We start from the raw sequence: 207521 nt of genomic DNA on the forward strand, positions 1-207521 counted from the left end.
GCCATATGAACACTCATCTACAAGCAAAGAAATGCAAAGCATTGCCAGCAGAAACCAGAAGCTAGGGAGTGAGGCCCACAGACAATCTGGAATATGTTAAAAAAAGAAAAAAGTATTAATTGAAATAATAGCTTTGACTATAATTGAAAACAGAATAAAGCAATAACTACTGAAAATGAAAAATATAATAACTAATTTAATACATAAAATCTGGGTTTAAAATTCCAGATGATACCAATAAGTAGGATAAACGTTATGTTAATCTCTTCAATTAATGAATGGGTGAAATCACTAAGTATTATTTTCATTAGTGTTGAAAATTAGTGGCTATAAAAACCCAGTGCCGCCGAGTCTGGTATTATCGAAACACTAGAGGAAAAACAGAAAATATAATGGACGCATCAAGAGGTATAAAACAAAAGAACATCAGAGATGCATGAAAAATAGCATAAAAATGGCTAATGTCACATATCTATACAGGTTGTGCACTCCTCTTTAAAAGGAAACAAAAAATGAGTAAAATCTAATTATTCATTGAGTAAGGGGTTGGTTGCTAAACAAAAGGTCTGCAGTTCGGATCCACCAGCCGCTCCTTGGAAACCCTATGGATCTGTTCTACTCTGTCCTATAGGGTTGCTATGAGTCAGAATCGACTGGAACTCAATGGGTTTGGTTTTTTGGCTTTTGGTTTTGTTCGAAATACATGTAAAACCAAATGGCACAGAAAAGTTAAAAGCAAAAGACTGGGCACAGATATGGGATGCAAATATAAACAGCAAGATGGGGTAACAATAATATTAGTTAAAGTGAATTCAAGAGAGGAAAAAACATTAAATGTGATATAGAGAATTTTATTTTGAAAAACAATATCATACTCTTAAAACTCCGTGTTCAATAATGTACTACTAAATATGTGAAGAAAAAGCTGCTAGAAATTCAAGGAGAAATTGACAGAAACTCACATCTAAGCCTGAAAAATCAAAACACAAAAGCATTACATAGACAGAATATTCGGAGGGTCTAACTAATATTAATAAGATAGACTATAACGTGTATATGCTAAACTTTACACACCACAGAAAGCAACTATGGGAACTTTATAAACACATTTTAGGCCACTTAAAAACCAAAAAAAACCCAAACCCGTCATGTGGATTCCAACTCACAGTGACCCTACAGGACAGTGTAGAACTGCCCCTTAGGGTTTCCAAGGAGAAGCTGGTGGATTCAAACCACTCACCTTTTGGTTAGCAGCCAAGCTCTTAAGCACTGCACCACCAAGGCTCCCTATATACAATCCCAATAAACTGTCATTATTAGCTGAGGCCATTGTTGTTCTTGTTAGGTGTCACAGAGTGGTGCTGACTCATAGTGACCCTATGTACAGCAGAGGAAACACTGCCTAGTCCTGCACCATCCCCACAATCGCTGAGGCCATTAGCTGAAGGAGATATAAAGTCGCTCCGTAATACTTTGAATTAAATTACAGAGTCATCACAAAATGCTTAAGAACCGCCCGTTGGAAAAACTGATGAAAGCCTGGAGGCCTATTCAGGCAAGATCCATCTTGTCCAGTTTAGCAAAGAGAGAACTCAGGGCATCCTCTAGGTTCAAAGGAGTCCAAAACGGTAAACCAAGCCCATTGCCATCAAGTTGATTCTGACTCATAGCCACCCTATACTCATTAGAGACCCTAGACTCATAGTGACCCTATAGGACAGAGTACAACTGCCCCATTGAGTTTCCAAAAAACGCCTGGTGGGTTCCAACTGCTGACTTTTTGGTTAGCAGCAGTAGCTCTTAACCACTGCGTCACCAGGGTTTCCGAAAGAAGTCCAATTGTAGGTATATTCCATTCCTTAAGTCATTCAACAAATGTTTCCTGAGGGCCTACTGTGTGCAAATGGAGTACTACACAGAACACACCACTTCACCTTGGAACATCAAAACAGCCTAAGAAGCCCATTCTTTCTCGAACACCCTACCGCCCCCCTCCCCCCTGTGGTTTCAGGCCTCCCGCACCAATCCCTCTTCCCCTCCCCCGACCCCCATCCCCCACGAGGGCCTCTAACTCCGCCCACAGCGCAGGCGCAGCCCGGCACCTCCTGGCACGGCTGGGACGCAGAGCTGCGGGGGGTGGCCTCTGTGCGCACTCAGTGGCAGAGCGTTGCTTTGTTCTCGAAGTTCTCTGGGAAGCGGGTCAGAGAAATTCTATCTTGCGGTGAAGATTTAGATTTTGAGGACCTAACTGGGCAAAGAAAACGGCTCAAGGTTTGTGGGGGAATTTAGCAGATGAAGCGAGGAGGTTTAGAAGGTAGATACCGAAAAGTAAACCCTTTGCCGTGGAGTCGATGCCGACGCACAGCGACCCTGTAGGATCAGAGTAGAGCTGCCCCATAGGGTTTCCAAGGAGTGCCTGGTGGACTCGAACTGCCGACCATTGGGTTAGCAGCCGTAGCTCTTAACCACTAAGACCCCATGGTATCCAGACGCTAGATTCCCAGTAAATTAGAATCTTAATTATGAAGTTCAAGGATTCTTACTCGGGCCTATGGGTGGGCCTCCCAGGCGTGGACTCCCCAACACTAAAAGTGAAATAGTAGCTTTAATCAAATAAGCGCGTTCCCACGCCCGTGGCCCCTGCATCCAAGTGTTAGGAGCCACCGAGGTAGTCCGACGCCTCCTCTAGCAGCGGGGACACTGAGGCACCCTAAGGGGAAAGGCCCACAGCTTGGACGTGGCCTCGACCCTGGCTCCCCTGATTGTCTGTTCTCTGTCTGAAGGGAACAGTCCGATTTAGGGAACAAAAACCAAACCCAGTGCCGTCCAGTCGATTCCGACTCATAGCGACCCTATAGGACAGAGTAGAACTGCCCCATAGAGTTTCCAAGGAGCGCCTGGCGGATTCGAACTGTTGACCCTTTGGTTAGCAGCCGCAGCACTTCACCGCTACGCCACCAGGGTTTCCATTTGGGGGTACAGGTTACCCAATAAGCAAGGTACGCACAGGCTTACTTGTGCTTACTTACTAACCTGTAGAGCAGTTTTATCTGTTTTTCACCACAAATCCATGGGAAATTGTACACATGGATTTGTGGTGAAAGGTGAAATGGTACACAGGGGTCTGTGGTGAAAAACAAGTGAAACTGTACACACGGGTTTGTGGTGAAAATCAGGTGAAACTGTACACATGGGTTTGTGGTGAAAGACAGGTGAAATGGTGCACTGCAGATCAGTAAATAAGCACATGTAAGCCCGCGCGTACCTCGCTGACTGGCTAATCCGCCCTGGAGACCGAATCCTCCGTGCGCTCTGCGCGGCGCCGCGTCCCTGGAACATTCCAGTAGCCTGCCTTCCTTCCGAACGTCAGACACGCGCGCCCGCGGTTTTCCCGGGGGCAGGGGCCGACCTGTCGGGGGCGGGGCTCCTCGGGGCTCCACCCACTCAGGACCGCGGCTTCGCACCCGGGACTCGCGCCTCCGCAGCGCAGAGGCGAGGAACGCCGCCAGGGTGACGTCTGTCCCCGCCGCGCCGCGGGGCTCCGAGCCGCCCGGGCCGCCCGCGCGCCGCGTCGCCGCCGAGCCGAGCCCGCGCTCGGACGATGCCCGTCAGCGCCGGCCGCCCGCTGTCTCGCTGCAGGAGCCGGTGGGCTTGGGGGCGCTCGGGAGGCGAGAGCGACTCGGGGGCGGGGAGGGCGCTCCGGCTGGGACGAAGCGTGCCCGCGGTGAGCATTCCCCACAGCCAGTCCGGCGGGCGGCCGACTACGCGCCCGGGGATGCGGCCGCCGCGTGTCCGCGGCGCTTTGGCCGTTGTAATGGCTGAGAGGAGGTTTTGCGAGCCTGCTTCTCCTCGGTAGCTCTCGACTTCTTGATTCGGCTCTTCGAAAATACTGGAATTTTTCGGGCCCGGGAGTGATGTGGGTGCAGAAAAAGTCCACTGGCCGTCAGGTAGCTTAATACGAGCCTCCTAAGCCCGTTCCACGCGCTCATCTTCCAGGAGGTGTCCGTCCTTTCCACGCTTGTGGTTGAATTACTCAGTTTATTTGGAACGCTCAGTTTGAGGTACACGTCCGGCGTGGTGGCTTTAAGGGGAAAACTGTTCAGTAACGATATTACCAAAAGTGGAACGATTGAGGGTTATTGGTAACGTCAAAGCTTTGAAAGATACCACGGTTCCCCTCAAGTTTTAAAAATTGTGGGCTCCCAAGTGCAACGTGAAGCACCCCAACACCGTAAGTGCATCATTTTTTGCTCTTTTGAGTGATAAGTAAATATGGGACTATTTCGAAGCATAAAGTAAAAGTGACCCCAAATTATAATTTGCTTATTTACATTTTTCGAATTTCCTTTTTGACAGCTGTGTTTGTGTAGAAGGAATACAAGTACAAACTTAAGGAGAAGTGTTATTGAATTTATATTTAGAAGGTAGTTAATTTTTTTTATTAGTCTCTTCTAAAAAGCCTTTAGGCTTCATTCAGAATACATCTTTGCTGCTTGGGAAGGAGAGTACATTTTAACGTTTGAGGTCAACAAGACTGGGGGAGTAAAATCAGTATTTAGAGAGCTTTTCAGTGCTGTGATATTACACTTTTTTAAAAGCCTGTAATTAAAAAAAAAATCCGTCTTTGCCTTCTTGCCCACAGAGGCTTAAAAAAAAAAATAATGTCAAAATTTGGGGGGCAGTGCCTCTAAAAGTCTTTAATATCCATGCACATTTTCTTTGAAAAAATTCATTAAAGAAAGAATTAACAGGAGTAGGGAAAATAAGGAATTTTCTGTAGAAGTCCGTTGTGGACTACAGAAAGAATAGCGTGAAAACTTTACATTGTTTGAAATTTTAACTCTAGCGGCCAGTGATAATTTCCATATTAGTATACATCTCAGGCATACTTTATTTTTATAGTTTAATACTGTATTTTGAAAATGTTTTCTACAACCAGTAAAATGTAATTACATAGCACTTTTCACTTTATTGAAAGAGAAGTGAGGATCACTTTTTCTCTCAGTCCCTCAAAGTCCCTGGGCACTTTTAGGTAGTTATGTTTTATTATACTGAAAGGATGACATATACCATACCAGGACTGCAAACATTTTACATTAATGAAAGCAATCACCATTTTCACAATACCTCAAGATTAATTTTAGAAATTGGCAATTATGCTTTTTGGCAAATGTACTACTTTGGTATGCTTTTACTGTGCTCCTCTTTCCTTTCTTATTTCAAAAATCTCTTTGCTGTGTTGAAGGCTGAGTTAGGGGATTTAAAGTCCCAGCACATTATCCTGTTAGATGTGATGGAATCTCATGAACTCTGCAGTTGGGATTAGTTTTCCTCTAAGCCCCCAAGATATTATAGAAATGTAAAAAATTACCTTTTTTGTATTTTGTTACTCATCTCTGTAAAAAAACAGCATTTTTCCCATTTCAATTCAACAAATACTTCTTAGAACAACAGTGTTTTATTCATTGATGTGCTTGTAAGTGATACTATGGGGTGATTTGTTTTTCCCCATATATACTTTAAGTTTTATAAAGTGAGACCACTAGTACTGTTAGATTGTCAGAAATTAACATTTTTAGAAATAGATCTATATTATAAGGTCAGGTAAAGTTGAGAAAAATTCAAACTCATATGCCTGTGTTTTTACGCAAATAACACACTTCGTATGTTTGTTTGCCAACTGCTCCCTCCTGCAGCAAGGTATTTTCCTAAGTGCCACTATGCCATTTTTTTTTTTTTTTTACTCTTTGGTTTTAGAAAAAAAAAAAGCATAGTGTGCTTATGAAAATACCTTGGAAGGGGGAAGGGCACAGTAGGCAAACAAACATAGAAAAAAAAAATTTTAAAGGCGTCCGTTATTTGCTTAAAAATATGGCATATAATGAATTTGATGATTGCTTTAGTGGGCAAGCTTTGCCTGTTAAGATAATCCCAGTAGTCTGGTACCAGAAACCAAACCCATTGCCACTGAGTCGATTCCAAGTCGTAGCAACCCTATCGGACCGAGTATAACTGCCCCGTAGGATTTCCAAGGCTGTGTATCTCTACCAAAGCAGACTGCCACGTCTTTCTCCGCAGAGCGTGTCTGGTGAGTTCGAACCACCAACATGTGTTAGTTAGCAGCCAAAGCGATTAACCACTGCACCACCAGGGCTCCTTGATAGTCTGGTAAAAAAAATATATCCCTGGAATGCATGATCTACATAACGCTAAGCCTTGGTAATTACTGCCCTTTGAAACTAATAGCTGTTCCTGAGGCGTCACCTTTAATTACAACAACTGAGACTTTGGCAAAGGTGCAGCTACTGCTTTCACCAGTGAGCGGCGGTGAATATATTGTGAACAATAAAATCTTTATCAGAAAGTAATTTTTGTTTGGGGTAGCTTCGTTAGTGCTTATTAGGCCCTAGATATGCAAAGTAATATTTTGATTTCTGGATTTCTCCGAGAAGTTCATGTACTGTACCTCAGCCTTTGAGGGTTTTGAGGCTAATGATCCAATAGAGAAATCACTGATTCAGGTATCTACCTGGTCAGGAAACAGATCTAAAATCACACTCACACCCCCCAGGGGGAAATAACTACTTTTACAAATTAAGATAAAACTTCATTTCTTTTTTTTTGTAAGTATAAGGTCGTTAGCACTGGTACATATACAGATTGAACAGCAGGACTGTAAAGTGTATGTGTTTGAGAGAGACAGAATGTGTGTGCATAAGTAGATGGCATTTTTGATGTTAGATGAGCAGGAACCATTGTAATCTTCTACTCTAAACCAGAAAAACAAACCAGAGTTGATTCTATAGGACAGAGGAGGAGGTTTCCAAGAAGCAGCTGGTGAATTTGAACTGCTGACCTTTTGGTTAGCAGCCAAGCTCTTAACCACTGTGCCACAAGGGCTCAGATCCTATAGTTCGAGGTTCTTAAAGGGTGCACAAAGGGTTAAGCGTTGACTACTATCTGAAAGGTTGGAGGTTCAAACCCACCCAGAGATGCCTCGGAAGATAGGCCTGGTGATCTGCTTCCAAAAGGTCACAGGCTTGAAAACCCTGTGGAGCAGTCCTACCTTGCACACATGGGGTGCCATAGTCAGAATGGACTCAACAGCAACTGTAGGGCAGCTCTACTCTGTCTTAATAGGGTTCCCATGAGTTGGAATCGATTCAACGGCAAGGGGTTTGGGGCTTTTTTTTTCTTTTTGGCTGTTTGGAATGATTTTCTTAAAGTTCACCTGTGCTCTGCCTCCTGTCTGATGTATTTTATACTCCCATCACATATGGTCAAGGAGTAGGAAGCAACTTCAGACAACAGCAAAATAAGTTTTACAGAAAAGTTCCACAGATCGTTCTTTCTAGAAAACTCACCCCCCCTTTGTTTAATTTTGCATGTGCCTTTTGAGCCCACTGCCATCAGTTTAACCAGTTTTAGTTATTTAACCCATATTTAACCCATACAAATCAAACCAAACCTGTTGCCATGAAGTCGATTTTGACTCACAGTGACCCTAAAGGACAGAGTAGAACTGCCCCATAGGGTTTCCAAGGAGTGGCTGGTGGATTCCAACTACAGACCTTTTGGTTAGCAGCCGAACTCTTAATCGCTTCACCACCACTGCTGCGTACAAATACAAGCACCTTATAAATACTTGTTCTTTTTTAAGGCTAAAACAAATAATAAGGCTTGACAGGATTTAAAAAAGTGTAACTTTTTATTTGGTGGTGGCAGTGGTTGTTTGATTCTTAGCAGCCAAGATCTAAGTCAGTCATTGTTCTTTGTGTTGGGTATATTAATTCAGTTGACTGACAAACAGAAGAGTGTCAGTTAACTGAATTAACCTACTAGGTTGTTAGCTGCTGAGAGTTGGCCCAGACTCATGGTGACCCCGTGCACAACAAAACAAAAGACTGCTAGGTCCTGAGCCGTTGCCGTGGTCAGTTGCAGATCAGACCTTTGTGACCCATAAGGTTTTCATTGGCTGATTTTTGGAAGTAGATTGCCAGACCTTCCTTACTAGTCCCTCTTAGTCTAGAAGTTCTGCTGAAACTCGCCCAGCATCATAGCAACACAGAAGCTTCAGCTCACAGGCGGGTGGTGGCTGTACACGAGGTGTTTTGGCAGGAACTCAAACCCAAGTCTCCTGCATGGAACATGAGAATTCTACCACTCAACCACAAATGCCTCACCTGCTAGGTAGATACCAGAAAAAACCCCGCTGCTGTTCAGTCAATTCCAACTCAGAGCGACCCTGTAGGACCAGAGTAGCAGTGCCCCATACAGTTTCCAAGGAGCGCCTGGTGGATTTGAACTGCCAGCCTTTTGGTTAGTAGCTGTAGCTCTTAACGGCCATGCCACCAGAGTTTCCAGATAGGGAGGGTGAATTTTCCCATTTTACATATGAGAAAACCGAGGCACCGCTTAGGTTTTGGAATGAGTTGACCTGGCTTTACCAGACTACCCCTAAAAATATTTCTTTCTTCTTTGTGGAATATTAAATCAAATAATTTTGTGTTATAAATTTATGTGAACTGCTTATGCTAAATTGCTTTAAAGGAAAATGATTTCCTACAGATTTGCCGAGTCTGAAGAAAAGCTAGTGGCAAATCTGTTTTGGTCACCATATATCTTAATGTGATTATCTAAAAGTAACGCTAAAATTTTTACCACAAACGTTAAAAAATGGTCCAGGCTCAGTTGTCTACCTAGGGTGTTATGACCAGTACTACTCCAGTTACTTTTTCTGGGAACTCAATTTTCAAGTTTTGCTTTTTGGTTTCTTTAAAGTCTTTTAAGTCCTCTTTTGATATTTTAAGGAGCCCTGGTGTTGCAGTGGTGAAAGTGCTCAGCTGCCAACCAAAAAGGTCGGCAATTCAAACCCACCAGCTGCTCCATGGGAGCAAGATGTGGCAGTCTGCTTCCGTAAAGATTTACAGCCTTGAAAACCCTATGGGGCAGTTCTGCTCTGTCATGTAGGGTCGCTATGAGTGGGAATCGACTCGACGGCATTGAATTTGGTATTTTATAATCCTGTCCAGATTTATTTCAGTACTGCATAATTAAACTGGGTCTGAAGGATTTTTGAGAGTTGTTTGTTATTAAAGTAAGCTAGAACCTTAAAATGAGTGGGATATTAGAAATAAGCAAATTTGTATTAAAATCGGTTCTTGAGAGGAGCATTAGTAAGAATGCATATAATTAGCTTGCTGCTGATAGGGAAGAAGACTGGAGAATAGCCAGTTGTTACCTTCTTAAATTTAAATTTAAATATAGGAGAATAGATTCATTTTTAAATGAACATTCTGCCTCTTTCCAAGGGTGTATAATCAGGTAAGTTTATTTAGGAATTAAAACTTTGTGTTAGTGTTTTCTGAGCATGACAGAATTATAAATATACATGATCCAATATTAAAAGTTATCTTTTTTTTTTAACCGTATCTTGCTGGCCTCAGCAATACATTTCTGACTCAGGGTACAGCAGAAGATAAAAGGGCAATAATGACCAGTGGCTGTATTTTCCATACCAAGGTGTGGAGAAAATGAAATGACCTTTGAATTCTTTGAACCAACATGGAAAGATGGCTTAGTATTTTAAAATGAGAGGAACATCTTGGGTGGCAAGAAAGATTCAGTGCACACGGTCATTACATCAAAGGGGAGTGAGGGGAATACTGCCGTGATTTCTAAGAGGAAAGCAACCCAGTGTGGCGGGACAAGTGAATTCGTGACCTCTGGTGGTGCCGTCCTAGTGAGAAGTGTACTAAGCAGTGCCTCGTGTATCACCTGTAGAGTTATGTTTCCTATTAATCAAAATGAATTACGTGGATTTTTAGATACAACCCATTTCAGAGATTATTATTGGGGAAGATCATGTTCTACAAGTCATTTTTTAAAGAGCGTGCTCTGATTGTTATTTCCCATCCCAGAGTTTTACATTATTCGTTCCCCTGAAAATTGTGTGTCATTATCTTTAATCATCTGATTATTCCTTTGGATTCCCCTAATGTCTTTTTACAAGTCTCAGAGCCATAATAGATTAGCTACTTATCTTATCCCCGTGCTTTCACAATTCCCCAAGTCCTTTTGCTTATAGTTTCCATCTGCTGAGTAGAGAATGCACTTGGTTTGGGGCTGTATTGATTGACTGATGTAGTCCTCATCTTTGACAGCCTGATAGCACAATTACCTTACACATTTTACACCCTTTTAGCAACATATCTAATTTACAGGACCTGGGCCAGGCAATTGTGTCTCTTCTTATATCTGCCTGGGGAGGACAAGTGGCTTTAAGCTGGCAAGGTGGTGATTTTTTTGCTGATCTTATTTGTTTTTCCAGTGTTCTTAAAAAAAAAAAAAAAATCCTTTGCCATCGAGTGGATTCCGACTCATAGCGACCCTACAGGCAGAGTAGAACTACCTCATAGAGCTTCCAGGGAGCGCCTGGTGGATTAGAACTGCCGACCTTTTGGTTAGCAGCTGTAGCTCTTAACCATTAAGCCGCCAGGGCTTCCTGTGTTATTAATACAGTGCAGAAATTCTCTATATTTAGTTCTTGGGCTCACTAGCAGTAACAGTTATTCTCTCATTGTGTTTGTTAACATTATAAGGAGCCCTGGTGGAGAAAATGATTAAGCATAGGCTGCTGGGTGCTAACTGAAAAGGTTGACTATTCAAACCCACCCAGTGGCACGGGGGGAGAAAGACCTGGCAGCCGGCTTCCTTAAAGATTACAGCCAAGAAAACCCTATGGGGCGGTGGTGCTCTGTCATGTGGGGTCGCTGTGAGTTGGAATCAATAATGGCAGCAATATCATTATAAACAAGGCTGATATGTAGGAGAATAGGTAATCAGGTTATCTTCCTTGTTGTGGGGTAGGTTGCAAGTCATCCCGTTTGTACACTGTGTGATAGAGTGGTTCTGATTTGTTAAGCAGGTCAATTTCTGCGTCTGAGAAGGCTGAAGGAAGGACTAGGAATGGAGGATTGAGTCACTGAAGAGTTGAGTTGTTTTCTCACCTTTCTCCATAGCTGGGATAACCTTGGCCTCTTTGTGGAACCTGATCTATTTTTACCACATCTCCTAGACTCCTAAGGGAGAGAAACCAGGGGACTCCTAGCCTTTGGGAGCTCCTTAACTTTAATTATCCCACTGATGAAAAGCAGCTGGACTGGAAGTACTCTTTCCCATAGCCTAAGCTCTGGGGATAGTCTTTTAAGCACATAAATTACTTTTAACTTTACTCTCATTGGACCATGCATATTACATAGATACAGGATCCTTCTTGGGCCTGGAGCAGACCCTGCTGCAAATTTTAGAGAAAGCCACCCATGCAGTACAGACGATTAAAACAAAATTAGGACCTTTGGGTTATGGCAGATCAAGGAAATGTTTGAGTAATAGTTTTTTTTTTGCTTGTAGTTTATGAAACACCTCATATTGGGGGTTGGCTGGTACAACATAGACAACTGAAAATGAGTTATTGTAATAAAGTAGCTAAACCTCATTGTGTGAAAACATCATCCCTTTCTTGCCCACTCTCTTTGCCCTGAGGGCAACAAATAAATAAATCTATGAAATAAATATAAATGAGTAAGCTTTGAGAAATGTACCGATAATCCTAGACCTTTTTTTCTGGGGTGCCCAGATTTTAGCATGCCTGATCACCTAGATTAGGGGTTCCCAAAATGTGGTCTCTGGATCATCAGCTGCCGGGGGCCAGCCTCAGCAAAGAACAGGGTCACCAGAGGAAGGGTAGAGTTTGGCGAAAAAAAATGAGACGTAGTGTGTCTTATATTTTCATTCTGCAGAAAAAAAAAAAAGCCTCTTCTTTATTTTTTACATGGTCTTTTATATCATAAGCATAACATAAGCATAACATCGCACGATCAACAAAGGGGCAGTACAAGATATAATCATCATAGATGACATCATTTTCCAGAGACATAATTTTCCAAGTGACACATAGTACAGTTCCGCATACGCACACAAATACAATGAGTTTTTGTTTAATTGAAGAGAACATTTTGTTGATTTATTTTTACACAAAGTAACAATTGACTTCATACTGCTTTACACTTATACTTAATCTTGCAATACCTTCCACAGTTTTTATAACAATTAATCTTTTTGCAAAACCGTTGCCACATAGGCTTTGTCCATCTTGTCCAGGGTGGCCAAGTTCTTGAAGTCCAGCCACTTTGGGTTACGTCATATTGTCCACGATTATGCCAAGGACAATTAGCCCAATCTCTACACCCCCAAGCCGGTTTTGGAGTAATAAAACTTCCTTCTACTCTATATGGTCTCCAATCAGCGTCATAATCCCAATTTCTTGCCAATAGAAATTCAAAATATTGTTTTTCCACTTTTATGGGATCATGTGTGGGTGGTGGTTTAATCACAAAAGGGCCTCGGTAAATACCAGGATTCCACCATCCTGTTTTTGTTTTCCATAGTTGAGCTATTCGTTTTCCCCCTAAGACAACTTCATGTTGATCCCCAGGTAATACACGGGCTGTCCCTACCCGGGATTTCACCAGGGGATTATGAGTAGGACGCCCCCCTCCAAAGGTCCCTAAATCTATAATGGAATTTTATGCTTATACATTCTGCTATACACAGGCTGAAAATGAAACAGAAACAGAACACAGATGACAGAGATATTCCTGACTTTTCAGGAATTCTTCGATGTTTATGCTGGAGGCAGTGGGTGCAGAGGGGCCGCCCTTGCAGCCTGGCTCCCAGCAATCAGCATTACCTGGGAATTTATTAAAAATAAAAATTCTCGGACCTGTAAAAAACAGTGTGGGGGCAGATTCTGACCTCCTCCAGCTTCAGAACAGGGAAGGAGAATCAAGATCAATAGCCCAAGGCTGGTTCGCCGGAGCCCAGAGTCAGACATGCCTCCTCTCTCCGTCATCTTTTCCAATTCTGACACCAACCATCCCTCCCATAGCACTCTCTTCTGGGTTCGATAATTCATTGCAGTGGCCACACAGAACTCACAGACCATACTCACATTATGGGGTTTACTAGGGAGGTAACAGTTAAAATTCAGGCTCAGAAACACTCAGGATAGAGCTCTTCCATCAGGACAGCCTTTTCCTACCCATGCTCGCAGGCACCCTCTCCCTGGCCCTCAGTCTCTGCCCAAAGGCATTCAGGTGTCTCTCTGTGGGCTGGGAAGCCCACCACCAAGCTCCTGCTGCCAGGTGTCTGCTGCTGAGTCTCTGCCTCCTTGGTGGTGGGCTCTTCCTGTCTGCTCTGGAATTGGATCTCTTTTCAGGCAAAAGTGACTAGTCACCTTGGTAGGCCACCATTACCCTATCACACAGTCAGCTGAGCGGAAGTCACAAGCCCGTGGCTAGAAAGGCCACACACAAAAGTAATTTATTGCATGGCAGACCTCACCCCAGTTTCTGAATCAGGAACTCTGGAGATGGACCTAGTAATTTGTGTTTTAATAAGCCTTCTAGGTGATTCTGATACGTGCTCAAGTTTGAGAACCACTGACTCTAGGCCCTCAGGGATAGGCCATGGTTTGTTTTGCTAGTCCATTGCTTCAGTACACTTTTTTTAACCCATGTGTATCAGTACATATATGTTCCCCAGGAAAGGGCAACTTCTGCTGTTAATACCATTTTGAATGGCACACAAGGTAAAATTGTTGGTTTTTTTTTTTTTTTTTCATAATTCCTTGTCTTTCCTTCTTGCCTAGTATCTGGTACAAGAAAGCTGCTCAATAAAAATTTGTTAACTGAATTGAATAACTATCTCCTTAACCCTCACCCTCAAAACAAAACCACATTTTTTTCGTTTTCTTTTGGCTTCTTCACCTGCAGGAGCACTAAGCCTAAAAGTGAGGTTCCCAGTTAAGAGCGTATTTTTCTTTTAATAGTAACACTCTGGTCAAAAGAGATGGTTGCTACTTAAGAAAGAAAGAAAAAGTGAAGAAAGGGGAAAAGAGGGAAAAAAGAAAAAAAACATTCCTATGTAGCTGATTTGCAGCCCTGGTGGTACAGTGGTTAAGAGATATAGCTACTAACCAAGAAGCTGGCAGTTCAAATCCCACAGCTAATCTTGGAAACCCTATGGGGCAGTTCTATTCATTTCTGTAGAGTCATTATAAGATGGAATCGACTTGACAGTAACGGGATTGTATGTAACTGATAGAATGCTTTACTCAGAATTACCTCATACCAGTGGCTCTCAAACTTTAGCTTACATCAGAATCACCTGGAGAATTTGCTGGACAAGAATTTGTTGGGCCATACCGCTAGAGTTGCTGATTCATCACGTCTAGGATGGGGCCAGGAGCTCGGGTGGTGCAGTGGTTAAGCACTTGGCTGCTAACCAAGAGGTCCGCGTTTTGAACCCACAAGCCCTTCCTTCGGAGAAAAGACTTGGCGATCTGTTCCATTAAAGATTACAGCCTTGGAAACCGTATGGGGCGGTTCTCCTCTGTCACATGGGGTCACTATGAGTTGGAATCAACTCGACGCATGCAGCAGTAACAGAATGGGGCTGGAGGATTTGTAGTGCCAGCAAGTTCCCAGGGGATGCTGATGGCCTGCAGGCAATTTGAGAACCACTGCCCTTAGTTCAGGAGCTCTGGTGGTGCAGTGGTTAAAGCACCTGACTGCTAACCAAAAGGTGGGTAATTCGAACCCACCAGCCACTCGGCAGGAGGAAGACGTGGCAGTCTGTTTCCACAAAGATTTATAGCCTTGGGAACCCTGTGGGGCAGTTCTACTAAATAGGTTCTGGTAGAGAAAAGTATTAAAGACAGTAGTTTTAGTTTTTCCTTAAATGAACTATCTGCCATGAATGTGTGCAAAGACTTACCAAATCAGTGTCATCTTTGTCAAAACCTGTGATTATCTTGCTCTGTAATTTCAGTGTCCCTCTAGCCAAAATGACTATTTTTCCTGTTCAGAGGTTTTGCTTGCCATTCTTCTGTCATTTCAGAAAGTTGGGGATAGTTGTATGCAAGTGTCTTTGTGTCGACATCTTTCTTTGAGCAACTTTCATGATCAGATTAAAAGACGGTATCTTTTATATTCTCATACATGTTTTATTATACATGCCAGTTATATGTTAATTTACAAGTTTGCTTTAGATTCTTAATATACTGGCTTTAAAATTATCCTCTAACTTACTATAATTACAGTAAACATGCAAGTGCCATTAAATACGAATTTCTAAGTGTACATATTACCCGTGTAATTAGTACTAAATATTTCATACCATAATTGTTCTTATGTGAATGCTAGCCTACATCATGGGAATTTCTGCAGAATGGGCCATCACTATCAAATGGCTCAGAATTTCTAGTTCTCTAACTTATTTGGCATTTCACTTGTGTGCCAGTCTCATCCTTATTACCCTGATACCACATGGCTGTATTTGGCCTGATTGTCTACTTTTATTTCCTTGAGTCTCTTGGGCAATGACACTGTATTAAAGCGCTTGAGTGAGACACAGCCAAAGTCATAAAGCAGCAGAGGATAAGATGTTTCTTTTGTTTATATGCTGAACTTTAAAATGTGTAGTAATGGTATATTTTCTTCCAAAAATGGCCCTACAGTGTCTCTTAAATGCCTTTTTTATTTTCTTGAATGCTTAACTTAGAGAAATGAACAGATCTGGAAATTGAGCAAAGTCCCAAATTATGCTGGATGATTCACTAATAAAAATACCTTTTCAGAAGAGTATGAGGTATTTTATATATATGATGAATTAGTATCATATAAACATTCTATGTAGTTAGTACTGTTACCCTGAAGTCAAGACATAAGTGAAAAATTGTCTAGCGTCAACAAAAGAGTAGCTAGTTATAACAAGTCATTGAGATTTGGACTAATTTTACTTCTTCATTGCTTCCAAGGTGTCCATAACCACAGTGGAGGTTTAAATGCTTCTAGAAAGAAACTTTTTTAAGAACTGGGTTGAGATAGTGGTTTAGGATCCACACTTTGGCATCAAGCTGGGACTTGAAAATTTACCAGTTGGGTGACTTCAGGCAGATTTCCCCAACTTTCTGATCTCTGTTTTCTTATCTGAAAAATGGGAACAGTACTACCAGTCTGTGAAAATCAAATAAGATACTGCCTATAAAGCACTTTGCAGAGTGCATAGCATGTGTTACTGTTTACTATAATTATTAATTAAAATGTTGACGTAAAAGTGGCAGTGTTTCTTAGCCTTCAGTGTTTTTTCTTATATGTGAAAACCCAAGGGCAAGCTCATTTGCTGTCTCACAGTGTCATTTTGCTACCAGTTGGCTGCATAACAGTGGTTAGCTGACAGTGGAACTCTGAATAGCAGATGACAATATACTGAATGCAGAGAAAGAGAAAGGCCTAATGAGAAAAGAGGAATGAGAGTGGAGAAATGAATGGAAGGGCATGAGAGAAAGATAAGGAAAACTGCCCCCGTCCCCTGCAGTGAAATGGGAGCAAAAGGGAGGCAGAAATTAGGAGGAGAAAAAAAAATGAATGGGTAGGACAATAAAGAGATAATTCTGGCAGGGAGCCTCTGACCATAATTCTCTACCTATTTCTGCCTTTTTCTTTTTTTGTAGATATTGCTTTATTATTTTTCACGTATGGACTGAATCCTGATCATAACTGTATGATGCTAGATTCCATCGAAGAGTGGTAAGTATTTCAAATAATGGCTTTGCTACTGCTATTAATAATATTATATTGATATTTTTTACCTATTTTGGGTAAACTTTTCTGCTTTATAATTGATGTATACATAATTTGTCAAATAAAGATACATGAGAAATGTGTGTGTTTTCTCACCATAAAGTAATTGAAATGCATTTCAAGTATGTAAATATTCATCCTTGACAGCAAATATTTATTGGGTACTTATTTTATAAGGAACTATGCTTGGTGCTGGAGATAACTGCGTAGATTATAGTCCCGTAGAAAAGATTGGCCCATACATAACTGACCTTAAGTTAGCCTAAGTATTGAACCTTTTTTTTTTTATTGAACCTTAGAGTAATTACTTTGGGACATCAGGCCAATTAATACACAAATATTTCTCAGAACATTCATGGTATTCTGAGTTTGGAATTGCCTTCTGAACTAGCACATAAGCAGGACTAGAAAATTATTTTGTAGCCAGATTTAAAAATTTTTATATTTTAATCAAAAGTAGTGTTGCCAGGTTTGGTCCTCCACATTTATTAATCAGATGGGTTTTAAATGATATTTGGTTGATTCTAAAAATGAAATGCACTCTCAGAGGATGGAAATTGGACCCACTGTGGACATTTAAAAAACAAAAGTGCCATAGTCATGGAGGGAATACTCTAGGCAGATAAACTTTCTCAGTAACTGGAAAGTTAGGGAGAAGGAGACTGGACTATTTAACTTAAAAAGAAGTTATAAAACTTCTAAAAGTTACAAAACTTTTAGGAGTGCAGTTTCTTGCATATGCCTGTTTGTGGACCCACAGAGAAAATGTGAATAAATAGAACCTGAAAGTGGCAGAGAGAGGGATAGGTACGTTGTTTAGTTGCTGGTGAATAAATTCCAATTCATGGCGACCCGTGGAACTACCCTGTAGGGTTTTCAAGGTTGTAACCTTTCAGAAGCAGCTCACCAGCCCTGTCTTCGAAGCGCCACTGGGTGTTTTAGAACTGCTACAAGTGCTTAACCGTTTGTGCCACACAGCTGCCTTAGGGATAGGTATAAGAGGAGGCAAAATAGTTGACAGTTTACACTACAACTTCAAATGTCATTGAAACACGGAGAGGAGAGGAGAGGAAAGCCCAGGAACAGACATCCAGTGAGTGAGAGAACCAGGACAATGTCTTGTATGCTAATGTCTTGTATAGTGCTCTTTCTACTATATCATAAATCCTTTCAAAAAATTTTTTTCTAGCCAATTTCATGAAGACGATTTGGAAGGAAAGTGAGGTGTCGGATTGCTAAATCATAGAACGGTGAGCTTTCCAGCCAAGTTAACTTCCAGTGCTTGTAACCAGGCCTGAGAACTTAGGTTATTGTTTTTTCCCATATTTTAACTGGTCACTATAACCTGATGTTTTTAAACTTCTTTTTTTGTGTGTGTGTGCAAAAAAAAATTACTTTCTCAATCTTGGTGGAGTCTTCAAAATAAATCTGGGAGAAGCTTTATTTGGTAGTACTCTATTTGTTATACTCACCAGGTTGTAACGTTTTATTCTCTCCAAATGGTATAGTTACACTATAAATTTCTGAGGCTTTAGAGAGTACATTCTAATGGATAAGGTTTTTTTGAATACCTCCGATCTTTCAGGGGAAGTGGCTGATATGAGCACTGACCTTAAGAAGCACGTGGGTTCTACATGTCTAAATCTTTTAAGCCTAAGTAAAACAAGTAGTAACAGAGTGAAGCTGTTATTTTGGGAGTTATGTTGATTTTTTAAAACTTTTTAACAAGCTTCTGAGACTATGTTGGCATCTCCAGTCGGGAGGGGAGATGAGAGGGCAGAGGGTGTCCAGAAGCTACCCAAATGTACACAAGAAGAGAGGGGGGAGGGAAGTACTGTGCTATCTCATCAGAGGGAGAGCAATTAGGAATGTATAGCAAAGTGTATGTAAATTTTTGTATGAGAAACTGACCTGATTTGTGAACTTTCACTTAAAGCACAATGAAAAATAAATGAAATAAAGAAAAAGGAAAAAAAAACTCTTCCTTACCGTTTTCTAATAGTAAGTCCAGGTAGCTACTGGAATCACTGTGTACTTGTTGGAAGCCTTTGTTTCTGGTTCACAATACTTCCCTCCAGGGAAGTAGGATTTGACAGATGGTTCACCTTCTCCAAAAGGATTTGGTAATCTCCAAAAGGTGCTCTTTCTACAAGCATCTTTGATTTGGCAGTGGCAAAGTTAAACAGGTGAACAGAAGAGAAACAGGATCTGGGAACATTCTTTATGTAATAACTCCTACCTTCTGTGGATAAGACTTAGAAGTAATTTTAAAAATCTTTCTCATCATCATTTTTCTGCGTTTAGGCATTCCATATGTTCCTCCCTTCTCCCTAATTTGTAATTACACATAGCCAAACCTCAAGCTAAAGAAGAATTTGAGAGATAATGAAGGATAGAACTTCCTATCACTACAAGGAAATTGAGTTTTCTCTAAATGTATGTGTTCGCAAAGTGTTGTTGACATGTAATCCCTTGATTAATCTATAAATTTATCCAATGGAGTTACCTGTCAAAAAATAATCACTTCACAGGTGTTGAATCTGAAACCAGTAAGAAAGGCAAAGAAAATCTGACGCTCAACCAGAAGCTCCTGCCTGAATTGATAGACTGATGGTCAACAACATTCTTTAAGTCACATAAGTGAATTTTTTAACAGGTGGATTTTATTGATAGCAGCTTAGGGGCAAGCTTCCAGTCCGTGAAAAATGCTGTATTATTTAATTCTACATCTTCAGTTCACCTACCCCCCAATTCAACGATATTTCTTAAGAATCTATTTGTGTGTAAAGTTCTGTGTTAACTTTTTAATCGTTATGCTATATATTGTTTTGGTATGGGTCTAGTTCCTTCTCCCATACAAACTATAATCTTTTTTATTCTGACCTTGCTTTGTAAAGGTAGTTCACCTGACCTATTGGAGATCTTCCAAAAACCCTCTAATATTCATATTTTCCCTCTTTATACTTCATTTTTTTATTGAGGGGTCAGAGAAGTTTCTCCTTGCATCTTTTCTGTAATCAGACCATTCCTTTCAGTGGGCCTGGATCACTGAACCGCTTCCTGATCTTGACTTCCTCATTCTTATTTATTTTTTTTAGATGAAGATTTACAGAACAAGCTAGCTTCTCGTTAAACAGTACGCATATTGTTTTGTGATACTGGTTACCAACCCCACGACGTGTCAACACTCTCCCGTTCTCGACGTTGGGTTCCCTATTACCAGCTTTCCTGATCCCTCCTGCCTTCTAGTCCTTGCCCCTGGGCTGGTACACCCCTTTAGTCTCGTTTTGTTTTATAGGCTTGTCTAATCTTTGGCTGAACGGTGGACCTCAGGAGTGACTTCATTACTGAGCTAAACGGGTGTCCTGGGACAATACTGTTGGGGTTTCTCTAGTCTTTGTCAGGCCAGTAAGCCTGGTCTTTTTTTTGTGTGAGTTAAACTTTTGTTCTACATTTTTCTCCAGCTCTTTCTGGGATCCTCTGTTGTGGTTGCTGTCAGAGCAGTCAGAGGTGGTAGCCAGGCACCATCTAGTTGTGCTGGACTCAGTCTGATAAAGGCTGTGGTAGTTGCAGTCAATTAGTCCTTTGGACTCATCTTTCTCTTGTTTCCTTGGTTGTCTTCATTCTCCCTCCTGCAGACAGGATGAGCTCAGTAGGGTATCTTAGATGTTGGTGTCCTCGTTTTAATATATCCTTTCTACTTTGAAACTGTTCATTACCAGGAACTGCAACCATGTTACTATTTCAGATTCTCTCATTTCCTCTTTGACTACAGTCTCTTTTCTTCCTTGTCTCACACTCCATTGCTTCTTTGGAACCAGTTTATCTTCGTTGTAATCTCTACCACTTTCACTGTTGTGTTCTTTATCATCTTTTTCAGGCATACTTTGTGTCTGGATTCTCCCATGGTCACTCATTTCATTAATAAGTCTCCTAATAGCCTAGATTCCTTTTCCTCTGAAATGCCTAGCATTCTAGAGAATATTGAGATTGACTCTACTGTACACTCATATCCAACTTTAATGATTTTTATACAGTGTTCTCAGTTAGGGATCTAGTCTTTTTTCTTTACAGATACATAGCTGCTTTATCAAAAAAAAGTAAACCATCATTTCCCTAACAGATTGAAAAGCCACCTTAGACAATAATGAATTTCAACCGAATTAAAGAGTTAAGGTGAAAGGCAAAACTATATGACATTTTGAAGAGAATATAGGGGATTATCTTTATGAGCTTGGGGGAGGGAAGTTTTTTAAGTTGATCAAAAGCATAAAACAAAGGAAAAATTCCTAATTTGGACTACATTAAAATTAAATATTTCTGTTCAAAAAAAGTAAAAAGACAAGTTAACAAAGTGGGAGAAACTACATGCAACAAATAAGGTTGGTGATGATGTAGTGTCTCATATAAAGATTTCTTAGAAATACATAAACTGATAAGAAAATGTGTAAAATCTTGAACAGGCATTTTACAGGTGTGAAATTACAAGTGGCCAGTAAACATACTCAGTACTTGATCAGTCTTGTCAATAACCAGGAAACTGCAGACAAAACGCAATAAGATGTTGTCTTAGTTACCTAGTGCTTCTGTAACAGATACCACAAGTCAATGGCTTTAACAAAGAGAAATTAATTTTCTCACAGTCTAGTAGGCTAGAAGTCCAAATTTAGGGTGTCAGTTCCAGGGGAAGGCTTTCTGTCTCTGTCGGCTCTGGAGGAAGGTCCTTCTCAACAATCTTCCCCTGGATCAGAAGCTTCTTTGCGCAGGAACTCCAGGTCCACAGGGCGCGCTCTGCTCCCAGCACTGCTTTCTTGGTGGTATGAGGTCCCCGAGTCTGCTTGCTTCCTTTTCCTTTTATCTCTTGTTAAAAAAAAAAAAAGATGCAGGCCACACCCCAGGGAAGCTCCCTTTACATTGGCCCAGGATGTGACCTGAGTAAGGGTGTTACATCCCACCCTAATCCTCTTTAACCACAGGCAGAGATCATGATTTATAATAAATCAGAAATCACAAAATGGAGGATAGCCACACAATACTGGGAATCATGGCCTAACCAAGTTGACACATATTTTTAGGGGACACAGTTCAATCCATGACAGATGTCATTCCACCTTTTAGGTTGGCGGAGGACCCCTGGTGGTGCAGTGGTTAAGAGCTCAGCTGGTAACCAAAAGGTTGGCATTCGAATCCACCAGCTGCTCCTTGGAAACCCTACAGGGCAGTTCAGCTCTGTCCTGTGGGAGGTTCACTGTGAGTTGGAATTGGCTCAACGGCAGCCAGTTTGTTTGTTTAGATTGGCAGAAATTTATAGTACCAATATCACCTGTTGGTGAAAAACCAGAACTCTTAGGCACTGCTGGTCATAGTTTAAAAATACAGTATAATAAAAGACTGAGAAACTGGAGTATACAAAAATTAAATTTTTGCTATGGGAGGAACATGCCAAAAACCAAATTAAAAGGCAGAAGTTTTCCAACACTTACGACGGACAAAAACTAGCTTCCTCTGCATAGAGTTCTTAAAACTCATTAACTAAAAGTCTGTCTTCCATGTAGGAAAAAAATGGAGAAAAACCTAGGAACAAGTGATTCAGGGGAAAAGGCTCAGCCTTACTAATAATGAAAGAAACGCAAATTAAAACCACGAGATTCTGTTTTTCACTTACCAGGTTTGCAAAGGTTAAGGAATTGAGTAAAATACTGTATCAGTACAGGCATGGATAAACAGCCACTCTCATTTTGGTTGAATACATTGAAGTTTCCTTCCAGGATAGCCAGGTGATACCAATAAAAAATTTAAATGCAAAAAAATTGGAATCAACCTAAATGTCCCTCAGTAGGAGAATGGCTAAATAAAATGTGATGAATCACTGTCAAACATAGAATGCTGTGGATTAGTATCGACATGAGAGATGTTAAAAATATAGTTGGGTGTAAAAAACAAGTTTCAAGTATTAGATACTGAATGATAGTATATATATAAAAAATAAATTATTTTAGGGTTTTATAAAAAAAATTTTTATATATATATGTTTGTGTATATATATCAATATATTTTATATACATCAAAAAATAATCTGGAAAAATTCATAAGACAGGTTAACCTTTGGAGCAGTGATACCCGGATTGATGTTGGTAGTGGTAGTGATGTTAGTCAAAATGAAGTTTAGCTTTCTTGTAATGTTTCCAAAAGAGAACACATCCTTTTTTAATATATGAGTAAAAATTAAAACAATATTAAAGTTCAGTTAGAAATGGTTGAGTTATTAAGAGACAAAGCACCATCAGAGAAATAGCTGCAAAATCCAGGTTATGAAGTCACAGAAGTCAAAGCAGGACTGTATTATTACAAAACCAGACAGGTCATGGACATCAAATGCGGAGGGCCAGGTGAGTTAGGAGCCAGAGACAGACTTGTGGTAACAAGAGACTGATGCGGAGCTCGACGGCGACTTTGATGACTGCTGTTTAGGTGGAGGGCGGAGATGGAAAACAGAGTAGATTGGGAAGGGAATAGATTGGAAGGTGAGCTACAAGGGTTTTGCTTTTGAAATGAGAAAGTTTCAACCTGTTTAGATGCTGTTGGGAAGGATACAGAGAAGGAAAGTGGGTTGGGATGAAATCCAGAATACAGTAGATGATAATGGAGAAGATGGGAGACCAGGAGAATCTTGGAATGGAAATCATCAGACCTCGTTTTGACTTAGTCCAAGCTCTTTGACATTTAACTTGCTTTGGATTGGCAAACTTTTTCTGTAAAGGACTGGATAGTAAATTACTTTAGGCTTTGTGGGCCACAGGATTTCTGTCACACCTAGTCACCTGTACTCTTGTAACAGGAAAGCAGGCACAGACAATAGGTACATGAATGGGCACAGCTGTATTCCTATAAAACTTACTGTAGACACTGCCATTTGAATTTCACAGAATTTTTGTGTGATAATATTACTCTTGATTTTTTTTCAGTCATTTAAAAATGTAAAAATTCTTGCTGGCTTGCAGGCCCTTCAGATAGACGGTTGGGTTTGGCCCATGGTCTGTAATAGTGTTCCAGCCCCTGATCTATAAAATGAGAAGTTGGACTAAAATTTATTTTAGCTTTACATTTATAGTTTTAACTGGGACATTCTTACTGACTTAATCTATTTAAATGTAAACATAATTTATCATGTATATCGTCTGATTTTACTATATCTTTATTAGAAGTAATTCTTTGTCTCATTTAAAATTCTGCAGAAGTCAGAATTTGTATTTGTGACTCCAGTTCCAAGAACATAATTTATTCAGATATCCTTGGGAACTGTTTCCTGGGTTTACCAGAAGAGGGATGATTTTTTTTCCCCTATGTGCACACCATAAATCCCATAATTTATTAAGTATTTTAAAATAGATTTATTTTACGGGAACTTCATATTATTGGGCACAAATAAAAAGTAAGTAAAAACAGAACATTGCTATCTGCCAGAACACCCTGAACCTGTGGCATTATTTCTTTTTGTTAAAAAGGGAGATTAACAAGGTCTTCATAGTGATGTAAAAGGTAAATTAACAACAAACTGATTAATGTTAATGTTTGAAAGAGAACTAAAAAAAAAATTGTCTCAGTAATGCTTTGTATGTCTAAAATTATCTTAAGCTGCCTCACATTGGGAAGCCTTTACATAACTGATACCAGTTGAGTCTTTGGACTAAGTTACTCGATTGAAACACAAAGTTCTGTTATTAATTAAAGTCTCTTTGATAGTAATCGGTTAGAAGATTTTGCAGATTTATTGAGTAACCTCTAAAACCAGTGCTCTCAATCATTCAGATACTTGATTTTTAGGAAACTCAGTCCAAGTGTTCTCTTTTAGATAGACCTTTAGAGGATGAGTGCTTAGACTGGGTATTTGACAGAGAGGGGCTTTGTTTGCCACTAACTTGTCTGAAAAAATGTACTACCGTTAATAACGCATGCAGAGTGATGTGCTGTAAAGGAAAGTTAATGACTTGCCCAAGGTTACATCATTGGTTAATGGCAGAGCTAGAATTACAGCCAACATTACCTGACTTCCAACCAAGTTGTCTTTACAATACTATGTTTCTTGACAAATTCCATAACTTGATTCCATTACTAGACTTCAGGATTACACTAACAGTTAAATATGTGTAGTTATTGTGTACTGGACTCTGCAAACATGGGAGATATACATTCTGTTATTGGCCCCAGAGAATATGTGCACTTTGCCTAATGTAACATTGTTAAGTAATGGCAGAACCCAAATTTGAACCATTATGATATTTTGCCTTTCTAAGTAACATTCATTCTTAAAATGTGTAGTATTTGGGCCTAAGCTTCCTCATCTTTCACTAAAGAAATTCCTAAGCCTATAAAATCTAGCTTTCCTTTTCGCCTTTTTTAGTTCCTTTTTACCTTTTTATTTCTTCTCTTGTTTTCCTCCCTTGCTGAGCACTTGTGGTGCTAAAAGGAAGTAGTAATAATTTATTCTTAATTTTAAAGAAAGTGTGCCTGGCATCACCATTTACCAGTTCGCTATAGATTTTTGGTAGATACCCTTCATCAATTTATGAATGTTTCCGTGTATTTCATTTGCTAAGATTTTGTTTTTTAATCATAAATGGGTTTTGAATTTGTTTATGTAAATGCCTTTTCTGTATCTGTTGAGATAATCATTTGATTTTTTTTTTTAATCAGTTTATGGGGGAAATGAAATGTTGCATATTTTCCATTGTTAAATCACCCTTGCATTTCTGGAATGAACTCAACTTGTTTTTATGATATATTAGTGTCCTCATCTTTATATACTTTTAGAATCAATTTATAACTATTGATTTAATGTCTCCTTAGTATTGATAGGATCATTCATTCTGTATTTCTTCTGAATCAGTTTCAGTAAGTTACATATTTTCCAGGAATTTACTGTTTAGTTAATCTTTTAAAGGTATTGGTTTAAAGTCATTTGTAATATGCATACTCTTAAGGCCTGTAGTCATAGATGTTTTAATTGCTGGAGAACTCTTCTTTGGTTCCTTCGTTTGCTTGTTAGTTTGTTTATTCATTTATTTATCTGAATATCCGTTAGGGACCTACCGTGTACATTGCCATGTGCATTAACTATCCTTGAGGTTTTTACAGTTTTTTCTCTGCTCTTCAGTGCTCACCCAGAACCCCAGAGGAGGGAGCCCCAGCATGAACCTTCAGGACTCACACTTTCTGATTTTATTATTACACACATAAAAATAATATGTATAAATATATATTTAAGGGTTATAGAACTATGATATATATGTTTTATATATGCATATAAAAATCATAAATATAATGATTTTAGGTCTGTGATAATGGATCATTAAAAAATGTGTGAATTTTTTATTTTGTGAGTGTGGCTGATTTGTTTGGACTGAAGTTAAAGGGTTGTTATTCCTTCTTTAAAGTTAATACTTGAAAAATTGCTGGAGGTGACACATTTGATGAAAGACACTGAATAACATTGACAATTTACCTTCCAGGTTTTATATGGCTTCTTTGTGGCTAAGTAGTTTTCTAAGCACTAAGGATTAAAATGTGATACTCAGTAGTCTTTATTAGTAAATTATACTAGAAAAGCATTTTGTAAGAAACCATACAGATGAAATATTATCCAGATTTCCTGAGTAACTAATTTATCTGTAGTTGTTTGTTTTGTAAAGGCAACATTGAGGATTATCTCAACACTTGTCAAGTACCTTATATTCAACTGATCATTATATATATAATAAAGATTTTTTTATTATATACCTTTGAGTACAGTTAATATAGATGGTGACTACTTGAAGAGATTTTTTTTGTGATCTAAGTCATTCTACATAAATTATTCTCCGTTCTTCCCCTTACTAAACTGCCAGGTGACATGGCAGTCCTGAGAATTATCTCAGGAGCTGGTGTATCTTAAGGGAACTCATAGCTACATTTTGACTGGATGAGAGAAAGGCGGATTTTGTTCTAGCGGTTTCAGTCCATTTTCTGTCCCTATTCTGATCCTTGTTTGATTGGGAGATTGCTAGCTCACCTTTCCTAAAGGGCAGAAGAGGGGCAGGGGTTGGGGCACTCCTTTGTGACCCACCTATAGAATCCTACCCTTTGTGAGCCTCTGTGGAATCTTGTTAACTCTTAATTTGGATTGTGAGCCATCATTTGAACTAAGCAGTGGGCAGATATCAGAAGGCCCGTGAACTTTATAAAATGGTATGAAAAATTCATGTTTGAATATATTTTTCTGTCTGGAGGGTCCATAGCTGACGTTTGTTACTCAGTTTGAGTTCTGCTTGAAAGGTTAAGAATCAGTACTTGTGTGTGACAGAGAAAGAGGGGCAGGAGAGAGGAAGACGGAGAAGGGAGGAGGAAGGAAAGGAAGGAAAAGACTATTCTGATCTTTTTTTTTTTTTTTTACTATGGTAAAGCATAAAACGTAAATCTTTCTTACTACTAGAATAACAATATGTGATGTTGTCTTGAACCATTTAAAGAGTAATACCATGGAACATGTTAACTGAATACAGTAGCCACTTGGTTGTGGGTCATCAACCGTAGGGATATCGATGAAATAGTTGGTTTATAACCGTCTGTGTAGGGTTTTCCAGAGAAGCAGAACCAGTGAGAAATGGGTGGATGGATAGATATTGATTGATTTACTTCAACGGATTGACTCACCTTCTCTTAGCCCAAGACAGGAACCATTCCCAAAGTCAACTCTTCAGACAGGGATTGGACTGGACCATGGGATAGAAAACGATACTGGCATAGAGTGAGCTTCTTGGATCAAGTAGACGCATGAGACTGTGTGGGCAGCTCCTGTCTGGAGAGGAGATGAGAGGGCAGAGGGGGTCAGAAGCTGTCTGAATAGATACAAAAATAGAGAGTGGACGATAGGAGTATGCTCTCATTAGAGGAAGAACAGCTAGGAGCATATAGCAAGGTGTATGTAAGTTTTTGTATGAGAGACTGACTTGGTTTGTAAACTTTCACTTAAAGCACAATAAAAATAAAAATAAAAAAAATAGAGAATTTACTCACCCAGTTATGGGGACGGGCAAGCCCAGCATCCATAGGTCAGGCAACAGGCTGGTTACTCCTCCCAGCTCATGGGACTGGGGGACACGGGGGCTGGCAAGTCCAAAATACACAGGTCAGGTGGTAGGCTGGAGACTTCTGCAGGCTTTTATCCCAAAGTCTATAGGTCAGGCAACAGGAACAGTACAGAGTCAGTGAGTGAGTTCTGCCAAAATACCTCTATATGGTCTTGAGGCAGACCATGCCCTAACAAAACTCCCCTTTTGACTGGTTGATTAGATGTCATTATGGAGGGTGTGATTATATTACATTAAATTACGTTATGGAACAGGAGCCAGCCTAATATTTGGCCAAACCAGTAGGAATCATACAACCTAGCCAAGTTGACAGATAAAATCAACACACACAGTAACTTCCTAAGTTTTCCAAAAGCCAGGGATTCTGATTTGAAGGTGACAGAAGTGTATAAGAAAAATACTTTAAAACATTAAAATATTTGGCAAGAACTTTACCAGATGTTATATAGAAATTGTTACGTTGAGAAGTTATTAAGCTTTTCAGGAGCACAGAGGCTTTTAGCTGCTCAATGACAATGACATGAATTACAGGAAAAGATCTATTAGAAACTACAGAATAAATATTTTTAATATTATATATATGTAAAAAAGGTTATTAATTCATTTTCTGTTTTGGGTAACCTGGCAGATTCATATTGAAATCTTTTGTCAGTGTGACCAAGAATATATTTTTATTAAATTCCATTTAAGAACTTTTAAATGATTTTACTGCCATTGCCACTTACGTATTTATTGACTTTTTACTTAATAACTTGGGATTTATTTTAGGCCAACAACAAAATGGAAGTGAAACAGATGGTTAAACACAAGACATTATGGAAAATGAGCTCAACCAGTGAGCCTTTATCAATTACTGGCATAGAAGCCAATCCTCTGAAGAAATTTACCATTCCAAAGATCAGAAGGACAGCTGGTAAAGGTAATATTTGTATGGAAGATGGGATTTTTAAAATATTTATTACTGTATTGCTCTGATTCTTAGTTCACATTTCTCTTCTGTTTTGGTTCTGTAAAATCAGCTTAAGTTAGCACTTTAATACCTCTAACACATGTACTTGCAGTGCTAGACAAGATGAAGTAAACATACACCGAAAAACTCTGAACGTGTATAAAACAGACTCTGAAAGGTAGAGAGACAACAGACCAGCTGTGGACCCTGGGACTTGAGGAACAACACAGTAGTAGTAAATTCTCTGGGTTTTCTTTATGTCTTCTAAATATCTCAGACTGGATTGGAGACGCCCATACCAACAGGCACAGACCAAAAAAAAAAAAAAAAAAAGCTCCAAGGAAAGCTTACTCTCTCTTGCAAAGTAGAAGGATCAGACTAGAAAGACAGAAACCTGTTTGACAATAAATTCTCTACTCCTGAAAATCACCCGGAAGTAAAGCCATGACCCCTGCGTTTTTACCAGCAAAGGCTAAGTGGAGGGCCTAGACCTATATCTGTACCACTCCTCCCTGCTGGAGTGGTATTACAAAAAAACCCAAACCCTTTGCAGTGAAGTCAATTCTAACTCATAGTGACCCTATTAAAAAAAAAAAAAGTTGCCATCGAATGGATTCTGACTCATAGGGACCCTATAGAGGAGGCCAAATAGGGAGCCTGGACTTCTACCACATAAATTCCACTTCTTCCTGCTCCCTGCCCTGTGGTGATGAATACTCCCTCACTGGGAGCAGCATCAGCATAGATCACCTGGGGAGCCTGGACTTCTACCATGCTCAGCAATAACAAGGCACCTGTCTCCCTTCCACAGTGTCAGTGGCAGCTGAGTGGGGAGTGTAGACTCCTGCCTCTGTCCAATGGTAAAAAGGCACCCCCCTCCGGGGCGTCACTGGGGACATGTGGAGAGCCAGGATTTCAACCCCACCCAGTGGTAAAGATTCAGATTCTCTTTCTCCTTGCTAGCATGGCTTGAGTAGAGCTACAACAGAGGATTTAATCATACTTAGATCCAAAGTCTCATAACATTATCCAAAGTAACTAAAATAAAAACTTACTTGTCTTACCAGCAACCAGGAAAATCTCAACTTGAATGAGAAAAGACAACAGATGCCAACACCCAGATGACACAGGTTTTAGGGTTATCTGACAAGAATTTTAAAGCAGCTATCATAAAGATGTTTCAACAAGCAATTGCAAATACTCTTGAAAGAAATAAAAAAAATATATTAAATCCCAGCAAAAGAAAAGGAAAATATAATAAAGAAGAAAATGGAAGTTTTGGAACCAAAAAATACAATAATTGAAATAAAACCTCACTAGATAGGCTCCTTAGAAGAATGGAGAAGACAGTGGCAAGAATGAGTGAACTTGAAGATAAAACTATCAATTTTCTGATTGTGATATAATTATGTAAGATGTTACCATTGGAGGAAACAGGGTCAAGAATGTATGTCTCTGTATCATGTCTTACAACTTCATGTGAATCTAATAATTATCTCAAAATTGAAGGTTTTAAAAAACACCTTTGTTAACTGCTGTCAAGTCAGTCCCCAATTCATGGTGACCCCTTGCGCAAGGGGATCAGACCATTGTGATTCATAGGATTTTCACTGACTGATTTTCAGAAGTAGATCTCAACGCCCTTTTTCCTAGTCCATCTTAGTCTGAAGTTCCACTGAAACCAGTTAGGTATTGTAACAATGCACAAGCCACCACTGACAAGTGGTGGCTGTGCTTTAGGAGCATTGGCCAGGAGGGGGTCAAACCTGGTTCTCTCATGTGAAGGTGAGAATTCTACCACTGAATCACCACTGCCCTCAAAAACACCATAGGTAACTGAAGAAGAAATTCTAAAACATTCAAGTAGGCAGGAAGATTGAAACAGGAATGAACTGAAACAGAAAAACAGAAAATAATTAAATGGCAGGCTTCAGCCCTAACATCATAATTATATTAAATGTGAATGATCTAAATACACCAATTAAACGACAGGTTGGCAGAATAAATAATAAAATATGGCTCAACTATATACGGTTGACAGAAAAGGAAATTCACTTGAAATATAATGATATAGGTTGATTGAAAGTAAACATATGGGAGAAGATAGGCCATGCAAACATTAACCAAAATAAAGCTTAAGTAGCTATGTTAATATCATATGAAGTGTAGGCCTCAGAGAAAAGAGAATTACCAGGGACATTACATAATAATAAAAGGATCAGTCCACCAAGAAGATAATAGCAATCCTAAACGTGCATGCATATGCACATACAGGTCATAACAAATATGGGTAACATTGTGAAGAATGGGAATTTCAGAACACTTAATTGTGCTCATGAGGAACCTGTACATAGATCAGGAGGCAGTTGTTCAGACTGAACAAGGGGATACTGTGTGGCTTAAAGTTGAGAAAGGTGTACGTCAGGGTTATATCCTTCACCAAGCGAATAATCCGAGAAGCTGGAATATATGAAGAAGAGCGGGACATCAGGATTGGAGGAAGACTCATTAACAACCTGCCACATGCAGATGACATGACCTTGCTTGCTGAAAATGAAGAGGACTTGAAGCACTTATTGATAAAGATCAAAGGCCACAGTCCAGTATGGATTACACTTCAATGTAAAGAAAACAAAAATCCTCACAACTGGACCAATGAACAACAACATGATAAATGGAGAAAAGATTGAAGTTGTCAAGGATTTCATTTTACTTGGATCCGCAATCAACACCCATAGAAGCAGCAGTCAAGAAATCAAAAGATGCATTGCATTTGGGCAAATCTGCTACAAATGACCTCTTTAAAGTGTTGAAAAGTAAAGATGTCACCTTAAAGACTAAGGTTTGCCTGACCCAAAATATGATATTTCATTTGCATCATTTGCATGTGAAAGCTGGCCGATAAATAAGGAAGACCAAAGAAGAATTGATGCCTTTGAATTGTGGTGTTGGTGGAGAATATTGACTATACCACGGACTGCCAAAAGAACGAACAAATCTGTTTTGGAAGAAGCACAACCAGAAAGCTCCTTAGAAGCAAGGATGGTGAGACTGCGTCTTACATACTTCGGATGTGTTGTCAGGAGAGATCAGTCCCTGGAGAAGGATATCATGCTTGGTAAAGTAAAGGGTCATCAGAAAAGAGGAAGACCTCAATGGGATGAATTGACAAAATGGCTGCAGCAGTGGGCCCAAGCGTAACAATGATCACGAGCATGGCGCAGGACTGGGCGGTGTTTTGTTCTGTGGTACATAGGGTCGCTATGAGTCAGAACCGGCTGAACGGCACCTAACAGCAACAGGACATGTGCATGCAACAGAACTTCAGAATATGCAAAGCAAAAAATGATAGAATTGAGAAAGAGTTGAATCCAGAATTATAGCTGGAGACTTAAGTGCACCTCTCAACATTTGACAGAGCTACTAGACAGAAAATCAACAGGAATACTAGAAGAAATTACTGTCAACCAACAGGATCTGATTGGTGTTCATAGATTACTCCACTCAACAGCAGCAGAATAGATGTTCCTTTTAGGCACCCATGGAGCAAGCACCAAGATAGACAGTATCCTGGCCAGGAGACAGATCTCAACATAGTTGAAAGAATTGAAATCATACAAAATGTGTTCTCTCTAACCACAGTGGACTCAAATTAGAAATTGATAATAGAAAGGTGATAGGTAACCTCCACTTGGAAAGTAAAGAATACATTTCTAAATAATTTATGGGACTTTGAGGGAAATATATTGAACTCAATGAAAATGAACATACCAAAATTTGGAAAGAGCTAAAGCATTGCAGACAAAGGACTTTATTGCACTAAATGGCTACATTAGAAAAAAAGTTTCAGTTGCATTAGAAAAAAAGGGTTTCAACTGAATAATAAAAACTGTCACCTTAAGAAACTAATAAAGAACAACAAAAGAAGCCCAAAACAAAGAGAAAAAAAAAATTTTTTTTAAGGAAGGAAATAATGATAAGAACAAAAATCAACGAAATAAGAAGTAGAAAAACAATGAGAAAATCAGTGAAACAAAATGCTGATTAAGAAGATCAGTAACCCTCTAGTAAGACTGACAAAGGAAAAAAAAAAAAACACATAAACCACAGATTACGACTATAAAGAATGAAAGAAGATATCACCACCGGCTTGCAAACAAGCCCATACACATAAACCTGACAATTTAGATGAAGTGGACCAATTTGTTAAAAAGTGCAAACTACCAAAACTTACATAATACTAAGGTGATAACTTTAATAGCCTTGTAATTATGAAATCCACTTCATAGTTGAAAACTGTTACAAAAGAAATCTCTAGGCCCAGATGGTTTCAATGGAGAATTCCACTAAACATTTTTTAAAAAGAATTGACGTAAATTCTAAATCTCTTCCAGAAAATAGAAAAGGGGAAAGCACTTCCCAGATAATTTTATGAGGACAATATTACCCGGGTATCAAAACCAGCCAGAGGTTAGAGGAGAACTTAGTTTGCTGTGTGAACTTTCACCAAAAATGCAATTAAAAAAAAAAGTATGAAAAAAGAAAGCTATAGATCAATATCCATCATGAACATAGATGCAAAAGTTCTAGTTACGAGCTAATGAAATCCAGCAGTATATAAAAGGAATTATACGGTATAGCTAGGTGGGTTTTATTCCATGGCATGGATGTACCATAATTTGTTCACTCGTGGAAATTTGAATGGTTTCCAATTTTTGACTGTTAACAAATGAAGCTGCTGTTAGATGGACAGTTGTCTGGTGACACAGTTCTAAACACAGATACCTACTCGTCCTTTTCTTTTTCTTGTCTTCAGTGTACTTGTCACCCTGTTGCACCAACACTAGGGAGTATAGTTTCATACACGATACGATTAACCAGAGCAGACTTGATGTAAACTGTGATCTACAGTCGTCATGGCAATTTGGGGATACAAAACTGCTTCACAATGACGATCTGGAAAAAAAATTTACGGCCAAGAGGTAAGCTACTGTGGCCTAAACAAGTTTGAGACTTTTTTTGTTTGTTTTTATGGTGTTTTATGCTGTTTTATTTTTTACCCTTTGAGATTTAATAAGTATTTCTAGAAAAATAAAGTACGGACAATTTTTATCCACTCTTTTGTTACCTCCTCATAAACCAAACCTACTACCGTCAAGTCGATTCTGACTCATAGTGACCCTCCTGTAATAGTGAAAAGCGAAGTGTGAGATTGGATTAGTATATTTTATGCATTAATGTAGTCAGATTTCAGACATACCCTTCTGATTTTTTAATTTTGAAAAAATTCTTCAAAAGCGTACACCACCAGAATGAGCTTCTTGGAACAAGTAGACACATGAGACTATGCTGACATCTCCTGTCTGAAGGGAAGGGTAGAGGAGGTCAGAATCTGGCCGAATGGACACGAGAAGAGAGAGTAGAGGGAAGGAGCATGCTGTCTCATAAGGGGGAGAGCAATTAGTACATAGCAAAGTGTTTATAAATTTTTGTATGAAAGTCTGACTTGATTTGTAAATTTTCACTTAAAGCACAACAAAAATTAAAAAAAAATAAAGCATACATCACCACATTTATTAAGGGCCATTTTGTAGATCCCTTGTACCTCCTGGATAATATAAAAGAAGTTAAAGTAATCAGGAAGTAACTTTTCTCTCTCGACCCAGCTCTTCAGAGACCGAGGTGATTTGAGAGGATTGTATCTGGCTGTTTCCGTCTGTTCTACTAGAGGCACTCTTTTCTGGTTGGTGCCACTGTTTCTGACACTTAAATTTTAAAAAGCGTTCCTTCTACTTTTTGGGAAGCCAGATTGTTATATTTTGTAGTAAGAAAAAGAACATATGCAAAGTTATCGTCGTAAAAATTTTGTAGTTATAGGTATAGATCTTGTGCAAACAGGCTTTAGTGTTTTTGTTTTCTGAACTTGCCCCCTTCAGCATTTTGCTTTTTTAACTTAAAACACTGATAGACCCACATTTAGAACTTGTTTTGAGACACTTTGGTTTCTTTTTAGTTTTATAGTCAATTCCTCTTGATTCAAACAGGCTGCCCACTTGGTGTCAGTTTGGAGATTTGGGATTGGAGTGAGGGGAATGACAGCATTAGCTTGGATTTTATGCTAATTCCTTTAAAAGCCACAGCTTTGAGCATAGGTGGAAAGGACTAGATATATTCTGCTACATCCGGATTGAAAGAACCATTTGATCAGAAGTGTATTGCTGGGGGGGAAAAAAATGGTATTGCTTGTGTTGTTCCTTAATTTTGGTTCTTTAGGCATTTTGAAATTTTGTCCTTTTCCAGAATGCTACCCTGCCCAACACTAAATCTTCAACTAGTTATCTCTTCTAGTTAGCGTTAGAGAAAAGTTAGAAGTATCCGATGATTGACATATTTGAACTACGGTGTTGGTGAAGAGTATTGAGTATACCCCGAGCTGCCAGAAGAATGAACAAATCTGTCTTAGAAGAAGTACAGCAAGAATGTTCCTTCGAAGCAAGGATGGCAAGACTTCATCTCACATATTTTGGGCACAATATCAGGGACCAGTCGCTGGAGAAGGTCATCATGCTTGGTAAAGTAGAGGGTCAGGGAAAAAGAGGAAGACCCTCAACTAGATGGAGTGACACGGTGGCTGCTACAACGAGCTCAACCATATCGTACCTACTACTGTGAGGATGGCACAGGACAGAGATGTGCTTCATTCCGTTATTTATAGGGTCACTGTGAGTCAGAACTGACTCATCACACCTAACAACAACAACCCAGCGACACTGGATATGTCCCCAGGACAGCTGTGGTTGAGTCAGTTCAGCTCATGGTGACTCTGTGTGTGTTGGAGTAGAATTGTGCTTCGTAGGGTTTTCAGTGGATGATTTTTCAGAAGTAAATCACAGACCTTTTTTCCAAGGTGTCTCTGGGTGACCCCTAACTTTTTATGGTTAGCAGCCAAGTGTGTTAACCATTTGCACCCCCCCAGGGACGACTTCTGGGTTTGTTAAGACCTCCTAAATGACCAACCAGTATCAGATTTATTGTTTTCTTAGGTATTTCCCAGTTAGAGAAACTCCTTTGTTATCCATAGTACTTTATACTTAAGGTTTTGTAGTACTTACCAGAACCTGTTGGTTTGTGTCTAGTTCCCCTACTACCTTTCAAATTTTATCTTGTTTTTGATACGCAGTCAAAGACTGGTACCTAAATGTAAAATTAAGTTAAATTTTTATCTCACTTTTTTAACCAGTGATACCAGGAAGTACCCTTGAATCTTTTTAGCCTTAAGGCACAAGTGGAAAATAAAAATAAGTAGAATGATTAGTAGAAGAAAATAGAATGGAGAGATGAAAAGAAAAAGTGGTAATAACATTGACTGCCTCTGCCTTTATGTAACTTAGAGAATGTAACAAGTTAAATAAATTTCAGGAAAAGCAAGAAGCTCCAAAAAGAACGATCTCCACTTGTTATGTACCACTTCCTAAGTATGGAATCTGCAAAACACCTTACTGATCTAAACATCCATATTCATTCATTCCTTCAACATCTCTTCACTGGGTCAGACATTTAGGTACCCTTGGAGAAAAGTGAATAAAGTTTGTTCCTCAGCCCTAAAGAATTTACATTCCAATGGAGAACGACATACAACTAAATATAAAACAGTATAATACCTAGGCACACAGGTGAGGGATTGGTTATTCTTCCTGAGAGTCTTAAGAGAGAGATTTTGAAGAGCTAAGAAACTTGAGCTGACTTCAGTGAGTAAGGGAGAAACTGAATTCAGTCCTCTTTTTTTTTTTTTTTTAAGAGTATTGCTCTGTTGGTATCTTGCCCTATTTGTATCAGTTTGGCCTTTTTTTTTTTTTTAAAGATAATTCTTAAACACATTTTGAATTTATTTGAAAGGATATCGTTTTAAAGATTGTCAGTACCCAGTTTGATATGATGTTGTGGTTGAATTTGTACTTAATGTATCAATTTACATCTCATCCCAGATGAATAGCCTGAGCATTCTGTGAAAAATGTTGTCCACGTTGTCAGTGACTGATTCCAAAGAAGGGCAGAACTAAGCCAGTTTGGGCCAGTGATACGGTGGAGAGAGGTTGGTTTGACGTCTCTGGGAGAGAGAAGCCAGTCTGACGTGAACAAGGAAGCATACTGCTCTAGCTAATAGTAGCACTCTTGGGGTAATGAGATTAGCATTAGCATGACTCAAAGCTAAGGATGAAGCCCTGATGGTACAGTGGGTAAGCCCTTGGCTGCTAACCAAAAGGTTGGCAGTTCGAATCCACCAGCCACTCCTTGGAAACTGAATGGGACAGTTCTACCCTGTCTTGTGGGAAAAGAGCCATAAGAACCCACACCGTTCTCGCATGGGAAGTTGTTGATACGGTTTCTCTTGTATCGTGGGGCACAGATCATGTACATCAGGAGGGAAATTGTACAAAAAACATTTGGAATGTTAAGAGTGCTATGGCCATTTCCAGTTTAGACCCAAGAAGGCTTTTTAAAATCAGAGAAAATTCAGATTCAGTAAGAAAGGTTCTTTCTGCTTGTGGGCTAGGTTCTCAGTCCAGCTTTGAGAGATTAATTTAGAGAATTCATTTTTTCCAAAGTTAGTGTGAATATGGGTTTAAAAAAGATTTAACAGGAGTTAACGTATACAGCAAAACATAAATCTGTTGCTTTAGACCTCTCCAAAATTTTAAGAATTTTCTGGCTGAGAAAGAGACTAGTCAGGTTTATACAGTAAAGATGTATCTTAGATTCAATCTGGGGGGAAGAAACAGTTTCCAATCGGAGTCCAATAGGTAAAAGCCATTCTAAATTCAAGGCATTAGGGGAGGTCAGGAGACCTCTGAAGACTTGTTGCCAGGAGACAGAAATTCTAAGACTCACCTCTTGTTTAAACAATAGCTCTTGCTATGGTTACTAGCCTTTGGAATTTTGAGGACAAGAAATCCTACCTATATTTTGAATAGAAGGATATGCTCTGAGCTAAGGGCTAGTTAGCATTGATCATTGTAGTGCCATTCTTTCTTCACGTTTCTGAATTTAATTCTAGTTAACCTACTTTTTCTTCACTAACGTTATTTAGGTGTTGCTAACTTAACCTTTTGGTGTGTACTGTGTGAGTACTGTCATTTTCTCACCTGGAAATGAAGTGTATCACTCACAGCATGAGTCTGGACTTCAGTGCAGTAACTGGATGAGACTTTGGGTTACCCCTTCTGGTGAGGTGGATTGAAAGTGCTTTGTGTGGGCAAGTGCAGTTTTGAAAGTGTATGTGTTGTAAGAGGGGTGTATATAAATATTGAGCCGAACAGGCAGAATGTGGTAGACTGTAGTCTTCCCACCAGTTCTAGACCATCTTAGATACTTAGTCTGAACCATTCTTTGTCCCATTCCCCTTGTCCTTTATTGGTTTACTGATGTGCAAGTCTAGCCAGTATGGGCCAGTAGAACACAGCCTGACAACTGCTTGGAGACCCTGAGAAGGCGAAGTTAGTATCTCTCCTGGTGGATGTGAGCAAGGAAGCCTGTAGACCTAGTGGCTGCTGGCAGCCTTGTTATGACCATGAGAGAAACCAGACATGGATAAACCTAAAACTGTGGAAAGCAGAGTGGAGAGTCAAGAAAAAAAATCCTCATTTCCTAGTATTGTTGAGGGACTGAGTAAATTCAGACTGCCTGTATTTGGCAGCATCACGTTCCCCCCGAAGATGCACGTTTTAATGCCTAGAATCTGTGACTGTGTTACCTTAGGTGGCAAAAAGGGACCTTCTAGATGTGATTGGGTTACAGACCTTGAGATGGGGAATTGTTCTAGATTATCTGGTGAGTCCATTTTAACTGCAGATGTGATTGAAATTAGAGACCTTGAGATCGGGAGTTATTCTAGATTATTCAAGTGAGCCCATTTTAATCACATAAGATGTTAAAAACCGAAAAAGGCAGAAGACTGCATCAGAGAGAGGAGATAGAAGAAAGAAGGGTGAGAGAGACTCAAGCTACCATTGCTGACTTTACTGATGGAGGAAGGGGCCCATGAGCCAAGGAACGTGGCCGACTTCTAGAAGCTGGGAATGGCTCTTGGGTGACAGCCCACAAGAAAACAGAGACCTTAATCCTACAATTGCAAGTCATTGCATTCTGTCAAGGAAAGGGATCCTCCCCTCGAACCTCAGAAGGAAACGCAGCCCTGCCCCCACCTTGATTTTAGCCTGATGAGACCGTGTCACATTTATGACCTGCATAACTGTAAAAGAATAAATTTGTGTTGTTCAAAGCAGCTAAGCTTGTGGTAATTGTTACAGAAGCAATAAAAAACTAATATACTACCCAGTCTCTGGACCTCTTGTAAGTTAGCCAGTTTCTTTCTTATTTAAACCTTGTTGAATCTCAATTTCTACTTGCGGTCTGTGCTTCACTTCATATATTACACTTTGAGCCAGTGGACAGTGATTGCTTATCTCCAGTAATCTGATGGGTTTGAAAACAAGTAAGTACCCTTTCGAGCTCTCCAAAGGAAATAACCTCGTTTCTTTAACTGTTTTCTAAAAAACATATTTACTTGAATAATTTTCTATCCTAGACAGCCCTAGTAGCTAAATACACTCATTTTCTTTGTTTTCCGGTTAAACATGGAAATAATGTTTCCCGGTGTTTCATTTACTTGTAATTATCTACAGTATTCAAGTTATCTTGGAATTTATTCTTTATGATGTAATTAATTATGACACGAGCATTATGTTTGAGGCACTTATACCCTGTGCTCTAATTCTGGTGTAATTTAAGTAGGAAGACAACATGGTAGCACAGAGTTAATTATAAAGTCAGTCTTCTGAAAGATACCCAAGATTACAGTCCTGTTTCTACCATTCACTAGTTGTGCTGTACTTACTTCTGTAACTTCTCTGTCAGTATCAGTTTTCTCTTCTAAATTTTTTACTCAAAGTTTAATAAAATGGTTGTTAAAAATAGTGACCAAAAATGAGAAGCCCATGAATGAGAGTACAGCTACACAGTTCAACACTTGAGTGCTGAGATGATTTGGGGATTTTTACTCTGGAGTTTAAAGTATATATAAAGTTCAGGGTCTGACAAATTTTGACATTTATTCCTTATTAGCATGCATAAAAACATGGGGAAATGTTTCTGAAAAAATTATTCCTAACTCTTGTGTGTTTATTTATATTTTGAAGATCTGTTATATATTTAAGATAAATTTACTGTTAGCACTGAATTTGATGCTTATTATCTGTTGGTAATAGGTCACTTTTTTTTTAATAATTTTTATTGTGCTTTAAGTGAAAGTTTACAAATCAAGTCAGTCTCTCACATGTAAACTTATATACACCTTACTACATACCTCCATTTACTCTCCCCCTAATGAGTCAGCCCACGCCCTCCTTCCGGTCTCTCCTTTCGTGACCATTTTGCCAGTTTTAATCCCCTCTACCCTCCCATCTCCCCTCCAGACAGGAGATGCCAACGTAGTCTCAAGTGTCCACGTGGTGCAGGTAGCTCACTCCTCACCAGCATCCCTCTCCAACCCATTGTCCGGTCCAATCCATGTCTGAAGAGTTGTCTTCGGGAATGGTTCCTGTCCTGGGCCAACAAGGTTTGGGGACCCTCACCGCTGGGGTCCTCCTAGTCTCAGTCAGACCTTTAAGTTTGGTCTTTTTATGAGAATTTGGGGTCTGCATCCCACTGTTCTCCTGCTCCCTCAGAGGTTCTCCGTTGTGTTCCCTGTCAGGGCAGTCATCAGTTGTGGCCAGGGACCATCTAGTTCTTCTGGTCTCAAAATGACGTTGTCTCTAGTTCATGTAGCCCTTTCTGTCTCTTGGCCTCATAAGGTAATAGGTCACTTTTATGTGCTAGTTCTTTATAGTCTTATGTGATTACATGTTACCGTACACACAAAAGACTGGTCAGATTCATGTTACCGTGTCTGAGATGGAAATCTTCAGACTCAGAGCTTCTGTCCTTTAATATGCTGACACAGATCCTAGTGTCTGAATAACTTTGAAAAACCAAATCTTTTACCAGAGTCTTTAGAGTCAGGTATAGTTTTAAAAGCCAAGTAGACATAACATCACACAATTGTACATGGAAAATATGTTGAAATGGCAAATGTTTTGTTGTATATAAACTTACCACCACCACTAAAAAAAAAGGCAATTAGGCCTAAATTTTTTTCAAATGTAATTTTGAAAACATTAATCGATAACTATGAAGTATTTATTAGTGTTACTACTAACACAGAATGCCAGGAAATGTTTTCTACTTTAATTTACCCTAGTTTTGTAGCCCTGGGTCAGGTCTGTATTGAGTCATATTATCCGATTCCATTGATTGCTTCGAAAGGATATAATTTCTAGCCAGCAAGCTGACTAGGGAAAAGGATACTTATTTTCTTTCACTGCAGAACAACACTGGCCCCAGTAGAAGAGCCTCCTCAGTTTGCTGATAAAGTGGTTAAATGCCACTCCAGGTCTTTAGTCGAAAAATCTTTTATAGCTTCTTAAGAAGAAATTAGTGGGCTCACGTGACACGTAAGAGGTTAATTATTTTCTATTTCTGTTTCTTCCTGTTGACACTAGAGTTTGCAGATCTTCAATCAAATCAAAAGTCATAATTTGACGTCATAAATGTTGTAATTTCTACTTAACCCTAACTTACATGGGTCTGGCTGTAATCGGCCTTTTTCCATGAAATCATACTTTCTGAGTTTATTGCGCAGGGAGATGTGTAGAAAGCAAAATGGGGGGAGAGTAGTAGCGTTACATCTCAGAGATGCGGTAATTGCCGTAGGGCATTACAAGCATCCACACCAAAGCTAACTTCATTACGTAAATGGAGACGAGAAACATAGCCTTATAGTGAGGTTTTTGAAACTGGAACTCTCAGCACTGCTTCTTACTGACTATAGGATATTTCTGCGTAAACTTACGGAAGTATCATACTTAGAAAAGTGCTTGGATGTTAAGTGTATAACTTTTTTTTAATACAGCCATGTAACCAGTGCCCAAATCAGGAAACAGAACATTTCTCAAGAAGTATCTCTAGTGCCCCTCCCAGTCACCATTCCTCTCAGCAGTGGTAACCACTATCCTGACTTATCTAACAACGTAAATTAGCTTTACCCGTCTTTGAACTTCGTATAAATGTAATCAGTACAGTATTCTATTCTGTGTCTTGTGTGTTTTCATTTAGTAGTATCTGTGAAAGTCATCCATATTGTTCCATGTGGCAGTAGTTCTCATTGCTGTATAAATTTTGATTCTGTGACTATAACACAGTTTGTCCATTCTGCTGTCGATGGGCCTTTGAATTGTTGTCATCTTTAACATTCTTGTAGGTACGTGCCTTTTGATGAACATACATACACATTTGTTTCTCTTGGCAATCTACCTAGGATGTACTTGCTAGGTGATAGGGTATGCATGTATTTCTCGTGAATAGAAACTACTAAACTGGTTGTCCAATGTGATGATACAAAGTTTTATTTCCAACATAAATTCTGTTTTTCCATATCATTACCACCACTTGGTATTATTCTTATCATTTAGCCATTCTTTTGTTGTGTAGTGTATCTTAGTGTGGTTTTAATTTGTATTTCCCTGATTGCTAATGAACTTGAGCATCTTTTTATATGTTTTTTGACTGGTTAGATACTCTCTTTTTATCAAGTCCTTTGCCCATTTTTCAATTGGTTTGTCCCCTTTTTTCATACTGGTTTATATAGAGTCCTTAATATATTCTGGTTACAACTTCCTTTGTCAGATATAAGCATTGCAAATATTACTGCCTTCTCCCACACAGTTGTTTGAGTTTTTATGGTCTTAATAGTGTTTATGATGAACACTAGTTCTTAATTTTGATGTTAAATATATCAGATTTTTCCTTTATGATTAGCCCCTTTTGTGTTCCGTCTAAGAGGTCATTGCCTTCCTGAAAAGCCGCAGAGATATTCTTCAGTTTCCTTCTGAAAGGTTTGTTGTTTTACATTTTAGGTTTAGTTTGCAGTTGCGTGATGTTAGGTAGGTTTCAAGGTCATCTTTTTCCTCATCTTGCTAAACAGTTGAACAAACTCCATTTATTGAAAGATTATCCCCACCCCTCACTGACTCGAGTGGTGTCACTGTCATAAGTCAGAGCACCATGTATGTGTATTTGTGTTTCTGGACTCTACTTTGTTCCTTAGTCTGCCTATTCACTGTACTGAAGCCACAGTGTTTTAATTATTGTGTCTTTATAAATCTTAAGTGATAGATAAGTCCTCTAGTTTTATTCTTCAAAATTACCTTGGCTATACTTGGCCCTTTAGATTTTGCCATCAATTTTAGAATCAGTTTGTCAGTTTCCACACGTGTGTGCGCGCACACACACACACACACACACATTTGCTGGAGTTTTTATTAGAATTGCATTGAATCCGTACATAAATTTGGAAAAAATAACTGTCTTACAATATTGAGTCTTTTGCTCCATAAACATGGTATACTTCTCAATTTTGTTAGGCCTTTTAAGTTTCTCTCAGTAACATCAATTTCAGTATTAAGTTCTTGATATACAACTGGGTAAGTGTTTATTAATTTTTTTAATGATGTTGTGAACCATATGCTCTTCGGGGGTTGATATATAGAGATAACGAATTTTTTGCGTGTTGATCCTGTATTCATTAGCCTTGTGATATTAATTGTAGTAGAATGTAGATTCACTTGTATTTTCTTTGTATACAACCATTTATCTCAATGACAGTTTTATTTCTTTTTGTCCAATTTTTATGCCTCTCATTTGTTTTTCTTACTTTATGGCAGTGACTAGTACATGCAGTACAGTACAGCATAGAAGTGATGGTAGTGGGCATCAGTGTCTCATTGCAAGTTTCAGAGAAGATTATCACTAATTCACCCTTAAGTGTGATCTTGTGTGTTGTGCTAATATAGATGTAAATTTTCTACATATATACCACTTCTCACTTACCGACATCTTAGGTTCCAAAGATCAGGTTGTTATGTGAAAATCAACATTATGCAAAAGTCAAGGCCTCGCCCCTGGTGCATCTCGGGATGTACATGGTGCAGCGGCCCTCTGTCCCCACTATGCCTTCTCTACCACCAAAGAGCCCATGGGTGTTGGGGGTGGGGGGGTGGTGATTGGGGGTTGCCTTCTGACTCTGGATCAGCAGGGGCTCATTATCACCTGGCCGCATTCCAGGCCTTCCCGTGGACTCCCATGCCTCATCTGTCTACCTTCCCACTCCATCAGCCCCAGAGATGGGCCTCGGTGGCAGGTGGCTTCTGGGCTTGCAGGCAGTTGGGGCCTGGCCACATAAGCCTGGTGGAGGCTGTAGAGGTGGCAGAGAGGCCTCTTTAGAAGAAGAGACTTCAAAGACCCCTGCCTGATTCTGGCCACCCTGGCTTCTGCTAGCATTTCTTTTAATATATGTCTGCTAACTATAAAATATTCTTGTTCATCTTAAAATACCTTATTTTAGTGTTTATGTTTAAGAAGTATTTTCACTAGAACAGAATTCCGAATTGGCAGAGTTTTTGCTGTTTAGCACTTCAAAGATTTCATTCTTTTTTTTTGTTTATTCCATATCCTTCATTTTTGTTGTTCAAACTGTTACTTCTTTTTTTAAGGTAATATACTTTCTTTTTTTCTGTAGCTGCTTTTAATAATATCTCTTCATATTTTTGCATTTTGGTTTGCTGGTTTTGCTTTGTTTTTATCATTTTACTTATGATGGACCTAAGTATGTTTATCTTTGTATTGATCCTGATTTGGGTTTGTAAAACTTAAATCTTTAAGCTGATGTCCTTTGGAAAATTTTCAACTCCATCACTTCACATATTGCTTCTCCATTCTCTGCCACTTTTCTGAGACATCAGTTAAACATATATTAGAATTTTTCATTGTTTCTCTAATGTTTCTTACTCTCTTCAACTTGGATACTTTCTGTTGACCTTTCATTTAGTTTATTAATCCTGGCTTTATGACTAATCTGTTAATACCATTTAGTGGGTTCTTAATTTTAATTAATGTGTTTATAATTCTGGAAACCGTGGTGGCGTAGTGGTTAAGTGCTACGGCTGCTAACCAAAGGGTCGGCAGTTCGAATCCACCAGGTACTCCTTGGAAACTCTATGGGGCGGTTCTACTCTGTCCTATAGGGTCGCTATGAGTCGGAATCGACTCGACGGTACTGGATTGGGTTTTTATTTATAATTCTAGAATTTTTTTATAGACTCCAATTTTCTGCTGCAATTTTTTTTTTTTTTTTGCCTTTTTATCATCAGTTTTCTTTCTTTTCTTTGTTGGACATATTAATTGCTTACTTTGAGGTGGTCCAGTGTCTAGATCACACCTGGTTCTATTTGTATCATCTGTTTTTCTCTTGGTCATCAGTCATATGATACTCTCCTATGGCGTGCCTAGTTATTTTTTATTGAGTGCAGTCATTGTCTGAAATACAGCAAAGGCTCCGTATTGTATCATATTTCTCTAGAGAAGGTTTCACTCTTACCCTGCTCCTACACAGATGGTCAAGTCTCATTCCTACATGCAAGGACTTAAATGAGTTGCAGCCAGATTGCAGTTTTGGTAAGACTCTGAATACATCTTTTTCATCCCTCTTCTGGGATGCAGCTCTCAAGGCCCAACTGAGATCCTGATGTGTTCACTGGGGGGTCCTTTGCCCTCTTGGGTCCTAAGCTATAATACTTCTCAACAAAGAAAGACTACTTTTCAGTTGCTTTTTGCTAAGGCTCTTAGTTTCCCAATCCAGGTAGCTTCAGAATCCGCAAATATTCTGAGAAAATAACTATGTCGTAAGCTCACTTCTCCACCTGCTCTCCCCAGGATCTTGTCCCCTCCAGTTCATTTTCTTTCACCACACTTCCCTCCAGGACCACCAGAAGCTCTACTCGTTCTTTGTACACAAGTAGCAGCCTTTAACACAAACAAAGCCTGTAGCCTCTGGCCCTGTGTGCGGAGTTGGAAAATGTTCTTAGAGAAAAATCTGTTGCAGACTTTCAGCTTATTTCTTTGAATTCATCTTGTTTGAGAATCCTGCCAACTGAGTTCGGTCTGCATGAGCAGCTGCCTGATAGTATTTAAGAATTCTCATAATTTCTTTGACCATACTTATTCAATTTGCATGCTGAGCATATAGTCCAAGAAGCTGGACTATACAAAGAATACGGCATCAGGATTGGAGGAACACTTATTAACAACATGTGATATGCAGATGACACAACTTTGGTTGCTGAAAATGAAGAGGACTTGAAGTGCTTACTGATGAAGGTCAAAGACCACAGCCTTGAGTGTGGATTGCACCTCAACATAAAGGAAACAAAAATCCTCACAACAGAAGCAATAAGCAATATCATGATAAATGGTGAAAAGATTGAAGTTTTCAAGGATTGCATTTCACTCGGATCCACAGTCAATGCCCATGGGAGCAGCAGTCAAGAAATCAACATATCGCATTATGCAAATCTGCAAGTACGCTGTGAAGTGTTGTCATGGATTGAATTATGTCCTCCAAAAAATACGTGTCAACTTGGTTAGGCCATGATTCCCAGTATTGTGTGGTTGTCCTCCATTTTGTGATTGTGATTTTATGTTGAGAGGGTTAGGGTGGGCTTGTAATACCACCCTTACTCAGGTTACTTCCCTGATCCAAGGTAAAGGGAGTTTCCCTGAAGTGTGTCCTGCACCACCTTTTATCTCTCAAGAGATAAAAGGAAAGGGAAACAAGCAGAGAGTTGGGGACCTCATACCACCAAGAAAGAAGCACCAGGAGCAGAGCGCACTTTTTGGTTCTGGGGTCCCTGCGCCTGAGAAGCTCCTCAACCATGGGAAGATTGAGGACAAGAACCTTCCTCCAGAGCTGACAGAGAAAGCCTTTCCCTGGAGCTGACACTCTGAATTTGGACTTGTAACTTATTAGACTGTGAGAAAATACATTTCTGTTTGTTAAAGCCATCCACTCTTGGTATCTCTGTTGTAGCAGTACTAGATGACTAAGAAAGGTGTTAAAAGGCAAAGATGTCCCTTTAAGGACTAAGGTGCACCTGCCCCAAGCCATGATGTGTTCAGTCACCTCATATGTGTGTGAAAGCTGGACAATGAATAAGAAAGACCTAAGAAGAATTGATGCCTTCGAGTTATGGTGTTGGCAGGGAATATTGAATATACCATGGACTGCCAGAAGAACAAACAGATCTGTCTTGGAAAAAGTACAGCCAGAATGCTCCTTAGAAGCAATGATGGTAAGACTTTGTCTCACATACTTGGACATGTTATCAGGAGGGATCAGTCTCTGGAAAAGGACATCATACTTGGTAAAATAGAGGGTCAGCAAAAAAGAGGAAGACTCTTAATGAGATGGACTGACACAGTGGCTTAAACATAGCAACGATTGTGAGGATGGTGCAGGACTTCGCAGTGTTTTTTGTTCTGTTGTACATGGGGTCACTGTGTCAAATCAACTCGATGCACCTAACAACATGTGGTTCAAAATTTAAAGCTAATAAAAACTCTCAAAAATTCTCCCATCTAGATGCTTTACCAAAATAGGCATATTTTGGTAATATGCCTACCTCAAGCCCTCCCAGATAACCACAATTTCATTCATTCTTAAATGCATATTATTCCACATTAACTCTGAAATCAGAATATATCCAGTGAATCAGTATTGTGTCATATCAATGCACTGACATTTTAGTTTGTCATAAAATAACGGTGCAGCTTATAATTGACGCACCTAAGATTCAATTAAATAGTGTTAATTGACTACACTTAAACTAACAAATGCAAATACATGTTTCTCCCCATCTTTTTCTTAGATAACAGTGGCTCACTCCTTTGTATCTTGCTTTTTTTACTTAAACTAGTGAGTTTTGTAGATATTTAAATCAGTACCTAGAGAGCGTCCTCATTTTAAAAAGTATGTTTTGTTACATGAACATACCACTGTGTTTTTATGCAAATAATACACGCATTATATATTTTTTGCCAACTACATAGCCCCTCCGTGTGTTATTTTTGTAAGTGCACAATGCCAATTTTTTTTTTTAACATGTTGGTGACTTCAATTTCTATTTCTGATGACATGGAAACTTCACTTAAGATAGGTGTTGGTCTTACATTACTTCAAATTAATTAATTAAAGAAACAAACTCATAGTTTTCATTGTTTATTTTCCGATTACTGGGGGATTACCAAACTCGATCCATGATTTCTTGAACATGGCTTATACCTTTCTTAAACAGTTACTATCAAAAGTAACATTTTCAGACTATTTTTATACATATAAACAGGAGATTAAAGAAAGCGAGTAGAAGGAAAATAATAGAATGATACGATTTACCTGTAATTTGGGAGGATGAGTGAACGAGTCCAAAATTCACTTCAGAAAATGTGATGAGACACTTGTGGTATATGCATGGGTGCTCTGTGCCAGAGTATTTTACTTAATTTCATCATTTCCACGTGTTATATGTGTGGGCATGTTATTTGCAAAAAAAAGAAAAAAATTTTTTACACAGTTTCATACTGAGATAAATTTAGATTGCTTTCAAGCTTTTGTTTCATTTATGATATGTTTTCTTGGCGAATTGACCCATTTATCATTATTTAATGTTCCTCTTTACCCTTGGTAAAATTTTTTTGTTCTGAAATTTGCTTTGTCTGATATTCATAAGACCATTTCCAGGTTTCTTTTGTGTTTTGTACCGCATATCTTCTTTCATTCTTTTACTTTTTAACATACGTCTTTATTTTTAAGGTTAGTTTCTTATAGACAGTCTAATAGTTGGGTGTTGCTTTTTATATCCAGTCTGAAAATCTCTGCCTTTCAATGGTAGTGTTTACATCAGTTACATTTAATGTAATTATTGATATGGTTGGATTTAAAATTTCAAGAGTATATGTACTTTAGATAATAACCTTTTCTGAAGAGGATTCATAGTTTTCTTACTAAAAAAAAAAAAAAAACCCTCACATCGACCCTATAGGACAGAGTAGAACTGGCTCATAGAGTTTCCAAGGAGCACCTGGTGGATTTGAACTGCTGACCTTTTGGTTAGCAGCCGTAGCATTTAACTACTATGCCACCAGGGTTTCCTTCTTACTAACCTGTTAGTTTTTTTTTTCTTACTAATAGGAGTTTGTAATAAAATCTTAACTTGTTTTTCCTAGCTGTTACCTGTATCTCTGAATAATGGAGAATGTCCCTAATAATTGAACTTATATATATATGTGTATATATATATAGTTTTATTGAGGAAATGCATATTTTTCTCTCCACAGCATAATCAGTAAGAGCTTAAGCTCTGGAACCTGGCCGTCAAGAGTTGGCATGTAAATTCCAACTTGACCACTCTGTTCCTTTGGCGAGTTTCAGCTTTCTGAACCTCGTTGTTCTCATTTCTGAAATGTGCTTAGCAATAGAAATGGTAAAAACACCACCTTCTTGAGTTAAGAACGGGAGGAAAAAATGCATGTAAAGCTTAAGATTTGACAGTACTGGGCACCTAAACAGCATTCAAGATTTGTTAATTTTTACCATTATTATCACTGGCTTAGAATGTGACCCATAAAATCTGGACAAGTAGTAATTTTTAGCCCCTTCTTGAATTTGTAGATGGCTTTCAATCTGACTTTTTTAGCGTAGGATAGTCACATCTCTGAATGTTTTCATTAATTTTATTGTTTTCTAACTGTAGTAAGCTGAAATATTTACCTTCTTGAAAATTCTGCTGATACACTCACTTAACTACGCATTATTCTGTTTTAGGTCAGAGATGCGTGAGAGTGGAAGACATGGGAGAGAGCTTGAAGAACATTTCTGCTTTTTAGCGCTTTCTCAGAGTGATGTGGCTGAGATACATCAGAATGGAATGAGTACCAAGTCATCTACATTAAAGATACTAGGAAATCCTCTTCTCGGAATTTATGTATTTCGGCACGTCGATGTTGCCTTGAATTATGCGCATAGTAGAAACAGTGCTGTAGAAAGTATTATAATTTTTAAGGTAGGTAGCATAAACCAAATATTAAATATCATAGTTTGCTCTAAGTTTATCTGAGTATGTTTTCTTTTCAATGTAAATTACTAGTGTTTTTAAATTATATAAAATAAAATATTGTTATCTTTATCATTGGAAATTTTCCTCTCTACCTTTTTTTTTTTTTCTTACCTGTACCTTTAGTTGGGTGTACAGCACAAAGCAAAATTCCGAGTAAAGAAAGACTGCTTTTGTCATCTTTGTCTTCCCAATGTCCATCTTCTTCTGTCCTGATTGACCCTTTTCTTTTTCCTTCTTTTGTCCAGACCATAATTCATAACATAGTGTTTTAAGTCTTTCTCTGAAACATTGTGTTTTAATAATTCTGGCTTAAACTAAATTACCAAACTTTGACAGTTTAATTAATGTTACTGCACCAATGTTAGTTGCCTAGTTTAGATAGTTGTTTCATGGTTATGTAAGTTAACATTAGGAAGAGCCGGAAACGGCATGTATGGAACTTCTGAACTAATTTCGCAACTTTTCTGAGAGTCTAAAATTAGTTCACAGCAGAAGCAGTGACTCTCACAGCGGAATCTCAACCATCAACAAATTGGTTAAGATTTACTCTTGGTTTAATTGCAGCTTTGCCAGGACTACTAAAATCACAGTGGGAGTCAGTATCCATGTTTGTGTAAGGACAACTTAGGATGTGTGTATATCCACATACGACCAACAGTTCGTTTGGTGTACTTCCTTATATTTTATACCTTAAATACATAAATATTTATTTTTATATTAAAAATTCATACATTCATTTTAGAAACTTTGGAACATACTAAAAAGCTCCAAAAGCCCATTAATAACCATAATTAATTTTTTTGTATGTTTTTATTTAGTTCTCTGTTTATATATGCAGATTAAAAAAAAACAAAAAAATATATACAGATAAAAATGTGTAATTGTGATTAAGATATGTTCTTACTTTACATAATATTTTATAACTTGCCTTTTTTTACTAATTATAAAATCAACTTTTCCAGGATAGTAAATATTCTCTCTAATACTATTTTTAATGGCTGCATAGTATTCCCTAGTAAACCTCTATCACAAATTTGCTTAAGAAATTTTCAAGTATTGGTATATAAGTTTTTCGGTTTTTGGTTTGTTTTTTGTTTACACTTCTAAATACTACTTGGATCATAATTGTAGGTATGTTCTTACACACATTTTTGATTATTTGCTAAGAATTAATTGGTTAATTCTTAGATATACTTTTACAGCTTTTGGTAGGTAATACCCAGTTGTCCTGCGATATTAGAACTACCCCATAGGGTTTCTAAGACTGTAATCTTTACAGAAGCAGAGTACCACATCTTTCTCCTATGGAGTGGCTGGTAAGTTCGAAGTACAACCTTTTGGTTAGCAGCTGAGTGCTTAACCACTGCACCACCAGGGCTCCTTGAGAAAGGTGGTGGTGGTTGTTAGGTGTGAACAAATCATTTCCAACTGGTAGCGACCCTGTGTACAACAGGACAAAACACTACCCAGTCCTGTGCCATTCTTAAAATCATTGCTATGCTTGAGCCCCATCATTGCAGCCACTGCATCAATCCATCTCATTGAGGGTCTTCCTCTTCTTCATAGACCCTCCACTTTGCCGTGCATTATGTCCTTCTCCAGGGACTGGTCCCTCCTGGTAATACGTCCAAAGCAAGTAAGATCATGTCCCACCATCCTTGCTTCCAAGGAGCATTCATTCTGGCTGTGCTTCTTCCAGGATAGATCTGTTTGTTCTTCTGGCAGTCCATGGTATATTCAGTATTCCTTGCCTGCACCATAATGCAAAGACATCAATTCTTAGGTCTTCCTTATTCATTGTCCAGCTTTCACATGCACATCAGACAATTAAAAATACCATGGCTTGGGTCAGATGCACCTTAGTCCTCAAAGTGACGTCTTTGCTTTTTAACACTTTAACGAGGGCTTTTACAGCACATTTGCCCAATGCAATATGTTGTTTGATTTCTTGACTGCTGCTTTCATGGGCGTTGACTATGGATCCAAGTAAAATGGAATCCCTGACAACTTCAGTCTTTTCTCCGTTTATCATGATGTTGCTTATTGGTGCAGTTGTGAGGATTTTTGTTTTCTGTATGTTGAGGTGTAATCCATACTGAAGGCTGTGCTTTTTGATCTTCATCAGTAAGTGCTTCAAGTCCTTTTTGCTTTCTGCAAGCAAGGTTATATCATCTGCATACCGCAGGTTGTCAGTGAGTCTTCCTCCAATCCTGGTACCGAGATCTTCTTCTAATAGTCCAACTTCTCTGCTGTAAAAAAAAAAACAAACCTGCTGTACTCGTTGACGTTTCCATCACAGTATGGGGGGAATGCTTGGGAATGCTTGTTACTGCAAACCATCACTAACTATAAATAATTCGGCTTTAAAAAATTTTTTTTGCCAGTCTGATCTGTGAGAGTTTATCATTGCTGGTTCAGTTTTTTTTCCTTTTTTGTGTGTGCTGAATTTAAATATGCTGTATGTATTCGTAGGCTGTATTTAGTGAATTGCTTATTAATCTTTTGCCAGTTTTCTTATTTTTCCTGTTTAATTTGTAAACATTCTCATTTCATTAAAGTGTATTTTGAGAGCTAGACTTTTCTCTGTATGTTACTGTTTTTAGGTGCTATCAAGTCAATTTTCGAGCGGTAGCAACCTCATGTGACAGAGGGGAACTAACCCATAGCGCTTTTTAGGCTGTATTCCTTGGAGCAGATAGCTAGGTCTTTCTCCTGTGAAGCCACTGGCTGGGTTTGAACAGTTGACCTTTCAGCAGCTGAGCGCTTAACCATTGTGCCACCAGGACTCCTTTTTGTCCATATAATGTTTTATTATTTAGGTTTTTTAATTTAAATAAAATTTTTATTTCTGAGTAATTTTTAGACTTTACAGAAAAGTTGCAAAGATCAGTTTCGTATGTAATTCACCCAACTTTGACACTCATTTAACGTTGGTTCATTACTGTTATCTAAACAGACTTTATTTGGCCGCTCCTCTCCACCAGTGTCTTTTCTGTTCCAGAATCTAATCCAGGATACCACGTTACATTTTTGAATGAATTATTGTTTTCTTATTTTGATTTTTGAATGAATTGTTTTTATTTTTAATTTCGAATGAACTATTAACCTATTAAATAATAGCAATAGAGTTGCTGAGTTTAAATAAAATGTGAAACTTTTGTCATATTCATTGCACTTTCTCCCAGCTTGTCTTTTGTCACTTAATTATGTTCATGACTTTTAAAAAAATTTATACTTATTTGTTTTGGATGTATAGAAGTTCTAGAATATTTTATAGTCTGAGTTTTGGTTCATAATTTCCTGCCATGAATGCTTAGAAAAGACTTCACTTGAAATTAGACAAATACCTGCCTGTATTTCTATAATATTTTCATTATTTTTTAATAAATATTTAACTTGATTGGTATTTATTTTGGATTATAGATTAAAAATTTAAATTTTCAGTTGTCTCACGCCATTTATTGAATATTCTTGCTTAATCTCCAGTGGTATCTTTTTTATTATACTACATTTTCGTGTGTGCTTGGATTTATTTCTGGACTTTTTATTTTGTTCTACTGGGTTTGTTTTTTTTTCCTTACAGTAGTACCAGCCTTTTAAAACATAATTTAAATATCTGGAAGTGCAGTCACCTACCCTGTTCTCTATCTCTGATCCAAAGATTTTTTTCAGAAATCTCTAAGCTATTCTTGTTTGTTTAGTCTTTCAGAATAGTTCTTAGACTAAAAGTCATTTCTAAAAATATGCTTTTGACTTTTTTTTGCAGTTACTCTAAATCTTAGAGTTTGATTTGGGAGAGAATTAGCATAATTTCAGCATTAAGTTACCCCATTCATCTGGGACGTGAGCTTTCTCTCCATTCATCTCTCTAAATTCCTTAAAAATAGTGTTAACCTTAATTTGTGATTCCAAATATGTAAGTGCTTTTTAAGTGTTTTGGTATATTCCTTTTTTTTTTTTTTGACTATTTGCTTTTAGGTTCTATTTGGAAAAGTGAAGAAAATTCAGCCTTCTGTGGATAAAAACAAAGTTGCTTTGGATCCGTCTCCTAATTTTGATTGCCACATGTCAAGAAATATACCTTCTCTGAAAGATACCATTGAACTCCAAGCCTACGGTTCAGCAGTATGTTAACTTTTCAGTTCGTGTGCCTGTTTGAAAGGCCCGTTCTTCTCAGTGTATGATAAAAGACTTAAAAGAACTTCCCAAAATATTAATAGAAAGTTTCTTGATTTATTCAATATAATATGAACTTAAATAAATAGTGAAAGCTGTTTCAGTATTTGTGACCTGGGAATGTTAAGAAAGAAGTTTCCAGATCTACATTTAACTTTGTTCAAAGTATAGTGGCTACTTTATTTAGATATTCCATAGATTAATTCCTAAGTGACAACATACCAACTTCACTTTTTTTAAAAATAATTTTTATTGAGCTTTAAGTGAACGTTTACAAATCAAGTCAGTCTGTCACATATAAGCTTATATACACCTTACTCCATACGCCCACTTACTCTCCCCCTAATGAGTCAGCCCTTCCAGTCTCTCCTTCGTGACAATTTTGCCAGTTTCTGACCCTCTCTACCCTCCTATCTCCTCTCCAGACGGGAGATGCCAACACAGTCTCAAGTGTCCACCTGGTACAAGTAGCTCACTCTTCATCATCATCTCTCTCCTCCCCATTGTCCAGTCCCTCCCATGTCTGATGAGTTGTCTTCGGGAATGGTTCCTGTCCTGGGCCAACAGAAGGTTTGGGGACCATGCCCGCCGGGGTTCCTCTAGTCTCAGTCAGACCATTAAGTCTGGTCTTTCTATGAGAATTTGCCAACTTCACTTTTGAAAAGGCTATTCCATAACAAGTTATTAATCCTTTGTACCTTCAAAAGGAGAAAAGGTTTATTGTATTAAGTCGTTTTTGTTGTTAGGTGCTGTACAGTTGATATTCTACTCACAGCAACCCCATGTCACAGAGTAGAACGGTCCCATAGGAGTATTTTAGCCTGTAACCTTCACAGGAGCAGATCACCAGGCCTTTCTCCCATGAGGCTGCTAAGTGGGTTTGAACTGCCAGTCTTTCAGTTAGCAGCTGAGTGCTTAACCTTTGCACCACCAGGTCTCCTTACTATTAAGTACTGGATGTCAGTCTTCTATCGTACATTGCTGCAACTCTTAGTGGACCTTTAATCGTCTGCATGCGCACGTCCATACAGAAGGTACCAAGCTATGGTTATTTTCATAACTGACTCGTATAGTATAGTGGCTCCAGACCATATGCAAAACATTGGCCTTTTAATGAGAAGATTTTTTATTTAAAAATAGATTGCATCTGCTTCTGCAGACATTAGTAGCCTATCAAAAAATATGTGGGAGAAAAGAAAAATTTTCACCTGAGGTGGTGAAGGAGAGAGAGTATTTACACATTGTGGGGTTGGCAGCCAATGTCACAAAACAATTTGTGTGTTAACTGTTCAATGAGAAACTGATTTGTTCTGTAAACTTTCACCTAAATCACAATAAAAATAAATAGAAAAAAATTCTTTTAGATACCTACCAAAAATCTGTTGTTAGGTACCGTCAGGTTGATTCTAACTCACAGCGGCTCTATGTAAAACAACAAAATACTGCCCGCTCCTGTGCCATCCTGAAAAATGTTGTTAATGCTTGAGCCCATTGTTGCAGCCACTATGTCAGTCCATCTTGTTGAGGGTCTTCCTCTTTTTCTCTGACCCTCTACTTTACCAGGCATGATGTTCTTTTCCGGGGGCGGGTTCCTCGTGATAACACATCCAGAGTATGTGAGACGTAGTCTCGCAATCCTTGCTTCTAAGGCGCATTCTGGTTGTACTTTTTCCAAGACAAACTAGAGTAGAAGAAAACAGGGAGAGGGAGTATACAGAAGCAGATGAGTAAATAACATCGTGCAGTTATGTAAATTTTTTTTTTTTTTTAAGAATAGGAACTTATTTAAGTCTGATTTTTAAAATAAATCCGCATAAAAATGTCATCCTTTTTTTCCTTCTTTATCTTTCAGGTGTACTTCTATGAATACAATGATCTTTTAAAGCCAGTAGATAAACCTAGACAGTGCCTTCCATATGCAGTAGTAACAGTAAAAGTTATTGGCCAAAGAATAGATAATGGATATCTTATGACATCTTTGAGATTCCTCTCAACAGGATTTCCTAAGAGGACTGGTAAGAGACATGCTATTTTATTTCATAGCATTTGCAGTGATCCTAAGTTTTCTGAATATTATTTTCTAATAGAGTATGACTCTCTAAACCAAATAGTTGTGTTTTTACCTTTTTTCCATTGTGTATATATTTATAGGATCACTTTGCGTGTACATTTGTGACTTCTTTTGCTCAGTTATATATACATAGTATTTCATTGTATGACTATACGCCACTCTACTAGGGATATTTGGGCAGTTTCCATATTCATATTCTAGAAATTCTATTTTAAATATTTATGTATGTGAATCTTGGCGCATATGTGCAAGAGATTTTCTATAGCATATGTACATCCGGAATGTGCAGGTTAAACGAAAGAGGACGTCAAATGGTTTTCCAAACTGGATGCATCAGCTTATGTATTTACCAGCAGTCTGTGGGCATTCCTCCTACTCAGCATCCTTCCCAATACATACTGTACTTAAAGCATTTGTTTTTTAGCCCCAGTCTAGTGAGTATGAGACGGTATCTCATTATGATTTGAATTTGCTTATTAATGGGCTTGAGGACCTGTCTGCATCCTTGCCAACACCTGATACCATCAAACTTTTTTCATGTTCTTACAACTCTGGTAGGTAAGAGGTAGTATCTTTAAGGTTTTATTTAGCTTCATGGTTCATAATATTCCTTTGTAATGCTCTTTATTTCTGTAAGGTCAGTAGTAATATCCTTGCTTCCTTTTCTGACTTAAGTAATTTTGTCTTCTATTTTTCTTGGTCAGCCTGAGTAAAGGTTAATTTTGTTGCATTTTTCAAAGAACCACTTTTTGGTTTCACTGATTTTTGCTATTTTTTGTTCTTTAATGTTTATTCTTTCCTTCTTATTGTTTGCTTTGGGGTTTAGTTTGCCCTTCTTTTTCCAGTGTCTTAATGTTAGGTTAGTTTTGAGACCTTTCTTCTTTGTGTTAACATTGCAGTTACAGCTATAAATTTTCCTCTAAACACTGCTGTAGTTCTTCTAAGTTTTGGTATATTGTGTCTGTATTTACAGTTATCTCAAAGTATTTTCTAATTTCCCTTTTGGTATCTTCTTTAACCCATTAGTTATTTAGGAATGTGTTGTTTAATTTCTTCAGAATTGTGAATTTCTCAAATTTCCTTCTGTTACTGATGTCTACTTTTATTCTACTGTGGTTGGAGAACATACTTTGTGTTATTCCTGTCCTTTTAAAAATAAACCTGTTGTTGTTAGGTGCTGTTGAGTTGATTCCAACTCATAGCAACCCCAGAGGACAGAGTTGAACTGCTCCATAGGGTTTCCAAGGAGTGGCTTAACCACTGTGCCACCAGGGCTCCAAAAATACACATGCTCCTCATTTATCGACTATCTCGTTATCCAACATTTCACATTTACAACAATAGTAAAAAAATCTACTATCTGACTATTTTGCGCGTTAATGAGGTGGCGGGTGTGGCAGCAACGACTGTGAAGTATAGTCCCTCAAGGAGGGTCTCCAGGTTGCCTCCGGGAAGCTGGGCCAGGCTACGCTCCATTCCCTTCTGAGGGCACCTGCCACCGCGTCCATCTGCCACACAGGGCTGGCCTTATCCGTGGCCTCGGCCTCCAGGCTCAGGCAGAGAGGCGGCACCGAGCCAGCAGGCGCCTGTTCTGGGTTCTCAGCTCCTATGCAGCTTGAGGCTCTGCAACTCAAAATTGATGTGGACTGGGAAGGGAGGAAAGGAGGAGTCATTGGAGAGGTTGTTGGGAAGAAATGCATGCGAGTTTAGTGATATCTCAAAGTGAGCTGAACTAAACCTGAAGCCACCTCCTTGATGAGGCCTGGTGAAAGGCCAGGCTCCATCACCCTCCCAGGAACTCTGGAGCCTTGTTGATTCTCCAGGCCTAGAGGGCAGAGCAGGCTCAGGGATCATGAATGCAGGGCTTGCAAGAGTGGAGCGAAGCCCAGGAGCTGGCTCTGTGAAGGAAGCTCTGAACCAGCACAGGAGGAAGGTGAAGTGGTTAAGCCATGGGCCCTCCAGTGACACAGCCCAGCTTTATCCAGCTTTGTCTCCTCCAAGCCTCTTCCTCAGCAGAGGAATAATCCATAACTGGACTTGTCACAGTGATGAGCACATCAGTACAACTTGAAGAAAAAAAAAAAAAAACCTGTTGCCGTGGAGTTGATTCCAACTCATAGCAATCCTATAGCACGGAATAGAACTGCCCCGTAGGATTTCCAAGGAGCAGCTGGTGGATTTGAACTGCCGACCTTTTGGTTAGCAGCCAGTCTCTTAACCACTGCACCAGGACTCAGTAAATCTTAGCAGTTATTATTTTTATGTTCGTGTTTTCTAAGTTAAAAAAAAAATTGGACAAATGTATGGTCTGAACACAAAAAAAAATCTTCCATTTTTGCGTAACGCTGATTTTTGTACCACCTGGTCTTTGGAATCTAACCAGGTTGATAAGTAAGGATTGGATGTATCAAGGTTTGTTTTATGGCCTAGCATGTGATCTCTCCTGTAGAAAGTTCCTTGTGCATTTGAGAAGAATATATATTCTTTTGTTGGGTGGAGTATTGTGTTAAGAATCTAGTTGTTCAGAACTTCTGTTTTCTTGATGATTTCCTGCTTGGCTGTTCTATCCATCATTGGAAGTGAGGTATTGAAGTCTCCAACCGTTATTGTTGAATCATCTTTATCTTTTCATTTCTGTCAGTTTTCCTTTCATGTACTGATTATGTGTACTTTGTCCTTTATCTTTTGTATCTTTGACCTCATTAATGATTCTTAAGTTATTATTGTGTTCCTATTCAGTGTTGTTTCCTCAAGTCTAACTTTTTTTTCTCAGTTACATTTCTTGGGTGTTTTGTTGTTCTAATGTGGCTTTTAAGGACTTTTATCTTTCTCTTTAATTTCTATTCTGAGTTCAGCAAAACTCTTTTTTTTGTGCTTTATTATCTTTTTCGAAACACAGAATCTCCTCTTTAAAGACAATATGCTATTTATAATTTCCTTGATATTTAAGTTTTCCTGTTTTGTTTTTTTTTTCCTGTTAGTACCTTTCTAGTTACTTATTTTGGGGTCTTGGTACCTGCTGTCCTAATTTCCTAAGACTGCCGTAACAATATACCACAAAGTGGTTATTTTGAACAGAAATTTCAAAGAACAGAAATTAATTTTGTCACAGCTCTGAAGGCTGAGGTCAAAATTAGGGTACTGGCCTCGTCGATTCCTCCTGAGGGATCTGAGAGAGGAGCTGTTCCCTGCCCTCTCCTAGCTTTTGGGTTTTCCCTGGCAATCCCTGGCATTCTTATGCTGCTTGTAGGTACTTCTGCGTCCGTCTTCACAGGATGTCTGTCTTCCTCCTGTCTGTGGCTCTATTTCTGTTTCTGTCTTCCTCTTTTATAAGACACCAGTCTCATAGGATTAGCACCCACCCTACCACTTGTGTGACGTAACTGGTAACATCTGCAAAGAGAAACCCTATTTCACCAAACAAGGTCACATTCACAAGTACAGGGATTAGGACCTCTTAACATACCTTTTTGGGAAACACAATTCAATTCATAGCAACTGCTTAATAATAGTAGGGTTAGGGACTTGGCTATTATACAGCCTTACTGAATGTTATTTATTTGGTGAGGCACATCCCCACTTAGTTTGGTGCATTCAAGAGGTTAACATAGCCCTCCAAGCTTCACAGGCCTCCTAGGCTCTAATACCCTCAGTCCTTCAGAACCACCTCATTCTACTTGCCATATCCTCACGCAGCTTGAAGGTTCACGTTGGAGAGAGTAGGTATAATCCTCTCCTCCACCCTGACTCTGGCCCGTTCCCAATCTTAACAGCTTATTACGTAAGTCAAAGGATGATGCCTTTCAGGATGATGAACTTTAGGGAATACCTGTGTTAGGCCCACAGTCAAGGTCACATGTGCTGCTTATCGGCATACTTACTCCCTCTAGAGTAGTCAAGACTTGTGCTAATCAATACAGTAATCACTAGGTAAATGTGACTGTTTAAATTTATTAAAATTAAAATTTAATTCCCAAGTCCCGCCAGGCACATTTCAAGCGCTCGCTAGCCATGTGTAGCTAGTGGCTATCATATTGAACAGCACAGATGCACAACATTTTCATCATCTCAGATTATGGTGCTAGTAACTATTTGGGAGTTTGCTTCATAGTTTGATTTTGTTACAGATTTCTTATTTTATTCAAAATGTTGCGTTTTTCTCTTATTTTTTATTTGTTACTTGGTGGGAATGCCAAAAATGGGAAGTGAAAATGCCTTTATTAAGCTTAAAGAAGCAGTATAGCATAGTGATTAAAGTTCTACTTATAAAATAGGTGATCCTGGGCAAATTACTCTTTCACTTCACTTCCTCACAAATAAAATGGGGATGTTGCAAAGATGAAACGAATCAAAGTATGTAAAGCGCTTTGAACAGTACCTGGCATTCACACTAAGCTCTCTGTAAAAGTAACCAGTTGCCATCTAGTTGATTCCAGCTCATGGCAAACCCATGTGTGTCAGTATAGAACTGTGCCCCATAAATGTAAGTTATCATTAAAATCTGTAAATTAATATTCGTTTACCATAGATTTGCAAAAGTGGGATCGTTATACAAACTTAATTAGGTTTATTTTCCTGTATTGGTACATATTCATAATTAATGTTTTTACTGGCTGTATAACATTGTTTTTACAGCATTTATTGTAGCATATGCATACAGTAATTTTATGATTTATAATTATCGATAGGCCATTATTTAATCAGTTGCATATTGAAGGATAATTAGGTTTCTAATTTTCCACTGCTATGAGTTATGGGTTTATGAGTTATTGTACTAAAAATCCTTGTACATATAACTTTCGGTATTTCTGCAAGTATATCAAAATGATAAATTTGTAAAAGTGATTGCCTGGTTATAGATGATTATACATTGTATTTTGATAAATACTGTTGAGTTGCTTTCTAGGAAATTTGTACTACTTTATACTCCCGTGAACAGTATAAAAGGGTGCTTTATATCCACAAGATATTAATCATCCTTTAAAATCTTTGCCAATATAAAATATTTTTAATGATATTTTATTATTTGTCTAGAGGTACTGAGCATGTTTTAATGTTTGTTGACAATTTTTAATCTGTGATTTGCTTTTTCATATACTTAGCCCATTCTATTGTGAACGTTCTATTAGTCTTTTGAAGATCTCTGCCTGTTTTTTACTTATTTTAATGTACATGTACTAACCTTTTATCATTCAGAATATGCTTTTTACCAGTTTATCCTTTTAGTTTTGTTTATTGTGTGTTTAGACTTATTAACTTATGTAATTGACATCATTTTTTCCTCTTGTATTTTCTGATTTTCAGTCTTGTTTAAAAAAGACTTCCCAGCCTCATGATTATAAAAACACCTGCTCATGTTTCCTTTTAATACTTTTATGGTTTTATTTTTTACAATGAGTATTTTCATATAAGGAGGTGTAGAGATCTACCTTTGCTTTTTCCCTCCACTGTAACTCCCATTCTTAAGCACTACATACCTTTATTTGTGATGACATTTCTCCTATAGCTTACTGTAATTAATAAGATATCATCACATATCTACCTTTTAATATATTGTGAAAATCTCACAGCACCTCCCAGTGATATGATTATAAAACTTCATGTATCTCATAAATCTCACAAGGAATTTATAATCATTAATTTCTATTTTAGTAAATGTATTTCTGTGATTACTCAGCTATGAATGGTTTGTGGCCATTTTATGAGAAATTACTATTTGCTAAATACGTATTAAGCTTTTTCTTTATTATGTGAGATCCTTTATGAAATTTTTAGAATACGTTTTTGTAAATTATGAAGAAAATTTTCCAGGGTTTTATTTACATATATTATTTGCATAAATACTTATTTTAAACCACAGCAAGTGGTTAAAAACAACAAAGCCATTTGCATTGGCTTCTGGGAAGGATTTTGTGGAACCGTTTTTCGGCTTTTTCCCCCCTTCTCTACTCCCTTCCCTTCGTTTTCTTTTTTTGTTCTCCCATGGTAGAGGAAAAGGCAGCAAGGTAACAATGCTGGGGAGCATGGTATGGGGAAAGAAACAAGGGAGGCAATTTTGCCTAATATGTAGGCAGTGTTACTAAATATCTGAATATAGGAATACCTCGTCTGTGAGCAACATGTCTTTATTCCTATTTTTTTATTTCCTTTTTTTAAACTATTTTTAGTCCTTGTTATTTATCAGAACTCAAATTCTTTAATGGCAGATACTTTCTGTAGTAAGGTCTCTAGTGTACAACAGAGCTTCGTGCTGTTTTATTTATACTCTATCGGTTTGTTACTCGTCCTCTTCTATTTTTCTGCTGAGAACACGTTTTAATCATGATTAGGTTACTTGATGAACTTCAAGTTAAAACCAGTCGTGACTGTACCAGTAGAGATTCTGTAGAAATCATTTTCTCTTCCTGCTTTCTTACTTTCTTCTTGCCTCCACAGAAAGAACATGTTCTCTAAATAACTGTACGGTGGCCAAAAGAATTGGAAAAGGAAAAGATGCCACTGTCATCTTTGAGCATTTCGGGAAACCTGTAGATCCATTTGTCCAGGAAAACTGTTTATGCAATGCACTGAATTCAGAGATAAACCCTTCTAACTCAGATAGTTCTAATCCCCATGGAAGTGTGCAAAATGGAAGCAACATTTCTATACTTGAAACAGACGCTGGACAGTCAGAGCACAATTTAGCAGAAAATAGTGATACTTCTCAAGCATACGCACATGATTCGGGTCTTCTATTTATGCCCAGTGATACCAGGGAAAGTGTAAAAGGTGATCTCTTGTTAAACTTGACGGATCTGAAAAATATTCTAAGTTTTTTTTCTACTCCTGTTTCCCTTCACAACAATACTGGTTCAAGCACAGTTATTACTTCAAAACTCATCAAAGACCCAAGACTAATGAGGAGAGAAGAAAGCATGGGAAAACAGAATAACGTAACGGGCTTGAAGGAGATTTCGGCATTTGAGAAGAGCTTAGATTCTTGTAACTCAGAAACGTACTTGTCATCTATGTCAGCTAATTCTGTCTCCTTACCTGAAGTCATCCCTGATGATCGTACTGTTCTTACTAACTGCTTGGATGCCCCTTGCTTCAAGTTTTCTTTTGATGATTCACAGTCTGAGGTTCATAACACATGCTCTAAGGACTATGATTATGCAACTCCCGACAAAATGACCATGGTAGGACAATATAAGGGCCAAGGCAATGTTCTTTTCCCAGTTCCTTTGTCAAATGTATTTTCAGAAGCTGAAAACCAAAGACACACTGAGGAAGAAGTCCAGAGATCCCAACAGAGAATCAGCACCCCACTTTTAATTAAACAAAATGGCGAGCCGTATAACTTTTATGAACCAGTGAATACTTGTACAAAAGACTACCATAGTTATATCTCTCAGGAATCACAGTCTTCCAGTTTAAAAACCATATATCAAACTGATCCCCAAATGTCTCCAGTTTCTTCATTCCAAAAGAAGGAAAGCATCGATACGTTCATTCAAAATATTGGAAATATGAGGAGCCTTAAAACTGATCCACAAGACAATTCCAAACGTGGAGAAAAGCAAAATTTGTGGAAAGAAATTGATTATTTTACCAATGAAACAAAAGCCAGCCAGATAGACAATTACATTTCATTAGAACAAGAACATGAAGAGGGTGAGAGTCTTGATTCTTCAGGAAAAAACTGTGATCAAATATTTACTCAAGAGTTAGAAATACCAATATCTTCCACGTGTACCACAAAGGATAAGTATGAGCTAGATGATCTAACCATGGAATTTACTCCAAGCATAAACAGCCTGTCACAAAATCATCCCCAGCACTTTTTGGAGTATGAAAATAATGACATTCTTAGAAGTTTTGTCATTTCTCAAAAACAAATGGAACTTAAAAGGGAAGAAACAGATCAGAATTGTGCTGGCATTGTGGCTGATGCTTTCCAGGAAGCAAAAGACATTTCCCAGGCCAAAGAACTACTAATTGATACAGTTCTTTTCTCTCATGGAGTTGAAACAGCTCATAATAATTTCAATTGCAGTAAAACTAAAGAACATACATGGCCCCATGGGGCACATGACAATGAGCTGGTGTCATTAGAGGATGATCAGAAAGACTACAAAGACTCTTCTCATATTGAAGTTAAAGGTCAAGGTCATCCTCTCTTCTGTGATACGCAGCTGAATGGCGGTATACCACTGAATGTTGCTTTCAAGGAACAAAAAGAGGATGAAGAAAATCAGCATGAGGCTAGAGAGGACGACGTTACTTCACCCCCAGAGGACAGCAGAGAGAACATATATGAAGGCGAGCAGCAGGTTGTTCATACAAACAACAGTTTTACCCAGTTGGATGAAAGAAGGGAGGATAAAAATGGCAGCCATGTAGAAATTCTGATTTCTGAAGAATTTTCTTCTACATTTAACTTGACTTGGGACAAAAAATACGTATCAACAGAAGCTGCATTAATAGAAAGTGAAGAGACTGTCAATGCCTTAAAACAAAAAGATACTCAGAATAATGGAAAGAGTCTGGAGTATTTGGCTTCCACAGTGTTGCCAGAAGTTCCGGGCTCTTCAGTGTGTACAGCCCCAAATGCCGAAGTACAGATAGCTGGTTCTACTGTGCCTGCTTTAAGCACAAATCACCAAGATCACCAGGGATACCAGTTTAAAGAAATCTGTTCCTCAGCGAGTTCAGATTTTAGTTTGTTAGTAAAACCTAGGATTCCTGATTATGAAATTGATATGGATAAAAATAAATCACAAGACTCATTTCATCAGCCCTCAGTCAGTGAGAACTTGGTTATTATTCCAAGTTTGGAATTGGAAAGTGAGATTGGAGTAGGAATAGAACAGTGTGAAGATGCTCTTCTATTTCATCAAGATACGCATAGCCATGGCAATGTGCTTACTGAAGAACTGGGGTCCTCATATGAGACTCTGAAGTCTCGTATCAACTGGGATGCTCTCTTAGGAAGCAGTAACTGGGAGACAGAAACATTGAAAAGCACCGCAAGAAGGGAGAGTACAGATGAGCGTTACTCCGAGGAGACGAATCGTTTTTATGCTTCTACACAGAACACCAAAGCAGAGCTACTCAACCCAATTTTACTTCCAGATCTACAAATTAGAATTACCAATATAGTTAGGCCAGGATTCAGCCAAACTGCTGACTCCCACGCACTGAAAGATGACTATTACAAACGTATAACTAAAGCTGCAGAACCAGAAACAAATGAGGGAGAAAAGGGTCCAGGATTAGGAACTGCTTCCCAGTCTTCTGGTGAAAATCCTGATTACTCATGTGAGGATAAACCTGATAGTGTAACACAAGAATCAGGACTAGTGAGTAAATCTAAAACTTCTCTTTCTTCGGACTTAAGTCAGAATGCCCACGTGAATCACATGTCTGAAAAACGAAACAATGACTCTTTGTTTACTGAATCTTCAGATGTCACTACAAGAAATAACAAAAGCAGCTGTTCCTTTGCGAAATCAAAAACTGACTGTAATGATAGTAGAAGTAAAAAGCACCCAGAGTCAAGAATGAGCAAGAGAAAGCAACATACATCTTTGAGAGACCAAAACACATCACATAAAGATTTCAGATATCATGAAATGTATGAGAAAAAGAGGAGGCTAACTAGTCAAGACTCACTTGAATGTTTTTCTTCTTTATCCCAAGGACGAATGAAAACATTTTCACAGTCAGAAAAGCACATTAGGAGTGTCCTGGATATTCTCAATAGTGAAGCATCATTATGTAAAAGTAAACGTCTTTCCAGAAGACTCGACAGAGCTGTTCTTCACTTAAAAAAAGCTCAGAGAAGAGTTCACACATCCTTGCAGCTGATAACTAAAGTGGGAGAAAAAAGAAAAGGCCCATTACCAAAATCATACGCGATCATATGCAATAATTTCTGGGAATGTTGTGACCTTGAGGGTTATAGCTCTCTGTATGAAAGAAAATATTATTCCACTAAGCATTTTTTTTCAAGAAGAGAAGACGACAGAGAGGGTGAAAGAAGAGCTTTAGAATTTAACGTTGGTACATCATTAACGCATGTGTCAAAGCACAAGTCTTATAAAAGAAATGGAGAGGGAATCACAGACTGCGTTTCTAAGAAAAGTTTAGCCAGCAGTGTTTCCAGAAGCCACACCACTATTCACGTGGGAGAGTTTTGTGATCAAGAACCACATCCTGAATCACAGTTATACCTGCCCTCCGTGTCCCAAAGTACAAGCCAATCATCATATAATACTAGCAGTATGAAATTACCAGCGTCGTCAGAACTTCAGCCTTTTTCTGGAAAAACTGGATGTTTGTTTTCACCAGACCACCAAGATGAGAAGCTGCCCGAAAAAGAAAACCAAATTGGTATCAACTTTGTATCTAACACTGATAAATATGAAAAGCTTGAGAGCCCTTCAACACACAGTAATATTAAGGATATAACAGAAGAAATCACTTCCACGGCTAATGAAGTAATAAATAAAAGTAACTCAGTATCTTTTGGCTGCATAAAAGAAAGATTAAGTGTTAACACGAACAGAAATTATGGTGCAACACATACGGCCCACACAGACGTGAAAACGGACATACTTATTTCAGTCTTGGAATCAAGTGAGCAGCACTTTTTAAATGTTGATATCTACAAACCAGATAACATTTTATCTGATTGTAAAAGAAACCTGGTAGTGAATTTTCCTGTAGAAAAATGTGCCGCTCCTGTTGAGAGCGCTAAACCAAACGTCTTCACAAGACACTTCCCAGTGGACCCATCAAACCCAACTCTGATAGCAAGCAAAAAGTGTAACAGCATTCCTCAATCATTTTCAACTGCTCCAGCGACAGAGAGCGAGGGGGAATCTTTGAACTCTGATTTGGATAAACAGAGAATTTCTGCTGTAGATCCTTCAGCAGAGTCCACCACTGTATCACGTTATCAGCAGGAATGTCGTGAAAAGGAGCTTTTAAAGACAGAACGATGCTCTTCCAGTAATTGTGGCCAAGTAGATGGGAGTGACGGAAGTGTGACTGAGAATCCCAACTCGGATCTGACATCAGTAAGTGAGGAAGATAAAAGTCGTGGGGAAGATACAGTGAAGAAACTATCTTCCCGTGGTAGTTCTCAACTCTTAACAGATAATGTAAAGGGTTCTTCTTCAAAAAAATGTAATGCGAGGAAAAACATTCAGGACAGAAAAATGGGGAAAGTTAAACAGGCAGGAAAGGATTCGATGGGAGATGTGTACCACAAAGAAAGCATGACTGAAGAATCACCTCTTAAGACTGAGTACAAAAGTCAGAAGAAGATCTTAGAAGAAGCATCCTCCTACGTCAGGGAGAAAACAATTAAAAATAACTTGATTGAGCCTCGTCTAAGAATTGAAAATGGCACTTCTTCTAAGGCACTTCCTGTGAATAACACAGTTCCTAACCTCCGTACCAGAAGAGAGAAAGGTGGGAAAGTTAAGGCTACCAGTGACTCTCAGCCTGATTCGATAGCACCTTCAGAAATAACCTGTAATTTCAAACCAGGCGTTACAGAAATTAACCACAAACCTATTCCACATGCCTACCCAGAAGTCTTTGAAGTCACTGCTCTCCAGAAGAAGCCTACATCATACTTGAATGAATTAAAAGAAAAACATGGCACAGCTAATCATGCTGGTTTCCTAGCTCAGCTATCACAAATTTTACAGAGAGCAGATGAAGCGTCATCCTTGCAGATTCTACAGGAAGAAACTAAGGTTTGTCAAAATATTCTCCCTTCGTTTGTTGAAGCTTTTGAAAGAAACCAAGAGTGTTCACTGGAACAAGTCTTGATTTCACGAGACCTGTTGGTGCAACAGAACCTGTGGAATAATTGTAAAAACAAATTAAAACCATGCGCTCTTGACTCTTTGGTAGAACTCCAGATGATGATGGAAACTATTCAGTTCATTGAAAACAAAAAAAGGCTCCTGGGAGATGAACCGACATTCCGAAGCTTGCTGTGGTATGATGAGACGCTGTACGGGGAGCTGCTTGGGGGACCGCGCGGTTATCAGCAACAATCCAATTTTTATCCTGCTTTTCAAGCAAGATTGAAATATAATGCATACTGTGAGTTGCAGAAATACCACGATCAATTAATTGAAGTGCTTGAAGAAACAAAAAAGGGGAAAAATTCATACTACGTCTTCTTAAAATACAAACGGCAGGTACAGGAGTGCGAAGCAATAATGAAGCGCTGTTCTGATTGCTTTGACTTCTCCCTTTCCGTTCCGTTTACCTGTGGAGTTAACTTTGGCGATAGTTTGGGAGACCTAGAAACCTTAAGAAAAAGTACTTTAGAGCTAATCGGTATATATGGGAACTCTCCTAAAATTCACAGGTATCCCGGAAAACAAGACCACCTGTGGATTATCGTAGAAATGATCTCCTCAAAAGTTACTTTTATCAAGAGCATGGAGGCAGTAGGTATTAAAATATCTCTTTATGGCCTGGAACACATTTTTTTTGATGCTGCAAAAAATCTTGTTTGGGAAGAGAGAAGACGATCCTTAAACAAAAAGTGCTCACGAAAGAAGTATAAAGAAACACTACTCAAAAATAATCAAGAGGCGTTCTCTAAGCTGCAGGAGATATATGATGCTTTGTCTAAAGACTTAAGCAGTGAACAAATTTCCAGTATTGGACTTCAGGAGGATACCATGATTGCTTGCAAAAAGTCAGATAATCTAATGAATAAAGCAACAATTAGCAGAGAAAACTACAGGTTTAATGGTACTTTGCTGTCACACCCAGATACTTGTTGCGTTAGTGAAATACTGGATGAAGCTGAATTTGCAGACCTTAAAAAATTACAGGAACTCACTTTGAGATGTACTAATCACTTAGAAATTTTAAAAAAATACTTTCAGATGTTGCAAGAAGATAGCATAGATAATATTTTTATCACAGAAGAAAATGTTTTGGACATGGTGAAAAACCACAACTATGGGACTGTAATTTTAAAGCCTGAAGCAGTTGAAACATACATCGAAATTGTCATGATTTTAGAGACAATACATTTCCTTAAAAACTCAATGGCAAAGAAACTAGACAAGCAGAGGTTTCGAGGTATGCTTTGGTTTGATTTGTCACTTCTTCCTGACCTGGTTCACTGCCAAGAAACAATGGCTTGTTTTTCATTTCTTAAAGATAATTCAACAGATTGTCTTTGGAGAGTGATAGAGACTGCTATTTCTGAACTTAAGAAAGATCTGGATATTATCTACAAATATAATGAGGCTGTTAATTGCTCATATGCTCTTCATTTGCTCTCAAGAGAACTTGAAGAACTTTCAGAAATAAAAAATCTTGTAAAGAAGTCCGCGTGTTCCATTTATACATACGTTGACTTTGTGCCGTGTGTAGCATCCATAAATTATGGAAACACTGTGACAGAGTTGGAATACAGCTACAATCAGTTTTCTGCACTGCTCAAAAATATAATGGCTGCTCCTCAGAAAGATTTAGGAAAAATGGCCCATATTATGAAAGTCATGAAAACTATTGAACAGATGAAGATTGTATGTGCTAAAAATGCTGAATTAACCGTCCACTTTATCCTGTGCCAAATGCTACATAATAGAAAGAAAACCTCCAGATCGAAGGAAGAAGAAAAAATGAATATTCATGTTATAAAACATGGGGAGAACATTAATAGTTCCGGTACTTGCTTGAAGGTGCCCACAGTTCCAGAAGGCATAATCAAAAACCTTTCAAGTTCCTCTAAAAAACGACCTGTCACTGTAGACATACGTGCAGACACTCAGAAACAGGAGAAGGCTACTACTCTTTCGAGTTCTAAAAAGCAAAAGGTACGAATGTTTTAAAGCAAAACCTGTGTAAGTATTCATTTTGAGAACAATTCCACTCTAAGTAAAACAAGTACATTGCAGAACTGTAAAAGTTGAGAATGTTTTAAATTTTGCCTTGCAAAATGAGTTTACTAACTAAAATACCGGATTAGACAGTCTGTGTTACCTTTAAAAGGATGTAAATGTTGACTTGGAATCCATGATTCCGTGTAAGGGAGATAAACCTTGCAAATGTCTTTTTTTAAACTTATGATTTAAGTAAACTATTTAATTTAGAAAACATTTCATAGAAGAATACGAATTTTAATAGCTTCTTAAGGGAAAGTCTGATATCATGAATGTGAGTTAAGTGAGTGACCAGAGATTTCTTGAGTAGCTTCTATACAAGTGTGTGCCCATGTAGAGAATATTAAAAACTGTCTAATATAGCCCACATTCTTCACTGTTACCATCCAGTGGGACAAACAGAATACATATTTTAAAATTGATGATTATCAAGGAATTAGAGGAAGTCCTATCGAAATACATTTTATTTAACAAAATTTATATAAAATTTATTATGTACTTGGCACTGTTTTAAGATTGTACAAATACTAATTCATTCTTTACAAAACCTTTATGATGTATGCAGTATTATTATCTAAAGGTAAAGAAATTGGAGCACAGAGAGGCTAAATAAATCTTTCAAGGTCATGCAGTTAGTAAATGGGAGAGTCAGGATCTCAAACTAGGCATTGTAGCTCCAAAGCCCGTGTAGCATTGTCCCTGCCCTACTCCTACAGCTTTTTGAGAATTTCCCGGATCAGAAGAAACAGAGAATACCTATATGCAAAATGAAGGCAGGGTTATTTCTTTGCCCACTTGCACTGTCTAAGCAATTACATTGGTTAAATTAGCTCTAGAGACTGGAATTTAATCACCATTTATTGAATTGTGTTTTATAGGAAAATGCTTAACCAGGGCCTGATTACCCAATCAGCAAGGCACCGAAAAAAACTAAGCCTGTTGCCGTCCAATCCAACTCATAGTGGCCCTATAGGACAGAGTAGTACTGCCTCATAGAGTTTCCAAGGAGCACCACCTGGATTTGAGCTGCCAACCTTCTGGTTAGCAGCCATAGCACTTAACCACTACACCACCAGGGTTTCTAAGCAAGGTACACACGGGCCCAGTTGTGCCTTCCCACCAATCTGCAGTTCACAGTCTAACCTGTCCCCCACCACATCAACGGTGTAGTGAAACCCGTGTGAAATTGCTCTCCACAATTAAGCTGGCTGGTACCTGGCCAGTGCAAGCCAGCGCATACCATGCTTACTGGTTAATCCGCCCCTGTGCTTCACAAACAACCACTTATAAACACACTTCCAAACCATAGCACAAGCTCTGCACGCCACACCCAGAGTAAATTGAGGGCGTTACTAAAAAGATTTCTGGTATTGAGAAGAAAAGCAAAAAGCAAAAGCTTAGGTTGTTAGGGGAGACTTACTTCAGGGAACACAAAGCTTTCCCTTAAAAGAAAAAAAAAATGTATCAGATGAAAGTAAAAATGAAGATGACATTTCAGTTATAAAAAACAATGTGGTGAAACACATCAAGAATGCTTATTGACATCATTTGAGAGACAAGTTTAAATCTGGAACAAAAATTTAACTTAGGGGACGAAGGTAAGCTAAAGATGGAGGATGAGGTGGTTTCAGATTATACAATGTCTTAAGTATACAGGCGTTTGAACTTCGTTCTGTTGGCATTCTGTATTAACGGATAATGCCATGTGAAATGTGTCTTTTCAATTATTTCACCGGTACAGAGATTCCGAGTACAGTTAGAAGTCAGTCATCCAGGACTTAGGAAAGGGTGCTTGCTGTTTTATAGACTAAGAAAGGAAGATTGGTATTTGACAGACATCACTTAAAGAATTGATGGGGCCTAGTGACTGTTTTTTTTTTAGTGACTGGTTTACTAAAAAGGGCATAAAAGAGAGAGCAGTCATAAATGGGCTTCAGAGTTGGTGGGAGGAGAAGAATGCTGCAGATTTTCTTAAAAAAAAAAATGTTGCTCCAGACATAGCTGAAATCTGGGAAGCCCAGCAGGTCCCTGGTTTTAGGGGAAGAGATCATTGATGAGTTTAATTTTAGTGCATTTTGGGTGACAACACAACAATTGCAAATGTCTGATGTTAAAATAATAAAATTTAATGTTGCAGTTTAAATTATCATCAATTTAGATTTTCTATCTTGTAAACATAGGTTAATATGAAAGATGTCACAAAAATCAACAAAGAAAAGGCAGCATTCAAGAATCCAAGGTAAGAATTGCCATCGATCCCATCTTTAAGAAACAGCAAAATTGAGCAAATATTAAGGATTAAGAATAAAACGATTATTTATATATCTCTCTACGGGGCAGTTCTACTCTGTCCTATGGGGTCGCTATGAGTCGAAATCAACTCGACGGCAGTGGGTTTGGTTTTTTTTTTTTTGGTAGAGCATACGTGTAACTTAACCAGCTGCCATTGAGTCGATTCCAACTCATAGCGACCCTGTAGTAACCCAGGGGACAAGAATAAGCTAGAGAGGAAAGTCGTTTCAGATTATAGAATGCCATGTAAATATAGGCTGAAGAAGTTTGAACTTCATTCTGTTAAAGTATCAAAGGGTAATATTGTATGAAATGTGTTTTTTCAATGATTTAAAAGGTAAGGAGATTCTGGATACTGTACAGTTAGAAGTCAGTCATCCAGAGCTTAGAAAAGTGTGGTGTTTTACAAAGAAAGGAAGATATGTGTTTGACAGACATTACTTTTAATCAATCAGTTGGGCTGAGTAATTGGTTTTTTAATAAAAAGAGGATTTTTTTTAACATGGATTCTACCCAAAAAAAAAAACTATCATTGAGTCTACTCTGACTCATGGCAACCCCTTGTGTTACAGGGTAGAACTGCTTCACAGGGTCCTTTTTTTTTTTTTTTTTTTTTTGGCTGTAATCTTTACAGAAGCAGTTGACCAGGCCTTTTTTTTGTGGCACAACTGGATAGGTTTAACCTGCCATTTGCACCACCTAGGGACCTATTACAGACCAACCATATTTCAAAATTCGTTAAAGAAATGTAAAGTTGCCAGAGCATGATACAAATAGGATGTGTATACACATGCGTGCTATAAATACATTACTGTTTCATGAAAGGGTGTTTAGCACCATAACTAGGAAAAACAATCTCAAAGTATAGTCCTTTAAATTTAATAAACAGTTTTTATGAACAACTCACTACATTATTTATATTTTTTTCATTTTGATATGAAGTGGTACGAGTGGAATTGATGACCGTGTCATTTCATTTAAACTCCAGAAGAGTTTTATTTTGTGGCTAGCTTCTTTTTTTTTTTTTCCCCATTTGATGTAAAAGAATGAGTAGCATAAAATAAAAAGATAAGTAAGCAATCTCATTGCTGTCTGACTTGGTTTTGTTTTTTTAAAGCTAACACTATATTTATTAATTTCTAGAGTCTTTTTCCTAGCGCATATGACTCTTTGAAGAGTTATGGAGTGGCATAAAAGTGAATAGGCTGTTAGAGGGATAACATAAACCAATTCCCTAATGATGTAGATTTCTTAACTAAATGTAGATGCTGTTTGCAAGTCAGTGAATCAGACTTTATCTCACTCAGCAGAAAAACAAATTTGAATATAAGGCCAGACCTTACATAGATGATATGCTGCGTTCTTCCCTGAAGAGAGCAGATAAAGGGACAAGCCATCCAAACAGCTGCCAACCTTGTAGGTTTGAGACATCTCTGAAATATCACTGGAAATGTGATTTTAGTAAAATAGTACTTTCTGTGATTCTGTCATAAATTATCGTATGGGGGTTGGTCGATGATGTTGGTTGTCATTAAAGTGCCTTTTAAGAAGACTGGATTCTGTAAAATGTGGGGCTTTTAGTTTCCTATGTAGAATATACAAATTCCAGAACAAAGATTAACTTCTCTGGACTGTAGAAAGAGTGATTCTTTGCCCTTCTCAACATGCTACTTTCCACATATAATTAAAAAAAAAATTATAAAACACCAAAAAATATGCTTACCTAGAGAACCTATGTTAACTGTCTGGCTCTAGACATTTCCATAACGGTTGCTTCCCTTGGTCTGCTTGAGACTGTCTTAATTTAGGTAAGTATAACCAAGGGGTTGGCAGTTCAAATCCGCCAGGCACTCCTTGGAAACTCTATGGGGCAGTTCTACTCTGTCCTACAGGGTCACTATGAGTCGGAATCAACTTGACGGCAGTGGGTAATAGGTTATGCCAAGAATATCAAATTGGCAAGAAATTTTGGAGTTCTGTTTTTCCTAGTCTCAAAATTTCACAGGCAAAAACTTCGTAGCTTGTGATAATAGGAAGGGAAGAGACTTTGGGGGGCGCACAGCTGATAGTTCCACCAGCTCTAACTTTGGGGGGCGCACAGCTGATAGCTCCACCAGCTCTAGATCACTGTTTACACATAAAGAAGATTGTCAGTGAGTTGGAGACACACGAGTTAGAAGCCACACTAACCAATTAAATGATAGCTTCCTACTTTTAAAAGCCTCTATCAAGAAATACCCAAAGCACAAAATAATTTATTACAATATTGGACATATATTTGAAATGTGGAGTATATCATCTTGCATAGGAAAAATATCTAAATTCAAACCAAGAGAGTAAAATTGGGAAAATCTGTTACATGTATGTTGCCATCAGATTCCCTGAGTCGTACAAATGGTTAACACTCTCAAAAAACAAGAAAACCAAACCTGTTGCTGTCGAGTTGAGTCTGACTCATAGCAACCTGTAGGACAGAGTAGAATTGCCCCATAGGGTTTCCAAGGAGCAACTGGTGAATTTGAGCTCTCGACCTTTTTGGTTAGCAGCCAAGCTCTTAACCACTGCACTACCAGGGCTCCTAACTCTCTCCGCTGCTAACCAAAAGGTTGACAGTTCAAGTCCACCCAGAGGTGCCTTGAAAGAAAGGTCTGGCAGTCTGTGTCTGGAAAATCAGCTGTTGAAAACCCAGCAGAGCACAGTTCTATTGTGACATACATGGGGCCGTCACGAGTTGGAACTGTCTCAATAGCAACTGGTTTGCTGGTTTTTATATTTTCAATAGAATGAGAAAAATGTAAATCTTCAGAATTCCTGTTGAATAAGAATTTCAAAGAGATTATTAGAAATTTGTGAATCTGTATATTTCAAGTTTTCTGTGTATATGTGTTAACACCTAATAGGATTACAAGATCTCATCTCAGAAGTGAAAACAAAATAGGACCAAGTTCATCTGACAATCTGAAAAGAAACCACCCATCTCCAAAAAAGGTTGAAATACCAAGATCACCACCAGGCTCACTTTTGCCTTCAGAGGACTTAAAGGGTGCTTGGGCATCAAATTCAGAAAGCATAATAGATTTAACTGAGATCTCAGCTGATAGCTCAGAAGACTTCACTGGGCAACAGAGAAACCTAAAAAACAGCATGAAGAAAAGAAATGGGAGGTTTAGTGCTGCTGAGGAAAAAAGTGGTAAGAAAGATGGGGCTGTTTTTGCAGTTTGTGACCAGAAAAGTATAGATGACACATTTTCAAAAGACTACAAGATACCTTCACAGAAATTTCTTAAAATTTCCCCAGATCCTGCACAGAAATCTTGTCCTTCAGACATAAAACCAGGAGCTGATGCTTCTTTCCTGCCTAATACATCAGTGCTCTCAAAGCCTATTTTCTGTTTTCTGAGGGATATCCAGACCAATCTAGAAATGAATGACCATGTCCTTGAACTTGAAGATAATGACATGCTAAATTCGTCCATGAACAACTCCACATGCACCAATTCTCCAGAACCTATGTTTATTCAGAACAAAATTCCTGTTCTTCAAATAAACAAAATAGCGCCTGCAAAGATGGAGTCAGAGGAAAAATATATGCAGGATACATTGAATCTCGGTACTGTTTCAGCCAGAGCGTCTGGGAGCATAACCCTTCATGTGAATCAGACAGCACAGTACTGTCTTTCTGAACAACAGAGCAGTGAAAATTTAAAAGCCCTAGCTCAGCATGCTGCCGTGAATTGGAGTGAACCGCCCCAGTCTGCATGCAGCCCAGTACATACTTCTCAGCGTTCACTTGGCTCTTCACATCCTTACTACGCGTGGTGTGTTTGTCATTACAGGAGCATCAGTGGCAGTTCTGTGACCCACACATACCAGGGGGTGACATCTTACCAAGCGCAGCCACTTTCTTCTGGGTCATTGACTGCAGTTGCAAGTACTGTCCAAAACACACATTCTAATCTTGTTTGCTCTCAATATTTTGGTTACTTTGCTGAGAAGCCACAAGCAAATGACTTTGCGCCAGTGAATGAGTATTTTCAATATCAGACGCCAGTGTCCTACGGTTTTCAGCAGCCGATTTTTCCACCGTCTTCATCCCATCAGCCTTTGCTGCAAGCTGCACACCCTTACCCTCCTAATCCTGGCGGGCCTCCAGAAGTTCCTTGGACTTACGGTGAGTTTCACAAGTTTTCATGCCTGCTTCGTTGATGTTTGGCTTTTAACTTTGTACATTTACTGGAGTGGAATCCAAAACAAGTGATCATATACAGCAATCATTTTTCTGTGCAGATTTTCAGAGTTTTTCATGCGTTAGGCATGGCTGAGTTGTGTTGTCAGGTGGGAGTCTAGTTGTCAGATTTTAAAAAATAGAAATACTGTTAATATGTCCTTCAGTAACACCCACCCTTAGAGAACAGTTGAGTAAATTACAGTTAATCCATGAAGTGAAATATGATGCATCCATTAAAAGGTTTATAAAAGTTTTTCATGATATTAAAAAAAAAAAAAAAAAGCAAACCCATGGCCGTTGAGTCTATTCCAATTCATAGCAACTCTATTGGACAGAGTAGAACTGCCCCATAGGGTTTCCAAGGGAGTGGCTGGTGGATTTGAACTGCTGACCTTTTGGTTAGCAGCTGTAGCTCTTATCCACTATGCCACATTTTTAAAACTGAATAGCATAAAACTTTGGCTCTGTAAATAAAGATCCAGAAAAACTGAAAGGAAATACACCAACAGTTGTCTGCCTCTGGGTGGTAAAATTTGGGGTGTGTGGAAGGTGTTTTTCTTTATTTTCTACTGTGAATAGTATTACTTTGATAATTAAGAGGAAAAAAATGTAAAAATCCAAGGTGGAAAAAGGAACTTCAATCAGATAAAACAATGTTTCTTCCTCTCCCTCTCTGTCCGTGTTCTAATAATATATTGGTATAGATGATCAGAGTTAATTAAAATATATTGGGAGAAGAATTTGATAGTTGGTCACTAAAACTGAAAAATTTTACTCTTTTAAACCAATAAGGATTTTCTAAATGTCATTATTGGAAAATAGGGTTTTAAAATTAAATTGAAACAAATGTGCATTTAATTAAAAAAAAAACTAATAATTCTGCAAAAAAAAAAAAAAATCAGTTGTACCCCAAATATTTTGCCATCAAAGGTTAACATCTTAAACAGAGAAGTGCAGGAAAATTTCTCTTAAAAAGCTGTTTCAAAATCCTAGATACTCTTAAAAATTGTTTAGTAGAAAAAATTAACTAAGAGGTCATTTTTCTGAATTGGACAAGAAGCAGCTTGTTAACATGGTTCTCTTTCTGGTTAAGAAATCCGATCATGTCAGCAGCCCTGCATTGGAATCCCCACTGGTTCCCTGTTACCTATAGGAGAAAACTGAAGTACTTTAGCTTAGAATTCAGGGCCCTTCACAGTCCTGTATATCCAGTCTCATCTCCCAGCACTTCTACCTCTATACTGAAACCACATTGAACTTCTTACTGTTGGTACAACCAGAATGCTCCTTGGAAGCAAGGATGGCGAAACTGCGTCTCACATACTTTGGACGTGTTGTCAGGAGGGATCAGTCCCTGGAGAAGGACATTATGCTTAGTAAAGTGGAGGGTCAGCAAAAAAGAGGAAGACCCTCAACAAGATGGATTGACACAGTGGCTCCAACAATGGGCTCATGCATAGCAACGATTGTGAGGATGGCGCAGGACTGGGCAGTGTTTAGTTTTGTTGTGTGTAGGGTCACTGTGAGTCGGAACTGACTCAACGACACCTAACAACCACTGTTGCTATATGGCCATCCCTCTAGTACTTCCACGGCACTTTTTGTGTGCTTTTCTCACATGGTAAGACGTGTGAGTGTTACGTGGTGCTGTAATTTTCTGTGTAGAGCTCTTTACTTTCTCTCCTTTTCCCACCAAATGAGTCTAAACAGGACTAGAACATTTATACCTAACACACATCCTGACAAAAAACTGTAAAGGAGGGGGAGAAGGGAAAGGGGCGCAAGTATGTGATTTGGCTTTTTCCTTTATGATTAATTTTATCCTGCTGCTATGATGACAGATGCATTAAGCATAGTAGATGTGGCAGACCCAGGAATTAGATGCTTTAATTTCTGAACTAGGAAATCTTGAGGGTATTATTGTTTCATAAAGGTTCTCCTAGCTTAGGCTTTCTTGTGTTTTAATAGTCAAGCTGTTTGTAATATTAAAAGATGGCTGTGGAGGGAGCTAAATCCAGCTTTAACCCTTCGGTGACCCAATTATCTTCTACTTTGAATTTTTTTGTTAATATCATGTGTTTTCAATAATGGAAGCATGCTGAATCATTGCGTGTGTTTGAATTTTTAGTAGGTAGTGTGGATTTTTTTTCCGCCCCCTCCCACAACCTACCATAAGTGTTCAGTGGTACATATAAAGTACCGCTAATTATACCCCAGCGTCCCCACTGGGGTCTCTTGGTCCATATGTGTAACCAATAAAAATTGTCAGAATTTCTATTTTTCCTACCAAAAATTCAGACACCTCATATAATAGCCTGTAAAAACAGTCATTTGCAGTACAGGGCCGTTTCCTTGGTTTCAAACAGTCATAAAGGCCCCTGCCTTGCAATAGCACACACTGTCAGTGATGCACCAGCTTCCCAATAAAGGCTGACAAAGTTCAAGGTCACTGTGGGTACCGCTGGGCACAAAAGGATTAACTTCCGAGCATAGCATTACCCTCTTGGTTATATTAGTTAAGTGAAAAGAAAACAAAACAATTAACCTACTTCTTATAGTATCCAAAAGTCACTAAAAAAAAGAAGCAGGCAATTGCTCTGTTTATAAACACATCTTTTAGTTTTCATGAGTATTTATAGTCCATAAAGAGTGCCTCTCACACTTAGCCTACGTCCGTTTAAAGATGTTGAAATCCCTGTGATCCCTTTGTCACTGCCTTGCTTATGATGCTTGTGTACTCAACACCAGAAGGTGAATGCAAAGAGATGGGCTTCAGTGAGCCCAAGTGCCAGGTACATTACACCATTCATTCCATGTAATTCTCTTAGGATGCCTGAGAGAGATGTAATGATACTATTGTTGTCTTACAGATGAGGAAATTACTCCTTGGGAAGCCTTAGATAACTTCCTGGGGGGTCCCATGGCAGGTGAAGGGCAGGTGTGTGCTTCGAACTGCGATCTCTTTGACTCTGACTTTGCTCGTGTTCTTTCCACTCTACGTTAGATGCTATCAGTCTGCATGGTTAACTTACCTCAAATCTTTGTGGGTTTTTTCTTCCAGCTTCATGGCAACAAGAACCCTTTCAGCCAGGACATTGAAAATAGCCTTCTGTCTACTGAAATAAAGGAGATTGAACAAGGTTTTCCAAGTATTTTTTACTTCTGTATTTTTATTTTAACATTTTTGAATGTAAACGTGGCAGGAAATAAAAATCATACAGCTCTGTATACAATGTTTAAATGCAACCGTGTATCACCTGAGGCAAGAGGGAGTCAGCTTCTAACCTCTCAGGCAGGCTGCTCTTTTAATGCCCACCTCACCGGCAGTAGCATTAACATGGTGTTTTGAAATTTATTTTGTAAAGTGTTGCTATCAGGTAGTACAATTATAAAGATTTTCTCTGAGGTTTTTCTAATGACATCAAGGGATTAAATACATTTGCTGTAAGATGAAGCAATAGTAGTGAAATCATAGAGAAGAGTTTTTTGTTTCTGATACTTTAAATACATGGTTTATGTGGTACCATTGGATTTAGGTGGAAGTCGGAATTTTTTTCTACAATGGGTCATCAGAGCAATAATTTTATAATTCTTGGCACGTTTTTCTTGTAGTTTAGGATTCTGTGCCTGACATGGAAAATTTTTTCAATTTCAATATTTTATAATTTTTTTATACACTGTTTTTAATAGAGAAGCTGGTTTGCATATTTTAAGTGTTTCCCTGAGTAGGGATTTTAATTTTATGTTTGAAGCATTTTTAGTTCATTATACTGAGATTAAAGCACATTTAGCACCATTTTTTATGAGCCCTTTCCATAAGATTTTTTTTTATATTTGTATTTCACAAATTAAGTGGTTCTTTTAATGATTTTGTAGCAAACAATAGAGAATAATATCTTCAGCTTTTACTGTAAATTAGTCATATTGCAATAATTTAAATAATGCAGCACAAATGCAGTTTTTTTTAATGCTGTGGTTGTAGATTTTTTCTCTTGTTAAACATTCTGTAAAAGTAAAAAAAATCTCTTAGTAGTAATCATCTTGGGACAAGAGGTATGTGATAACGTGACTGTGCTCTCAAGCAGCCTTTCTGCCTGTACGTTACCTATCGTGTTCAACAGCCAGTCTCGTTCTTTGTAACATCCTGTCAGAAAGATCCTTCGCAACTGGATAGAACTTTCTCAAGTGCTAGTGGGCCATAAAATGTGACAAGAGATTTGCTCTGGCAGAGTCTGAACAGATAGTTAGCAAAGCTTCACGGTTTTCTCAAATTTGTTATGTTAGCAGACACGTTAGCTAGCATACCCCTCCGAATACAGTATAATTCAGCCCTGCTTGTTACAGAGTGACTAATTTTTCAATTTTGAAAAACGTCGAGAACCCCCAAGATAAAGCTCTCTAGGGATATCAAGAGTAGGTGGGATTCAGAATTACTTCAGAGATTTTCTCTAACGGATCTTTAAAAAAGGGAAAGTCAGGGAACTGCAACTGAAAGAAACGAGGAATTTGAAAAGACTACAGAATTAAAGCAATATTAAGGTAACTACATTTTTGTCAATGTAGTTTTATTGAAAAATTGTCAAAACTAGAACTCTTGAAGGTATTAAAGTAGTAATGTTAACTGTTACTCAAAAATGACTTTGATTCAGCCATTTGGTTTATATTTTATTTAGTTTTGGAAAGATGTTACAAAGTTTACTATTAAAAAGCTATTTAGGTAAGGTAATAGTTAAATGTTCTTAAGGACTCTTTAAACTTTCATATTCTCTTGAACTTTGTGATTATTTCATTTTGTAGGTTTTAATTTCTTAAACTTCTCTAAATATTCAATTAATGAAACTATTCTGCACTTTGAAACATAATATGAAAAACAATGGAGTACTTTCTTTTTTTCCTCTCAAATATATGTTTCGGTTCTAAAAGTAAAATTAGAACAAAATTGGGATGTGAAGAAACATAAATGAGGAAACCCACTTGTTTGTGAATCTTGTTGTTTTGGAACTTAAAGAAGAATTATCTAAATAAACTGGATTCTTTTAGTTTCAGGATGGTTTTTGTTTGTGTATTTCTTGAATAATGAGCATACACATGGACAAGCCTTGGTTAACACATACCTATTACATGGAAAACAACCCGCCACAGAGTGACTTGACTAGGTGCCTCGGTAAACGCTGGAGCACCTCTTCCATTCAGGCTGCTTTTGTCTTCTCCTCCTTGCTTCCTTTTCTCCTCGTTCATGCAGACTTTACTGCTACCTGGAGTTCCATATGAAAAGCTAAAATCCCTACCCTCATGCAGTTTTCATTCCAGTCAAAAGGTCCCTGTAATAAACAGGTAAATAAATAATTTCACATCTTTGTAAGTGACAAAAAAACAACAAAGCAATGGACAAGAGGAATGACTGGATGATACAGAAGCGGAGGTGGTCAGGTAAGCCTCTTAGAGGCGGTGGACATCAAACTACCTCTCATAGTCTTATATTTTAGTTATATCACTTTGCCTTCTGTTAATAGTAATATATAATGTAAAAGTGCCTCTAAAACTTGAGTTCTGCATCTAGCCACATGCAAGGCTATGCCCCGTTCTTCCAATGAGAAGATTCTCCCAAAATATTTTGGTCAACTTAAATACATAAACTTTCCGGGATAGAAATGTTTAAAATGTCAATTTATAGTATTTGATTTGTTATTTGAGTACTTGAAAAATTGTATAAAAATATTTTTAGATGATTTCATTTCCTTACTCTATTTTGTAAATCACTTTCACTCAGCATCCTTTCACATATCTCTGATAGTCCTGTGTCTTTGTCACCATTAGAACTTTTCTGAGCCTTCTAACAGACTTTCCTGAAGCATTTCATCCTCACTTCAAAGTGGTTTGCAGTATATGCCTTTTAAGACCTGTGTACATGTGTGCTATACAAGACTGTAAAATCTGTGTACAAAACTGCTTTTAGTTGAGGCCATTCAGATGCATGTTTCCCCTCCAAAGACATTATTACATGAAGTAATTATTTAAGTCTTCAAAATAGAGTAAGGCTCCATCCTCTTTTCAATGGGATAATTTTAGAGAAAAAGGAAATAGCATGACTCATATTTAGGCATACATGGTACCTTAAAACTGTTAAGTACTTTTTTTTACATAGTTTATTTTCAGTTCATACGATGTTGGTGTTGCTTGAATTACATGGTAAACTCCCAGTTAACCCATTCAGTTTGAAAAATGGGATTGTGGAGGGAGAAAATTCAGCCCTTGACTCCTGCAAGGCCAACTTTTTTAAATGATTTCTGATTAGTACAGCTCTAAGGGCAGTGACTACAGTTTTCTAATTAGCAGATGTTAATGAAAAGAAACTGAGAAGGGGTTGATGACACTAATTTAATGTGGAAGTAAGACTTAAAAGGAACTCGTTAGCTAAAGACAAAGAATTTACAAGAATATAGTCTTACTTCTTGGGGTATAAGCATTGCTGTCTGCTTTATAACTGTCCTATTTACTACTACTACCCTATTTCTAAATCTTATAACTATTAAAAAAAAAAAAAAACCTGAGTTTTTTAGGTCTCCTTTGAAATATCTGTGGAACTGTTAATCTCAAAATATTGTATTCTACTTTGTTGTCGTGGGAAATTGCATATAAAGGTTTGTAATTCCTTTTGTTTATTTTTAAAGGCTAGTCTCCTTTATTAGGTAAGAATAATTTAGGTTCTGTGACATTAACACATGTGAAAAAGCAATTTTTCGGTTTGTGTGTGTGTGTAAACCTTTTTTTGACTTTTTATAATAGTGGTCTCATACAATATTTGTCCTTTTGTGATTGACTTATTTAACCTGGCATAATGTCCTCCGGGTTCATCCATGTTGTGTGATGTTTTGTGGATTCATTATTATTCTTCAACGTTGTATAGTGTTCCATTGGGTGTATGTACCATAGTTTATCCTTTCATCCATTGATGGGCACTTAATTGTTTTTTTGCTGTTGTGAATAACGCTGCAGTGAACATGGGTGTGCATTCGTGTCACTGCTCTCATTTCCCTAGGATATATACTTAGTTGGATTGCAGTTTTTTATTTTGAAAAAATGGTCTAACCGGTTGAGCATGTTTGGTTAGTTAAAGATTAGGTTTTTATCCAGTCAGCAATTATTGAACATCTGCCTCATGCTAAAAGTATGCTATTCTATTTCTTTATGTTAATTAATCTTTACATCAACCCTATATTTGCATTTTTATGAATTTATTCATTCAGAAGACCCTCCAAGATTTTGTTGCACCTCAAGTAATCTTTTTGAACAACAGTTAATATTTTCCAGATTGTTGGCATGAAGAGAATATAGAATTAGACTTACTCCCGATTGATGGAGGAAAAATACATGAATATATTATAACCTAAAGCATCCCACTGACTTTGTGTGTGAGGGCATGTGTTAGAGGTGAAGGGGAAGCGTGTCACACCCCATCTCCCATGGAATGATTTAAGATTTCACTTTCCTGAAAAGACAGCAACTGGCATAACCTGTTGGCATTATCCCCTGGCTCAACCCTGGGTTTGCCACAGGAGTGAAAAGGAAGTACAGGCATATCCTGAGAACATGTCCTGGGTTAAAGTTTTTCTGGTAGAACTATTCTTGATTTTTAATACCAAAGTTCAGATGACATACATCACTCTCTACAATTTTCTACCAGTTTAATATTGGAAAAAATATGTCCCTAAGATTTGATCTAACATTTTAACAAACTCTAGTAAAAGTCTTGTTACATTGCAAGTACAAATGATAGAATATTGGAATCATATTTAGACATTAAAGTGCCCCAAGTATCAACACTGGGAGAACTATCTTGGTTATCATTGCTAACACCCAGTGTGAGCCTTTCTCAGGTATTGTATGTTTGTCCTACAGGTTTTTTCCAGATTTTGCCTTTCTTTTTCAGCCTTTGGTTCGCCTAGTATGCTGTGAGTCTTTTATGGATTGAATTATGTCCCCCAAATATATATCTTGTAAACCCTAACCTCTGTGTCTATGGGTCCTCCACGCTTCTGTCAGTTTGTCGTACCGTGGGAGCTTGTGTGTTGCCATGATGCTAGAAGCTGTGCCACTGGGGTCACCAGCAGGGTTGCCCATGGTGGACAGGTTTCAGCTGAGCTTCCAGACTAAGACAAGGAAGAAGGACTTGGCGGTCTACTTCTGAAAAGAATCAGCCAATGAAAACCTTATGAATAGCAGCGGAACATTGTCTGATACAGTGCCGGAAGTTGAGCCCCCCAGGTTGGAAGGCACTCCAAATCCGATTGGGGAAGAGCTGCCTTCTCAAAGTAGGGTCAACCTTAATGATATGGATGGAGTCAAGCTTTCAGGACCTTCATTTGCTGATGTGGCATGACTCAAAATGAGAAACAGCTGCAAACATCCATTAATAATCTGAACGTGGAATGTACGAAGTATGAATCCAGAAAAATTAGGAGTCATCAAAAATGAAATGGAATGCATAAACACCGTATATCGTAGGCATTAGTGAGCTGAATTGGACTGGTATTGTTCATTTGAATCAGACAATCATATGATCTGCTATGCTAGGAATGACAACCTGAAGAGGAATGGCATTGCATTCATTGTCAAAAAGAGCATTTCAAGCACTATCCTGAAGTACAGTGCTGTCCGTCATAGGATAATATCAATACACCTAGAGTTAATAATGACTCATTCAAATTTATGCATCAACCACTAAAGCCAAAGATGAAGAAATTCAAGATTTTTACCAACTTCTGCAGTCTGAAATTAATGAAACATGCAGTCAGGATGCACTGATAATTACTGGTGATTGGAATGTGAAAGTTAGAAACAAAGAAGGAGGATTGGTAGTTGAAAAACATGGCCTTGATGATAGAAACCATGCTGGAGATTGCATGATTGAATTTTGCAAGACCAGTGACGACTTCACTGTAGATACCTTTTTTCACCAACATAAATAGTGACTACACACATGGAACTCACCAGATGGAATACACAGGAATCAAATCGACTACGTCTGTGGAAAGAGACGATGGAAAAGCTCAATATCATCAGTCAGAACAAGGCCAGTGGCTGACTGCGGATCACACCATTAATTATTCATATGTAAGTTCAAGTTGAAACTGAAGAAAATTAGAACAAGTCCACAAGAGACAAAGTGGGACCATGAGTATATCCCAGCTGAATTTAGAGACCATCTCAAGAATAGATTTGACGCGTTGAACACTAATGACCAAAGACCATACGATTGTGGAATGACATCAAGGACGTCATACATTAAGCGAGAGGTCATTAAAAAGACCGGAGAGAAAGAAAAGGAGGTGACGTGATCAGGAACCAATGGTACCAAAGGAAGAAGTCCAAGCTGCACTGAAGGCATTGGCAAAAAACAATGATCTGGGAATTGATGGAAGACCAACTGAGATGTTTCCACAATTGGATGCAGCACTGGAAGTACTCACTCGTCTACGCCAAGAAATGTGGAAGACAGCTACCTGCCCAGCCAACTGGAAGAGATCCATATTTATGCCTGTCCCCAAGAAATGTGATCCAACTGAATGGGGAAATTATCAAACAATATCATTAATATCACATGCAAGCAAAATTTTGCTGAAGGTCATTCAAAAACGGTTGCAGCAGTATATCCAACAGGGAACTGCCAGAAGTTCAAGCCAGATTCAGAAGAGGATATGAAAGGAGGGATATCGTTGCTGATGTCAGATAAATCTTGGCTGAAAGTAGAGAATACCAGAAAGATGTTTACCTGTGTTTTATTGTCTATGCAAAGGCATTTGACTATGTGGATCATAAATTATGGATAAGACTGCAAAGCATGGGAATTCAGAGCACTTCATTGTGCTCATCCAGAATATGTAAATAGACCAAGAGGCAGTTGTTCAAACAGAACAAGGGGATACTGCATGGTTTCAGTCAGGATAGGTGTGCATCAGTGTTGTGTCCTTTCACCATACTTATTCAGTCTATGCCGAGCAAATAATCTGCGAATCTGGACTGTATGAAGAAAAACGAGGCATCAGGATTGGAGGAAGACTCATTAACAGCCTGAGATACACACGCCACAACCTTGTTGCTGAAATGGAAGAGGACTTGAAGTACTTACTGATGAAGATCAAAGACTACAGCCTTCAGTGTGGATTGCATCTCAACATAAAACAAAATTCTCACAGCTAGACGAAAAATTCTCACACCTCAACATAAAACAAAAGTTCTCACAGCTGGACCACTTAACCAACATCATGATAAAGGGAGAAAAGATTGAAGTTGTCAAGGATTTCATTTTACTTGAATCCACAATCAACGCCCATGGGCACAGCAGTCAAGAAATCAAATAGCCCATTGCATTGGGCAGATCTGCTGCAAAGGTCTCTTTAAATTATTAAGCAGCAAAGGTATCACTTTGAGAACTAAGGAGCTCCTGACCTAAGCCATAGTATTTCCAGTCGCCTCATATGCATGCAAAAGCTGGACAATGACTAAGGAAGACCAAAGAAGAATTGATGCCTTTGAATTACGATGTTGCCAAAGAATATTCAGTACACCATGGTTGGCCAGAAGAACAAACAAATCCCTCTTGGAAGAAGTAAGGCCAGAATGCTCCTTAGAAGTGAAGGTGGTGAGACTTTGGGCATGTTGTCAGGAGAAGGACATCATGCTTGGTAAAGTAGAGGGTCAGCGAAAAAGAGGAAGACCCTCAACGATATGGAGGGACACAGTGGCTGCAGCAATGGGTTCAAACATAGCAATGATTGTGAGGATGCATGGGACTGGGCAGGGTTTCGTTCGTTTGTACACAGGGTTGCTTAGAGTCGGAACTGACTTGATGGCACTTAACTTACATGATAAATTCAAAAAGGTCTTTTTGGACCACATTTTGGGCAGAAGGCTGGGACTAGGGGCAAGAACTATGCTCTTTTTAGTAATAATGATTTGTAGCTTTTAATTTCAAAGAAAGAATTTCAAATTTGATTTTCTTTTTTTATTCCATCATCATTGAAGGAGATCTTTATGTACATTCCCTATATCAATTTCAATATCATAATTCAAATCCCAATTGTCAAATGGTTTTTGAACTCTAAAACTGTTTTCAATCTTTTGAGGATTATGGATATGTAAAAGGATCTTTTTAGACCAATACAATATATAATCTTAATGTAGTGTGTAAGTCTCTGGATATATCACAAGATATAAATGATTCATGTTTCAAATTTTTTAATGGTATAATTTTTAAAAAAGCCTAGTAAATTGTATAAGAACGAGATCAAACATGTGATTTTTAAGGCTGAACTCGTTTAAAAATTCTTTGATCCAGAGGGGAGAAATAAACAGAATAAACGCGAGAACACTTGTAGTAAGGAAAGAAATTTGTAACCGGACTACAAACCCAGGGTTAAATGCATCTTTGCATGACAAGCAAGGATTGGAAATTGATGGCTCCGTTTCACAGGAGAAAATAACCAATATGCAAACAAACATGAAGATGGCGCGGGGCTCCGCAGAGTTGTGTTCTGTTGTGCATAGGGACATTGTGAGTTGGAGCCCACTTTGCAGCAGCTAACAACAAGTTGACACACACGTACATACATACGTAAACCAAAGAGCAAAAAAAGCTTTAGGATCATAGTTTTTGTTTTCAATTAGGATGCTAGAAATAAGACTTTCTTGACAACCAAAATACCAAAAATTGATACTGCATACTCTTGCCAGATCTACCAACGTCCAGCTTTCCCTAGTCTGTTTCAGACTGCAGAGACCATAAAACAAAGCATGGGAGTGGAAGTCTGGGTTTTAATCCTTCCTCCAGCAGTTACTCTGTGAATTGAACAAGTTTTGAAGGCTGTATTTCTCACATCTGCAAAACGGAGGGTAATAATAGCACCTGCCTCAGGGTTGTCGAAAGAAGGAAACGAAAATATGTAAAGCAGCGTGTAGGAAGCGTTCCAAAAAGTATTTGCTCTACAGCACTACTAGACAAAACTTTCGGAAGCACTGCTTTCACCAGGTCACCTCCCCACGCCAACTTAGCAACACGCTTTCACAGTGATTCCACACACATTTGCGTCTTTCAAGGACCTCACTTCCTAACCACCATAATTCTCATTTCTCCTCAAGATGTGTTTTCTCAGTCCATCTTTGGAAACTCTGAAAATACCATAATCGTTCTTTCATTCTAAGCCTTTGAGGTTTAGCTGGTATCCAGCCTCCTTCAAATCTTTATACTGGAGCCCTGGTGGTGCAGTGGTTAAGCTTTTGGCTGCTAACCAAAAGGTCAGCGGTTCGAACCCACCAGCCACTCCCCGGTTCCATAAAGATTCACAGCCTTGGAGACCCTATGTGGCAGTGCTACTCTGTCCTGTAGGTTTGCTCTAAATTGGAATTAATGGCAATGGGTTTGGGTTTTTCAAGTCTTTATAGACTAATCTCGAAGATTGCATATCAAATATATACTGGCACGCTTTCTATTCAGTGGTAGTGTCATCATTTCATGTTTTGTTCAGTTGGTTTGCCACTATTGACAAGTAGCTTGAGAGCTTGAGCTGTACCGGCCTTATTTCCCACCATGTGACCTGTTTAGTTGCTGGAAGTATTTATAGCTTTCCACACAGACAGTGGCTTTTCACACATTTGTCCTCAGGCACAAAAAATTCTTTTGAACTACTTTTCTCCGGGTAACCTCAAAATTTTGCCTGGGGGGAAGGCTTACAATTCGGTTTCAATGCCACCTTCCCAAAGCTTTCTGCAGCGGTTTCCTAGGAGGGATAAAGCAGCTGATGTGTTGGTCCCATGCTGTCGTAGTGGACAAGCTGAAAGGCCTTTGAACACGTGAGGAATCCGAGGCTGGGAGAGGTTTGGTGATTGCCCAAGGAAGCAGCTACGAAGTTGACAGAGCCAAGGTTGGAATCCTTGCCGCCTTGTACGGAACGATGCCATCCACTTGGATTCAGCTGCAGTCGTACGTATGTGTCTCTAATAGAGACAGTGTGGTCTTTAACATCAGCTCTACACAGTATCTGGCAGTTAGCAGCTATTTGGTAAATAGATGTTGAACAAACAAATCATTAGAACTCCGTGAACGTTGGACTAAAGGTAAAGAATGCTGGAGCTGGAAGGGGCACAGACTGACATGATTCAGAACAATCGTCTCGCCTGTGTGATGCTGAAAGGATCCGAGATGTTAGGACCCACAGCTAGTGGCTGAGGCAAGACTAAAACCAAAAAAATACCCAGTGCCATCGAGGCGTTAAGACTCATAGTGACCCTACAGGACAGAACAGAACTGCCCCATAGAGTTTCCAAGGAGCACCTGGCAGATTCGAACTGCTGACCCTTTGGTTAGCAGCCATAGCTCTTAACCACTATACCACCAAGGTTACCAAGAGACAAGACTACAAGTAATTTATTCACTAGATAAATATTTACCGAATGCCTACTGTGGGGGAGTGTCTGACTCTGGACAGACAATACTGTCCAGAAAAAGCCCCAGCTTCCCAATTCCCTGTTCAAAGCACTGGAAAGCAGTGCAGGAGCCTAAGGTAAAAGTGCTGAGAAAACAGGAAGTGAAGGAAGAACCAGGAAGGCGGGATTGGGGGGTAGAAGAGAAAAGAGGGAGCTGTTTGGCCCTCTTGGGCCGTTCCTCCGCCGAGCCACGTGAGGGCGCTGCTCCGCTCCTCGTGTCGCCCGACTGCGCCTCCGCCTGCTCTTTTTTCCGCCGGAAGTGCCGGGGCAATGACGGAAAGCCGGAGGGAGGGGAGAGAAAGAGCGAGAGAGAAGGGCCGAGAGAGCCGGGAGAGGCCGGCGGGCCGGAGGCGGCGGTAGTGGGCGGCCATCGTCCGGCGGGAGCTGCGCCGAGGGCCCGCGCCGCGCTCCGCCTAGCTCCCCGCGCCCTTCGCCGACTCCGGGGGCGCGCGGCCGGGCGGGAAGGGCGGACAGGGGTGTCCCCGAGGCCGTGCGCCCGGAGCCGCCTGCTGGGCTTGGGCGGGGCGCGCGGCCCGCGGCCGCCCTGCCGGTCTCCGTCCTCTCCCGCCGGGAGCTGGCGGCGGCGGGAGAGGGGAGCGGCGCCCGGGGCGGGGGGCGGGCAGCGGCGGGGACGGGGATCGTGGCGCCATGGACGACAAGGCGTTGACCAAGGAGCTGGACCAGTGGGTCGAGCAGCTGAACGAGTGTAAACAGCTCAACGAGAACCAAGTGCGGACCCTGTGCGAGAAGGTGAGAGAGGAGAGGGGAACGGGGAGCGCTGGGCGGCGGCGGCGGCGACCCCTCCCGGGCCTGCGGGTTCCGTGGCCGGCCCAGCCTGCCGAGGGGTCCCGCCGGCCTGCGCCCCTTGTTCCGAGGGCCAGCCCGGAGGCCGGGCCAGACCTTTCCAGGGCTGCGGCCTTGAGCTGCCCTCGCCAGGTTGCTCTGCCTCCTGGGGTGGGGGGGGGGGACGAACGGGGCACCCCGAATCCACGCCCCAAGTTTAATTGGGGTCGCCTGCAGTTGTGGGGTCTTCACGTCACTCCTGCATTTCACGTGTGGATTAGCGATAGCGGCGTATTCAAATACCGGGAAATTAGTCTAAGGCAGTCCCTTGACTTGAAAATGCACCCAAAATTAATATTGTTGATATTAATAAACTTGCTTTAAAACGTAGAATTTCCTCAGGTGAGCGGGAGCCTTTCAAAAATCGCTAACTTGGATGCGTCTAGTGTTTGTAGAGAAGGGGGTGTAATGGCAAAACCGGGTTTTAAAACAGTGGTTGAGTTCGGGTTCCACAGATGGTAACTGGTTTTCAGGTTGAGTGGCTCTTGGAAGTTAAATGTGGATTTTCAGCAACGACAGCCAGGCTTACGTTTGGGAACAGTGCTTGCTTAGAATGGTAAATAGGATATGTGTTTTTCGTACTGTATTGCGCTTTTCAAAAAGTCGTTTCCATTTTAATTGTAACTTTTTTTTCTTTTCCAACGTACCCGTATGGTTAACTGTATATGATCTTCCCTAATTGTGTCATTTTAGCTTTCGGAATTCTGTATCCATTGTTGTCATAACTACTGAAGTTACTTCGGTTTCTCCATTGTATTTTAAATCCAAGGATTTTCTCATCCATCTCTTATAGACTAAGTAGTTTAATTTTCACATATTTTCTCGTTAAAAGGCTCCATTTGAAGTCCATGAAACTGTAACAAAGTTACTTATGCTTTATTACTTTTTTCAAAATCTTTTTAAAGCTGTAATGTATGAAACTTTTGATCATAATGTTTTGAAGTCATCATGCCCCAAAAATGTACTGGAGAAGGAAATATCTTGTCAGTCTTATTAATCGGGTGCTCCTAAAATTATACAGCTTACTTTGGGGTGAAGAAGTAATGATTAGTACTAAGTTAAAATAGTATTTTTAAATGAGGTTTAGTGTTCTTTTTAACAAATATGATGTTGCCTAGGGTCTTTACATAACTATTTGTTAAAACAATTCATTTCTGTAAGTAGAACTGCCATGTAAATAGTTTACTTGTAGCTTCAAATAGACATTCAATTTGCTTGTGTGCTAACCTGTAATTTAGTGAGTCTTAAAATTTGCATTTTAGATAATACTCTCTCAAACTCTAGTGTCAAGTTAAACACCCAGTTTTGAAATTAGCTGAATCAGTTAACCTCCTGTGAACATCGTATGTATATATTCTTGAATTTATGGACAAACTTGATAGTTGAGTCAGTTTTTCTGACAAAATTTTAAGATTTATTTCTATAGAAGAAAATCGTGCCTCTACTTGGAAATAATCATACTTGAGTCTTAACATTCTTATGAGGAAGCTTTCTGTATTTATCAAGAGGTACTATTTTTATTTCAGCTTCTAAATATACTGGGCCTCCAGTTCCTAAGGCCTTATTGGTATATTTAAAGTTACGTCGTGTACTTTTTTTTTAATCCCATTTTATCTTTTTATCCTAAGCTTATATCTTGTACTTTTTCTTTGAATATTTTTACTTATTCACAAAAGATGAATTTTTTGAATGATCCCCAACCGCTTTGTCTTCCACCGTTTTGATGGAATTGACACACAGTCTGGCCATGAATTGGAATCGACTTGATGGCAAAGGATTTCTTGTATATTTGTTTTCCCCCATTGGATGGAGATGTGGAATAGAATCCCTTTTTCTGCTTTTTTGAACAATACATAGTTTCGTATTCTTCTAGCAACTGTGGTGTACCTTTATGGTATATATGTTCCTACCAAAGAAAAATCAAACCCGTTGCCATCGAGTAATTTCCGACTCATAGCAACCCTATAGTACAGAGTAGAACTGTCCCATAGGGTTTCCAGGGAGCGGCTGGTGGATTCACACTGCTGACCTTTTGGTGAGCAGCTGACCTCTTAACCACTGTACCACAAGGGCTCCAATTGTAGCTATAAAATCCAGAAAAATACAGTCTCAGTGAGTATGTCTAGTGGTTCCTGTTATCTAAAGTGCAAAATACTGGGGTAGGATTGTGTGAAGTAGCTTTACTCCTAACTTGACCTACTTAGTACTTACTGTACCCTTCCAGATCGAGAGTGGCAGATACATAGGAAAAATAAAAGAAAAATAAAAAGTCAAACCTAATAAATCACCTTTTTTTTTTTTTTTTTTTAATTTTTTGCACCCTGCTGGAGATAAAACTATAGAAAGTTATGTTTTAAGGGATTTTCACCAGTATGGTGGTGGTTTTTCTATTAAATTTAATTTCTGTTCTAACTCAGATTACCTGAGAACCAAAGGAGTTGGCTGAAATCAAGACAAAGTAGCACTAGGAACATCCCTGTTTTGAGGTAGTGGCTAAAGTAAAAGCCCTCCTAGTGCCTGTTCGGGTTTTTAGTGCCAGTGGGGGAAAAACTACAAAAAATATGGCCGGGTCTGGTACGCCGTGTCTGGTACGTTGTGTCTGGTGTGCCGGGTCTGGTACGCCGTGTCTGGTACGTTGTGTCTGGTGTGCCGGGTCTGGTACGCCGTGTCTGGTGTGCCGGGTCTGGTACGTTGTGTCTGGTGTGCCGGGTCTGGTACGCCGTGTCTGGTGTGCCGGGTCTGGTACGTTGTGTCTGGTGTGCCGGGTCTGGTACGTTGTGTCTGGTACGTTGTGTCTGGTGTGCCGGGTCTGGTGTGCCGGGTCTGGTACGTTGTGTCTGGCTTCTGTTTAGTGAAGAATTACTTGCATCAGACAGTAAGGTGTATCTCCTGAGAAGACTGCCCCCTAACACATACAGTAACAGTCCAGCGGCTGAACTAAATGTGCCCAGACGGATTGCTCCTGCACTGCATTCCCGCAGCAGCCTCGTGCACGGTGATTTTAAAAGGTGATGTGCCTGGAGAGCCGAGCGGAGGCTGTTCAGGTCATTCTGGGACTGGAGCTATATTTAACTCTTGGTAAAATCTCAGGCAAGAGTGTACATTTAGGCTCTTTGACCTGATAACATCATCCTATAGCCGAAGAACTTTGGTGACGGTTCTCTAGATGGAGAGGAAAATTTAGCCTGTGTGTGTGCTGACAGACGTTAATTCTGACAATTATGAAGTCCCTATTGATAAACATTTTGAGGCTTCTGTAGGAGTATAAATATATAAATTTTATTTTGGACAAGTGGATATATTTCTGCACCTCAGCTTCCCCCTTGATATAAGTAGAACATCTTAAGATATTTACTTACTTCATTATTAATATGAAATAGTTTACTAAATTCCTGAATGGTAAACACCATCTTAATGAAGATTTGTGTTGTTAGCTGCCATCAATCACACAACCAAACAACGCTGCCTGATCTCAGGCCATCCCCATGATCGGTTGTGGGTTGGACTGTTGGGTTTTCATCGGTTGATTTTCAGAAGTAGGTCACAAGGCCTTTCTTCCTAGTCCATCTTAGTCTGGAAGCTTCTACTGACTGACAGGTGGTGGCTGGGCATGAGGTCCTTTGGCTGGGAATCGAACCTGGGTCTTCCTCATAGAAAGCAAGCATTCTATAATGAAAATTAAATCCTGGTAAAAATGAACTATTTTTTGTGAATCAAGAAAAATCTCTTAGATTATTTTTCTGTAATATGTTGCAGCTAAAAAATAGTGTTCTTTACAAAAATTTGCTCAAAATGTATCAATGACATAAGTGCTAATTCTGAAACATAGGAGTAAAGCTTCATAACCTTAAATTTGGAAATGAATCTTAGATATGACACGAAAAGCACAAGCAACAAAAAAGAGATAAATTGAAAATCAAAATTTTAAACTTTTATGGGTCAAAGGACATAATCAAGAAAGTAAAAAGACAACTGCTAATGGATTGAATTGTGTCCCCTCAAATTATGTGTTGGAAACCTAACCTCTATACCTATGGATGTAATCCTGTTTGGGAATAGAGTTTTCTTTGTTATGTTGATATCAGTGTAGGGTGTGTTCTAACCTAGTCACTTCTGAGTTACAAGGAGCAGCATAGACACAGAGACAAGAAAACAGAAAAGGGACGGGGGACTAGATGCCACTTGAAGGTTGAAGATTGCCAAGGAACCAGAAATACCGAGGCTACAGAAGCTGAGATGAGGATCTTACCCCAAAGCTGAAAGAGAGAGAGCCTTCCCCTATGGCTAGTGCCCCGAATTCAGACTTCTAGCCTCCTGAACTGTGAGAAAATAAATTTATGTTCTTTACAACCACCTATTTGTAGTATTTCTGTTACAGCAGCACTAGGAAACTAAGACAACGACTTACAGGATGGGATAAAGTATGTGCAAGTCCTGTATCTGATAAGAGCTGGTATCCAGAATATATAAAGAAGTTTTAAAACTCAGCCACAAAAAGAAAACCCCATTTAAAAAAATGGACAAAGGGCTTAAATAGATATTTATCCAAAGAAGTACAAATGACCAATAAGTACATGAAAAGACGGTCACCATCATTAGTCATTAAAACCCATTGCCACTGAGTCGATTTAGACTCATAGCAACCCTATAGGACAGAGTAGAACTGCCCCACAGGGTTTCCAGGGAGCTCCTGGTGGATTCAAACGGCCAACCTTTTGGTTTTAGTTAGCAGTCATATAGGTCTTAACCACTAGCCACCGGAGTTTTAGTTACTAGGAAAGTGCAATTCAAAACTGCGATGAGATACCATTTCACACCCACACAATGGCTACTATTTAAAAAAGAAATAAAGGAAAACACAACCGCGTGCCACGTAATGTCTTTTCGGAAGTCCATAGCACCATGAGGTTCCCATAGAGTTCAGAATCCTGCTCAGAGAACGGGATGTAGCTAATGCAACAGCTCCCTGCAGGGAATACGATTATCTCCTGTCTCTTGTATATAGGCAGTCCCCAGGTTACGGATAAGATCCTTTCCTGAATCTGTAAATCAAATTTGTAGATAAATGGGAACGTACATATGGTTCTTGTTTAGCATGTAAAAGGAGCCCTGGTGGCGCAGTGGGTAAAGCACTTGGCTGCTAACCGACAGGTCTGCAGTTCCACCCATCGGCCACTCCGAGAGAATGATGTGGCAGTATGCTTCCGTAAAGATTCGTAACCTTGGAAACCCTGTGGGGCAGTTCTGCTCTAGCCTTTAGGGCCACTATGAGTGGGAATCGACTTGACGGCAGTGGGTTAGGTTATACAGGTAAGACACTTAATATATCCAAACCATGCAGTGTTTTCATGAGCGTCACAAAGTCGTGCGTGCGTTTGTTATTACAAGCCATTTTATTTAACTCAGATTTTTAGTATAATATGATTTATGGCAGTCCATTCTCAAGTACAAGTTGTCTGTAAGTCTGAAGTTAGTAATCTGGGGACTGCCTGTAATACGGTGTTCACACAGTGTCCAAATCACAGAAGGTATCCTGGATGTTAAGCGACTAATGACTAAGTGTTGACGAAGATGTGATGAAACTGGAACCCTCCTACATTGCTGGTGGGAATGTAAATGGCACAGCGCCTTGGAAGACAGTTTCCAAAAACCAAACCATTGCTGTCAAGTTGATGCCAACTCATAGGGACCCTGTAAAACTAACTGCTCCATAGGATTTCCAGGGAGCAGCTGGTGGGTTTGAACTGCCGACCTTTTGGTTAGCAACTGAATTCTTAACCACTGCACCACCAAGGCTCCGGAAAACAGTTTAGCAATTCCTTAAAAAGTTAAACTTAGAATTACCATGTGACCCAGCAATTCTACACCTGGATAGATACCCCCCCCCAAAAAAATTGAAAACAGGTAATCAAATACATGTACACAAATATTCGTAGAAGCGCTATTCACGATAGCCACAAGGTGGAAATAGCCCAAGTATGTATCAACAGATGAATGAATGAACAAATTATGATATATCCATACAATAGAATATTATTCGGCTATAAAAAGAAATGAGGTACTGATACATGCTACAGCGGGAATGAAGCCTGAAAACATTTTTCTAAGAAGCCAGACAGGAGATCACGTATCATGTGATTGCATTTATGTGAAATATTCAGGCTAGTGATTGGTGGTTCCAGGGGCGAGTGGAGGGAGGAGTGAGTAGTCATTGCTTAGTGAGTACAGTTTTCTTTGGTGGTGATGAAGACGTGTGGAACCAGAGGGAGGCCGTGGTCACACGTCTTGAATGTGTAAATGCCGCTGAACTGCTCACTTTAAAATGGCTAATTTCCCGACTCTTAAGACATCAAATGATACTCGAGAAGAGAGTGCTTCTTAGCTTAAGTAGGTACATGAGACTAAATGGGCGGCTCCTGTCCGAGGCAAGATGAAAAGGCAAAAAGGGATGGGAGCTGGCTGAATGGGCATGGGAAATCAGGGGTGGAAAGGAGGAGCGTGCTGTCACATTATGGGAAGAGCACCTAGCATTCACGACAATGTGTGTATAAATTTTTGTATGAGAAACTAACTTAAACTGTAAACTTTCACTTAAAGCACGATTTTTAAAAAAAGTAATAAATGACTAATTTCATATTATGTGAATTCCACTTCAATTAAAAATAAAAAATAGTGGTCTGAACAGCGAAGAAACCTAACTGGCACTTTTTCGTTGTAACATCCCTTGAACAAATGTTAGTGCCAGCCATGGCGGTTCAGTTGATTTATATCCTAAAATGGAGAGTTGTGGAAAGTACCTTCCTTCTTTCTCGCTGTTTCAAAGAATGGCTACAGTGGACTGTGAAGTTAAGACCCAGTTCTGTTGACTGAACAAATATGATCGTTTTTCATGCTTGTATAAGTCAGTCTCTTGTAGTGAACAGGTAAGAAAATAAGCCAAACTAGATTAGCATGAACTACTAACGAACTAGAAAGCAGACTTCGTAAAATTGATGTCATGTCTCGGCTTTACGGTATAGCATGTAAAATCACATAGGTAGATAGAAGAAAGATATTTATAAGAACTTCTTTTCACAAGCAGTGATTTTATTTGCAGCATACATCTTTTATGCTGATTTGAAGATCTTGCAGAAATTTTTCTTTTCTTCAGGACAAATGCTGTGAAGGACTTGGCGAATGAATTCCTTCTTTGGTAAAACGTTACCAGAATGCCAGAGAGTGAAGATAAAATTAATGCCCAGTTTATTCTTCTAAATTCTAACTGTTTTCCTAATTTAGTTTTTTCTAAGAAGAATGGTATTTAAAAAAAAAAAAAAAATCCCAGGCATCATTTACTAATGAGTGTGAGAAATTTGAATCTGCATTAGATTAAATAAGGAATTTTGAATTCCTTTGAACTGGTTGCTGGTTTCTCCTTTAAGTAAGTGTAGCAAAGTACAAATCTCATCTCACGCCTTTAACATGCCCCGCATTTATTAATGACCAAATGCTGTCTCACTGTTGCTTTTACAAATCTAAAATTCCTTAATAATCGTGTTAACTCTGGGAAGATCTGTGCATTGCAGATCCCGCTTCCTTTCGAGGGAATGGAAGAGCTCGAGCGGAAACGTGATTTGCTGTTGGGTCCCTTATAACCTGTTCCTTGTGAACTATCCTTTGACTGCGATGCTTTCGTGAACGTGAGAATCAGAAGACAGTCTTGAGGTGCACCTTGAGAAAACTGACTTGTCCTAATAGCAGCCCTGTAGTACAACAAAGAGGTGCAAAGTGCCGTAGAAAATTGAACGTTTTATACAAAGACAGTCTTTTTATTCTGAGAGTGGGGGGAGGAATTTAAATCAAGTTTCTTGGTCTCCTCAGTCTTTGAAGAAACTTTATTTGGTCCTAATTTTTAGCATAGGTTAATCAGGTTTTTGTTTTGTTTTTTAATGTGTAAGATACAGTGTGTAGACCATAGTTTAATTTTGTCCTTTTTCCCATTTTATAGAAAAAAAAATAATGAGAAAGTTTCACTTTCCTTTAGAAGATTCCCACGTGATTTTTACGTCCTGGACAAAGAGCACTCAGAATTGGTATAGCAGTCTTGTCTTTGCTTTAGTAGCAAAAGAGGCACTGGGTTGGCTAAATGCTGCCACTGTGTGTTTACACCATCCAAAAACTACCCATGCGACAGATTTTAGTTGCACTCCTGTGTGTTTAAATTTCTGGAGATTCGACTATGAGCAGAAGAGGAGACAGATGGTAAACGCATGTAATAGAACGTCAGGCAGTGATTTTTTTTTTTTTTTTAATTCCTTTTTCTGCTGTTGTCAGTTTGATTTCATATGGATCTTAAAAGAGCATAATGCTCAAGGCAGGCCTTTTTTACTAGTTAGGCTTGATCAGGCTTGTTTAATCAGGCTCCTTCTATGGAATCTTTGATCAAAGCATTCAGTAATAGTAGCTGGGCACCATCCAGTTCTTCCAGTCTCATGACAGAGGAGGAAGTTGTTCATGAAGGCAGTTAGTCACACGTTCCATATCCTCCTCCTGTTCCTGACTCTTGCTCTGTTGCTCCAGGTGAATAGAGGCCAATCGTGCATTGGATGGCTGCTTGTCATCTCTTAAGACCTCATGCTCTACACAACAGACTAGAAGTGGAACAGAAGCACTAAACACTTTATTAGGCCAGTTAACTGGGATGTCCCATGAAGCCATGACCCTAAACCTCCAAACCAAGGAGCCAAATCCCATGAGGTGTTTGGTTGTGCATAAGCAGCCCCAGCAGCTACTTCTTGTTTTTTTGGTCATCGTTGTAAATCTAGCTATCACACAACTTCAGGCAATGATTCTTGATAGGAAGAAAAAGCAGAGGAAAGGGGAGAGTGATGGGCTTGAGTTCAGGAGGCACTTTTAGTAAGGTAGTTAGAGATAACCTCTCAGACAAAAATCTCAAATGTGATTTTGTATTCAAAAGGGATTATTATTTCATATCAAATTCTACATCACAAAAACTTTAATAAATAGAAACAAATGAGATGTAATGCCAGAATACCTGAAGAAAATGTGGGAAGATTGGCATATTACTTTTGTTTTAATTCAGCTATTTTGTCTTTTTGTTGATTTTAAACTGAATATTGAGAAGGCCATTTGCTGAGTTTAAAGTATTCTTTCCAAGTTTATTTCTTGTAACTTTTACTGTACAAGATTTAGCATTCGTATGGAGTCGTAATTATCCATCTTTTCCTTTAACTTTGAAGAAGAATCACTTGGGAGGTCGGAAATTCTGGTGCCTTGACTCCTTCTATCCGAGCAACTGATTGATTATGTTTTGGGTAGGCCCAAGAATCTGCTGTAACGTAAAAATTCAGATGGCAGTTTGAGAAATGTTACTTAATAGTATACTTGAAGATTCTGAAAATTTACCTCTTTTTTTTTCTGGCCCGTTATTTTGGAAGTAATTTTTTTTTCTAATTAAAGTGTTAATATTTCTTTATAGAAAACGTACCAAGAGTAGTTCTCATCATATGACATAGAGTAGCCTTCACATCATATGATATATGGTATGAAGAGTTCGGCTTTTCTGTGCCTTCCTGAATTTCCTGGATGTATCTCTGCCAAGTGTCAATTACCTTCATCACAGCCCTTCGTTCTGTAGATTTAAAATTGGTCTTATCTGTGTCCCAGAAGTAGACTTTGTCTAAGTCACATTAAAAAACACTCATGAGAATTGCATACAGAACCACAGGGTATGCAGAAAAGGGCTAACACAGCAGGCCTGAGACTGCTATCCTTAGAAATGTCTGCTTGCAAGGCTGGCCCTTGGTTGGAGTTTGGGTTTCGAGGGTTCCCGCCATTCCCGGATAACAGTGGCTCACTGCGCCTAAACTATTTATGAGAAAATACGGTTTATGCTTGAACACCTGCTTCCTTTTAGGAGTCTGAAGGTTTGGCACATGGTAGGCAGAAGGTACCTATATGACCAGCCCCCAGTAAAAAGCTTGGGCACTAAGTGGCTATGAGCTTCCCTGGTAAACAACTTTTCACGCATGTTGTTAGAATTTGTGGCTTGAGGAATTAAGCTCATTTTATGCCACTCCGGAGAACTGGTGGTGCGGTGGCTAAGAGTTTGGCTGCTAACCAAAAGATTGGCAGTTCGACTCTAACAGCCATTCCTTGGAAATCTTATGGGGCAGTTCTACTCTGTCCTAAAGGGTCACTATGAGTTCAAATCGACTCCACAGAGTGGGTTTGATGTTGGATTCTGGTTATATGACTCCACTGGGAGAGGACTCTTGGAAACTTGCAGCTGGTTTTCTTAGGACTTTGTCCCATGCACCTTTTCCTTTTGCTGACTTTACTTTGTATCCTTTCAGTGTAATAAATTGTAACCCTGACTCTGACCGTACGAGTCTTCCTAGTGAATCAGTGAAATCAATGGTAGTGGTTGTATATGAAGCACGTTTCCTTTATGGAATTTGGAGTATCAACTGAGCACATGTAGTATGTTGTCTATATAAGACAACGTCGGCTCCAGTTGAACTTTCTAATGATTTGTGCTGTTGGATTTGATTTTTTTTCTGAACAACGGTGGGAAGCTGTCTTGATGAATAGACTTGGTTTCTGGTTAAGATTGTTTTATTTTTGACCTTAAGTGTTTCTGAGCCATAGCTCTCTCTTCTGTCAGACCCCATAGGGAATGCTTTAAAATCTCTCAAAGTCTTTTTCAGTTCTAATTGGTATTACACCTTGTAGAGTGACTATACCCTCATTCTAATCATATTCCTGTGATTGGTTTATGGGGCCATATGTCTCAGCTGACCAGGGAGATGTAGCAGGAATGGCTGAGTGAGACTTCTGGGAAAGCTTTATAAAACGGACAAACTAGGGTGGCATGTACCCTTTAGCCTTTTGCACCTTCTGCCTTTTCCTGACCAGGAAAGCAGATACAGTGCCTAGAGGTACCACTGTTTGTGCCCATGAGGTGACAGTTCTGTTGACTAAGAGTGGCAGATAAAGTCGATGTGAAGAGTCTCCTGCCCAGATGACCCTTGAGAAACTGGCTATCTACCTCTAGACTCTTGTTACGTAAGAAAAATAAACCCACTTTCTCCCCCCAAAAAGATTATTTCAATAGAGTGATGATACTAATGTATTTTGCTACACAGTTAAAAATCAACCCTAAATGAATTTCATCTTGGACAAGAATACATCGATTGTGTAGATTGTACATTTGAGAGATAAGACTTCATATTTTAGAATTACAGACTCGTGGATAAGTAGTCTAAATGTAGAAATTGTGAGAGACACAGATCCTTTCTTACGGTTACACAGTTAGAACTGGAAAGATAACCTTCATTTTCTGGATGACTTCTGTATATGCAATCTCATTCTCACTAATTATAGGCCAAGAGAAGAAAATAATATGGGCTGGATTCTTCACAATGCCTGTGAAGACTATCAGGCTAATTTAAGTGGAGAAGACATTTGCTGGGAGAGTATTTGGGAACTCAGAATCAAAAGGAAAGCTGGAGAACCAAGCCTGGAAATGTTGCTGGAATAAGCGAGGTTAGCAGGAGCCCTGGTGGTGCAGTGGTTAAGCACTGGGCTGCTAACCAAAAGGTCGGTGATTCAAACCCACCATCCCCTCCTTGAGAGAACGATGTGGCGGTCTGCTTCCGTAAAGATTTACAGCCTTGGAAACGCTGTGGGGCGGTTCTGTTCTCCTATGGGGTCGCTATGAGTCAGGACTGACTCAACGGCAGTGGGCTTGAGGTTTTTGTTTTGGTAGAGCCACAGCTAAAATCATACCTTAGGGCCTTTTTGGAGCGAACACCAGAGAAAACACTGCTGGATATAAGTTGCCATAAGCCCTGCTGTCCAGTGTTACTTCAAATTAAAATCCGGCTGCATGCATCCAGTTGGCATCGATGGATCTGAAGATGGAGTGACTTGTTATGCCTGCAGTTTGCATGTAGATTTTCATTGTGATTTTTGTTTTGAATATTTTAAAATCAGTCCTTTGAATTAGTGTATTAGGAAACTAGTAATCACTAGAAACAAGTTAGAGTGAACAGGATCAATGCAGAAATGTGAACTCATCCTTTACATGGTCTGTTTCCTTCATGGTACATGTGGGTCAGCAGAACAGATACATGAAGATAGCAGTTTTTAAGCTTTTTGGTCTTACGATCCCTTTATACTCTATTATCGAGGACCACAAACAGCTTTGTTTGTGTGGGTTGTTATCTTGATATTTACTGTATTGGAAATTGAAACAACTTTTCAAATATTCATGTGAAGATAACAATAGTAAATCCATTACGTCTGAACATAAATATTTTTTATTAAACAACTGTTTCCCAAACAATAATTTAGTGCAAAGAGTGACACTGTTGTATATTTTTGCAGATCTCTTTAATGTCTGTCTTAATAGAAGATAGCAGGATTCTCACATCTTTCTGTAGACAGCCTGTTGCTTTGTTTGAAGTACATGAAAAAATACAGAAAATCTCTTTACCTGGACTTAGAAAATAAACTTTCTGATGTTAAGATGAGGGAGCTTTATATTAAATTGTAAGTTAATTGTATAAAAATAGTTACAAGTCTTCTTCCATTTGACAATATAAACAGAGTTGGCTAATTCGAAGCTTTATATTCTCAGACACTTTTGTTTAAATAGTTTCTTAGGGTTTCCTACCCGCAAACAGTTAAGAGCACCGGTGTCATCTTTTTCAGAAAGATCCTGGGTTAAGGAAATCCCATAGTATCCCCCAGTTATTCTTGGGGACCATAAGGGGGATTTAAACGAAGGACTTGCTGCTGACTTGATCGTTGCATGTTCAGACTAAAACAAGAACTTAGTGACACGTTCTGAGTGTTGTGTTGCCCTGGTAGTCTCTGGAGTGAGTTCTCATGTGCTTCGCTTGCCTTCCATCCTAAAGGAAAAAGTTCTCTAGAAGACTGTTCTAGGCTCGGCTCTCTACTGTCAAGTCCCCAGGTGGCACAAACGGTTCAGCGCACAGCTAATTGCTGAAAGACTGGCAGTTCAAATGCACCCAGGGGCGCCTCAGAAGACAGGCCTGGTGATCTGCTCCCAAAAGGCCACAGCCTTGGAAACTCGTTGTTGTTGTTGTTTGCCATGGAGTCCATCCTGGCTCGCGGCAACTCTATAGGAAAGAGTAGAACTGTCCCGTAGGGTTTCCAAGGAGCGGCTGGTAGATTTGACCTGCCAACCTTTTGGTTAGCAGCCAAGCTCTTAACCACTACACCACTCGCCAGGACTCCAACTCTATAGAGCGGTTCTACTCTGCACACTTGGGGTCGCCGTGAGCCGGAATTGACTTGGCAGCAGCTAACGACAGCAAGGGTTTCCTAAAAAATGTGGCTTCTTAATTTTAATCAAGATTGACGGAATCACTGATATCTTAGACCTGTAGTCATTCATCTGCAAATATCTTTTTTGTGATGTCAGTATGTTTGTTACCCTGTTACTATAAATATTTTCCCATGCTTTTCCTTTTATCTCTCTTTGTACGCAGAAGTTTTTATTTTGTTTGGTTGAACCAGTCAGCAGTAGGGTGATTAAGGCCAGAGAGCTCACCTGTTCATCTTTGTCTCCGGTGTCTAACCTACAGCAGACTCCTGACAGACATTCGTTACGTAAATACAGGAACTCTTCATAAATAAGAGTGATTGCTGGGTGTGGCGTACCTCAAAATGAAGGGTTTACTGCACTGATGACAACTGTTTGCTTAGCATGTATTAAACAATCTCTCCTCTATTTTTGGTAATGCTTCCTTCAGTGGATTTTTAAATAGGATTACCATTTTAATTCTCAATGTGAGATGACTTAAGGATTCTATTTTAACTGTTTTTTAAATGTTTTTGTAAAATGTTTCTACTGAATTACTTGATGCGTGCTAAGCAGGTGACAATGATTTTTCCTTTTATAAACTTGTTGCTATTGTGATTTTTTTCCCCCCAGTAGATAGTTCCATTGCAGGAGGTTATGTTGCTCTTGAAAGACCTCTGATAATTGTTTTCTTAATCTTCAGCCATCATTCTATGAGAGCTTGGCTGCCAACCAAAAGGTTGGCAGTTGGAATCCATCAGACACTCCTTGGAAACCCTACGGGGCAGTTCTGGTCTGTCCGGTAGGGTTGCTATGAGTTGGAATCAACTCAACAGCAGTGGGTTTAGTTTTTTTTTGGGGGGGGTTTATAGGATCCTTCTGAATGTGGGATTTGGCTTCTATAAATTGATTTTTATGTGAAGGATTTTTATAAGTACTTTGTTTCTGTGTTGTAAACCAACTATTTTGAAGATCCTAACATGATCAGTCCTAAAGACTGTTAGAGCAAATTCTTGGTGTGGGACTGTTAGATGATTTTTCCTTATTAAACAGGTGATTGTATTGTTTTGTGACTTGCCTTTTTCATTCATCAAATACACTTTATATCAAATATCCTTCATAACATTCTTAATACTGTTTAATATTCCATTCTGTGAATGTGCATATTTTTTTTTTTAGCTATTCGGTGGGTGCTCATAGTTTCCAGTTTTTTTCTCTTGAAAGCAAGCACCCTTGTACTTATATTTATACATATTTAGATATGAATTATTGTATTCAGAGTATAAATGTCTAAAAGTAGAGGTGCTTGGTCCAGTAGTATAACCAGGAATCAGTTAGGGTTAGTTTGGTGTATATAAAAGAAAACCCAAAATACTAGAGACTTAAATGAGGTAGCAGTTGTATTTCTCTCACAGAGAGGAAAATCCATAGGTGAGCAATCCATGGATAAGGTAGCTCCATAAAGTTATCAGGAAACCAGACACATTTCTGTATCATTTTCCCGTGGCTGCTGTAACATGTCGCCACAAACTGAGTGGTGATACAGACTTATTCTCTCATGGTTCCAGAGGCCAGAAGTCTGTCCATACTCCTGCCAGGGGAGAATTCAGTCCTTGTCTCTTCCAGCTTCTGGCAACAGCCAGCATTCCTTGACCACATCACTCTGCCTTCATATGGCCTCCTCTGTGTGTCTGTCTCAGAACTCCCTTTCCGCTCTTGTAAGGATAACCAGAAACAGACCAGTTGCCAAGTCTGTTCTGACTCGTGTTGACCCCACGTGTCCAGAGTAGAGCTGCGCTCCATAGGGTTCTCAATGGCTGTGATCTTTTGGGAGCAGATCGCCAGGTCTTTCTTGCGAAGCGCCTCTGGGTCGATAAGAACCTCCCACCTTTTTTTACTTGTGGCTAAATTTAGAGCCCATCAGGGTAATCCAGGATAAGCTCTTCCTCTCAAAATCTTGACCTTCAATCAAATCTTTTGCCATATAAGGTAATGTTAACTCTTTTGACATATAATGCAACACAGAAACAGACTGAGAGTAAAGAAATAGAATAATAGCACAAAGTTAAATAAAAGAACACAGCTGTAGCAGTTTGGGTACCAGATTTCAAGGCAAAAAGCATTATTAAGAATAGAAAGTGTCCTTAGGTAATAGAATTGACCGCGGATCTAGGACAATCTCAAATATGCATGTTCTGAAAAACATAGTCTCAAAATATGCTATGCAAAGACCGTTAGGCCCACGAGAGGAACTGACAGACCGACAGTTACCGAGGAAGATCTCACACTGCTCAGAAACGTGTAGGTCACACAACAGAGAATCGGTAAATGGACGGTAGGTTTGAACATACAATTAATAGGTTTGACCTAATGGATGTATAAAACTCTGCAGCTGTGCATGCACCGTGCCATAAAGTAAGTCTCAACAAATGCCAAAGAATGGCAGTTAATACAGGCCATGTTCTCTGATCACTGTGCATTTAACTTAGAAATTGGTCATTTTAGAATGCCTAACAGAACTGCTTGCCGTTTCTTCACCTGACTTTGGGCTCACACACCCCAGACAAAACATAATCACTTTAACCCTTGCCTCAGCTTGCGTTCTCTATCCCTGTGCCAATAACAGACTGATATAATTACTGTAGTAAGTTGTAATAACTGGGAAGTGGAAATCCCTTCCTTATTCAGAAATTCAGAACTGTTCTAGCTCAGTTGGCCCTTCAGTTAAGCCTTCCTTATGAATTTTAGGATTAACTTATTGGTTGGGATTTTGATTGAATTTACAGATGAATGTGGAGCAAATGGACATCTTTAAAATATCAGGTCTTTCTGTGGATGAGTGTTGTCATCCTTTACTCTCCATTTGCATGTCTGTATTAATCCCACTTCTTAACCACTTACTCCCTGTGGTTTTCTGCTTCTACCGTGTCAAAGGCCTGGAAGGAAACAGCTTATTAGAATTTTGTACATACCGAGTAAATAGGCGCCAGAATAAGGCCTAAACGATTCTTCTGGCAGGTTGGTGGGGAGGTGTGTGTACTCAGGTCTGTTGTTACCGCAGAGGCTTTCTCGGTTTTCCTCCCGGTTCTGCACTCCCTCCTGCTAGGCAAGGGTGCCAGATACATGAGGTGTTCATGAACTTGATTTTAGCCAATGCTTTTAATTTCCCAGTGTTTATATATAAACTCTGTAATTTAGGGCCTCTGAGTGGTATATTCTAACTTGGCTTATTAAGTATAAAATAACTAAAATAAAGAAGCTGAAGATTGACCTGTGATTGGTGTAAAAACATGTTTTATAGAAGAATTGAATAATTAATCTGTGACCTTTTTTCTGTATTGTGAATAAGATTATTTTATGCTTTAATTGCTGATTTTATTCTTCTTACAGGCTAAAGAAATTTTAACAAAAGAATCAAATGTACAAGAGGTCCGTTGCCCTGTTACAGTTTGTGGAGATGTTCACGGTCAATTCCATGATCTTATGGAACTCTTCAGAATTGGTGGAAAATCGCCAGATACAAACTATCTATTCATGGGTGACTATGTAGACAGAGGTTACTACTCAGTGGAGACTGTGACTCTTCTTGTGGCGTTAAAGGTATGATTAATGAAATTTTTTTTTCTTTAAGTTTTAAGCCAGATGGTACGCATCTGTTTGATCATATGCACATATATTCACATGTATAATAAAGGACGTGGGAGCACAGTTACGGATACTTCTTAGACATAACCAAACAACCCACAGGACTGGATTTCTGGGTTTGAACGATAAGGACTATAGATAGTTTCGTGGAACATCTTGGGTAGTTGGCATAATACGGCTTATAAAGTTATGTTCTACATTCCAGTTTGGTGGATAGTGTCAGCTTGCAAGCTGCCATCTAAAAGTAAGAACTATTGGTCTCTACTCATTTGGAGCAAAAGTGAAAGAAAGAAACCAAAGACTCAAAAGAGGAAACTAGTCTACAAGACAGCCCACACAGACCACAACCTCATCTACCTTGAGACCAGAAGTGGTACCCAACTACCATTACTGACCATTTTAATTAGGGCTACAAATAGATGGATCCTGAGAGAATGAGAATAAAATGTGGAACAGAACCTCAAATTCCTTTTAAAAAAAAAAACTTGCTGAGACTGGAGGACTCCCAGAGATATACCTCGAACCAGAACTAACCCATGAAGTCACCTTGTAGCTTAATTACAAACCAGCTCACAAAATAATATCGCCTATAAGTACTGTGCCCCTCTGGAAAAGTGCGTATATGGAACCAAATGGTCAACAATTACTTTGAAACAGAGATGAGAATGTGTACGGAAGCAGGGAAACTAGATTAATGGAAATGGAACAACCAGAATGGACAGTGAAAACGTTCATGCATTGTGAGGAGTGTAACCAGTGTCACTGAACAACTTGTGTAGAAATTGTTGAATGGGAACCTAAACTGCTATGTAAACCATCACCGAAAACACAATAAAATATTATTAAAAAAAATTTTTTTTTAATCTTCTTGAAAATAATGTATGTATATAAACCAAGCAAAAGGCAAGAACAGCCATATTGCATTTAATAATCTGTTCTGTTCTATGGTCCATTCAGTTTACAGCCCCTTAAAATAATAAATCCGCCATGATTGAGTCAATTCCGACTCATGGCGAACCTATAGGACGGAGTAGAACTGCCCCACAGTGTTTCCAAGGCTGTAAACCTCTACAGAGACATACTGCCACATCTTTCACCTGTGGAGCAGCCGGCGGGTTCAAACCACTGACCTTTTGACTAACAGCTGAGCAGTTTACCGCTGCAACACCAGGGCTTCTCTTAAAATAAGAGTAGGTTTTAAATTTTTAAACAGAGAGCTGAACATGGTAATTAAACCTCTCCTGCCTACTTCTGGTAAATGTATTATTCTCCTGGATGATCTGTAACTGAGGTTTTAGATTCATATTTGACTTAGTCACTTATCCCTTATTTTCAGTCAAAAAAACCAAAACCCACTACTGTGGGTTTTGTTGATTCCAACTCATAGCGACCCTATAGGACAGAGTAGAACTGCCCCATAGAGCTTCCAAGGAGTGTCTGGTGAATTTGAACTGCCGACCTCTTGGTTAGCAGCTGTAGCACTTCACCACCACGCCACCAGGGTCAGTCAATTAAGTCTTTTTTAATTCTTGTTTTGAAATGTCTCACGTCTGTTTTTCTGTTTTTACTATCACCACACAATTCATGTCCTCATCGCTTAACACTTCAGTTATTGCAGTAACACGGTAACGGGTAGCTTGTCCTCCAAAACCTGACGCTTCCAAATCTACCTTGGATATGCTGCCAGATTAAGTCTCTTATTAACGCCTCATGTTGTTACTTCCCTGCTCCCAAACTCAGGCTCAGACTCCTTGGCTGACCCTCTCCGTGGTCTGACCTCTATTTGCCTGCCTGTAGTTGGTAGCTTGGGATTCCTGGGTGGCACAGTTAAGCACTCAACTACTAGCCAGAAGGTTGGCAGTTTGAACCCACCCAGAGACGCTCTGGAAGACAAGCTTTGAAAACCCTGTGGAGCAGGTCTACTCTGCACAAATGGGGATGCCATGAGTTGAGATTGACTCAGTGGCAACTAACAAGTTAGTAGCATAAACTCTTTACCACAAGTCAAAGAGATTTCAGTACTCAGTTTCCATGTATTTCCTCATCCTGTTTCCCCACAGGATTACTCTCGCTTATTTCTTATTTCTTCTGCCTAGACTCAGCCCAAGTCCTTCTTCCCTGAAGCCTTCAACTGCTTAGCTTTACCCCTCATTTATGTTACATAGTCATTTATTGCCTGTGTTTATTTCACTTATCTCCTTAATAAGATTAGATTAGTCTCTGGACATTAGAGACCATGTATTATAGTGCTTGCATGGACCTGGTACCCATTTTTATAGCACCGAGCTTAATAGTAGATACTTAATGAATGCTTAGTAAATATATATGAAGCATGCATCTGCAACCTTTGGGTTAATTTACAGAATCTGATTCTTTTTTTACTTATCAGACACACACCTAATTAACTAGTATGCTATATAACATTTCTCAATATTTTGTCATAGAACCAAAACCCATTGCCATCGAGTCAATTCTGACTCATAGCAACCCTACAGGACAGAGTAGAACTGCCCCATAGGGTTTTCCAAGGAGTGGCTAGTGGATTCCAACTGCCAACCTTTTGGTTAGCAGCTGAGCTCTAAACCACTGCACCAGCAGGGCTCCTTGTTATAGAAAGGAGACTATTAAATACATTTGAAATCTTGTCCGGACTTGACAAGGGCCTGTTTTGTATTCTTGTTGGCATCTACAATTTTCCTGTGAGAGATAAAAGCTGAAAAGGGAGGAAGAAGACTGTGAGGGACTTTGTCTTGGGTCCAAGTTTCTGATCTTCAGCATCCAGTCACTAGTAAGTAGAGAGAGTTTGGAGATGAAGACACCACACAGAGTCAGAAGTTCATTATAGTAAAGGTGTTGGTTAATAAGGGTTTCCAGTGAGGGTGGTATAAACAGTAATGAAGAAGGAAGACTTAGAAAAAATATTTCAAAGGCTGATCAGTAGGGCTTGGTTACCTAAGAACATAAATGACAAAGTTTTTTACTCCGAAAAAAACTAGCATTTAATTCACTAGCAGACAAATGAGCCATGTAAAACTAACCCCATGGGGGGTTAGTGCACTGAACGTGACACAAAGTGAAAACGTGAGTTTGTTTTGCTTCTCTTCCAGGTTCGTTATCCAGAACGCATTACAATATTGAGAGGAAACCACGAAAGCCGACAGATTACCCAAGTATATGGCTTTTATGATGAATGTCTACGAAAGTATGGAAATGCCAACGTTTGGAAGTATTTTACAGATCTCTTTGATTATCTTCCACTTACGGCGCTGGTAGATGGACAGGTGTGTGTGTGTGCGCTTCTGTCTCAGATCTCAGATCTCGGGGCGGGGGTTAAAAGTATGAAAAGATTTTTCTACTGGTAATTTAAGGTCCTGATTTACTCGTGTTTTTGCATTTCTTTGGCCTTTTCACCTCTTTCCTTTATACTTAAAACTTCAGGACAGAGATCTGGATAAATTTTATTTACGTTTAAACCAGTATTTTCCCCGTTGTTTTCAAATACGTGTGTAAATATTTTCCCTAAAAGAAACACTGGTATGCTTTTTCATATTAGACAGATACTGTAAATAAATGTTTAAGACTGATGTATATACTACGAGTAAATCAAAGGTGTTTTTTCAGACTGTCTCCATACATATGCTCAGTGTCTGCTGGTTGCCATTAATAACTTTTCATTCTTATTTTCATGGTAATTGCAAGCAGTTACGTTGTGTATTACACCTTCTTTACTAAGAAGTCAGTGCTTTGTGTCTACCCATAACAAGCACTGCAGACGTACTATAAGACATTCAGAAGTGTAACAAGGAAATTGTGCAGGTTTCCTGTAATCCAGTTTCCAGGGGTGGTAATTGTTAGCGTGAACTCGTTGAAGTATAAATACATAGGATACAATTTTACAATTTCTAAAAATTTAAAATTTTAAATTATAAAGTCCCAGAGTTGTCAAGGGTTGCTGATGGGAATACAATTCAGTTATGAACTTCTCTGTGTAATCCTGACAGTCCACCACATTTTCAACACCATGATAATTTATTTAAAGAGCGTTCTTGTGCCTAGACGTGCCACAATGAGAGAAAGAAATGTGATGGTGATGTATTTAATGGGTGTTAAATTTCAGTTAAGGTTCTTTTCCGTTTTTTTAAAAACATCGATAATAGTCTATTAACATAAAAGTTAATGGACAGAATGATTTTAGAAGATTAGCCTGTCAGTGTTGATGATGAATCTAGTTTTAAAAATGTGTATACTAAGTAGAGATTTTATTTATTGAATGTGTTCAAGTTAAATTGTGTTTTTCTCTCCACCTCGATTCACCCCAGAACTCTCATCTTCAATGAGCCATAGATCTTTGCTATCATAGCACTTCTGAGGAACAAAACAGCCAATGCACATATGCCATTGGTGACAGATTATTGTTTATAAAATGTTGTTGTTGGGAGACTTTATAACCTCAGAAATCAAGTGGGTAAAATATAAATAAGTATATAGGAGATTTCAACAATCAATGCAACAAGCTCACCGAACAGATACAGACAGCATATGGCATTTAGTACCCAACAAACAGAAATCAGATAATCTTACCAGACATCTGTCTGTCCGTCTTTTTTCCCTCCCTTTCTTCCCTTCCCTCTCTCCCTCTTTGTCTGTCTATCTCTATATTTTTCGTGTCTTAAGTGACAAAGTCTCCAGTTCTAAGTAATACAACAAAACTCAAACTAGAAATTAAATAGAAGAAAAATTAATTTAGACTTAGAGAAAAGTTGCAAAAAATAGTACAAAAAAATTCCTTGTATCCTTTACTTGCCTTCTACTAATGTTAAGAAAGTAAAAGATAAAAGTCTAAATTGTATCTACATGAAAGGGGAAGCATGGTGTAGACCTAAAGTTTGAAAAAGGGGTAAAGTACAAGCAAACGCACATTCTTGCATTTATTTTGTAGAAAACAAGACAGGAAATATATGAAATAAACGTTTAACTCAAAGAATGAGATCAAATAATGGGTTAAAGATAAAAGAATTGAATACTACAGAATACACAGGTAATCAGTATGGCCAAAAGCAGCTTTTGAAAAGTCTACTAAAAAAGAAGTAAAGAGGTCAAAATTGATCTTGAAAAAAAGAGCACATAAGACACTAGAAGTGAGATATAAAGCTCAACTATAAATATGGAGAAAATTATAAATCATAATAACAGATACAGCTTTATTTAAAAAACTGGATGAAATTTGCTATAGCAAAATACTGTTAAAACTGTTCTGAAGACGCTGGACCAGTGTAAATAGATGAAATTGGTAACTTGCTACTTTTATAGGCCAATTATACCAAACCTTTAAGGAAAAGGTCGTTTCTGTGTTCAGTGCCTAGGGAAAGAGAGAACTTCATAAACCAGTCGGTATGGCTTGTAGAACCTCAGTACCCAACTAGACATGGGAAGCGTAGAAAAATTAACCAGACCAAAATCATTTGAAAAAATCCTAAATCTATTCATAATTTAAAATTCAGTTATTGATGAACAAAACATCCTTTGTGGGATAAAGAAATATACATTGACTGTACTTACAGTGAAACATTAGAAGCTGTCTCATCAAATCAGGAGAAAACTGTCCTCTAAAACTTGTATTATTCAGTTTTGTTTGAGAAGGCAAAAATAAAAATACCATTTTTGTAAATGACGTGATTGTATACTACGAAAATTGAAAAGCTGTTGGAACCAATAGCAGGAACTGGTAGTGTGTTTTCGGTACCAACAGAAAATATAAGAGCAGGTCACAGGAATGGAGATCCCATTCACCATAGAAGGGGAACAGACACTTTATAAAACACTTAGATTCATAAAACAGAAAAAGAGGAGGAGGAAATATGTGTTATTTATCTCTGATGTGATTTTTGTTTCTTTCTTTATATTTTATAAATTGTCTGCAGTGAATATTGTTTAACTGTATTTTTATAAAAGAAGAACTGTTAGGACTGACAGTGGCAACCATTGTATATTCTCCATTAACTTTTTGCAATTGATAAAACAAATACTTGTTCTTTTTTTTAATTGATTTAAACAGATATTCTGCCTCCACGGTGGCCTCTCTCCATCCATAGATACACTGGATCATATAAGAGCCCTGGATCGTTTACAAGAAGTTCCACATGAGGTAAACTTAGCAAAAAAAAAAAGAAGAAATGTAACCACAGTATGGTAGAGCTAAATGAGTTATATGTGATTGCTAGTAGTTTATAACATGTACTTAATTTCCTTGATCAGGGCCCAATGTGTGACCTGTTATGGTCAGACCCAGATGATCGTGGCGGGTGGGGGATATCTCCACGTGGCGCTGGCTACACATTTGGACAAGACATTTCGGAAACATTTAACCACGCCAACGGTCTCACGCTGGTTTCTCGCGCTCACCAACTTGTAATGGAGGTACGTACTTTTGCCACAGAATGATCTTTGTTTTGAAATAAACGTGTATATCGGTAATAAGGCTCAGTGATTTAGGATATAAGATACGTTTCTAGCCGTTGCTTAGATAAAAGGAACAACTTGCAGACTTATAGCAAGTAGGGAAAATACTAGTGGCCCAGAGTTAAGTGCTATTGAAATTATTCAGTGAAATATTTTGGCATTGAAATCTTTTTTATTTTGAAATATTAACGTTGAAATTTTTTTTAGAATACTTTATTTTTACCTGCTTACCGTAAGTTAACAAAAAGGTCAGTAATAACAGATTAATTTCAAGCTTTCACAGTCTATATGTAAAATATTTAACTCATTTTTTAAATTAATCGACTTGAGAAAAGTTGCAAAAAATAATACAAAAAAATTCCTTGCATCCTTCACTTACATCCTCAAATATAAATATTGTACTACATCTGCTTTATCATTCTGCCTCTTCTTTCCTCTCCTCTTTCACGTACACGTTACTGTCTTCTGAACCATTTGAATGGAAGTTGCACACATCCTATTTATCCCCAAATAATAATTTTTTTTCTTGTAAAAAAATAAAAGGAATTCTGTTACAAAACCCACAGTATAGTTACCACAGTCAGGCGATTAACATTGATAAAGTACTACTAACTAAACATTACTCAGATTTTGCTAATTATTTTGCTAGTGTCACTTATAGCAATAATTTAATTGTGTGTGTGTAAGAGAGATATCCAATCCAGGATTATGTGGCATTTATTGTCATGTCTCTTCAGTCTCCTTTGATAAGGAAATAACTCCTCAGGCTTTTTGGCATGGTCTTAACGTTTTTTGAAGAGTGTAAGTGATTCATTTTGTAGAAATCGCCCTCCATTTGGATTTGACTGATGTTTCCTTAAGGTTCCAGATTCGGGGTGTGCATTTTTGGCAGGCATAGCATACAGTCGATGCTATAGGGTGTGCATTTTTGGCAGGCATAGCACACCGTCGATGCTGTAGGGTGTACGTTTTTGGCAGGCGTGGCACACCGTCGATGTTGTAGGGCGTGCGTTTTTGGCAGGCATAGCATACAGTCGATGCTGTGGGGTGTGCGTTTTTGGCAGGCATGGCACACCGTTGATGCTGTAGGGCGTGCGTCTTTGGCAGGCATGGCACACCGTCGATGCTGTAGGGTGTGCGTTTTTGGCAGGCATAGCATACAGTCGATGCTGTGGGGTGTGCGTTTTTGGCAGGCATGGCACACCGTCGATGCTGTAGGGCGTGCGTTTTTGGCAGGCATAGCATACAGTCGATGCTGTGGGGTGTGCGTTTTTGGCAGGCATGGCACACCGTTGATGCTGTAGGGCGTGCGTCTTTGGCAGGCATGGCACACCGTCGATGCTGTAGGGCGTGCGTTTTTGGCAGGCATGGCACACCGTTGATGCTGTAGGGCGTGCGTCTTTGGCAGGCATGGCACACTGTTGATGCTGCATCTTCCTCAGCGCATCATATTACAGAGACACGAGATCTGTGTGCCACTGCTGTTGACACTGCCTTTGGTTACTTTAACTGCTGTTCAAGTGGTGCCTGTCAGAGCTCTCCACTGTGATGTTACTATTTTATAAGTACTGAAAGAAGAGAAGAAGGACAAATCCTTCCAAATCAGTAGGGAGTGGCTGCAAGTTGTTAGAGAAAACTCCGTCATGCCAGTAGAGGCAAGGAAAGGAATAAGAGCACGATTGATAAAGAACACAAATTCACACGGTGAAAATAAATCCAGTTGTATCAGTAATCATAAGGAATGTAAGTGGACTAAAATTTTACTTGACTAAAAGCCTGAGCCTCAAATTAGATAAATAATCAGAATTTATCTATTATTCAGGACATACCTAGACTAGAGGTAAAGGGATGGAAAATGGTGTATTGGTTTGTCAAGCAGATAATTATCCAAAATACAGCTAATGATAATAGGCGTCAGAAGAGGCTTTAAGACAGAAAAAGTGTCATTGAGGACAAAAAAGAGGTAATTACTGGTGGAAACTGGCCCAGTTTTCCAGGAAGAAATAATTCCAAATTTGTATATACCTAATAATAGCTTTAAACTATGTAAAGCCAAAATTGACATAATTTACAAGGAGAAATTGAGAGATTGACCATCATCGTGGGAGAGATCTCAAGAGTAGATCAAGCAGACAGAACAGTTGGTACTGATGGAGATGAGAACACCACAGTTACGGGGTTCCGTGTAACAGAACCCTGTACTTAACAGGTAGCATTTCATTCGGAGCATAGGAGACTACATTCTCACAGAGTTTTATTTGTAATTTTTTAATTTAGTTTTTTTAAACTTATCTATATTGAGATCATAATTTTGTAATAAATTATTCGTTTTATTTGATGCTGCAGGGATATAATTGGTGCCATGATCGGAATGTGGTTACCATTTTCAGTGCACCCAATTACTGTTACCGCTGTGGGAACCAGGCTGCTATCATGGAACTAGATGACACTTTAAAATATTCCTTGTAAGTAATGTTAAATTTAATTGTATGTATCATTTTTTAGGAGGAAAATTAAAAATGTAGGTATTAAAGACAGAAGTAATGGGGTCTGGCTTCTGGAATGATGTGGTGTGAAGAAGGGCAAACTGTGCCCCCAGCAAAACTACCATTTAACTGGAGAAAGTTATTTTAAGAAACAGTTATTTAAAGTTTTTGTAAACTGTCCTAAGGGCATACAGCAAATGGAGAAATATTTATTCAAGAAAAATACCAAATCTCAGTAATAAAAGCCAGAGATTATGTCATTTGAACCATGACTTGCTCCTTCTCCCCCACTCCCAGATCCAACTTACAGAAACTATTCTGGGCAAGTGTGAACAAGGGACACAACACAGGGACTCTCCTATCCCCAGTCTAGGGCTTCGGTTTCACTCCAGGTATGGAAGGCCACCAGCATTTCTCATCTGCCCCAGTCCCAGGTTCCAGAAGCCCTGTTCCTGGCAGGCACAACTGAGAGTGCGGCAGCTCCCTTTCCCAACATAGCCCCTCGGGCGAAGCTCTGCGATCCGGGTGTCCAGGTCAAGAACACTGACTTCTCTGATCAATCCTGCCCCAGTGCGTGCTCCTAGAACAGGAATGGCACTCTGAGAAGTGGACTACCATGCCCACTCCCAGCCCTGCAGTAGTGGTGCAGAAGTTCTACCCAGAGGGGCAAGGCAGGCTGACGGTGCTTCAGCTCTGTCTGAGAGAATTAACCTCATTCAGAACAGAGTAGAGAATTCCAAGCTTAGGGACATTGTCAAAAATAACGGATATCATGGTGGAGAGCAATTAAGAGGGCTCTCATAGCTCCCATGGTACTATTAGCAACAAGCAAAACAAGAAACCAACCAGAAATTTAACAGAAGGAGGGAAAGAGATAGCCAGCGAGAACCCCTCTGGGTTCACAGTCAACCCTGGGGCACAAGAAGACTGTGCACATATCCTCTCAGTCAGAGCAGGACTCAGGGCAGTCCCTTACATTCCCTAAGGTGCACATAGATTAATCAACCAAGGCCCTCACTAGTACGCAGGACTTCAGTACAACCTCTGATCAAACACTGGCTGAACTGGCAGTCTAGGAGACTATGCGCATGCCCAAGGTTTTGCCTTCAGGAGTGACTGGAGAGGGAAAATGCAAACTACTAGTGCCTGGCTAAAATGTAAACTTGAACTGGAATACTAGGCTCCCAAGCTATACAACAGTAAAGGGTAAATATGTAACTAGCTAAGGGAGCTTCACCCCAGCCTTTGACCAGTAAATGGCTTGTACCCAACCAGTGGCAACCTCTAAGTAGCCAGGGTAAAAGATTAAAAGAAGAAAAAGGAGGAAAAAAACCCAGCAAGGCCAGATGCTCACACTGGGAGAAATAGACTTCACAGAGTTTGTTCAGTCAAGTCACTAAACAGATAAATGGCCAAGTAAATAGCAACATCAGTCCCCAGAGAGATCAATATTCAGAAATACTACAATAAAAAAGTGTACTATTTCTGAATAATCCAGTATTTAACAGAAAAAAAAATTACAAGACACATAAACAGGAAAGTGTGACCCATACACACAAAAACGCAGACAAGAGAAACAGCTTCTGAAGGGACCAAGATGTTAAACTTAACAGATAGACTTCAAAGAGATCATTATAAATATGGTCAAAGAACCAAAGGATACCAGGTCTGACTAACTGAGGAAGGTATGATGATAATGCATAAATCATCAAATAGAGAGTATGAGTAAAGAGAAAAATTATTTTTAAAAAAATGGGAAATTCTGGAGTGAAAGGTACTAAATAAAAAATTTACTAGTGGGGCTCAACACTAGATTTGACCTGGTGAAAGAAATCAGTGAACTTGAAGATAAATTAATAAAAGAGATTATATAATCAGAAGATCAGAGAAGAAACACAATGAAGAAAAATTCAAAGAACCTTAAAGAGACGTGGGAAATTATGAGGCTCATAGAAATTTAAGTGTAATGGGAATTCCAGAAGGAGAGGAGGGAGAGAGGCAGAAAGAATATTTTAAATAATGGCTGAAAACTTCCCAAATTTGATGAAAAACATTAATCTACACATCCAAGAAGTTCAGCGAATGCCAAGTAGAATATAAATGCAGAGAGATCCATACCCAGGCACATCACAGTCAAAATGTTGAGCATCTGAAAGAGTATTTTGAAAGCAGTAAGAATTAGAACTTATCACATACAGGGGAACCCGAGTCTGATAATCAGCTGGCTTCGCATCAGAAAGGCAGTGGGATATTTTCAAAAGTCATGCTGTTGTTTTTTTTAATCAACCAAGAATCTCATATCCAGCAAAACTGTCTTTCAGAAAGATGTTCCCAGGTACACAAAAGCTGAGAGGATTCATGATTAGCAAACTTGCCTTACAAGAATTAAGGGGAATTCTTTAGGCTGAAAGCAGATGATATCAGATGGTAGTTTATATTCTCTCTCTCACACACACACACACACACACACACAAACAAAAGGAATGGTAAAGGTGATACAACATCCCAAGTTGCCTGGTGTATGAGGTGCTCAGCAGACTTTCTTTGAATGAATGGTCATTGATTGTGATAGTTCCAGAAGCAAAAAATCGTTCATTAGTTGTTTACCGGGCAGTTATTGACCACGTAAAAAAAAAAAACATGGCTGTCGAGTCGATCCTGACTCACAGTGACCCTACAGGAAAGAGTAGAACTGCTCTATAGGATTTCCAAGGAGCAGCTGGTATACTGGCACTGCCAGCCTTTTGGTTAACAGCCATAGCTCTTAACTACAACACCACTAGAGCTCCACTTACCACGTAACCACCTTTTAAATGGTGTAAGCTCTTTTCCTTTCAGACACCCTCTCATCCATTTGTTCACAGAAGGTTAACATTCACTCTCCACCATTTTAGATTTGAAGACTGCATTTGGAACACATAATGTATAAGAAGTTATTTTAAAAACTCAAATTGGATTTCTGTAAATATCCAAATATACCGTATTTTTATGCAAATAACACACACCTACATTTGTTTGCCAACTGCTCCCGACCCCTGGGAGGTATTTTTGGTAAGTGCTGATATGCCAGTATTTTTTTAACACACAGCTATAAAAGGAAGCATAGTGTGCTTATAGAAATACCTTGCAGGGAGGAGGGAGAGGGTGTGGTTGTGGTTGGCAAACAAAAATAGAACATACTTGTTAATGTTTATATAAATTACACATTATTATTACATGTAATATGTTGACCTCATAGGTAATGAAACCTGGGAGACTTAAGAAGTTCATATTGAATAGATGAAAATCTTTGCCCGGCCCGGACAGAGCTGGAGAAAAATGTAGAACAAAATTCTAACTTAGAAAAAAAGACCAGACATACTAATCTGACAGATTTGAAGAAACCCCGAGAATATGGTCCCCAGACAGCGTTTTAACTCAGTACTGAAGTCACTCCTGAGGTTCACCCTTCAGCCAAAGATCAGACAGGCGCATAAAACAAAATGAGACTAAACGGGCCCACCAGCCCGGGGGCAAGGACAAGAAGGCAGGAGGAAACAGGAAAGCTGATAATGGGGACCCAAGGTCGAGAAGGGGAGAGTGTTGACAGACATGTCATTGGTTTGCCAACCAATGTTACGAAATAATATGTGTATTAATTGTTAAATGAGAAACTGCTTTGCTCTGTAAACCTTCATCTAAAGTACAATTTAAAAAAAAGACTAAAACATAAATAAAATTTTCCCCCCAAAAGTGGTAATATGTGACTGGTATTTGAGTCTTCTGATTCCGTTGTGTTAAGTGATATCTGTCTGCTTGTGGATATGGAAGGAAGCTTCAGAAGTGTTTAAAAAAAAAAAAAAAGAAACTTAAAATTTTGTAATAATTTTTTCCATTGGTCATTGCAGCATGAATTATCATTACTTTAGATATAAATTTTCTGAATTGAATGAATCAGTGATGGCTGACCCTCCCATCAATAATAGTGTGGAAAGAAGGGCTGAAGTACACTCCCATCAATAATAGTGTGGAAAGAAGAGACGATGTCTATTTCGTCAAATAATAAATATGTTTAAGGCTGCCCTTTTTCACCTGAGTAAAATGCATAATACAAAACTAGACTTCCTACCTATGTTGCTATGGGGCATATCCTTGTTCTGTATCAAAACCAAACCAAACCCACTGCCTTCGAGTCGATTCCAGCTCATATCGACCCCATAGGGTTCCAAGGCTGTGAATCTGTACGGAAGTAGACTGCCACATCTTTCTCCCACAGAGCCACGGGTGATTTCATACCACTGACCTTTCACTTAGCAGTCGATGACTTTAACCAGTGCGACACTGGCCTCCTTTTGTTCTGTATAGGATCCTATCCTAATAAAATATTACTCACAATAATATTGCAAACCTTTTATGCCAGACACCAAACCAGACATTTCGTCTACTAAAATTCTTGCTATAGCCTTGTGAAGTAGTTTTATGATGAAAAGGCACGTAACTTCAATGACTTGCCCATGGTCATTCTGGTCATAATCAACACTGTAGAGGTAGGGACATAGAACTGTTTTTGCTTACTACAGTGGCTTGTTCTTTATTGACTTTTTTTTTTTTTCTGCCATTTATAGCCTTCAGTTTGACCCAGCGCCTCGCCGTGGAGAGCCTCATGTTACCCGGCGTACCCCTGACTACTTCCTGTGAATGGCTCCAGGGAAAACCTGCCTTTGTATGTGGAAGTATACCTGGCTTTTTAAGATATACATATATTTAAAAACAGAAAAAACAACGGTAATCGATGTGTTTCTGTAACAGATTGGGATCTGTCTTGGCATTAAACCACATCATGGACCAAAATGTGCCATACTAGTGATGAACACTTAGCACAATTTAGACTGAAATTCAATGCAGCGCGATGTTCTAGATCAGTCAGTTAACAGTTTGCCTGCTGTATTTGTAATAACCATTTTCCTCTGGACTGTTCAAACAAAAAAGGTAACTAATTCCTTCATCTCCTTTTGCACTTAGTTGAGATTTTAGTTATAGTGTTTAACTGGCATGGATTAATAAAGTTGGAACTTTATTTTTAAGGAAAATTCACAAGCTAACTTCCACTTAATCCATTACTGTTTATTTTATTGAAATGTATGATTAACTGAAGAAAAGATTCTTCTTGGGAGTATGTTGTCATAACATTTAAAGAGATTTCCCTTCATTTAAACTAAATTACTATTTTACGTTGAGCTGCATATTTCTGTATATTTGTCATGATAGTGCTTGCATCCTATTTGGTGTACTGAGCAAATAAACTGCATTTTAAGCAAAGACATTGATTTACTGTGGTATGCATTAAATGAAAGCTTAACTGTTATTGAAACTTGAGGTAAAGTCTCTGCTTATGTTGAGATAATTAGAAGTACAAAATATGAATTGAATGCTGAAACTATAAAATGTTATATATAGCTAGACAGAAATTTCTAAAAGCTGGAATAAATCAGTCTCCAAGTAGTAATTGTTACTTCATGGTAGGTTCATGATCGGAGCCAGGGAGGGTCCCTGTTGTCCCAATTCAGCCTCAATCTTAGGCAGGCCCTTTGTGCTTTGGCTTCAGAGGTGAGGTTTTCTTAGCATTTATGCTCCTCCTACCTGTGGCAGCCAAACTTTGCCTTGTATCTGTGGTGGTTTCAGATGAGAATTTCCTATCCCACCTCCAGTGGTAGTAGTAAGAGATTTTTTGTAGGTATTACCACTGTTCCTCTGATCAGCATATGGTTGGACTTTTTTTGTTTTTTTAATCCAATCTGATACTGTCTTTTAACTGGAGTATTTAGACCATTTACATTTAATGTGATTATTGATATGGTTAGGTTTAGATACATCTGTTTGCTATATGTATCTGTTCTCCCTCAGTGGTAGAAAAATTTTGCTTTTACTTACTGCCCCAGCAGCAGTAGATCTTCGCCTGTGTCCTGGAGGAGACAGATGGCTTTTGCTTCTGCTGCGTGTCCAGAAAGAATATATCCTGGCCAGTGCCCTGTGGGCCATAATTTTTGCTCTATCTCACTCTGTAGCGTGAAATTTTTGGCTTTGTAGGGAGAAAGCTACCAGGAAGCTAGTGGGGTTTTGTGCTTCTTCCCTGGCAGCCACAAATCGCCTCCTCCATGTTTGCACCAAGATTGGCTGTCTCTGATCTTCTGCACTGGACTAACTCGTTCTCGTGGACACCTAGTGGAGCCCATGGAGAATAGCTTTCAAGCAAGTATGAGCTCCCCTTGTGTCTGAGGCCCCCAGCTAGTCCAGAACTGGCCTGCTCATGGCGTGAGACTTGTGCAGTCACATGGGGCCTCACACATGGAAGGGCTCCCTCACTTGGTTTCATGTTCTGTTGTCACCATCTTGAAGTTCCTGATAATTGTTGAACATAACGGTCCCTTCATTTTCACTTTGCAGTGAGCACCACAAATTAAAAAGCCAGTCCTGTTCGAAACCGATGCGCTAGCCCACGCCTGGCTTTTAGATTTTTGTTATAATCTTAGCTGAATTTTTCTTAACTCCTTCTGTAGCAGCGACTTCTCCTGTACACTGCCAAAGGGAAGAGTGTGTGTATCCTGCCTCTCCTTGGAGTGGGTTATCCCTCTTTGGAATTCAGTTTATGTGTTTGCTTTGCAAGTTCAACTCTTGGAGAACTCAAAAGTTAGGATTTTGTAGATCATCTAGGCTTTTCTTGATGTTAGGGTGGGAGCAACGTTCTTTGCTGTTCTTTACATCCTAAATAGGATAATAGTCCAACCTAGTTACATCCTAAATAGTCCAAAACTGCTGTTGAGATTTAGAACTTGTTATTTTTAGGCTCTGATGGATGTTAAGCTTACAGAGCAATTAGCTGACTAAAACTGGTTCCCCCTTTTAAAAGGGAATTTTTTTTTTTTAATTAAAATTTTCCATCGAAAGTCCAGCTTTTTTGTTTTCTCCCCACAAAAAAATGCCTGTTAGTGTCACAATCATACTAGAACGACTCAACATTTGTGTGTTCTTTTGATGCCTGGCATCTCTTCGTTACTTAAAGGGATAGCTCTCCCTCATCAGTGCATTCAGGAAGGAAAAGAGCTTACCAAGTAAAGCATGAACAGAGATGAAGAATAATAAAATGAAGGAAACATGGCTGGTGTGCTAGAGATGCTGTCACCTTGAGGGTAGGTAGGTAATGTCTCGGCAGCATTCAGGGGCTCCTGTTTGTTATTACCAGTGCACTCCTGATCATTTTTACTGCATATTACAGCGAAACCGATAAGAGGCAAACTCACCGGGGCTGCCTTGTTTTTCCGGGTCTCACAAGTTTCCCACTTTTGGCAGGGTGCAGTCTTAATACTTTTTTATTACTATTAGTGTAAAAGTTTTCCTTCTCTGATAGGTTCCAGCTTTTGCAGGTCTTCCTGTATTTTGAAAATAACTTAGAATAGTGTATGTTGTTGTCAGGTACTGTCAAGCCAGTTCCAACTCGTAGTGACTTTATTTACAACGGAACAAAACACTGCCCAGTCCTGCACCATCCTCACAATCGTTGCTGTTTTACCCTATTGTTGCAGCCACTGTGTCAATCCATCTAGTCGAGGGTCTTCCTCTTTTTCGCTGACCTGCTGCCGAACACTCAGATCGTTTAAAATTTTCACTCCTTCGTTGGAGGATGTTATTAAAAGACAGGAGCGAACAGGCCAAGTTAAAAGAGGATTCAGTTAGTTTTCCCTGGGGCCACTAAAACTCGTTAGTTGCTGTTGAGTCCGCCTCACCCCGTGAGCCCTGGGAGCTTAGCATTGTGGTCCACAGGCGTTTCAGTGGCTGATTTTCAGGAGGAGATCACGAAACCTTTCTCCTGGTCCGTCTTAGTCTGGAAGCTCCACTGAAACCTTTTCAGCATCATAGCAACACGTAAGCCTCCGCTGACAAAAGAAAACCCCTAAAACTATTTGTCAGTATTTCTAACATATAACTTGACTCATGTCGAAGTCTTCCCCTTTTTAAGCCTGTTGATACCTTATAACATTTTATCATAGAAAACTAGAGAGAAGAGTCTAATGTATCCCCATGTACCTGTCAGCCTCATTTATTCATCTGCCCCCCATCACTGGTAATTTTGAAGCACATTTTAGCAATATTTCCTATTTTTGCTATATAGTTTCTCAGAGATAAGGCTGTCCTTTCACCTAACCTGAGAGATAAAGCTATCTTCTCTCACCTAACCACAATACCATCATCACACCTTGGAAAACTTAATTCCTTAATCATAGTTTTAATTTTCCCAACTCATTGTAAGATGTTACAGTAAAAAAAGTACTATTAACCAAGATTCTAAAGATTTACTGATAGTGTTAATCTGAGAGTTAAGTCAGTCTCTTGGAGACAGTCTGTACATATTGATGCCTTTTAAGCCATCAGTAGTTCCTGTCCCTAAATTCAGAGGAAGAACACTGCTTTTGTAACCAAGGAGACAATTAAGCATCTCTATTTTTAGCCCTTTAATTGTACATGCAACCAAGTGTTTTTTGTGTTATAGAAAAATGTCTGTATTCTCAAGAAATGGCCCTAGTGATTTTTATGTTAAAAATGGGGGGTAGGGGGCTTCCATAAATTTTAGAGTATATTTGTTAATTACTACAGTTTTGGCTGTTTAAAATAAATTTTTTTTTTAATGGTGATCATCATTTTCTGGAATCAGAATCCTTGGAATTGGGTGCTGATGGACATTGAAAACAGAGCCTGTGCAAGGGTGTGATGAAAACAGGGAGATGTGGAGACACCCCTCCTTTTGCTCTTTGCATTGGAGTCTAAAAGAACAGCGGAAGCTTACTGAACCTCCGAAACGCACGCTGATAAAGAGAAATCAATGGCCCAGGAAACCAAAGGATCCACCCAGAAAAGTAAAAGTCATTCCTGAGGACCTCTTTGTATTGCTGGGGAAACAATGCCCTGATTATTATTGCCTATACTAGTTATCTTTTGCCACGTAACAAATTTCCCCCAAACTTTTCAGCTTGAAATAGCATTATCTATCTTCTGCAGTTTTTGAGGCTCAGGAATCCAGGAGCAGCTTAACCAACTGGTTCTGCTCAAGGTCTCTCTTAGCAGGTCGCAGTTGAGATGTCAGCCGGGGCTGCAGACTGAGAATTTGACTGGGGCTGGAGGACTCACTGCAAGCTCCCTTATGAAGCGTCAGTTCCTTGACATGGGGTTACTCACAACATTCTACCCCCCCCACCCCCCAGGACATGATCAGAGAGACAGGATAGAAGCTGCAGTCCCTTGCAAAACCTAATCTAAGAAGGGACATACCATCACTTCTGGTTACTTCTACTGGTAATACAGATCAACCCTGATACATTGAGGGGGAAGACAGAACAAAGGTGTGAATACCAGGAGCGGGGTCACTGAGGCCATCTTGGAGGCTGGCTTCCACAGCCTGACCTTTGACTCAATCAAAGTATGGCACAATTTTAATTGAATCCTTTATTGTCCTGTAAGGTCATAGCATAACTGATTTTATGTAGAACAGGTAGTTCTCATTTCCTAATTAGTTGCTTTGCTCTTTCTCTTCCACATTGAGTACAGTATCCACAGTTATTCCTATGTCCTCCAGTGTCCAGCTTCCATCCACTTCCAGAGGCCTCCTGGGAAAGGAGGTAGAAAGGCTGTATAACGATGAGTGGTAACCAGTTTTCATCATCCAATCAAGTAAGACCTAAAAGATAAAAACCTTAGTTACTACCAAATACTTGTACACACTTGCGTCCCTCTCCATGATCTTTTATAGTTCCTTCATTAAATCGTGGCCTTGGAAGTAACGAAACAGCTTCCACAACTTTCAGAAGAACTTCTGAGAGTTCAAAGGAATGGAGAAGCTCATAACCTCTGATACCTTTTGTTTCAGAGGAGGCCCAGGACACCTGGCACCTGGAGACAGCAGAAGCATTTAAAAAGTTTGAATACCCCACCCATAATGAAGTGGAAAGATTATTCAATAAATAGGTTAAGAATAAAAGATTAATAATTCTATTATGAAAACATTCTGCATCCCACTTTGAAATGTGGCGTCTGGGGTCTTAAATGCTAACAAGCAACCATCTAAGATGCAATCAATTGGTCTCAACCCACCTGGATCAAAGGAGCATGAAGAACACCAAGGTCACACGATAACTATGAGCCCAAGAGACAGAAAGGGCCACATGAACCAGAGACCTACATCATCCTGAGACCAGAAGAACTAGTTGGTGCCCGGCCACGATCGATGACTGCCCTCACAGGGAGCACAACAGAAAACCCCTGAGGGAGCAGGAGATCAGTGGGATACAGACCCCAAATTCTCATAAAAAGACCAGACTTAATGGTCTGACTGAGACTAGAGGAATCCCGGCGGTCATGGTCCCCAAACCTTCTGTTGGCACAGGACAGGAACCATTCCCGAAGACAACTCATCAGACATGAAAGGGACTGGACAGTGGGTAGGAGAGAGATGCTGATGAAGGGTGAGCTAATTATATCAAGTGGTCACTTGAGACTGTGTTGGCATCTCCTGTCTGGAGGGGGGATGGGAGGATAGAGAGAGTTGGAAGCTGGAAAAACTGTCATGAAAGGAGAGACTGGAAGGGCTGACTCATTAGGGGGAGAGCAAGTGGGAGTACGGAGTAAGGTGTATATAAACTTATATGTGACAGTCTGACTTGATTTGTAAACATTCACTTGAAGCTCAATAAAGTTAATATAAAAAAAAAAAAAGAATAAAAGATTAGCATTTGGGAAGAAAAATGATTTAGATCAAAATCTAACCCAGGAGTACACATCAGAATCACTCAGGATCTTTGTTAAAACGGGCATGTCCAGGCCTTCCCTGTAATTTTATAATAGTTCCTGTCATGAAGATTCCCACGGCAATGATCAAAATGTCTGTGTACTCTTGCCTAAAAACAATGCTTGCCTCAAAACAGATTTTAAAAGATGGTGTGTTGCTTTAGGAAAAAATGGTGGATGGCAGAATGTTCCCAGGGGAAGATTCAGTACCAAATATAGGCCATCCTGACTTCTACTGCTAGCCACCGGCCAGGGACCTACTAATATTCCATGTAATAAATGTACACCTATGTCATAATTCTTAAAACTCTGTAGTTTTCCAATATATTGATACGTCTTAACTAATCCTACATAAACAGACTTTTTTAACATTTGTCTTAGTTGTATAGGATAAACTGTCAAGTGAAATTACTGGGTCAAATGACAGAAATATTTTTAAGTATTTTAAAAATATATACTGCGAAATTCTCCCATAGGAACAGTAGCTCAGTTTACATCCACCATCAAAGTCATGAGAATCCCTGTTTTTCCCACACACTTGCCAAAACTGGATATTATTCTTTTTAATCTTCGACATTCTGACAGGTGAAAAAATGGTGTCTCATTTTAACTTGCACTTCTTTGATTCTAAGTGAGGCCAAACGTTTTTTTCACATTTTTATTTGTTACTTGTTTTTCTTCTTTGGAAAACCCTACACATGTTTTCACCTGCTATTCTATGGAAAGGTTTACCTTTTACTTGATTTATATAAACTCCCTATAAAAACTGGCACTGTTACACATAGACAGTACAGACATTTTTTCCAAGTTTATCCTTTAGCTTGATGGTTTTTTCTTAATTATTTTATTTTGCATTCTTGTCATAGGGAGTTAAGTACAACAATCACGACTGAAAATTGTTTACGTTTATATACATAATTATGTTTAAATGCACTTAAAAATTGAAATACACTGAAGTATTATTGGCTTCAGTGTTACACTGCAGACAGATCTAATTTTTATTTGTCTATTTTTCTGTTTTCCAAATTGTTACAAAGAAAAAAATCTATTTGGACCAAAGGAAACAAGCTCCTTGAGAATGATCTAAAAATTACATAGAAGCAGTGGAATTTAGGTTAATAATCCATTAGGGAACAATGGAAACAAAGTTAGTGCTGAAGACTTCTCCTAAGGGTTTGAAAAAAGCATCTTGGCCATGGAGCTGTGAAAATGGAATAAAACCAAAACAAAAAAAAAAGGGCAAGGAAAAACTGAACAAAATTATAATGCAGATTACAATACAGTTCAGAAAGGCCCAGCACACCTGGTCATCCGGATTTCTGCAACATACATATATGCCTTTCTCCTCATCTGGTAACGTATCAGACGCCCCACTGTACCTGAATTAGCTCCTGTCGGATCTACCAAAAAATATTTCTTAGGTTATTCATTTCCTCACCTGCGAGCTGCAGGACTTAAAAAACCTTCTCCTCAGGACACGGCCACTTAGACACCGGAGAGCAACAGTAACTACCTAAGGAATAAAAATATTCAAAAAGGAATTTCAATCCATTACTCTGTTATTCAAATTACTACTATTAAATAACTAAACCCATTGCTGTCAAGTCAGTTGCAACTCAAGGTGACCCCGTGTGTTTCAGGTAGAACTGTGCCCCATAAGGTTTTCAAGGCCGTGATGTTTCAGAAGCAGATCACCAGGCCTGTCTTCCAAGGTGTCTCTGGGTGCGTTTGAACCACCAACCTTTCAGCTAGTAGTCGAGCGCTTAATTCTTTGCTCCTCCCAGGGATAACTTCTATTAACCTATTACGGTCAAGTCAATTCCGACTCACAGTAACCCTACAGGACAGAGTAAAAATATCTCATAGAGTTTCCAAGGAGCGCCTGATGGATTCGAACTGCTGACCTTTTGGCTAACAGCCAAACTATTAACCACTACACCACCAGGGCTCCACTCCTATTAAACGTGTAATTACAAAAGTTCACGTGAGCTTCTGTAACAACTTTAGCTCTGAGAGTAGACCAACATGAAAACCTAGATAAAATTCACTCTAAACGTGGAAATAATTCTGCAAAAAGCTAAAAAAAAAGTTTCCTACTTATTTAGGAAATAAGTTACAGAGCCTTCCAAAGAGGACATCACAGACTAAATGCTTCTGTCTGCCCAGATAATACCCAGATTGGAGCTGGGCTTCTAAATGGACCTACCAAACCCAGAAGGTCCAGTGCCAGCTCAGATCCTAGACAAGAAAACACTAGATTGGAAGGAAACGACAGGTTACCCTTCCAGTCTCCTAGGCTGTGCGCCAGTCCCACGTCATTCCCCAGAGGAGAGCACTAGGCCAGAGTTTGCCCTGATGCTAGGAGCTCTGAGAACCCCCTCCTTGCAGCAGCTCCTGCTTTATCTACTTTACGTAGTGAAATTCTCCATAACCCTTCCTTTGCTAAGATGATCCAACATCTAAAAAAAGCCAGAAAACTGCTAATCTATTAAAGAACAATATAAAGACAGAGATGATGGACAAGTAATTTATTCTGATGCTTAGGGCTAGCATTATCTCTGCCTGTCCTGGTGTGGGTCCTGGGAGTTATGTGGGTGTCATATTACATATAAATGCTGGTTTGGGGGCAGCAGCCCCCTCTCAGGAAAACCATGCTCGAACGAAAGTACTTCCACACACATAGTTAAGGTATTTGAGTAACACCTGAATAAATGTTATTTGGCAGTTCAGCTTTACTGTTACTGCTTCTACTAAAGAAGTTTTATACTAAAATGAAGAAATCACAGATTAAAAGCCAATTTTACTTATTTTTGGAAACAATAAAATTTAATTTTACCCACCCACTGCGTCGAGTTGATTCCGACTAATAGCGACCCTACAGGACAGAGTAGAACTGCCCCATAGTTTCCAAGGAGCGCCTGGTGGATTCAAACTGCAGATGTTTTTGGTTAGCAGCCGTAGCACCTAACCACTACACCACCAGGGTTTCCAGGACTACCCAGCAATTCCACTTGTCGGTCTACGCCCAGGAGACTTGAGAGCAGTGACGCGGACAAACAACATGTACACCAAAGTTCACTGCAGCACAGCTCACGATGGCCCAAAGGTGGAAACAACTGAAATGTCCATTAACAAATGAATGGATAAACAAAATACGGTATGTACATACAATGGGACATTACTCAGCTATAAAGGAAATTCTGATGCATGCCTCAACATGGATGAAGCTTGAAAACATCATGCTGAGCAAAATCATTCGCAAAAGGACAAATACTGTATGATCTCACTTAGGTGAAATAAGCAAATACACAGAAACCAAAAATTATTAATGGTTACCAGGGCTGGAAGGGAGGAGGATGGGGGGAAGAGGGTTTGTTTAGGGACAGGGCGTTTATGTTAATGTTGGTGGAATAATCTGGAAAAGAATAGGGAGAATGGCCGTACAGCCTGAAGAATGTAATCCATGTCACTGAACTACACATGTAAAAACTGCTGAATTGTGTTTTCACCACAATAATTTAAAAACAAAGGTGAAACAGTAACAGATAGTCAATATTTACTGTGAATTCTGGACTACCATGAGTTATTTCCTTCCATCGTTTTAAAAATCTTACTGTGTTAGTATTTTAGAACTCTATGGATTACAGTAATACTAAATACATAATAGGCAGTGAATAGTCACGGTGTATTGCTGAAGTAAGAATGGCATTATTTGTTTTTCAGGTCATTAGTTTCCCCATCCATTAGTGTGTTCCTAAACCCAAGCAGGCTCCCCTATAGCGGGAATTTTGTCATATGGCTCATCATGTGCCTCAAAGCCAGGAAAAGTTCATAGAGAGCACCCCCTGAGCTACACTAAATTACTCCTGTATTATAACATGACAGCCACGGTAACCAGAGCTTGAAGAGACACGAGGATGGAGAAGACTTAGTACAGACGTGTCACAGGTGTGAATTTGTCACATACAGCAAGGGCTGAATTAAAGGTCTTTAAAGAAAACAACTGTGTTCCTCCTGGGGGTTCTGTATCCGGATTGCATATTTCATTGTCCTCATTTTTGTATGGCTTTCAGGTTTTCCTCAGACTTCCAAAGTACAAAGGTTAAATGTTGCAAATGTGTTGACAAAAATGAGACCCTCTCAACTGCTATTATGGCTACATGAAAAATGATTTTCACAGAGAGTATAAGAGTTGTTGAGTGCCATGAGATGGAAAACCACGAGGGCTTTGGGACTTTCCTTCTGCATTCGCTGCCTAAATGACTTACGTGCTCCTGTCCCTTAGTGGCCTCTCTTTAACTCCGCTGGGCAACGGCAAGGAGGCAGCCCAGCCCCCTAGGCAGCAACCACCTCTTAAATTAAAACCTCTATAACATAGCTGCTCTCTTTATTTTCTCTTTTTTAAGGGGAGACCTACCATTTGAAGTCATCTGCTGATTTCAATTCTGTGTAAGTTACTCATTTGCTGACCTGAAGTTTTGGAAAAGCCCACGTACCCTATTTCTGTCTGATGCTGTGGGTGGGCTCTAAAAACAAACTCAGCAGACAGCAGCTTCCAAAACAGGACTCAAACCAAGGAGTCTCATCTGATACTGATTTAAAACAAGACTTAACTTCAGTGGAGACACAAAAGCACATACCCCATCATTTTTCTCTACATCCAACTTTGTTGTTAGTTGCTGTCGAGTCAATTCTAACTCATGGAAACCCCGTGTGTGCAAAGCAGAACTGCTCCATAGGGTTTTCAAGGCTGTGATCTTTCAGAAGCAGATCGCCAGGCCTGTCTGCCTAGGTGCTTCTGAGTAGGTTTGAACTGTCAACCTTTCAGCTATTAGTCAAGCAATTAACAGTTTGGACTCCAAGGGACTCCAAGCCCAACTTCAGGCACGACATATTTACTTGCTCTTAAACAAGGAAAAAAACAAGCTTACTTCTTCAGCTGCTTCAGGAGGTTCTTCAGGTAACTCAAGAACCTAAGGAAAATAAGTACTGGTAACAAGAATGTCAACATCTTCAAAACAGAAAAAGTAATCTATGGGAGGAATTCCTTTTAATACAGAGTTTAGACACATTTAAACTTGAAAGAATCTATCTTTTAAATGCATGCATCTACAGAACAAGAATGAGAGCTAAATTAGTAAATGTCTTTGGGTAAGCAACCTTGTGTTAATAACAGATCATAAAAATGGGATTTGGGATAAGAGTACCAATCTATACACGGTTAAAGAATTTTGTTTTTATGGAGTTCCCAGATAACATACACATAAAAACCAGAACCACATACACATAGGTACTACTAAAAGCAACAGAAGGTAAATATTAACTTGAAATACATTCAGTAAGACCCCACATTATTTAAGCTCATGCATACATGCATTTTAACACGAGTGCATTTAACTGTCCTCACTGGCCCTTTTAGGAAAGAACAAGTTAGCAACCATTCACTCTGGTTCCTTTCAGCATTTACTCATGTTTCCCTATTTCTGTTAATCTGTTAAGTAAAAGAATGTTCAGCCCAATAATCCATGGCCATTGAGTTGAGTCCAACTCATAGCGACCCTATAGGACAGAATAGAACTGCCCCATAGAGTTTCCAAAGAGCACCTGGTGGATTCGAACTGCCGACCTTCTGGTTGGCAGCCATAGCACTTAACCAAATGAAGATAACACCTCCTCCGATCCAGGACAATCTAACTGAAGATGGAAGATCAGAAGTATGAAGCTGTAGAGCCTGAGGCAAGGGTTACCCACTGCTGTTAAGTCGTAGTAACCCTATAAAAATTTTTTTTTTTTTTTTTTTTTAGCTCTCATTAAAACACTTGTTATCAACCATTTTACCTCCAGGGACCCTTTTTATTTTTTAATACCACAGGTTCCATGTTTCATTACATTTTATCTAACTCACTGCATTTATCAAATAATAAATCATTTGTTTCCCTTTGGTATCAAAAACATTATGACTGTCAACCAAAATTTACCACAGCATGAGACACTGTTATTAGGAAGAAACAAAAAAATCTGAACTTGTAATTAATCCCCAGGCAGTTCATTAGGTTTTTCTTTTTTCAATACTAGAAACAGTTAAACGACCCTATTCCCACCCTCAAGGACTACCATGGGACCAGGGAACCTCAGGCTGAGAAGCAATACGTTAAAAACTACTTTCATTGAATAGATGGCCTTCCAGCTTTCCCTAAGAGGCAGTAAAAACAGATTTCTTAATTTCCAACTTTTTCCAGCTCCAACTCAGAGTCAGTTTAGGGATTAAAGATCTGAAAGTAGAAAACCAGGAATAATAAAGCTGGGCACCACCCGTTACAAAGTGAATAGTTGCTATTCACTTTTCTAGAAGGGCCAGTGAAGAAAATTATGCCCTCATGTTAAAAGTAGGTTTTAGCCGCTCACTAGATATGGCTTCATAATGTCTTAAACTGCCTAATAGGACTGTTTACCTCGGTAAACATTATATTTGCCATTTCTTCAAATTAATTCCTCAAAAAGAATGGAGTGTTTTCTAAACGTATTATCATTTACCTTCATAGCTTCCCTCTAAGTTTGATTCAGAACGTCAGTATTACTGCTGGACAGGGAAAGTGGTTCTTAAGGAAGCTGACTGCTTTGTACGGCGGTGAGAAGGCACCGTCTGGATTATCTTCACCAATTGACCAACCGCCCAGAGAACAATATTCCCACAGCACACGGATCCAATTCCCCAGGAGGCATTCCGTAACGGAACGAACCTTCTTTTGTGGGGGCTGCTCAGCAGGTGATGAAACTTTGGTGACAGGCTCAGGCAAGTTCCGTCTCTTTGCTGCTTCTCTGTTTGCAGTTTCGAAAGATGTCTGACTTGCATTCTTAAGCAGCAAATCTTCATCACCCTGGTCAAGAAAAAGAGGCAGTGTCTAAAGAAATACACCCCATCAACTTTATTCTGTTCACAAGGGTGATTTCTTTTATCCTGATGGCATTTCAGCATAAAAATATAAGTGGGTCATCATTTAAGCCCAGAAAATTAAAGCATATCTCCTTGGGAAAAAAGGCCTGGAGCTCACACTTCTATAGAAACTAACGTTACCCAGTTCTGGGGTTCCTCTGATGGATAAGAGGCTGAGTGAGCCCTGTGTATCTCTGACCCCCAAGTTTCTCAGTACGATGGAAGGAAGAGAACAACCTGAATGATATCCTTTCCTCCTTTCAGTAAAGGAAACAGGGCAGTACAAGTGATTATGCCTTAAAAGACCATGAAAACAGAACATGTATGTTGAAAAAGTATGTCTATGTACATGATCATGCAAAACTTCTGTGGCTGACAAGAACTCAAAATATAAAATACGAGTACTTTCTAACCCCAAGCTTGTGACCATTGCTTAACTTCCAGGTTTCACCCGTCATCTGATAGAAGCGCTCTTCCAGTTTTTTCAATTTCATTTCCTGGTGAGGTTTTAAAACTTTCTCTAAGTATCTGCTGACCTGTTCAAAAAATAAATTAGGGGTTGTTAGTATACACATCAATGTTTCTCAGTGTGTACATTGTCTAAGAAGTTTTAAAAAAGAACTGGCTACAAAATTGTGTTTCCACACTAATTCCATTTTGCTAAAAGGCAGCACCTTCAGCTTTTGCAATTTTATACATGTACATAATAAAAAAAGTAACAAATGTCCTATCCTTATATTTGCACGGTCATCTGCCTGTATATCCTTTAAAGTGTTTTCAGTGCAACAAAAACTTAGTAGCAGGAAGGGAGACAAAGACAAATAGGACATGGTTCCTGAAGTGTGAGTGGTTTGTTCACGGCATTATGGTTTCTCATATTGTCAGATCCTAGAAGGCATGAACTTGTTTGGAGGAATGTTAATTGTATAGTCTGATCATGGGAAAGTAGAAAAAATAATATTTGGAATTGAAAGACACAGAATTGAGACATCTGGTTTTGAAATGATGAAGTTAAGCCACTCCTCCCTTTCTCCTCTTGAAAATCATCCCAAATCAATACAGGGAACAAAAAACAGAAACTCAGATTCCATCACTAATGACACAAAGAAACACCAACCCCAAACCACTATATCTGAACACAGGTGGAGGAGTGGTAACTGATGTAACGGAGTGGAAAAGGCTGAAACCTAAGTGCTTGCAAATGAGGACAACGATAAGAAGCAAACCAGGGTACTCCACAGACCCTGGAACAGCTCAGATCCCATGGCCGGGAGATGGAGTGAGGCACAGAGCTGAAAACAGGGAGTGGGAGCTGAGACGGGGAGACAGGCCATGCCTGGACCAACAATGAGTTTGCGGTGAATCAACAATTACAATTACACTAATTCTTTGCACCTGAGATTTTTTAGGAAAAATTAAATAAATAAATAAAAGAGCTATTAGATCCCCAGACTCGCTATCCTACCATACACAGCTAGGCATGGAAGGTTTATTCTCTGAGAAAATGAACCAGAGAGGCTCCAGATTCACAGATCCTAGGGCGAGTAGGGGGCAGGGGTACAAACAAAAACACAGAGTGAATGAAAATGTACACACTGAAAGCTAAGACTTCTCAGCCTCTTTGTCCTACTTAAGATTGCTGGCAGCTAACTATTAAGCTCCACTCAACCCCCAACCAAGAATGGTGCTGGCAGAAGTAGATATCCACCTGCAAAAGAATGAAGTTGGACCCCTACCTCACACCATATGTGGAAATCAACTCAAAATGGATGAGTGACCTAAATATAAGTGCTAACACCAAAAAACTCTACAAAGAAAAACAGGAATAAATCCTCGTGACTTTGGATTTGGCACTAGGTTGTTTACGCAGATATGATACCAAAAGAACAAGCAATGGAGAAAAAAATAGATAAATTAGACTTCATCAAAATTAGAAACTTTTGTGCATCAAACAGTATTATCAAGAAAGTGAAAGACAACCCATGGAATGGGAGAAAAAAATTGCAAATTATATCTGATATATATATCTAGAATACATAAAGAACTCCTACACTCAACATTTCTCCAAAGAAGATAGACAAATGGCCAATAATCAAATAAGATGCTCAACATCATTAGTCACTAGGGAAATGTAAATCAAAACCATAATGAGGTTAAAAAAATAATAATAACAAAATAAACAAGGGTTGGTAAGAACAGGGAAAAATTGGAACCCTCATCCACTGCTTGGGGAAATGTAAAATAGTGCAGCCACTGTGGAAAACAGTTTGACAGGTCCTCAAAAAGCTAAACGCAGGATTACTACACGACTCAGTAATTGCACACCTGTGTATATGCCCTGGTGGCACAGTGGTTAAGAGCTCAGCTGCTAACCAAAATGTCAGCAGTTCAAATTCACCAGCCACTCCTCGGAAACCCTATGGGAAAGTTCTACTCTGTCCTATAGGGTCACTATGAGTCACAATCAACTCCACGGCAAACGAGTTTGGTTTTTTGTTGTTTTTTGGTATATACACAAAAGAACTGAAAACAGGTACTCAAAACAAATACTGGGACATGAATGTTCACTGCAGCACTGTTGACAATAATGAAACAACCCAAGTGTCCATCAATGAATGAATAGATGAACAAATTGAGGTATATCCATATAATGGAGTATTATCTAGCCATAAAAAAGTAATGAAGTACTGATACATGCTACAATACAGATGAACTTCAAAAATATTATGCTAAGCGAAAGAAGCCAGACACAAAAGGTCACAAATTGTAGGATTTCATTGATAGTCAGTCCCTGGGTTATGAACATCCAACTTACATACAACCCATAGTTACGAACCAACTCCTGTAAAGCCTATGATATTAAAAATCCAAGGTACGTACAATGGTTTGTAGCAACAAATGGCACTACTTTGCAACGCATCAAAACATTATTATTACTACTACTGTATTACTATGTTAAAGAAGTTTTAGTGTATCTGGAAGTGTTTCTTTGATGTTTTTGTGCACGAAAACGTACACTATATACTATATAATACATAATCATATTACATACTATATACTAAGACAAACATTTGACTAACTGACATTAGACACAAGCCGTACCTAACTGTTCCGACATACATACAAATTCAACTTCAAGGCAGACTTAGGAAGGGAACTTGTTCACTGTCCACGGACTGCCTCTCTATGAAATATATCCAGAATAGGTGAATTCATAGAGACAGAAAGCAGACTGGTGGCTGCCAAGGAATGGGGGGGCAGGGGGTGACTGCATTTAATACGTTCAGGATTTTCTTCGGCAGTGATGAAAGTATCCTGGAATTAGGGGTAGTGATTGCACAACACAGCGAACATACTAAACGTCACTGATTTGTATACTTTTTTAAAACGATTAATTTTATGTTATATGAATTTCACCTCAATATTAAAAAAAAAAAAAAAAAATCTGGGCACACACAGAAAGCAACAGACCTGACTTGTACGTGCCCCCGACATTTTCGTGTTTTCTCTGTATACAGTCTCTAGGAAGCCTGCTTTACCTTTTCACCCTGTGCTTCCTGTTGCTTCTTTCTCACAAGTTTTTGTCTTTTCTCATTCTCCTCCTCTTCTTTATCTAAGACATCAAGACATTAAACGATTTTTTAATTCCCAAGCATCAATCAGTTGAATGCAATTTTCTCTGAAAAAAGTCTGTAGATTTTAACATTTTGAGACAGACAAGAAGCCTTATTATAAGAGATTCTATTTTTCAAACGATGTAACGTACAATACTGATTTTTTATTCACTTGAAGAAAAGCTCACTGTATTAGGCTTTATACACATTCCTAATTGTGATTATACACCGGGTAGTTGTATGCAGGCAGGTGAAACAAGTCTAGACGTAAAATCTGCAGCAAAACCTCGGCTCTGAAGCAAAGCTTCTCTAACGTCTGTTACTAAACCCACTGTCATCCCGTCAATTTGACTCAGAGCAACCCTACAGGAAAGGGCAGAGCCGCCCCACAGGGTTTCCAAGGAGCAACTGGTGGACTCGAACTGCCGACCTTTTGGTTAGTAGCTGAGCTCCTACCCACTGCACTACCAGGGCTCCAATAAATCAATAGTAGAGCATAATCCATAAAGCCACTGAGGGCTGACTGCTCCTAAACTTTTAGTACACACTCATTTTGCAAACCATTTGATAAAATAAGGAGGATTAAAGTTTCGGATGAATTTGAAGACTTCTGTCTCAATATCTGATGACAGTAGGGAAGACAGAAAGTGTATGAGCAAGCTGATTTTTTATTCACTTGAAGAAAAGCTCGCTATATTATGATTATACATTAGGCGGAGCCCTGGGTGGCATAGTGGTTAAGAGCCTGGCTGCTAACCACAAGGTTGACAGCTCGAATTCACCAGCCACTCCTTGGAAACTCTATGGGGTAGTTCTACTCTGTCCTGTAGGGTCATTTTAAGTCGGAATCGACTCAATGGCAACAGGGTTTTTTTTTGTATACATTACATAGTTGTATTCTTCAGTGGTGATTATGTCTCAAAATTATCAACCCATAAATGCACCAAAACAACTTCTCCAACCACATAAATGTACTTCAAGTACAGAAACTGGACAAGTACGTATCTCCCTTATTTATAAAACACAGAATGCCTTGCCTAATAGTTTAATGTAAACAGCAGATAGCCTCTTGATATCAAAATATATTTAACACAAACTTTCTAAGTTACAATCCTCTCGTTGACTTTTTCATATGAATAATTTCAAGTATGAGATCAAATATTGAAAGAAGGAAAAAAATTCCTAAATCTATGATTGGGAGACCCTGAGATATCCAGAGTGTCTTTACATTTGGGTCAAATGGTGTAATCTTTTAGGATTATGATTTTATTCACAGTTAATCTGAAATGGCTATAAATATAATGTACCAAATTCACTACTGGCAAGCGCCTTTCTAATAACATGAAAACATAGGCTTAGTTTTAGGATTCATCTTGTATGGAACTAAGTACAATACAGTTTTAAAAGGCTTCTAGAACTCATGATTTTTTTTTTTAATTGTGCTTTAAGTGAAAGTTTACAAATCAAGTCAGTCTCTCATACAAAAACTTAAACACACCTTGCTATGTACTCCTAGCTGCTCTCCGCCTAATGAGACAGCACACTCCTCCTCTCCACCCTGTATTCCCTGTGCCCATTCAACCTACTCCTGTCCCCCTCTGCCCTGTCATCTCCCCTCCAGACAGGAGCTGCCCACATAGTCTCATGTGTTTACTTGAGCCAAGAAGCCCACTCCTCACCAGTATCATTTTCTATCTTATAGTCCAGTCCAATCCCGGTCTGAAGAGTTGGCTTTGGGAGTGGCAGAACTCACAAATTTTTGCTTATCAAAACAAAAAACATCTGAGTTTCTGTTAAAGCTGATGAAAAATTTAGAAATGGACACTAGTGATGGTTGCAAATCATGATTAATGTAACAATGTCACTGAGTTGTGCATGTAAAAATTGTTGAAATGGAAAATGTTTTGTTATATATATTTTCTTACCACACATACACACAAAAATCACAATTATGAAGCCCTAACGAACAAACAGATAACAGTATGAATCAGTTCTCCTAAGGAAATGTTCCTACTCTTTGAGCCAGTAATTCCACATCTAAGACGTTTCTTAGAAATTATATTAAAGTTAGGACCAATCGAAATATTCATCCAGGGTAGGAAAAATGGTTCGGTGAATCGTAACAATCTGCAGTCATTAAGAAACATCTTGTAGAAAATGATACAATATAGGAAAGTGACTTGGAATATTGAAAAGAGGAAAAATCTGGTTATGAAACAACCCCAAGCTTGCAAAATAAAAAGGCCTGGAAGAATACTTCAATCAAAATCAAAATTTAAAAAACACAAAAATAAAAACAAGCATGATTTTCTAAAATTAAGAATACTTAACTATACAGAAGAGATAGGTACCTCAATAAAACTTCTAAAATGGAATGAAAAATAAACAGGTAACAGCCCTTAGAGATTCATGGTAGGTACATTCACCATTTGTAGAATATAACCTGTAGGTGCCAAACAGCCATTAAACTGCACAGACAATCCAATTTAAAAATTAATGAATTTACAATGTACCAATTTAGAAAATGCATACATAAGGAAAATGAACAATTTCTCACAAAAATGTTCAGATTTATAATTCATTCAAAATAATTATGAACTAAAGTTGTAATGATGATCCCACCTTGAAATTACACATCACAAATAATGGTGAAATTGGGAGAGTGCTGACACATTCAGGGCTTTGAAACCAATGTCACGAAACACGCCGTGTATAAATTACTAAATGGGAAACTGATTTACTCTATAAACTTTCACCTTAATAATAAAATGTTCAAAAAAATAATGATAAAATGGTTCTTAGTGTACAAATTCCTAGAATAAACAAAGAAATTTAAGTGTAAAAGGGTACCAGAAAGAATACACTCACCTTTCAGATAAACTCGGGAACATTTAAATGAGTTAAGCCATGAGGTAGTCACAGAAATGATTAAAGAAAGAAGAGCAAGCAGTAAGAAAATCCGGCCACACAGCAAAATGAGATCTTTAATTCCTTATAAAAGAAAAAAAAATTACAATTAATAAAAAAACACTTCTCTTGATACTAGTAATGAATGATACATACTAGAAAAGCACCCTAAAAGTTATTTTATGCAACTGCCTTATGATTTTTTCATATAATATTCCTTGTGTGATAAAATTCATCATAGTTGTCACTATCAGAGCAAGTTTTCAGAAACTAAAATCTCCACTACACGTAAACTGCTTCCGTTTTAGGAATATAGGTATAATGGGAGGGACTGGCTACCTTGTAAATATTATGACTGTCAATAAGTAATAAATTCTGGTTTCCCTTCTACCCAGAAAAGGGGATAAAATTACCCAGATTAAAATTAAATCAGTAAAAATGTGCAAAGTACCTACTTTGTGTAACAGAATTTGCTAAGTGGTGGGGTAGAGGAGATAAAAAGTTGAGGGAAAAATTGGCTCCCACCCTCCAGAAGTTTTTAGTTTTGTTTTTTAATTGTAAAAAGTTACATGGTAGAGGCACAGAGAACCCTCTGTGCTACCAGGGTAACCCTGGTGGCATAGTGGTTAAGTGCTATGGCTGCCAACCAAAGGGTCGGCAGTTCGAATCCACCAGGCGCTCCTTGGAAACTCTATGGGGCAGTTCTACTCTGTCCTATAGGGTCGCTATGAGTCGGAATTGACTCGATGGCAGTGGGTTTGGGTTTGGTTCTGGGTTAATCTTTACAGAAGCAGAACACCAGTTCTCCCACAGAGCCACCAGATGGGTTCAAACCACCAACCTTTAGGTTAGCAGCCCAGAGCTTAACCGCTGCACCACCAGGGTTCCTTTCTCCTTGACTAGTAACTCAAATACTAGCGCAAAGTAGGAGACTCTAGATGAGCAGAGGAGGTGGAGGGGTGATGTAAAGGTAACAGACCAGGTGAATTTTGGAACAGGTGAATATGGCACAGTGGTTAAGCAACGTACTGCTAACCAGGTCAACAGTTCGAATCCACCAGCCGCACCTTGGAAACGCTATGGGGCAGCTCTACACTGTCCTGTAGGATCACTATGAGTAGGAATCGATTCCACAGCAATGGGTTTGGTTTTTGTTTTTATCTCATTTTGATAAAGATATCGTTAGATTCCAATATAGCTTGAGTGTGTAGGAGGTTCCTGGAGGGCCTTTTGCAGATTTTTTTCAAAAGCATTTTAATTTCCTATTTAAAGCAACATTTCTGGGCTCCTGACTCCTGTGAGATGAGGAGCGAAGGTGAAGAGAGGAAATATAAAAAGCTAAGTTTCATCATGGTCTCTAACCTTAGAACTTTGTTTAATAAGACAGACAAGTACACTGTTCACTAATATGTCCAAAACAACTCCTAATTCTCCATATGCCTACAGTACTGTTTTCCCCTTATTAATGGCATTACCAACTACCTAGGGTTGTTCAACCCCACATGTGGGAGTCATCTTTGAATCCATCAAAAAGTCCTGTTGATTCTACTTCCTAAATTTATTTCAAATCTATCCACATTTCATTTCTTGTTATCATCCCAGAGCCCCTGGGTGATGCAAACAGTTAACGTGCTTGACTACTAACTGAAAGGTTGGAGATTGGCGTCCACCCAGAGGCACTTCAAAGAAAAGCCTGGCAATCTACCTCGGAAAAATCAGCCATTAAAAACTGTTTGGAGCACAGTTCTACTCTGACACACATATGGGGTCACCGTGAGTAGGAATCGGCTCCACGGCAACTGGTTCCTTGGTTGGTTATCAGCCTAGCCCAGGCCATCCTCATGTCTTATCTCCTTGAAACACCTAATTTGCCTCACTGCTTCCACCAGTCTCCTTTCAAAACACTGCCCACACAGAATCCAGGGTCACTTTATTAAAACCTTACGGGAGTCAATTAATTTCCTTTTATCTCAGTTCTCTTAACAGTAAAATAAGGATTATAACATTACCCACCCCTAATAGTTGTGGTGCAGATTAAATGAGATAGTAAGTCATGACTAAGCACTTAGTGACTGACTATTTATAGGGGCTTAATAAATATTATCTTGAGCCACTCTCCCCGTTACTCTTCTTGATCCAGCCACGTGGCTTCATCCTTTCCTCCAACACGTCACAATTTCTTTTACCCTTAATATTCTTCCCCTGGTTTTCCATAGGGGTGGCTCCTTACCACCAGTCAAATCTCAGTTTAAGGATTAATTTCTCAGGTGTTCCAAGTACAACCTTAAATTGGGCTCCTATATTTTATCATATCATCCTGTTAATTTCCTTTAACAGTACTCATCACAATTTTTGCCTCTGTACCTCCACCACCAGAGCCCTGGTGGCGCAGTAGTTAAGAGCTTGGCTTCTAACCAAAGGTCCGCAGTTCGAATCCACCAGCTGCTCCTTGGAAACTATGGGGCGGTTCTACTCTCTCCTATAGGGTCGCTGTGAGTCCGAATAGATTCGACGGCAAAGGGTTTTACCTCCGGTATACGCAAACCTTCACCAGAGCTTAGAACATGTGCCCCGGGCACCTAACGAACGAAGTGCCTAACCTAGAGTGGGCATTCGCCTATGAACACGGCTAATTCAAAAAACCAAACCCGCTGCGGTCTAGTCATTCCAACTCATAGCTACCCTATAGGACAGAGTAGTACTGCCCCACAGTTTCTAAGGAGGATTCGAACTGTCGACCTTTTGGTTAGCAGCCGTGGCTCGTAAGCACTGCGACACGAAGGGTCCATGAATATTTCTAACACTGGAGGAATATTTCAACGACAACGTCAGAGACCAGCCGCCGCGGAGAACTTGGGTGCCCTCCCCGCCAGACAGCACCGGAAGAGGGTGGTGGGCGCGGTGCAGTCTGGGAATCGTAGTCTAGGCCGCTCAGGCAAACGGTAAGCCTACGTGACTTACACAGTTAAATTACCGAGGCGTGAGAGCCCGGGGAAAAAAATCAACACTTACCTAGATCCGGAATCCCACGCCGGAGCTCCAGACATAAGACGGGAATAGCGAAGAGAAGGAAAAGACCAACGACCCCACGGGAAGCCATTGCGGTAGGAGCCCGCTTCCGGCCGGAAAACCCGCCCCTCTGGTTGGCCGGGCCCTCGAGGGTGCGATGGAGCTCCTCCTGAGGGGAGTTTTGGGAGTTAGACCCTAAACGGTCATTGGTGGAACTGAGATAAGCCCCTCTGTTTTTGAATTCATTGTCTGAAACCTTACTTCCGAAGTAAAAGTCACCTCCCCTCGTCACATGACGTCCAAGGGAGGCTGGGCCTCACGGGCGCCAGGCCGCCTGGTCAAGTTGTGTGAGGGCAAACCGCGGCCTCGGCGGTGGCCTCAAGTAAAACGAACTTGAAAGTGTACGAGCAGTTGAAGCCGTAAGGAGGCAGCCCAGCCTTGTGGCCGAAGGAGTGATGGTGGGCTTTGGGGTCCAGGCAGCTAAGCACTTTCTCAAACGGTTCCTGCGGGAGGACAACGCAAAAGTGGGGACTGGCACCAAATACCTGCCCCCACACAGATCCGGGAGACCCGCTCCCCTTTGTTTTGCTAGCTTGGGTTCTTATGAATGGCCTAACCTTGGCCTCAGAGTTCATCTATGACCTCATTGCACCCTGTGACTCATCTCTGCAGCTCTTGTCACCCTGCAACCCAGCTAAGCTACGGAGATCCTACCTTAAAATTCCCGTTTCTGACCCAACTACCAATCCAGTTTAGTTCAGCTAACACTTATTGAGCACCACAATTTGCCACGTACGGTGGAACTCACGGAAATTCAAATATAAGTAAGTTACTGAATTTGTCCTCAAGAAATTGATTTTAGTGGGAAAGATAGCCGTATAAAACAGGTACAGTTCAGTGCCTGAGTGCTATGATAGGGATATACGGAGTGGGACTGACCCTCGGGGAAACCCTGGTGGTGTAAGAGCTACGGCTGCGGACCAAAAGGTTGGCAGTTCAAATCCACCAGGCGCTCCTTGGAAACCCTATGGGGCAGTTCTACTGTGTCCGTTATCACTCGAAAGCAATGGGTTTGGTTTGGGTTTGGGTACTGACCCTTGGAAGCCATGGTGGCATAGTGGTTAAGAACTACCGCGGTTAATCAAAACGTCAGCCGTTGGAATCCACCACCTGCTCCTTGGAAACTCTATGGGGCAGTTCCACTGTTCTGTGGGGTCACTATGAGTCCGACTGAACAGCAAGGGGCTTTTTTTTTTTTTTTTAAACGGGTTTACCGACCCTCACCCTGAGGGTTTGAAGAAGGCTCTTCTGAAGGAATTCATGCCTAAATTTTGTCATAAAAGCTAGGAATTTTGTGGGGTTAAGGATTTGGAGGGATGCGGGAGAAGAGGAAGAGGAGAAGAAAGCAGGATTTCAAGTTTAGGAAACCGAAGAACTACAAATAGTTGAGCCCTGATGGTGCAGTGGGCTAAGTGTTCTGCTGCAATCAAAAGGTCGGCAGTGGGAACCCACCAGCCTCTACTTGGAAACCCAACGGGCAATGAGGCAGAACCAACTCCACAGCGATGAGTGGTTTTTTATTTATTTATTTATTTTGGTATCAGCGGTTAAAATATTGCTGTAGTTCAAAGCGTAAATGGTTGAAGCTAGGGCCATGGAGGGCTTTGCTTTGTATGTAGCTGAGAACTTTATCCTGGAAGTGAAGATGCAAAATATGAACGCACAATCTCAAGATCAATAAGAGTGAGGTGATATAAGTTGCAGTGTGTCATGATATACCAGTTAAATAATGACCGTAGCCCACTATACAGAGGCTTTCAGAAGTTCCCGTTTACTCTTTGCATGTACCTGGGGTCCATTATGTATTAGGATAGGAAAGAAAGTTCTGAAGTTCTTGCCACCTTCGTTTTGATATGATTTCCCCCTTTAGGTATTTTTTTCCTTCCCTGGCTTTCTGATTTAATAAGAATTTAATTACTTATATTTTTAAACTGTGGTAAAATAAATATAAAGCTTGTCATTTAAGTGTACAATTCGGTTGCATTGATTATATTGACAGTGTTGCACAACCATCACCACTATTTGTTTCCAAAACATTTTCATCACATGTTCTAGGTTAAAAACATCACAAAGTTTAGTAAAGCAAAAAGAAAGTTTTATTTGGCATATATTCAAAAGGGCAAAAGTGGGAAGCAGACAACCATGCTGCCGGAGCTAATAATCTGCCCGAGTCCAAGGAGTATTACAGAATAAGCAAAAGTGGGAAAATGGACAAGCATGCTGCCACAGCCATGTCTGCCAGAGTCTGAGAAATGTTACAGTCATCAGTGTATATTAACATTACAAACGGGCAAAACCTTTGAAAGCTTCACCTTTTCATAGGTTGGTTAAAAACTGTTAAGTCAATGATTCTACATTTTGAATTGGCTTTTTAAACTATCATTGGTACAGGTTTCAGTAACACAGTCAGGAGGGTCTTCATTGGTCTAACAAATCTTACTATGCTAATAAAAAAGGTAAGAGTGGAAAGTATGTGGGTCATTTGTGCTGCTTTATTAGTTTACATGAAAGAGTCCCTAAAAGATGTTTTTCAAGATTGTTCTATTGTCTTTACACCTCAGGGCCCAGTTATTGTGTCCCTGTAAGTCAAGCTCCAGCTGGGACACATTCTAGGACAAGGAATAATGGCTCCAATATTATCTCCTAAGCCCTTCCCCCCTTTTGATCAGAGATTGGAAATAACACATCTATGATCAATACCTGGACTTAGTCGGGCTCCTAGGTGGTGGCCATGGCAGGCTCTTAAAACTCACAATGCTGGTTTTCCATCAGATAACATCTAGTTCTTCACCAGTATCTTAAATAATGTTCCCATCAATCACATTGCCAAAATGAGCAGACTCAATGTCCATCGACATTTTAGCATGAAGCCTTCTTTTGCCTTTTAAGTGTATAAGACATTAGAAGATAAGTTTTATTATGCCTAATACTATCAGGATGCAGACTGAGCGTATTACTATTCCTTGCAATAGTGATCTAGCCCATGTGTTATTTCCGATTGTAACCAACCAAATAAAGCTAGTGTTAGTAAGGGTATTACAGGGTGTAACCAAGTAGCTTTTGGTCTAATTCTATGTATATCCTGTTCTACTTTTTCTGTGTTATTTATCCAAATGCAACAAGAAGTATTTGCTACAGCACAGAGTACACCTTCTTGGCCTAATAAAAAAATCTAAGGCTGTTCTGTTATCTCATGTCACCTTGGCTTAATGAGGTCAGGTATTGCTGTCTTATTTCCATCCCACTAGCAACTTTGCTATTTGTCCCATAGTGATTGACAAATTTTGTAAAGATTTTTCCAATACAACTATACCGTAAACAGGAATTAAATCTCTTAAAAATGACCAACCCCACCCTGAGTGTTGAACCAATGGCCTTTCTTCTGACTTTCATTTTACAATGTGTAACAAATTAACATTACCTTTCCAGTATTTACTGGCATCATTACTATGAATATCTAAAGGTAATCCTAAAGCTCCCAAAGTGCATTGCCCATGTATTTTGCCAGGAATCTAAAGAAGAGATTGCCCACGAAAATTCACTATGAGTTGGAAACGGATCATCTAAACTAGTATAGTTGGATCCACCACACAAAAACATAAGGAACACACAAAATCTGTCTAGGAAAAGTGAAGGTATAGAAAAACTTAACGTGTGACAACCAAGCTTCCATTAGAGGATTAATGATTAGCAAGATAATACAGAGTGGACCTCTCTTATTGGAGGTCTTTAAAACCTCCTGAGTGTTCTTCCTGAGATCGAGCTGCCCCTCCCTGCTTTGCCTATTAGCAGTCATGGGTCACTTTCTCAGAAGCAGGAGTGGAACCTGAGCCAAAATGGAGTCTGAGCCATGAGGTTGATCTCTTCTGAGAACCTGGTTTCCTTAAGATATGTATTTTCTTAAATATAGTAAGGGGGTAACAGTTTGACTACAAACATTAAACAGGTATTTCATACATTGTCTTGAAGATTAATTAAACTAATGACCGATTTATCTTAAACATAGCTCTCAGTCCAGTCTGCTCTTTGGAGTCATTTTCACAAAACAGACTGAATTCTTCAAATAAGCACAACACCCAGAGCAAAACAGTCTTACAAGTTTATCTGGACCATTGTTTGACTCAAAAGTGGCTTCAGGAACCCATTTTTTTTTCCTCGAAGCTCAAGGTTCAAAAGGACACCCAAAGGCAATAGCCTGTGTGGATTACCCTAACCTCCATGAAACCCAGAAATCTGGATTCCGGGAGAATTAAAATTCTTCCATCATTCCTTCCTTTGGATCATAATCTTGTTATAGAATCTTTGATCAAAAATGCTCAATAAATAGTAATTGGGCACCATATAGGTTTTCAGATCCCAGGCGAACCAGGAGGTAGAATAGAAACACTAGCAATAATATTAGGCCAATTGTCTGACATAACCAATGATACCATGACCCTAAGGTCTTTGAACAAAGGAAACCTCACGAGGTGTTAGTTTATACATAAGCAGCATCGGTAACTGCTTTTTACGTGCCTCAACAGCAACTACGTTCTGCAAAACGTCAGATTGGGTATTTATGTTAATACACAACAACGCTTATCTATTAAGGCACCAACTTCTCTTTGAGAAACTAACAGGAAATCTAATGCTATTCTATTCTGTAAAATCATAGCTGAATTTCAGACACTTATCTGGTTATGATATTTACAACCTTGCTAAGTTTACCAACCCCCCCAAAAAAAAAAACCCATTGCCGTCAAGTTGATTCCAACTCAGTGACCGTATAGGACAGAGTAGAACTCCCGCATACAGTTTCCAAGGAGTGCCTGGTGGATTTGAACTGCCAACCTTTTGGTTAGCAGACATAGCTCTTAACCACTATGCAGCCAGGGTTTCCAGGTTTACCAACAGGAAGTTCTAATTCAAGGGTTAAAATATCTAAACCCATTAGTTGGATAATTTAGGAGAAAGGAAAATGGTTTCTTATATCCAGAAAGTAGAACTTCAAAACATCAGCAATATTCCCATATAAAACCTGTAGTACCCTTTACTCAGTCTTAAGTAGTTAATTTCTGTTCTATGTGATTTGGGGCCAGCTGCAGTGTGTGAACCCAGGAATCTTATTCTAAGGAGAGACCAAACTTTTGCCTTTGGGGCAGACTACACAAAGGATAAATTAACCCTTCAACCCTGTAATAAAAGAAAATTTTGTTATTTTAACAGTGAGAAGCCCAATTCTTTGTTTTACATACTATTTAACATTAAAGCTTCTAAAAATCTCATAAATTAAACCATTAAACTTCAGTCAGATAAAACTTTTGACTGTATCAAATAAATTTGTTTTTAATAAACCTCTTAAAGCTGTTGATTTTGTTGCTTCTCTCTTATAGTACATTCCTTTAAATGGCAAAAATGAACACAGTCATTAGCAGATGTATATATGTATGTATCCTTTCTCTGCGGCATAAAATGCAAAAGTGTATAAGCTTAAATTATGATGAATATCTATTAACTCAATATCAGTATAAGTTACCTAAAAGGTCTTGGAAATTATTTTAAGCCTGTATACCATAAAACTTTTGAAATAAAGTTTTTAAATATTCTAAGTTTTCATTCAATTTAATACTAGTTCCCATATTTTTCCAATCTAATTTTACCCCTTAAAGATTTATCACCTGGCTTTGGAAATCACAAAGATTCTGCTCAACCTACCAATTCATTGGTATGGATATAACCTTAAGTCTGTGACTAGGAGTGGAAACATTTTTCCAGGTCATTTCAGATGTCTCCTTGTGATTCCTAGTTTTTTTTTTTTTAAAGATCCCCTACAGCAGAGAGAACTTGTTTACAGTTCTTTTATGATTGGGGTCCACCCAATTTCTGATAACTGTTTGAAGAAACCATGTGTCTTAGTTACTTTAACCCAAATACCACACTTGGGTGGATTTAAAGAACGAAAATTTATTTTCTCAGTTTCTAGAGGCTAAAAGTCCAAAACAGGGTCTCGGCGATCCTTCCTTGTTAGTAGCCCCTCAGGTATTCCTTGGTTCCTTAGCCTGTAGACAGTTCTCACGTGGCGTGTTTCCTATGTGTGCGTCTGTACCTATACTCTCTTTTATATAACTCAGAACATAGATTTGAACTCATCTACAAAAGAAAAACTCTATTTCTAAACAGGATCACATTTACAGGCGCAGGGGCCAGGATCTCAACACACATTTTTAGCGGACACTGTTCAATCCACACTGGAGCCCTGATGGTGCACAGTGGTTAAGAGCTTGCCTGTTAACCAAAAGGTCGGCAGTTTGAATCCACCAGCTGCTCCTTGGAAACCCTATGGGGCAGTTCTACTCTGTCCTATAAGGTTGCTGTGATTCAGAATCAACTCCACAGCAAAGGGTTCAGTTTTTGTTTTTTTATTCAATCCACGGAGCCCTGGTGACACGGTGGTTAAGAGCTATGGCTGCTAACCAAAAGGTAGGCAGTTAGAATCCATCAGCTACTCCTTGGAAACCCTATGGAACTAGTTCCACTCTGTCCTATAGGGTCTTTATGAGTTGAAATCGACTCAATGGCAATGGGTTTGGTTTTTTTGGTATTATTCAATTCACAACACCATAGTATATTGACCAGTAGAATATTATACAGAAAATAAGATTATCTCTATGTTTTCATATGGAACAATCTCCAAGAAATAATGTAAAAAGGAAGCAAGTGGGAAGGAAAGGGCTAACTCAGCAGACCTGAGTTGTTTAAATCCTGTACACTCCAAAGAAAGGCCTATCTATCTACAAGACTGGCCCTTGGCCAGCTCCTGGGAGATAACCTCTGAGCCCTTGATATTTTGCCTGATGATAATGCTTTTGTATGCTTACAGCCTTGGGCTACACTAAAGTTATCTCATACTTATGGTGAATGTTTTTGAATGCCTGAGAATTTTGACCCGAATAAATATATCCTAACAATGTGATTTATTGTGAATGCCTGTTTTTGATCTGGGGAGTGAAGATGAAGTCTAAGTAGCTGAGGTCACTCCCATGGGTCCTGCATGATTATGTGACTGACCCCAATAAAAACCATGGAGACTCAAGTGAGCTTCCCTGGTTAGCAACACTTCACAGGTGTTTTAATAAATCATATCACTGCTGGGAGAATAAGGCACATCCCCATGTGATTCCATTTGGAAAAGACACCTGGAAGCTTGTGCCCAGTTTCTTCTGGACACCACCCACGTGCTTTTTCCCTTACTGGATTTTGATCTATATCCTTCTGTTGTAATAAACCATAATCATAAATATAATAGCTTCTGAATTTTGTAAGTCCTTTTAGTGAATTATTAAGTCTGTAAATGGTCTTGGGGACCCTCTGACTCAACAAGTTTAGAATAGTGTCTATGCTTTGCTACTGTCCTGTACGTGTGTGTGTGGAGAATATATATTTGTATTATATCTGAAAAAAGAAACACCAGAAAAATACACACACGAATAAAAGTAGTTACCTAAATGAAGGAGGGAGGCATGGGAGATATGAAGCAAAAATGGAAGTGAAACTTCTTAATGTATAAAATTTTATAGTTTTTTAATTGTACTTTAGATGAAGATTTATAGAGCACGTTAGTTTCTCATTAAACAATTAAGACACATATTGTTTTGTGACACTGGTTGCCAACTCCACAACCTGTCAACACTCTTCCCCTTTTGACCTCGGGTTCCCCATTACTAGCTTTCCTGTCCCCTCCTGCTTCCTCATCCTTGCCCCAAAGCTGATGCACCCACTTAGTTTCATTTTGTTTTATGGGCCTGTCTAATCTTTGGCTGAAGGGTGAACTTCAGGAGTGACTTCAGTACTGAATTAAAAGGGAGTCCAGGGGCCATACTATTGAGGTTTCTTCAGTCTCTATGAGACCAGTAAGTCTGGTCTTTTTTTGTGAGTTAGAATTTTGTTCTACATTTTCCTCCAGCTCTGTCTGGGACCCTCTATTGTGACCCTTGTCAGAGCAGTCGGTGCTGTAGCCAGGCACCATCTACTTGTGCTGGACTCAGTCTGGTGGAGACTATGGTACTTGTGCTCCATTAGTTCTTTGGACTAATCTTTCCTTTGTGTCTTTGGTTTTCTTTATTCTCCCTTGCTCCAGATAGGATGGGACCAGTGGAATATCTTCGATGAACACTCACAAGTTTTTAAGACCCCAGACACAACTTACAAAGTAGGGGGTAGAACATTTTCTTTATAAACTGTTATGCCAACTGAGCTAGATGTTCCCCAAGACCATGGTCCCCAGTCCTCAGCCCAGTAATTAGGTACCTGAGGGAGTTTGGATGTGTCTATGAATCTTCCATGACCTTGCCTTAGTCAAGTTATGCTGACTTCCCCAGAATTGTGTACTGTCTTACCCTTCACTAAAATTACTGCTTATCTATTGTCTAGTCAGTGTTTTTCCCTCTGCACCCCTCCCCTCCCTGGTAACCTTCAAAGATTGTTTTTTAATTTCCTGTGTGTAAACCTTTCGAGGAGTCTTTATAATAGTGGTCTCATACAGTATTTGTTCTTTTGTGATTGACTTATTACACTCAACATAATGCCCTCCAGATTCATCCATGTGTGAGACGTTTCACAGATTCATCACTGTTCTTTATTTTTGCATAGTATTCCATTGTGTGTATGTATCATAGTTTGTTTATCTATTCATCTGTTGATAGGCACTTAGGTTGTTTCCATCTTTTTGCTATTGTGAATAGTGCTGCAACAAATATGGGTTCATATATCTGTGGGTACATATGTCTATTCCTGTGATGGCTGTTATTTCTCTAGGGTATATTCCTACGAGTGGGATGGCTGGATCATATGGTATTTCTATTTCTAGCTTTCCAGGGAAGTGCCATATCATTTTCCAAAATGGTTGTACCATTTTACATTCCCACCAGGAATGCAAAAGTGTTCTGAGCGCCCCACAGCCTCTCCAACATTTGTTATTTTGATTTGTGCCAGTAATGCCAGGGTGAGATGTTATTTCATTGTAGTTTTGATTTGCATTTCTCTAATGGCTAGTGATAGCAAGCATTTCCTCCTGTGTCTGTTAGCTGCCTAAATGTCTTCTGTGGTGAAGTGTCTGTACATATCCTTTGCCCATTTTTTTTAATTGGATTATTTGTCTTGGATTGTCTTAGAAGTGTTGGATTTTCTAACAGATTTTAGAGATTAGACCTTTGTCAGATTTGTCATAGCCAAAAATTTTTTCCCATTCTGTAGGTTCTCTTTTTACTCTTTTGGTGAAGTCTTCTGGTATTTGTGTATTGTTATGGTTTATATGCTATTTATGCCATGTATTAGGGCCTGTAATGTTGACCCTATTTTTTCTTCTATGATCTTTATAGTTTTGGTTTTATATTTAGGTCTTTGATCCATTTTGAGTTAGATTTTGTATATGGTGTGAGGTATGGGTCCTGTTCCATTTTTTTACAGATGGACATCCAGTTTTGCCAGCACCATTTGTTAAAAGACTGTCTTTCCCGCCATTTAATGGACTTTGGGCCATTGTCAAAGATCAGGTGACCATAGGTGGATAGATTTACATCTGGGTTTTTGATTCTGTTCCATTGGTCAATGTGTCTGTCATTATACCAGTACCAGGCTGTACTGACTATTGTAGCTGTGTAGTAGATTCTGAGGTCGTGTAGTGTGAGTCCTCCTACTTTATTCTTCTTCCTCAATAGTGCTTTACTTATCCAGGGCCTCTTTCCTTTCCATATAAAGTTAATGATTAGTTTTTCCATCTCATTAAAGTATGTTGTTGGTATTTGGTATAGTTTTTATCTTTGAACTAGTGAATATAGTGAATATTTACCCAGCCAAGGAATAAAGTTTTTAAAAACTGAAGTAATGTTAAATCTTAATTTTGTCTACTGAAAGATATAAAACATTTATAAAGAAATAAAAAACAAACAAAAAACCCAACCCACTGCCGTCGAGTTGATTCTGACTCATAGCAACCATATAGGACAGAGTAGAACTGCCCCATAGGGCTTCTAAGGCTGTAAATCTTTATGGAAGCAACTGCTACAACTTTTCCCTGCAGAGTGGCTGGTAGATTCTAATTGTCAACTTTCAGTTAGCAGCTGAGTGTTTAACCACTGCACTACCAGGGATCCTGAAAGAAATAAAAGTCCACCATAAATATAAACATTTACATTTATTACTTAAAAGACAAATACTTTGCAACACTTGAGAGGCAATGGATTGATTTTCCTAATATACAAAGAGCTTTTATAAACATGAACAACCGACAGAGTAATGGACAACTGTAATCTAATAGCATCAGACAAGCACAAAGCTGATCCCAGTGAGGTAGAGGTCAGACATACCTCCACTCTTCAACCTTTTCACCTTTTCTGACACCAGCCGTCCTCCCCACACATTCTCTACTTCTCTCCTGGGGTCAATAATTTGTTGCAATAGCCACACAGAAATTACAGACCATACTCATGATTGTGTGATTTATTAGGGGAGTAACAGGCTATACCTCGGGATCAGGATCAACTAGGAAGTAAAAGATACAACTCAGGAGACAGGATACAGTTGATGAATCAGGACCGCTTCCAACCAAGACAGCTCTCAGCTTCTTAGTCATGCCCGCCACCAGGCCTTCTCTCAGCCTCTGCCCTGCTCGAGAAAGTGTTACAACTCTTTAGTTCCACTGGCAAGTGCCTGGAGGCACCCCATTCTGCCATAATTCTCTGGCCCGAAGGAGCGCTGCGCTTTCTCACTCCAAGGTCAACAAGCACACTGCAGCAACCTCACGCTGGTTCCTGGTTCCCACCACTCACGCTGCTGTGCCATCTTGTGCCACCTCATGCTTTTTTTCAGTGTTACAGCTCTCTCCCCTGTGTCTAGGAGGTAAATAACAAATCCTGGGGGTGGGGCTCAGAAATTTAACAGTTCCTCTATTCCTGATGCAAGCTAATGTTTAAGAACCACTGTTTTAGATAATAATCAGCAAAAGCCTGTCTGAGAAGGTAATATTTGGCTTGGAGCCTGAATGACAAGAAAGAAGCAATCTTGTAAAGATCTGAGAAAAGATCTTCCAGGCAGAAAAAATAGCAAGTAAAAAAAACACAGAAGACCAGGGTGTTTGGAACATCCTAATCAAGAGTTTCGATCCAAGATGAAGATGAGATTGATAAATTGGGCAGGGACTAAAAATAGGTTTTGAGAATTAATTTAGAAAATGGCTGTAAAGTGCTTAGAATACTGAGACACAGGTAAGTGCTTAAGAAATCTTAGCTATTGCCCTAATTTTGCAGAGGAGGAACAGAAGCTCAGAGAGGTTGACCAATCCTTCTCAAACTGTTCCAAAAAGTAGAAGACAAGGAAACACTTCCTAACTCATTTTATGAGGCCAGTTTTAGCCCGATACCCTGAAAACAAGCCAAAGACATCGCAAGGGAAACAAAACAAAACAGATAGCTCTTATGAATGTGGATGTAAAAAATCCTCAACAAAATACTAGGAAGTCAAATCCAGCAAAGAGAATTATACACCACAACCAAGCAGTATTTATCCCAGGAATTCAAGGTTGGTTAAACATTCAAAAATCAATTAATATAATATCAACAGAATAAAAAAATGAAAATCACATGATTATATCAATAGACTCAAAAAGCATTTGACAAAATTAAATACCAAGCAAGAAACACTCAAAACTAGACACGAGAACTTCCTCAACCTGATTACATCTGCAAATAATCTACAACTAACATCATACTTAATGATGAAAAAATGAATGTTTTCTCCCTGAGATCCAGAACAAGACAAAGATGTCCGCTCTCACCACTTCTGTTAAACACTGTCTTGGAGGTTCTAGCCAGTGCAATTAGTCAAGGAAAAGAAATAAAAGGCATCCATACTAGAGAGGAAAAAGTAAAAATATTTCCATTTACAGATGACATGTTCTTGTATTTAGAAAATCCTACAGAAACCACTAAAAAACTTTTGAACTAATAAACAAGTTCAGCAAGGTTTCAGGATACAAGATCAATATAAAAAAATTGATTGCATTTATATACATCTGCAATGAACAGTCCAAAAAATGGAATTAAGAAAACAATTCCATTTACAGTAGCATCAAAAATAATAAAATACTTAGGAATAAATGTAACTCCAAAAAAAAAAAAAACAAACCCACTGCCATCAAGTCAATTGTGACCCATAGGGATCCCATATGGTTTCCAAGGCTGTAAATCTCTATGGAAGCAGACTGCCACATCTTTCTCTCACAGAGCTGCTGGTGTAAAACTTATGCTCTGAAAACTACAAAAAAAATTGTTGAAAGAATTAAAGATGATCTAAATAAAAGGAAAAATATCCTACTTTCATGGATCAGAAGATTTAATATTATTAAGATAGTAACGTCCCCAAATTGATCTATAGGATTAAATGCAATCCCTATCAGAATTCTGGTAACTTCTTTGTAGAAATGGAAAGGTTGACTCTAAAATTCATATGGAATTGCATGAGACCCAGAATAACCAAAACAATCTTGAAAAAGAAGAACAAAGTGGGAGTTTTCACACTTCTCGATTCAAAACTTATTTTTAAAATAACAGTAATGAAGGTACTGTGGTACTGGCACAAGGACAGACATACAAGTCAATGGAACAGCATTGAGAATCCAGAAATAACACTGTGTGTGCAAGATCCCTAGGTGGCACAAAGAGTTTGTTCTCAACTGCTAACGTAAAGGTTGGTGGTTCGAACCCACCCAGTGGTACTGGAGAAGAAGAGGACTGGCGATCTGCTTCTGTTAAGATTACAGCCAAGAAAACCCCATGGAGCAGTTCCACTCTGTAACACATGGGGTCATCATGAGTCAGAACTGACTCTACGTCAACTAACAACAACGAAATGGTCAACTGATTTTTTGAAAGGGTGCCAAGATCATTCAATGGTGAAAAAAATAGTATTTTCAACAAATGGTGCTGTGACAAGTGGATATCCACATGCAAAATCATGAAGTTGGGCCCCTACCTCATACCATATATAATTAACCTAAAATGATCACGATCTACATATAAGAGCTAAACTAAAAAATTCTTAGAAGAAAACACAGGGGTAAATCTTGACTTTAGATTTGGCACAGAATTCTTACATATGACACTAAAAGCATGAGCAACAAAAGAAAAAAATAGATTATTTAGATTTCATCCAAATTAACAACCCTTTCAAAGGACACCATCGAGAAAGTGAAAAACCAATCCAAATCATCAGAAAAAATATTTGCAAATCAGATATCTGATAAAGGACTTGTATCTAGAATATATTAAAAACTCTTACAACTCAATAATAAAAAGACAAATAACCGAATTTAAAAACAGGCAAAGAAGATGAATAGATGTATCTCCAAGGAAGATATGCCAGTGGCCATAAACACATGAAAAGATGCCAACATCATTAGTCATCAGGGAAATGTAAATCAAAACTACCATGAGATACCACGTCACCCACACGAGGGTGGTTAGAATAAAAAAGTCATATGGTAACAGATGTTGGCAAGGATGTGGAGAAATTAAAACCCTCATACAATGCTGATAGGAATGTAAAATGGTGCAGTTGCTTTGAAAAATAGCCTGCCAGTTCCTCAAATGATTAAACATAGTTACCATAAAAAATGACCCAGCAATTCCACTATTAGGAATGTACCTAAGAAAAATGAAAATAAATGTCTCCACAAATACTTATACACAAATGTGTATAGCAGCATAATTCTTAATAGGCAAAAGGTGGAAACAACCCAAATGTCCATCAATTGATGAGCTGAAAATAAAGGTGGTATATACATACAATGGAATATTATTCAGCCATAAAAAGATAGGAAGTACTGACACAAGCTAACATGGATGACCCTTGAAATCATTATGCTAAATGAAAGAAGACCGTTACAAAAGAGCACACATCATTGGGTTTCATTCATATCAAATATCCAGAATGGAGAAATCGACAGAGACAGAAGGTAAATTAGTGATTGCTTAGGGTTGGACAGGGAATACAGGGTTGATAGCAGAAGGCTATGTTTGTTTGTTTTTGAGATGATGAAAATATTCTAAAATTGACTGTGGTATGGGTTGCATATATCTGTGAATATACTAAAAACCACTGAATTATACAACTTAAATGATGAATTGTATGGTATGTGAATTATATCTCAATAAAGCTGTTAAAATTTTTTTTAATAAAGTCTGGGGGCCTCTATTTTCATTATAAGACACTATTTATAATGGTATCAATTCAATGGTTAAGAGAAGAGGCTTTAGAGTTAGGCAACAAGGATTTAAATTGTTCCTCTGCCATATACTGACTGATTAACCTTGTGCAAGTTATTTAACCCCTTTAAGCCTCAGTCTCCTCATCTATAAAATGGAGAAATAAAAAGAAGAAACAATAGTACTTATTTCTTGGGTTGAAAAGGGGATAACTCTTGGTATAATATCTAATAAAGAGCTTAAGCAGTGCTTAATACATGTTAATTACTGGTTTATTATTTTGACACATATTTTGTAATGTCTTTGTGGAAATTAAGTTTACCTAGGATTCAAAAGAAAACTCTTGATGAAATAATTCAAGGTGAAATAACTGTGTAAAAGCTCTGCTAATAACACTGGTTAATAATGATGTCATTTAGATTGCCACACTTGAATAACTTTGTCATTCTCAGTATTTATTATCATCCTGAAACTAGCTCTTATGAACTACATTAACTGAATTTTTACTTCGGTTGACATTGCTTTGCCTCAAGAACACAAAACTTACATATGATCTAAAGTCTTCCAGTACATGGGATATGGCTACCTGTTCACCTTCCCAGAAAGCCAGGACTAAGGCGGCCTTGCCTTTAGTTCTGGTATTTCTTCAGTTTCCTTTAATCTGGAATACCTCTTCAGCCTTGTTTGTTTTCAAGACATTGATAGTTTTAAAAAAGAGTATAGGCTAGTTGTTTGTAAAATTTCTCTCAATTTCGGTTTATAGGTTACCTCAGGACTAGATTCAGGTTAAGGTAGCAATACTATGTAGGTGAAGTTGTACCCTTCTTACTGAATCTCATCATGAGGCACACAATGACAACTGTCTCATTACTGGCAATATCTGTTAGCTTTGATCACTTGGTTACGGTGGTGTCTGGCTCTCTGTAAAGCTACCATTTTTCCTTTTGGGATCAACACGAAATCTGTGGAGACATATTCTGAGACTGTGTAAACACCCTTTTCCTCATCTAACTGTCGCCCAATGGTTTTAACGTTCACTGATGATTCTTAAAACAATTAGCACAACGATGGTTCCAAAACAGTGATTTTTTTTCTAAATCTGTTGTTCCTTCTATACTGTATTTATTACTTGGCATTCTGCTAGAAGAAATTTCCCTTCTTTCCTTATATTACGTTTTAATAGGGGAAAAAAAAAAACCTGCTTAAAAAGAGGAACTGGATCCCATTCTGGTTTGAGTGTGGTGGTGTGTCATTTTCTCTTAGTGTGGTCAGCCTGGTTTCTCTGTGATTCGAACCTTCGTTCCGTTGCTCATGAGCTTAGCCTTGTGCTCAGATGACATGGGGCCACGGGCGCAGGACTGTGGCCCATCACCACACAGATTCAAAGCCGCACTTAACTACTCTCCTGGGTAGTTGTTAGCTGCAAATATTCCAAGAGAACATCCAGTCTCTAAAGCTTGGCAAGAAAACGCTTTTGTATTTCTATCTTCTTTATCTTTGTTCCATCCATGAATCACAAAAACCCTTAATCAAATTCATCCCGTTGTTCAATGTTTCTTCATCGAAAAGGCTTAAGAATCGCCTGAAAAGGCGAGGGGGGGGAGGTCGAAGCGTGTTGTTTAAAATGTGGATTCCGGGGTCCCGCCCCCCGACATTCTGATTCAGGAGATTTGGGTTAGGGCCAGAAGGAGCACTCCAGATAGTATGCAGATCAAATTTTGAGAAGCGCCATCCCAAACAAAAACAACGGAGGGTCAACCGCCCTTTCTGGAGAAGTCGGCGGGGCTTGGCGACTCTCAGGGCGCCCGCTCAGGATAAGCCGGGCGAAACAAGAGAGGGCGTCCCCCTTCCTCGCCCCACAGGCCTTCAGAGACCACCCTCCGCTAGATCCCATTTACAAGCGCCGGGCGAAGGCAGACCCTGGCCAATCCTCCCAGCTCCTCGCCCTCCCTTTGGGCAGAGCCGCGGGCCAAGACCCGCCTCGCAGGCCGGCTCGTGAGCTCCCGGGGCGGCGGGGCAGGTGGGCGGCCCGCCCTTCCTCCTTCCGTCCCGCGGCGCCGCGGCTGCGAGTCCCGACCCCTGTCCCCAGCCAGGTGCTTAGTCACGGTGAGGCTGCGTTCGCGCCGGGCACCCCCTCCACCCCGGGCACCGCCCCGGGCCGCCGCCCGCGCGCCACTTCCGCGTGCATGGCCCTGCTGCCCCGGCTGAGCGCGAGCACGGGGCCGAGCTGGCGGCGGCCGGCGCGCGCCTCTCTGGGCTTCCTGCTGCCGCGCCTCGGGCCCACCGCCGCTCCGCGCGCCCTCTCCCGCGCCATGGCGAGCAAGCAGGAGCCGCAGCCGCAGTGCCCGCCGCCCGCCGCCGGCGCTGTGACCTCCTACGACTACCTGGTGATCGGGGGCGGCTCGGGCGGGCTGGCCAGCGCGCGCCGGGCGGCGGAGCTGGGCGCCAGGGCCGCCGTCGTGGAGAGCCACAAACTGGGCGGCACTTGCGTGAGTACCGGCTCCCACCGAGCGCTTCTCCCACCTCTGTCGCTGCAGCGCTGCGTCCTGCAGCCTCGTTTTCTCTCGCTGCTTAGCCTGGGCTCTTTGCTAATGCAATCCCCGCCGTCCAGGCCCCGAGGGTGGGCTTCCAACGCTGCTCTTTCCCACCCCGCATCTCAGGACTAGTCCCTCTCGGGTCAGGACCCCACCACGTTCAGATGACAGAGGTGTAAAGGGGCTTTCCTGCGGCCTCCGGAGCTTCGTGGGAAAGAGAGTTGTGTGCTCACAGCTCTGAACCCATTAAAGACAGCCGTGGGTTATTAGGTCTAACATAACTTTCTTGCATCCTCACTCTTCAAGGCGGGAGAATAAGGATTGTGTATCAGGCTTGATCTTCTCAATAGTAGATCCACGAAACCACAAAACTGCATTTGGGAAAATTGCAGCTGGGCTGTGTGTGTGTGTGTAGGGGGTCATGTACTCGAGGAATGCGATTCCCGCTCATGTCTTCAATTTCAAGGGCAGGTGATTTATGGCACTATATCTCAACCTGGCTGCGTATTAGATCACCTGAGGAAAGTGTGAAAAAATTCTCCTGCCTGGGTCCTGCTCCCAGGGCTTCTGATTTAATGGGTGTGAGGTGTCGCCTGATCCTTGGGGATTTTTAGAAGTTCCGCAGGTGATTCTGAACGCAAGCCAGGTGAGAACCGCTGAATACAGGTTGCCTTGAGGAAGTATTGACTATTAAACGAGTTCTCAGGCCTTTTGCCTTGTTTGGGGGCGGATTTGAAAACTACAAAAAAAAAAAAAAAAAAAGGCTGCAAATCCCCAAATACAGAAACTATTCAGGATTTTTTAAAATAAGTTTTATTTCCAAGATACTGGTGTGGCTTTTTAATCACAAGACTTGAGCGAGGTACTTGCTGCTGAATGTTAAAATACTTTAACCGAGGGTAATCTGGGATGGGGCATGGGTTCCCTAAATTCCTTTGGAGACTGATGTTTGGGAACTCCTTCAGGGCAAGGATGGGTTTCTTATGTTTGTTTACCTCTTATCACTTTAACAAAATGCCTTGCTCAATAACCGCTTGTGAAATAATGAAACTCAAAATTAACAGCTAGGAAAGGGCTGACTCCATTGCCCAGTGTTCATTTTTCACATACAAAATGAAAATAAGGAGAAAGAAAAAATTCTGATTAATTTGGACTTTGACACCTTAATCTAGAAGATTAGGAGAATTCAGATTGAGGGGCACCACTAAGAGGCCCCCCAGGGCAGCTGGTGAGAGCACTTGATAACTTCTCACCCTGTGCCTCTGGTTTTTTCTTTGTTTTCCTCCTTCCCTGTTTATGTCATAATCTGCCTGTGGCATCTGCTGCCATTGCCTGGTTCCACTGGTATTAATCAAGAGGATTTGACCCCTTGAACGTTGTGCTCTTTTAAAGAATTATCTGTACGTGATCAAATTGACAATAGCAGCTCGAAAGGTTAAATGAGAAGCTTAGAGGGTAGTGAGTTTGTGTTAAAGATGGTGAAATAGTTTCGAAAAAGATATTGCAAGAGGTAGCACAACTTGAAGAATGTTACCGTTGTTGCTGAATCGTATGGGTAGAAATTGTTGAAGTGTTGTATATTTTGTTGCATATAATTTTCACCAAAAATAAATTTAAAAGAGAGGCTGATCCTTTTTCGACTTCTCTTAATGAATGTGGAAACCCTGGTGGGGTAGTGGTTATTACAGCTGCTAACCAAGAGGTCGGCAGTTCAAATCCACCAGGCAAGCACTCCTTGGAAACTCTGTGGGGCAGTTCTAGCCTGTCCTATAGAGTGGCTATGAGTTGGAATAAACTCAACAGCAGTGGGTTTGGTTTGGTGTGGTTAATGAATGTGAACACACTGAGAGATTAAATTACTTCCCGAACAAGCAAAGGGCTGCTGCTTTACAGAGTAGAGTGCCTGGCCCTGCTCATCTCATTATGCTGAAGCAATTTTTATTTCCATCTAAGCATTGATGTCTTTGGGAAATTCCCTGTTTAACATTTTATATTACATTTCATTAGGGCTCTTCTAAAACTGGCTTTTGGTTTGAATTACAAGGAAGGGAGTAAGTATAGGCTGATTAATTGGTAAGATATGTGCAGTATAATAAATTACTTAATATGGCTCTTTTAGCCGTGCATGGTCTGGTAACTCCCACAATGATTGGGTAGGACTATGCAGATTAGGTGCTTATGGCCTGCCAAAGGGACTGGACAGCCTGCTAATAATGCAAATAAGGTGCATGAAACCCTTGTGGGGGTGGGACCATACAAATAAAGGTGTATGGAACTCTAACAAGGCAATTGGTCAGTTTTGCCATTCTTCTGAGCTTAAAAGGAGCCAATCCCATAAGTGGGGAGAGGGACCTCACTACCATTAGGAAGGGGAACTAGGAGTGGATCAAGTACTTTGGATTTGGGGTCCGTGCACTGAGAACCTAGACCCAGGAGACAGAGAGCTATAACACTGAAGATGGCACAAGATGGCAGAGGCAGGAGGTGGTGGATGGTTGCAGTGGCTTGCCAACCCAGGGAGCAGGAATGCGAAGTGCCTTTAGACAGGAGGCTTGCCGATGAAGGGAGGTGCCTCTAGGCAGTTGTCTGCAGAGCTAAAGGGATATGCTGACCTGAGAGAGCTGAGGGCCTTCAAGCTGGTGGCATCCTGGTGGAGTGGGTTGCCTCCAGGCAGTTGTTGGCAGAGCTAAGGATCATTGTAACGCTTGACTGAGCAGGGCAGAGGCAGGACAGAAGCTGTCCTGATTAGAAAACTGTATCTTGACTTGTTGGTGTTACTTCCAAGTTAATCCTGAAAGGTCAGCAGTTTCAACTCACCAGTGGCTGAGTTCCTTCAGAGAAAAGCCCTGGCAATCTGTTCCCATAAAGATTATAGCCTAGGAAACCCTATGGGGCAGTTCTGCTATGTCATATAGGGTCACTATGAGTCAGAATTGACTCTGGCACACAGCAACAATAACAGCATCAGTGGCAAAGGCATGTTGTTGTTAGTTGCCTTCAAGTCTATTCTAGCTCATGGTAACCCAGCCTGTACAGAGTACAACTGCTCCATAAGGTTTTTCTGTTTTGTTATTTATTTTGCTTTTGTCATTCCATAAGGTTGTCATGGCTGTGACTTTTCGGGTGTTGATCACCAGGGCTGTCTTCCCAGGTGCCCCTGAGTGGGTTCAAACCGCCAACCTTTCGGCTGGTAATGAATCCCTTAATTATTTGTACCAGCCAGGGACTCCTTGGCCAAGCATAGAGACCGAGTATGTTGTATAATTTAGGTTGACTGAAGCAGAGTGTGTCTCTGGTAGAAGTAAGAGATGGGAAGCTGATGGGTGGTTTGTGTAAAAAATGTAGAAGTTCTGGAAGTGCGGTGAGCAGTGCTAAGTTTTTAGCAGGAAAGTGACATAGTAATAGTGGTTTTGTAGTAAGCGGTACTCTTGAGACATGTCCCTTGGGGAGTCCAAATAGAAGTTTCTTTAAGATTGACTCTACAATCAGTTCTTTCCCAACTAAAATATATTAATTCTGAAGCTTGGTAAATTTTTTAAGTTGTCATGTTCAAATAAGAATCCTCTAGCAATCGTATGTTTTGCTTTTGTTTTATTTTTGTTCATTTGTTCAACAAATTTTAATGAACATCTACTATGTGTCAGGTACTTTTTTATATGTGGGGTCACAACAATAAGAAAAGTTGATAAAAATCCCTGTCCTCGGAGAGCTTACATTTTAACTGTTATACGTATTTTCTAAATGTTCCATGAAATATTTTTGTGACAACAAAACAAAACAAAACACAAATACAGAGTGTTCATTTTGTTTTGTTTTAAGCCTCCCGCCATGAAAGTTTAGATTCTTGGAGGGATAGAGCCGGATGTGATTTTGGAATTCCCCTAATCCAGCGATTCTCAAATTACACTGCCCAGTTTTTTTTTTTTTAAATGGGGAATTGACATAAGGAGCTGACTTTTAATTTCATTTTTTTAAGCAATGACCATTAAAAGAGTACTTTCATTTACTATCACTGTTATTTATTTCAAGAGTGGTATTTTAACAAAAAGTAGGAAGCTTAAATTTCAAATAAAGGACGGTCCTTCAAGTTGAGTACTTTTAGCTTTATGAAACACTACGTGGTCTCCGTTGTTTTCATCCCATTGAGGATTGGTCTTGTCATGGATCAAATTATGTCCCCCAGAGATGTGTATCAACTTGGCTAGGCTGTGATTCCCAGTATTATGTGGTTGTCCACCATTTTGTGATCTGATATGATTTTCCTTTGTGTTGTAAATCCTGCCTCTAAGATGGTAATGAGGCAGGGTTCCAGGCAGTTATGTTAATGAGACAGGACTCAATCTGCAAAATTAGGTTGTGCTTTAAGTCAATTTCTCTTGAGATATGAAAGAGAGAAGCAAGCAGAGAGACCTCATACCACTAAGAAAGTAGTGCCTGGAGTAGAGCGCATCCTTTAGACCCGGGGTCCCTGCACTGAGAAGCTCCTAGAGCAGGGGAAGATTGATGATAAGAACCTTCCTCCAGAGGCGACAGAGAAAGCCCTCCACTGGAGCTGACATCCTGAATTCGGACTTCTAGCCTACTAGTCTGTGAATAAGGAAGACTGAAGAATTGATGACTTTGAATTATGGTGTTGGCAAAGAGTATTGAATACACCATGGACTGCCAAAAGAATGAACAAATCTGTCTTAAAGAAGTACAGCCAGAATGCTCCTTAGAAGCAAGGATGGTAAGACTCTGTGTCACGGATTGAATTGTGTCCCCAACGATATGTGTCAACTTGGTTAGGCCGTGATTCCCAGTACTGTGTGGTTGTCCTCCATTTTGTCATTTTCCTATGTGTTATAAATTATAATCTCTGCCTGTGGTTAAATAGGATTAGGGTGGAATGTAACACCCTTGCTCAGGTCACATCCCTGATCCAGTATAAAGGGAGTTTCCCTGGGGTGTGGCCTGCACCACCTTTTATCTTAAAAGAGATGAAAGGGAAGCAAGCAGAGAGTTCAGGACCTCATACCACCAAGATAGAAGCACTGGGAGCAGAGTGCGTCCTTTGGACCCAGGGTTCATACTCAGAGAAGCTCCTAGTCCAGGGAAGATTGATGAGAAAGACCTTCCTCCAGAGCTGACAGAGAGAGAAAGCCTTCCTCTGGAGCGGACGCCCTGAATTTGGATTTCTAGCCTCCTAAACTGTGAGAAAATTAATTTCTCTTTGTTAAAACCATCCACTTGTGGTATTTCTGTTACACCAGCAGTAGAAGACTAAGACACTCTGTCTCACATACTTTGGACATATTATCAGGAGACACCAGTCCCTGGAGAAGGACATCATGCTTGGTAAAATAGAAGGTCAGCTAAAAAAGGAAGATCCCCAATGAGATGGATTGACACAGTGGCTGCAACAATGGGCTCAAGCATAACACTGCACAGGACTGGGTACTGTTTTGTTCTGCTGTACACAGGGTCCCTGTGAGTCAGAACTGATTCAACGGCACCTAATAACAACAACAGACCGTGAGAGAATAAACTTCTGTTTGTTAAGGCCATCCACTTGTGGTATTTCAGTTATAGCAGCAAGTAAGACAGGACTCAACAGATCCTTGTTGGATTTTGGGAAGCATTGTTCTAGTCCTGCACCCTCATTTTACTGAGGAGCAAACTGAGTATCAGCTAACATGTGGTTAAAAAACAAAGCAAGATTAGTATAACCTGTGGAATGAGGGGCCTAGCCCTCAGAAACCATCCCTTTGGTGTAATTAGGTGGAGCAATCTATGGCTTAATGAAAGCTTTCAAGCATTGTTCTCAAATACGGAAGAGGAACCTTCTCCCCTTTGCTTCTTAGGAACCAGACATTCAAACATTTGGTTAAGGGTCTACCATGTGGATCTCCACCCCCAGGGTTTCTGATTTAGTAGGTCTGGGGTGAAGCCCAGGCAGATGTATTTTTTAAAAGCTCCATGGCTGATTCTGGTGTACGAGAGCCTGACACCACAACGCAGGAGCCACTGGGGGGGCAGGGACCACAGAAAGGCTTTTGCCCAATGAGCATTAGAGTGAGCCCCGTGAATTTTCTCTCTCACTCCTGCAGAATTGTGGGGTCAGGTGATAGTGAATTTGGATCTAGTTTCTTAATTGTATACTTTGAAGTAACTAGCCGAGATTTCCTTCCACGGGAGTCTATAAACCAAAAAGAACCCATTGCCATTGAGTCAGTTCCAACTATAGTGACCTTATAGGACAGAGTAGAACTGCTCCATAGGGTTTCCAAGGAGCGGCTGGTGGATTCACATTGCCGGCTTTTTGGTTAGCAGCTGAACTCTTAACCACTGCACCACCTAAATGCAAGGGTGGCGAGACTATGTCTCACATACTTTGCATATGTTATCAGGAGGGACTGGTCCCTGGAGAAGGACATCATGCTTGGTAAGTAGAGAGTCAGTGAAAAAGAGGAAGACGCTCAACGAGATAAATTGACACAGTGGCTGCAACAATGGGCTCAAGCATAGCAATGATGGTGAAGATGGTACAGGACTGGGCAGTGTGTCATTCTGTTGTTCATAGGGTCGCTATGAGTTGGAACCAACTTGAGGGCACCTAACAACAATCACCTCAGGAAGCATTTTTTTTCTTGATGTGATATAATGGAGTAGACCCCACCATAAGAGACCATGAGAGATACGTATTTTCGATCTGTAGCATGACCTGAGTGTTCAGTTTTCTTTGATCAAATTTATTACCTTAAGACATTTGAGGGAAAAAAGGGGGCAAGAAGCTCAGGTGTGAGATAATCTCGCCCCCATACTATGACGTAAAGGAAGCAGCTGGGGCGAGAACTACTACTAAACAAATGAATAAACTACAGAAAGAGGTAAGTGTAGTCCTCATGGCCTGATTCCACTCTTAAATTAGTCATTATTTTTCTGGACCCGACAAAAAATTTTAACAGTAGGGCATAGGATTAAACGAGGAATAGGAAACTGAGAGAAATAACTGAACTAGTTCAGTTAAAGGTAAGTAATTCCTTGCTGCCTCCTGAGATTAAGTCATTTTTGAGGCAGAAAAATAGATGAGATCTTTAAAATTCAGCTTTTGGAGTCTCTGATGTAGACCAAGGAGAAACAGAGATCGCCCACAGCCAACATGGATCAGTCTTCTGGGAGCTTTGTCTTTGTGGTTTAGTTCTGCCTACGCAGAGGTTGGAAGAGTTGGCTTGGGGTGAAGTTCTTTCTGATGCCTCCTCCCTGTGCCCCAGGGCCTGTGGGAGGACTTGTTCCAGTAATGTTCTTGCCAAGTGTTACTGATTGCCAGAGAAAGAGTAACCACCTTTCCATGGGTTGGTATGCAGGTCTCACCAACGAGGATTGAGGTGGAAGGGTTGATCACGGAGACAAAAGCCTTCTTAATCATTGATGTCACTGTGGCCTGTGCCAATGAGGCATGAATGAACATACTGATTTTCTTAAATCATGCACACAGTTGATGCCTTGTTTGTTGAAGTCATAACTTCATTGTAGTGGCCAGGACACATCACCCAGCACCCCTCATTTAGTATTTTTAAGGTTCAAGGATATTTGGGATATACATTAGGTGGCCAGCCTGGAGAGTTAAAACCAAAAACCAAATCCACTGGTGTCGAGTCGATTCTTACTCATAGTGACCCTATAGGACAGAACAGAACTGCCCCATAGAGTTTCCAAGGAGTGCCTTGTGGATTCGAACTGCCCATCTTTGCGTTAGCAGCCATAGCTCTTAACCGCTATGCCACCAGGGTTTCCCTGGAGAGTTAAGGGGTCTGAATTTGCCTTTGAAAAAAAATGAGTGCAATCTAGTTTTCCTTCTGAAGCCAACTCTTCTGCTAGGATACCCCTCAAGACAGTTTTAATCAGAGTCTTACCTAATCCAACTTTCTTTTTTTTTTTTTAAGTTAGAAATTTTACGAAGTGCGCAAGAGGAAATAAACATATGTGCACCAAAATATGTGTGTAAGGATGCACATTGCAGCTTGGGAGGATTTTCTCCCTAGCCTTACCAGTCCGAATATTTTCTTAAGCAAGTGGTTAGTTTTTACTTGTTGAAATCTTAATTACTGTTTGTGTTTTGTTTTTTACATTGGCTGCTAGAAAGCTGAGGGTCAGATTTGTGGTCTATTTCTAGTAAGTACGTAAGACTCCTCAGCATGGGCGAACCTCACTGTTTCATCTTGCTTGGACCCTCAAGAGTCATTTATATTTCCACTAGAGGCTTTTTCAAAGGGGCCATCTTTGGTGTTTATCCAGAATATTCCACAGTAAGTTTCCCAGGAATCCTATAAGACAGCTACTCAGATGGTCCTCTTGCCCTTTTCTGCTTGGTGGGCCCTCTTACCTCCATGCTTCTGTTCTCTTCTGCTCCCTCCCTCTGAGCCCTGTCCTACCTCCTGATTGGTGGCATTCCTGCTATGCACAACTCCCTGAAAAAAAAAAAAATGCTGCTGCATAAACTTCTGTATCTCATCCTATAAGGAAAAAAAAGGGGAGTTCTTAGCTATTGCTGGAGCCCTGGTGGTGCAGTGATTAAGAGCTTGGCTGCTAACCATAAGGTCAGCTGTTCAAATCTACCAGCCATTCATTTCTTGAAAACCCTATGGGGCAGTTCTACTCTGTCATATTGGGTTGCTGTGAGTCAGAATTGACTGGATGGCCACAGGTTGTCTTTTCCGGGTCTAGAATAGGAAAAAGGAAGTAACTGTAGAATGTACTCCATCATGACTTAGAACTCGGGGGTTTCTGGTTTGATGCTTGGTGTTCATTTCTTACAGGTTTGTTTGATGGTTTTAGTTTAACGTTCTTAAAGTATGTCTTTTTTTCCCTAGGTGAATGTTGGATGTGTACCCAAAAAGGTAGGATATTTATTTTTTTTCCATTTCCACTCCTCTTTCATATTTGGTAAATCACGATCAGAATAAGGATGTTTCCCTGTGTGATTCTTTCTACAAAAATGAAGTGAGAAGAACCCAACTAAAAATGGCTTAAACAAGACAGTGGTTTTGTTTACTGGTATTTTTTCATATCACTTATTAAGAAGCCTAGAGAGAGGCAATTCCTGTGATTGGCTCAACACTTAGGAATATCTGAAAGGACTCTGGATTTTCCTCACCTTTCCGTTCTGCCATATTAGGTCTGTAATCGACAGTAACCTCCCTCACAGCCACAGGAAGGTTCCAGGAGCAACAGGCAGGGTGTTCTCATCCACTAGTGTCTCTGCACGTTGGTTTAGGTCCTCCTGGCCAAGGTTGAGCTACCCCTACAGGGAAGGGGTGATAACCACAGAAATAGTAGCTTCCAGACACTAGCCGCGTCAGGCGTGCAAAAGGAAGTCATCCAGACATCACTACATGGTAAGTTCCCCTGGTGATAGACTTGCTGTAGTGGGCTCAGTGGAGGCATTAACCAGGGGTGGAACTCAGTCTCTGGTCTCAAACTGCTGATAGTCTGGAAGGAACAAAGATTGACAAGACATCTGTAATCAAGGTCTAAAAGAAAAGCGCTCTCCACATGCAAGGGATCACTTTCTTAAGGGGAAGGTCCAGCCAGGAAATAAAGTTTATACATAGCTGTCAGTCCAAGTGGCGCAGTGGTTAAGAGCTCAGGCTGCTAACCAAAGGGTCGGCAGTTCGAATCCTGCTTCTTGCAAACCCTGTGGGGCTGTTCTACTCTGTCCTGTATGGCTGCTATGAGTCGGAATTGACTGAACAGCAGCGGGTTTGGTTTTTGCTATCAGTCCAAGTGCTGATGTGACCAGGACACCAAGTGCTTGACCCCGACAGAAGGGTGCTCCTCCAGTGCCCGGCTGTGGTTTGTAACGCCCCAGAATCCTGCGGTGACTTTGGTCTCTCATCTGTTCTTGTGCATCTCGGAATCAGTTTTTCCAGGAAAAACAGAAATGTTTTTCTCCTGACAAGGTGTGTCAAGATCGTTGTGGGATTTTTGTTTCATTAGGGGTAGTTTTTGTTTTTAAACACAGAGATATTTTTCCCTATAAATTAAGCATGTATCATGTGACTTTGGGTGTTTCATACGACTCTAAGCTTGCATTTCTCAAGTCGTTTGAATGACATTTCAGGGTTTGGTATATGGATTACCTTTGTGGTAAGTTGTGATTAAATTTTTATGTACTTCGGTCCTAGTCCCCATCTTTGCTGTTCAGAAATTCAAATTTACTGGTTCTGTCAGTAGTAATCAGACAGAGTAGCGAGATGATTATCTAACACGGGAAAGAATTGTCTTATTTTTTAAAATGATAGATTCATTTATTACAGCAAATGAGGTTATATTTAGGCCTAGTAGTTAGGACTGGTCATCAGCACAGGACAGCTTTTTCTCAGTAAGGAGCTCCAGCCAGCAAACCAGGTTATTGAATGGAATCTTCTTAAGTATTTCCATTAAATTCTGTAGCCTCAAGAATTCTCTTTACCACAGTAGGAATTTTTGGCTCTAATACCTGTTGCGCACATCACATCAAACGAGCCTCTCATTCTTTACCCCTGACAAAGAAGAAGAATTGACTCTAATTTTCCAAAGCTGCTTCTTGCTTATATTTGCAAATAATTTTGCTCCTCATTTGAATGTACTTTCAAAACATGTTATAATCTCAAGCTTACAAACTTATGTAACCAAGATTACATTTTAAATTGACGGCTTTCTATTATCATCTAATATTGTAATCTTATCAGTGACGCACACCTGAGTTTAATTCCAGAAAGGTTTCTTGTAATCTGTTCCTTAAACCCACTCCGTATAGGTAAATTTTTTCTAATTTAGAAAAAGTTCTTTTTTTCCTTTGGGGAATTTTCTTGAATTGCTTTCTTTCGTTTTGGTCCCTGAGTTTGGAATCTATTGTATTTGAAGACATACAAATATATAAATTATGTAAATTAATTATAACATGATTTTATAATTAAACCAATATGATACCAAATATACCAAATTCAGTGTTAATAGGTGCTAAAAAAAATTTATTATTATTATTTTTTATCTTACCAAACCCCAGTGCCATCGAGTCGATTCCAACTCATAGCAACCCTACAGGACAGGGTAGAGCTGCCGCATAGTTTCCAGGAAGCGCCTGGCGAATTCGAACTGCCTACCCTTTGGTTAGCAGCCACAGCACTTAACCACTGTGCCACCAGGGTTTCTGGTGCTATCTTAAGGCCTTATTATTTTAAAATACTATCTGGGCTAATACTGAATAGTAGCCTTGATTTGTAATATGTCTTCCCATGTTGTTTCACTCTTTCCTTCTGTTCTGATCACATGTCATAGACATTTACTTTGTATGTCTATAAAAATTTCAAAGGAGCCCTGGTGACACAGTGTTTAAGCGCTTGGCTGCTAACTGAGAGGTCAGTGGATCAAACCCACTGGTGGCTCCTCAGGAGAAAAGATCTGGCAATCGGCTCCTATACAGTTTGCAGCCTTGGAAACTGTATGGGGCAGCTCTGCTCTGTTACATAGGGTCGCTATGAGTCAAAAGCAACTTGACGCATGCATGCACAGACGTGATTTCAAAGTGTTTTCACGTTCTGAGGATCAGTTGTTAGCTGTCTCTTATTTTGTAGAACAGAGTGAAGCCCAAGAGTAACTCCCCCTTCCAGAAGGGTAGAGTGAAGCGGCCGCAGAGAAGGAACCAGAACAATGGGTCTGCTGGCCCCTACCACCTTGATTAGGTCTGGCCCAAATACCCCAATCAGCTCATATAGAGCCACCCTCTCCAGAGGGTGTTCGATGCTATGACATCACACATAACACAAATTGGAAGTAAATAAATAAATAAGGCACCTCATAATGATACGAGTAAAGGGATGTCATAGCATAATTGAGTTAAGGATGCCAATTTCAATTTAGTTACCATGATGATCAGTTGGGATAAAAGACATGCGTTGAACCTTTGAGTTCCAAATATCTAATTACGTACACCCTTGCAAGAACATGTTCAGAGTTACTGAATACATAATAAAACCAAAAGAACCAAACCTGTTTTTGTTGAGTTGATTCCAACTCATAACGACCCTATAGGACAGAGTAGAATTGCCCCATAGGTTTCCAAGGAGCAGCTGGTGGATTCCAACTGCCGACCTTTGGGTTAGCAACTGAATTCTTAGCCACTGTGCCACCAGGGCTCTGAATACATAATAGGAATTCGTTATTTTAATGTTTTTTGTCCTCAACTATATCTGAAAGATGTCTTCAAATGACTGTACTATAAAGTTAGGATGTAACTCCATTACCTGGAACTGAAAGAGGGCGGGGCATAAATAAATCTAAAACTTAAAAAAAAGAATGTAAGTAATAATAAATTTTAGAGGAATATGAGGCTTATTCTGTTTTTGTAGCCTTTATAAACTACGTAATTTAATAGCAAAAATAATTTTCCCCAACATTTCAAAAGCCCCACTGTAAAATCTACTTGGTCATATTTCTGAATTTGCTCTTTTAAAATGTTTAGTTTTGTTTTTACTTTAAAGGTAATTATTTTCATATGCTATTATAGAGTTATCATTTCATTCATGACTTCTATCTTCCCTCAAACTCAGAGACTATTGGGTCCATTTTTACAGGTAATGTGGAACACAGCTGTCCACTCTGAATTTATGCATGATCATGTTGATTATGGCTTTCAGAGTTGTGACAGTAAATTCAATTGGAGGTAAGTGTTAAATGCCCAGAGGGTTTGATTTGCCCTTTTTTTTTTTTTTTTTTTTGCTTTCATAACTAAGTGAGCCATCCTTTTTGGAGCCATCAGATTTTCAAAAAAATTTTCAGCAAATTCATTTATTTATTCAACAAATATTTGTTGAGTACCACCATGTGCAAGGCTCTGGTGCCAAAGCAGCTCACCTGGCTTAGGTACCATGGATGCCAATCGAATATTCTTCACAGGGTGGAATAAGTGCTTCTACATGTGGGAAAGCAGATGGACATGAGGGAAGAGATGAATGTCCTCAGAGACGTTCACCCAGCGGGGTTCTTGGTGACAGTCTGTGGTTGTCTGCTGAGGGGTGTTCAGAGACAGATGGCTTAGTTATTGAGTGAAAGAGGAAGATCCTATTTCTCAGTGATGACTCAGGTTTCGTTGCAGCGTTATAAAAGAAAAACGGGACGCCTACGTGAGCCGCCTGAACACCATCTACCAGAACAACCTAACCAAGGTTTGTAAGCTGGCTTTTAAACTTTGAAAGGGAGCTCTTCACCCCTGGAGTGAGCTACCAAGTCTGGCCAGACTAGACCATAAACTTTTGGATGTATCTCTTATTGGGTATTATTATTATTTCTTTTGCTGTTAATGATTATGAAGTTAACCTGTCAGAGCAGAAGCCTCTGTCTTGGTAGGCTTCTTTTCTATGGGGAGTGGGTGGTGTGTGCCAGAGTCACATGACTGGGTCTTACCTGATGGCTGCATTTTGAGTAGGTCTGGCCCTCCACTTAGATTGAGAAATCAAACACGTAAAAGACTAACTTATGTACTAGTATACAAGCTCTTAGGAGCCCTGGTGGCGCAGTGGTTAAGTGCTTGGCTGTTAACTGAAAGGTTGGTAGTTCGAGTCCATTAGCCACTCCGTGAGAGAAAGATGTGGCAATCTGCTTCTGTAAAGACTACAGCCTTGGGAACCTTGTGGGGTAGTTCTGATCTGTCCTTAGGGTCACTATGAGTCAGAATCGGTTCGACTGCAATGGGTTTGGTTTGGTTTGGTTTTGGATGCCAGTTTATTAATTAAAATTAGGAGTGCTGTCTGGCTGAAAACCTGGCATTGCTCATTCGCTCAGAGCACCCTCATCCTTGGTGATTGGATCAACTCAGGAGACCAAATTATGGTTCAGAAGATTGTGTGAATGAAATCGGATTAAAATTTTTTTTTTAAAAATTGGGGCAAAGGTGTGTTTGCCTCCAGCACATACACATCCTTCACTGTCCTGAGGCCTTTTCTGCCTCAGTCCGTACATGTCGTACCATCTTCTGCCTGGACGACGCTGGGGACATTGACAAGGTGTGTATCATCCAGCTCTCCTTTTGCTTGACCACATACATCCCATCACGTTTCGCTTGCCTTTGTGGTCTCACTTTGCACTTTCTAAGATTTCAACATAGCTTAAGTCATGTTTAGATCAGTAGATACTTGACGATATTTGGGCACCGTAATCTCATTAGTAGCATGTTTATAAACCATTTTTTTGGGTGAATTACTTCTAAAGATGTTTAACCATGTATATCTCTATATTGACTTTTATCATTCATTGGGATTATTTTTTAAAGCGTGATATTTTCTGACCTTACTCCCCAGTTTGAGGGCCTGAAGTCCCCTGTACACTAAGAGGTTTTAAGACTCCCAGACATGAGCCTTAACATACCATTTGCTCTACTTAAACATCCAAACCAAAACCAAACCTGTTGCTGTGGAGTCAATTCTGACTCACAGCGACCCTACAGAACGGAGTAGAACTACCCCATAGGGTTTCCAAGGAGGAACTGGTGGGTTGGAACTGCTGAACTTTTGGTTCGCAGCCAAGCTCTTAACCACTGCGCCACCAGGGCTCCAAAACATCCGTACCAAATTAAAAAAAAAATTAAAAACTAGTATATTTCTGTCAAAGGATAGAAAAATACTGAGGAAACACCAAAACCAAAACCAAACTCACTGCCGTCGAGTTGATTCTGACTCATAGCAACGCTATAGAACAGAGTAGAACTGCCCCATAGAGTTTCCAAAGACTGCCTGGTGGATTTGAACTGCTGACCTCTTGGTTAGTAGCCATAGCACTTAACCACTACACCACCAGGGTTTCCCTGAGGAAACAGGATTTGTTAATATTCACAAATCCAAGTGTGTAGTAAAATTTAACTATGGCCTTTTTCTTTCTAGCATTTATAATATGGGGAAGGAGTTACTTAAAGTTGACCCAGAAATTCTTAGTAGGAGGCGAAACCTATCTAATATCCTGAGGAATGAAAATAAAAATCTAATCATTTCCTCCTCCAAATGGTTATTGGTATTACTGCCTCTCTACCCACCCCCTTTTTGTCTAGCACCCCAAAGAAATGGTTACATAGAGGCTTGTGAGCTTTGGTGTTGATCTTGGTTCAGCTTGATAAAGCTGGGCACCTGCAGGACCAGGCCTGGATTGTGGTGGCTGGAAAGGAGGAGATATTCGGAAACAAGCACATTCCCAAATTTTAAAACATTCCATTCTGTGGTCGTGCTTGCATGGTCTCATTATCCTTGTAAGGCGATTATATCATGGCGGGCAGAAGTTTGCCATCAGTCCTTGTCTTAGTCATCTTGTACTGCAATAACAAATGCCACAAGTGGGTGGCTTTAACAAAGAGAAATTTATTCTGTCACAGTTTAGGAGGCTTGAAGTCCAAATATAGGGTGCCAGCTCCAGGGGAAGGCTTTTTCTGTCTGTTGGCTCTGGAGGAAGGTTCTTGTTGTCAATCTTCCCATGGCCTAGGAGCTTCTCAGCACAAGGACCCCAGATCCAAAGGACAGGCTCCACTCCCTGTTCTTCTTTCTTGGTGGTATTAGGTCCCTCTCCTCTCTGATAGCTTCTCTCTTTTAGATACAACCTAATCCTGTAGATTGAGTCCTGCTTCATTAACATAACAGTCTCTAACCCTGCCTCATTAACATCATAGAGGTAGAATTTACAACACATAGGATAATCACATCACAAAATGGTGGACAACCGCACCATACTGAATCATGGCCTAGCCAAGTTGACACACATTTTGGGGGGATACGGTTCTCAGTCCCCAAATGAAGGCCCTGGTGCAGAGCAAATCATAGTCTGGGTTCTCAACATCTCCAGCACAGAACTTCACTGTCATGTAATTTTGTGATATTGTTCCCATTTTGCTCAAGAAAAACATTTCATTTTCCTCTCTTGGCCAGAGTCTGTGTTTCTCTCTTGCCTGTACTCCCTTCACCTTTGTCTTCGTGCCTTTCTCAGCATTCTGCCCGTCCTCTAGACCCCTCAGTTTGTTTTCGTTGTGAGTAAGGAAGACTTTCCCTTTTCCCTTCTTCTCTTGGGAACTGAGTTGTAATGTGCCATGTGGGAGTGACTTGCATATATTTTTTGGTCCCTTGGTTTTGGCCCAGCAGAGCACCATGATTTCTTTTTACTGTACACTTCAGCATCAAGTGGTAACTGCCTCACCTCGATACCAAGTACTAGGAATTCTGCAGGAATCTGAAACAACAGAGAGTTGTCTTGGTGCCAGCTAACCGAACATCAAAATCCTTGGTAGAGAAATAGAGCTAATAAGTTGCAGCAGGTGTTTTTATTTTAAGAACAAGGTAATATTTCCGTGGCTCCTTCTTCAGGCCCATATAGATATCATCCATGGCTATGGAACATTCACATGTGATCCCACGCCCACCGTCGAGGTCAATGGGAAAAAATACACCGCTCCTCACATCCTGATCGCCACAGGTGGCGTGCCCTCGCGTCCTCCTGAGAGCCAGATCCCCGGTGAGTCTTCCAAAGGCAAATACTGTCTGATAAGTCAGGAGGTTTTACCGTTTTAATAACTGTTGAGCCATTGGGGGAGGGGAACCCTCATGGCACAGTGATTAAGAGCTTCGCTGCTAACCAAAAGGTTGACAGTTTGAATCCACCAGCTGATCCTTGGAAACCCTATGGGGCAGTTCTACTCTGTCCTGTAGGCTCGCTATGAGTCAGAATAGACTCCATGGCAATGGGTTATAGGGGAGGGGTGTGAAACAAGGAACAGAGATAGACAACTCAAGGCTTTGAGTCTGGAATATTGGGGAAAGGTGGTCCCTTTAACCGAAGTGATAAGCTTGTAAGGGAGATGGTTCTGGACATAAAGTTAAGGTTCAGTTCTAAGTATATTAAGTTTGAAGCAAAGTAGAATGGTATAGCAGGCCAGTTAGAAATACAGAAGTGGAATTTGGGGAAAAGGTCAGAACTGGAACTACCCATTTGGAAGTCCTTCACGTGGAGGTAAGAGTCGTTTGAAATGAAGAAAGCAGAGAGAAGAGGACCAAGGCTGAGCTGAGGGGCTCATGCCTACATTTGTGGGTGGTAGAGAGAGTGAAGCAGAGCCAGCAAGAGTATTCATGAGAGCTGAGAAGATCTTAGTTCTTTGGAGGAATTACAAAGTTATTTAGTTATCACTCTCCTATTTCTGGAGAGAAAATAAAGAACGTTGACTCAGGGAAGACTTATTTGGCAGCTCCCCCAAGTAGAGACTTCAAGAAAACTTGTCAAAACAGGGTATGTTGGTGGAGAAAGTGATTGGCTCTTGCATAAAATGTGATTATTTTACAAGAGAAAGCACAAACGTGTGATCCGTGGCATTTTCCTGCTCAGGTGCCAGCCTAGGAATAACCAGCGATGGGTTTTTTCAGCTGGAAGAATTGCCTAGGTAAGCTGGTTTCCTTCCCGCACTTCAGTGATTCATTCTTCTTCCATCTCTCCTGCTGACATTTTTCCTACTGCCACCTCTCAGCTATTAAATTTAGGCATTTCCGAATTCTGTCCTCCTACCTCTTCTCTAAGGAGCCCTAGGGCTCAGTAATTGAGCACTCAGCTGCTAACTGAAAGGTTGAAGGTTTGAACCCACCAGCCGCTCTGTGGGAGAAAGATGTGACAGTCTGCTTCTGTAAAGATTACAGCCTTGGATACCCTTATGGGGCAGTTTTACTCTGTCCTGTAGGGTCACTGTGAGTCGGAATTGACTCGGCAGTGTACACCAACAACAACCCCTTCTTTATTTGGGTATCTCATCCACTGGAACCACTCAGTAGATGACTGAAACCTTTAATGCTTTTGATCAGAGACCGTTGCAGAAGTTTTAGATTCAGAATCAAATACTGGGTGACTTCAAAAAATAAAGGGTGCAGCCCACCAGGTGAAATCAGCCGGGGCTTCCAAGTACAAAAACAAAACCATGTTTCAAAACTGCCTTCTTTCTTCAGCTTGATACAGCATCAGTTGGTCACGTGTCTAAAATAATGTTGATTCTGGTTTTTAAAGCGGCTAGTGCAGAGGGGACTCCGTAAATGACGACTCTGTCAGGGTCACAGAAATACGTTTTCTGAAATTGTTCTTTGTGTTAGAATAGCCCCAGGAAACCTCTGTCATGGATTTGGGTATATAGATGGAAAAAAGATAACGAAGAAGATTGTTTCTGGAATTTGAGCCTGTTACAAATTACAGGCTTTCTAGGTTAGGGGGATCCACCCTTCATGGTAAGAGATGACACCTAGGGACAGGAGGAGGTATCCTGTGGGCCCGGAGACTGGCCTTTATTTCCTTCTGTGCAGCGCTCACTCTGTAGTCAAGGTTGCTCAACTCTGCTGCTCCCTCGGTGTGTGTTGCCAATCCAGTTTGAGGTCTTGATCCTTTGCTTTTACAAAGGCTTTCCTGGAGGCTGACTAATGAGCCACGCTCAGATCTTTACTTTAATTCACCTGGAGCCACAGACAGTTAACAAGGGGCAAGTGAGGGCTGCTTTGCAGTTCCACAGCTCCTTTGAAAATGTCCCCTGAAGATACTCAGATCAGGTGGGCTTCTGAGTCAGTCTTCTGACTTGGAAGAGTTTTGAGAAAAACTGGTCGTCTTCTCAAATTTGCTGTGAGGGCATGGAAATTTGTGTCAGAGGACAGGCTTCCTTCCTTCACGATCCACCCTGAATGGTTTGGTTTTAGGGTTGAATGATAGGAACATGTGAAAATGTGTCTGGAAATGTGGTCGTGACTCATCGTATTTAGGTGATATGATTTAATCTAGATTTGTCCTCCAGGAAGCTTCATTATAAATATCTGTTTATTATATGGAGCCCTGGTGATGCAGTGGTTAAGAGCTCAGCTGCTAACCGAAGGATGGCAGTTCAGATTCACCAGCTGCTCCTTGGAAACTCTATGGGGCAGTTCTGCTCTGTCCTATAGGGTTGCTATGAGTTGAAATCGACTCTTATGCAATGGGTTTGGGTTTGGTTTTTCCATTGTTACAATGTTTGTGACTAAGTAAATGATCAGGGAAAGAATAAATTCTGTAGGCAAAGTGTCATGTGCTGTGGGCTGTATAATTCCGTTTTTACCCTCAGAAGTCCAGATAGAGGTTGAACCCTGTGGAATGGCTGTAGCCAAAGTAGTTCTGAGTCCCACAGTGAGGTAGCAGAGGCGCCTTGGGGATTCAGAGGAACAAAAGATCATTTCCAGTGAATACTTTAGTGATAAGTGGGGAAGAAAGGTGCTGCTGGGAGCTGAGAGGGAAACGTTAAGTTCCTTGCAGTTCTCTGAAGAAGCCGGGTTCTTTCGCACGTGTTTCTTGTATGTTCCCTCTGCTTGGACTGTATCCCCCAGCTCCAGCAAGACCTGACTACTGACCTCTGTGCCTCAACAGTCTTCAGGGTATGTTTCTCCCCTTTAATGTGTCTCAAGGACAGGGCCCATTACCCACCCCATCTAGCTCAATGCTTTGCACAGAGTAGCATTTAAATAAAAACGTTTAGGGGAAGAAAAGTAAGATGGGTAGAGGTAGAAGAAGGAGGGGAAGAACCAAAAAAGGGAAAGAGGTCAGCATCTAACAGGAGAGAGGGAGATGGAAATGGAAAAAGAGCTGTTTCATAGGTTCTGAACTATCTAGAGGAGCCCCGGTGGTGCAGTGGTCTTTTCATACCCAGGGTTGTAGGACAAGAGGGCCATGACTTCTAACGTGTAGCCATTTGGGTTCATGCTTCATCTTCCATTCAAACTATAAACCTTCTGAGGTCAGAGATTTGCAACACAGACTCCTTCCCTGTTGAAAAAGCCAGATGCCATCGAGTTGATCCCAACTTATGGTGACCCCATGTATATTGGAAGATATCCTTTGTTCTCCCCCTGATTGTTTCCTTCTTACACAAATGTTGTAACAATAGTAAAGGACCATGTTTGAAGCTTTAGAAGATTCCAGAAGCTTCAGCTGAGGGGCATTTATTTTCCCTCACAGCATGGCTGTAAACATTTTTGCACTAGCACCAAGGTCTGAGCTCCTTCACCATTGATTCAGACCTTTGTCCAAGCCTTTATCTAGTTTTTAAGATTCTTTCTTAGACCAGATTCAGGTACTTTAGTTTTACTGCAGGTCTGTATTACAAACTAAAATGGCTTGCTTAAATCGGCCTTTAATCATATTTCAAGGATTAACGGAATTGAATAATAATCCAGGAGAAACACTGAGCAGAGAAGAAAAATGATGGTGAGAAACGTGGCCCTGATTATAGTTGTAGGTGAGAGATCATTGCATACAGAATCATCTCTAGTTTCAAAGGTTTTTTGTTTGTTTCCCCTCTGAAGAAATGAAGCTAACGGACTTTTAAAGCAGCTAGAAATACATATTCCCTTCTTCCACAAAGGGGCCCTGGTAGCAGAGTGGTTAAGAGCTTGGCTGCTGACCAAAAAGTTGAAAGTTCAAATCTACCACCTGCTCCTTGGAAACCCTATGGGGCAGGTCTGCTCTGTTCTGTAGGGTTGCCATGAGTCAGAATCGACTCGACGGCAACGGGTTTTCTTCCACAAGGGAGCATTTTTTGCTTAAAATTGGATCTTGGAACAGAAAAAGGGCATTAACCTCCCTGCTCTCCTGGTAGGCGCAGTGTCATCGTTGGTGCGGGTTACATTGCTGTGGAGATCGCCGGAATTCTCTCGGCTCTGGGTTCTAAGACATCACTAATGATACGGCACGATAAGGTAAATTCTATCCTTTTCCCTTCCCTTTCCTTGATGTTAGTTTCTTAACAAAATCGACATTGAGAATTTTCTCTTATATCGCCATTAAATGGTAGGGTGCAAAGCATATATGTGGATGGAGGTCACTTGGTCTTTTCCATGTGGGGCTGCGTCCACGTGATCTGAGTTAGGCCTTGTAGTCCCTCTCAGCCGCCAGCTGCCACATGACTCCAATGATTTTGATTTGATCAAACTGGCCGGTATTTTCATGGTGAAATGGTCAGTAGTCATCAGATCAGATGCCTTAATAAGGAGGCACGTAGGCTTAAATACAAATACTAGTTAAACAGACTGACAGGCTAATTTTTTATTCAGGGAATCAATTTCATATGACCAGGTAGTTAACAGTCAGAAAAATTCAATAAAATGGTTTTTCATTAAAAGGAAACTTAGAGATCTGCTTAAACTGCATTTTATAGATGAAGCAATTAAGACCAAGGGAGGTTTATGACTGCTAATGAGCGTCAACACTGGGAGTCAGTTAAGGTCTCAGAAAGCCAGGCCATCGTCTTTGTGCTGAAGTGCAGCCTCCAGGTGGAGTCGTTCTTGGTGAAGTATTGCTCTAATGTGGTTGGGGTACAACGTCAAAGCTTTCAGATTGGCTAGGGGGCAGTAACAAGAGTGCTGGTTCAAGAATCTGGGTCCTTTTCTGCCCACAAATAAAGATGAGAAGGCAGGAAGGAGTAGAAGATCAGGATGAAAGAAAATGGGGAACCCAGAACGGAAATGGGGAGAGTGCTGTCACATTGTGGGAAATGAAACCAAGGTTGTGAAAACACTTTGTGTACAAACTATCGAATGGGAAACTAATTTGCTCTGTAAACTTTCCCCTAAAGCACAGTAAGGGAAAAAAAAAAAAAAAAACCTCCTGGGTCCCATTGCTGGCTGTCCTTAACAAGCATATGACTTGGGCAAGTCACCTAATGCCTTTCGGTCCTCGTTCCACAGGGAAGGGATTTCTCAGACCTCTGACCATTCAAATGCTATGATCCTAATTCTTGATATTCGAGTTTATGGAGAGAAAGGAGGGATGGGGTAATGCCAGTCAGTGCATAATTCGGGGAACTTTCTCTTTGGCTTTGAAACTTGTCGTGTAATTAACCCCCAGGAGATTTATGTCCTGAATAATGTTTTTCACAGGTAAATTATTCTGCATTGCTGGAATAGATCCAACAGATTGGAAAAAAAGAGAAAAGGCAGAGAGATGGCCAGCCGGGATTTAATAAATGAATAAGTAAATAAAAAACAAACTGCAGTAGTTTATCTGTAGAGAATTCCTCCATTTGAAAAAGTGGCTTGTTTTCAGAGAAACTCATCCATGGGCTTCCTTCCCTCTTCTCTCAGTGCTTCAGGCACATTCTCCCTCTTCTTCCAGTTACCAGTTGCCAATCTGACACAAAGGGTCCTTGTCTTTTCCGGAGTAAGAATACGTGTGAGAGACAAACTTTATAGACAGCAAACTTTATTTTGCTTGAGTCAAGCAAAAGGAATCAGCAAGGATCTAAGCCTCTCCAAAAGACTGACTGGAACCGGGAAGCAAGGCTAGAGCTTATATGGGTTCAGTGGAGACAATAATGAATATTTAGTGGGCTTCTTTCAAGGGGCGGGTACTTCTCAGAATGGCGGTGCATGTTAATTAGGTTGCCTGAGTGCCCGGAATCCAAGATAGAACCCACTGATATTCAAGATGGACTCCTTTTAGCAACCCTTGGCATCACTTATTATGGGATATAGTGCAAGCCCACTTATCTTTGGCACGATATCACCACCTTTGGAGGGCTAAGGAAGGTTAAAACAGCTGTCACACTTTGTTCTTCTGTGTGCGCAGGAGCCTGTAAAGGGGGAAGGGACTAGAAAAAAACACTAAAAAGGAGATAGTAATTGTTTCAGCCTTATCTCATGTTGACAGGGTGTGGTTCTTGTTTACCCAACTTTTAGATGGTAATAACCTTTTAACAGCTCTTTTGTTCTGTCAGCCCAGTTAACGCTATCTATCTCACCCCTGGCCTGGTATAACTCATGACCTACCATGCTAAACCTGGGGGGGTGCGGTATGTGTGAACATATGTGATCGCAAATACCTAAAGCTAAGCTAAAGAGAGGGAATACTAAAGGGGGAAGAGAATTTCTGCTCCCTAGACCAAAAATGTATGTATATATTTATTTTTTTTTAGTCTTACTGGGTTTTTATGGGTAGTCTTACTGGGAAGGGGAGGAACACGATGATGATAGTAGAGGCCTGAAAGTTGACTGTTCATCACTCTAAAATAGGTGTTGGTACCCTTTTAACTCAGTACTGAAGTCACTCATGAGGATCACCCTTCAGCCAAAGGTTAGACAGACCTATAAACAAACAGTAACACACGTAGTTCAACCTTGTGTACGAGACTAAATGGGCCCACCAGCCAAGGGGAAAGGATGAAAAGGCAGGAGGGGACAGGAATGCTGGATGAACGGAAATGGGGAATCCAGTCGAGAAGGGGAGAGTGTGGACACGTCACGGGGTTGGCAACCAATGTCACCAAACAGTATGTTCATTGTTCAGTAAGAAATTAATTTGCTCTGTAAACTTTCCCTTAAAGCACGATAAAAAATTAAATTAGGAGTTGGTGACGTCCAATGGAATTCTGACATTGGTGGCAACTCTAAGAAAAGGTTTATTAAAATTCAGCTCAGGATGTGACCGTCGATGAAGGAGGGATAAGAGCGAGCCTTTAATCAAGTTTTCTTCTGTTTTCTACCACCCTTCCCTCTGCTGCCCATGTCTGTATACAGGTACTTAGAACTTTTGATTCAATAATCAGTTCAAACTGCACCGACGAGCTGGAGAACGCAGGCATCGAGGTCCTCAGGCACTCCCAGGTATGAGGCCACACCTGTTACAGCCCTCGCTCACCTCTCTTGTGAAGCCCACTTCTAGCTTACGCTTCGCCCAGTTAGCTTTATTAACACAGACACTGTGGTTACTCCAGTCCATTTAGTCCCTTCTAGAATACTATCAGTTATTCTTTTTCCTAAGAAACTGTATTTCACAGTAACGTATTCATGAAGCCAAAGTAGAAAAGATCAGAAATCTAGGATTTGAATTTAGAACTCAAGCTTTGATCATCGTGCTCGAGTGTCTTATTGAAAGTTCTTATTTTTCAGGTTTATTTATTGTTCAGGAAATGTTGTTATGGAATCTGTTTTTCATGCTCACCCTTTTTGGCTGTGTAGATGGAAAGAATTATTTTAAAAAACACTTGGCTCCTCCTAAATTTCAGCGGACTTCGCTTGGAAAATTAGCCTTATGAAACGAATTTTCTTTTTTTCGCAGCTTCACCCTTTCAGCATAGGCCATATGAGGTGAAGTACTAAATGTGGACATGCAAAAGTGCTAGACAGGTGGTTGCGGGTCAACATCAGAATCACCTTAGGCCCATCACTTAAATATGCAATGTGCCCAACTGTCCTGACTCTCATTCTCACCTCCTCCCCTCCACTCTGATTAAGAACGTCCAAGGAGAAACAATGATCATGTAGTTTGAAAAACTTGCCTCTGTGATAGCCCACTCCTTCACCTCACTCCAGCACAGACCCCTGGGCTTAGGTTTATAACATCAGATTTTGTCATGGTTCTTAAGAAGCACATGTTTAAACATTTTGTCTTTAACCTGAAACATTTTGATGGTGTCTTAGTTTGCCAGTGCTGCTGTTCTGAAAATACCACAAGGGGGTGGCTTTAGTGAAGAGAAATTTGTTTTCTCATACTTTAGGAGGCTAGAAGTCCAAATTTAGGACACCAGCTGTAGGGGAAGGCTCTCACTGTCCACTCTGGGGGGAATCCTTGTCTCAGCTTTTCTGGCGTTCTTCTTGGCTTTTTGGAGATCTCCACATGGCATCTCTCTTTCCTTCATTTTGCTTGCTTGGCTCTGTGCCTAATCTGCTATTTTTATATCTCAAAGAAGGATTAGGCTTATTAACATAATAAAGAAATCCTTATTCCCCAATTGGATTCCATCCACAGATATAAAACCAAAACCCATTGCCATCCAGGCAATTCGACCCATAGCGACCCTATAGGACAGAGTAGAACTGCCCCATAGGGTTTCCAAGGAGCGGCTGGTGGGTTCCAGCCACTGAGTGTTTAACCCTGTGTCACCAGGGCTCCTATTCCACAGATATAGGGGTTAGGATTTACAACACATACTTTTGGGGGCACAATTCAATCCATAACGGATGATGACATAAATTGACATTTCTGGCCATCAGCTGGGTGATTTGGGACACTTTGGAAACTGGCTTGGCCCTAGGGAATTCTAGTGTTGATGGCCTTTGAGCAAAAGTGTCTATTTCAACGTGTAGAATTCACTGGAGGTTTTTTGTTGTTGTTTTTAAATATTAAGAATACTAGTTTCATCTTTATTTACTTGCCTTTGTAAAATTTTTTTCCCATTTAAACACTTTTTACATGCTAATAGGTCAAGGAAGTTAAAAAGACCTCATCAGGCTTGGAAGTCAGTGTGGTTACTTCAGCTCCTGGTAGGAAACCCACCGTTACCACGATCCTGGATGTTGACTGCCTGCTGTGGGCCATTGGACGGGACCCGAATTCCAGGGGCCTTAATTTAAACAAACTGGTAAGCTGATTTAGAACCGGTTGCCATGGAGTCCACTGCAGCTCATGGCAACGCTTATCTGTGTCAGGGCTTTCAGTGGCTGATTTTTCAAAAATACATTGCCAGGTCTTTCTTCCAAGGCATCACTGGGTGGCTTAGAACTTCCAACCTTTCAGTTAGCAGACAAGTGCATTAAATGTTAGCACCACCCAATGTTTTTTAAGATGACCTAAACATTCTTAAATCTCTTAGTGGCCCTGTGACCTTTTTCCCCCCTCGTTGTTGTTGTTAGGTGCCATCGAGTTGATTCCGACTCATAGCGACCCTGTGTACAACAGAACGAAACACTGCCCAGTCCTGTGCCATCCCCACAGTCATCATGCTTGAGCCCATTGTTGTAACCACTGTGTCAGTCCTTCTCGTTGAGGGTCTTCCTCTTTTCCGCTGACCTTCTACTTTACCAAGCAAAATTTGGGTGGAGTATATTGGATTCCGTTCTCTTCATTCCATACATCCAATTTGTCATAAAATCCCATTGCTTTTTCCGGTTACCTTAAAGAAAAAAACTTCATTTTCCTTTTGAGTGTCATCACCCTAGGTCAGATCTCTGTCATCTCTAATCTAGATTGTGCAGCAGTTTGCTGACTAGCTTCCTCCTCACAGATTTTGTTTTTACTATCATAATTGTCTCTGAAGTTCTATAATGATTCCTTATTGTCTGCAATGTCTAGTCCAGATTGCTGAGTGTGTAGTTCGTCCTTCGCTTTGTGATACACCAGGATGGAATGGATATGAAGCAAATCTCTGGGCTCTACCAGTGCTGTATCTGCAGCTAGCGTTCTTACCTGTACTTGTAAATTTTGAGGAAACCCTGGTGGCCTAATGGTTAAGTGCTACTCCTGTTAACCAAAAGGTTGGCAGTTCGAATCCACCAGGTGCTCCTTGGGAATTCTATGGGGCAGTTCTACTGTGTCCTATAGGGTTGCTGTGAGTCGGAATAAACTCGACGGCAACGCAGTATAGTAGCTTGAGGCATGGTCCCCGGAGCTGATCCAAGTTTGAGCCCTAGTTTTACTCCTTACAGGTTGCCTGGCCTTGGGCAAGCAGCTTCATCTTGCTAAGCTTCAATTGCTTCATGTATAATTTAGGAATAAAAATATTTGCCTCGTTGGGTTATAGAGAAGAGTACGTGAGAAGGTGCACATTAACTTGCTGCTGGTGTTGATGATAAATTTTCTGATCTCCTGGACTGTTCGTTATATGTTTGAGGTTTATGTTCCTGATGGAGCCTCTGTAACATTTTGAGTTACATTTTAATAGGAATTTCTGTTACAATGTGGATTCCCTTGCCACCTCTCTAAGAGGTTATTTTTCAGCATTTTGGAGAATAAAATAGCCAGGGAGATACCTACCTGCTTTTAATCTTGTTCAGTGAAATTCAATAAAAAAAACTAGTGGTCTGTTTCCATATTAATGGAGCTATTCACACAGCTTTTCACCTTCCTGAAGATCCTTGCCTTCATGCAGGTCTGGGCTTTTGTAGACCCGGTTTTCAACTCCTTGCTGAATTTTTAAAGAATGAGACAAAAAAAAAAATTATCAGTTTACTTCAAAGTGTTAAGATCTATTTGTATAATACAAATAGAATGATTACTATGTACTAGGCCCTATCCACACATTATTTTCCGTTTTAGTCTTGCTGACAGCTCTAAGTACAGATGAGAAAACCAGGAGCACAGACAGAGATAATAATACTTAACGAGGTTGTAATCTCCATGGGGAGGGGAGGATGTCTGTCTTATCACTGTTTTCCCAGTGACTAGGTTAATAGGGCATTTGTAATAGAAGCTCAAATACTTGTTGATAAGTAGGTGGTTGTACAGGCCTCATGACAACTAAGTTGCAGAGGTGGGATTTGAACCCAGGTCAGACTGGCTCCAAAGGTTGTACTCTTAACCACTCCGCCACCTCCTTCCAAATTATACTGTAGCTCTACTTCTCACATTGGAGGACATGCACCTGGGATTTGCAGACCCACAAGATAAATACGCACCGTACATCTTGGAGCAAAAATTTGACCCAAATAATTTATAGGACAAATACTTTGGTTAAAAGCAGTATTAGTGTGGTTTAGAGTAGAAGGCAAAATTTGCTTGGATTTTTAAAGTTAAAATAGTAAGCTTCAAAGAAATCTTCTGATTTGAGTGAGTGTTGCCGGCAGGCCCCCTGAGGAATAAGCTAGAATGCCTAAGGAAGAGTGCTTCAGTGGGAAAGGTTAAAAAGCACTGTCATAGGTGGACCACACAGAGGTAGCAAGTAGCACATCAATAGTTGAGTGCCTCCTTGTCTAGCTTCCATAGTTCCTTTTCTTATTTACCTGAACAGTTGAACTGTACATCGCAAAGTCGAATCCAGTTTTTAAAAAAAACCTCAAAATTGGATCAAATATATACTTTTTTTTAATTGTGCTTTAAGTGAAAATTTACTATTCAAGTCAGTTTCTAATACAAAAACTTATGTACACATTGTTATGTGACCCTAGTTGATCTTCCTATAAGGTGATAGCACACTCCTCCTCTCCACCCTGTATTTCCGGTGTCCATTTATTCAGCCAGCTCCTGTCCCTTTCTGCCTTCTCATCTCGCCTCCAGACAGGAGCTGCCCATTTAGTCTCATGTATCTATTGAGCTAAGAAGCGCACTCCACACCAGTATCATTTTATGTCTTGCAGTCCAGTCTGTTCTTTGTTGGCTTCGGGAATGGTTTTAGTATGGGGCTAACAGAGAGTCTGGGGGCCGAACAGAGAGTCCGGGGGCCGTGTCTTCTGGAGTCCCTCCAGTCTCAGACCATTAAGTCTGGTCTTTTTACTAGAATTTGAGTTCTGCACCCCACTTTTCTCCTGCTCCATCAGGGACTGTCTATAAATATATACTTTTTAAATAAAGCAAAAGATGTGAAACTTGCCAACTTTAAATGTTTTCCATCCTGTGGTTGAGTCTTGTGGTTTCTTGGAGATCCTGACTGAAGAGGTGCTGGTGTGAAATGGCATGGATCACGAGGATTGGTCTGACATTCTTAGTAGATGAGCAGAGTATTTACGTGATGTCCCCTCACTATTTTAGGGAATTCAGACTGATGACAAAGGTCACATCATAGTAGATGAATTCCAGAATACCAGTGTCAAGGGGATCTACGCAGTTGGGGATGTGTGTGGAAAAGCCCTCCTTACTCCAGGTAATGTTTTCTCTTTCTCTGAGTAAAGGCGGCCCTGTGTGTCAGACAAAGCTGTCCCCGCTCTTCACAGTCAAATCAGCTTAAGGAAAGTTTAAAGGATGAGTATCTTTATGTCATCAAAATGATAAAAATGTATTGAAATATATGTTGGCTATGTACTTGACATTTTCTGAATAATATCCATTTTTCATAAAAGACTAAAAAAATGCCTTGTAAAGACTGAAACTTTCATGGAGAGGATATGGTCACCCTCTGTAGAACACTGTAAGTTAGAACCAGAGTTGTATGTGGTGACAGTGGGAGGAAGTGGCTTTGGGGAAGAAGTAATTTCGAGTGGCATTATTATATGACTTGGTCTTTGGTGCTCCTTGGAAACTCTATGGGGCAGTTCTACTCTGTCCTATAGGGTTGCTATGAGTCGTCAACTCTACGGCACTGGGTTTTGGTTTTTGTTTGATCTTGATACAACCAAGCTTGAGCCCTTCGCTCCCACCCCTCAAGGCGCCTCTTGAGTTAACCACTTCCAGCTCTTTGTCCCACCTCTGCCCATTGTTGACTTCATTCATATGCTTTGATTCTGTACCCTAGAGGCCCTCACCATCCTTTTCAGAATGGCCCCAGGGTCTTAGGATGGAAGCCTGCCCTGGTCACACACCCAAAGCCTTTTGGCTCCTTTGGTAACACCTCTTAACCAAAGCAAAGTAACAAACTTTGAAAAACTTCATCACATAACATAACATAGCAGTTGAAAACAATGGCAAAGTGAAGACAATTTCTTATGTATTCTACTGATATTTTACATTGGCAAAACCTTCATGGTCAATTTGAAATCAATAGAATTAAAAACCGATGTTTTTACTCCACTCAGGCATTAAAAAAAAAATTGCTAGAGACAAAACAGGCTAAGGAGAATAAACTTTTAAGGGGAAAAAAAAAATCTTCCTGTGAAGTGAATATGGTTATAAAGTAGAATGAAGATGCCCTAAATGAGTATAGTTTGTTCCATAAATATTGTATCAGAAATTTAGTATCTTTAAGTAGACTAAGTGATGGGAAAGTTGGGAATGTCTTCTTTTTTTTTGTTTTGTTTTAACAGAATGTGTGGAATTCACATAAATTAATAGTTTTGAATTTTTAACAAAGACGTTGATGTATCTTTATCATATTGAACTAGATATTATAATGAACATTAGCATAAAACTGTCAGAACTAAAGTATTTATAAGCAGATGGATGAATGGCTAGTAGGACAATTCTGCTATGTTAAAGCAAACAGTAAGATAAACACTGATTTTGAATATCTTTGTAGTTGCAATAGCTGCTGGCCGCAAACTTGCCCATAGACTTTTTGAATGCAAACAAGATTCCAAATTAGACTATGACAACATCCCCACTGTGGTCTTCAGTCACCCCCCTATTGGGACAGTGGGACTCACAGAAGGTAGGTATTTAAAAAAAGAAGATGACTTTTAATTTCCTTTTTTACTCCCTCTGTGAACTGACTCAGTCCCCTGTGTTATATGCCTTTTTGGTTAGTCTCTTATCACAGTTCCAATTCCCACTCCCCCCACCCCCGCCACTGCTAATACTTGGAGACTACTTTTCCCTCCCCCCCACCACCCTGTCTATCTCTTTGCCCTTTTTTGGGAACTAATCTCAAATTTAAAGTTGCAAGAGTAGTACAAAGGATTCCTATACAGGGTTCACATCTTTGCTTTCTCATTCTCTCTCCACACACTCACACTTATTTCCTAGCAACAAGGTCACTTTCTTACATTAGCACACTACAGTCTCCAAAATGAGATAATTTAAATTGATACAATATAATCTAACCTATAGGCCTTTTTCAGATTTTGCTAATGATTTCAGCAATGTCCTTTTTAACATTTTTTTTCCTAGTCTAGCATCCAGTTAGTCGTTGGGTGGTTTATGCTTAGCTGCTAGCCAGAAGGTTGGCGGTTCAAACCCACCTGGCAGCACCATGGAAAAAACAGCTTGGTGATCTGCTTCTATAAAGATTATAGCGAAGAAAATCCTATGGAGCTCAGCTCTATTCTGTAATACATGGGGTCACCGTGAGTTGGAATCGACTCAACAACAATGGGTTTAATTTGTTTTTTTTGAGAATCCATTCAGGATAATGCATTACACTTAGTTTTCATATCTTTTCAGTCTCTTTTAATCTAGAGACAGTATTCCTCTATAACATCAATATTTATTGTCTTTCATGACATTGACATTTGTAGATTGTCCTTGGTTTTGGTTTTGTTTGGTATTTCCTCATGATTTGATTCAAGTTATGTAGACCATCTATCTCTTTGAAGGCCCAGTGTGATTGTTGAGTTTTTTTTTTTTTCTTAATTGTGATTTAAGTGAAAGTTTACAGGGCAAATTAGTTTCTCATTAAACAGTTAATACACAAGTTGTTTTGTGACATTGCTTGCCAAACCCATGATGCGTCAACAGTCTCGCCTTCTGCACCCCAGTTTCCCTGTTTCAATTCATCCAGTTTTCCTGTTTCTTTGCTTTTGGACTGGTGTGTCCATTAGTCTCGCATACATGATTGACCTATGAAGTACGTCCCTCACGTGCTTTATTGTTGGCTCTATAGACCTGTCTAATCTTTGGCTGGAGGGTGAACCTCAGGAGTGACTTCAGTACTGAGTTGAAAGGGTGCCTGGGGGCCATATCTTAGGGTTTCTCCAGTCTCTGTCAGACCAGCAAGCCTGGTCTTTTTGTATGAATTTGAGTTTTGTTCTACATTTTTCTCCCGCTCTGTCTGAGACCCTCTGATTGTTTAGAATTTTTTATAGACTTTTTTTATGTGCATTATAGATGAGGCCATTAATAAATACGGAAAAGAAAATGTGAAGACCTATTCAACCACCTTTACCCCCATGTATCATGCAGTTACAAAAAGGAAAACAAAATGCGTGATGAAAATGGTTTGTGCCAACAAAGAGGAGAAGGTATGGGAAAAATCCAGCTAGCTGAGTAGTGCTGTGCGGGGTTGTCAGGGATAGCGGTATTTCGGTGGGCTCGGGAGGGAGGAGAACACGTGGTTAGGCCTTCTGATTCAGCTAGTGCGGTCCCACTTTTATCTGTTAGGGTTCTTCATAATATTTCATTTAGAAAGAAGGTTCTACTACTTTCAGAGATGGGGGGAAATGTTGAAAGCCATAAAAAGCTCAGCGTCATTGGCCAGTAAGCCCACCGTCATTGACCAATAAGCCAGAATAGATGCGAAACTCAGAAATAACTTGTAAATGTAAGTATTTTATGTAAGGTAAATTTAAATTTAAGATAGCACTCAGTGAAGAAGAAGAAATTTATTTAATAAAGTTTTCTGAGGTAATCAATTATCTCTGTTTGGTTTAACTTTTTGAGAAACTGCCAGGCTCTTTTCCAAAGTGACCACACCATTTTACATTCCCACCAGGAGTGTGTGAGAATCTCAGTTCCTCCACATTCTCATCTATACTTGTAAATGTTTTTTTGTTTATAGCTATCATAGTGGTTATAAAGTGGCATCTCATCGTGGTTTTGATTTACATTTGAACAGGTTTTCTTTTGTAATTTTTTTTAAAATACGTTTTGTTTCAGAATTAGGTCAGCCTACTGCACTGTTTCTACTAATTGAATTAAATATTGAAGTGGAGTTTAGCAGTGTGCCTTGGGATCATGGCTCTGTGTCGTAGTCATCTAGAGCTACTATAACAAAAATACCACAGGTGGATGTCTTTAACAAAGTGAAATTTATTTCCTCACAGTAAAGTAGGCTAGAAGTCCAAATTCAGGGTGACAGCTCCAGGGGAAGGCCTTCTTTCTCTTTTTGCCTTCTCATCAGTCTTGCCCCAGACTAGGAGCTTCTCCATGCAGGAACCCTGGGTCCAAAGGATGTGCTCTGCTCCCACCACTGCTTTCTTGGTGGCATGAGGTCCCCAAGTCTCTGCTTGCTTCACTTTCCTTTTAACTTTTGTAAGATAAAAGGTGGTGCAGGCCACACTCCAGGGAAACTCCCTTTATGTTGGATCAGGGATGTGCTCTAAATAAGGGTGCTGCAGTCCTCTTTAACATAAAATTACAATCACAAAATGGAGGACAACCAGACAATACTGGAAGTCATGGCCCAGCTAAACTGATTGACACATTTTTGGGGGGACATAATTCAATCCATGACACTCTGGGAGGGACAGTGGCTTAATGGAAGCTTCATATATAGTTTCCAACTTCTATTATCAGAAAGAACATAGTCTGCGTCTGATTCCATAGCCTATACCCCAAAAGCCACAGGACGTAGTCCTTGGCGTTATAGAACCTAATATCGCTGAGGACTAACAGAGGCAGAGAATCAGCAATGGGAAGAAAGAGCATTGATGGGCAGCGAAACCCGGGTTACTGTTTCTTGGTTCTGAAAGTTTCTCAGTAGCCTAAGATTTCTGCATATGAAATCAACAAGGTCCCTACTTCTCTCTTCATATCATTTATTTCTTCATACCAGTAATTCATTCATCTAATAAGCATTCCTGATAGTCTCTAAAGACTAAAAACTGGGATATGCCCCTGCCATTACCAGAAGCTCAGTGTAAGCGCAACTTAGATCACAATAAGTAAGATTCTGGCTCTATTTAATGCATTTATAATACGTGATTTGGATTTTTTGTTTGTGTTTTAAATTGAGACATGGTTCGTTTTTAAACAAATTATTTTTTGTAGCTACACTTTGTCTCCTCTAATTTTGCTTTTCCATGGAATATTTACCGTGAAGGTATTTGCTGAAAGTGAACATTAACTAATAGTGTTAAGATGTATTGAACAACCTCGCTGGAAAATGAGATTGAAACACATGCCTCTTGACGATCACTCATGCAGTCATCAAGCATGTAGGGACGGAGACCTCCTAAGTGCCAGTCTTTGCTGGGCCATGGAGACAGAGTGTTGAGCAAATACCTTCAGGGTCCCATTCTCTAGAGATTAAAGCCTGCCAGGAGAGGTGGGCTATAATTGTTCAGTCACACAAATAAATAAAAAGTTATATCTGTGATAGAACCATGAAGAAGTGTTAGTACCGAGAGGTGGCAAGGTAGAGAAATTTAACGTGGTCAGAAAGGCACAACTATGTAGCTTTGTGAAGAAAACAGGCTTTAACTATTAGCTACAAGGGGAGGAAAGATTGTCCACACAGAGGGAACAATTTGTGCGAAGGAGGGAGCCTGGCTAGTGCTTGGGAAAGAGGGAGGTCCACAAGGCCAGAGCAAGGAAAGCCTGAGGAAGAGCTGTGTGTGATGGGCTGGAGACCCGACAGGGAGGTGGGACAGCCCGGGGCCTTGTAGGTCTTGTTACCTCATGTTGGGATTAGAAATGTTATAAGGTTTTTAGGGGTTTTAAAATACCAGGTACCGCTCATGACTGTGCCCCTCATACAAAATTTTACTTTAAAAAATTTGTTTTTCCAGGTAGTTGGGATCCATATGCAAGGAATTGGGTGTGATGAAATGCTGCAAGGTTTTGCTGTTGCAGTTAAAATGGGAGCAACCAAGGCCGACTTTGACAACACAGTTGCCATTCACCCTACCTCTTCAGAAGAACTGGTCACACTTCGCTGAAAACCCGGATGCTGGTGTGCTTGGCAGCTGGACCGGTAGACCTTCTGAAATGAACCAAATAATCACATATACTTACTTATTGTTCCAATTTTATATATTTCTGTCTTTTAATCAGGAGCTTCTTATAATGGAAAATTTCAGTAAGTAATAGAACTTATTTATGTAGTTAGAAATTTGTTTTGTTATGCAGGATTAATTTTCATTTCATCACATCTCACAATAATTAATATTTTAGTGTGTGTTGTTTTGTTTTTAAGCAAGTCTGTGTTAGCGGGGTTTTTTTGTTTTGTTTTTCCTGTTTCAGCTTCATTCCGAGTATAAAACTATATGAACTACAATGAATGTACTTGAATGAATATATTTTGCTAGTTTTTGTCGAGGAGGATGACAGCAGCTCTTCGTAATTTAAATAATGCACACGCACAGAATCTTTGTATTTTCCTGAAGCCAGTACTGTGCCCTGCATATTGCAAAGCTGCTTCACGGATGTGACCTTTCTCTAAAAAGTACATGGCGTTAGAGACCTGCCTACCTTGTTTTTATTCTTTCTTTTCTTTTAAATGATTAAAAGTTGTTTGTGTTATTTTTATGAGATGAGGTGCTTCAAACCTGGAAAAGATTTGAAGAGGCTAGTTAAATATCTGAGGGCCATTTGAGAAGTGACTCCTGCTTAGGGGGCGTGGGCTGGAATACTTCAAAAGTCCCTTCCTAGGCTGAGTCCGTAGTTCAATGAATAACTCCAATATTTGTATGAGTTCCTGTCATTTTATGTTTTCTGAAAACCGTTTCAGACAGTTGAAAATAAATCACAGCCTTTCCATCTTATAAAAAATTTGCTGTTATAAATTTATGGTGTCCAGTTCATTTTCTAAGAGTATTTCACGTTGAAGAATCAGATCCCATCACTGAGTCACCTTAAGAAAGCTTTAAGGGGAAGAAAAAGAGCTTTCTCTTTTATAAATAAAGACCAGAGATACAAAAGAGACATTTAACAGGTTAGTTATTTGGAGGAACAGCTTAGAAATCACTTAGGATTTTTAGCACTTTATTTCCTTCAGCCTTTCCCAGCTAGATTTTTCCACAGTGTTCATTAGTGATACGGTGCTACTGTATTCTTTCATTAAGCTTTCACTGGATGTCCTTCTGAGGAGCCACGGCCAGGTTGCTGCACTGATTTCTCAAGTAGGCTGGAAACTAACAAAGGAAAACTGTCTCAGTAGTAACTAGGTTATATAACTGTGGTGCAGCAAGAATATAGGATTCCCCAAACCTGGACATGGCATGATGCAGACAATCCCCCCCGCCCCCCCTTTTCCACCAGCCTAAAAGGCAGTGGGCATAGCCTCTGGGTGCTACTGGGTGTCTCACACTGCATGGGCCCCAAACTTTGGGTGTACTTCTTCAAGGAAAAGGGGAGACCCCAGTAGTCATTTCCACTGCGACGCCATGTTTTCTTGATCTCATATATATCCTGTGCACTGCCTGCTTGCTGATTCCATACTAAACCGACATGAAAGTAGCAGAGTTAGGGTCTTCATTCTCATCAGCCCTCAAATCGGTCTTGCCCTTGAGAGGTGATCTGGCCTAACCCAGCCTCCATCACACAAAGCACTGGGGAATATAGAGATGAACAGGCATGTACAATGCCTGGTATATTTTACGTGCTCAATATAGCTGGACAATGAATAAGGAAGACCGAAGAAGAATTGATGCCTTTGAATTGTGGCGAAGAATATTGAATATACCATGGACTGCCAGAAGAATGAATAAATCTGTCTTGGAAGAAGTATAACCAGAATGCTCCTTAGAAGCAAGGATGGCGAGACTGCGTCTTACATACTTTGGACATGTTGTCAGGAGGGATCAGTCTCTGGAGAAGGACATCATGCTTGGCAAAGTACAGGGTCAGCAGAAAAGAGGAAGACCCTCAACGAGGTGGATTGACAGTGGCTGCAACAATGGGCTCGAGCGTAACAACGATTGTGAGGATGGCGCAGGACTGGGCAGTGTTTCATTCTGTTGTGCATAGGGTCGCTATGAGTCGGAACCGACTCAACGGCACCTAACAACAACAATAGATACTTGTTGAAGAAAAAACATGGTACTTGCTTTCAAGTAAGCTTATAGTCTAGAATGAGAGAAAATTTCTATACAAATTGCATCAAACTACAACTTAAGGCAATGTGTTAAGCACAGCGTGACCATATGATGACTAAAAAAAAAAAAGGGGTGCTATTGAGAGTGAATTATTAATAATTGGGACCGTAGACAACAAATCAGTACTGTCCAAGGCAAACAGGACAGTGTTGTCCTGGTTCAGCATTATTAAAGAGGAAGACGTATACAAGTTCTGAGGAGGCAGAAATGCCACCTTGCCCAGAAAACTGAGGAAGGCTTTGAGAAAGAGGTTATGTAGGATTTATTACTTAGGGATTACAGAGGAGAAGGTCAGAGGACAGGTGACAGGTACAGTGAAGGTAGGACTGGGCGAAGTATACATGGAAAATGGCAGGGCTCAGTTTGGCTGGAGCATAAGTGTGTATTGGTTTTGTGTGAAATGTCCTTTGCTACTTGTTTACCTAATGATCTGGTTATGTATTGTACATAACAAACTACCTGAAAACTTAGTGGTTTAAAACAGCAACCATTTTATTCTATCTTAGGATTTTGTAGGTCAGGAATTAGGGCAAAGCTCAGCTGGATGATTCTGTTCCAGCAGTGTTGACATAGGTCATTTGATGGTATTCACCTAGCAGATAGGCTGGTCTAGAGAGCCTAAAACAGAATCATTCATGTGTCTGCCACTTGGGCAGAGATGGCTGGAATGCAGAGCTCAGCTGGGGCTATCAACCAGAGTGCCTACGCATGGCCTTCCCAGGATGGCGTTCTCAGGGTGTAGGGTAATGCTATTCAGCTATATGCATCCCCTCCCTAATGGAATCAGCTTTGCTCTACCCTGAAGCATGCTGGGGTTGAATTTGGGATGGACTTGGGCTAAGGTACAAGGCCGGGAGTGACATGACCGGGCTAGGAGCCAAGGTCGAGGAATGCCTTAGCAAAAAGAAGGAAAACATCTGGGCCTGGGCGTGAAGTCCATGGGAACACTGACTACCCAAGGACATGGGAGAAAAACAATGAGCCTTGGTCCCAACTGGAATGGTATATAAGCTTGGGTCCCTTGCTAGGTGGTTGTGGAAAATACTCCAGCCGGTTGCCACTGGAGAGCAGCTACTTGCCCATGTCAGTAAGTTTCCCTGAATAAACTCATGAATCTGGAAAGGGCTACTTGTCAGTTCTTCAGATTATCTGCCAGAACGCACAGTGAGGGTCTTTCCTTCCTGGGGCTGTCCCCTGACACAGGGTAGTGGACTTAAGTGGAAGCACAAGGCTTCCAGAAAATATTCCAAGAGTTCTAGGAGGAAGCTGGAAGCTCCCTTATGACCTAACCTCAGAAGTTCTAGAACATCACTTCTGTCATTTATTATTGGTTAAGCAAGTCCCTAAGGCCAGCCCAGATTCACGGAGAAGGGAATTGGATGTCACCTCTTAGTGGGAGAAATGGTACCAAAAAATTGTAGCCATCTTTGATCACCCACATCTGGCAAACTCCTACTTGTTTTTTAAGGCTTAACTAAGTTTACCTTTGTGAAGACTGTCCTTAGAAGTTTTCAGTGTTGTATTATGTGTTCCCATTACACCTTTTCACGTTATAGGACTACAGAACATGTTCACCTTTTGTAAGTCATCTTGTGCTTGTGTCATTATATATTCTCGGTATATAAATTTATATACTCGTAGTATCTGGCGTGTCATACAGCAGCTTTGACTGATGAGAGAAGGGTGTGTTACTGTGATTTATGACCCTAAAATTCTTAGTGGGAAAGAGCCAACTTTCTTTTTTCTTTTGTTTTTATTGTACTTTAGATGAAGGTTTTCAGAACAAACTAGCTTCTCATTAAACAGTACACATATTGTTTTCTGACATTGGTCTGGGGGCCATACTCTCGAGAAGAGCCAATATTTTAATCCTTTATTTTTTTGAAAAATAATGAGTAGGTAGCCCCAAGAGTATGGCCCCCACACACCCTTTTAGCTCAGTAATGAAGTCACTCCTGAGGTTCACCCTTCATCCAAAGATTAGACAGGCCCATAAAACAAAACGAGACTAAATGGGCACACCAGCCTAGGGGCAAGGACTAGAAGGCAGGAGGGGACAGGAGAGGTAATAGGGAACCGTATGTCTAGAAGGGAGAGTGTTGACATGTTGCAGGGTTGATAACCAATGTCACAAAGCAATATGTGTTCTATTGTCTAATGAGAGGCTAGGTTGTTCTATAAACCTTCATCTAAACTACAATAATAAAAGAAAAAAAAATCAGTTGCTGATAAGTACTCATGGTGACCCCATGTGAAAAAGAAATAATAAAGAGTAGGTACGATTTTTAGGCTCAACAAATATTTCCCTTTCTGTGAATTTTGCCTCCTGAATATACAGGAGCTGTTGGAGGTGAATATAGGAGATGGCTTCCACTCCACCCTACTCAGACTGTCTGGGAAATATCTTTTATTGCCATTGCCTTTGATGTAATAATTTAATATCTTGATTCTTTATTAAGGATTAGAGTCAACATTTTAAAAGTAAGAATGACTGTATACAATCTTGTTTCTGTACGTAGTATATTTTAAGTTCTATTTAATACATTAAGGGGAAGTATTAAAAGGTAAAAAGTTCTGGATGGTAGGCCAGGGGTTATATCTAGGCTCTTTACATAAGTTTTTAAGGAAATAATTCCATTTTAAGTTCTTTGTCTATAAGTGGTAGTAGCAGATGTCCTTTTTGGCTGCTCAGCATCCAGACTCCCTCTCTAATTTGGGGGAATCCCCACCTTAGCCTTGGTAGGAGGCAAAGCCCACCTCCCCACATAAAACCTGAAAACACCAGGTGCATGCTTTCCCAGGCTCCTTTGTAGTAAGGAGAAGGCACATAACATCCCAACTGTACTCAGTGTCATGGATTGAATTGTGTCCCCCCAAAATATGTGTCAACTTCGTTAGGCCATGAGTCTCAGTATTGTGTGATTGTCCTCCATTTTGTGATTGTAAGTTTATGTTAAAGAGGATTGGGGTGTGATTGTAACACCCTTACTAAGGTCACATCCCTGATCCAATATAAAGGGAGCTTCTCGGGGGTGTGGCCTGTACCACCTTTTATCTTCCAAAAGGTAAAACGAAAGGGAAGCGACCAGAGAGTTGGGGACCTCATCCCAACAAGAAAGAAGCACCAGGAATTTTGGACCCAGGGGTTCCTGCACAGAGAACCTCCTCAACCAGGGGAAGATCGTTGATGAGGACCTTCCTCCAGAGCCGACAAAGAAAGCCTTCCCTGGAGCTGAAGCCCTGAATTTGGACTTCTACTAGACTGTGAGAGAATAAATTTCTGTTTGTTGAAGCCATCCACTTGTGATATTCCTGTTACAGCAGCACTAGATGACTAAGACACTCAGCAACAAGTGATGCAAAGAAACAGGGTTGGGAGAATCCATTTTAAGTGGCAGGTGATGGAAGCTGTGACAACAACATCAAGGGACAGCTGGCAGCATACTGGTGCTTGCCATGTCAGGATCTAGCTGTGGTGAACAGCACCCATTGCAGCAAGGACGACCTCATTTGTCCGATTCCAAGTTGTGATTTGGGCCATGGCTCTGGCTGTGTAGATTTTGAGCCAGGTTCACCAGCCCCCTTGAGATTCTGCCAGCTACTCAACAAAGGATAAATTCATTCTGCTTAAAATAGCCTGTTGGTTTCCAATGTTTGTAGCTAAGAACCAGGACTGACACAGATGTATTTTCCTAAAACATAACCTTGAATTACAAGAAAAGCTTACACTATTGTAGAATTTGTTTGGAGCCTAGTGGTGAAGTAGTTAAGAGCTCGGCTGCTAACCAAAAGTTCAGCAGTTCGAATCTACCAACCGCACCTTGGAAACCCAATGGGGCAGTTCTGCTCTGTCCTGTAGAGTCGCTATAAGTCGGACGAAACGGGTTTTATAGCACTTGTTGCGTTGTCATAAGTGTTTGCCCATGCTTGTTCCTTTGTCCCCTGCAAAGGCAGGGAGCATGCTTTCCACGTCTTTGTACTGTATGTTCCCACCGTTCATCACTGTGCCCAATACTGTTGAATTGAATGGTGGAGGAGTAGTGGGAGACTAGGAAAATGAGACTGTTGTTTAAGGAGGATCTTGATAAATGGATGAGAAGATTAGCAATAAGGAATCACTAAAGATTTTTAAAAGAGGAAATGCCATCAACATGGGAATGGGAGAGTAATGGGGAAATAACACAAAGGAGCCTGAGACCATCTCATTGTGAGGCAATAAAGGGCCTGGACTAGGGTGGTGGCAGTGGGAATGCAAAGGGACACAGGCAAGAAAATGTGCAATGAAAGAATCCACAGGATTTGTGAACGGATTGAATTTAAGGCATGAGGGAAAGGGAGAGGTAAAAGCGAGCCCAAAGTTTTCAGCCTGAGGAGCTGGGAGAAAAGGGATAACATTAATAAAAGAGAAGAGACTGAAGGAGAAACTCGTTTAGAGAGGCCAGAGGTTGAGTTTTGGGCATGTTGAATTTGTCATTCCAATAGACCCGGAAAGAAAAACACTGGAGTTTAGGGGAAAAACTCAGAACTGGAGTTTCTGGAATCACACAGCTGGAGGTCTTGGTTAAAGCCATGAGTGAGCATATCTGACCCTAAGCCAAGGAGTGTAAAGAGAAAGAAAAGACCAGAAGCTTCAATAATGCCCACGTTTAAGGGATGGATAAAGGATGAAGACCTTGAAGGGGAGAGAAGGAGTCAGGAGAAAACCATGGGGAAGAAGCTCCAAGGAGAAGGGACTAGCACACAGAGGACACTGCACCTAAAGGCTTAGGAAACCCAAAACCCGTTGCCACTGAGTCGATTCTGACTCATAGAGACCTTATACGGCAGAGTACGACTGCCCCATAAGGTTCCCAAGACTGTGATCTTAATGGAAGCAGACTGCCACATCTTTTTCCCTTGGAGCAGCTGGTAGGTTTGAACCACTGACCTTTCAGTTAGCAGCCAAGTGCTTCATCAGTGCACCACCAGGGTTCCTGAAGACTTAGGGAAGCCGCAGGAATTCACAGGAGAGTCAGTGGCCTTCAGCCAAGACCAAGTTGAGTTTATTACTTGTTGCAGCAGGGATAACGCACACTATAGGATGTCTCAGCAACAGGGTGTCTGAAAGAACCCATTATGGGATTTGGGCTTTCATGTGGTAATTTTGTGTAGTGAATTCCCTCCACAGAGCCAAACTCCTATCTCCCACCCAAAAGCAAGCTTTATGTCCTTTTTCCAAAGCATTTGGTTTATATCTCTCCTAGAACCCTTATCAAGGGCACTAAGGAAGCAGAGTTTGGCTCTAGATTGGATGTTGTGAGAGAGCAGGGGCAATTATAAGACTGTGTATCACGATACACTTTTACCTCTAGGGAGAGCAGACTAGAGCAAGGATAAAGCTCCAGTTAGTAAAGAAGAAAAGTCACTCATTCAGCGAGAGAGGGGGATGTTTGCTATTTTGTGTTGCGTAGTGACCTTGTCTAAAGTGGGTGTTCTATGAGATTTTTGTGTCTGACAACAATACGGTTTCGTCGTAATCGTCAGATCAGTCTGTCATCACACTGAGGCTTGGCAGTGAGCATCAGATCAGTTCTCAAAAGTCAGGGGTGCTTTTGCTTTCTCGGGGGATTGGTTCTTGGTACCTTTTGAGAAACCAATTTTAGTAGATAGGGGAAAAAAGCAAAAGAAAAGTGGTTAAGAAAAAGATTCCATGGTGAGGCAGAAGTGACAACAACCTAAAGCTATTCACTCACCCACTCGGAAGGATTCAGTGTGTGCCCGGCGCTGGAAGATAACAAGACTGCTGGGGACAGCAAAGGTCCCTGGGTGGTGCAAATGGTTTATGCTCAACTACTCACCTAAGGTTAGGGGTTCAAACCCACACTGCAGTGCCATGGAAGAAAGGCCTGGTGATCTGCTTCTGTAAAGATTCCAACCAGGAAAACCCTGGGGAGCAGCTCTACTCTGTAACACATAGGGCCACCATGAGTCGGGATTGACTGGATGGCAATGGGTTTGTTTTTTGTTTTTTGTTTAGAGAGGGCAGGGGAAAGTTATTGGAAAGAGAAAAAGAGCTGATGATACTGGCGCAAGAAGTGATAACTGAAGAACTAGATCTTTCAGAGCAAACACCAACCATTGTTAAATGCTTTTAAAAATCTCTTTTTTTTTTTTCCATTTCATGTGGGCAAAAAGATCTACTTACTTCAGACTCAAGATGATATGTTCATCCCTGTGTTAACACCATGCCAACCTCTAAGACAGATCTATGGTTCCTGATTGCCTGCTTACTCTGATACACAACCCCACACTTCAAAACTCCCCCAACCTACCTTTCCAGCCTTCTCTCCCTTCTCAGACTCCACCTTCCAGCCAGACTGGAAGGACGACTCACTATCCCAGCCAACAACCTGTCTGGTAAGGACAGTCTCTGCTGTTTTTTGCACATCTCTCTTTGTTGCTTCTTCTGGCTGCCCGTGGTATCTTGCTCATCCTTTGAACTTGACCTCCCCTCCACAGAACCAAACTCCTCTCCCTTACCCAAAAGCAAGCTCTATGTCCTTTTTCCAAAGCATTTGGATTATAGCTCTCTTAGAGGCAGTTTGGAAACCCTGGTGGTGCTACAGCTGCTAACCAAAGGGTCGGCAGTTCAAATCTGCCAGGTGCTCCTTGGAAACTCTATGGGGTAGTTCTACTCTGTCCTGTAGGGTCCCTGTGAGTCGGAATCGACTTGACGGCGCTGGGTTTGGTTGGTTTGGAGAAGCAGTTTGAATCCACCAGGCGCTCCTTGGAAACTCTATGGGGCAGTTCTACTCTGTCCTATAGGGTTGCTATGAGTCAGAATCGACTCGATTGGCAAGGGGTTTGGTTTGGAACCCTTATCAAGAAGCCCTGGTGGCACAGTGATTAAGAGCTGCGGCTGCAAGCCAAAAAGTTGGCAGTTTGAATCCACCAGCCGCTCCTTGGAAACCCTTTGGGGCCATTCTACTCTGCCCTACAGGGTCACTGTGAGTCAAAATTTACTCAACAGCAACAGGTTTGGTTTTGATTTAGAGCCTTTATCAAAGAGTCCTGGTAGCACAAACGGCTAAGGGCTCCCCTGCTAATCAAAAGGCTCGAATCCGCCCAGTGGCTCTTGGGGAGAAAGACCTGTCAATCCGCTCCAGTAAAGACTGCAGCCGAGAAAACCCTAGGGGGAATAGACTCAAGGGCATCTAAGGACAACAGAGCCTTTATCGCATTTTAACTTGCACTCTAGATCTTTGTGAGGCTGTCTTGTTTTCTTTACTAGGTTATAAACTCCTTTACAAAAGGAGCCCTGGTGGTGTGGTGAAGAGCTCAGCTGCTAAGGAAATAGGTCAGGAGTTCAAATCCACCAGCTGCTCCTTGGAAACCTCATGGAGCAGCTCTACTCTGTAGGTTCCTATGAGGCAGAATCAACTCAACAGCAATGAGTTTAGGTTTGGTTAATGACAGAAAGCAAGTCTTACTCACTCTAGTATTTGTTTATCTTTCCTCTGACTCAGATATAATAGATGATCCATGACTACTTGTGGAATTAAAAAGTACACTGGGGATCTCACCTAATATGAAATAAACAAACATAATGAAACCAAAGATTAGTAGTGGTTACCAAAGTGGGAGGGAAGAGAAAATACGGAGTATTCTTGCTAAGAGGACATTGAGTTTTTGTTAATTTCCAATAATTTGGAAAAGGATAGCGAGAATGATTTTACACATTGAGTGTATGTTAACGGTGGTAGAATAATTTGGAAAAGGATAGTGAGAATGGTTTTACAACTCTAAGGATGTAGTCAGTGTCACGTAGAAATTGTTGAGTTGGCCTGTGTGTCGTGTGTTTTTTCACCACCCATGCACACACACAAAACAGCATCGTAGGAGCAGACGAATCAGGTTATTCCAAGACGTTAAACTTCTTCCTGCATGTAAAGTTAACACTTTCGACAAGTGTGTTCATTATTGAACTAATATTTAATGAAAGTAGTCTAAGTAGTCACATTGCATTGGGCAAATCTGCTGCAAAAGACCTCTTCAAAGTGTTAAAAAGCAAAGAGGTCACTCTAAGGACTAAGGTGCACCTGATCCAACCCATGGAATTTTCAATCACCTCATATGCATGTGAAAGCTGGACAATGAATAAGTAAGATTGAAGAATTGATGCATTTGAGTTATGGTGTTGGCAAAGAATATTGAATATACCAGGGGCTGCCAGAAAAACAAATCTGTCTTGGAAGATGTATAGCCAGTCTGGTGAGACTTTGTCTCATTTACTTTGGACATATTATCAGGAAGGACCAGTCCCTGGAGAAGGGCATCATGCTTGGTAGAGTACAGGGTCAGTGAAAAAGAGGAAGACCCTCAACAAGATGGACTGACACAGTGGCTGCAACAATGGGATCAAGCCTCCAGTTCTTGGGACTTGAGCTAGCAGCTTACCTGTGGCTTTGCCTGCTGATCTTGGGATGTGTTGAAGTTCACAGCCTATGAGCAAGAGCCCTGCTCTCTGACCTGCCAGTCTTGGGTTTGCCAGCCCCTGCGGCAGCTGCGTGAATCAGGAAGAGCCTCCATCCTGATCCATTTGGGACATTCCAGCTTCTCCAATCGCATAAGCCATTTCCTTGATGTAAGTCTCTCTCTCTCTATATATAAATACATTTATATGCTTTACTGGTTTTGTTTCTCTAGGGAACTGAGCCTAAGACAGCAGGGGAAGCTGGAGGTTGGCTAACTGGAAGTAGGGCATCTTATATGATTGATTTGGGGAGCATATTTGGCTTTCTCGAGTTGGTTCTGGGTTGGGGCAAGGGATAGGGAAGTTGGTAGCCTTTGGGCAAGTCCTGAACATTCTGTGGCAATTGCTGCAGAGGTTGTGGTTTGGCTTGTTATGTGGGTCAGAGTTCTATTATCCTCTCTGATCCAGTTGTTGTGCATTTGTATATTCTGTCTCACTCATTAATGAGGAAACCAGCAGAGTGACAGAATTAATTCCATGAAGACATGAGACACTGGGATTTATATTAACTATTGGGGAAAAGAACGGTGAAATACAATTGCTACATTAATACAAAACTGGCTAATGTTTCTCGGGACAATGCAATTTTAAATTCTGAGATTATTTTTTCGTCCTGGATTCCTTCCCATTATTCCATAACACCTTACCAGTTGTCTGCCTGTTGACCTCAGATTTGCTGCCCTGGAGACCTATGTCTAACAGAATAAAACGTTGCCTGGTTCTGCGCTATCTTCCTGATCACTGGTATGTCTGAGTCAGTTGTGGCCGTTGGGTCAATCCATCTCATGAGGGTTTCCCTCGTTTCCACTTTACCAAATATGATGTCCTTTTCTAGTGATCGGTCTCTTTCAATGACTGTCCAAGGTAAGCAAGTTGAAGTCCCACCATCCTCACTTCTAAGGAGCATTCTGGCTGTATTTTTCCTAAAACCGATTTGTTCATTCTTCTGGTAGTCTGTGGTATATTCAATATTCTTTGTTAACACCGCCATTTGAATATATCTATTCTTCTGTTTTTCTTTTTTATTGTCCGTCTTTCCTATGCCTATGAAGCAACTGAAAAGACTATTGGTTGGGTCAGGTGCAACTGAGTCATCAAAACGACATCTTTGTTTTTAAAACTTGAAAGAGGTCTTTTGCAGTACAATACTATCCTCATTTCCGAAATGAGAAAACTTAGGTACAGGTCGAGTAACTTGAGGAGTAACCAGTACTAAGTAATTAAACACAATTAAACTACAGCTACAGAGTAGTTGAAGGAGCCCTAGTGGTGCAGTGGGTAAAGCTGCCGGTCTGCTAATCGAAAGCGTTACCACAAATCGCGGGTCCGAGCAGCCTGCCGCAAAGCCAATACTCAGACAGGAGGAGGTAAGCAGTAAGAGGGCTTTACTGAATACCGGTATTCAAGAGACCCAAACCAAAAACCCAAACCCACTGCCATCGTCGATTCCGACTCATAGCGACCCTATAGGACAGAGTAGAACTGCCCCATAGAGTTTCCAAGGAGCGCCTGGCGGATTTGAACTGCCGACCTCTTGGTTAGCAGCCATAGCACTTAATCACTACGCCACCGGGGTTTCCATTCAAGAGACAGAGGGGGCTAAACTTCTCCCAAATTCTGTCTACCCTAAAGGGTTGACGGGAGAGTTTTATATGGGGAAGATCAGGGTTATCTAATCTTTTGAGCATGTAGTCCACAGATGGTCTTATACGTCACAAAACAACCAC

General features: G+C 39.9%; 4 protein-coding genes across 7 annotated transcripts; 3 read left to right on the forward strand and 1 right to left on the reverse strand.

Annotated features, from left to right (window-relative positions):
* The first annotated feature begins 3715 nt into the window (after positions 1 to 3715).
* On the forward strand, positions 3716 to 81706 carry TEX15 (testis expressed 15, meiosis and synapsis associated). The gene is made up of 12 exons (XM_023551134.2): positions 3716 to 4231; positions 16577 to 16652; positions 17896 to 17956; positions 28601 to 28751; positions 33598 to 33763; positions 49588 to 49825; positions 53858 to 54004; positions 55908 to 56070; positions 62562 to 69973; positions 72220 to 72278; positions 75232 to 76502; positions 79621 to 81706. Exons 4-12 carry the CDS (start codon positions 28613 to 28615, stop codon positions 79656 to 79658), a joined length of 9633 nt encoding a protein of 3210 aa, XP_023406902.2. The 5' UTR covers positions 3716 to 4231; positions 16577 to 16652; positions 17896 to 17956; positions 28601 to 28612; the 3' UTR covers positions 79659 to 81706.
* Positions 81707 to 90657: 8951 nt separating this feature from the next.
* Positions 90658 to 122109, forward strand: PPP2CB (protein phosphatase 2 catalytic subunit beta). 3 transcript variants are annotated; one of them, XM_064272833.1, is made up of 8 exons: positions 90658 to 90791; positions 107608 to 107817; positions 110970 to 111143; positions 113918 to 114007; positions 114118 to 114279; positions 116668 to 116786; positions 121412 to 121509; positions 121596 to 122109. In XM_064272833.1, the coding sequence occupies exons 1-7, from the start codon at positions 90690 to 90692 to the stop codon at positions 121482 to 121484; spliced, it is 930 nt and encodes a 309-aa protein (XP_064128903.1). In that variant the 5' UTR covers positions 90658 to 90689; the 3' UTR covers positions 121485 to 121509; positions 121596 to 122109. The 3 variants fall into 3 exon arrangements, with proteins under 3 accessions (XP_064128903.1, XP_064128902.1, XP_064128904.1); XM_064272834.1 differs by adding an exon at positions 102270 to 102485 and having other exon boundaries at positions 90679 to 90791; positions 121412 to 122109; XM_064272832.1 differs by having other exon boundaries at positions 121412 to 122109.
* A 4157-nt stretch (positions 122110 to 126266) lies between these two features.
* UBXN8 (UBX domain protein 8) lies at positions 126267 to 144356 on the reverse strand. Of its 2 annotated transcripts, XM_010592472.3 has the most exons (8): positions 144087 to 144355; positions 141036 to 141158; positions 138093 to 138166; positions 134967 to 135089; positions 134360 to 134497; positions 132551 to 132592; positions 129058 to 129132; positions 126267 to 126513 (listed from the first exon to the last, which is right to left on the reverse strand). In XM_010592472.3, exons 1-8 carry the CDS (start codon positions 144172 to 144174, stop codon positions 126346 to 126348), a joined length of 831 nt encoding a protein of 276 aa, XP_010590774.1. In that variant the 5' UTR covers positions 144175 to 144355; the 3' UTR covers positions 126267 to 126345. The 2 variants fall into 2 exon arrangements, with proteins under 2 accessions (XP_010590774.1, XP_023406903.1); XM_023551135.2 differs by lacking the exon at positions 132551 to 132592 and having other exon boundaries at positions 144087 to 144356.
* Positions 144357 to 160551: 16195 nt separating this feature from the next.
* Positions 160552 to 195971, forward strand: GSR (glutathione-disulfide reductase). Its single transcript, XM_010592473.3, has 13 exons — positions 160552 to 160869; positions 169767 to 169793; positions 173511 to 173599; positions 174032 to 174101; positions 177273 to 177420; positions 178285 to 178339; positions 181550 to 181649; positions 184464 to 184550; positions 186149 to 186307; positions 189409 to 189520; positions 190829 to 190960; positions 192355 to 192488; positions 194976 to 195971. Exons 1-13 carry the CDS (start codon positions 160567 to 160569, stop codon positions 195123 to 195125), a joined length of 1566 nt encoding a protein of 521 aa, XP_010590775.3. The 5' UTR covers positions 160552 to 160566; the 3' UTR covers positions 195126 to 195971.
* Positions 195972 to 207521: the final 11550 nt, after the last annotated feature.

The sequence above is a fragment of the Loxodonta africana genome, chromosome 19 (assembly GCF_030014295.1).
Source record: "Loxodonta africana isolate mLoxAfr1 chromosome 19, mLoxAfr1.hap2, whole genome shotgun sequence".
NCBI classification, from domain to species: Eukaryota; Metazoa; Chordata; class Mammalia; order Proboscidea; family Elephantidae; genus Loxodonta; species Loxodonta africana.

Bases quoted from the DNA above. Each gene is read 5' to 3' on its own strand.
- GSR (XM_010592473.3), top strand. From the start codon at position 160,567: ATGGCCCTGCTGCCCCGGCTGAGCGCGAGCACGGGGCCGAGCTGGCGG. The intron at 173,600-174,031 runs GTAAGTGTTAAA...GTTTCGTTGCAG, and splicing joins GACAGTAAATTCAATTGGAG to CGTTATAAAAGAAAAACGGG. The intron at 189,521-190,828 runs GTAATGTTTTCT...ATATCTTTGTAG, and splicing joins AAAAGCCCTCCTTACTCCAG to TTGCAATAGCTGCTGGCCGC.
- TEX15 (XM_023551134.2), top strand. From the start codon at position 28,613: ATGGAAGTGAAACAGATGGTTAAACACAAGACATTATGGAAAATGAGC. The intron at 56,071-62,561 runs GTAAGAGACATG...TTGCCTCCACAG, and splicing joins AGGATTTCCTAAGAGGACTG to AAAGAACATGTTCTCTAAAT. The intron at 69,974-72,219 runs GTACGAATGTTT...TTGTAAACATAG, and splicing joins CGAGTTCTAAAAAGCAAAAG to GTTAATATGAAAGATGTCAC.
- PPP2CB (XM_064272832.1), top strand. From the start codon at position 90,690: ATGGACGACAAGGCGTTGACCAAGGAGCTGGACCAGTGGGTCGAGCAG. The intron at 90,792-107,607 runs GTGAGAGAGGAG...TTCTTCTTACAG, and splicing joins TGCGGACCCTGTGCGAGAAG to GCTAAAGAAATTTTAACAAA. The intron at 116,787-121,411 runs GTAAGTAATGTT...TGCCATTTATAG, and splicing joins GACACTTTAAAATATTCCTT to CCTTCAGTTTGACCCAGCGC.
- UBXN8 (XM_010592472.3), bottom strand. From the start codon at position 144,174: ATGGCTTCCCGTGGGGTCGTTGGTCTTTTCCTTCTCTTCGCTATTCCC. The intron at 141,159-144,086 runs GTAAGTGTTGAT...TTCTTTTATAAG, and splicing joins GCGTGGGATTCCGGATCTAG to GAATTAAAGATCTCATTTTG. The intron at 138,167-141,035 runs GTGAGTGTATTC...TTGATGTCTTAG, and splicing joins TTCCCGAGTTTATCTGAAAG to ATAAAGAAGAGGAGGAGAAT.